This window comes from Fringilla coelebs (assembly GCF_963513975.1).
Source record: "Fringilla coelebs genome assembly, chromosome: 7".
NCBI lineage: Eukaryota > Metazoa > Chordata > Aves > Passeriformes > Fringillidae > Fringilla > Fringilla coelebs.
This window is the reverse complement of record NC_140035.1, coordinates 32380476-32668833: the sequence shown is the minus strand read 5'-3', so window position 1 is coordinate 32668833 and position 288358 is coordinate 32380476. Positions and strand designations below refer to the sequence as shown.

At 41.0% G+C, this 288358-nt stretch overlaps 1 protein-coding gene across 1 annotated transcript; it reads left to right on the top strand.

Annotated features, from left to right (window-relative positions):
- The first annotated feature begins 114466 nt into the window (after nucleotides 1-114466).
- Nucleotides 114467-256144, top strand: ZNF804A (zinc finger protein 804A). The gene is made up of 4 exons (XM_084209304.1): nucleotides 114467-114592; nucleotides 222642-222785; nucleotides 250331-250461; nucleotides 252784-256144. The coding sequence occupies exons 1-4, from the start codon at nucleotides 114482-114484 to the stop codon at nucleotides 256070-256072; spliced, it is 3675 nt and encodes a 1224-aa protein (XP_084065430.1). The 5' UTR covers nucleotides 114467-114481; the 3' UTR covers nucleotides 256073-256144.
- Nucleotides 256145-288358: the final 32214 nt, after the last annotated feature.

Below are 288358 nucleotides of genomic sequence, written 5' to 3'. Positions count from 1 at the left end.
TTTTACTCATTAAGTTTCCCCCTGCTTTTTATTTTTATGAGTTGTTTAATTTAGGATGTGTAAACACACTGCTCTGATGCTTTCACAGACGTGAAATGCTGTCAGACCAAGCTGGTTTCTGCAATGCTGCTGCAGCCCTTCAGCCTCTGTTATTTCTGTCCTTGATGTGATGCTGGTGCTGCTCCAGCAGCAGCTGATGGGCAGTTCCCAACACCTCTCCCTCCATTTCTCCTGGCCAAGGGAGGCAAACCCAGCACCACCAAAGTCTGATGCTTCCCCTGAGGTTTCCCAGTCACTCCCTGATTAATAGCAACAGTAGGTGGCTGCAGCTATTTTCCCATGGTTTTTTAACTTATAAATTAATAGGAATACAAATGCTTTGCATTATTGTTCTAGGGCTACAGGCTGTGGTGATGCTACCAGGAATAGTTGGGAATTGGGATTCTTGTATTAAAAGAAGGATCCCATACCCATTCTTCTGCTGAGGAGTCAGTTTTCACATGGGAGAATAATACTCATGTCTAAATTATCAGAACACATTTTCCTTCTTTTTTCTTCTGAACATACGTATCAGAAATATGAGTCAGGAAAAAAAAAAGTTATAATGTTGCTACTCCTTTTTTCTTATTTCTCTCCCTGTTTTCGATTTAATTTTTACATTAGAAAAGTTACCAACAAAGGATGAAGAAATGTTTCTAGCTGCCAGTGAGGGATGAGAATATTTCAAACATCAAATGATCAGCATCCTGTAGGAAATAATCTTATCTCTGTCATGTGATTTGATAAAAAAAGAGCTCGGAAAAAAGGTTTGTTGCTGACTAAATGTGGAGACTCATCTGACCTTTCTGCTTGAAATGTTATTTCAAATCAAATCTATCTATTAAGGAGCTATATTATAGCTTTCAGTGTTTAAGAAAGCTCAAGTATGTACTTGGTATCTTCACACAGATCTCTCTCAGCTTATCTTCATCCTCTGTCTTCATGCCATCTGCTCCTTTTCTCTGGTCATTGTTTTCCATATTAATTAGTACAGCGTGTCTGCTGACTAAATGCGGATTTAAAGACTTAATTCCTCTGTGCCTAACTGTTTGAGGGGGAAAAAAAGAAACTAGAAATAAATATAGCAATGCAGTTTGGAATTTGCAATCATTAGTATAAAGCTGTGAATGCACTTCTGGGTGTTTAGGCAGCTTGAATAATTTAGGGCCTTTATATATAGCTGACTTGCCTCATTTGATTTATCTTCTTCACATGGGATTTTGTACTATTTCTGGGTACTTTATTATCACCATTGTCTCTCACATTCATAATACAGATAGAAGCACAGAGCATGAACAAAAATTTGAGGGAGAGTGTAGCATCTGCTTACCCTCAGTTGATTTAGCAGTAAGTGGTATGTAAGCACATTTAGCCTTTCCCATCAAACACAAAATCCTAGGACCTACTTTTTCCTTTCACATTTCAGCCTGCAATTTCTCCTTTTCCCCCCCAACATTTCCAAAGGAGCAGCACTGCTGCTCACTGAAGGTACAGCTCTATTTTAAACAAACCCTTTCTGTCGGTCCTTGCCGTGGGTTTCTCCAAGGTGCTTTGCTCCTCGCAGCACATTTTCTGTGTGAAAATGAAAGGCAGCCTCTGAGTTGTGTGAAAACTCTTCACCTCCTCTGTCATGTGAAAATTATTAGCCATTTCTCTGCAGAAGCCTCTCTGATTTGCAGAGAAGCTGCTCTGTTGACTCTCACACATGCTGGCAGGCTGGGCTGTGCTGCCCTTGCAGGTCCTGCTGCAGGAGTTGTGCTTTTGGAGCAGCTGCTGAAGGACACAGCCCTGCTTTGGTAGGGCCAAGAGAGCTGCTCCAGATGCAAACAGACCTTTCCTTCTTGCTGGTTTTTGTGGGTTTGGTCTCTTGATTTATTTTGTGATTGCAGTAAAACGTGCCCTGTGCCAAAGACACAGCCCTGGAATGCTGCTGGTGATTTCCCCAGGACAGGGAATTCTTCTTCTTTCTTCTGTGCTTCTTCTTTCCTCTATATTTGCTGGGATTTCCCTAAAATGTGTGAGATGGCCATAAGTACTGGAGGTGCTCTGGGGAACCATTTGCATTTTTTCCTTCTGATAGCAGCACAATATTCATGAGGGCTTTTGCTCTCTGATTCTTTGCAACTCTCACAGCTGCGTTTCTCCCTCGGTGAGGTATTTCTGTGGAGATTGACTCTGATCTCCTTTGGCTGCTGGATGCCTTTGGAGGGGGTGAGAAGATTGGCTGTGGAGTGGAATGCATGGAGAAAATGCAAAATTAAAAGTTGTACCACGCCAACCTGGAAAAGTCAGTCTGTCTTCTGCATGGTTGTGTGTGTATCCATGCAAAACATATAGAAAGCTAGTCTGGAGGCTGCTCCAAATTGTATTTTGTGAATTATTTGAGTGAGGAAGCACAAGTCAGTTTTAGCTCTTACATCCACTTTATCATTCTGTCTTTTGCAGGCTATATTTTGTTATATGCACTTTTGCATATTGCAATATTGCAAAATTACTCTATGCAATTGAAAGCTCATGTAGCTAAGTACTGAAACAAAGTTTCACTCTACTTCTAATACCTAATAGGTGTTGCAAATGCCTCATGTATCTATACAAAACCATATATTTTGTCCCCTCAAGCACTCTTCCAATCATAAAAAAGCCTGTATTTGAAATGTTGTGATTAAAAATGTGCTTTGATTTCAGTAGCACACGGTGTCTAAATGCTCCTCTTTAAAACCCAAGTTCTTCCATTCACTTGCAGTTGCTAGTATGCAGTGACAAAGTGATCATCGTGATTGTAATTAAATATTTATCATACAGTTCTCTTTTGTCATTTGGATGTTACAAGGCAAGCAAAGATATACTTTAAAGGCTGAACAGTAAGCTATATTATGATAGTATATCAGGCAAATGAGTGTTTGATGGGCTGTGTTAACGTGAGCTAAAAATAAAATCCCATCTGTTCACCTTTCAAACTGCATCAAGACACTGCATATGGGTTGTGGAATAATTTAATGAAACACAAATGAAAATATGTTTATTTCCATCTTGCTGAAACAAGTGAAACAGGCAACTTGTTAGTAAAGATGTTTTAACAAGCAGGGAATTGTGTGCTTATGACTTTTCTGGAATATAGTAGCACTGCAACCATTTAAAATCATAAATTAGTAGATATGGAGACAGAGACTCATTGAAGACACTGCCTCTAATAATCCTACACAGCTCAGATCTTGATTTCTGGTGCCAAGAGTTTGAATTGCTTGCACAGTCTGGGATGTGCCCCGTTGGCTTCAGACCTGCAGGATGTTCTGTGCTCTTTGGGGACACTGTTTTTTACTGTTCAGTTTTATTATAGCTGGGAATGGCTTCTCCCAATGTCTTGGTTGACTCTGCAGGGAGCCTTTGGAGCCATGTGCTGATTTGCACATGTGATCTGTCCCTGTCAGGGATCTGCTCCATCAAAGATGCTGTTCCAAGGTGTGGGGTGTGCTCTGTGCCATGGCTGGGTGCTGTACAAGAGAGGGAGATCAAGGGGGGTGCTGCTGCCTCTGAGCTCTTGCTGGTGGTGGTGCAAATCAAAGCCACTGGAGCAACAATCATTTTTGTGTGCTCAGGACTTTTGAATATGCTGCCTGTTTTAATACTTGTAGTGGAATGATTTTTTTTGTTTGCTTTTTTCCAGGTAATTGCATCTTTGATGTTGATGCAGTCGTCTTCATCTCGCTGCTCTGTTTTTCTACAGGCCTTTGTAAATTCTGTCTGTCGCTTTTACCAAGCATTTCCCATTGCTTTGTCTTTATCTTCAAAGCTCAGCCATTTCTGGTGACTTCAAATCACAGATCTCCATCTGTTGCTGGTTTTCTAAACCCAAATTAAAAGATGCTGTGTAATCTGTGAACTGCATTTGAAGGGGATGAGGCAGCTTGTTTTCCAAGTAGCTCTGGGAGCTGATCCTGAAATTAGGAGATTATTTACCACATGTGGGTGTTTTACAGATGAGGAGACGCTCACCAAGGCAGGGCCAGACAGAAGAGCTCATTTAGCTGCTGGAAAGAGCAAAAGCAAAGTATGAAAAGTCAGGAGGAGGTGAGCTCAGAGAATCTGGGTAAGGTGTGCCTTGAGGTTCAGGCTACAGGGGCACCTCTGGCTATGTTACATCAGGTTCCTTGACAGAAAAAGAATTCCTGTGTTGTTCTTAGAAGAAAATGTGCATTTATAGTGTGCTCCACCAGAGCCCCAGGAGAACAGGAGTGGTGGGAGTGCCACGGGCTGCACGTGCTCAAGGCTTGGTGGCTGCTGTCAGTATTTTCTTAAAAAAGGTATCCTGACCAGGCAGCTCAGAAGGGGTGGGTGGGTGCATGTATGTGTGTGTGTGTGTGTATTTTTATATCTATAAATTGTAGCATTTGCTTTGGTTCAACAGATTGGGTTCTCAAATAGCTGAGACGTGTTACAACAGCCTTGGAAATGAAAGCCACTTGCAAAAGCCTTATGTTAGAGAGGCATAAACTGTCTGACTTGGCATCTTTTCCAGGTCCCAAAAACCTCTGAAGCAGGTTGACAGGAAATATTGAGCAATTGCTTTCTGTCAGTTTTCAATAGAAATATTTTTCCTTTTTCTTTTTCTATTTTTAATTTAAAAAAATCTTATCCGAGCATTATTCTTAGATGTGTGAAGGTGCCTAAAATGGGGTGGAAAATACACAGTTTTTTCATCTCCCCCACAAAGATCTTATTTGAAAGACTTTTTTCAGAATCAAAGTATTTTCTTGGAAAATTGTGAAGTGAAGAAAAACTTTGATTTGACATGAAAAAAATAGTAATGCTTTATTCTTTGACTTCTGTCCAACTCTAATTTTATGAAACTTTGTGATGAAAGATCTCTGAAGAATAATGAATGTTTTTCAACCAACTCTTGTTAAAACATAATTCTAATTTGCTTGCACTTGCCATGCCTAAAATATGATGGCACAATCAGGTAGAGTAATTTGCATAAATTTCTGATTTCTGTCTTCTCTTTAAAAGGTTATAAAAATAATCAAAGTAAATTACATAAAACCCTAAATTCATGCGTGACTAGATAAGAATCAAGTGCACTTATTTGGTTACCACATGTGCACAGATGTGAAATGAGAGTCTGCATCTACTCATGTGAAATAACAATTCTTGTTATTTTCATTTTTTAATTTGATGCAATATTTGCATTCTCCCAATTTATGTGGTAGATTTCCATGATCTGTGGTTACCTACTGTTTACCATAAATTTTGCTTGTGGAATTCTTGATTTTCATTAGGTGAAGACCAAGAAGTGAGGGAATAAGCATAGTCCTAAAATTCTCCATAAAGTACTCCCACATAGCAGTTTGGGAACATCATTTTGTCTTTACTGTTGTACCTTTCCACAATCAAGTTTCAGGAAAATCAGCTCAGGTGTGTCACAGTAGTCACTGAAAATGCAAACAGCTTTTATTGACCACCTTGTGGTTTTTACAGAGAAATTTAGTCAGATATTTGAACCTCAAACTCCATTTATAGATTGTTAGCTGTTTAGTATTCATTAGAGGACTTCTGATGCCAATACAGACTGCCACCAGGAAATGCAGAGTGTTTCAAGTTCTGAAAGTTGGTCTGGCCAGATTTAATGATATGAGTGAGCAAATCTGCTCCTGCTGGAACTGTTGCTTGCTGCCCAGAGGGGGGAGGAGAGGGAAGCTCATCAGAGGTGGTTCTTCTCATGGTCCCTCCTGTGTTGGTATTGAATGTTGTAGAATTGATGTGGTTTCTTTTATGGAAAAGGTTTTCTTTTTCAGAAAAGGCTTTCTTTGATTTGGTGCCCTTTTATGCCCCCCCTATACAAAGCACTACATCACTGCTGCCCTCAGACCCTACTGCCTGCATTTTTTAATACATTTAAAAGTAAGCAGAGCAAGGCAATCCAAAGGTGCTGATGTGACCAAAACATATTTATGGTGGTGTTCTCCTCCTCTGACCACTGTAATGCAAGGTCAGTGCATGTGTTATTCATCAGGTACTCTACAAGAAAGTTTTAATACACTCTGCTACTAATAGAAAGTCCAAGTTTGCTCTTTACACTTTCTTTCCTCTTTTCCTCTTTTTTTTTTCTTTTCCTACAGCTTGCATGTTAAGAAATCTTCATGAATGAAGTCTATTCATAATTTTTATTGCTCTTTCCCATTGTTCCCAGGAGGTGAAATATTATATTAAAAGCATATGCTATTCCAAATGCTTCTGATGATTTTCAAATAGGAAAGGTTTTGGGTTTTACACTTAAGAATTTGGGAGAAGACCTCAAAGATTTCTTTTATTGTAAAGACACATCCAGGAAGAATCTTTTTTTCCCCTTTCATTGTCCTTTTCCCTTCTCTTCATGATTTCACAGCAAGAAAAATAATTCACTTAATGATTTTTTTCCCTTCAGATCTAGGACAATTTCCTCTTCATTTTACTTTCTGATAGTGCTGCTGCTCATCTGTGTTTCCTGACCCCTCAGGGGCTGTATGCTAAGCTTCCCTTGCCAGTACTGATGCTTGTTAAGGCACTGGACTGAGAGCATGCAGAATAAAATAGATGGTAATAGATGTGTGGGGTCCCAGAGGTCCTGCTGCTCCCCCTCTCTGGCACGGAAGACACTCTGTCTGCATGGCTGCTCCTCTTCCTTCCCCTGAAACAACCAGCCTGCAAAGCCATGAGGAAAAATACACAGCTTTGCATAGAGGAACATCTGTTAAGTTCTTCCCTCAGCCATCACGTGCGTGAATAAAAATTAGCTGAAAATAGGCAATAAGTTGTCCTTGAAATTGAACAACCTTATTTTATTTTTTACATACTTTAACTGTGTGTTTCTACCCAATTGCTGGAACCAGTGGCTGGTATTTCTCTTTGCTCAAAACTCAGCTTAAACTGTGATCTTCCAGGACCTGAAGGGAGCCTATAACAGACATGGAGAGGGATTATTTACATGGGCATGGAGCGACAGGACAAGGGGAAATGGCTTCAGGCTGAGAAGTTTGGGATAGATATTTGGAAAAAATCCTTTACTCTGAAGGTGGTGAGGCCCTTCCACTATCCCAGGCTGCCCAGAGGAGAGCTGTGGCTGCTTCCTGTCTGGAGGTGCCCAAGGCCAGGTTGGCTTGGGGCACCCTGGGGCAGTGGAAGGTGTCCCTGCCCATGGCAGGGAGTGTCACTGGATGGGCTTTAAGGTCCCTTCCAAACCCAAACCATTCTGTGGTTCCATGACTGATAGCAGTGAATATTCGTTGGCATGTTTGGTTTTTGTGGTCCTCAGTGGTTAATGGGTTGGTGATTTGACTTGGTGGTCTTGGAGGAGATTTCCAAGGATTCTGTGATTTCCTGGATTTGTGTCCTGTCTGCTGTCAGGACACAGGAGTCAGGACATACTCAGGGTATACACTGCCCCATCTTTGCAGTTGATTTCTACACTAAAATGGACTGTGAAAAACTGAACTGGAAGTTTATGGGATGTATGAACAGATTGTTTGTTGTGCAGCTTAATAGCACTGCACTAAACAATGCAGTTTAAAGGTAGACCTGGGTTTGTTTATGGGGCACCTTCAGCAGAAAAATCAGCAATTTCTGTGCTGAAGCCTGTGGTTAAGGAAATCAGTTGCTATTGAAGGGAATATCAAAAACTCTTTCAAAACTGCCAGCAGAGCTCGGTGCTCTGTTGTATTGTTAATTAGCAAATACAAACTTTAGAGAAGACTAATTCAGGAATATGACAAGGGATGTGGAAATAAAATGTCTCTAGGAGTCTCCCGAGGCAAAAATGAATAAAGTAATCTTATTCACAGTTGCCACCAGGCAGTAGTTTGTATCCATCCATAAAGGCAGGTGGATATAGGCTTTTCTGGGATGCTTTATTGTGGGAGCAAGGATCAATACAAAGCTGTGCTGAGTCCCAGGTGAGTGTCAGGACTGCAGGAGCAGCTTGTGCTTCCGCTGATGCTCTTTTTCAGACTCTCAGACTTCCAAACACTGGCGAGGCTTCAGCAGGCAGGTGAGCGGTGTTTTTACACTGACAACAGCACTGTAAAAAGAGAAATATTGTTCATTGTTGTCCCCATATGGCTTGGCAGATCCCCTGTTTGCTTTGATACCAAGGTAGTGCAGCTGCACATCCTACATGAATTTACATCCAGGGCAGCTTTGCCCTTCAAATATAAGCATGATGACTGAGCTCCGTGATGTGTAATAATTTATTTTGTTTTTCTCCCAATACCTTCCTTGGGAAGTGAACAGTTTGGAGTGTGCATCCTAAATCAAACACTTAAGAAACCTTGTTATTCCATGAATGGATACTTTCCTAGTTTATTACACATCATCTCAGCAATAAGGTAAAGATTTTATTGAATGTATACATTAACTTACTTTAAAAATACTCATGCAAATGTTGCTGCCATTTGTCTTCCAGGAGGCAGTTAATGTCTCTCTTCCTCTGGTACCAGGTAGCCTACTGGGGCATAAAAATAATTAATGCCTTGGAAGCACTATCTCACCGAACGTTATGTTTGTTTTATTTGAGGGAAAACATTTCTACTACAGGTTAAAAAAAACAGGCTAAGATTTGTGTTCCCTGGAGATAATTCAGGTGCTTTAGCAGAATCTGTTTGCATTTCTCTCTGAGGATAGGCTGGTATTGCTGCTGCATGCAGCGACAGGATTTTGGACAATATCAGTGTGTCACAACTTGTGACATTAGAGCAGCTTCCCACCACAGATCCTTCTCAGTTCCTCAAAATATTTCTTGGACAGTGTGCTCTCAAAAGAGCTAGGCTTCTCCAATGCTGAAACTTTGTATTAGGGAATCCCTGCAGGTGTTCCTGTTCTTCACGTTGGTGTATTTAAAAGAAGGTTCTTGTTCCATTTTTAAGGCACAATTAACAGTTTAGGTAATGATATTCCAACCCTTATTTTCTTTTGTGTGAGTCTCTGGTTGCACTTGACTTTTTCCACCAGTCTGGTGGTTCCATTTGTGACTCTGTTGAAAATACCTTAATGGAAAGAAAGTGTTGTGTATTCCAGCTGTGAGGGGAAAAAGGAAGCAAATTCTGCTTGAGAGTGAAAATATTTGCGTGCATCTCTGTCTGAAAGGTCACTTTTGGAGCTCCCCTGTTTTGGGTGTACCTTATGAAGACCTCACAATATCTGGGGTAGGGGAAGGTAGATGGACATTGTGGTTGGAAATGCACAGAACTAATTCTCAGCTGCTGTGTGTTTGCCCCAGAATTACTCTGCCTGCAGTAAAACAGGAGCAGCATCTCCCAGCAATGCACAGTCGGCTCTCTAATTTGGGTGCAGCCTAAAGTTGTCTGAGTAGAGTCCATATTCATGCTTTAAACAGAGAGCAATACTAAAGGAACTACTTGGGGCTCTGTGAGCTTTGTTGTAAAACTGCCAATTTAATTTTGTATCTGACATATTGCATTTTGAGGGTCTGGTCTGGTCTGTCAACAGACTAAATTCCATTCTAATGCAAATGAAAATCAAATGGATCCAGCCAAGCACCAGGATGCTTTTGTCTCGTTTTCCTCTGACTCTCTTATACCTCATTCTGGGGATGACTCTTGCAGGCTTAATGGATTTGGTTCCAAGGAATGTTTCTGCTGTAAAATAGAACCTTTCTTCATCCTCACCTTGAAAACATCTCACAGCTCAAAGCCATTAGTATAGATAAATCCAAATCACACCTGTGAGCTGTTGTCTGTGCTCTTCAGTCATTCTCTGCAGCCCCCTTTGTGCTCTCCATATTAAAGAATTAGATTCAAAAAGAGAAGGAAGGGGAAGGAATCTATACTGCAGAGACATCTGCTAAGGTGGTGCTGAAGTTGCCCAGACCAACAGGTAAAAACGTCTGAGAGCATCTCTGATGTGAAAGATGCACCTCACATGGGCTGTGTTTAACAGAGCTTGGTGACCTTGTGCTGGGGCTGTGCATGGAGTGATGCTCTTGCTCTGCTTCTTTCTCAGAAAGAAAGAAAAAAAAATTAAAGCTGTATTAACAGGTGGTGAAAAAAGGTAGAGAAATATTTAGTAGAAAAATATGAGCTATTTACAAAAGGAATACAGAAAATGACTTGTTAAATCACAAGTGTGTTTATATCCTCTTGTTTCAGCCATACAAACCTCTGGCAGAAAAAGGTCTGACAGTGCCCAGTCTAAAAGTTAAACTGAGCTCCAAGGCCCTAAACCAGCAAAAATTAAGATTAAAATTATGTCGCTTTTTCTCTGAATTCACAGTGATGCCAGACACTGGTTTTATGTGTAAAAAGTTTTTAGCAGCAGAACAAATATGGTTTGGACTACCAGGAAAAATTGTCTTAAGGATCCTGCAGGAAATCTATGAAATCCAGTATTTATATATATGTAAAAAGCAGTTATTCATGACACCCATTGGGAGTAATGCTAATCATATGCTAGTTATAGCAATAAATATAAATTAATATTAAATAAATCAATATAAATAAATAAAATTACATTATAACCATAGCAATAAAAATATTTGTGACTTTTGCTTGTGTAAAAGGTATTAAAATCCCCACCCAAAATCTGAACGTGAAACCATGCCTGCAAATGTACAACTCTCAGTGCTGAAGAAAAACATCTTAAATATATCTTACACATGTAAATTTAGTCTGAAGACTATAATGTATAAGCTGCCAAATGATGTGAAGAATTTGCTGCTGTAGTTGCTGGAAACAAAGCAAAATGGATGTGCTGAAGTTGTAAGAATAGTAATAGCCACAAGGACAGAATGTGATAAATCCATAGGGATCAGTGTTTCTGCTAAAAATGAGCTCAGCTCAGAATGCAGTGTGGTGTCCTCAAACAGGTTTCATTTTTTATTGTTTGTAGGCAATCCCTCCTTGTTTACTATGATGGAATTAAGTGCACTGTGCATTGAAAGTTCTTTGAGTACATTTAGACCAAAAAAGTTTAGGACAAACTAATGATGCTATTTTTCTCCTGTGTTATATCTCTGTTAGAGAGCTTATAATGAATGTATAAAGAAACAAGAGCCAGGATAAATTTGCAAGACGAGTCTAAAAAGCCCAAGATGTGCAAAAGAGGAAACACAGAGGAAAATTTCATAAGGTGATTTAACTGTTTAACTTTTGGCCTTGAAGAGTTGTCAAGAAGGGCTTTGGAAGATGTAGGGAAAAGAGGGTGCTGGTCCCTGCCTTAATGCCCAGAGAGAATATATTTACATGCGAGATCAGAATTAAATCCATTGGTCCAAATGGTGCACATATATTCAGGATGAGACCATTTTCCAGTGATGGCTTTGGCTGAAAGGAGAATGATGGCATATTCAGAAGGAGATTTTGAGAGTTTCCTTTGGAGTAAGAAGCAGGATGGGGGGAATGGGTTCAGACTGGTAAACTGTGGGGATGCTGGACAACAACGTGTCATGTGGAGGATGCTTTTCCAAGTTTCCAGCTGCTGAGGGCTCTTCCAGGTGTGCTGGCAGCTGAGGAGGGGTGTGGGTGGCAGCGGGGGGCAGAGGCAGAGCAGCACCCAGCCCCTGTGCCAGTGCCTGCTCTGAGCTCACAGGGATGCAGGGCTTGGCTCGGGATGCTGAGCCTCTGCAGCCGCACGCTGCTGTTGTGCACTTCTCCCACTGTGCTGCTGACCTGTTCTAATTCCTTGCTCTTCATGAAATCTGCCATGATGGATCCAAATTAGTAAGGCATGCTGGAAGGTTTCACAGCTGGAGTCCTTTGTGGGAAATGCTTTCTCAGAATTATGCTCAGGGAATGGACTTTCAGGTAGCTTTTCTTTCCTTTTTTTTTTTTCACTATTGCTGCTTAAATTTTCAGCTTGAAATGTTCTGTATACCGAAGGATCTGGTGCAACTGCTACAGAGCAGAGATGAATAGATGTAGTCCAAGAAAATCCATAACTCTTGAGATTGAAAGGATCAAAAAAGTAGCTTTACTACTTCTTATACTGTTGCTCCAGCTTTATTCTGAAAGTGAAAAACCTGTGGAAAATAACAGGTTGAATACATTTTGTAGAAGGACAAATGGATCTTGCTGCTTCAATGGCCTTGCAGTTTTTCATATCTCCCATTCCCAAAATCACCAGTCTTGTAAAGGACAAGGGAAAACTCCTCCAAGTTGCCCAAACAATTCTGTGTTACTCCCATGATCAGTCATACTCTCAAATTGTTGAGTATTTAAGCCTTAGTTGAAGCAAGTAACTTGATTAAAGATGTTCAGGTTAGCCTGCATATTCACATTCCATTTTAGAGCCATGGAACAAGACAGCAATTTGAAATAACTTGCATTGTTTAAATGTTTTATTACAAGTACTGATCAAAACTCTTCTGCAAAAAGAAGCATTTTAGCTGTTGGACAGAAAGAGACACATTTCCTTTAAATGTCACATAACCCCCACAAACTGCAGTCTTTAAAGTGATGAAGGAAACTTAGTTTTTCTGTGAACTTCAAGGAGGGTTGAGGAGGGGAGAAAAGAGGTGGGGATCACCCCCAACACCTGACCAGTTCCGTCTCCTTTGGAATTACTTCTCATCTGAGATCCAAAGTCTGTCTTGATCACTGAATGCCCTAAAAAGTGGCTGAAGTTGGCAGGCAAGTGAGAGTAGCTACACTGCCATCCATCCCTAACTGCATATTTAATTTGGTAAATAGGCAAATTGTGAGAACATCCAAATATTGATTACAGTCTGTGGGAACTGGCTGCTTTCTTTAGATGGAATGAGATCTTTTGATATGGACCTCTATCAAACACTGGAGAGCATCAGGCTGCTGTATTTAATACAGTTTAGTGATTTTTTTTCTCCAGAAAAATTATTTTATATGTTAATTTAAGCATCCAAATGCAGAATTTGGAATTAATGAAAACCAACCTCCACATTTCAAAAACTTAAGGAGATTAAATTTGCAGTTATTTAATTATGGTCTATGAAATATGCAAAAAAAACCAAACCAAAACCCCTGAGTATTAAGCAAAGTTTTTTTCAAAAAAATTAGAAGTTTTATAGCAGTAGGTGCTTTGAATTGTTTAGGGTTTGATTTACAATGGGGAAAATAGCCCTTTAAAAATTTGTTTCTACTGTTAATAAATAACCCAGAGCTGAATCTTCAATTTTCAGGAGAGCAAAAAATAGATTATATTAATGAAGGGCTGGGAAAATAAATTTTCACTCTCTTGGAAAAGGAACAGATTGTATCTCTTAATGACTTAGCATTTGTTCAAATAATGTTGTGGTCTGGTCAGAATGGATCTGAATTGTATCAACATTTATTATTATTACTAATATCTGGACTATAGTAAAGCAAAAGTATAAAAATGCTCATGAAGGATTGATATTGAGGGGATGGAGTATGTGCCCAAACACCTCAAAATAATTAAGAATGTATCCAAACATTCTGGCCAAAATGAGCTATATCCTCCTTAATTTCCTGTTGTTGTTTTTCCCTAGACAAACTAAGCTGAAAAGAGACTGATTTAATTTGGTGAGGGATGTGTTGTCTGTCTGATGCCTTGTTTTCTGCTTGCTCGTGTCTTGCCAACAATTATCTTGTCAAGAGGTAATGTAGGCAGCAGAGAAGCAGTTACAAAACTTCTGATAAAGGTAAAGTTTCTTTCCACTGCAATAAAACTAGACCTAAAACAATCATGTTATTATTTAAAGAACTTATGTGCTTGTTTTCCTCTAAAACAAATCTTGCCTTGACAATTGACATTTTCTGGACCTGAACCCCTGCACGTTAATGCAGATCATGGCACAAAACAGAATTAGACCTGAAATGAAGATTAATTAGAGAAAGATGGTCCAGAGCTGTGTCTGTGCTGTTTTTCAGGGCTGTTGGTTGAAGATGATGGAGCTGCAATGCTCCTGCCCTCGTGGTGTCCTTGTGGGACTGGGCATGGTGGTAGCTGGGAGCAATTTGGGACATTGCACCCAGCTGCCCTGCCAATGCTGCAGTGCATGTAGGAAGGAGTGATCTCTTTTTAGACTGCTATTGATTAGTGTAATCAGCTTTAAACTCTGAGCAATTGTTCTCCATCTGGTTTTGGCTGGAAAGGTTTTTGTTTCCTGCTCAGATCAAAGAAAGCTCTAGTGTCCAAAAGATGATCTGTTTCTTTCAAAAATAGCACTTAGAAATATCACCTCTCCCTCCAGTCCTTGGCTTATTTATATCCTGAAATCATCCTGGGTAAAACACTGCCAGTACTTTTGCTGTGTGTGTGGCCATTTGGAAACTCTGCCCAGTGAGACACTGAGTATTTGTTTAAAGTCTGAGATGCATATATGTACACATGTGCCATGTATAGAGGCTCTAAATATATGCCTGGCTCACTGTGAAGCCTTAAAATCCCTTTAGAAATTGAATTTCTTGATGCAATGACATATCTGACTTGGTGCTACTTCCACCCATTAGACACACTTAGGGAGGAAAAGGATCCTCTTTTTCTAGGTGCAGCTTGAAACGCTGCAGAACCATCAAAATGGGAGTGAGCAAGGTTGGGCAGCCCATGGAGGAGTGGGAAATTTGGTCTTCTCTTGGCTGCAGTGCTGTGGAATAACTTTTGATTGTGGCAAACTTTGAGGGTTTTATGAAAATATGTCTATCAGCTCTCAGGCAGCAAGCTGGCTGGTTGGGGACAGAATTTTGGCTGGAAGATGTCTTCTGTGCTTAGGTGCAGTAAATGCAAGGATTTAGGCTAAAAGGCAGAATGAGATTGAATTTACTACTTGGATTTTTCTTTCAGAAAGTCCTGGAAACTGATTATGCATTTAATAATGCTGAGGCACAAGATGGCCGAAACATTTTCTTTCTTTACTTTCGTAGTTCTTTTGTAAAGGTTACAATATCATCTTTTGGAGTTAGTTCAGACACTCTGGGTTTTATTTCCATTTAATTTAATAGCAAATATTGAAAGTATGGTAATGTTATTTGCCTTAAGTTTGGGATGTGGGAGAGGCAGAAGCCTTGTGTTTACTGAGGAAAGGAAAAACTTTTATTAGAAAGTTTCTATCTCTTAATACTTGCAATGTGTACAAATTAAAAAAGTTCTTAGATCTTTTCTTAAATAAAGAAGATGTTAGCAGTGTCACAATGAAAGTACTTTTACCAAAGCTGTAATTGTGCAGTTTCTGCTGAGTTATGATGCCATCAGAACTCATGTTTTATTGTGATGCCAGTTATGAGTTTATTAAAAAAGAGGGGGTCGGTGGTGCTGATATACATATTGTATTGGCTTTTAGTAGTAACTCTAGAAAATTGTTTCTGCTTTTGTTGAATGGGAGTTTCAGACAAAAATTACAGAATAGTTACCACCAGGTCTGCACACAAAATACCCCCCAATTTCTTCTGAAGAGAGAACTGAATTGTGACATTCAGTTCCAATGGCACTAAACCACAACAGCACTAAATCATTAAATTTCAATGTCTGATGTGCTCCAGTAACATTTCTGATGATTAATTTCTGATACTTGCCAAATTACTGGGGCCATAACCATTTTTCTGATCTGTATTTTGTTTTCAGTATCTTGTGCAATGTGACCTTGTCCAATACTTCTGAACATTGTGTCGTGGCTCTAATTCAAGTGCCTCAATAATAACAATAATATAATTTTTTTGTTAAAATTAATGCAAAAATAATTGTGACTAATGAATGACTAAGAAAACAGCAATGGTGTTCGTAACAGATCATGAGAAGAAAAAGAAGCAAAATGTTGAAGTGATTTGTGAACTTTTCTGCCCATCTTTAAATATTCATGGAAATTTGGAAATGGGTGCTGGCATGTCATTGCCATGGTGACCAACCCTTTGTGTGACATGGATGTTAGTCAGTGTAGAGCAGAAACCTGGCCATCCCTTCTGCTGCTGGGGTTTTCTTTACATTTATATGGGCTATGAAGGAAATTTTTTGTCTTCCCTGTTAGCCATGAGGGATGTGTAGCAACAAAAGCCACAGGAAGATGTAAGGGGAGGCCAGACAAACCAAAGAGGAAAAAAAATACCAAGGTACGTCTAATCTTTGGTTGTTATTCACAAATTATGGAAGTGCAGGTTGTGGCTGCCTGCTGTCAGAATGAAGATGCAGAAAAGTTTATATTGGCTGGTATAGGAATCTTCCCTTTGGCACCAATGCCAAAGATGCCATTGCATCGTGTCAAGGCATAATGGATAAAAAATCAAGACAAGGATTTATGCCACACCTTTAGTTTTGATTGTTACAGGGCTCTGTCTAAAATTTGGCTGTTGATTGAATGCCTAGTTTGGTTTTTTTTAACCAGTTTGATTCATAATTTCAAAACTTAGCATGAAAATACTTTGAAATACTAGAGGCTACAGTATTTATAGCAAAGCAGGGAAAGGTTAGTTTAACCGGGTAATGTTGCTTTCTAGTCTGGGTCAGTCTGTCTTTTCAGCCTCCCACATTTCTGAGGTGTCAGGTGCTTAAGTAAGGATTGTGTTCTCCAGATTCATTAATTTATTTGGCTTGTCCTTCACACCCCCTTCAAGCAGTGTTGCAAACAGTGGGAGCAGTGTGAATCAAATGAAGGGATAATATAAAACAGATGATGTGGTTCAGTTGCCTCTGAAACCTTGCCACTGAAGCCCAAGGTGAAGTGTGGCAGTGAGACCTGGGTAAAGCCATCTTAGATACCACCTGCAGTGCCCACTGACCTTCAGACAGCTGCAGCACTCTGCTGTCTCAAGTAACTTCCTTTTTTTCTTGAACTTTTTATCTTACATCAATGCTTCTGAGTATTTTGTTGCATAGCCCCTGTTTTATTGTGGTAAAACTAATGATATTTTCATTGGTGTTAGTCACTAACACAAAGTTTCAGTATTAGCATTTTGTTAAAACAAAGTCCTCACTACTTATATTGTCCTTATATTGGAGAGAAAACCTTGAGACTGGGATATTTTAGCTAAATAAATATGAGCTTTCTTTACCTACAGCAGGGATGGGTTAACTATGGCTGGGGAAGAACAGCAGCCTGCTTTCAGCTTCCCTTTGAGCTTTGCTTTGCCCTGTGCAAAGAAACAAAATAGGAAAAGGTCTCAGATCCCTCTGTGTGTGATGGAAGGAGAGCAGGGCAGAAAAATGTGTGGCCTTGTTCTATCTCCCTCCACTCACCTCCTGCTTGGAAGTCTGTAAAAATAGATTTTTGCTGTGTCAGCCTGTGTCCCCTTCAAAGGTCAAAGTCAAACTCTACTTGTACCTTCTAGGAAATAATTTCTGTGTGTAAAACTCTGCTCTGCTGCTGGGACTCGATGGCTTGGACCCCTTTGGTAGAGATGCACCCTCCAGAGCTGTGTGTGCCCGAGGAATGAGCAGCTGGCTCATGCTGCTGCCTGGGATGTTAATGCTTGTTCCTTTTGGGGCCCCTCTGCAGCTGCAGTTCAAGCCAGGGTTGTGACAGAAGGTTGGGGTTTCCAGCACCTGAACAGTGCACCTCCACACCAGCTCCTTGCCACAAGGTCCAGCAGTTCCCCCTTTCAGCTTTCCTAAGGTCCCAGGCTGCCCCGTGAGCTTCCTTTAGAGCTTCTCCTGGGGGCACCTCCAGCTCTGTTCCTAGAGCACAGCTCCCAGGAAATTTGGAATCTGGACTTTTTGGATCCTTTCTTGCTGGATTTTCCCACTGGAGGAGGTACAGTGCTGTCTAAAAGCAATGGGAATGCCCAAAATGCAATGCAAAGGAGAAAAAAAAAAAGCAAGCTATAAACCTAATAGGAACTGATGTAAGCTGCCAAGGAAATGGCAAAGGGGTAAAAAATTGAGTAATTTTTTCTGACAAAAAAATGAAAGGCAAATATAAGGTAGAGGACTGTGTAAGAACCCTTTGCACTCTCTCCTGAATCTGCTTTGTCCTTATGCCTGTAGTGAGATCTTCCCTGGCAGAATTTGTGAAGGGTATTTTTTGTGAAAAGCCAGTTTAAGAAATGAAGCAGTGTGGAAGGTGGAATTACCATGAATTGTTTCTTTCTTCTGCCCTGATCAGATTCTGTTCCTCTCTCTGGCAATCCTGCCAGTTGCAGAGAAAGACAAGCAATTCAGATTTGAGGATGTAGATTTTATTTTATTTTTTTTTTCTGTTGAGGTTTATGTTAAATGTAAAGGTTTAGAGGGCTCCAGTCAGGGAAGTTTACCTTAACAGACAGTGTGACAGCAGCCACGTGCTATTGCCAGCCCCCTCCAGTTCTACCTCATCCTGTAAAACACATTAGCAACAGCATGTTTTACAACACCAGTGACAATTTATGAGGAAAAAAATTCCTGCTAGTCTTTAATTATCTATCCTGAGGTATTAGTTGCATGCTTCTACTTACTCCCACCTTTATTCCTTTGTAACAAAGAACCTTTGCTGGATAATGAAACCATACCAAGGTAGGAGAGCTGATCTTTCTGTGAGTATATGTTATGGCACTACTGAAAATTAAGGCTGGAAATTAAGTAATTAGAAATATTTGACGCAGACTGAGCTCTTGAAGTTTGCTGCAACCCACTATTTTCTAGCTGCTCTTTATGAAATGCATCACTAGAGACAGTCTCCTATTAAAAAATAGGCTCTTTGACTCTCCTGTTTCATCACTGCACTGCGATCTGTCCTGTGCATGTTGAATAATTTAGGTAAATCATGCACACTGTGTGATTGTAATTTGACTGAAAATAATTATTCACATGGTTATTGACTAGCACTGAAGTATTGACTGCTCTCCTAATAGAGCTGTTGTGATTCCCCTCAAGTTCTGCTCTCTGCCTCTAATTATTTCATCTCCAGATCCTTCCAGAAGTTGTATGTGCAGAGGTGGAAGCAGAAATACCACTTGATATTTATATTCAGCGTGATCCTTTGCAGGCAGCTGTTGTAACACAGCTCAGGAAAGCTGTAAGTCACAGGCTGAGCGAGGGGAAATCACCTGGGAGGTTGGATTTGAGCTTCTGGTAGGTGGGAGAGCAACGTAACACAGCAAAGGAATAAATCATTAGGATAATGCAAAGCAGAAAAGAGGAATCAAGAAGGGGCTGATGTGAGATGGGAGAAACCAGAACACTCCATTACATTCATGGTAGGATTAAATTTAAGAGCAACTTGGAGACTGTGCTGCTTAATTAAGGCTAATAGTGTTAAGAGAGATGCAGCTGGACATACAGTTGCTTGCTGATGGAAGAAGTCAGGAACCCAAAAAACTTCAGAAAATCAGCAGGAAGAAACTACTTTCTGTTGCTGAAGGATTGAGTCAGAAAGGTCATCTGGCTGGAATTGCAAGTGAATAGCAAATTAACTCTTTGTTCTTGACTTCTTTCCTGGAAGGTTCTGATTAGGAGTGACTCTTTGTTCCTTCAGTGTTTCCACCACTTATTTGAACTGAAATGATTTCTGTGTGCAAGCATTAATTCTGCACATATGTTGGATGGAAAGTTTTAAATGCAGAGGAGGTGAACCAGAAAATGCCACATTTTTCAGCCTATTTCATTTATATGTTTCAGTCATGTGCAGTCCTGAGGAAAATTTGATCTAAAAGTGTTGCTGTGCTTTTTTTTTGGGGAGGGGAAGGGGAAAGTGGCTGAATTTATTAAAGATGGTTGAAATACGAGTATAATTCAATAATCCTCATGTCTGATCCCTTAAGGTCGTTTTAGTAGGGGTTTTTATATCTCTTATGTTCTGTAAGTATGCTATGCAGCTATATCAGGCAGAACTTAAAAACACAGACATGTAAATAGTATAAAGAGAAAAAAACATTGTCAGAGTTAAGCTGCTTAATGACAGACTCTGGTAAAAATAATCAGTATATTTTAAAGAGCTTAAATGTACCACTTTATATTTTTTATTTTCCATGTGCATAATGTGCTGGTGCATAATGCACTAGAAACAGAGAAGTTGTGGAGCAGTCTAAAATCTTGTACAGAATTTAATTTCTATCTATTTCCCAATGTGGAGAGCAAAACCCTCCTGGAAGACTGTGAGCTCTGAGTGCACACAGATGATGTGTTGTAGGAGAGAATTGATATTGTCAGAGACATCTACAGAACATATGCAGAAAGTCTCCAGCACCATTGCAGCTGGCAGAGAAGAACAGTAAAAGATTGTTATCCCAGCATTGCTTCAGATTAACGTGGTGGAAGGGATGAGAAAACAGGGAACTGGAAATCAGTGCTGAGTTTTCATCCCTGGGGAACTGGGGCTTTTGGGGTGGTCTGTGCTCCATCCTGAAAGGCATTCCGTAGATCTCTAAGCAGGAAGCATCCCAGACTCTTCAGGGAGAAATCACTCTTCTGCATTTCATTCCTCAAGCCTGTCCTGTTGGAGCTCAGACACCTCAGGATTTTGCAAGCTGTTCATCCCCAGCTGCACTAGGATTGCTGCAATGGTATTTGCTGGAGGATAAGATAAGCCTCTATCTCTCCACCATTGTCACAGGTGAGACCTGGAACAGTTTCCAGTTCACAGGTCCATAGAGACACTTATTTCTCAGTGATGAAAATGATGGGGTCTGGAGTATCCAAAATCTGCCTGAGTGTCTGCTTGGAGCTTAAGCTTGTTAAAATGGAGCTAGAAAGTAAACAACATGCAAGCTGTTCATAACAATTTTCCATTTATATGCTGCACTGAGCCAAAACAAAGGTATTCCAAAAGTTTTAGCCACAATTGCTCCTCCAGCAGTAGCCGCAGCTTGACATCCCCAAAGCCAAGAATGAAAAGGGAATAGCTCTCTTAGGAGCTCCAACTTTTAGCTGGGTTTTGAGGCTGCTTTAAAAGAATGAGATGGAAGAATGTATTATAATTAGAAAGCAAAATTGAACTTATACTGATGTAAATGCAGGTTAGGCACCTTTTGCTGCTGCCTTGAGTTTGGAGTTGGGCTGGTGTAAGTGCTGACTTGTGTGTGCTGTGTTAAACACGCTCTCACAGACAGTGGGAAGTGCCTCAAGTGCTTTGCACAGCCCATGAAAATTGGCATCCTTAGGGGACTCCCTCCCTGCTCTCATCATTTCACTGCTTCATTTATTCACTAAATGGCTGTTTCTCTGTGCAGCTGGGATAGACACTTGAGGGGCAGCAGATCCATGTGCTTTGCTGTTCTCCAGGCAGCTGAGCCTTCTGCTCCCCTCACCTGCTTCATACACCAATAACTCTTCTGGCAATCATGGCCAGGAGCCACTGGATTATTATTTTTTTAAGTAACACCTCTAACCCTTAATTTTTTTTTTTATATATATCCACGTTTTTAATTCTACCTCTACCAGATATTCCTGGAAACCATTATAACAATATCTGTGGTGAAACAGACAAAAAGGAACAATAGGATTTCTTTTAAAGGATGCTTTCAAAAATGATTTTACTGCAGATGATTTCTGTCTCACAGCTAGTTGCAAACAAGATGACTATTCTGATGAGATTTGTATAAAGTTAGTGACTTCTGTGATGAGGGCAGAAATTTTAATTATAGAGAAATGCATACTGCTTTATTCCTGCCTTTGTTAGAAATTCCCATTTTTTACGTTTATAAATGCCTTTTCTTACAGTCTTTTAATGGATTCTAAAGTAATTGGAGACAAAACTTTTTTTTTTTTCATAATAGAAATAAATGTTAAGGGAAAAAAAAAATCTCAGCAAGTGCATAAGGAAACACTGGTAATTTCCCGTGTGTCTGACCAAAAACTAGGAAAATGAGAGAGTTTTTTCTCATGTTAACCAGAGTCCAGTTTGCATCTGGACAATTAATGCAAACCTTGGGGTTCTGAAAATGTTGTGTGTCCTGTCTTGCTTTAAGTAGTGCTCAGGGCTCCAGCTGAAGCACTTCCTTTGGAAGCTTGATTCACCAACTAAGTATTTTTATATTTTCGTACAAAAATACTTCTTGTATTTTCTTGTATTTCCATATAAAAATACTTCTTGCTGTTTAGCCTGCATTTTTCACTGCCAGGAACATTTCTTGCTGTTCAGTCTCTATATGACCTTTCCTAAGCTCCTTATATATCCTTCAAAAACTTCCATAAACAGGCTTATGTAGACATTCTACTCCTTGGTGGTTTTTTTTTAGTTCTTGACTTTCTCTCATAATTGGTTGGTTCTGTTTCTAGTTAACCCACATAAATGGGTTTTTTAATCCCTTAAATAATTATTTAGTGTTGGAGAAACATTTTATAAGATATGTGGTGGATAAATGCACTTTGTGTGCATGTGTGTATGCATTTCAAGTGAAAATTCATGCATTTAAAGTGGTTAAGATGTAACAGGAGGCTTTTTGAGATGAGATTCTTCCAGGATTGACCTCAACACAGCAAGTGTATTAAAGTTTTATGAGTACTTTGTACATCCTGAAACATTAGCTTGCTTCTGACCAGCAATAAATATGTGATCTTGGTTGCTGGGTCCTCCACAAGATCAGGTGATGGGTTTTCATGCACCATCTCTTAGGAAACAAAGACTCCTCCTCATGACCAGGTTCAGTGGAAAACACAACTAGGTACCACTTTTAAATGCTTCCCAATAATGGCTTATAATTGGTAAATGTGCTAGTTAATAACTAATGATGTTTCATTCTTCTGAAATATTCCCTGCAAATAGCTCAGTCCAATTAAAGTGCTGGGTTTATTGATCTGTGTCCTATTCTTTCCCTTTCATCTTGCTGCAGGTCTTTTCATCCTTCTCTCACTGCTGGGATTCATCAGGCTTAGTTTACATCTGCCTTTGCAAATGACTCTGAAATACAAGCTGCTGCTTGGAAGCTGGGAAGTTTCCACCAGCTTCGCTGGGTAGGCTCAGAATTTGTACTCCAAGGATGCTAAGGTTTCTGTTCTCTCTTCCTACAAAGTGATTACTCACATCATTAATTAAAAAAGCCTAGTGACTGTTTCCATAAGGCACTATTCTGGCAATGTGGAAGGGCCTAAATATAGAAAGTTCTTTTTAAATAAGAGAAGTGATTTTTTGCTGCATTTGTTATTACAGACACACATTGCAGATAAAATGCAGCACTCCTTTGAGACAATCTGCCCCACGGTCTGTATAAATTTCATCGCCACTTTTTGGCCTATTTTCTTGTCCACTAGGAAAATACAACTCCAAAGCAGCAGCAAGCACATTTTTGTAAACATGGAAAGTTAAAGTGATAAGAGACAAGCTGCAAGTTGGTACGTGTGGCAATATTGGGGATCTGCCTACAATATACATTGGTGCTCGTATCTTTACGTGAGCAAGCAGTTGTTGCTCTGGCTGTTTGTATTTGCTTAACCTTCCTTTATCAAATAAAAATCCAGCACAAAATACAATTTCTGTCTGAGACAAATATGACTGGAATCCCCAGAAAGACTCTAAAGGTCAGTTCACCTGTTTTGAAATATTGTTCCTCGGTATCTACAACGTCTTAGTGACATTAAACAGTGCAACGTGTAGGTTGCTAGAAGGTACCCCAGTGTTACATATTTAAAGCACAAGCTTTAGACTGGAAATAAAATTAAAAAATAAAATTTAAAAAAAAAATTCTGTGGTGAAAGACTTCCAACTCTGAGCAGTATTTGTGGAATAAGTGCACTGTAGAAACTGGATTTGACTTGTCAGCAACAGAACTGCAGATCTGTGATGCTCCTGGCCCTTTGTCTGCTGCTGTGGTCAGACATGGTTCTCACCAAGTGCAGGGACTATTGCTAAAGCTGACTTCCACACCTATTTATTTTGAAAAGAAAAATGGTGATTGCTTTATGCATAAATGGGTAAATATTTGCATTTTATAATAGTTTACTTAGAGATTAGGAAAACTGAATCATAACGAGGTGCTTTTCTTCCTTTGAAATAAAGTAGAATTTTAGTTAGCCTTATTTCTTATTTAGGGAATATGGCAATATAGGAGGCATGCTATTGATATATATTTTTCTCTTTTTTGCAGTTTTATATGAGGCTTCTTAACTAATATTGAAATAATTTATTGGGCATCTACCCAGGCAAATTTTTTTTGACTTTGCAATTGTTAGCTAGTTCATTTATATGGAGGAAAAATGTGATTGTTCTGGAAATCAGTGGAAGTTGGGCATGTAATCACCAGGGCTCCCTCTGAAAATTTCCTTCCCAGAGTTAATCAGTAAATGGGAAACCTTAAGTGAGCAATGGGGTGAATATATGTATGTAAGTAACTACAGGCACATATAGATATAAATCTGATATTCCAGTCAGCAAGAGCAACTCAAAGTAGTGGAAGAGCAATTTCAGTTGGCAAGCAGAGTTTGGGGCAAAAAAGAGAGGAAACTCAGGAGAATTAAAGGCTGAAATGAGAGATGTTTCTGAAAGTGACTGCTTCCATATGATCACAATAAGATTATGTTCAGTTTCTCAGGAGATATGCCTATGATTAAATTTCACTCCTGAACCACCCTGGGTTCAGCACATGATTGAGTCACCTTGAATACAATGATCATTTAAATGAGAAAAATCACGTTCAACATAAAAATAATCCTTTTTACTTCATGTAACTCGTTTATAACATGCCCCTCTCTGTTACACACTCCTACCAGAAACATTTCAAACTGTTGGGAAATACACAGGAGTTCAAGTGTGAATGAGATTTTACAACTTTTACTTAACTGTGAAAATGTTGAGTGCTAATATTCCAAGCATATTTTTTTAAGAGGCTTTCTGTAATGCAGGGCAAATCTGAGAGAAGAAAATGCTAATTTCAATATTCTGTGGCAAAGGGAGTGCCTGTTACTTTTGTGTTTGTATTGGTTTTTTTGTGGTTTGATCATTCAGTAAGGTGCAATTTTACCTCAGAGTAGTGAAGTATAGCTAGGAGGGGAAAAGTGGTGTTCCCTACACTTACAGGATTTGTTAGATAATACTGAACAATCTCCTGTCAGGTGCTGGAGGTCACCAAGGTACAGACTAAGCTTTGTGGAGGTCAGAATCCGGCCCTTTTGTTAGAAAATTCTGGTTTGAACTGAAAAACCTTCATTGAATTGTCAGTGGCAAAGCAGAGCAGCCTCCTGCAGCTCATCTCCTCCTTGCACAGTGACACACTGAGCTGTTGCTGCAGCAGAGTCAGGACCACACTTCATCAGATTAAATTCTGTGATTTTATTTTCTTGTTCTTATGTCTCTCTCAGCATAATTGAGTTATGGTCTGAGTTTAAACCTCTAGTTTAGTCATTAAAAAAAAAAAAAAAGTAAAAAAAAAGAACCAGAACCAAGTGCAACAAAGCTTTGAGATTTCCAGTCTTATCAAATTTTTATCCCAGCTTGAAACACAATTAACCTGTTATCAATATCAGGTTTTATTTATCCTGATGCTCAAACCATTGATGTTATTGATCTGCTGTAGGGCTAATTGCTCCTCTGTGTAATCTAGGAAGTTGTAACATTGCCTCTCTCCGTGGCACTGATGTGTTTCAAACTGTAGATCAGGAGCAGCACAGTACAACTGGTAATAATTCCTCTGGTGAGATTGTGTGCTGGGGAGATAAGGACAGCTCATTGCTGACTGGGAAGGAAATTCTCACCACCACAGTGCTGGGCTTCTTTCTGGCTGTGTGGGAAATATTTGCATTTCCACCCCTTGTGTTGATTTTTAAGAAAGGGGTTAAAAAGGTTGTCCTAATGATGTGTTCAGCAGAAGTGAAATGAAGAGCATCTTGTAATGAGTACAGGCAGGGACTAATTTTGTGTTGAATATAGGGATTTTAGACTTTTTCTTATCTGATGCTAATTATGAAATGCTTGGTCTTCCTTCTTCCACTTAAGTGCTAGTCTAGAGCCATACAAGCCAACTACAGCACTAATGTAAGTAAATTATAGAACCTGAGCTATTCACCACAATCCCATGGGGTAAAACCCAAGGCAGATTATTGACTCGTCAGCAGGGAGCTCTGAGCAGAGGTGGAACTGCCTAAAATGGGGTCCTGGCACAGCCTGAGATTTCTGTGCCATTTTAAATCATTATGCAGGGTCCTGTTTCTGAGAGCAGTGGTGGTAATCCCACACATCTGTCTGAGGCTCTGGAAAAGAGGTGCATGATGTTTATCAGGAGGGAACAGCTGGTACCCAACAAAGGATTTCAGCACTTGATGTTCCACTGTTTTAAAAGATGGAAAAGTAGCCTTGAGAAGTACTCCTACATAACCAACTCCAAAAAGTTCATATTCATGGAAAATCCACTATAAAAGGATTGCAGCAATGTTTACAGGTGATTCAGGGGCCAAATTTTTTTTTGGGGGGGGGAAGTTTCTAGATTTTTATCTTAGCAGCTGTATATGGAGTGGAGCAGCCAAGGATTCCATGAGGGGCATACAAGGGAAGGATTGGCAAAGCAAGGGAAGGAAAGGGAGAGAAGGGAGGATAAAGTAATGGTTGTGTTGGCAAGGAAAGGGTGGGGCAAGAATAAGGCAGGGAGGGGTTGGTAATGCAGGGCAAAGGAAGGGGTGAAATGGAGCTAGAGGCCACAAGGAGGTTTAAAAGGGTTTGGAGACTGGAAAGCAGCACGTGGCCATAAAAAAAACTGGAGTTGTAAAAGTGGTGGGAAACCAAAGAAGTGTGGGAATGAGTGAGTGTGTGAGGGAGGGCAGAAAATATGGAGGATAAATTGGTATGGGAGAATAGAAACCTTGTCCTTATGATAATCTGTGGCCATATAATTTTAGGGAAGATTTAAAATTAATTGCTGCTTAACTTGTAGAGAATGACTTTGTGAGGAAGGTGAGTAAACAACTGAAAGTACTAAATATTAGCAGCCTATTCTCTTTCAGTTTTCCCATAAAAGGTTAATTATTTTTAAATTATTTTAATTATTTTTAATACAATCATTAAAACACAACAGGGGACAGGAACAAGAGAAAGAACAGGTCAAGGAACTTTTACATCAATTACATGCTTTCAGCTCAACAGGATCTGATGAATTTCTCTCTGGGGCATTTCAGGACTAGCTAAAGCAATGTCTGTGCTTAAAATTGGGTAAAATCCCAGAGAACTAGAGAAGGCACAAAATAAGCCTTATTTCCAATGACAGATGGAATGCAGAGGGTTTCAGGAAATATTAAGCAGGCAGCCTAATTACAAAAAAAGCAAAGAAGATGCTGTAAATTTAAATGGTCCATATGTATATATGTAAAAACTGGGAATAAGCTGCTGAGATGGAGGTCTGTCAAGAACAAATCACATCTCTGACTGCTCATAGCCTGTTTAAATGAAGAGCACATGAGGCAAATGAGCACAAGCAGTACAATTTTGGTAAAGGTTCCTATGTAACAGTCCAAAGCATTTGCAAAAACAAGCAATGGGCTTAGGAAAATGGTGTGGAATGTGCCCACTTTATACAAGGGGCAGGCACTCATTTCTCCCCAACTAAAATAGGTATCAATATTTTCCTGTGATGGTGGAAGGATTTTTTTTCCTTCAGGGTTTGTTACTGGACAGAAATCTGTGTCCTGTAGGGCGGTGAATCTTGCAAGCAGGGTGTCTGAGTACATTTCTATTCCTTTTCAAAGTTTTAGAGTATGTAAGAGCTGGTACCCCATTGATTATGAGTAGTAAAATTTGCATGTTAACTACATGCAATAGGACATGTGCAAGCCCAAGAGCTGCCATGTCCTGCAGCAGAAATGTTCTGCTGTAAAATTTTTCTTTGTTTTGCTGTGCTTTTATTGTAGGAAGAGTTTTCAAACCAAAACAGGATAGGCAAATTACTGGCAAAACTGGCAAACCACATTTCCCTTCAGTGGGTTTTGAGAAGGTTCCACACTCCTGGGATTTAGCAGCACTGTCCTTTGCAATCTTTGTTTTTCCTGGTTTTGGTGATGATAGATGATTAAAGATTAGGTTTTAATCTCAGCGTGGTTTTCAGGCAGGTTTGGAAAAAAGCACACAGCCCCTGCAGCTCATATCTTCAGTTCCAACTTGGATGCAGGGTTTGCAAGTCCCTCAGCAGCAACAACATGACTGTTCTTTATAATTCTGGAGTATTTTTTTATGTGTCATTGCCTGTGGTTTTCATGGTGCTTCTGGTTTAATATAGTTTTTTCTTTTTCTTCTTTTCAAGAGTTCAGTGCCAGTGTTGACCTAAAAGCAAATCCCCAGGCTAGTGACCTTAACAAAATCCATGGGAATGCTTGTTCTGGTGGTAAAGTGTCCTTTGAGACTCACCTTTTTTATTTTGGATAATCTTTATTACTGTTATTATACTCCATAATTGTACTGATTTAATTCCTCTGTGCCTTGGAGTATTACATCTTTGGGAGGAAGGCATATTTGAGAACCAAGTCTGAAGCCAGTTACCTACATAATTTTCTCTTTTGTAGGAAGTAGCAGTTTGCCAGGGACACCTTGTTACCTTCAGAGTCATAAAATGACTTAGAAATTTTAACACTCTCATGCTGTGGTCCCAGGAGAAAATTCCTTTACCTGTCTCCTGGGAAGTCAGCTGGACACACCTCCCATCAAGGTGGAAAGGGTCTCTGAACAGGACCTTGGTGCTCTCCAATTTCCTTGTGGGATTTGTCTGCCAGGATAAGATTCCTTCCCCTGAGATTGTGGTTACAACAGGGGCACTACAACATGGTTTTGCAGCAAGGCTTAGAAAACAAGTATGTGCCTCAACTCAACCCACCAGATGCATTATTTCTTTTAGATCAGCCTCTTTTTACAATGTCTGTTTTTTTTTTTTTTTTGCCCCTTTCTTAAAGAAGGTGAGCCTTATGTTCTCAGGAAGAACAGATTTCTCTAAATAAAAGTAATTTTATTAAGATCCGCTGTATAATAATAATGTAATGTTTAAAAGCTATGCCAGGCCCCACACCAAGTCCCCAGCTCTCTGTCTCTTCTTGTCTTCAGTGATTTAGGACTTGAAGTGAGATAAAAAACTGTTTATTTTTGAACATTTCTGTGCTGTTCATTAATAAAAAGAAGTTTTGGTAATTAGGCTACGATGACAGAAACTAAATATGCATCAAGAAATCCCATTAATCTCTGAAAATGTAAATGATCTTTTTAGTAGTGTTTTTGTTCACTAATACTAATATCAAATTAATAATACCACACAGTAACTGCCAAGTTTCTTCTCTCCTGAGTAAGAGAAGTGGAAATAATTCTTCTGCCATTTTACAGAAGAAAAAGCTGAAACAAACACACACAAACTCAAGAACAAGTAAGCAACAACAACAAAAACCAAAACACCAACAAGAAATCAGCCCCTCATAGCATAAACATGGCACAATCCATAAACTGCTTTTTGCCTAGATTGGGAATAAAGTAAGTTTATATTCAAGTGTTACTGGCAATATTAAAAAATCATGGGTTTAAGGTGGATGACAACAGTAGAACTTCAGAAAGCCAAGAGGAATCCAAAAGAAACTGCATCTTTTGGTGGCATTGATAACAGTGATGTAAAAGGATATTAGAAGTGCTGCAATGAAAGGCATGGCTCCCAGAGATGTTTTGGAGCACGGTTTCCATCATGCCCTGGTGCAGATGTGGGCTGGGAGAGGTTGTTCTCAGCAGCTGACTCTCAGGAAACTGCTCTCCCTGGATTTTCTACCTCATTAGGGTGGAAGAGGGTGGCTAAAATGAAGAGTTGCCAGAGCAGCTTTAATTAAAATGCAATTCTGAACCTTTTCCTAGAGGAAATTGTTCTTTTCTGTTGTCTTGAGAGGGAATGAAGACCAGGGGATATAAGCTGAGTTTCTGAGTATGTTTTTTATGTGCAGTTTACTGGATGCCATAGAGCATCCATGCTGCAGTAAATTTAATACAACCTTCTAAATTCCTGCTGTCACACATCCACAGAGGGCCTGAATTTCTGATTTTCTGTAGCCTCTCAATACTTTTGGAGCAGCACGAAGTGACCCTGCAACAGGCAAAACTGCTGACTGGGAAATCTTGCTCTCGGCATAAAGCTGGCAAAACATCTTTATACTTTGCTGTGGCAATTTTCTGTCATTTTAGGAATGGGAGAGGGGAATTATTCATTGGGGTGCAGAAGCCAGGAAGGAGGATTGAAGCACATGTTGTCAGAGATGAGGATGGGATGGCAGATGTGAGACCTAAATCTGTGTTGGTGGGAAGCCAGGGCACAACACGCTCCATCTGCTCCTGTCTGCGTGCGACCCCAGCAGCTGTGAACTCTGTTTTATTAAGTGCAATTTGCCCTCTGGGGCAGGAAATCCCCCTCTCAGGAGAGGAGAATAAAGGGACAAGACTGGGAAAAAAAAAATCTTTGTTTTATTTCATTCCTGGATGAGGAATGAAATGCGCTAAAGGAATGTGAGAGTTTTCCTTGCGGTGTGCAGTGAAGTTTGGGGTTGTGATCCCTCACAAGGGTAGCAGCATGCAGCTGAGAGCTGTGGGGATCATGCTTGGAGGAGATGACCTTCCCTAGACAGCAGTGAGGTCTCAGGAGTTTGTCAGAACGGATCACATGCGTGCACATCTCTGTAGGAACGCCTGCTGCAGGGGAAAGCTTCTGGTTTCTGTCTGCTTTCTTCTGTGTTTGGCAAAAAAAAGTCCCCAAGTAGCCTGTCTCCTTGAGCACTGCTCAGCTTCCTTCCTGTCTCCCAGGCTGCTCTCAGCTGAACTAAACCAAGTCCCATTTAAAACCCATCCAGATTGCATTTTCCTTGTTTTTCCTGAAAGCCCAGACACCTACTGTCCATGGGTAGCGAGTGAGCCGAATTAGAGTCTGTTTATGAGAAACAGAAATGTATGCCATATTTTACAAAATGCTGTGCATGTCCTAATATTTTGCATTGTAGGAGCTTGGCTGCAGTACCTCACAGAAATGTGCATTTCCTTTCCTTGGAAAACAGATTGCCTCATTGGAATAAAGGGGAGATTTATGCTGAGAATATAAAATGCTTCTGCCTATCCTACTATTTAGCTGAATAAAGACCAAAAGATCAATGAAAGAAAATTAAAAATAAGATTTTTGCTATCCCTTGAAGTGGAAGAAAAATGCCTAAGTCATATCAATTTCAAGATCATGTGATGCCAGCTAATTGACCTGGACAACAATGCACCACAGGAGAATGTCAATAGGATGGTCTTTTTAGGGGTATGAAGTCAGTAGTTGCTTTAAGGAGAGATAAGTCTCAGGACTGGGTTTGTGCTGCTCAGAGAAAGACTGAAAATGAAATATTCTTTATTGCTGGAGTCTTATAGAGTTTACAGGAGCATAGAGAAAAAATATCATCATAAAAGCAAGAAAGAACAATGTGTTTATAAAATGGAAGTGTCTGTAAAAACAGCTGGTAGGTGATGAAAGAAAGAGGTGAAAGACAAAAGTATTATTGTTTCAGAAAGAGAGCTTGAAGATTGAATTAATTCAATTTCTGCTTATTGCCATGGACACAGCTCCTAGTCTAAACCTATAAGTTTCACCTCTGCCCTGTGATAAATGCAATGAATTCCTTCAAGTTCTGCTGAATGATAAAGCTCCTGGATGGTAATTAACAGAAAGTCCTGAAATAAATTCTAATATAATACAATGGTTCACTACAATTGATTATGTTACTGATAATGTAAATATAATTTCCTCTGCTTTATAACAGGAAACTTAATCATTGGGCAAATGGTCCAATAGGAATGGTGTAGCAGTGCCTTTCAGTCTGCTGCTGTGAGCGTGTGGGTGGTGATGCAGTTGTGTCTCAGCAATAACATAAATCCCCCTGGGATTGAGCATTCCACCCAGCTGCAGTTTTGTGGCCTTTTGGCTCTTTCCACTACTCTCTATAGTGGTGTGGTAACCTGGAAAATTTTTGATTAAGGTAGAAAATGGGCATAAGAGTCAGAACATTTTTATTCTTTTTAGTATGTCTGAGCATCTTGAGGTTCTCTTCTCATCTGGAGTATCAGTCCTAAGAGAGCAGTAATCTTTGCCTGGCCCCAGCAGGACACCTTGCTCCTCAAAAGGAGACTGGCTAAGAGGTTACCATGTAAGTCAGAAGGATTTTCTTCCACGCCAGAGGAAAGCTTCACTTGGTTACTCTTCCCAGTACAGAGGCACTTTACTGATTTCCTGTGAAACAGGGGGTTTCTCCTGCCCATAACTTCACATGCTCTCTGAAAGCCCACATCCAGGTGGGATCTGGAAATGTAGAAGATGCTTGGTGGAAGAGCTCACTTCAGAACATGCCACCTCTGTGAGGGATCTCATCTCGTGGGGATCTCATGGTCACCCTGTGCCTTTCAATGGGGGGACCTGCCTGACTTGTGCTTTTAATTCCGTTTGAGGAGTCACAACCTGCATCGTTCAAGACATTTCCTGAACATCCAGAATGTGATTGTGATTCAAGGACTTTTCTTTCCTTCTGTTGAAACTCTTTGAATGTCATTTCTGAAATTGGGCTTTCACTGAGTCACAGCCATTTTTCAGTCACTGCAGACTGAGAGGGATTAGCTCGTAATTGAAGCTGCAGAGCCATAACCAGAGGGTAAACTCATCAACCTCGTGCATATATATCTTATTCTATACAGTAATTGATACACCTTGATCAGATTTGCCTGGTGGTCTGGGGTGAAGGGAACTTTTGGCATTCCTTTTTGCTTTCATATACAGCAATTTCATATTTATTATTTCAATAAAAATATAGGCTGAGCATTTGCTTTTAATGCAGTCTGTCCTTCTGTGCTACCTGACATTAGCTGTAAGCTAAGATGGAAGAATTTGAATAAAAAAGCATGAACATAACCGAATAATAGGTTATTAAATTTTCAAGAAGACAATAGGTATTTAAATTAAGAAGACATCAAAAATCTGCATATAAAAATATTTAGGGTAAAGGCTACAACATCTAACAAGATGAGACAAGCAAGAACTCATCAACAGAGGGAGGCTCTAATTGGAGTGGCACAGAAAGGAAGACAAAGAAAACTGGCTCTTCAACCTCAGTTGCTTTTTTTAGGGAATGAAATTTGTCAAGAAACCTGGGAGAAATCTCATTCTGCTGTTTACTGCCCTATCATCGAGGTAACAGAACAAAACGTGTTAAAAGAAAAAAGGCATTAAAGAAATTCTGCAAAAAGAGCTAGCAATCTGGGATAGATGGAAATGCTCCCTGTGAGTCAAATGAAGCCTTAGAGCAGGATAATACTCTCTCTTACGTGTTATCTTCATTAGCAACTATTCTGCATCCTATTTGGTGAGCATTCCTGTGAGCGGCAGAACGCATGACGCTCGGTTTTCTCCAGTGCCATCTGTCGCGGGGAACATCTAATAATGGTTTAATCTGCTCTGTAAACACTTTTTCAGTGGGAGTATGAATCTGCCTCTCTCCTTGGTCGTTTCATGCCACCTCTTCTGACAAAGCTGGGGGCTTCACATCTCTGCTGCTTCTGCCCCGCTGTCAGAGAGGGTTGACCATAACTCCTGGGCGTGGGTGGGAAGTTTGGTGTTTGGAGAGCTACCTGGTGGAGGATGAGAAATAATGAGAATCTATTAATTTGGTTTCCTTAGGAAGAAGGGAGTTCTGAGCTGGGCTTAGAAAAGGAAGCTTATTTCTGTAATAGGTTTCATTTAGGTTCCCCTTTTCTAGGAATGTGGTATTTGTGAGGAGTTGATTACTAATGCAAGATGACTGAGCTACGTTCACCATGCCCAGTTTGACCAGAACTGTCTGACCACATCTCCCTGTGCACCACAGCGCTCCATCTGTCATTAGGAACGAGCCCTTATGCTCACAGAAATGTCCTGCACTTGGGGTCACAGCAACCTCCACACAGAGACACAGGCTGGGGGAAGAGTGTTTGGAAAGTGGCTCCATGGAAAAGGATCCAGGGGTGCTGCTCACCATGTGAGCATATGAGCCAGCGTGTGCCCAGGTGGGCAGGAGGTCAATGGCACCTGGATCCCAAACAGGATCCAGGAGGACCAGGGCAGTGATTGTCCCTCTGTGCTGGGCTCTGGTGAGGCCACACTCGAGTGCTGTGGCCAGCTCTGGGCCCCTCAGTTCAGGAGAACATTGAGATTCTGGAGCACCTCCAGAGAGGGGCAGCAGAGCTGGGCAGGGGTCTGGAGCACAGGTTCTATGAGGAGCAGCTGAGGGAGCTGGGAGTGTTTATCCCAGGAAAAGGAGGCTCAGGGGGGATTTTATCTCTCTTTACAGCTGCCTACAACTACTGCTCTCTCTGTTACCAGTGACAGCTCCCAAGGGAACGGCCAGAAGCTGAGTCAGGAGAGGTTTATATTGGATGTTGCAAAAAGGTTCCTCACTCAGGGGATGGTTGAGCACTGAACAGGTTCTCCAGGGAAGTGGTCATGGCACCAAGCCTGGCAAGAGTTCAAGAAGTGTCTGGACAAGTCCCCCAGGCACATGGTGTGATTCTTGGGGTGTCCTGAGCAGGGTCAGGAGCTGGACTTGATTCCTGTAGGCTCCCTCCAACTCAGGATATAGTCTGTGATTCTCCTAGGTTATATTATGGTGAGGGTCAGTCCCTTCTCCCAAGTAATGAACAATAGATGACAGGAAATGGTCTCAAGTTGTGCCAGGGGCAGTTTAGGTTGGATATTAAGAAAAATTTCCTCACAGAAAAGGGTTCTCAGCAATGGGACAGGCTGGCCAGGGAAGCTGTTAAAGCACTATTTCAAGAGGTATTTAAAGATTTAGATGTGGCACTTGGGGGCATGGTTTAGTGGTGGATTTGACAGTGCTGGGCTGGCAGCTAGACTCAGTGATCTTAAAGGTCCAACCTTAATGATTCAATGGTTCCATAAAGCAATTCCATCAGCTCAAGTGTGGTGGTGTTAATGCTCATCTACATGAGCATTGCTGGCAGAAGGCAGCAGCCCTCTGTACCTCATCTGAGGATATCATTGCTCTGTGCCTTTAGAGATTGATCAGATCCTCCTGGAGTCAAGGAAAAGCCTCCCAGTGATTTCAGGTTTTGGGCACTCGTTAGAGACTTCTCTTTCATTCTGAGCTGAAGATAAATAGCCTTAACAGCAATGATCAAGCAAGGCTGGTCCTGTTTAGAAGATGAATTTGCTGGGGAAGAGAAATGAAAGTTTATGTGAGAGGTACTGTAATCTAAAGGATAAACCATTGTTTTCTTAACAGCAGCAGTTATCTCAGTAGACTGCACTTTTATCACTGAATAACAAACTATCTTTAAATCTCTGCTCAAAGTTGGCTGCCACTAAAATACTTGTAATGCTCTGAGCAGGTAGGAAAACATGTTCATTAAGGTCAAGGATCAGAGTCTTCTCTTTGGTAGGGAAATCTCCATCAAGTGAATGTCTCTATTATGATAAAATAAGGAAGCAAACTACAAGGAGGTCATTGACTGTAAGAAGCAATTTTCTAGCTCTTATTGCCTCTGAAACTCTACAGTGTAATTCACAAACAAAAGCATAAATCAACAGCAACCTTTTCCAGCAGGTTAGCAGAGAATGGGGAGAGATGAAGGCACATAGCACAGGATATTAAATTGCCATGACCAATTTTCTATAATCATTCTTAAAAGAAAGCAGAGCATCTCTTCTTTACAATTACCAAGATATTTTGCAAAATCCTGAGTATTTTAGGAGTGTTTCAGAGCATCCAATATAATAACTCTTTCTGCTGTGAAAAGTATGAGCAAGCAAACAAACAAATGCAAGCGCTCATATATATTCCTCTGCCACACCAGTGAATTTTCCTATCACATGCATGACTGCTCCCTATTCTGGCACTTATTTTATCACAACATTTACAGAGGCTTCTAGGCCATGAACAAGTAGTTTCAAGAAAAGTATGTAGAGCCTGCCATGTCTCATAAATACAATCCATTTTCTTTCATCTCTTGATAGTACATGCTCAACTCTAACAATTCTGCAGAGTCAGCTGTTGGGAGTATTTATAAATTGTATGGGTTTGTATTTCCCAACATCTCTCACAGTAAAAATTATCTCAGTGTTTTGATGTTTCTTCAGTGAGAAGTGCTTCTTACAATCCTCACAGGCATACCTTGTTTGTAATTAAACTGAATAGCAGAATCTTGACCTTCTGAACTTACATTTTAACTTGGAAAAATCATTATCTTCATTTCAGGGGTTTGTAATGTGTTACCTTCCCTTCTGACAGACCCCTCACAAATGCCCCAGTCTGTGGATCATGTGTAGTTTTATTTTATAATGATGCCCATAGTGGCTGATGGACTGAAATTTAGAATGAGGGTGTGCACTGAAAGCTTGGGGTAATTACTAAAAGAGGAAAACATTTATGCCCAGGACATAAGCCCATGCTGATTTGGTGGAGCTTCCTAGATAATTAAAGCATCTTTTTGTGTATGTGCATGTAAATATATAATTAATTAATAAACTGTGCTCTAAAAGTGTCAGAAATAGAAATTGGCACTTGAGAAGCTACCAGTGAAGGAAAAATTGAAATGGAAAATAGAATGCAGAATGTAAGTATGTTCAGTAGCAGAATCATAGGAGAAAAAAAATCTACTCCCAGATCTTGAAATTCGACTGTATTTCCTCTTTGAATTAATTTTAAGGAACTTACACTGTGTTTTAGGACATTCATAATTAACTTCACCCTTCAGCTGGTGCAATGAGTTACTTTTAGCTGAATGTATAATTCTGTTCAATGCCAACATTGGGGATGGTCATTTTGACCTGGCAGGAAATCCAATGACACAAAAAGCCAAAATTCCCAGAGAAGAAAACCACAGGCATTAAGTGACTGTTTCAGTAAGGTGCTTGTAAACAAATTTCAGCCTTATGGGGTTGGGTTGGTCCCCTGCAGCCCCAGGACTTGTGACAGTCCCAGCCCAAAGGATGTGGCAGGGAGAAGTGTCCCTCTGACACTAGCAGCACATCCAAGGAAGGCATGCTGCTGTAAGACCAGTCCTTCATAAAGAACATTTAACAGCTCACATTCCAGAGAGAAAGCAATGCCACAAGCTGGAAGAACCTGCACATGGCAGCAGGTGAGCACCAGTTTAATTCTGCTGCGCTGCTTTAGACCAGGCAAAGAAGGATGGGGACATCCTCATCCTCAGGGATCTGGGGGGTTTTCCATCCATGCCAGCTCTGCTCCCTTTCTTTCTGGTCTCTGGATGTTTTGCTCATCCCATGTAGCACTCACATTTCCCCCATCTACTTAAACCATCACTCAAATTATGATTAAATTCAGAATTAAGGACCTTGCACACAAAATGGGGCGGCTAAGCAGGAGCATCTTTGCCATACTGTGTCCTCACAACACTTGCAATTGGAAATAGTCATGCTCACCTAAGTAAGTGAAGAAGAAATAAATGTTTCCTTCACATTCCATGAATTTTGCTTTCTCCTTCTTGCTGGGTAAAACCTGAGAAGGACTTGGATTTCCTGTAAGAGATTGACTTGGGAGTACCTGTAAAAGTTCACTTTTGTGAATCTTTCTTTCTCTTTAAGAACTATTTCAAAAGGGAGATTTTTTTTCATTTTTAATATAACTATTCTAGGAAAACAGTTCAGAATATTTCACCTGTGAAATTAAAGTGCAGAAAATAACCAATATCAGCAAAATACTGTGAGCAATTTTGTTGTTTGACTAGGACAGAATAGGAAAATAGCAACAAAACCTCAGACAAACCCATTTCTTTGATATTTGTGATGAATTTTTGTAAGGTAGGGGTTGTAAACCAGCAACTTGTGGAGTGTGTACAATCATTTTTCTTTTTATCTGAACTAATCTTAAACTCAGTCATCTGTGTAGTCTCTGAGTAAAACCTTTCTAAATGAAAAGTGATGAAACACAAAACGAGCAAACATTAACGGGTAGACAAAAGCTCATAAATGGAAATCATGACTAACAGCTTTTTTTATTCTTGCAAATATGCTGATTTCAGATGTAATTAGAGAAATAATCTGTATTTTTTAGAGATATTTTTTCACATCTCTTATCTATTTGCATTTAAAATATGTTTTGTTATGATATTCACTCCTTCTTAAAACTGCCTTTTTACCTTTTTTTTTTTTTTACCTCAGAGGATAAGGGGGAGTAGATTAAGCTCAAGGAGGGTGAGATATTTGGGAAAAATTCTCTCATGTGAGGGTGGGCAGGCCCTGGCACAGGATGCTCAGAGAAGCTGTGGCTGCCTCATCCCTGGAAGTATTCCAGGCCAGGTTGGACAGGGCTTGGAGCAGCCTGGGGGAGTGGAAGGTGTCCCTGCCTATGCAGGGGGTGGGATGAGATGTTTTTTAAGGTCCCTTCCAACCCAAACCATTCTGTGGTTCTGTGACACTGTTCCACTGCTTGTCTGCTCTGCACCTCAGGGGTGCTTTTGTTGTGGGTGCAGGCGAGGCTCACCTCACTGATTTAAAAGTTCTGTTTCTTAAATCTTTCTGAAATTGCATTTCTTTGTGTATAAACAGAAGGGCATTGCCAGCAGGACCCCTGTTTTCAGCTGAGAATCCCTTCCCATAAATTATGCCAAGTCTGCATAGCAATGAGGCCATTTCTATGGAAATAAGTGAGCTGCTGTTCTTCTGCTGGCTCCCCAGCAGCTCACGAGCTGCAATTCACATTGTGAGGAGTGTTTAGAGAATTAGATCAGAGGCACAACTGGGACACTGGTAATTTCCAACTGCCTTTGATAAATACGCCTCTAAACCTGGGGGTGGTGAAAGCGGCAAGAGGTGCAAGGGATGGAAGTGTCAGGGGAATGGAATCTTGTTGGAGATGATGGTCTCCTCCTTCTCTGGCCATAAACACAGGGGGACAGCAGAGGCCTTTATCAAAAGGCAGAGTGAGCTCAAATGTCTTTACTTTCATAAAGGAAGATGCCTTTTTTTACTTTGCATGATGTGTTAGTGAGTCTTGTCAATTAAAGCCAAGTATCTCCAGTACATTAGCAGGTTCTTCCCCAACTAAGAAACCTATCTGTTCTCATTTCCCCAGATAATGAACATTTCTGAGAGACAGGCAACGTGCTTATTTGTTTAAAAAAACATGGTTGACTTAGCTTTTATTCTAAAGCAACTTTCTTAGCAAATGCAAGTGGGTTCAGGTAGAAATAGCAAGTATTTTTGGAGTGTGACCTCCAGTGAATAGCAATAATTGCAACAAAGGCACGGTAGAACTTTAGCTTGTATTAATTAATTTTGAACTTCACCATTCAGTGAGTAAAGGCTGCAATTTGGGTAGGGATGTCCTAGAGTGCTAAGTCTGTAAATTGGTAATTTAGAGCTCATTTCTAATAAAGGAGCTGCTGAACTCCTAGGAGTGTGTGACACTGCACTCCCAGCTACTAGTCATTGAATAACATAACTGATTCTAGTAATTTTTTCCATCACAAACTGAAGGAAAATTATGAGTCATATGAATCATTTCATATGGAAAAAAAAATGCTATTGCCTATATATGCACACACCCCCCTTTCAATGTGTAAGTGACAGATTTGTTATTTTATTTTGAATGCCCAAGGCTGCTTTTGGATCTTGAAACCAATATTCTTTCAGTCTTGAAAATTATTAAAAATTTTCTCATGATTAGAGGGAACATATTTGAAAAGCAAATTTGTGAGAATAGGAAGAAATAAATATAAAGAACTGTATTTGAACTTCTTCTGTAAAGGCAAAGGGATTTTTTTTCTGTGGACTGAATTGCAGCACACTACAACTCAATTTTTATTGTCAGATCTTCCATACATTTTCTTACTTTTAAGTAAGTGAGGACTGGGAGAGGGGAAAATATAAAACAAAAATAGAAGTGGATGAATATATCTTGATTTATTTTGATTAGCTGTAATTCAACAGTAAAAAAATATTGGATTGGCTACCTTAGCTGGCTATGGTTGAACAAAAATTTGCCATAATATAGAAAATTTCCAGCTCCTCTTTGTAATTAGGGGCACTTGGAGATATAGAAAGGGTTCAGGATCCTTCTGTTTCTTGGGTAGGAGTTTAGGTTTTTGAGCTGCTGGCTGCTCACACTCTCTTTTCCATAAATGGAGAACATTGTTTAGGATATTATAGGTTTTCCTTTGCTAGTCAAGGATCTGCTAGAACTCTCACACCTGATCCTCTGGGGGGAAAAATGTGGATTGAGGACTGGAGGAGCAGGGGAGAAGGGGAAAAGGAAGAGGGAATGGTGTTCTGGTCCTTCCCTGGAAAAAACTGGCACTGTATTTATCCCACAGAGTTCCCCAGCTCCAGGGAGGAGGAGGAGTGCTACTTGTTTGTACTCAGAGATCTGTCAGAGGTACTCATCTTGAGCTTTGTCCACCTGCATCAGGATGAAATATTGGGCAGTGGCTTTCCTTCTGAACAAGGGGGAAATGAAAAAAAACAAAAAACCAAAAAAACAACAAAGCCAGAAACCAAAGTAAAGAACAGAAACAGAATACAAGTGGAGATCTGTCTTACTATGTGAGCTCTGTCTGATGTCTCCCATCTCTCCCCCAGAAAATGCAATTTGGAATGGAGTGTATATAAAAAAAAAAATGCTTTAAGGAGCCTTCACAAATTGTGCAGTGCATTTATTTATCCACATTTCACCCTGACTCATTACACATCATCATGAGGCTCCCCAGGCTATGCATAAAAAGAAGAGCAGGCATAAATCAAACTGCATGCAGCTCTCCCCTTCAATGATTTTCAGATTCCACCCTACCCACCCCTACCCCATAATGGACACAGAGAATGTATTTTTTTCCTTATCACTCACAGAAGGAATACTGTTCCTTATATTATCATTTTTGTTATCCAATAACAAAGATAACCCTCATTGCATATGTATTTTAAAGCAGGATGTAATTGTGGTGATGCAAGCCACTTTTTTGCCATTTTTCATATCTTTCTAGCAAGTAGTTGATACTAAACTTTTCTGTCAACTTTTAAGACAAAAAGTTTCTGCTAAATAATTCTCGAGTTCTTCATCCCTCTGCTTTTCACTCTATGTATGGAAAAGAATCCAACCTTTAAAGTGTGCCACCCAAATGTATCTTTTTTTTCCTTTCCTGTGGGCAGGGTATATAAAAAATAAATTCTCTTTGGGTAGTCTATTGAAATCAGAATTGGATTCAAAGTCTTCTGAGGAGTTCTTTTGCAATCTGTATCTCCAGTAATTTTAACAAATTCCCCGTGGGCGGTATTCTTTCTGCCTCATTTTAGGCTTGTCTCCTGAAACAATCTGTCTAGACTCTTTTATGTTCAATGAAGTGAGAGAGGTTTCCCTGGAGGATGCAGCACATGCTACCTAAGTGAGGGTTCTGCTTGGAATTTCTCCTCAGAGGAACAGGACTTGTCCTGTCCCCTGTCAACACAAGGACGTGTCTCTGTTTCCTATTTCAAATTTATGACTGGCTGCTTTTTAGTCACCTTTTGTTGTCCTTTCCTCTTGAGATTGGCTGCTTTGTTTAGATTTATTTCCTAATAGAGATGCAGATTCCTGACTATGTGCTTCCAAAGGGCTGGGAAAGCCAGGCCAGGGCTGTTCCTGGCCAAAATTTGGGTGAGAAAGCAGTTTTTTGGGAAGTGACAAAGTAAATAATTTTGATGTGAAAGAGAAATGTCTCATCTCAAGGGCATGAAAGGGAACTCCTAGACCACCAAATTTCCTGGTCAAAATTTGGGTAAGCAAGAAGTTTTTGGGAAGTGACAAAATAAAGTTGTGATGTGAGAGAGAAATATTTCATCTCAAGGGCATGAAAGGGAACTCCTGATAGACCAAATTTCCTGGCCAAAGTTTGGGTAAGCAAGAAGTTTTTGGGAAGTGACAAAATAAAGTTTCGATGTGAGAGAGAAATATCTCATCTCAAGGGCATGAAAGGGAACTCCTGATAGACCAAATTTCCTGGCCAAAATTTGGGTAAGAAAGCAGATTTTTGGGAAGTGACAAAGTAAATAGTTGTGATGTGAGAGAGAAATACCTCAAGGGCATGAAAGGGAACTCCTGATAGAGCAGTGAGCAGGATGCTGCTGCTGGGCTTCACCCAAGGCAGACTGAAGTTAGTTATCTTCCTTTTTTTTTAATTCCCTTTCTGATGTTGCTCAGTCTCAGTGTGGAGGAAAGTGAGGATTTAGTGGAAGTGACAGGCAAGGCTGAGGGGAGGTAAGGTCCCCTCTCAGCTCCACTAACTGATGAGTTGAGTCAATGTGAGTTAAGACTCAGCTTTGTCATTTCAAAGGAATTATGTGAGCAGAGAGGAGGGGGCAGAAATGACAAGAGACTCCCCCAAAACCATTGTAAGAGTCCTTTGCTGAAAGAAAGATGATTATTTCCTGCCAGGCACCTCTCTGGACTTGGGACATGTTTGTTCAGCAGCTCATGGGCTCTGCCAGAGCACTCCCAGATGTCAGCAGAGGTGAGAATTGAATCTCTCTGTTGTTCAGGTTGGTAAAAATCACCCAAAAACTGTAAATCTTAATTAACACTGTTCTTCACCCAGTGGATACTCAGCCTGTATAGATCAGGAGGAATTTTTTTCTCTTATTTCCAATGGCTGTTACAAGAAGTGCTCTTTTCCACACCCTTTTGTGGTGGTACTTTGAAAATTTGTTGAATTCTACTTGATCAGTGCTGATCTCAGTACTAAGAGTTCTGCATTTTTTTCCATCTTTATTTTTTTAAAGATAAAAATAGCTAAGCACTCTTTCCAAATGGAGTGTGGCATTTATTTAAAGCCTTTGGGTAAAAATTATTCCTTTTAATATAAAAATCTGTACATGGCTACATCTAGCAATTTTGAGCAAAGTCAGAATAAATTACAACTCTAGAAACTGAAAATGTTACAGTAGAATATAAAACAAAAGCAGGTGATCAAAACCTGTAGTTGTAAGGACTTTTATCTTCCTACCAATAAAAATCCTCAGCTTAGGTAACGATAAAAAGAGATGCTTCAGGTTTTATGTAATACAGTCCCCTCTCCTTTAATTTTTCTTATGATAGCATGAATAAAAAAAAATAAATTAAAGTATACTGTATATGAAGCTGGAATAATGGCTAAAAATCACCAATTTCAGTTGTCCTGCACCACTGAATAACTGAAAAATTTTGGAGGAAGTCTCAAAACCCAGGCTTTTTCTTTTGCTCACAACTTCCCCAGCTATTAAGACAGATTGCTTCTTTTTGCAGCTCTGTAATACACTGGCTGTCTCTTTGGTGTACTTTTTGAAAGAATAAATGCTCTCCAAAAGGAATTACTGCCAGGAGGGAGAGTGCTTCTCTTGACAGCTCCTTGAGCCCTCAGCTGGGGGAAAGTTGCTGATCCTGATGCTAATTCAGCTCACAGAGGTTCAGGCAGCCACCACTGAGCTTCCAGGCCCACGTGGATTTTCAGACAATAAAGGCCAAACAAAAAGATGCCTGCATCTAAATTTGCTGGGTTGAAGGTTGTGCAGGGAATCTTCCATCAGAATTGTTTGGTGATGAATCCCAGTCCAACTTGCAGCTGCCCACTGATTCAGGTCACCCTTCTTGCAGAGGCACTGTCTCATTTTTCAGCCCTGCTGCCACAGCTGAGCAAGATGGAGCCTCAGTTTATAATAAATCTGAGTACTTTAGAGAACAGCTTTAGATCAAAAGGGTACTTTTAAAAATTGCAGATTATATGTAAATACCAAAGTATCATTTATATGGGGAAAAAAAAAGGAATAAATAGATATTATGAAGAATCAAACCTATCTATCTGAGGATGGTTGGCTGGAGAAGGCTTTCTGAAAATGCCATTATTTTCACTGGAGAGATCTCTTACAGCATCCAGTTCTTGTCTTAGATCAGGCCCACCAGTTAAAGTCATCTACTCCCCCATCCACTTCACAAATCTGGAGTGTCTGAACCATGATGGATATTTAATAATCTTTATGTTCACTTAAAAACAAAGCACCCCTCCCCACAATGCTTTGAAGTAAATTTAATGTTTCCAAGTATAATACTATATTTTTACCAGCCTTTTGTATGGTAAAAATAGTAGAACTGATTTGTTCATAAAACTACTGTTTCTGGAGAGCAGCATGTGTAGGAAGAATGATTGGGTAATTTTTAAAGGCTGAAGGCAGATACTGTTAATCTCTTTAATTTTGCTTTAATAAACTCAGGTAGAACATGTGGATGAACTTAAGCTGCTTGTATTAAAGTGGTAAATATAAGAGTATTGCAGTCCCTAGACAAATTGTTTGCATTATATATGTTGTTCTCTACTAAATGTCTGACACCAGACTGTTGTCACATTTCTACCATTTTCCTCAATGTTTTTTAAGTGATAACAATTTCTCTCAAGTTCAGGATACCAAATACTTCATTTCAGTAATTTAAACTGAACACTAAATAAATCTTCACCTGCATCTGTAATTTTTGGGCTAGGCACTGGATAAATTTTTAACATTTCAGAGTATGAAATTTTATTGAAAACCTGCAGCCCAGTCATGTAAAGTTATTAATATGACATTAAATATTAATTTTTTTTTTCTTTGCAAGATCAGGAACTAGTTTTCTTCCGATGTCTTGACAGGATCTTTGAAGGAAAGCACTTTTGACAGAGGTTTATGTCTCGTTTGCCCATCAATACTGGCATAACAAAGCCATCTAACACTTTCTCTTTGTACTGTTTAAACCCAATGAGTTTGCTTCCTCCCTGCTTTGCTGTGATGCAGAAGAAACAGTTGACACTTCCATAATTTCACAGTGATAAATCATGACCTGTATTGATCAGTACCACTCAGCTCATAGCCCAACAGCAATGTTTCTCATTTTAGTCTGGTGCAAAGAAGGGAAAAATCTTCCAAGAATTTGGTGTTTCTTTAGAAATATTTGGAAATCTGCTTGGGAAGCTGGCGCCAAATTTAGTTTGCTAACATTACAGGTAAAGGAGAAAATTGTGCTGCAAAGTGTAAAGAAAACAGAGGTTTAATTACTTGCTTTTTGTGGCTGTTGAAATGTAACTTATTGAAACAGCCTATCGTTGCTGCAAGTAATAGTGCCTGGAAGTGATTTTCTGTTTTCTTTCCATCATTAACGGCTGAGTAGAAGTGAAAAGCAGAGTTTATATTAATGTGAGTTGGAATTCCAAACAGGTGTACTTCAAGCATGAGGGTTTTCATCTTTTCCTTCATAAAAAGTACTTTTTAAAGTGCCACTGGGAAGGATCTCTCCATATGGATATGATGAGGTTTCAGAGGGTTGTGTTTGAGCTGCCTCCCGTGATAAGGAGGCACTAATTTTCTCAGAATTTGTGCTTCATAGAGGTCCTGAGAGTGAATCCTGGGCCTGGAGTGGTCCTGGAGATCTCTTGAGCAAACATCTCTCCTGGAGATCTCTTGAGCCAACATCTCTCCAGTCCAACAGGTTTTTTTGGCAGTGTCTGGTCTAAAAAGCAAGTCAGTATGATTAACTATCATTTTCCATTGTAGTCCTCTAAAAGCATCTCATTCAAACAGCAGGAACAGTATTGTTTGAATTGTCAAAAAGTTACAAATAAGCAAATGTTTAAATTACATAAAGTTTGAAAAATAGCAGTAATCCAAGTTATTAGCCAGTAATAAAAAAAATAGGAAACATAAGTATAACTGAATTATCAGCTAAAACCTTACTGTGTTTATCCATGCCTATGACAAAGAAGTGGATAAGAAATAATAAATAAATTAAAAACCCAGAAATACATGTTCCAGAAGCTTCTCCTAGCACAGACCCCCCAGTAGAACTAGATGGTTTTTTCCCTTTAATTGAATTCCTCTTTCAATCTGGTTGGTGTTTTGAGCTGCTATTTAAAAGACTTGTCTCCAGGGAAACGAGATCTCTGTGGGACTGAGAGACTCTGAGTGACAAATTACAGTGTGGCTGTCGTCAGAAAAAGTGACTCTGGAAAAATGACACCTTGGGCTTCCACAGCTCTCCTTCTCTGGGGCTCCCAGCTGCAGCTGGCTCAGCTGGCAAGCCAGGCAGGGATTTTTCTATTGTTGTTAGAAATGAAGGGATGGGACTATTCTTAAGTTAAGAAGGATTTATTGTTTAGATAAATATTAGTTGCAGAGGCTGTGAGATTTTAGAGGAGTAAGTATTTGGTTATAGTTTAAGAGTAGTAACTTTTTAAACTAATAGACAGCAACTATAGATTTTTTTTTTTCTTAAAACTCATTACTTATTTCTCCTGTACTGTGGATACTTTTATTTAATGGGCTTTAAACTTATGTGTACACATATGCTTTTTATTATAACTTCCAGACCTTTAGAAGTTATAATACATATATTTAGAATTTATAATATATATAGATCTTTTAAACTTCTAAACTATACAACTGCACCCTCACATTATAACTTTTTACTATGTTATTTGTACAGTTCATTGCTTACTTAAGGCATATTCTTGCTTATAACTATAGAAATATAAGTTTATGATTTTTTCTTTTATAATTGTGCATTTTTATATTAATTTAATCTGGTAGATCAAGTCTTTCAGTGTTTGTGGAAGTTTTTGCTTTTCTGATTCCCACATTTTTCCAGCTGCCAGGGTTTTGGCTCAGCATGGGAAAACAGAAACAAGCTCTGCTGTGGTTCTTCCTTTCATGTGAGACCCAGGGTGGTGGTGTTACTTCTGGTGTGCAAGGCAACATTCAGCTGGGTTTTCCTAATTTTTAAACAGAAAATTTAATTTTTGCTTGTTTGTGGGGCTCTACATAGTTCAGACCAGCCTAATTCATATGTGAACCAATTTTTTCTAGGAAAACTGTTGGTAGTGTTTGAAATCAGATAAACCTCAGGAGTAGGAGTTTTGCTCAGGAAGCAATGACACAAAAAGTCTGGTTTGTTCATGCTCTCTCATGATTTTCCCCTCTGGGAGTTATTTTTATAGATTTACTTTTGTATTTTGGGTTTTTATAGAAATAAATGTTTAGGCCACGTGGTCTGAGACTTTTTCAGGTCTAGCAGGAGCTCGTTCCCCTGCCTTGGGTCGGTCAGAAGCTGATGGAGAATGGCACTGGGAGCTGGGCAGGTGAACTTCACCTGGGTGGTTGGACAGTGGGCACAGGAACTTGCCCTTTGGTGTAGAGCTCTGCTGGGTGCTTTCCATCCTGACTCAGCTCAATAAGTGTGCTGGGCCAGCAGAGCAGCAGACTGAATTAATGTTAAGCCAGCCTTGGTTTCCTGCAGGAACAAGAGGGAGAGGCTGAGCACTTCCCCTCTGTGTGGTGGGCAGGTGAAACACAGCTTTGGGCACTGGCTGGGCTCTCCTCCTGCACAGAGGGGATGGTTGGTGCCTGTGCAGGGACAGCTCCCTTCTGGAAAGTATAATACCTGTTTAACAGAGCACTTTTTAATGCTCAGGCTGGGTGAAACTTAATTGTACTTAACCATTTCAAGCCAGGAAGCAGATATTTTTATCAAATTCAATGAGCTTGCTTTGTTCTATAAACCAGTGGCAACGTATTAATGACAGCAATTCTGTGTCTCTGTTCCTTTTACTCCTTTAGAAATCTATTATCATAAACCCCTTTTTGTTTTATTTTTCAATCAGCCATCATCAGACATTTTATATTTTAAATTTCTTCACATAAGCATACCATTATTCTAAAATGATCCTTTCTGCAGATGAGTGTTGCACTAAAATTTCCCCTGATTATTACTTTTGACATCAGTACTTTATTGAATTAGCTGTTTCCAATTTAATTATACTTGCTTCATTGTCTAGGTCACCTTTTAAACAAATGCATATCAGTATGAAATTGCTGTTATTACTGAATTGGACTGTGATGGCTCTATGCTCATGAAGAGAATTTCTCTTTTGTTCACATTTGGAAAAGTTGAGTTAACAGTAATTTATTAAAATGGTTTATAAATGTATTATTTCCGCTAGCAAAAGTGGATATAAATAATATTTGCTTGTTCAGTTTTTAAAAAACATATGTGAAACAGAATTATTAAGAAATCCTTAGTTTAATTACTGTTAATTCCAGAAAGTGAAAAGGTAAAGTCATTACTTTTTCTATTACTTTTATTTCTGAGATACACAAAATGTGTGAGGGCTTCATAGAATCAAGCAAAGGCATTTGTCCTTGAAGGGCACAAGGTGCAGAGAACTTTTCCAGTTGGTGTTTAAACCTCCAAGCCTTCCTACTAGACTTGGATGAAAATATCTACTCACAGCTGTTTTGAAATGAGATTTTAAACTCAGATTTGGCATAACAAACACTGGTCATAAATAGCTGAACCAAGGTGTGGGACAGGTTCAATGATAGATCTGTAATGACAAAATAAATGCTAATTTCAATAAGAACAGGTTGGTAAATCAGATTCCTTATAAACATCTTTATAATCCCATTATCCTCTCCAGTTGAGACATGCTTTTTAATAAGGTTGTATAGAAGATGTTAACAACTTGTATTAATAAAAATAAAGCCATTTATATTAACTAAACCAAGTGTTGCTACCACCAGGTGGTCAACTAAATGTTTATTTTTTTTCTTTCCATTGTAGATGTCATATCTGCAGAGCTTTGGTGCAAACAAAATACAGGTTTGTATAAGCATCCATTTTTTAGCTTGCATGAGTTTACTCAAATACACTGTTTACATATGACTGGTTTTCTTTCAAGACTTTTCATTGTAATATTCCCATAGCCAGTATTAAAATTTTAAAGGTTTGGATTTTTTTTCATGGCACAAATATCTATGAGTGAGTTTATGTGGATAAATATTTATGTGGTGATGTACGTGTGAGAAGGGCCAATCTGATTTTCATTTATGCCTCAACACATGTTATACATAAGGTGAAAATTTGTGTACATAGGTGTACCCTAGGGGCTGTCCCTGCCTTCTCTCTCTGTCTCTCTTTTCTCCTCTTTGCTTCCTTTTCTATTCCCTTTCCATAGGAACACTTATCTTCCTTGATCAATTAAGAGTTCTCAGATATAATACTCAGATATATTATTAATATTATTATATTACATCTCAGATATAGTAGTATTCTCAGATATATAAATAAAGGGCATTTGCCCTTTATTTTTACCTGAGAAATTTCTCATAAAGAATCCTCCCTGACTCCCCCTCGTACAGCAGGACAGGACAACAATATCAATTTTTGGAGTGCAGAAGTCAAGAAAGTGCTGGCTTTCAGCTGGGCCTAATTTAGAAACCAGAAAGATAAAGCTGAAAAAAATCTATTGCACAAGACATTACAAATAAAAGCTGGCCAAGCCAGTGAGGGTGGAATGTCACATTCCAGGGGCCTGGAGTGACAGGGCAGGGGGAATGGCTTCCCACTGCCAGAGGGCAGGGTTAGGTGGGATGCTGGGAAGGAATTCTTCCCTGTAAGGCTGGTGAGACTCTGGAGCAGGTTCCCCAAAGAGCTGTGGCTGCCCCTGGATCCCTGGCAGTGTCCAAGGCCAGGCTGGACAGGGCTTGGAGCAGCCTGGGACAGTGGAAGGTGTCCCTGCCCATGGCAGGGGGTGGGATGAGATGGTTCTTATGGTCCCCTCCAACCCAGGCAGTTCTATGGTTCTGTTATTGCTGAGGTGCTTTTGCATGGGTTTATCCCTCTCAAAGAAGTTGTTCCAAACCCTGGTTTTGTACGTGGATGGGGTATAAAACATCCTCTAGCTCATGGTGTGTCCTTTAGCTCTGTGCAGGGGCATGTCCAGAGCATCTGCAAAACGAGGACATGTTGATAGCCCAAGTGAGTGGCAGTGGCTGTCCTCCCCTGTGACTGAGCTTCAGCATTTTGGGGCCCTCAGGTTCCCTTCTCACTGCCCCCCACATTCATTTATCTGCAGGAGGGTGTGACAAGGCCTGCTCTCAGTCCCAGGGATTTGGTGGCACCTGGACTGTCACCTCTGGGCAGTGTACCCAGGGATGAGTGCTGCTGTGAAAGCAGACAGAACTCTCATTCTTGGCTGTAGCTTTAGCATTTTATGAAAAATCCTTTCTTTAAGATTTTTTCCTCCTGAGAAGCAGAGAGGCCTCAGGAACAAAATGCAAACAATGATTGTTTGCTGCTGTGGGATGCAGCAGGTGGATCTGGGATGGGTCTCATGTGGTTGTTTCTAATCTCAGTCCAGCTGTCCAGACTGTCTTGGTCAGAGATAAACCTTTGTTATTCATTCCTTGTCTATTCTTAACTGAGCCTTCTGATGAAATCCTTCCTTCTGTTCTTTTAGTATGGTTTTAATATAATATATATCATAAAGTAATAAACCAAGCCTTCTGGACATGGAGCCAACTCTCTCGTCTCTTCCCTCATCCTGGGACCCTTGTGATCCCGGTCACACTGGGCCACTGGACATGGCTCACACAAACCCAGCCTGGGCTTCTGGGACGTGCTCATCCCCAGGGGAGGTGCAGAATAACCTGGCTGCATCATGCTGACCTGCAGTCACAGGGAGGAGTGCTGACTCTCATCTAGATAAAGCCATATGGAGCCTGGCAGAAATTTTCATATGTACCAATGTTTGCCAAGGCTACTAAAAAAATCACTTGGGACTGATGGGCACATTATTAACCACTTGATCTTTGGTATTTGCTCTATATCCAGTGTGCTGGGAAAGCACTTGTTTCTTGTGGAGCCATTCTCCCTGCTGTCAGAGGGCTGAGATAATAGAACCAGGAGCTCAGCAGTATTTCTTGTGCTGAGCTTGAAAAAGATGTTGGGATAACGTCGTAGTGTTTTGCAGGAAACTTTGATGTTTCATAAACAATAACAACAGTGCCTTTGAAAATGTCTCTTCTGAATTCATGAGAAAGTTTGAAGATGGATGGAAATTTCTTCTAAGGGAAAAAAATATAAACCCAGCATTTAATTTACATTGACACAATTCATTTGACAATTCAACCTTAATAATAGACTAGGGTATGCTGTTAGGTTATGTTATGCCAAATCATATTTTAAGGAACAAAGCCTTTTCAGTCAGCAGCTGCTGAGGTTTGAGGGAACAAATTAATTTTGGAAACTGTGTGTTAATATTTGTCCAAAGGCAAAGTTGTACAGATCATCTGTTTTCTGGGACATCTAAAAATATTATATGTTGTGAATTAGAAGAGAAGTAAACTTCAAAATGTCAAAATCTCGTGTAAAGCAAAAATTCTCCTCATCAATCAGCTCTGTTCAATGCTTATCTTCTGACATTTTTGCAGGCAAGGAAGAGACCCTTTATCACCATCCCAAATCCTCATGGGAAGGACTTCCATCATCATCATCATCATCCTAACAGGACTTACATCATCAGCATCCAGCAGGAGCTGACCAGGTAAGGCACAGGAGAGATCCTGCATTTAAAAACCACAATAGTGACGTCTGCAAAAACTGCAGAATCTGACAGGAATTAGGATTAGGGGATTAGGAAGTACAAACTTCAGATTTTGTGTGGATAGAGAACTTGCAGCTGACATGGCTTCTGCTTAATGGAGTCTCTGTTCTTTATGGGAACAAAGGGACAGGTCTGCCCAGAGAGGCAGAGAATGCTCCTGGAACAGCACTGACCTCTCATGGGGGGCTGCTGTGGGAAATGGTCTTGGCTCAGTGATACAGCCTGGAGCACAGGGGGCATGGGGTCCTTCCTTTTGGACAAGTTTCTTTTCTTCCTCTAATTTTTCTCTGAGAGTGCTAGAATACTTTAGTAAAAGGCAGGCAATAAAGGAAGTAACACACAAGAGACAATCTGCCAGAAATTTTTTCAAAAAGAATAGATATTAAGAATGAAAATGATATGATAATGTGCTTTGGAGAATCACACAAGGGTCAGCACTACCAACCTGAGTTAACACTCACCAATAAATAAGCTGGTTTATGTTGGATTCCCTCATGGGGAGTTTGTTTGGATAAATACTCTAATTTCAGTGGTGAAAATATTTAATAAAAACGTAGTCTTGACTGGATGCCTAGTGTCTTCAGACTTAGGGAGAGATTTAATAAATGAGGCCCTGCAACTTTTATTTAGTGTCTTCAGGTGGTAAATTAACTACAAGTAGGCTTCCCTATTGTTCAATGAAAGCAATAAAAGCAGAGGGAGGATTAAAAGCAAGACACTAATTTATATGTGAGTAAATGGGCTAAAGGGGCAGAGACCCTACCCCTGGTATATAATAATATCCCTATGAAGGCAGAACTTCACAGAAATCAAATATAGAGCATATATTTGAATATATGAACAAACTCCTTTGTAAATCTGTTTGCCATGCCACTAAAACCAACATGATTTAATTGCTTTACTTTTAGAATGTTCTTTGCAACTGAAAATAAGAATAAATTTGGGGGTTTTAGGGCCCTTCATCTGACCACCACATCACCAACTGATGCAGGGAAACATCTGTCCACTGAAGTCAGCCCTGGTTGGCAGTAAAAGCAGTGGGATAATAGTTTTATGTGGGTTTTCTTTTTTCATGATTCATGCTGCAAAAAGAAGGAAGGAAGGAAAGAAAGAAGGAAAGAAGGAAAGAAAGAAATTCCCTTTGCTGTCCCCTTTGGTTTTGCTGTATGTTTGAGGAGGGGATGAGCTGCTACAATGAGAGACAAGATCCAGCCTGGCTGGGAAATGGGAAGGCAAGAGTAGGGAAAAGGTGGAGAGTAACAGCTGGTTACTCTCTGGCAAAAAACAACCTTCCCAAGTGCCTGGGAAATGATCCCAAGCTCCTTCAGGGCTGTTTCTGTGCACCTTCAGTGCCTGTGAGCAGAGGTGGGACCTCTGCAGAGACCCCTGCTGTGGAACCTGACAGGAAAGCTGAGCACAGAGCTTTTCCCTCACTAGGAAGCACTCTTGGGACATCTCTGCTCCCCTCAGGCATGTTGTCATGAAATCCAGAGGAGTCCCAGCCCTTTTTCTGCTGAGTTCATTGTGAGGGACATGACAGCACAAGCATCTTTTCCTGGGGAAGCTGCACTGAAAAACCAACGTGACAGACATGGGGAAAGAGGAAGGTGCAGATGGGACCAAGGAGGGTGGGAGAAGATAAAAATACCAAAGTTACAGAAAGAGACACAATGCCAAGGCTGGGGAGAGTTGGACCATCTGGTTGTGTTGCAGCACCTCTCCATGATCATCTTTGCTTCTCTTTGTTAGCAGGAGGAGATCAGCTCAGTGAGGTGTAGCATGAAGGCTTTGGTGTAAAGCAGAGGATGAAGTAGCCTGCATTAAGCAAAGCTTGTTTGACTCCCTGTGATTTGCACAAGCTCTCTCAGCAGTGCAGGCTGTGACAGTGATTTGCTGTATGCACATTTTTCACTGCAGACATGGCTGTTTGCAGCCCCTTCCCTGGTGGATAAATTGGGAATCCCTGGAGCAAAGCTGAGCCCGCTGATGTCTCACATGCCTGGCTCCAGTCAAAGCCCACTTGTAGATGAAATTCTCCTGAGCTGTGTGGTGCAGGAAGGCTGAGCCAAGGGGTGCTCCCTGCCACCAGGCTAGTTCAGAGCGTCCCTAATGGAACACAAGGCCTTTCACTGCTGCCTTGCCTGTCTTGGTCTAGAATGACAGCCAGAACTATGTTTGTATGGCATAAATGTGCTAAAAAGGGTTTCTTTTCCTCTGGTCTGACAGGTTGTAGCTGTGGCTGCAAGGCAGAGTGATGATCCTGTGCTCATGGCACATAAACCACCCAGAGAGACTCCCTTAGCTCCCACCATGGACATGGGGTTTGGCACCCCCAGGCAGGAGCTTGCAGTGCCACTGCCTCTCCTGGAGCTCTGCAGAATAAAGAGCAGCCCTAAGCCTCAGTCAGTCTGGCACATTTAATGGGCATTAAATGGGCTTAGGAGGGATGGTGAGAAAAGCATTTGGGAAGCACATAACAGATCCAAAAAATCATCTTCATGCCTGGAACTGCAGCTTGAATGTTTGCAGCAGAACAGGAATTTTACGTGAAGACAAATGTTGAGCGAAAACAACCGTGGGGAGAATGTGACAGTTCAGCAGAGCTGCTGCCAGGCTGATGGCAGAGGGGAGTGCTGAGTGCACCTTCTGCCTGCAACTAAAAGTGAAGCCTGTGTGGAAGTGATGCCATCCCCCAAAGAAGCTCTGCATTATTTAGCATTTGACATGCAGCATTGTGAGTTGGTTGAATGACAGCCACAAAAGCATGTTACATTGTTCATAGCAGTCAGGTGCCAGCAAAATGGATTGGTGTCTAATAGGGAGCACTGTGGGGTTCAGCTGAATGCAGTAAATGTTCTGTGATAGCTCTCTGAAGTTTATTGCATTTTCCTGTAGTGGTACCTGAGAGAGGTAAAAATACATGTGTTAATACAGATATTAAAGAATTAGCAGAGTACAGATATCAAAAGATCTGTTGGAGTCATGTTCTTGTTCACTGGTTGCAGTCCTTCTAGACAGGATGCAAATTTCTATACTTATGATCAAAACAGTATTTTCAAAAATTCTTAAGGAAAAATGCAGCTGCCACATAGAATGCAGTCAGTCTTTGTCAGACTGACCAGACCCATGTCAAGGTGTTAGGAACAAATGGAATTTCTTTAGCCTAAGTCAGCAAAGTTAACAAAAACTTAATACATTTCATAGTACTACTAAGGTGAATTTGCATTAATAGAATAGGAGAAAAAAAATCCTTGGCCTCTTATTCAAGATTTCTAAAACAGCAAGGTCTATATTACCTTGAGGATGAGAGCTCTGCAGAAAACTCCTTTTCCCCATAAGAACAGTTTGCTGCTGTCATCAACTTCTGCTGCTGACACAGACCCAGATGAGCTGTCCTTGCTTTGGTGTTTAGCTCATATATGTTTAAAAAAATCTGCTAAAACTGTCAGTGAAGGTTTCTGTTCAGGCTTTGTGATAATGCAGTGGCACCTTCTTAGTTTAAATCTAAGCAGAAATCTGAACAAACCCCTCCCAGTCACACAGATTCCCTGTCTCATGTGTAGAAGTTAGTTAGGTGATATGAGAAATTTGAAGTATCTCTTAAACACATCCATTTGATGCTTTAACATATTACATATGTTACAGGATATTACATATGTTACAGGATCACATATTACAGGTGAAATAAAATCTCCAATATGTGCTCTGGCACTCAGGAATACGATTTGGTTTGTTTTCTGGTGTGACTTGATCCTATCAAGAGTTCTGTCTTTACAAAGCACTGGCATTTGAATAGGATTTTTTTTGGCTTGACTTTGTTCCATGCCATGCTTTCATTTGGGAACTGCTCCTGGTAAGGTCTCAATTTGCACCAGTGTGATGTATATAAAAGTTTAGTCTTAAATACAAACTTTCAGTTTATGGAGTTCAATGACTTGATAGAAACACACCCCAAGAAAACTCTGCCAGCAGTGGTGATAGCGAGCACAATCTGAATTTCACCTGCAGTAGCTTTGAAATCAATAGCAGAGATCTTTCTGTCCTTGCAGGCATCCATCATTGGGCAAAGGATTAGGACACTAAATTTTTGCCTCCTGTGATCTCCTTGGATGTGTGCAGGAGTGACTGACTGCAGGATGCTGCAACCTTTGCTGCAGCAGCACAAAAAGCACACCCAGAACTATGCAAAGAAGTAAAAGTCATGAAAACTGTCTGCTTTGCACATCTCAGGCAGTGGGGCAAATTTGCTGTGTCTGAACCATAGCTGAGGTAATTAGAGAGCAATCAGCAGTGAGCTGTGGCAAGAGCTGAAAATCAGAAATCCCTGGGGGAACTGTTGGGTGTGTTTTAACCCATGTACAGATGCACAGACCTGGAATGCTGGGGCAGAGCCTGTTCAGTTTACTTACCTTGGGGTTTGCAGACAATTTCTGTTTGGGAAGCAGAGCCTTGATTACTATTGATAGTCTGGGCCTTGCTAAGGAAACAAGACCTTTTATTTTGTTTGACAGCTGAGATATTTTTATTGCTGGTTTCGGAATTCTGTCAGTGCGGAAGATCAAAGGAAAATAAAAACCCCCTCTCTTGATTTTGCTTCTCTTACAGGTTTTAAGAATTTGAATATGCTACTCTGAGTGTTACCTGTGATCCCACCTGTGTCCTGAATAGAAGAAATAGATGTTTGAGGTGGTTATTGCATTTTGTGGTTCTTACTGTGCTTTTGTAGCAGGCTAACTAAGATGGGTTGAGATATTTACAGGCTGAGGGTTAGGGCTTTGAGGAGACCCTAGAACACCTCCCAGTGCCTGAAGGGGCTCCAAGAGAGCTGCAGAGGGACTTTGGGCAAGGGCCTGGAGTGACAAGACAAGGAGGAATAAAGTGAAAGTGAGTAGATTTATATCAGGTATTAGGAAGAAATTCTTGGCTGTGAGGGTGGGGAGGCCCTGGCACAGGTTGCCCAGATGAGCTGTGGCTGCGCCATCCCTGGAAGTGTTCCAGGCCAGGTTGGATGGGGCTTGGAGCAACCTGGGATAGTGGAAGGTGTCCCTGCCCATGCAGGGGGGTTGGCACTAGGTGATCTTTATGGTCTCTTCCAGCCCAAACCATTCTAAGGTCATGAAAAAAGGGGAGATTGAGAGATGGATGTGATGTTTTAATAAAGACATCTCTGTCAGAGGATAGTGGTCCACAAAGCAAACTGGCCAGGTACAAGATATTAAATCAGAGCTGCCAATATCACCCTTGTACCTCTTTTGAACTTTGAAGTTTTCTTTTATCACTGTTATGAAGAAGAAATACTGTGGGTTCATGGGAGGAAACAGAATTGTTTGTACATCATGAACACAAATGTGGTGTGAGATTTGTATTTTTCCCCCCAAAATGACAGCGAGAGGCCTTACAGATGCATCTTTAAAAGCTCAGAAGTTGAGTTACATGCAGCCTAAATAGCAGAAAATTGCAGAAACAGTAGTGTTATGATTTTGTGGCTTTTCCTGAATCAGCTCCAAGCTGACACTGCAGATGCCAGAAGAGACTGATTAGTATGAATATCAACACTGTAGCTGAGATACTCAAAATAAGGAACCGAGGAATTGTCCAAGATAGGGCTGGACAAAATAATGGTGAGATTAAAACAATCATTAATACTCAAATGTTCAAGTGGGATAAAAGGGGCCATGAGCATTAGGGTGCAGCTTCCCATGAAGTCTTAATACCCTTTTTGTAATTAAGAAGCCATTAGCAAGCTAAATGCTGGGCAGTGTTATGGTAACTCCCACATCATGTCAGTTAAAACACCATTAACACGTTTGATGCACTGTGAGGTAAATCAGAGATAAACTGCTCACGTCTGAGAACATGAATTTATCATTTATCCTTTTACAGAATTTGTCTGTGTGTCTGTTTTCAGTTCCAGTGCTCCATGGGAACACCATGTTGTTCCCTGAGTTTCCAGTTCACAGTGGCTTGGACTGAAACTGGGAGGAAAAGGTTCAGTTCTGGGTCCTGCTACAAGCTTACTCTGTGATGCTGTCAGTCCTTTTTTTCCTCCAATAAGTCTGTCCTTTTTGTGTGTGAAAAAGAAAAAAAAAACATAGTGACTGCTATATATAGAACTTGGAGTATTAGAGGTTAAAAATGTTGTTATTCAGTTATATCTAGATATATATACACGCATTTGAGTATGTTAACACCCAAACCATTGAGCTTCACACTCTGACAAAGTGTCCATCTGTTTCCTACTGCTTTCAACAAGATACTCTCATTTATTAACAGAAGCAGAAATGGAAGCAATTGCATTGCTAGCTTCAGCTTAAAATGTTAATCTGATTCCGGGTTTTCCATACAACATTATGGGTCAAGGTGTTGAGGGAGTTTAAAATATGTATATACCCACTGGGTATTACAGAAAAGTTGGAACAAACATTAACAGAAATGAAACACAGATCTAAAGATCTGTGAATCCCAAAGGTGCAGATCAATAACAAATTAATAAAATAGTTCAGAAGCATGCACAGGAATAGTTCTTAAATTGATCTTAAAAAGCAAGTCAAGGGTTTCAAATAGAAAGCAAGAGGAAAAGGGGGCTCAGACAGGGACAGCTGTATTTGATACTGTACTACATATATTTTAATAAAAGAAATGTAATGGTTGTTCAGTGTGATAGAATAGGGATTAAATGGTACATGTTTCACATGTATAAAAGGCTTTCAAAATGTATCAGTGTTTCTTAAAGTTCTGGTGGCTTTGGATGGAAGAGGGCGACAACAGTTCAGCAGTCTTGAGCTTGAGATTTATTTCTCCATTTAATTTCTTTGTTAATTAGTTCATTTCACTAACTAGCCATTTATGTGATGGATGATTCTTTAAGCAAATGCAACAACAGGCATGCAAGCTTGAAAATAGTTTTTAAGAAGATCTGCCAATATTGCAGTTAGAGGTTTCAGGGATTAGTGATTAGCTGATTAATATGTACATTTATGTTCAAAATGACAACAATCTGTGGTATTGAGATGTCTGGAGTTCACTGTTAGCACTTGGTTTTTCAAGCTGGAGAATTGCCTAAAAGGTACCTAACTTAGCATGTTGTCAATAAATAGGTATGAGGCTTTATGTATTACTTGAAATAATGCATCAATCACAAAGTAGTCAATAGTCAAGGGAAGTAGAGGAGACTATAATTGATTCTAAGAAAATATAGAACAGTGCCCAGAATTGCTGTAAAAAAAAAGCCAAATAAGTTACTTTCACTTTTCTCTTTATGCCAAAAAGTGCTTTAAAACCCCTGTGGCTTTAGGGAGTGAAAACCTGGACCCACCAAAGTCAAAGGGAGAATTGCTGTTAAATTCAGTGCAAGCAGGATCTCACCTCGGGCTCAGGCTCTGGGAGTTCAGCAGGCAGAAGAAATGCAGGCTCTTGATTTATGAAATATATCTTGCCGTGTCAGATCACTGGATTACTGCTGGTTTATGTTAACAAAGACAGGGTCAGCTCTTTCTGCTGAAAGCCCCCTGATTGCTGTCATTTGAGGCAAACCCAATCTCTGTTCCCTCCTAGGATTTACAGAATGGATCCGAGCAGCTGTGATTCCCTGGGAAGTGCATCGGGATGGAAACAGATATTGCACAGCAGCACTGATAAAGCTCAAGCCTGTAACTGCTGATAGCCAGAATGAAAGGTGAGTGTGTTAGGGAAGAAAGGAGATCCTGCCCTATTTTCTCTCACAGTCTTTTCTTCAGCATTCCTTGCTGGAGATGTGGGAAGTAGTTTAAGCAAATGTGTTTGGGCACTGTGTGGCATTTCTTGTCATTATAAGCTTTTAGGAACAACATTCTCCCCTCCCATTCCTTTTTACTAAAAGTATGGAGCAAAACAGCAAATATCTAAGTCTGACTAAGGGAGATAGACAACCCTGTCCTCAACACACTGGATTTGGGGATGCTGTGGAAGTTTCCATGCAGCCAAGATACCAGTGTGGCTGAGATATTCCAGCAGGACAAGCAGCAGAAAGGAATGGCTGTTGATCCCTTCTTTCTATTCTTGAGATATTCCAGCAGGACAAGCTGCAGAAAGGAATGGCTGTGTTGATCCCTTCTTTCTATTCTTGAGATATTCCAGCAGGACAAGCTGCAGAAAGAAATGGCTGTGTTGATCCCTTCTTTCTATTCTTGAGATATTCCAGCAGGACAAGCTGCAGAAAGGAAGGGTGGTTGATCCCTTCTTTCTATTCTTGAGATATTCCAGCAGGACAAGCTGCAGAAAGGAGGGGTGGTTGATCCCTTCTTTCTTGTGCCCTGTGTCAGCCCAGGTGAGGGTCAGGGTTCTTGCAGCCCTTGTGTCTCCACCTGCCTGTCAAACACACCATTTGAGTCACATCCTGTCCCAGCAATCCCTAGAATCTCTCTGATTTAAACCACTCCCTTCCCAAATCTGCTTTTCTGGCCCATTTCTTGAAGCCTGCAGCTCCTCTCCAAGTTGGGTGGCAAGGGCAGGTAAATGTGAGGCTTGCTCTGTGCTCCTCCTGCCCCAGGCTGCAGCTGCAGTGCTCTGTTACAGAACCATGGGGTGGTCTGGGTTGGAAGGTGTCCTAGCTGAGACAGAGACAATGCGAATCAACACACTCCATTTTCAGAAGGCTTCAAACCTGCTTTTATTATTATTATTATTATTATTATTATTATTATTATTATTATTATTATTATTATTATTATTATTATTATTATTGCATGCATGCTTTTTATACATTCTTACAAAGCTCATAAGTTTACACTTTACTCATTGGTCACCAGAGACAACATTATTTAAGCTAAACTGTGGTAGAAGAAATGCCTTATTTTCCTTGACCTTTCTGGAATTATTGAGATGATTTTCTTTTAAGAACATACAGAAAGAAAGGCTATAAATATGGAAATATTCTTATGAACTAAACATATGTTTGTGAATCTAAAATAAATCAAAAATTTGTTGAGCTTCTTAGTGCTTCTGTTGAAAATATCAGATTATTTTGGTCCAGACAAAAATTGAACTTAAGGAATTAAATAAAATTATCATCTATAAAGTGCCAGATGTTCTATTAGTGTATTTTCCTTAAGATATGCATCAAAATTGCAAGTGGATTAGAAGACAGTTGTTATACTAAATTCTAAGTCAATAAACAGATGCGAAGGGGTTTAAAAAATGTCGGATTTTTTCCCCCTTTGTGGAGCAAAATTGAAATGATGAAAATGCAAAGTCGTCCCAGACATTTTTATGTGTTCCTGCAGTTGCAGTATTTCTGATTTTTTCAAAATAATAAATGACAATGAAGATTTTTTTAGTATAGCAAAGGAAATTTATGAATTGCAGAGCATACAGGAAAGAACTTTTAATGTAAATACTGCAATGCTGGTATGCTGTTTATGGCCACCTATATATCTCTTTATACATTTTTATGAGATTCACTATTCTGCATTTTTTCATCAAGCCTTTTTGTTTGCTTGTGGAAAAATGAATACAGATTCTTCAAGTCTGAAAGATTTTTTTTTCTTCTTTCCAGAAATAGCTTTATCTCCTTCTATTCTAAGAAATTCTGCCTAGAAGAGTCTTGTGTTATCATACTATGCAGATAGAGCATGGGATAGGAAGTAGAGAAGATATGGAACAAAAATTTTAAAGCCAGTTTGTAAAATAAGGCTCAAAGGATTTGTAAACCCTTTTACACATTATTTGCTCAGAAGTGTCTGTTTTGGATTGTTTTCATCATTTTACAGTCCTCTCAGTGAAATCCTAGTCCTGATGTAACTTCTTGGAGCACTTACGCTGTCATAATTCTGTAAGTTCACAGAAAATTTCATCTCCAGTGCCAGTCTAAGCCCCATGGAGAGTATTTGGCATCATGATGGTTTTCTGGATATAAAAAAGGGCTGACTGATTTATGTGATAAAGCCACTTTGCTTGTTGTGTCACTTATTTACTGCTCAAAAGCTCAATCTGCAGCTGATATATTGAGAAATTAACAGATCTACAATCTGCAATCCCACTGCATTTGCACTTAGTATATTGTAGATGATGCATCTGCCCCTAGAAATCAGTGTGTAGCAAGGGATACCCCACAGATTCTGAAAGCAGCTGGGAGGAAAGCTCTCCTCCCAATTGCAAAGTCTCTCCAGCCTCCTGGCAAGAAGGATTAGAAAAATAAATCGGGAAATCAAGTACAGGTTGAAAACCAACCCTCAGAAAGCAGAGGAGGTATCACACAAACAAACTTTGCAAACCTACAGAGTCCTTGGTCCCTGGTTATTATAAAGAGCTCTGGAGGTTAATTCACTTTCTCAGTGGTAGTTTTATGTGTTTCCCTACACACACCAGCGCTGTCCTCTTTCCTCTCATTTTGATGGCTGAACAACAGTGACAAATCCTGTTTATTCAAGAGTTAAATGTTGTGAAATTCCATGAAAATCCCCGCAGAACCTTTCCTCGGCATAACTTCCAAGACTTTTGTCCTTTTAGTAGCCTGAGGACCCACCTAGCTTAGTTCATTGGGAGAACCCCCAACAAGCCACCATTAATTACATGGCCCGTTTGAGGAGTGGTTCCTGAGTTTCGTTTTGTTGTGGTGCATCAAGGAAAGGTTCACTATCAAAATGATTGGCAGAAACTAATCTAAAAAAATCAATATTTTTTTCCACTCTAGCAAAATCCTATGAAGAGGAGTCTTGATCTACCTCACCTCAAGCACCTCAGGTTGTGGTAGGTACCCAAACTCATCACTTCTGATGTGAGAGTGGAAGGGAATTAAATATCTGGAACAACACAGATGGCAAGTTCTAGCTGTGTGAGAGGAATTTCAAAGTAGGTTCTCCTTGATCACTCACTTTAACAAGGCTGAAAATAATATTGCCCCACAAGATTAAAATACAATGAGGTGAGTGTGAAGGTGGTGGCAAACCAAGCCCCCAAATACACATTAAACAACCCCAGCCAATAAATGATTGGACAATTTAAACAAAATGGGAACTGCTAAGAGAAGGTAATTAAATGCAGTGGGGGTAAAGATGGTTAGCTTTAAAAAAATGTGGTGATGCAGGTCAAATTGTTGTCTCTGATTTTTACCTCTGGGCTTCCAAAATGGGATGTCTTGCTGTGGGACACATCAGAGGTAGATCTTGACATCATAAACTTCAAAAGAGTAAAGTCAGAACAGTTTCTCTTTGGGCAGTTTCAGACCTGAAACATGGGGTTTACTGTAATTAAAGGATATGTGGTTGTTCCTTTTTAAGGTGAAGTTAGTTCACATTTAGCTGTTTTACACTGTTAAATGGAATACAGGCACTGAAAAGCAGCAGGTTTACTGTTAAAGGGAAATTTTCTGCTCATCTTGGGCTACATAAATGTGAGAATAAGAGAATATTTCCCCTGTATAGTCTCATTTTTGTGGTATTTACAGTCTGTAGAACCTCACTGGCATCATTCTACTCTGTCTCTCCATACCCAGTCTCACATGCTTTGAGAGAGTAGAGGAAGAATTTTAACATTACTCATTTTAGACAGATTTTATCCCTGCCATTGGTGGAATGAAAATTCAAGACCTCTCCAAAAGTACTAAAGAAGGTGGGGCACTAAGATTAAAGTCTTTTTTACTCTATCTTGGAAAGAGAAAAGTAAGATAAACAGTAAGTGTTTATCCTCTCTGTTTGCATATTCCCTCATTCTCAGGAAAGGTAATAAAATCATAAAAGCTTAAAAATGGAGGCCAGCTCTTTAAATTTATCCTTCTCTAGTGGCTCCTTACTTCTAATTTCCATGTTTTGAACTTGCTTAATTAAATCCTGGGCAGGTTATGTTATTACACGTAGCCATCATAGGTTGTTAGCTAAATGATACTGTAATTTATACATCCTGGGCTGTTTAGGGACGTGGATGGGAAATTAGAACAAAATATGGCTACACAGCTTTTATTTGTATGCAAATTTCTGCTATTCTGCATGCAAACACTAGAATACCTAACCAGACCAATAATAAAAAATAATTAATGTCAAAGTTATAGCAAGGAACGAGGAATGATCTTGCCTTTATGGAGTTTTGTGTACAAGTTGATAGAATGTGGGTCTTTATAAATCATTACTTTTGCAAATTTATACATACACATATACATGGATCTGATTTTTAAATTGGGTGCTCTTATTCCCTCAATAAACATAAAAATAGAGGATTTTTTTGCCATTTTTTCATCTTTTTTTTTTTTTTACATGCAGTCTTCCCAAGCCCAAACCAAAGTGAAAATGCAGATTAAAGTACAAATTATGAATTTTGCACATAATTTTTCCATTCTAATTCTGCCCCAGAACACACGTCTTCGTACTTGTTAAAAGAGGGCTGTGGTTTGAGCCCTAAATAGCCTCAAAAAAGTCCAAATAACTTTAAAGAACATGTTCTTTAGAATTCCAAATTAAAACCAGGAGTTGTGTGCACTACCCTCGGAAATGTTCCTTGCAGTTCTCTACAGAAATATCTAAAATGAAGCTACTGAGCACACAACAATTCTAAAAAAGCTGTTGCAGCCGAGTAGAAGCATGAAGAATTAGGTTAATATGGATAAGGACATTAAAAAAAGCCATGAGTTAATGTATATTTCTGAGTATTAAAAACTTGGCTAGCTTAGTATAAAATAGATGCACTAGAAGAAAAATGTGTTTTAAAATTGCTGTTTTAACACAGGGTTTTAAATTGCTCTGTCTTTAACAAATATCTTGCTCTTTATTGAGATGGCTTCAAAATAACAGCAGATTGGTTGGTTTTGACATCTGGCAGTCAGACAAGTTAAAAATGTTGCAACTTCCAAAATCTTTGTCACTCATGTGCAACGGAGAGCTCTTAGGGAAATTTATGCCTTTAAATGCAGGGCACCTGTAATGGGGGGTTAGCATTAGGCAGGCTGTAGTGATATAAAGATGTTGCTGTAAAACAAATTGTAATCCCACAGTTTAGGGGTGAAAAGGAGAGTCTCATTTGTGTTTGGATTATTTATATATTCTCTTTAGAAAGAGCAGGAAAGCCTTGTGTCATGTGAGCTTAGGGCAGGTGATCCGTGGAACTCATGGGATGGGAATTTTTCAGGCTGTAGGGCGGAAACATAGATACAAGAAGATAAAACCAATTAGATGTAATTACTCTCCTTAAAGAATTATGCATGTTGCTTGTGTTTGAGTGCTCCTGAAAAGTGGGTATCTGAAATGGCATGGATGATGTTTATGGAATTGTGTCACAGACATGTTTTATGAAAAATCCTTTCCTTAGGATTTTTCCTCCTGAGAAGCTGAGAGGCCTCAGGAACAAAATGCAAACAATGATTGTTTGCTGCTGTGGAATGCAGCAGGTGGATCTGGGATTGGTCTCATGTGGTTGTTTCTAATTAATGGCCAATCACAGTCCAGCTGTCCAGACTGTCTCGGTCAGTCCGAGCCTTTGTTATTCATTCCTTTGCTATTCTTAGCTGAGCCTTCTGATGAAATCCTTCCTTCTGTTCTTTTAGTATAGTTTTAATATAATATATATCATAAAATGATAAATCAGCCTTCTGAAACATAGAATCAACTTTCTCATCTCTTCCCTCATCCTGGGACCCCTGCAATCACTGCCACAGAATTGCCCAATAGAAATTTTAAATTTCCTAGGTAGGAAGTACAACTTTGGTAAATATATGTCTCTGGATCTTGCCAAGCAATTTAAAATGTTCTTAAACACACACATTATGTATACAATATATTTGTGTGTCTATGTGCTAGTGGAAATGTTTTAGCTTCAGGGCTTGGAGAGGTTTGCTGCTGGTGACATAAGTTGTCCTCTTCCCCTTGTTTCCAATCAAGTCAAGGAACATTTTAAAGTTGTATTCATAATTTCCAGATCTGTCTCAAGGTTCAATCTAAACTGGGGCAAAACTGGGTCATTTTTATGCCATTGGTTTAATAACATGCCAAGTAAAGTCAAGGGACATGAAACCATGGTCTGGAGTGAAATGCTTGCAGAGACACTGCTGGGTGATCTTTTCCAGCCTTGGGTTTCCATGATGATCATACTCACTTCACTCACTCCTTCCAGGTGAGCTGTTCCACCTCTGCATGTAAAACTTAATTCTTGATAAATCTGCATGGCACATACACTGTAGGACAGTCCTGACCTCTAGTATATCAAAATGCAGCAGGTAGGTAGGAAAACCTTTGTGGTCATCATACATATGAATATTTTATTGGCCCATAAATGTATAAAAATCTTACTTTGAGCCTTCGTCTACTTTTTTTTAATGTCAAAATTAAGTGCTGATTAAATTGCAATATCTAATGACTGCCTTGGTTATTTGCAAAGTTAGTTTCAAATAGATTAACTAAAATAATAGAACATAAAATATGATCTAGATGTTGATTCAATTATAAGATTTCATGTCCCTTTTAAAAACAAGCAGTATATGATTTAATGCAATTATCATACCTATTTGTCTGCAAGTATTTCATTTCAAATTAATCTTTAGACCTGATGGCTATTATTTTCCCTGTTGTTTCAGAAAACTAGAAAGATATGAGCCAGTGTATTTTATTGAATGTTTTTTGTTATTCCATCTGGCTTTCAAGCTCCCTGAAGCACTAATGAAGGTCAAGGAGTTTTAGAGTGAAATGCAATCCCTTCACCTGGAGTACAGAACCTGCTAGTACAATAATAACAGAAAATATCACTTTCTTTCTGGAGAATATTGGATTGCTTCATAGCTCAAGATCAGAACAAGGATGCTGAAAAATAGAAATGCCTCTTGGAGTGAGTTCTGGTACTTGAGATTCTAGTGGCTGGTACCTGATGGCTAAAGCTTATTGTTATTTTACTCAGGAGGAACAAAATGATCATAGCAATAGTTAAATGCTGACAGTAAAATAAAAATAGTTAAATGTCTTCCTGTTGTGGTCCAATTCTAGCACAGGGAGCTCCAAGGTACCTCAGGTACAATAAAAACCAGATGTAACATGAATTCAAGATGAGTATATATATATGCACATCCTGACTTTGAGCTTGCATAAGCATTCAGAGGGACTGCTGGAGTGCCTGAAGAACAGGAATAGGTTTGCTTCAATGACCTGCTGGAGCAAAGCAGCATCACCATCTCTTTTATAGGATTCCTTCCCACAGTTCTGCCCAGCAGGTTGGTTGCAACTGTGCAGTGCAGATTGTGGTTAGGTCTTGATTTTCCTGCATCTAGGAAAAAAAAAAATAACTCTGTGGAATATCCATACCTGTGCAGTTGTCCCTCAGATTTACTGTAAGGAATATTAGTTCCATTTCTTTGCAAGAAAGCTTACAGTCATGGTTGAGTTAAAGTTCTTTAAAGCAGAAGTTTTTCCACTTATTTCTTCTTTTTATTGGACATGGTCACGAAGACAGCCTCAAATTTAGCATGTTGCTCTATCAGGGTTCATATTTTTCCTGTTTGTTTAGTTCACTGTTTCCACTGGCTGCAGCTGATTCACAGCTCAATAACACTTCCCTGTCAGGGGAGCATATATGTATAAGTAAAAGGGGAATAAAGAAAAATACATTTTAGTCAAAAGATAATTATTTAGGGTAAAGAAAGAATGTAATTACAAGAAGAAGTCTCAGAGGTCTGCCTCATGTTAGGACTCAAGTTCTGTAATGCCTAGAGAATGAAATCCCTTCTTTTGGTGCTTTTCTGCCCTGTGTTGTGCTTTCCCTGCACAGTGCTCATCACTATTGACCTTGCACATGTTTTATAATTGTGCTGCTCCTTTTGGGTGTGAAATGAAATCTCCATCAGGGAAATGGAACGCCTTGCCCATGATCAGAAAGGCACATTTCTCATGTGAAAATGAAGAGAAAGGAGTGATAAACTTTAGAGTCAAGTGTCTGATTCCTCCTTTCTCCAGCAGAGGAGGGGCATGTACAGAGGCTGGGCATTGTGTTCTTGCTGGCTACGAGCTCATTTCTCTGTGCTTGGAGAAAACTTAGCCAAATCTTCCAATTTTGAAGTTGTACAATAGGAAGATGCTGTTATACTAATAGAGGAGGAAATTTTCAGTCTTTATTCTAAAGGCTGCCCCTGTAGTCCCCCTAAATTACACAGAACTGCCCAAGTATTAAAAGTGTATTTATATCACACTGAGCTGCTATTCTGTCACGTTCACTTATGAGAAAACACCTAAAAAACAGGAAGTAAGGGCTTTGAACAGCACCATTATTAGAAATGCTGTTCTGGTCTCCTGACTTCGTTTTGTTCCCTTTCTCTTTGTGACATTTTCTCTGCACATCTTGCCAGCAGGGCTGTATGAGGTCAGAGCAAAGATCCATTTCTCCCAGCCATACCCTGTTTCTTGCACTCTCCACTAATGGATGCCAGGGAAAGATGGAAACTGGAGATAAGCAGAGGAAGCTGGTCTGCAGCACCCCCTGGCTCAGAGCTCTCCTGCACTAATGGTGGCTCTCTAAAATGTAATGGTGTTTAATGGGAGGTGTATCCCTGACCCTGGAGGATCCTGGTGCTCACAGCTGTGATGATGAACACCATGCCAACAGGACAAGCTCCCCCTCCGTGTCCTTCCTTCCTTACCTCTGCCTTCCTGTACTCCTGCTTTTTAGAAAGTATTGCAGTATTTTAGGATGTTTCCACATCTTTGGATGTTTATCTTTTGTTCTTCTTACTTTAAGGCACAAAATGATTCCCTGGCACCTCATGCTGATGAAATCTGTTGGCCCAGGGGGAAGGCTGTGAAAAATGAAGCCTTTATATCCCCACCGAGTGCTTATAGAAGTGAGTGGATAGGATCTTAATAGCTTTTTAAATACTGACCATCTTGCATGCAGCCTTTGATTTTACCTTCTGAGCTGGGGAGCTGATGGCAAGGAATACAGTTCTGATTTACTATATTTAATACAGGAAAAGTTAACAAGAGATTTTCAGAGGGTAAAGCAGTTGCAGAAAAGCTACAGCCTCAGAAGTGTGGGTGCTTATCTGTACTAATCAGATACAGAAATGGAGGTGTAAGTCTGAAGGGATCAGGATTTGTTCCAGTTCTGTATTGCCCATTTCCATAAAACCCAGAAATTGCACTTACACGTTTCCCTCTGGCAAATTTTCTGTCCTAAGCACACGCACATAATGTAATTAACTGTACATAAACCTCTGTGGTACTGAGTTCAAAAGGGCAGAGGAGAAATTAGGTCAGATATTGGGAATAAATTCTTCCCTGTGAGGGTGGGCAGGCCCTGGCACAGGGTGCCCAGAGAAGCTGTGGGTGCCCCATCCCTGGAAGTATTCCAGGCCAGGTTGGATGGGGCTTGGAGCAGCCTGGGATAGGGGAAGGTATCCCTGCCTGTGGCAGGGGGTTGGTCACTAAGTGATCTTTAAGGTCCCTTCCAACCAAAATTATTCTATGATTATAAAGAGATATGATTTTAATGTCTTGTGTAAAATTAAATATCACCTTTGTTATAGAAATATTTGCATTTGAAGGATAGTGCTAAGAACGTGAAATTATTTTTTTTTGAAAAAGGCCTTTTTCACACACTAGTAAAAAACCTAAAACTCCCATCCAACTTACTTACCTGAACATAAACTCGCAGGCTTTAATCAGATCAAATTTATATTTTTACCTGCTGAATAATTTTCAATTTGGATTACTCTGACTATTTTGCAGAAACACAGTTTGGGGTGATTGGCAGTGGGGCTGTGTTTCAGTTTGGGGTGATTGGCAGTGGGGCTGTGTTTCAGTTTGGGGTGATTGGCAGTGGGGCTGTGTTTCAGTTTGGGGTGATTGGCAGTGGGGCTGTGTTTCAGTTTGGGGGGATTGGCAGTGGGGCTGTGTTTCAGTTTGGGGTGATTGGCAGTGGGGCTGTGTTTCAGGCACAGTTTGGGGTGATTGGCAGTGGGGCTGTGGCTGATCCTCATCCCTAATGAGCTCCAGCTGGGAGAAGCAGGTGAGGAGCATTGAAGGTAACGAGACACGGGGCACTGACCAACCAGCAAAGGGAACAGAGGGCACACAGGTGCACTGCATCCACAGGAGGGCATAAAAGGCTGGGCTGGAGAACAACAGGGGCAGATGCTTGCAGCCTTCTGAAGTGCCATGGTGTTACTGTGTATGAGTTGGAACTTTCTGATATTTTGTGGTGATTCTCTGTGTATGGTGGCCATCTCAACTGTGATAGTTGAGTGTCCAGTTTGCCTGTCTGAGATGATGGGCAGAACCTGAAGGAGCTGACATTGTAACCCTTGAGGATCTGTAATTGCTAATATAAAGGTAAAACACAATTTTGCGCTAGTTAAGCTTTATATACTTTGTCTTAAAATGTGGGAACATTCTGGTGGTTGTTTTTGTCTGTCTTTAAGGAAGAGGTTTACAGTTAAGTAGAACTAAAAGACTAGCAAGTTGTGATTTTCTTTTTTCCTAGATATACTTTTGCTAAATCAGCATTTAAATGCCAGGTGCTACAGGCTCCTTAAGTAGATCTTTTAGAATAGAAATTGCATGCTGTGAAGGAATTTTAAGTTTCCAGAAGTTTTTGGAGTGGTCCCCATTGCTGCCTCAAAAAATCCATCTGCCTTCCTTCTCCCCAGAAGGAGAGAACTGGATTTCACTGTTTGAATCAGGAAAGCTGTGCATTAAAAAAATCACCTCCCTGAATTTTGCAATAGTTCACAAATAACTTCACACAAGCTGATATGTAAAATAAGAGGAAGAATTGGGTAATGCTCCCAGAGGGCAGTTCTGCAGTGCTGGTGTTGCCCTGCCTTTGGCTGTAATTTCACTGGAAGTGGCCATCCAGTCTGTCCTTGTCCCTGAAGGAAATGGCAGAGCTAAAGTGGGTGTGAGGAGGGTGGCAGCAGGGTGATCCTGGCCATGGAATCAGCTGCCTCTGCTAAAACACAGGATATTTGTGTATTTCTCACCAGGATTAAAGCATCATTTTTTAGGGTTAACATTAATTTCTGAATTTATGCAGAATAGTCAAAATAAATAGCAAATACCATCCTGAACCACACACAGCATTTTGTAAAACATCTGTCCTAATAACTGCTTTAAAATGCCCCTATTAATCCTGCAGTTGTGAAAGTTTTTATTTAAAAAAAATAAATAATAAAAGCCAATCAAAAAGCTGGGAAGGCAAACAAGCTGTCATGCTTTAAAGCCTCACAATGTGACTGTGATGAGAAGCCCCCCAAAGCTGGTCAAAGGTCAGAAAAACGAACCAAAAAAAAAATCTTCTTTTTGCAGGATTGTTTAGTGCCATGGCTATTTTTGTGTGACTTTTCAACTATGGCATGAGGAGCAGTAGCAGTTCCTGGGTGCCAGCCCCACTCTCACCTGCTGCTGGAGCTACCTGGAAGGCCCCAGGCTCACTTGGATGATCCTGAGCAGGTCAGTGATGTTTGTACTCAGAAAATCTCCTGCAAAGCCCAGCATCCCTGGTTTCTGTGTTGGCTCATTGACAAGGTGAAAAGCAAGGATGGAGTTGCTCCAGCTCTGCCCAGTAAAAGAGAAAAAAACCCAAACATTTTTGCTCTATTTTTTTTTTGGATTAACTGGTAAAAAATACTCCTGGAAGTTTTGGGAAATTTCTCTAGTTAATATGCTTTTATTCCACAGGTGTAATGGTTTTGAGGACATCAGGTTCCTCATCTTTTTAGGCTCATTGGACTTCTTTCCCCTCAAATAAAATTAAAATAACTGATCTTGTGGATCACTGTGATCTTCAGCCTTGTCTCACAAGTTATTGCTCAGAGTGTGAATTCCAGTGGTGAATTCCTGGATTTATTTGGGCAAATGCCATGCTTGGCACTCTAGTCACTACTGGAGCAGGGGTTTAAGCACTGGCTCTTTCTGGGGTGAGACACCTGAGGTCATGTGAATTTCCCTCTTGGGTATGGCAGTAAAGGTTTCCTAGAAATGGATTTCTGGCAGTGTGGTGTCAACTTTAGTGTCCTTGGTGTACCAACAACAAATAGTAACAGCAGCTTTAATACCTTTTAGTAGTTTTCCAAGGAATACATGAAGTGCTTGATTTCTGTGGTTAAATTAAGACTGATAGAAAGAGGCAAAATTTCTTGATTCCTTCGTTATCTTGATATGTTTGATATTAAAGGACTTTATTTGAAAAATCTATTTTTATCCATGCATAGATTCAAAAAACTTAGAAACTGAAACATTATCCTGCCTCTGAGAAAATTATTCTTATTGTCATTAGTCTCTTATTTGAAGAATAATGGGTAATATTTTTAGAAAAAGAAAGCAGAGGAAAATATACATTCCAGAAAGCACTTTGAAAAAGACCATTTTTTTTCAGATCTGAGAAGTTAATATTATTGTTGTGTTCTCCACTCTGGACCCTGAATTTATCACTTTCTGCCTCATCTCAGTCAACCTTGTTTCATTCAGTGAGTGGATGTTTATGAGTTTGGTGTGTCTTTTATTCTTGAAAACTTCACTTTGTGTGTGTCTATTTTCTCTAACTTTGGATGGAAAGTGAGGTTTAATATTTAAACATTTTAATATACAAATGTCAACATTACCACTTCAAGAACTATTAGGAAATAATGAATAAATTAATAGCTGTAGGAGGGCCTCCAAAAGGTTAGAGGTGCCAACATTGCACTCTCAGGGAGTCTGGAGTTCTTCTGTGCAGTGGTATGCAGGTATTTAAAGTGCAGAGGTATTTAAAGTAGTGAAATGAAGTTCTCTGCTAAGGAATCAAGTAATGCAATTAACATCATCCACAGACTGCTCTTCTGTACAGGAAACCATCTGTAAGGGCATTTCCACTGCAGTGTTCTCTTTGGTGTTTAAGATGCTCTGAAATGTGAGTGTGGGACTTGCAGATTGTACCTGTAAATGACACCTGTCAGTGCCCCTCATGAGTGGCTCTGCCTCAGTGCAGAAATAGGAGTGAAATCCAGACACTCTGAATTTCTTTACCTTTTGTTATTTCAAATGAAGAAAACTGTAATTTTGCTGGCGGTTCACACTTTTGCCTACCTTGATTCTTCGAGAAGCATGGAGAGCAAAGAGGGGACATAAGCATCCTGCCTTTCCATAAACATGCCAAAGGAAAGAGTGACCTAAAATGGTGTTTTAAAATCATAAAAATCTGCAATAACTGCAGATAAAAAATGTGCCTCTCACTGAAAATGTCAGAGGAAGATTACCCTGCAACAGCAGCAGCTGATAGGTTGTTGTTGGCATTTGACAGCTTAAAGAAGGAAGAGGAAACAGAGTGGTTTGCACCACTGGCATCCCCCGTGGTACCTTTCCTGCTGAACTCGAGGCAATGAGCAGTTCCTAGAGGGTCTGTGTGACCCCTTTTCATGCTGGGCTGTGCTCTAGGAGAGACAGCTGGGGTGCTGGGCTGGGCTTTCCTCCTCTCTTGGCAAAGCTCTGCTCAGCCAAAGGGATGCTGATACTCAGGCACAACCCTGCCTTGTGCCTTGCAGGGCCACTGTGGGAGCTCCTCAGACACTGTGGGGCACTGGAAATGCTTTCCTGGCTTGGCACAAGAGTAGTGAGGAGGATGAAGTAGATTTGGGCTCCTTTTAAGCATGCTGGATCGTTTCAGGTTCGGTGGCCTTTGGAAGCCATTCATCTGAAGTTCACCACGCTCAGAGCAAGATTCTTGGATGCTGCTGAATTTATAGTTTGGAATGGCAGCTCCTTTTTTACCTGCTAGGAGTGAACCAGCCTGCTGCAGTCAGTGCTTGCCCACTGTAGCCCAAGAACCCCTCAAGTCCTCTGTGGGACTGTTCTTCATTCCAATTTCTGCTGAAATTTAGAGAAGTGCTCAAATGAAGTGTCTGCCTCCAAACGCTCCCACCGCTGATTGCACCATTTGGTTACACCACTACATTTGGAACCAGAGTTCCAAGCAGGGCCAGGATCTGACCTGTGATGTAAAATTGTGTCCTAAATCCCCATAGAGCATGGGGTTTAGGAGCTCTGTGTGTTAGCATCCCCAGTTTTACCAAAGAGTCTTACCTCTTTACAAAATGCTTTAAAGTTTTGGCAATTGCTGTTGTTACACCTGAGCAGGCAGAGTGTTTCTTTCTTAAAAGACATTAGTTTTCTAAAAGCCTCTTTTTTTAATATTTTAATGATAAAATATTTTTTAAGCTAGAAGAAGATGAATATTTTAGATGAAGATGAATAGAAGCTGATAAATATTTAATGCTTGCTTCCCCCCTTCCCCTTGCTTTTCCTTGCAGTGAGGCTCATCAACTTTCTGGCTGTATGGTAGCAGTATACAGATTTTGGGTTTTATTCCATCTTTTTTATTTTTTTTCCCATTTTCCCCAGAGACTCTTGGAAAGCACCTGTTAATAGTGTTGGGCTGAACTCTCTTGTCATGGCATTTGCAGTCAGACCCCTGGGGTAGGAGAGTGGAGGGGAGGGAGCCTCTGCCCAGGGCACGTTCTCTGCAGGCAGGTTTTACAGCTGGCTTAAGCCTTTTGGCAGGAGAGTAGAAAGGAATAAGTGAGAACAAGCAGCTCCTGTGGCAGAACATTTTCAGACAGGGTGGCTTAGCAGATCTGTGGTGAGTCAAGGCAGTGCAGCAGTGCTGTCAGCTCTGCAGGACCTGTGTGGTCTGAACAGAAACACAGCTAAAAACCTGGGTCTAACAAGGTCAGTGGGGCTGGGGAGCAGAGATTTAATAGGAGACACTCTGGTGCCTGAACAGCAAAGAGAACAGCAAAGCTCCTGTGGAGCTGGGTGGGAAAAGCCAAAAGAAAAGTGTCACCACACCAGGGAGGGCTGTGCTGGAGTGACCTGGCAGTGAGACAAGGGAGATGCTGAGTGGGTGACAGGGAATTCAAATATTTTACTGCTTAATGATGTGTGGCTTTTGTCTTTTAAAGCACAACTTCTATTTATAACTTAAAAAAAAAAAAAGGGCAGAATTATTTCTGAACTGCATTTTTTAATTTGAGGAAAGTAAAATGATTTCTGATTTTACACTTAAAAATTTGCCAGCAGTTTTTCATGTTTTTAATTTAATTATTAAAATTAAATTATTAATTTGCTGATAATATATTTTGCATTAGGATATTAAAGCATAAATGATAAAGGAAAATATCACTGGAACATAACGCAAAATGTTGATGTAAAAGTTAAATAATTTCAGGTTGTCAAATTCTATCTTTAATTAAAAAGCTACTTTATTTTCTCATTTCTGGAAGGTTAAAGCATTCAATGATCTTTTCACTTCTAATGTGGAAGCTCGTAATTGTATTATGGAGTTTAGGAAGGGATTACAGAGGTCAACTGACAAAAATAAATGTAGCACATCAATTTTCTTAAGGAAGTTTATCATTCTTTTGAGTAAAATGACTTTTTTGCTCAAATTTTTAGACCAAATCTCTTTGGTTTAGGCTATAGATTCAAAATCAGTTAGCTTTTGGGGTTTTTTAAAGATGGGCATACATTGGCATTAATTTTGTTATGGTGCACTTCATTTTATTGGGACATATTTTCATCAGATAACCTCTTAAAGCCTGATTACAACAGTTATAGTTCTGCCTTTGGCAACCTATTTTCAGCTATTTTCAAAAGTTTCACACGCTGTGTTTTCCTGCAAAGCCAAATGTAAGTCTGGTAATCCTCACTTTATCTGCACTTCAGTGTTTTGCACAAGAACATCAGTTGATCTTTTATCTCCGAGTTTTTCTCGCAGGAACTTCAAAAGGAAGTCGATGCAAATATGACAGCAACATGAAAATGCTGCAGAAATCTCTTGTGCTTGCTTAGTGAGATCTGAAAATTTAATGTGTCTAGGCATAGAATTCTTTTCCCATTGTTGAGATAACATGACACAAGCTGGCAGAGAGTTTGATTTTGTGTCTGTGCATACCAGGCCATCGTGGCAGTGCATCTGGCTGCTTTTTGCTCATTGTTTGGAGGGGTTTTTTCCTTGTTTGTTGGTTTGCTTTTGGTGGCATTGCTATAGCTAAAAATCTAATGGAGAGGAAGTTGAACTATTAATGAACTTGGCAAAAGGGTTCTCTGTTTCTGAGGCTCTGCTTCAACAGGGGTGTTTCCTCTCCATGAAGTGTCAGAATCCAAGAAATTCCTCTGACTGCCCTGGAGGACTCAAGACCCTGCCAAGAATCTCAAAGACCTTGGCACAGAGCCCAAGACCCCTGTGCCTTTGATTTAGCCCTTAGAAAAAAACAATTACCAACCTTTATATGAAGAACTACAAGTCAAAAAAGCTTAAGTGGAATGATAGTTTGTCACAAAGCAAAAAATAGATTTTTCAAGTTTTTAGAATAGGGGCTCGAAGTCCCAAGATAGAAGAATTTAAGTGTGCCTTGTCCTTTTTCTTTCTTCTTCCTAACCTCCAACTTCTAAGTGATGTTAGCCTTTTAAAATTAGTTTAGAGTGGAAACTCACTGTCTAACATAAGTGATAAGTATTGAGAAGTTATTATAAATAATGTACATGTAATTTTTGGTATTAACCCAAGGATGGGCAGTGTGCCTCAACCCGACCTGCTAGACAGACCTCAGTGAGTCAGAAAAGGAATTTTATAGATAAAAACCAATAAACAACCTTAAAAACAAAAATAGGAGAGTTCTGACTCCTCCTTCGACTGCAAAATTCCAAAAATGAAGCAGACCTCATGTTCTGGGTACAGCTGCTGCCAGGGCATTGTCCCTCACTTGCTGCAGGATGTTGGGATGTTTCACCAGCCCAGAGCTGCCCTTAAATCCAGAGCTGTGCAGGAAATTGCCAAGATATTGCCATTCTCTAGTGAATACTGGCAGTGGATCAAGCCTTGGCTCGCCCAAGGGCTGCTGAGTTCCCAATGGAAAGGTTTTGGCTGAGTGCCCTTGCTCCTGGAGGAGTGGGAACACAGCAGCAATAATTCCTGCAGGGCTGAGCTGGGGCAGTGCTGGAAGGGGTCAGCATCCCAAAGGCTGCAGCCTTTTGTGCATTGGCCTTAAATAAGCAGTGTACAGGACAAAAAAAAAGAAAAAAATTTAAAAAAATCTGAAGGAATTGATTTATCAGTGTTGAGGAGAGGTGCCCTTGAAAATACCACACATTGCTTGGAGTCTGCTTGTCTTCCAACTGCCTGCTTCTCTTGACTTTTCCTTGAGTTTAGCCAGCTGTTTTCCTTTCTGGCACTGATTCTGGCTGGATGTTCAGATGCCTTAGCAACTTTGCCATTTCAAATATTCGTCCCTGTACCACTTGTGCTTCATCTCATGCTGTGTAAAAAGCTTTCAGGATGGCTTCCTACAGGTGTTGAATAATTTAGCTGAAAAATGAAACTTGCTGAATGCCACAATCAGTTTTAAGTATATAGAAGAGTTGCTGATAAGAATGACCTTTTCAGAGAAGGACTTTTGAGGAAGGTTCTCTTCATCCCTATAGCTCGTTAGAGATTTCATTATCCCTTTAAAATTAATAATAAACATTAAGATTATCTCATTGCTGCGGTAATAATAAGGCTTTATAAAGATTGATAATCTTGTTAACAACAAGATTAATAAAAGAATGAGCACTTGCTCATCAAATAAAGAAGTATTTAAAAATAGTTTGGACAGCAGCACAACTAAAGTTTTCCTGAACTCCGTCTTCTCAGGATTTGGCAACTCAGGTTGATAAAAATGTAGTATAGGCTGCAGGAAACTCAGCATTTCTCTTTGGGCTCTGTGTTTCAGGAGTTTTATGATACTCCATGGCAAAAATTCACTGTGAGTTAAAGACACAATTCCTCTGTTGTAATTATTAATATTTTTAATTTTAAGGAGGAGGGGGTAAATGGTGTCTTAAAATACAGTTTATGAAGTGTAATGTGGTGATTTTATTATTGTATTTTGAAAATTTTTGCCAGATATGACTTGAAACCAACCTTCATTAAAAAAAATTAAATAATTGAGAGTGCAAATATAAGTCTACAACCTGGAATAATTTCTTCTGTTATTTTAGTTTGGAAAGCAGGGTGCCACCCACCTGTTCATAACTACATCTTCATAAATGTTCCTGATACATTCATGGTTGTGTTTTTTTTATATATTTCACTTACCCATATTTAGAAAGCAGACTTAGAGTTCTTCAGAGCTGTGCATGACAACAATGCTCATTTTAAAAGCATCTCCTTTTGACTCAGTTTTGTATAAAGCTTGCTGCTCTGTGCTTCACTTAGGGAATAAAACAGAAATTAATCTGGAGGAGAAGCTATTCATCGTGAACCTGTCACTTCCATAGCATCTTATGGATTTTAAAGAGGTATTTTGACCGACATTATAAAACAAATAATACCCTTCTTCTGAAAGAGGGCAAAGAAAAAAATGTTCTTTAAATAGTGCTGTGTTGTCATGAAATATGTGCTTACTCTCAGACAAATCTACTTACTTTTAATAACACCCATGCTTTTATAATATGCTGCCTTCATGAAATTTCTCAGCAGCCAATGAAGTTCCACTGAGGTTGTGCTGATGGATGGCACTGTGAGGCCAGAGCCAGTTTTGCTGGATTTATCTGCCAGATTCCCACTGAATCCATGCAGTGTGATGACAAGGGCACCTGGAGAATCCCCTGCTACCTTTCTTGGTAGAAATGTGGGTAGGGCACCATGCATCCAACTTAAAACTGTTGAGCAGGTCACTTCCCTGTCTGGGTGACAGCTTTTCTGGATGATGGAACAGGGAAAAAATATCAGTGATGATATTCCCTGTGGATGCTTTGGATCTGGGGGTGAAAAATCTGACCTGGAGGTGATGGGGGTGAAAATCCAGAGCTGGAGGTGATGGTGTGAAGACATCCTTCTGTATGTTAACCTCCCACATGACAAATTCTGGCTCTTTGCAGCACCCATGGAAAATGAATACCCTTAGCTAGAAAGCTGAATGTGCTGTCTTTGGTCTGGGGTAGGATTTTGTGTGAGGACAGCTGGGACAGGGAGAGCTCTTTTTTTAAGTTCTTCTAAGCCTTCTGATGTTTGCATTCTTGTAATGAACTTTCTCGCTCGCTTTTCTGTAACTAATTATTGTTTTGTATTCTTTTCTGGGGGAGGAGAATTTGATGGACTCTTGGTTTGTCCAGTGTGATTGGACAGGTGGCACTGTCACCCTCCAATCCACTGTCACTTTTGGAAATCCATAAATGCTGGAGTCAGAATTAAACTTTCCCTCTTTTTACCTTGGAGATTTTGTTTCGTGTCCTAGAGTGACACGAGTGAGGAAAGGGAGAAGGAGAGCAGATGAGTTTGTCCCCCTGCCACAGGGAAGGAAATTGTTGTAACTCTTGGTGTTTAACCTCTTCCTTTCTGCCTTCTTATTTTTCTCTTGAGGGTTTTCTTTTAGTACCTTTTGATTTAGGGCTGAATCTGAGCAAACAGTCACACCTGGAGCCAAGTGCAGGTTAGGAGCAGCTTTGGCTGAGGGTGCCATTCCAGCAGCTGGATTAAACATTTGCTAGGCCATTTTTATAATGCCTTATCCTCATCTATCAGTATAAAGGATGGATAAATGCCCTTGCTGGCTTCATTCTCCTGGGTCACCTTATTTTATTTTACAGTGACTTGTGACAGACAGTCATGAAATGAAGCAAGGGAGGTCCTGCTTGTAGCTGTGCTCTTGTCCTGGCAGATGCTCAGAGAGCTCAGGGACAGCAGTGCCAGCTGTGCTGGGAAGGGATCTTTGCTCATGCACCATAATGCACGGGAAGATCTCATTTGTCAGAGTCATTCTGGGTTATTAACTGGGTAATTAATTAATTGGTGTGTATTTCCCCTCTCATTTGCAACCAGAGCTTTTTTCAACAAAGACTTGTGGTGCTACCCCGTGGCTCCAGCTTGAGCAGGCTGTTTGTAGCCACTGAAGTAAAATATTACCTGCAGTAAAACAAAGCCTAAATCTCTGTTGAGGCTACCCAAGGCAGGGGTATTTCCATGTGCAGTATATGAGTTACACTGCAGAAGGTAGTTGGGGATGTTGTTGAGAATTAAGAAGATTGTGGTATTTCTTACAACTTTTAAGAACTTTCGTTGCCTTTTCTATTGGCAGTTGTGTGATTGACGTGAATGCAGTCCTGCAATTTATCTGCAGACTGCAGTGGTGTCCTGGGTTCAGCAGGGATGGAATTAATTTTCTTCCTAGTAGCCAGTACAGTGTGTGCTTTGGATTTAGCATGAGAACAGTGTTGGTAACAAAGGGATGTTTTAGTTGTTTCTGAGCAGTGCTTACACTAAGTGTTTAGGGTAAAAATCAAGGATTTTTCAGCTTTTCACCCCTCCCCACAAATCTAGAGGCTGGAGGGGGGTATAAGAAAGTGGGAGAGGACAGAGCTGGGGAAAACTGACCCCAACTGACCCAAGGGATATCCCAAACCATTCTGAGTCATGCTCAGCAAATAAATTAGTGGGAAAGCTGTCCAGGGGCTGCTCTCAGGGATTAGGCATCAGTTCATGGTAAGCAATTGTTTTCACTTACATCACTTGTTTTTCTTGGAATTTCTTTACATTTTGCTACTTTTCCCTGCAATTATGATCATGGTTATCATTATTACTGATAGTAATGTCATGTAAGTTATGAAGCTGTTTTTAATTCAACCCACAAGTTTTCTTTATTTTACCTTTCGAAGTCTCTTCCCAGCCCAGTGAGGGAGGTGAGTGATTGGCTGAGTGGGGATTTGCTGGCTCAGGTTAAACCATGACAAGCTGGAGCATTGAGCAGCGATGGAGTGTGAAAGGATGGTCGAATCTGCACTGAAGGGGGGTGAGAACACCCACCCATGGCTACCAGAGATACAGACACTGCTCCTCTTGAACATTTCCCTCTTGTGCCAGGGACTGCTCTTGCTCAGCCACAGAGCCCCATGGAAGCATTAATGGGATTGTTTGGGGGGTAGGTGGCACAAAGAAAGATTGGGAAAGAGAGCTGGAAGGCATGGAGAAAGTCCTTAGCACCCCCAGGTCAGGGAGTCCCCCTGCTGCCTTTGGATGTGGATACTGTGGATTCCTTGGGAATGCTCAGGGGTGGTGCTGGCCAGCAGGGCTTGTCTCCATTTGGATCTGTTTGGAAGGACAAATGTTGAGTTGTGCGTGGGTCTTGGGTCTTCAAAGAGACAGGAGCAGTTGTTGGTTGCTGTGAAGTTGTTTATTGCATGAATACTTCAGTCTCAAAGGTGAGGAGTTCAGAGAACTAAAGTCCCTGCTAGAAGCTTCCTGGCATAGAGTCCTGATGTTCCCAGCAGCAGAAGCTCCCACCTTTTCTTCTTCTTCCTTTTTTTGCACCCCAATACAGGGGAATTGTGTTCATAAATCATCCATTCAGGTAAAATCACTATTCTAAAACATTTTTCCTAAACCCATTTGAGCTTAATTCTAATGTGTGAAAGTTGTGTCAGTTCTCACACAAAATCTGCTCATGTAGTTCTGTCTGTTCTAGCTAGAAATGCAAGCAATGTTCTCCTATGGTTTCACCATGTCTGGAGCTAAGTTAGTTTTGTGAAAGGTATCACTAGTGAACTTTAAACTAGGCTTTAGGGCTTTTTATGACCTAAGGCACTTAAGATCTGTTTCTACTTAAAACTAAAACTTATACTCTTACTTCAAGCCTGTGTGGCTTAACGCATTTCAGTTTCTCTGAAGGTTCCAGTTCAGTCTCTGAGTTCCTTTCTCTGTCTGAGGGACTCTGAGAGGCTTCTATTTCACGCATTCCAACAGACAAACACTCTTCCTTCCAGCCTGGAGCCTGTTGTCACTGCTGGGTGTTTGAACCCTGCTGCTGCAGTGTGGGGAGCGGCTCAGAGGGTTTGCAGCGGCTTGGGAACCAACACCAACACTGCTATGTCCTTTTCCTGAAATCAAGATTTATCTTCCTTCAGAGAGATCCAAAGCCTGGATGTGGCTGACCTTTCTGTGGCAGCATCTGAGAAACAAAAGGTTTCTTGGTGTTTCCTTTTGCAGGAACTTCCCCTGCAGCAGTTCCTCTCCTTTCAGCACTGGCTGTGCTGAAGCCCAGTCCCTTTCCACCCTGACCTTCCTCCTGAGCCTGGAGCTACAGCTCTGGAGAGCCCCACATGCCTGCCTGATGGGAAGTTCTTTTTCTCTCTTATCTTAAATGGTCATAGGACCAAACTCAGTCTGGTATTAAAGAGGTGATGTCAAATAAATTCAGACAAATATTGAAAGACAGCGGCTTTGTCCACGTGCCTGCTATTTTTATTGCTTCCTTTATTACAACAGATGAAGCAAGTAACTAAAGAATCTATTGCTTGTATTTCAGCCCTAAGAATTTGGCTGTAAAATGTCTGATAGAAATTTTACAACTCAATTGAAAAACTGTACAGTTCTCTTAATAAGAATTTTAGAGACAGTTGCAACTCTAATGTGTCTGTCTTGCAACTGCTGCTTAATATCAGATAAATCAAGTAGCATTATGAGAGTGACAGTAATATCAGGGGAGGGACTGTGTGCCCAAGTTGTTAGCATGCAGTATTAGAATTAGATTAATCTGATTAAATTTTAATATAAAATAAATTGCATTTGCAAATTATTAAGATTCTCTTCCTGGGCTAATACTCTTCATCTGTAGCATCCTTCATAACTGATCTTTATGCACAGCTTTATTTAATCAACAACGTGGCCAACTGGAAGAAAAGAAATGGAAAAGCGTTTGTGATTGTAACTATGTATCTCTGAATATTATTTTCATAGATTTATTTGCTCATTTTTTCTGCTTAGATCTCATGCCCTTGACCTCCTGAATTCACAGTTTTCACAATATACATGATCTTTGAGTCAGCAATGTGAGTAACAGAGGAAAAACTAGGAAAACTAGGAAAATGCAAATCAAGTAAGAAGGCATCAGCTAGTCCCAATCTGGCCACCCTGCACTACACATTGCCCCACACTTGGGACATGTGGGTTTGTAAAATGACGCTTTTTAGAGGCAGCTTTTCCACCAAAACTCCTCAAGTGTGGCAATGACAGCCCCGGTAAAAAGAACTTCCCAAGTGATCCTGGTGCAAAGACTTTGAAATGGCAGCGAGGAATTTCTAACCTGTGATCCCATTAATGCTTTTCACCGGGGTTCCTGCTGTTTTAACAGGGATTTGGTGGAATTCAAGTTGTGAGGTGGGCAAAATCCAGGGACTGTCAACTCAGCTGACAGTGGTGTGGCTGCAGGTTCCTTCATAAGTGGTGGGGCCATGCAAGCAGAGCCTCTGGTAATTCTCCTGCCCACACTGATCAATGCAATGGAAGGTTTTACCATCTCAGCAGCACTGAGATAAGTGGTAAAAGTGAGCCAGGCACCATTTCTTTGCCTGGTTGCAATTAGGAAGGCTTTGCACTGGGAGGAAGCAGAGTTTATCTGTTACGGGAATTTCTAGGCAGTTGCAGCTATTTAAAAAAATATACTTTTGACTTTTAGTTATAGACTGTAAAGAGGAAACCTTGGTAGGAATGGCTGGATTCAGAGAGTTTCAGTCACAGCTAAATCTAATTCTAAATATTGAAACTCTGTTTCAATAGCAGTAAATTAATTTGGCCAGTAAAGCTAAAATCTATCAATACATGTTTCTTGAAAAACACAGTCTTTGAAGATTTGTACTGGATAATATATATATTTTTTTTCCCCATGATCATGGTGCTTTTTTCCAGATGCCCATTTTGTCAGTTCCATCACACCCTGTTTATTTTAACTTATCACACATCTCAGGTTAAATCTACCACATCAACTGCAGCGATCACAAACCCTAGTGCCTGAGGCCAGCTGTGAATGCCACTGTGGCAAAGCTGTCACCACTGCTTATGCAGACTAGGGGGAGGGAAAGCTTGCTTGAGATGTGCAGTTCAGACAGCCCAAGTTGTCTTTTTGGCTTTAATCTGTTTAATTTTTCACAGTAAAAACACACAGTAGTCATGATCTCATATTTGAGCAGAAGAAATGTGTGTTTCCACTCCATTAAAATAAAGGTATGCATGAAGTAGAGCAGCTGAATATCAATGTATCACATTGATATTCAATCAATGAGTCACATTTTTCATAAATTTTGGGTAAAAATTTATGTTCAAGACCAAAAAATGCCCATAGCTGCTTATGTCATCCATCTACATTGAAATTTCATATCCTCACTATTCTCTTGCAAGAGCTTAATGTTAAATGTGTAAATATTAAAAGTGTAACAGGTCCTAAAATTGCCTTCTTGATGTGACTGCAGAAATCCCTGTTTGTCTACTACTGGATTATCTGTCCATCCAAAACCAGCTTATGCCAGTAAAATTTCCTGTGAGTGCACACTCCTGCTGTTGCTTAAGTGCATTTCAGTTGGGGTGGTGGAAGGCAGCAGCTCTGAGAGTGCCAGCAACCACATCTATTTTACTTTGCTTAAACTGGGAAACAAGAAAAGAAAGATCTGAGTAACCAAGCAATTCAGAGACACCTCAGTATTGTCTTCAAATACAGTATTGGTTGATAACTTCATACTTCCATGGTTTTCTTCAGTGTTTTTGTTTGTTTTTTTTTTTTTTCTTCTTTTATATACAAGTGACCTCCTACAATGAAAGTTGTCCAACATAAAAATATGTGCCCTGCTTTTATTTGAGAAATGCTTGCTTTGGCCCAATGCTTAACACCTTATTTTAAAAAAAATGATAAAACCTTCAAAGAAGAACAAGAAAAAGGGTTCACCAGGTTTATTTGCAGGAAACAAGAACAGCCTGACTTGGCAACATGATATCTGACCTTCTTCCTAAAACCGGTGATCAGTGTTTTCAGTACAGCTGTAAATGTTTGCTAATGTGGCCTCAACATCTACTTTTGGCAGTTTACTCTGTATTTCTCAGTTTAATTGATTTATGCAAGATAAAAACATAAATGGGCAATGTAAAATTATTTTGTGATATTAGCACCCCGTGACAGAATATAAACAGAGTACTTGGTCCAGTATTTACCAGAGTAAAGTTCTCCTTAGAATGGAAACCTGCAGCTTTTTATCTGAGGGATGAAAACTGTTCTGACATGCTGAAGCAACCAGCTGAACAGCCATGTAGAAATTGTCCAGATCATTCTCCTCGCCCTCTTCCCACCCAAATGTCAATCCTTACTTTGTAAGTCTCCACACATGAAGCTATCCACGAGTTTGATAATTTAAAAGGAAGCAAAAGGCAGCCAAATCACTACTGGATCTTTAACACCTAGATTCTTGGATTTAATGTAGTTTTATGCCTAGATTCTTGGATTTAATTTGCTCTGCAATTTTTTTTCCATTCTTCAATTGTAAAAATATTCTCTCCTCCTTTGTCCTCTATTTCCATTATTATTTCACCTGCTGATTTTTTCCTCCTGAGATCAACATAGTGTTCCTATTGATGTTTGAAGCAATTTGTCTTATTTTCACAATGCAATTTATCCTATGTTTAATGGAGAGAAAAAAATTATTCTTTCTTTGCTGTCTGTCCTGCCAAATTATGCAGCTGAAGAACCTTTCCTCCCCTCTTTTTCTGTGCAACACCCATCTCAGTGTGCCTCTGTGCCTTTGTTATCTCTGCAAGACAGAACTTATGTAACTTCATTCCACTTCTGGTGACTAATGGTTTCTATTACCAGCTGTTTCTTATTGGCCCCTTATTCCTCCCTTGATGCAGTGATTCAGTTCTGCCTGAAGCCTCTTCCCTTACCATAAACAAAGCTCTTTTGAGAAGGTGAGGGATGGGGACAGCCAATGCCACCTTCAGCTTTACCTCTCCCACAGTCTGAATTCCCAGCTCTGGTTGCTTTTTGTTGACTAAGATAGTGAGCTAAAGACCTACTTCACTTTTAGTGCAGCATCCTAAGTTTGGGTTGTCCAGGACAAGAGGTGCTGCCACTGCATCCCTCAGCTGCTCCATGTCTGGTTTCAGTTGCAGTGCCCCAAATCCAATCAGTCACAGCAGATCTAATTAGTTTGCACAAGATGACTGCATGATGTGGTTATGTCTTTTTCCTGGTCCCAGGCTGATTACACCACATGTGGATTTTGTTGTCTTGGAGTTCAGGGTACTCCCTGCACCAGTCCTTAACAAACAGCAGTATTTAAGGATAAAGTGCTGCAGTTTGAATTCCTATCAGTATTTAATTTTTATTGTCAGTCTGTCTAACAAAGACACTCATGGAAATGTGAATTTGTCTGAGGGATCTGTGCAGATCCATCCTGTGCAGCCTGCAACTGTAGCAGAAACCCAGCCTTGACAGCGAGACCTGAATGCTTGAATATGAATAGGAAGTCTGTGGGGAAGGATCAGTAAAATATTGATTTAATTAGTGCTGCTAATTTCTTAAACAAGCCCACAAACTTTTTAATGAAAAACTGCACAGCTTTTCAGCCTGCTCTTGGTATTGTCTGAATAAGACCAAGCTACTGGCATCCCCAGCATTGTAATTTATCTGCAGAACACGAGTGGTTTGAGGGCAGACAGGGTGTTGAGTACTACAGAAAAAGAGTTGTCTGAAGGTGAGCTTTGTGAAATCAAAAAATCTAAATTTTTCACCAAGTCAATTAGTTATAAGTTATGAAGAGTGTTTTCAAGAAATGCTTGACTGTATTTAGTGATGCTGTGATTATTGACAGCCTTGGTAATGCAATTAGGCAGCCAGTGAAGCACTGAAATTGAACAATCCAGTGAAGTCACGTTAAAAAGCAGAATAACCAGCCTGGGTTTTACCTGTGGTGCATTCTGTGGGTTGTGGTGATGCTAAGCAGATCTGGGTCATTACTGGAGAGCTGAAGAGATAATGGTCCAGCCTTAAATCTGCAAGTTAGCTCAATGATGACAGTGAAATAGGAACCCCTAAGCCCTGCTTAAGCCAAAAGGGAGTGTGAAATCCTGGCAGGGGTAAAAGTGGGACTCTGTTGGAGTTGGTTGATAGGTGTAGCTTTATCCTGCCCTAGTTTGGTAGTTTAGATTGTTCACCTATTTTTTTAAAGTTGACATTAATTTGAAGTTAATCAGGTTCAAAATTAGTATATGATTTTTGAGAGTTGATTGTAATGTGACCCAAGAAAATTTATGTGGTAAATGAACATAGCTCAGGATAAATCAATTTTTAAATTTGAAGGAATACTCCCTTCCCTTTCCCTCCATTCTCTTTTAAAATTATTGGTGTCAGTTCTTCAGCTCCTTCTTTATGCATTAATCAGAGTATCCAAAGAATTCACTATTTTACAAGAACATGGAGACTGTGTGAGAAGTACTTGATCAATTTTACTGTCACATTACACAGATGTACTCTAGCTACTAAGGTTTTTTTTAATTTATTTTTTGCTACTGTTCTTGATTTGCCAACATTTTTGTTGGTTATTTTGTGAATAGGAAAAAGGATGTTGTCATCTGAAAAATTCCACTCTTTTTATTTCTTTACAGCCTACCACGTCAGACAAAATACTTTCCATCTAAAAATGACCCAACATAATTAGAAACTGAGAAAGCTTTATTTTTTTTTCCCCAGGAAATGAAAGCTTGGCATTTTTTAGCGTTGTATCTTTGAAAACAATCTGCTCTCTCGGTATTCTTGTGTTCTTCAGTTCAGGTACAACTGATGTGTTGTCATTCATTTTTCAAAGCAAATCTCAAACAGTCTCCTTGAAGTATCTGGTTTAGTGGAGACAGTTATTTATCACCTGGCATGACACATGAAACACCCCATGGAAGTGTATTGACTGGGGCTGCTTTGCAGAATAGCTTGCTAGCTCTTCCATCAAAAGGGCAGGAAGGAGATGTTATCCTCTTCTTCTGTGGAATAACTCATTAATAAAATATGCTTAAAACTGAGCTCTTTAGTATCTTCCTGAAGGAGCAACTGTTTGGGAAAGGGGTGTGACAATATTATTGTTGTTCCAAGGCACGTTGCTTGCTAAGGACGTTGACAATTCTGATTTATTTCTGCTCTCTGGAGCATCTTCCCTGAGCCAGCAAGACAAGCAGGTGAGGCTCTGGTTTCCTGCAGGATGAGCTATTACTTTAAAACATTTTGATTCTTTGTCACTTGTCACCCACACACTGCATTCTGCAGATGTATGGGAACAAACTAGGGAAGAATTAGGCAATCTTTCATCATTTACAAGCAATGTGATGCTGCTCTGCTCTAAGTGCTGGCACGGAGCTGACAGCTCTGAATTGAAGCCCGACCCAGGGAGACCTCAGTGCTCTCTTCACTGTTATCAAAGCAGGAATATCGAATGCACTCCTTGATTTCCTGACCTTGAGGGGTTTGGGGATGCTGGGCTTAGCCCAAGAGTGATGGGACAGCAGCTGGTGATGTCTCAGGCTGCTGCAGCAGTGATGATCCAGAGGTGCAGTGCTGATGGTCCTCATGTATGGGCACAGCCTGAATGTTCAGAGTTGCTGGGTGTCTCAGACTGCAGAATCAGCATTTCTGTGTGAGAAATACCTTAGGAGGTGCTGTCCTTGACTGAGTTATTTAGAAGGGACTGTTGTATCGTGGGAGAGCAGACTTTTCCTTGTTTTCATTTTCCCTGTGCTATGACTATTGTTTTCTCAGTCTCAGCTCAAAGGGGAGTTTGGAGATAAAGGCAGCTCCAAAGTGTCGCCATCATATTTTCTGAAAAATCCTCTTTGTCCAGGATTTCTGTCCTGGGAAGCTGAGAAGCCTCAGAGAAAAAGGAAAACAATATTATCTCATTTGCATCTCCTGTGTTTTGCTGCTTTGGAATGTGATTTGGAGATTGTTTATCCAACATGTGAATTGTTTTACTTATTGGCCAATTACAGCCAAGGTGTGTTGGACTCTGAAGAGAGTCACAAGCTTCTTGGTATCATCTTCTTGCCTTCTGTCTGCATCCTTTTTCTATTCTTTAGTATAGTTTAGAATAACATCATATAACATATAACATTAATATAATATAATAGCCTTCTAAGAACATGGATTCAGATTCATCATTTCCTCCCTATAACGGGGGACCCAGAAAATACCACACCACAGCATTGAAGAAATGGGTTTTTTTTCCATTCCACATTACTATAATTTCCTTCTGCTCCAGCCAGCGAGGATTTCTTGGATTTATTCCCATGCTTAGCACCTTTCCCATGTGTCCTGCACCGTCTCTATCTTCTAAGTAAGAAAAAAGAAAAACAATCTATGTTTCTCAGAGTGTTTTACTGCCCATTTGCTTTCTTTTAATGTTCCCACTTTAAACCTTTATTGGCTGAGCAGTATGACCTTAGTTTTTTAGTGAATTTAAACGACCTGATCCCATTAAATTTTGTGATGGTAATTTGAATTTTTATTTTACAGTGTAGATAATCTAAATGTTAAAGGTGGTGTGGTTTTTTTTTAAAGGAGGAATGTAAAATAATTCAAATGGAAGGGTTTTCCTTAAGAATAAGGGCTGCCTAAGTGCAAACCAGATAAATATATAAATGCAAGACTGAAATCTATTATAGAGGATGTCAAAGTGATTAAAGTAATCTTGAAGTTATTAGCAAAATCAGTCTTACACATACGATACTTTAATTCTAATTTGACCTATTTAAGTCTTGCATTATAAAAGGTTACACAATGCAGAAATAGGCAAGATATATCTACTTATTTCCTTCTGTCTTTACACTTTCCTTCTTCAGCAAAACTATAAGATAAAGAAATAAGGATGTTGTAGTGTGTTGCAATTTCAATTCAGATGATCACTCAGTGTTTTGTTGATTTTTGCAAAGCACAGAGGATAGACACCCTCTTCTGTTGGTATCAGAAACTGTTGGGTGTTTCTGGTGCAGCTGAGCAAGCACTGAAATTAGAGCAGAATTCTGAAAAACATGGCAAATTCTGTCCTGGTGTATGATGTGTAAACTGCTGTCACTGTTAGCATCAGCTAGTCTGTAACACTGGAATTGTTGCCTCCAACAGTGCTTTCCTCTGTTTCTGTTCACATTTCCCTTTTGAGTTCCTGGTCATGAAAGGCCTTAGAGACATGCATGAAGTATTCCATTTTGGGTACACATCTTCAGGCCATAGGAAAAGAAGAAAAGTATTGAAGAAAACAAAGCAGTTGGATATTTTTTGCATCAATGTATAGGAAAAAAAAACGTGGGCATGGGACAGGGAGAGGGGACTGATAATTTCTTGTTTCTGCAACCCTTGTGTATTCTGTTCTCTGTTGAAATTTCCCCTGTTTGTTAGCAGGGAAGGTCTGGGGCAAGACCCTGAGGGTCTTTCTCACAGACACAAAGCCCAAAAACCTCTGAGGTATCATACTGGGTGCTGTTCTACCAGCAGCTCGGGGAGGAGTTGGATCATAAAGCATCCTATTTTAAAATATAAGGTACTTGGATTCTCAATGGACTGCTATATTATAGATAAATGGGAAGCTTTCCTTGGCATAAATTTTAATTTCTGAATGTGCTGGGACGCTACAAGGGAGGGTTTTCACATCTGGAAATGCCATGACATTTAACTGCACAGGGTGGGGAAGGTCAACAACTAAAGGGCACTTTATGTTTTGGGGAATTTGGGATAAATACTTTTGTAGATTTTTAGTAACTTTTCTGGGTATTTTTTAGTATAAAAATTATTTGGCTGGGTTTTCATCTGGACTGTGAAATTTCATAATGTTATTGAATAGAATATTTCACAATAAGGAATTACTCCCTTTGTTGACCAATGCATTAATATAAAACCATCACAGGGAAGCTGCCCACTGCTGGAACTACTCCCATTATCTCCATAAAAATGGTGCATAATGGTCCCTTCATATCAGGATTCAAAACACTGAATAAACTGTGAGAAAAGAATTCAAATATATATTTTTTTGTCAGTATAGGAGAAAAGGAGGATACCCAGAAAACATTCTCAGGGAAAGTGATAAGGATGACAGCTATTATTACAAGTGCAATTGAATTTGCATCAGTATGGTTTGATGCTGGATTTTCCCCTCCCCTGACTTTGACAGAAGAAGCAGGGAAGTGCTCAGTACTCTACTAAAGATGCCTGGCAAAGCAACAACAGCTTGCAGTCTTACTGGATATTAAACTGCTCCAGCCACAGTGGTTTGAACTCTTTGTGGTCCATCCTGAGCATTCAACCCACTTTGTGAAGTGGAAGATAGGGAAATACTTGGGTGAAATTGTTATTTTCTTAGTACCAGCACTAGAGAGCCAGAGAGTGAAGCCTTTTGGAAACAAAACCCTGGCTTCCTCAGAAGGGATGGATGATGAAAAAGGTGCTCTGGTGGTGTAGGCACACAGTTTGGGGTGGTTGGCAGTGGGGCTGTGTTTCAGGCACAGTTTGGGGTGATTGGCAGTGGGGCTGTGGCTGATCCTCATCCCTAATGAGCTCCAGCTGGGAGAAGCAGGTGAGGAGCATTGAAGGTAACGAGACACGGGGCACTGACCAACCAGCAAAGGGAACAGAGGGCACACAGGTGCACTGCATCCACAGGAGGGGATAAAAGGCTGGGCTGGAGAACGAGAGGGGCAGATGCTTGCAGCTTTCTGCAGTGCCAGGGTGTTACTGTGTGTAGGCAGGTGCCTGAAGCCTCCTGAAACTGGACAGTGTTACTCTGTGCATGGTGGCCCTCTGGACTCTGATAAGGTGGGGCTCAGATTTAGTTACATTTTCAGAACTCTGCATGGGAGGTTCTGTTGTGCTGGGGCTCTGTTGTGTCTGTGCTCTCTGTCCTTGGTTTTATTGAGAACTCACTCCCAGATGCCCTGTAGATACTGGCACCCTCAAGTCTGGGATCTGAGGCTGGGAATTGAGTCCTTGGCTCTTCTGAACTGCTTTGTGACTGTAAGGACACTCAAAGCCAGGTTGAATATATCCTTAGAAGATGTGGAAATGTCAGGTTCTCTGGCCTTGTTTTCCTTGTGTAAAAAGATAGTGAAAGATTGAAAGATGCCTGGTGGTCCCAGCTGTTGGTGCAGCTCTGTTGATGGCAAATTTGCAGGGATGGGAAGGAGCCAGAATTTTATTTAACTTCCCTGGTAATGGTGCAGTAACCTTGGGTGTCTGTGTTGGATGGACCTCCTCACCATGTGGAACCACATCAAATGGAAATATTATTTCTCCACTTTTACTGTATTAGAGGAGGAAGGCGTCATCTTTTAGGTACAGTTAATGCTCTATGGCATCTACCACTTTGTTTCCTGCAGCCTGTATGGGTTTGTCTCTTCAGTCAAAATTCAGGGAAGGCTGTCCTCATACAATGTATAAACCTTCCCAAAATTTCAGACGTAATTCTCATTTTCTAACCAAGTTCTTGCAGGACGTATCTAAACTTCATCTGAAGTTGGCTTGTCATTCTTTAATCATAAAAGTAAAATACTGCTTTCACTGGTGCAAAAATTGCCTCTTGTACATAGTGCCATAAGCCAATGGCTCAAGACAGAATAAATGCTACAGCTTCACTCATCTTTCCTACATATATACTTGCTAAAGTACAAAAATTTTTAAAGTAGATATGTGCATCTATCCCTAGAAAATTAATTGATTTAACAATTTATTTTGCTGAAATATCTTGAGTTAACAGTATGCAATAATTATGTTTGAGTCTCTAGGTAAATAGTTTTATAGTAATGTGGGAAAATTTGGTTATCAAATCAGAAGGCTTTTGCTGACACAGAAGAAAGTCACTGACTGTTGGCATTGCCTTGGAGTAGAAAACTAGGAGAAAGATAAATAGAAAGATAAATACTAGAGGAGAAGAAAAATTATGAAAATAACTACGAATAATGTAGCTTCTGAATTTTTCCTGCAATGTTCTTGCAAGTGAAGTAGAGGGTTGTGTAATGCACTGAGTTACTCCTGATTTCAGTTTTCCATTTCTGAGCCTCTAGGCACAGGCAGGGCTCGGTCAGAGGGAATAACAAGAGGGCAAGAGGTGCAAGTAATTTCACATTCAGAAATTGAGGAGATGCATTGTCTTGCCTCTATGCTGGTGTCAAGTGAGCTTACCCTGCTCCTAGCCCATTCCTGAGAGATGGCTGTCTTCTCCAATTTAGAAATCTAATCGAAGGGATTATTCCATAACCTCTGAGGAACCTTTTCCAGAGTATGCCAGTGGATGCAATGGGGTGCACACCACACGTTTTCACCACTGTAAGGACCTAACTGTTATTTTCTGGTGTTCTCTGAATTAGGAAGAATTGTATATTCCCTGTTTCCCTCTTATCTTACCCACTTGATGTGTGTCATTGTCTCATATTCCTTGTTGGCAGTAACAAAGTTGCCATGGGAATATTGACTTGAAAAAAATTAGCACTTGCCTTTGATAGAAATATCTGATGTTAACGTTTCTGTGCTTGTCTTGTGCTAGGAAATTTAAATGTCTACAGTAATTAATTCAATTATCAGTTAAAAAATGTGATTGCTGCTATTACAGCTCAGCCCTGCATTTCTCTGGCTAGGAAATGCTTCAGGGGAGTTAATTGGTTGAATGTTCTACAGTATGATCACTTAACCTGACATTGCTTAAGTATGGCATCAGTGGAGAAAATTTTGGTATGTGGAAAATATTTTCCTCAAGGAAAGCATTGAGGTTTTTCTCTGTATCATCTTAAGCTGACTGTAGTTTTATTTCAGCCTGAGACTTTACATCTACAGCAACATCACTTTAATTGTGACTGCCTTTCCCCAAAATACTCAGTGCCTTTTCATCTTTTTACATTGAACCAGCCCTTGTTTTCTTCCTGGGTTTAAGGACAAGGCTCATTTATAGAAGGCAGAAATGAAATGGCAGCATCTGCCTCCTCCCAGGTTGGTGGAACATTTGTCCTGGCAGGGCTGGGTTTGCTGCAGAGCAGTCACTTGTTTGGGCTGCTGAAGGCTGCCCAGACCACCATGGCAATCTGCACTCTTCATTTTCTGTGCCACACTCATTAAAGGTCTGATAGAAAAAGAGAAATTCATCACTTTGAAGATGAGAGAGCAAAAAAACTTGCGCCTTAAAAGAGGACAGCGATAAACTGGTGACATTGGTGCATGGAAAACTCTTGAGAAAGGGACAGAAGAAAGGGAAATATTTAATTCTTGAGTCTGATAGAAATCAGAGCTGTTGGAAAACACCATCTAAAGAATGGGTGAAATCTGGGAAATGTTCAGGGAAGAGCAGCATTTTGTGTTGTTGTGCTCTTTCTTAAATCTGGACTAGTGTCTGTGATAGTTCTGATTTGCTTTCTGATCCCCAAACTTCAAGAAAAATAAATTAATGATTTGTTTAAAACAAGCCATTTATATTAAAAAAACCCCCCCACAACTGTGGAGCATATTTGCTGCTGAGGGCTAAAGAAATCTTTCAGACACCTTTGGGAGTGGTTTCCTGTGGTGGTGTTCGCAGGGGTCCCAGGACGAGGGAAGAGATGAGAATCTTGGCTCAATGTGTCAGAAGGCTGATTTATTATTTTATTATATACATTATATTAAAAGAAAATATATTAAAACTACACTAAAAGAGTAGAAGAAATTATTTCATCAGAAGGCCAGCAAGGAATGGAGAGGAATGGAAATAAAATCTTGTGACTGCTCACAGCCTCGACACAGGTGGCTGTCATTGGTCATCAAGTAAAAACAATTTCACATGCTGGGTAAACAATTCTCCAGATCACATTCCAAAGCAGCAAAACATGGAGAAGCTGAAACTTCTCAGGAGAAAAGATCCAGGCAAAGGATTTCTCATAAAATATGTCCATGACAGTTTCCCACTTCAGTCCACAAATTCAGTTTCTTTCTGCTTGCACAGCTTGCTCCAAAAGCCTGGGCTACAGGATCTCAAGCAGAAAACCTCGGTGGTGTGGGCTAGCACAGGGCTGTGACCAGAACTGAGCCTAAATTGCTTTAATTAAAGGCTACTCCAGAGTGAGCTGCCATTAGTATCCATTACTGCAAGATTAAAGTCCCTTTATTAGGTTGTTATTGATGGAATGAAGCCGAGTGATCGGGAGCAATTCAGAGCTGAAATAACTGCCGGGCAAGGAATGGAACCATTTACTGGTAATGCCAGCAAACCTATGGATTGGGATACTGAGATAATTCCACTCTGACTGAGAGTGGACAGCAAAGATCTGTTGCAAAGCTTGGACATTTAATCTGGTGTGGTCTCAGAGCCCCTGGGGATGGACAGCTGCTCTTGTAAGGTCGGCTGTGGCTGCAGGGTGCTCCAAAATCTCACCAGCTCTGCTGGATGGTTCTGGAACAGCCATGGCAGGCACTTCTGCAGCCACTTCCTTTGCACCAAAATCATTTCCTTGGCCACGGTGGAGGATGCAGTGGAGTCCAGCAAGTTGCTGAAGGAAGTGCCAAAACTTTAGAACGTAAGTGCCAGCTGGAGCCCTGAGCTGGCTCAGTGGGGGCTGCAGGAGATGCAGCTTTTCCTCAGATGGAAGATGCCACAGGACACAAAGGAGATGCCAGGAGAAGGAGATCTGGGCTTGGTGCCAGCATCACCCAGGCCAGAAGAACAACTTTAATTGGCCTGTCATCCGCTCTGTTCCCTGCTCTTGTTTCCCCCGTGCCATCTGAGGAGATGGAGAATTAGAAACCAGCCTATCCTTTTTTCTTTAATTGTTCTCCCTTATTCTTCAGAGAGGCCTCTCCTGGTCGAACTGCAGGTGATCTATAATTAAAATGTCATATTCCACACATTTTTTAAGCCATCTGGCTATGTCTCCAGGACAGAGAAGGTGGGGCTGGGGGATGAGTGGATATGTTGCATTTAAGGGCTGTTTTCTGCCTAAGCCTAAATTGGGCCGTTTGTTACCTCTGGTGATGCAGGGATGCTGCGTGCTTACAAAGATTTCTGAAAAGCCTTTGCTGGTTCTGACTGTACTGTGCTGACTTTGGTTAGCAGGCCTTCTGGTATGCTTTAGAAAGATAAAATGGAAAAAAAAAAAAAGGCCACCCCAAGAAGTATACTTCCTTTTTACTGTTCATGGTGATTAATGTGAGTGGCTTTTCACAATCCATTTCCAATTAATTTTAGTGAAGGGAGCTCTGCTGGCCTGTATATGAACTAAACTTCATATTAGAAGATTATTGAAGGGATTGCAGGCTAAGGATTGAACACAGGGCTTAAGCTCCAAACTAGCCATCATGTGAGTCACCAAAAACCCCAGTTCCTCCTCAGTGTGAGTCATCCTAATGACACACTTGGAGCCAGTGGAGCTCAGAGCCTAATCCCCTCTGCCACCAGCCTCAGCCCTGCCTGGAAGAAAGCAAGGAGAGATCACAGCGTGTAGCAGGCTTCCAGCTCCCAGGTGATGCAGCTGGAAGGGAAATAAATGGGTATTTCAGGGCTGGGACTGGGTGAGCAGCAGTCGTGCTGCAATCCACTTCAATCCCTTAAAATCAGAGGCACCTTTTTACTTTTTGAGAGAAAGAGAAGAAATATTTTGTTCCCCCTCATTTCAAGCTCCTTTGAATACCTACGGTACAACTTTATCTCATCCTTAGTGCTGCAAATAAAACTCTTAGTGCTTATGAGAATGCAGTTATTTGCTGTCCTTGCTGTTGCAGATTTATTATTGTTTTCCCTTTTCCCTGAGCTGTAATGTCCTCTACAACTATAGCTGATGTTGAAGAGCAAGAAAACATTGTTTGAATTTATTTTGATAATTATATCATAGGAAACCCCATGGATGCTGGGAAGAGCAGGAGTTGACAGACAAGCCTTTACAAGCTTAGCTGAGAAGCAGAAAGGAGAGGAATGCATTAATCAGCACTGTCTCCTGTAGCTTTTTTTTTTTATCTGCTAATGGCCAAGATATGTTCTAACTCTAAACCAGCTGATTCATTCTTCCCCTTTTATTGTCAGGATGTGCTAAGAGCTGCAGGATGTGATGCCAAGTGCTGGCTGCTGCCTGCCCTGGAGCCAGAGTGGCTGTGGGGAGCTGTTGGGAGGGTGCTGACTTTAATCCAGGAAGCAGTGACAGAAGGGGAAAGGCAGAAAACTTTGGCTACTGAGGGTGTGTGTGGGCACACGTGGTAGACAAAACCCTTGAGATGGAGAGAATCTGATCTGAGAAGGGATTTCTCTTGGTTGGTTGGGGTTATTTTCTTTAACCTAAGCGTAGCTAGATGGATGATGCTGTCAGGCCCCTTAGTCTCTTCTCCTCAGTGCCTTATCCCTGGCAAGTGGTGATGGATACTTCTTCCCTCCTACATTGCCCATATCACATTTGAGAGTCTTTTATGCAGAGAGACGACTGTAGGGTAAAAAAAGTGGGAAAACGTTATAAGTGGTGTTAAAGTTACATTTCTGTAAGGGAAAATGAATGCTGTTGGTGTTTGTTCTGAAGCAGCTGGCACCACTTTATTTCCAAGGTTTGTGAGAGACAGGGGGGAGAGCAGGCTGTACTTTCATGGCCCTCAGATACAGCTCAATGGGAGAGGAAGCACAGTTGCATCTGCTGGCTGTAGAGCTTTACAGGTGATTTGTTGTCATCCATTCAGTGGAAGGAAAAACTTTTATTTTCAGCACTAAACGTGGTATGTGTGCTTTTGATGCCAATAAAATACAGAAGCTGTTGGTCATCACTGAAGATCCCCACACTCTCCATTTGGGTTGAATATTTAAGTGCTTTGCAGCAGGGCAGTGCTTCCATGTGATATCAGCATGGCATGAACATGGATTTAAGGTATTAGGTCACTGCATGACTTGAAGTCTCCTTTGGGAGAGCAAAGAGTGAAAAAAATCAAGGGATGCTTCTTGTGTAACTCTTGTGACAGCAGTAAAAATGAGATCTCACAGAGGTTGGAGAAAACTCTCTCCTGAGAATTTCTTCCCTGATCGTTCTGCAGGTGAATCTCTCTTTGTAAGGCATGTAAATTTGGACTTCTGCAGTGAGAAGAAAGGGAATGGGAAGAGGAAATTGTTGTAAGTTCTGATGTCCGAGATTGTATAGTCAAAGCCATCGCTATGTAAGCCTTGCTTTGTAGGTTATTACTGAATATTATTCCATTGGAAGTCAAAGAGGGGGTGCCTGCACTAGCAAAGAGAGCCCTGATCAGATGGAGAAAATGAAGATAAAAAGACAGAGAGTAACTACACTGAAATGCATAATCCCACAGGTAGAAAAACACCTTTCACAATTGCCTGCCTGTCAGTAATAGCTTACCTGCTCTGTGGGCCTGGGGAATCATGAGTTAAAGAATTTAGGCTCAGCCTGCCAGTCTGGCCCCTGCCTTGTTAGGATGGACAGCAGCTGCACACACTGACCTAACTCAAGAGTTGATTCCAGGAATGCTATACAGGGATTCATGTGTATGGACCTTTGCAGCAGCTTTCTGTATCCCAAACCTCTTAAACCATATTTTGGTGTCGTTCAGATTTCCCTGTTTGAGAGAAAGGCTGCAAATCTGTCAGTAAGAGAGCTCCATGTGTCACTAGTGCTTTTTATGTTGGAAGGAGGAGGAAGATTTGAGTTGAAGGTTTACAAGTCAGAAATTGGGGCTTGGATTGCTTCTGCAGCTCCTTTATGTGGCATTAATTCCCATTAAAAAAAGCAGATCATCTGACTCTTTACCCTACTTGTACCTTTGGATTATTCATTCTGGATGCATGTGAATTTTTTGGTGAAATTTTTCATTTTTTCTGGAAGAAGAATGAAGCAGATTTGAAAATGGATTGTCTGGAAAAAAAATGCATGGCTTTGGCTTTTACAGCTGCCATATTTTAACGTATTCACCTGGATGTGGAACAAAAATCAAAAAAAAAACATTTAACACATCCCCACACTTCCTGTTTCTCATCCTTTCTATCAGATGGCATTTCTCTACTCCAGGAAGAGATAGTACAGTCTCTCCTGCAGTAATTCCACCCAGAGTGTATGAAATTGCTGCAGGGGCAGTTGCCCCTCTGGCTGTCTCTGTTCTCCCCCTAAATACCTCTTGCATAAAAGCATCCTGATGCAGACTCAGTGTGCACAAGTGGTAAATGTGCCCTCTTTTGCAATGTGTGAACCAGCAGTGGATGAAAATAGAGATGCTGAGAGCTTGGGTAATGGGTTTGTGTGTCTAAAGGAAGAGAGAAGGGCATTTAATTAATAGAGCATAATGGCATTGTTAATTTTGGCATTAGTGTTGTATGACTTTTTAGGTACGTGGCAAATTGGCTTTGATTTTTTTGGCTTTCTTTGTATGCTGTGTCACCCCAACAGCACTCTGTATTGCATGTTTACTTGTAAATACATTTATAAGCCTTATTGTAATGGCAATTATTGCAATAACACTGAGCTGCAAATGAAGTGTCATGTTTAGATGCCCACTGGGATATTGCTCATCCATTCTCCATTAAGTCTAACTATTTACTAGCAGCAAGATTTCTATACTTGAACATCAGGAGGTGATGTTGGAGGGGGTTCTTTGTTTCTAGGTACCATGAAGGAGAGCAGTGCAAGTTATCACTGTTTACCAAAAACTAAGAGTGGACTGCAGAATTCAGGACAACAACTTTGTCTTTACAGTTGTTCTGCTGCTGCTAAGTATTGACTAACCAGCCAGTTTAATTTTAAATGAAAAATAGTCTTGTGATGGCTAAGAAGGTTCTTCATTAAAATAACAAAGTACAGGCAAGTGGTAGCTACAAAAGAGCTTGTTCAGAAGGACCAGGGCCATGTAGGAATAGGCAAAAGGTAGCCCTGAGCAAGATGTGAGCAATAAACTGTCAGGAAGTGGTGAAAGGAAAAGGAACAGGGAATTTCACCCATTAAATTTCCTTTCAGATGTGTTTGCAGCCTATTTGCCTTTCCTTTTCCCTTTCATTTGACTTCAATAGATCACAAAGAAGACTTTTCTGTCACTCAGATCTATTGTTCCAGAACCTGGTGGGGTTTAAGTTGATACAGCATTAACTTATGTCATTAGACTGTACCAGCACTGCCAGCCTGGCTCTATTTGCCACTAAAAACACATTTTGTCAGCAGTAACTGCTTTTCTTTAAGAGTGAGGTTCCTGAGTAGCTGCTCCTGCTCTTTGGCAAGGTGAGCTGCGCTATATCCTGGTCCTGATGATATTGCTGTTTGACTCATTTTGTCAGGTGAATTCAAAGATTTATTTTCTAGGCAGTGTCCCAGCTTGCATGACTCTGTTTTACTCCTACTTGTGAAAATCAATCACAGGGAACATGGCAGAGGAAATTACCAGCATGAGCAGGGAGTTCCTTGAGCAGCAGCTGATCCCTGTGCCAATCAAAAGGTTTTGCTCTTTTCCTGCCCATGGTTGCAGGGGTCCATGTATTATTTGGGATCTGGCATGGGGTATAAAAGAACAGCTCACCCATAAGAGGTTCACTATGCTTTTTATATGCCCCAGAGTCTCTTGTCTATGACTTACTAGTATGATAATCATTATAAGATCCTTTATAAGATTATACATTGCAACCCAGCCATACATTAGAAAAGCATTAATATTTTATGCATTCCCTGGAGGTGGAAGTGATGCAATAGTTACAGATATATGGATAGAATATATATGCATGTGTGTGTATCTGTTTCTCAGCTGAACCATGAAGGCTTCTTTCTTGTGGAAGCATGCTGCAGTCCTGATTTACTCCAAGAGCAGGATGAGGCAAGGGATGTGTTGCCACGTGCTGGAGCAAGAGGCTTTCTGTGGGTTTGTAGGATGGCACATAACAGATTATATGTCATTGTGTGTGGCCTGCAGGAATATCTGAGCTGGAAGGAGATGGAATAGCAGGGGTGGTGCTTGTGAGCATGTCAGGAGCTTGAATGAAGCTTTCTGCATCTAAAGGCTCTGGTTACAGGGAAGTGAGGGTGCTGCACACTCTGCTCCAGAGCCACAAGTCAGTCCTTGTAAGGTCAGTGCTCAGCAGGGCTTGGAGGAATCCTGTAGTAATGAAGCTGAAATCTTCAGTGGAGTTTGCAGCTGCTGCGTTACTGTTGGCAGAAAGCTCATCTCTGAAAATACAGCAGAGAGAGTTGTTGTTGTTGTTGTGGGCAGCAGGCACGACTGAATCCCTAAATAACTGATGCCTGTGCTTAGCTGCCTTCCCACTGCAGTGTATTTCCTAATCTTTGCTGGTTCAGTTTCTTGCCCAACAGTGACACTGCTTGCTCGCTGTTTAAATGCTGTTATTGGTCGATGGCTGGTACTGAGTGCAATTCAAACAAACACAAATGCTGAGGCCTCTGATTTAATTGCTTTTTGATGTACCACACTCTGTCTGTGAAGCAGGTCACCTTGTTCTTAGACAACCTCTGCTTTAGTCTTGATTTGAAATCAGGCAGCAAAGCCATCCAGATCTCCAGTTTCTGATCCTGTTTATTACCAACAGATTGGCATGAATGTGTCTTGGTTTCAGCAAACTCCTTGGAGAGGTTTTAAGGCTTGCTGTCCTCAGGTGGTGTGGATTGGTGCTCACTGGCTCCAATAGGGCCCCTCAGTGGGGTGCCTTTAGGGATGTGGGTGTCCTTCCCAGAAGTATGGCCTCATCATTTTAATGGTTCACTAAACTGCAGTGCTGTCCAAGGCAAAACCAGCAACAGCAAAGCTATCCCTAGTGTAATATTCAACATGTTGTTAAAAGAAATGGCAAAAAAACTGGTTTCTGTTAGACCTTATAGGATAAAATAGCCCAAAACAGCAAAGCCACTCCTTTCTGGAAACTTCATCAAAATTATGGTGAAACTGGTTTGGCAGAGGGAAAGTAAAAGCTGTATTTTTTCTACAGCAAAGCACTGTAAGTTTTCCAGTGGAAAGACATCTTCTGTTGCTGAGTTGTATCATGTTTTGGGTGCTGATATGGGATATAAATGCTGCATGTTGTTTACATTAGGTTTTAAATATATTTTGAAGACCTTGAGAGAATACATGGTTACTGAGTGAAAGATGATTGTTCACTGGTAGTATTTGAAAATGGATTTAAAATCCATCACAAAAATTGAGGTATATCCTCTTGATGCTTTGCTCTCTACACTGGCTGTGAATGCTCTCACAAAGCTGCCCAAGGACCACTGTAAAAGTTAAGGGTTAAATAACTTTCTTATTATTTTTAATCTAATTTCCATTTGAACTTAAGCCCTTTCACCTGGCCATTCCTGGGGGAAAATGAAATATATTTACCATAATTGAACTGTAGCTTAATTTCTTTAGGTACACAGTAAGCCAATGATCTCTGGAGAATGTGCTTCTGTTCTAAGAGGCTTATGAACAGAGGAAAGCATTAAATAATAACACAACTTCCAGATATTTATGACTGCAGCAAGATCACCTGACATTGGAGGCTTTATTTTTTTTAATCTGAAATTGAATTAATTCAGGGTATTTGGTGGTTCTTAAAGCATTCCATGCTTTTTAACATCATCTATTATCTTTTCTCACCTTGTAGCAAAGAGACTTATATAGTCTCTATTTGGCTCCTCCAAAAAAAGCTATTAGTAAAGTACCTAGAGTGTATGTGATTCTCTAGAGCTGATATGATTTTGGAAAGTAGAGGATTTAACCTCATAGATAATGGAATTGGTTTTTTTTTGTGCCCACATCAGCACAAATTACCCTTCTTTACATATGAATCTACATCTGCCTCTCCCTAGTGCTGTCACTGGTGTTCCTGATGGTTTTTCCACATGTTGATATGTCAGAAGGCAGCTGAGGAGCTTCTATTGGGCTGAGATGTGTGCTCAGCCAGCTGGGACCCAAGGGCTGCCCAGGTATGTCAGTGGTGGCTTTTCAGCTGGGCCTGGAGGAGCAGGACAGACCCCTTGGCTGTGAGATGGGAATGCTTGTGCTGTTCTCTCCTGCCAGGGCTGCTGCTTCTCCCACCACCCTGCAAGGGCTTGGAGCACCAGCACTCCTGCAGCATTCCCGGTTGTTTTGTCACCCCAGGCAGCACCTCGCCCCTGGGATGGGGAAAAGGGGTTGTGCACACATCCTGCAGGTGTGAGATTGCACCTGGCTGTGATGCCACAGAACACCTCTGTTCTTGCCCCATCAGAGCATCCCTTGGAGCTGGTGTGCTGGCAGAAGTGTGCTGCACACAGAGGAATGCAGGTGTTGAGATGGGAGCTGGAGCAGAGGGTGCTCGTGCTGAGCCTCTCTGGGGTTTTGTGACCCTGTGTTTGGGATGTGATGGTGGCAGGAGTCCTATTCCTCACCCTGCTGAGTGTCTGTGCAGAGCATGTTTGCTCTGAAAGCCCCTGGAGGGATTGTAAAAGCTAGGATGCCTCCTCCAGCATGTCCTGCAGGGATGTGTGGGTGAGGACAGGGCTGAACCTATTCAAGAGCCCAGAATTCCCCCTGCTGCCTAGGGCTGTGCTCCAGGGACCCCTTCCTGAGGCATCATGTCATGTAAACATGACCCAGACAAGCAAAAACCGGGCTTGCTGCTCATTAAGCATCTTTATTGCAGTGTGTCTGAGTAGTGATGAAATCCAAGTGCTCTGTACAGGACAGTATGTCAAAATAAGGACTGCATAAAGAGAGAAATGCTTTTTAATTCTGGTCATCTTAAAAGCCAAATAATTAAGGTGATGGAAAAGATGGCTTTTAATGCCTACTCTCAGAAAAAGGAGGAAGCATCATATATAATGTGCCCCCAAAGGAAAGGACGACTGGATATAAAGTTTTTTAGGAATGATTTTTGCAAAACCTTTCCCAGGAAAAAACAACTCACAGCTATATTCATAGCCTGGATCTTCTTTAGTTCCTCACTATTGCAGCATGACTATAGTTCTGGCTGCTCTTAGCAAAGTTAGGAAATGAGTTAGCTCCAGCATTAATATAGTGAGTTCCATTTGCAAAGCCAGTCAAGAGCTTTACACGGTGTTCCGAGATACCGGAATTCAATTCACAGGATTTGCCAAAGCTCTATTTTTATTTTGTCTTCATCTGATGTTATCAAGGTTGTTCATGTTCCAAAAATGGATGAGTTTAGCAATAGTTAGCAGTTGGTAATAGGAGTCAAGAAGACCAAGGCTTTTAACACATTCAGAATGTTTAATTTCCCCTCCATCTGATGATAATAACTTAGCATGTAAAAAGAAAATAACACAAAATTATGTGGATTTAAAAAACCTCCCACGCACCTTATGGAATTAAAATAGTGTGTGGGCCTGGAACCACGAGTATGTTCACTAAGTATGATCTCCAGAAGCATGTTATATTTGAGAAAAAAAATTAAATGAAAAATTAATCGTTGCTGTTTCATCCAAACACTTCACTTTCCTAACATTTTGCTGTGCCCATTAGGTAATCATGCCATTTATGTTTAACTAAATTTTTTCCTTAGGGTGGCATCTGTAAAATTTAAATATCTGCTTATTCATTTGGGGTGTTTCTATAACTGGAACATAACATTGCAGTAAATCTTGAAGTATGTCCAAGGAAAGGTCAGATTCTGCTGAAATTTTTATTTATCTGCAGCTTTTTCACACCAAAATGTATTTCAGAGTATAGTCAGCAGTGTGTTTCTGTAAGGTTGGGTGATTTTGGTTGTGGTATGAGGAGCTGGTTGGGAGTCTGTCTTCCCAGGCAGGCTTGGCACAGCACCAAGATGTGCAGTGTGCTTTGCAGAGTCACAGAACAGCCTGACGCCAGAGACATGCCGGAGATAAGTGTGGGAAATCCTCCCTGCCTCAGCATCCCAGTGCATGGGGAGAGCAGGGAGGAAAGAGCCAAACCCTTCTCAGAAATGTTTCTAGGAAGCAGTGTCATTAAAAAAAAAAACAACAACAAAAAAACCCCAAAAAACCAACCAACCAAAAAAAAACCCCAACCAACCAACCAAAAAAAAAACCTCACAGAAAGCATTTATAGTATCTATTTAAGCATGGGAGATAGAACTCAGAAATTTTTAAAATCAGGTAGGATGGCCACAGTCTCAGTGGGGTACCTATGTTAGGGTGTTTTATTGATATTTAGCCTTTTAAAATTTATCTAACAAAAATCCAAGATGGCTGTGGAAAAGCTCTTCCTTGTAATGGCACTCATAGTGCTGTAAAATGAGATTGGAACATGTTATGGTATAGCAAATAATCCTGTTCTGACTTGTGGCAGGTATTCTAGGTTCTAAGAATTAGATTAGGTTAGAAACATGAGGAGGAGAAACTGCAAAATCTGCAGAACAGAGAAAAGATGAAGCTGAGGGTGGGGAGCCCTCATTTCCTATGGCCACTTGTCCTAAAATGCTGCCCATTGCCCAGCAGAGCAAGTAACCCCCAAATCCAGAGTTTGTAACATGTTGAACATGTTTACATGTTTGTAAATGCTCTTTATGGTGTCCCTGCAGTAAAATACATCACAATGTGAGAAGTATAAAATTTGTGTTCACATGTGCTCATTTTCTTGATCAAAAGGGCAACGTTGCTCACAGTAAACCCTTTGGAAATTTGAGTTTGTCTGGAAATAGCATTGTAGTTGGTAGAGACTAGAAATAGAATAGAATGTGGGGGGTTCAGTAAATATATTTAGGATACAAGAGTCAGATGCAGAATGACATGGCAAAGATACAAAATACAAGTACATACTAACCAGGTTTTTCACTTGGTGGTGGTGGCTTTAGCATAGAACCTTTCTGACACGGTTAGATTACAGCCAAGAATTAAATTCCAAAGAAATTTAGCAATCTTTTCTTTGTAGTACGTGTACTTTGACAGGTTTCATTCATAAACCTCATATCCTGAGAGCATTTTTCAAGGTATTATTACAGAAGCACTAAAAAGATACAGTAACAGTGAGGAGGTTTATTTTTTTTGCCAGAAAACATTTCCTGAAGAAGACAGTCATGCCCAGCGAACCAGAAATATGCTATTTTTAAAAGAATTTGTATATAGAAAGCATCTTCAGGAAGAAGAGATGGAATGTAATCTTCCTTAGGTATACGCCTGTTAAGATATTTTTATCATGTACTGCAATCTAATGCTAGCTCATGTAAGAGGGGCTTTGCACATTCCTTTCTCATTTCTGCTAGGAAATTAAATCCTGATAAGGTTCTATATGATGTCTCTTATCACTCTGTAGAGTAGCAATTTAAAGACCAGAAACACACATGGTTTTTCATCTTTATGATCCAATTTTGACCACTGGAGTTTGTTTCCTGCTGCTGCTTTCACAGGGGCAGAAAATGCTTTGTCCAAAAAACCACTTACCTCTCTGCTGGCCTTCAGTTTGAGGAATGTTCTGTTAAATCCAAAATACACGGTTGTAATATTGAGCAAAAATTGGCTTCCTGCTAATAAATTCATACAAATAGTGTTTGGGTTTCTCCTGGCTTTCTCGTTAGTTCCTCGTGTGAAGGGCGAGTAAACTGCAGATGAGAAATGGTGAGCAAAATGAAGCATCACTTACAGTCAAAGAATTGGCTGTGCTGGAGTTTTGTAAGCAAGGAGAAGAGCGATTTGTGGGTGTGAGGAGTCTGTGGTCTCTGTGAAAAGCCAGGAGTGCCAAATCAGCCCCCACCAGGGACCCTCCACGAGTGGAAAGCCAGGAGATGAAGGAGGAGCAGCAGCACAGAGGTAAATGTGTGCCCTGCATCCTGACATCCAACCTCAGTTTGCAGCAGCACCCCCTGAACGTTGTTTTTATTCTCAAAGACCCTCAGTGAGACAATTCTGTTACAGCTCCTGCTTTTCAACCTTTAGGGTGTTATTCCAAAACGAATCGGTGTTTGGCTTTCTGAAAATAGCATGGAGGACATAATGGAGATGAATACCCAATCAAAAAGTCTGAAATTGCTGTCTTTAAGGGTTGATCTTTAAATATAATCTGCCTGCAAGTAGATTACACTTATGGTCATTTGGGTACAAATACACTTTTATAAGAGAATAATTCACTCAGGAAAGTGAGCAGAGGGAATTTAGAGAAGATGTACAAAAATAACTAGGAAGCTCAAGGAATCAATTTATGTTCAAGCATTAAAGTAATGACAATAAAGCTTCACCAGGAGAAGCCACAGAGACTTCAGTGTCTTGCAGTAAAGCATGATTACTTATAAAAAAAGGGAGAGAAAAGCTTGAGGAATATTTTATTTCAGTGTTAGGTGAAATAATTGATGGTGATTTCCAGCTGACAAAAGGGTGGCTGCAAAGACATTTAAAAGTGGCAAGTTTAGGCATCATGAGGGAGTGAGGGGCTGTCCTGCCAGTGTCTGAGTCTACCAGGCTCAGGCTTAATAAATAACAAGGTACAAATTCTAAGATGGGCTTCAAAACCAGAAGGGTGGATGTATTTTTGTTGGTTTAGGGGCTGGGTTGTTTGGTTGGTTGTTGTTTTATTGTTTTTTTTTTTCTTTTTAAACCAACTCAAGATCAAGTTTAAACATAATATTTCTTTCAGAGTGGTGAGAATTTGAGTACAGATTTTTTTTTCTTTCTGCATTTTTTTGTTTGTTTTTTGTTTTTTTTTTTTTTTTTTTTTTACAGTAAATGCATTTTCCTGTAAAGACTGCAGCACATGGGTTCCCAGGGAATAGTTCAGTTGTGTTTTGACTTTTAAAACATTTTATACTTTCTTTTCCTCTTAACTTCAGGCATTTAGAATGCATTAGGGTCACTGGTTCTAGTGGGAATGCTGATGTTAAGGTTAGTTCAAGGGTAATTTAATATATTTAGGTGTTGAAATTCTGTAAAAGCAAAGATGCTTTATTTTGGGTGTAGGTCTAGATAATATATATCTTGCACTGAATTCAAGTTTGGGTGGAGAAAAGGTAGTATGCAGTTACAGAAGTATGTCAAGTGACACTGGAGTGTACATAGGAATAATGAAAGTAGAAAATTAAGCTCCTAACTATCTAAACATGTATATATTTGTGTGTGTGTGTATATATGGGCATGCATACATTGTATAATGATTAGGCAAAGAAGAAAGAAGGAAGGGGAACATATTCTTTTAATATTGGAGAAGGTTTTTCTTCTGTGATGCTTCCCATTTAACTGTCACAAGGAATTGTTGATCCAAAAGGCCATGTGAGCATAGCTGGAGAGTAGAAAAATCATGGAACTGACCTGTTCCACTCTAATAATAAATGAATGACATCAGAGTGCTCATTATTTTAATTAAATTAATGTGAAGGCATTAATAGTTGTGCTACTTTATTCCCCCATCATGTAGACAAGAAGGATTGTCAATTCAGGGCTCAGCAATACAAGAGCATCACAGCTCCAAGGCACCCCAAAAATTGGATGAAGAAACAACTGTTCAAGTTGTTGTTTGGACACAGATTTGCAGCTCAGCCATGGAAGTTGTCTTGATATGGTATAGTTAATAGTATTTTGCCTTGTCTCCTGATCACACAGGCCTTAGAGATACTCAAGGAAATGTGCATTTGGTAAAACCTGGCATGATTTATATAGCTTGGAGCAATGAGTAAGTTCTTAATTAAATGAATTATGTAGACATTTTTTAATTGTCCAAATGCCAAACCAGATACGCTGGGCTTTGCAACTCCTCCCTATTTTTAGATCAATACTGACTTTGTTTCTTACCATGTTTTTTTTTTTTATTTTCAGGCTAGTAATCTATAATGTACTTGTGCTGTTTTGATATGGTTATCTTTAATTAAGCACATAACTTAATAATATTTTTCGAGTTGGATTAAATTCTTTTGATAGTATTTTAACGTGCCAATTTGTAATTATATTATTTCACTACAGCAGACAGATTGGTAAGTCATGAGTTATTAGGGAAAATAATAATGAATAAACAGGGCCTTGCAGACAGTAAGCTGATAGTGTCAAGCATCACACAGGAGGGCCAAAATAAGGACTTGAAGGCTATTTATTGCTGGACTGCAGGTATCTATCAGTATTTAAATCATAATTCATAAAAGCAGTGTGGTTTTAAAAGAATGGCAATGCATCATATTATGTAATATTAGAAATATCCTTCCCCAGCATGTGCTTGATAGTGTAGTGTGTTTTGGTTTTGTTGCAACTGGTGCCCTGTGAAAGTGAACCAGTTAATGCCTGATGTGATTTATGGTGCTTTAAGCTGGGAGGTCGTAACCATAAATATTGTAAAGGGCTTTGATTTTCAGATTATGCCAAACATTCCCACTTTGAAAAATGGATCTCGCTGAAATGTGTAACGTTGGCAAAGTAAACACAGCATTTTTAAATTTAATTTCCATTCTCTTGTGTGACAATTACAGATCACATGAAAAAGGAAGCCATCATGGCACGTCACATATTGAACTCGGTGAAATGTATTACAATGTGAATCTCTGGAGTGTTTTTTCCTCCAGTGGGGCTCTAATTTATACCTGCTCACTCAGGAATAAATAGTGCTATTTTCTGACTTGTCATCTGTCTCACCTCACCTCTCTGCAGCTTTTACACTGAGAAAATGATGTGGTTGAACTGAATGCTAAAGCAGCAAACTGTGTTAGGATTAATTTCACAGTCCAGCCCTGAAAAGTTTTAGAATGGTTCTGTTCATCCTTTCATCGCTGTGAATTCCAGCAGATTTCCACCGTGGCACACAAAGGGTGGGTACGTGAGCACAGAGGGAGAGACAGAATGATTGAATGGGTGAACACAAAATGAGCGAATACTGGGGGTGCTCTGAGTTCTCCCGAACTTCCCGATCTCATTACCACCACCCAGTGGAAATGTCTGGAGCTAATGCCAATTCCTGGTGTCAACTTGAGGAGTTCTTCCCATGGAAATACCTCCTGCTTCAGCAAGTCAGCCCAAGCTCACAGATGTGAAGTTTCTAATTGACTGTGGAATGCTTTTGATCAATTTTGTAGAGTCCAGATTTTTTAACTTTGGAAAAAAATTGTGTGGCTGTTGGCAGGGAAAATAATCTGTGTTTGTAGTAAATGGCCACAAATCATCTGCTATCCTAGATCTCAAAATTTACAATTTTCGTATTTATTTGTGGATTTCCTTTTATCAGGTTTTCCTTTAATGCCTCGTTTATTTTTGTTAGAAGCTTTTAGTTTCTTAAGTACCTTGGAAATATATTTTTTAACAAAGCAGGTTTAAACTGGATAAAATTAATTTAAAAAAATGTGAAAACTTGGTGCTCATTATGTAGTCAACTTCATCTCCAGAAAAGTTCCAGATGCAGAATGGCTGCTTGAAATCTCTTTGGATATTGTTTATGGTGCTCATGTGTTGTTTGCTTTCATGTAATCCTTGTTGTGTACCTTGCCTGCTGGATTTTATTGAGCTTTGGCTGGTGACTTGGTGCAATCACACCCATTCTCTGGTCTTTTGGCTTCTGCTTTTTGATTTGTGAAAGGGTATATTTTTTAATGAGTTTTTTTATGTTTGCTCCTTGCACTGTTGTGCTAGATTGTTAGAGAAGGGAAACTGAAGAAGATTTTATATAGCAGTCAGCTGGGAGCAGTCATGGAATGGTTTGGATTGAGACCATTTAAAAAAGATCATCTAAAAAACAAAACCACCTGAAGACACCCCTGCCACATGCAGGTATACCTTCCACTAGAGACAGAAGCATTGTCTCTGAAATAAAATCCAATTCTTTTCTTATGATTTTTGATAATTTAATTTCATTTACTCTGCTAGGGTTTGACTTGGATGTCTGCTTTGAGTGGATATTGGGAAACCATAATTCCATGATGGACTGTTTCAGGGATTCATTTTCCAGTTGCTGGCTCCATTTGCTTTTCACATAGACACTCTATTTGATGGAGGATTTGCTTCTAAGGCAATGTTTAACATAGCACAGTGAATTGCATTTTCAGTGTTTGAAATGCTCAGGAGTGGCTTGTGCAGCCATCAGGTGTTTTGGCTTGGGCCATCAGGTGTTTTCTGACCTTTGTAAAAATATCCTTCTGTTTAATACTATTATAGTACAACAGTTCCTTGTTGGTGTCACCTCACGTTCAGCAATTTTATTTTAAATTTTTATTTGTCTGGTTTGGTTTATTAGGAATGGATTTGTTAGGAAATTGTGCAGCATGACCATTAAGAAGGGAGGACACAGAGAATGGTGTATTCTATCCAGTAACAACACAGGTTTTTCCCAGTAGTATCCTGAAGCAGGCAGTGGTGATATTGGTGACTGGGAAGAGCAGGGGCAGAGAAGGGCTTGCATTTCTGAGCACAGGAATGTGGTGCTAGATACAGATGTGGTGGTATGTGGAAAGAGGGAGGGGAGAATTCTTGCTGGACAAGCCTTTTCCCTGAGCTGTTGTGAATAAGAAGTGGTTTGAAACCGTGTGCTTTGCCGGGCTGAAGGAGCAAAGAGAACAAAACAGAGAGTGTTTTAATAAGTTTGCTGCCACTTTTGAGATTGAAATGCTAGTTCAAGCCTCCCCAGTGCTCTCCCTGTGACACAACCCTGGGGCTGCAGGGCTTGGAGGCACTGCTGCCTTCCTTGGCTTTGTGGTACCAGCGCTCAGCTCAAGGGCTGGAACAGGGAGCCCACTCTGCTGCTCCTCACACAGCACGAAGGATGTGCTGGGAACTAGGCTGCCAGAGTATCCCAGTTTCCCCTCCTTCCTGCTGCACCACCCCCACAGCTGATGAATGAGTGCAGTTGTAATACAGTGTTTAATGCACATTACCCCTTCATGGCTTTTCAGAGGTGCTCGGGATGTTCCTGGCTCTCCTTCTGCTCCCTGTGAGGATGATGGGCCTCTGAAATAGGGAAACACACACAAGGCTCAGTGAAAGGAAAAAAAAAAGGACCAGTACAAAGAGGCTGAAAGTGCAGCAGATTATTTACAGGGAGAGGTTCTTAGGATAAAGTGAATTTTGTTGAATTCAATTAGAATTGCTATGGGAATTTAATTGAGTTTCTTGGGACTTGAGCACAGATATTCCTTCCTATCCTTGATGGGTATGTTTCAAGAGAGTGAATGATTTCTCAGGATATGTTAGTAACACATATGCTGTGCCAGGCTTTAAAAACTGTTAACCAAAAGTTTATACTCTTGAAATTTTTTCTGGGTTATGCCAGGATTATTTCTTAAATAATGCATATTATTAAATATTAGAATGCAGAATATTGAGTATTGTCACATTACAGAATGCATAAGAATTAATTTCATTTGTTCACTGGCTTCCATTTCACAAGTTTTCCAGAAAGTCTCTCAAATGCATAGCCTGCTTCTTGAGTTGGTATTTGCTGTTTTATACAGGAATAACTCCTTGGAGATTTTTCCCAAATGGAAGAATAAGACAATGAGTAAATAAGCAGAACTGCTTATTATTACACAGCAGAGATTTGAATATATAGCAATATAAATAGCTGAAACCCCAGATACTTACCCAGGAGAACAGGACAGAGATGGAAATAGGGAAGATTGATGGTAGGTAGGAGCCATAGGGCTAGGGATTGATGAAATCAGCAATTTATTAAAAATAAAAGGTTTGGGGAGGAAGCAGCATCTTGAGCCTGTGTGATCATATTAAACAGAATGAGGCATAAAAACTTAGGTGAAGAGTTGAGATAAGTCAGAGATCAGCTAAAAAATTTTTAAAAAAATCCAACCAAAATAAACAGGACTAGAAAAAATATATTTTGCTTGTCAGGTGTTATTTGTTGTGCTTTGTTTATTCAGTGCTTTGGAGGAATCAAGTAGTTTTCAATTGTTTGTTGTTTTTTTCCTTCCCTTAATAGAGGAGGACAGTGATTTTTATGGGCAGAAGCTGTAGCAGCTTTCAATGCTGCTGCTCACTTCTGTTTGGTACAAAGCAGGGTGACCCTTTGAAACCTGAGCTGTGGGAGTAGATTATTTCTCTGTTGCTTCAAGAAGATGTTCCCAAGTCCTTGGTCTCTTAACAAGAGCATGCAAGCAGTGCCTGCACGTCTCTGAAAGGCCAGAGAGCAGCTGTACAGCCTGAGACTTTTAAAAACCCTGAAAGGGCCCAGGGATGGCTGTAGCAGCTGTGAGTGAACGTGTCAGCAATGTGTCTGTGCAAGGATTTCAGAGGAAAAGGTTCCAGTTCTTTGAGATGGTGAATACGTGGAGTTCCATTCCTAGGCAGAAGGGTCCTCACATATCAGTGATGTTCTGTTTAGAAGGTGGAAAAAAATGTTCGAGTCCAAGTTGGAATATATTTATTCCCAGGAAAGAGTTGCCTAATTTTATTTCTTGCATAATTTCATGTCTTTTCTTCTGACATTTTTGAGAGGCAACCACACCCATGATTCTGCCTTGAAGGGGAACCAGGCCTTAAGTGTGCTGTGTTTTTAAATTTATCAGGTATTTATAATATTGACTTGATTTTCACATGGCAACGAACTTGCTGGTTATTTCTAGATGTACACGTACATCCTGATAAGCAGAAAACTCGTGTTCCTGTGCGTGTACATTATCACACTCTTTTTTTGGCTGTAACAAGAAGCAGCAAATTCTGATCTCTCACCTGTGGCTCAGCTGTCAAAACTTTCCACTTTTGCCATTTCCATAATTCCTTCCCAAGTACTGGAAATGCTAAAGAATGAGTGACAGCTGTCAAAATTTACTATTCACTGTGTACGATCAGAGGCAATGACAGAAGATGTTTATCAGAAGGGGGCACATCTGAAAAAAATGGGGCTTCCTTAGTCAAGGATGCCAACACCTGAGGCAATAATTTCTGCCCAGGGAAGTGTTCCTGTGTGTCCCCATCCTCAATCTTCTGGCAGCAGCTCATCTATTTTGGAGGACAAGATGATAGGGCACTGCTATTATGTTGCCAGCACTAAATGCTGACTAAGAGACGTGTTCAGATGTTGCATCATGTTTCTGGGCTTCTTTTCTAAGGTGTTCCTTCTTTTGGCACTGGAAATTCATCCCATCAATCTTGATTTTTACAAAGCAGAATAAAGGTGAAGCAGGTTGGAAGATGAGCCAGCTAAGAGTGTTTCACACCTCACATGAGAAAAGCTGCAAATCACAGATATCTTATGGGGGAGAAAAGCCCCAACAAAACAACAAACCACACTTAGGCATCTTTCTCATGCACATCTTAGACTGTGACAAATTCTGGTCCTGGAAGCCAGCTCCGGTTTGTGTGCTGCAAAAAGAAGGGAACACTTATGCTGGTGAAGGAGCAGGGGTATGCTATAGCTACCTCATGCTGATGTACCTAATGGTTTTTAGTCCAGTTTGCAGGGGGCTTTGCAGAGCCGAGCGAGTGCATTATACGGGCGTTGAGGCTGAGGATCGCAGAGTCTGCGCCAGAGCCTGCAAGTAACCATGGTCGTTGTCCTTTTCCTTGCAGACGCCCAAGCCCTGCGAGGCCGGGTGGGCAGAGCCGCCTCCGCCGGCGGCCCCGGGCCGGGAGAACCGTGAGTAACCGCGGGGGAGAGACGGGAGCCCGGGAAGGGGGGATGCGGCCCCCGAGGAGGAGGAGGGATGCAGGAAGCCCTGGAAGGGGGGATGCGGCCCCTGAGGAGGAGGAGGGATACGGGCTTCCCGGGAAGGGGGGGATGCAGCCCCCCGAGGAGGAGGGATGCGGGCTTCCCGGGAAGGGGGGGATGCGGCCCCAAGCGCTTCCCGACGCCGTGACCCAGAAGTTTTGCCAGCCCGCTCCTGATCCTGCGGGATGCGGCGGGGATGGGTTGCGGCGGCCCCAGCCCAGCGAAAGGCGGGATGGAGCTTACCCCGAGCGGGGATGAGGAATGACCGATTTCCCCCAGTTACGTTGTCACGGGCCAGAGGAGCCGAGAGCGGCGGGCGGGGGCGGCGGCCGATGGAGCCCGGGGAGCGGGGGGGGGCCGCTCCGGCCCGGGCAGGTGGAGGTGCCTGTGAGCAGGGTGTTAGAGAAATATGTAACAAAAAAAGAAAAGGGCGCGGTGGAGGGCGCGGAGGCTGCTCGGAGGAGGGGGAGGGCGGGAGCGTTGGGCTGGGGGCGTCGCACCCCGGGCATCTCTCCATGCCCACCCCCCCACCAAATCCCTGAGGAATCACACTCGCCGTCGTCCCCACCCCCGGAAAAAGGAGGGCACACCCCACCTGCGGGGCTCGCCGCGGTCGGGGTGCCGGCTCTGCCCTCTCCCCCCGCCCGTCCCCCCTTACCTGCCGCCGGCCCGTCCGCGGCGGGGGCAGCGGGGCGTGGGGCGGTGGGTGGCGGTGGAGGCGGCGTGTGACAGATGTCCTCCTCTGACAGCGCTCGGTACCAGCCCAGTGGCTCCCTGCCATTGGCTCAGTGCAGCCGACCGGCAAGGCTGCTCGCTATAATAGCACTATGCCTGCCAGCGGCGGCGGCAGCTCGCTCGGCTCCGCCGCGGCCGCCCCGCCGCGCATCCGCCTCATCCTCCTCATCCTCCTCCCGCGGCCGCGCCGCGCCTGAGGGGCCGCACCCCCGGGCCCCGCCGGCCCCGGCCCCGGCCCTCCCCGCCCAGCCCCGCCGAGCCCGGCCCGAGGAGGCGGCCCCGGCCCCATGGAGTGCTACTACATTGTCATCAGCTCCGCGCATCTCAGCAACGGGCACTTTCGCAACATCAAGGGAGTTTTCCGCGGCCCCCTCAGCAAGAACGGGAACAAAACTCTGGTAATGGCTTCTTCCCTTGCCTTCCCCCTTCCTCCTTCTCCCGTTCCGGCTCGCGGCGGCAGCCGGGGCCGCCCGCCCCTCCTGTGCCGCCGCGGGGACGCGGTGCCCTCGGCTCCCGGCCGGGGCAGGCGCTGCCGTGGCCCCGCAGAGCCGCGCTGCGGGCGGAGGGGCGGCCCGGGCCCCCTTCTGGGCGGGGAGCCGCAGGGCCGGGGCTCCGCAGCCCGCGGGGGCTCGGGGAGAGGCGGCCGCCGGCGGGCTGAGCGCGGCTCCCGGCGCGGGGGCTCCCCGGTGAGCGGCGGTGCTGTCCGCCCCCCGTGCGGGGACAGCCGCGGGGCCCGCCCGGGGAAGTGCGGGCAGGCACCCGAAACTTGTCTGCTCGCTCGTCCGAGCCCTTCGGGTAGGGAGATGCGTTTGTTGGAGCGGAGCCCGAGAAACGATCCGCGTTTTGGTTTGTGGGCTGCCAAGTTCTCTTTGAAGGCAGAACTCGGGGTTTGACAGGACTCGGTGGGTTTGGGCAATTTGGCGGAGATGCTCCGGAAAGCCTGCACAGGCTATTCGGACTGTTTCTGGATTGATCCTCCATACTCGGGTGTATCTTTGCATCTGTTGGGTTTCCTATGGTTTTGCTGACTTGCTCGAACTCGCCTCGTGCTGTTACTGAACTTTAATGGAAGAGTGACGGTGCAATAGCCTTGGCAATGCATTTTCCCTCCTGCCTGCTCTGATAAAAGGGGATGTAGGATAACGGCAGGCTGGGTGAGCTGCATCGCAGAACATCTCAATCACGGCACAACACGGTGTGGACAGATGTCTGGAGAGGAGGATGGAGCTGAAAGAGGGGCTTAGCCACGTTGTTTATCTCTCTCTCCCATCACTGCCTTATTCTGAAATCCTCTTTGGAGGAGATGGAGCAGAACTTACTCACCACATTCTTGTTCCCTCGAATGCACGACCTATATTGATGGGGAATTTACTGAAGTACTTAACATTTGCTAGAGTTGGCAAGCTTGCAATTTCTTCCTAAATAAAGAGATTAAAGCAAGTCTGAGCCAAGTCATAAAAATAGTAACTACTACGAGAGAATCTGAGGCAGATTTTTGGACTGTTTCAAATGTGAAGTTCCTGCTTTCACGTTGTAAATCTTTACAATTTTATTTGCTGTGGCTTCTGCATATTTTTCTGTCAGGGATTGCATTCTTGGAATTTTGAACAAGTATTTGTAGTATCCATGAGATGGCAATATGCGTGTAATATTTCACTGTTACAGTTGCAAACCCAAGACCTACTGCAGAAATATTTGGTACATTTCAAATAATGGCATGATCCATCACCTTCTTCCTACTAAACAATTTCAGTAAAGATGCATTTGGCAGGACTGAGAATACTCTGATGTAACTTTTGGACTGTGTATTATCTTGCAGTTCATAATGGATTCTGCCTCAACAGCGTTTTTTAAAATATTTTTATTCCCTTGGCAAAAAAAAAAAAAAAAAAGAGGCAGCTGTGCTGTGTTCTCAATATTCCTGATTAATGTATTTACTGATAAAATTATTTATGACCAAAATATTTTGGGAAAGACGGGTGCTAACTTCAAAGTCAATTAAAAAAATAACCGTGTGTACTTTGAAAGGCTCATACTCTGGAAAAAAAATGTACTCTGGGAAGAAATTTTAACTCAACCCTGCTCTTCATTGAGACAGATGTGAGGGGAGACAAGGCAGTGTTGGCTGCGGGACTGCCACGAGAGCCCTTAGCTCAACAGCTTCTCTGTGGGCATTGAGCACTGGCAAAGTTTTTGCTGGGTTGAAAAGGAAGAGTTCTTGATGTTGGCTCTGTGGACAGAGAAATGGAATCCTTCCCTATGAAAAAAATGTTATAGGTGCAGGCATCAAGGTTTGTGTTTCTGTTTGGGCTATTTTTTAATTTATAGGAGGTAAAGATACCATGGAGTTGTGATGCTAGCTCAGAATGGATAGTTCTGTGGTGCTGAAGTGCATTTACATCCGTTTCAAGGGGAAAATCAGATGTTTCATTGTTTCAGAGGGCTGGTCACTTTCACTGTAAACAAGCTTTTCAGACTTGGAAGGAAGAAAGTATTTGTTAGTGTAAGCTAGACCAAGTCTTTAGAATTCCAGTAAGAGCACAGCCTTTTAGTATGCTCTTGCTGTCTTCCGCTGTAGAATAAGGCTAGGAGAAACAGCAATCTGTGAAGCTAAAAATCAGAAATTTTGAAGCTGCTCTGACTCAGACATATCTTCCTATTTGCTCTAAAGCAGTCATTGTCTCTTCATCTGAGCTCCAAGCTTTCAAAAATCACTGCTTCCTCATAAACCAAGGAGAACTTGAAAACAGCCTCCCTTTGTACAGCACAGGATTGCTTCTGTCCAAACTTACCTTTGTTAAGTTTTGGTTCTCCTTCAGAGTTCTGCCACCACACTCTGTAGAAATGAAGGTGAGGGTACATCTCAGTAGAATTTCACATCAGGTAGAAAAGTGCTGGGTCTAGTCAGATGATGCTGTGGTTTTGAAATGATTTATGTGGTGTACCTTCAAACCTGAGTTGGTCAGGTTTTAGGGGAGAAAGCTCCTTGGGCTTTTTCACTACTGTCCCGTTCTGGAGTGACCTGGTATTGCCCTGAAACTCCTTTTTTTTTTTTTTTTTTTTTTTTTTTTTTGCCCTGCTCCCCAGGAGAGGTCACTGAGAGATTTTTTTCCCCCTGATTGTTTGTCTCTGTGGGTGATTGTTACATGTTGTCCTCTGCCTGTGTTCTGTTTCACACAGGATTAGTAGTTTAAAACTCTTTGAAGATTTGGTTCAAAACTCCCAGAATACAGCAGGAAGAAAGAGCTGGTAGGGAACATGAAACACAAAGCTTTGGCCTTCTATAAAAGCTGCTCAGTGGAGAGCTTCAGAAAGTTACTTTTTGGTAGAAAAGATGGAGTGACAGTGTTTCTACTGCCTTGGTTTTTTCTCTACCTGTCTTTAATGCCTAGTGAGTGTGGGCTTTGAGATGGGGTTATTTGGGAGGGGGAGAGAAGTACATGAAGGGTAAAAATTCAGAGTAGGAGGAGGATGGGGAAAGCCACAGTTTTATTCCTCAAGAGAAAGCATTGGGAAAACCTGAGCTCAGAGAGAGGGGAAAAGCACGAGGGAACAAAGGAAAGGGTGGCTTTAGGAAACTGAGAAAACAGGTTACTGTACAACTTTTAGAATTAAATAAAATAATGAAAAGTTGCTTGTGAATGAACCTTAAGTCAGGTGAGGGTGGGGAATGAAGGAATGTGTGTCTACATGCAGTTTGGGTGTCTGAGAGCTTTGCCCAGTGCACGTGGTCCCCCTGGCCCTCTGGATAGCTCTTGGGGTATGGATGCCTTACCCAATTGTGATCTTGCTACTTCTTGTCAGGAAAATAAATCAGAACAAGGAGTTGATGGGAAATGGCCCCCTGTGGAAGAAGAGACTCCAAACTCCTATTAAAAAGTAACTTGAGAAAATTGGGCAGTATGGTTAAAACAAATTGGTGGTGTTTGTGCTGTCAGATCAGGCTTTATCCTCTCCCTGTGCAGTTTGTGTTGCCTGAAATACCCTTCCAACATGCACAGTCTCTGAACAATAGCTAATCTGCCACTGGAGTACTCCATGGCAGCTCTTTGGAAGGTTTTTTTGTTGTTGCTGGAGTACTGTCACCAACTGCCATGTGTTTTTTTTGTGGCAGATGGTTTCTGAGCTAGAAACTCAAGACTTAGCATGTGGGTCAGTACTATGCAATGATGTTTCCAATTTCTAGTGCTCTTTCTGTATTTTCATGCTTTTTGGTGTTTTAATCAATGAATATTGGCTTGATTGCTTGGCCATTTCATGTCAGGGTTTGTACTTGGTGGCTGTGAAGTTTTCCCAAGGATGTTCTTTTTGGCTGTAGCAGTTTATAAAAATCTTTGCTACAAACTCTTTGTTTTGCCTATGATCCTGAACTTATAATGCACTTGCTCTGTTTTTTTTTTTTTTGCCTTATGTTATTGGTGCCAAATTACAGTGGTCTGTCTTTGTAATTCATCTTCCTTGCTGTGGCTGCTGTCTTGCAGTTTATAATCTCAAAAAATATTGAAACTTGTATGAAAAAAAACCCACTTTCTGGAGAGAGAAATCAGTTGCTTGGAGTTGGAACCACAGGTGATTTTTTAAAAATCCTTAAAATGTCTTTCAGGATATAAACCCCAAACTAGGATAAAGTATTTATCCTAGTTAATATATAAAATTTTGGTTGGTCAGCAAGAGAAGTTTGCTTTGGCTTTCTGAGTAGCTGGTATGTGGCTGGTGACTGAGTATCTGCTATTTCACCTTAAGGTATTGCACTGGTGTAAAGGGCTCTGTTTCCTTGAGATTTACAGTGGTGGAGGACTGGACATGTGGGGCTCCTTCACATCTTTCAGTTGGACAAATAGATTTTCTCTGGTGGTGATCAGAATGATTAAGGTGCTGTCACTTGGCTGAGGAGGTCAGGGAAAAGCTCAGACCTCTGTGTGGTGCTACTGTAATTCTAGTTTCAAGTGTCTTGTTGATAACAGATAGAAAGTAGATAGGATTAGAAAGTCCTGATAAGAAGTTGGTTAAAGGACCGAGTACACCAAGCACTATTTTTGTGACTAACAGTGACCTCTATATTTTTAGGTTTATACTTTGGTTAAAAGTGTGACCACAGGGCACTCCAGGGGTAGAATGGAAGCAGTGGCCCCCAGGTCCAAGGGAGGCAGTCACAAGTTGTTTAAAACTGGAATCAAACTCTGAACTCACTGCCCTAAGCCTTGTGGAGAGGATGATCTCATGAACTTCAGGTGGCTACCATGCAGTACAGCATTGTGCCTCCCAGGCAGCTGGGTTATTACTGCAGGGATATTAGTTAATTAATAATGTAATTAATTTGTTTATAACTCCTTTTAGAAGTCCTAGGGCATGCCTCTATTTTTGTGAAAGCTCCATGGAGTTCAAACACTGTCACACTTGTGCCCTCTGAAGGTGCCATCTGTTGCTCAGGCTGTCTGTTGTCTTTAGCTCTTTTACACTTTGTAGAGCAGTTTTGTATTCCCACATCTCCTAAAGTAAATAGGTTGTGGCAGACATAAAAATGTATTGTATGAGAATTTCTATTACAAATATTCATTCCCTACTACAGGAAGAAAGTATTAAACCAAAACATTTCTTGATGAATGACAACAGCAGCTGTAATTCTGCATGATCAGGGTAAATGTCCATTGGTTTCAAGCTGTCTAGTACACGTATAAAATAAACAATAGTTACCTTAGGTTTATTTTAAATACTGGTAAAATGACATCCTGCAGTTCTCTTTGCCATATTGTATATTACCAGCAGCAGGAGGATAATTTTTCAATTCTATCTTACACATGCAGAATTTAATAGAACTATTGCAATATGTTGTTTTTCATCGTTAATGTTGCAGAATTTGTAGGCTTGAGTTGCTAGGCCAGAGTTGTATTAGTTAAGGGAGAAAAATCACCTGTTACTTCCTTCAGTGGTTATGTTCCCTCTGGATCTGCTAATGTCTTTTTTGACCTAAGTTTGAAACTTGAAAACGTTCACATCTTTTCTGTGAAAGAAGCTGAACAGCCCTAACTCATCAAAATGTTAAAGTGGCAAAATAAATTTTGCCACATTTAATTTTAATAATTAATAAACGTTTCTTAGATCATGATTGAAAACCAACCACTCAGAAGGCAATGGAATAAACTGGTAAAGTTTAAGGAACAATAAAATCATAACCATGTCCTACTTCTAAAGTCCATTTGTTTGAACTCAGGTTACTTGGTTTATTTGTGTGAGGCTGTCTCTAACAGTTCTGGTTCAAAACATTATCAGCAGGCATGTTTTGGTGAGTTTAGAGGAAACTTTCATAATTTGAGTGCATTTCCAGAGCAGTTCAGAGAGGTCTCAAGCCTCGTGCGGCGAGATACAGCGCTCCTGTGTCCATCAGACTCCATGTGACTCCATCCTCTGGTCCAAAAAATAGCAGGAGCTGGAGTCCAGCATGCAGCAGATTTAAATTGGGGCAGCTTCTGCTTCAGAGCTATTACTGAGCAGGCTTTTGTACTGTAAAAGCTTATTAAATGCATGGTAAGCTTCAAACACATCGGTGTTCTGTTGAATGTAATTAGACTATTACCATGGTTAAATTAGTACACTTGTTTAGTTTTTTCAGATCGAGGCCTTAAAGAATAAGTCTGAGGAGAGCCTTTGCCTTGAATATTTTCTGATGCAAATATCCATAGCAATCTCTTAGCTCTGAGATACACAACGTTAATTTTAACATGCTGCTCACACTTGGAAAATGGTGTTGCTAACATGTTGTGTACCATGTTGCTAACTGGAAAACAGCAAGCTGGCTCCTGTATTTTCAAAACCACAGATTTTTTTTTTTTTTAAGTCTTTAAACTAATTAGACTTTTCCAAGGTGAAGATTGCAGTCCTAAAATTCTTGGCTTTCCTGTGGGCTCTGGGAAAATTCGGGTTTCTTGACCTTCCCATCAGCAGGGATTCACAGTTGGAAAAAGGAGTTAACTTTGGGTTGTGGGTCTAGAGGACACTGAGTGGTGAGCTGAGTGGCCTCTAAGCTGAGCACAGTGGGGTTTTCTGTAGGGCTTGACGAAGTAGCTGCAAGATCTCTGATGCCTCTAACTGGTGACAGTTGCAATGTTTCCTTTTCTGTATGGCATTCAGGAATGTCAACAGGAACAATTATTGTCTGCAAAAATCAAAGCCATTGAATAGATGCATCTAAAATATAGGTAGGGATGAACTTAAAGCATCCCACAGAATCAATACAGAGCATTTTCTGTGATTCAATATCTTAATGCAGTTAATAATTATTTGTAAGGCAGATTCTTTAATGCTGCCTGGTGGTAGTGGAAAGTGAGTTGATTTTTTTCCTTTGCTCACTTGTGATTCAGTTGTACACATGGGAGAAGAGGGAGTGAGCCTTCCTAATTTGGCTCTATCTGGCCAGTCCCTTAAAAACAAATACCAGTCAGGCCCTTCTATTTTTCCACACATTTTTGGAATGAGAACAAATGCTTTTCCCCCGGCATTCTTGAGAGGCTGTTATATGATGAGCTGTGACTTACTGTTGTTTGAAAAACCCCAAAGTAAACAAAACAACATTTACTCACAAGGAGGCACAATATTTGTCATGTTTAACCTTGTTTGTTTAATGGAGATAAGAAACTGTCTGAAGGCATCAGGAACCAGGAGATTTTAACTCATAGTGTAATTAATTTATTTTGTTAAAATATATTTACAGTTCCTTTCCTCTGAGGACTGGCCAAGGCAGGGGTACAGATGGGGCAGAGGGTTTTTTTTTCCTCCCTTAGCAGAGAATGTTTGTTCTGAACACCGAGTTATGTGTGAGCATGAATTTCTGTGGGAACTTTTTTTTTCCTTTTTAATTAATTCAGAGAGTAGTTTTCCAAATATTTTTCATATGGCATTTTAAATGGGTGGTAGTTATACAGATAGTGGTGTAAGAAAGGAAATGCAGATTCTTTCTTCTCAGCTGTAAGTGCAAATCCAGAAATAATGCCTGGAGAGTGATCTCCATATCTCCCACCTGGCATTGCTTCCCTGATTGCATGTGATAAAGAACAGGTTTTGTGTTAAAATTCTGCAAGTGGCTTGGAGAATGTTGAGAATTGGTTTGAGGAGCTGAGAGATTTTTTTTTTGTTTGTTTATGTTTAGATGCTCATCAGCATTCTTGGTTTGTACCAACGACTTAGGACTCGTCAGGCTTTGTGTCTGACTGTGGTAATTTGCATTTTTGAAATGATTTTTTTATGTGTGTGAAAATGATATTTTTAGAGAGGCTTCTTTCCCCAAATAGCAAGTGATCAGGCTACCTCCTCTGGGACCCAGCTGAACTCAAATATTCATGTTGCAAGATTTCTCACAGCCAGCATAGGGCTTGATTGCCTACAGTGGCCAAGGCTTGGTCAGATTTTCCTTCAAACTTAGCACTGCACAATATCTGTTAGAATTTACCTCTTTGCCTTATGGAAATGAGTTTCTGGACTCAGGGAAGGAGCTTCCTTTCCATCTAGCTGGTAGCATACTTCCACAATGGATATAAATCAGTGTAGGTGTCCCTGCCCATGGCACTAGGGTTGCAGCTAAATGATCTTGGGGTCCATTCCAGCCCACACTGTTCCAGATTCTGTGATCTGACACCTGTGAGATAGGTTTTTTTTTTTTTTATAAATACATCTTGATTTACATGGCAGAATACAATTGTTTAAATAGCTGCAATTTCGAAGTATTTAATTTCTGCTGCGACTGTTTTTGACAGGAAACCACAATACCCATTAGAGAATACCAGCTAGCTCTTCATATGGATTTTGATAAAATGTCTGGAGTTAAAACTTGGGGCACACTTGGCTCTGTGAGGGATTATGATGCATAGGGGTTTTGCCCAAGCAGTCCATGAAACAGCCTGAGCCTAAATTTATAAAGCAAAAGGCCTTTTTTTTTTTTTTAAACTATTCATTATTGAAATGTGTAATTATTTAGTGAAGTTTGCCTAAAGTTGTGTAACTGCATAGGAACTTTTGTCTTCCTCTTTTGGAAACAGTTGGCTTTATCACGAGAGAGAATAACAAAGACAAAGATGTCCTCAAACTTTGCCAGCACTAAACCCGCCTGTCCCAGTCTTAGTTCTGAGCCTGTTTATATGAGTGTTGAACCCTCATCTGGGTTGGTTTCTGAATTTAAACAAAAAGAGCAAAGTAATGAAGTGGTATAAATGTCTTTATACCAAAAATCTTTGGCTTCTTATACACTTGCACCATAGTACACTGTGGGTTTAGTCTCAGTTTTTGTGTTTTGTTTATTTTTTTAAGTATTCTATTTTTACAAAATGGTCTTTATTGTAAAAAAAAAAAAGTTTTCAGGTTTGCTTAAAAGTGAGACTCTGGAAACTTAATTCAGTTGCATAAAGAACATTATGCTCTTCTACATGAGTAGTAAACAACTGTTTCTACAAAGAAAACAAGGTTGTTAGTAGCCTTTTTTTAAAGCAAAATACCTTTTATGCTGCTGGTTTGCAAAACATTCTTAAACTATAGTTAATGCTTCAGGATACTCTGAGGGTGGCAGTGGAATCTGCTGCTGAACAAATGGGTTTTCTGGCTTCTTTCCATTTATATTTCTAATAGCAATGCTAATTTTTTTCTGATAGTTTTATGGAAATATTTCATGAGGGAGAAAAATCAAGATAATATTTGCTTGTCCTTCTGCCGTGCAAATGAGCCGGTAAATCATCTGACACCTGTTTGTTTGGCAAATAAGTGAATTTGCATGAACTAGCAGGTGGAATTAAGGATCAGGAAGAGATGAGAGCAGTTTTAAAGGATTACTTCCAATAGTTTGTGGAGTTGTAGCCTGTTGTATTAGTAATGCTGAGCAGAGAGAAAAGCTTCCCACCAGCAGGATGTCAGAAATATTTGAGGTTTTCTTTATGAAACACCTCGGAGTGCTCGTGGGTATGAAAGTGTCATGGCAGTGTAATTAGAAAAGTCCAGCAAAACCTGGTGGCTGCACCACCAGCTCCCTGTGGGGGTTGAGTGTGCCCAGAGTGGACCTGCTTTGTAAGGAATGGAGAATTAAAGAAGGAAAAGTGCAGCTTCCCAGGGAATGAAACTGCAGCGAGCTGTGTGAAGGAAACCAAAACTGCTGAAGTGTTTAACAGAGAGAGGGTGTAGAGTCACCAAGTGGTAACACATCATTAGGGAATAGCATCATGATGGAACTGCAGAAAACCAGCAGACAAATTTTGCCTGTCCTTGTCACAGCAGTGGCACTGTCTGTGTTGTTCGTTCAGGTTCTCGTGCTGGGAAACCAGACAGGCTTGGAGAATTTTTGGTCAGTCAGGCTTGTCTTGGAGGTGTGTGACAGGAGGCAACAAGTTCAAGTTAAGAGATGGAAAATCCTGATCAGATACAGGGGAACAAAGTAAAATTGAGGGTGGAAGGAGAGACTGGCATGTCCATCCTGGGAGACGCCCAAAACTCCACTGAGCAGCATTAATTTAATTGACTGTGCTTTTAAGCCGAGTGCAGGACTAAATATCCCTCCCTCCTCAGTCAAGGTTACAATTTCACATTTGATCTGTTGAGGAGCAGCTTTTAATTGACTCCTCTGTGGTGAGGTTCCTTGGGAAGCAAGGCATGTCCCTGCTGTGCCCTGCTCCCAACCTTTTGGGACTCCTGGGTGCTCCTGGCTTCCCCCATCCCAGATGACATCCAGCTGGCAGGAGCAGTGCCTGCTCCGATGCCCTCTGGGGAGCTCCTGATCCGTCAGAGGTCTGACACAGGGCTTGTTTCAGCTCTGAGGAACAAATAAATCAAATGCAACCATTAAATCTGCTCAGGGTTCCTTTGCAGGGATTCCCAGGCTGAGTCACGCCGTTCGTAGTCAATGACCCAACTTGTAATTAAGGAAGATGATAGACTCGGAACTTTTCCAAAACTAATTCATATTTAGCTCTCACTCTCCACAAATCGTGTGCACTATCAGCAGTATTTTATTGATTGCACTTTTTCATATTGAAAATTACTGGAGTATATAGCCTTAATTTTGGGAAGGCTTTTAAAAGGTACTCAGGAACACAACTGACATAGAAATTGAATTGTTGTCATTAGAACAGCTTTATGCAGAGGCAAGGAAAACTCGAGCCAAGCATTGTAGTCTGCAGTCCTTCACTATAGATTGTTCTGAAGAGGGGAAAAATGAGAAACTGACTATCAACCTTGTCTTGTTCAGCCCTCAGAGCTCTTGCACTGTGGGATGGGCAGTGTACACTTCCACAGTTTGAGTGTTTCCAGGAGATTTTTCGGATATTTGCACTGTGGGATGGGCAGTGTACACTTCCACAGTTTGAGTATTTCCAGGAGATTGTTTGGATATTTTGCATCTTTTCATACAGTGGGTGTGGTGTGCTTACAGTTTTGATATAAGTATATATTTATATGCTTTATATACTTTATGTACTTGTATATACTAAGTATATATTTAAGTACTTAGTTCACATTACATATTTATATTTCAGTATGTATTTTTATATTATCATACATACACAACATTGTTAATATATACTCTGTATATTCAAGCCCATTGTTTAGCACAGTGGAGTGGCATCATGCTCATTTCCTACAGCCCTTGGTTGTCCTAGAGGAAATGTGATCCTGAAGGAAGGAAGGGCCAGAGTTCTTTATGAGTGGCTGAAACTCTCTTTTCTCTGAGAGGGGCCTTGTTGACTCCAAGAGTCTCCACTCCACTGGAGCTGAGCGGGAGAAGTTCCCAGAGAGCAAATCAGTGCATGTGAGGATTGTGGATGTCCTCCCTCATCCCCATCAGAGGTAGCAGAAATTTGGAGCTCGCTTTGAAGTGCCCTGGTAGGTTGTGGCTAATGCTGTGTTGTAGCCACGAGATGAATGTTGGATTTATTTTCAAACCAGTTAGCAGAGTAACCAGAGCCATGTATAATCACCTTCTTAAAAAAAAATAAAAAAGGCAACCTGTCAGAAGTTTTATGCATAGTAAATGTGAAAGCTACAATATGGAATGAATTATCAAATGGCTCAAGTTCAGTGTCTCTTTGAAAGCTACAGGGGGGGTGTGCAGAGGAAATTGCATTTGTATTTTACACCTGACAAATTGAATTACAGCAACAAATCTGTATCATTACAATTCAGGATTTCTTCTTGGAGCTGGGTAATTAGAAGCAGAACTATATTTGAAGGTTCAAATTGGATTCTTAGAAAGAGTCCCTTACATGAATATGACCTATACAGAAATCAGTGTTTTCATCTCTTCTATTTTAAGAATTTTGAATCATAATGTAAAGTGACTCATCCATTATTTCCTCATCTCTTCATCAGCAAGACGCACAAGAAATTATTCCTTTGATTGTTTCTCTGCAAATGGGAAATCTTTACAGTTTCTTCTCTTTTCAGCAGGCATTCATAAATCCAATTAACATTAATGAGTCGCACATGTGTGCGTCGAGAGAGGAAACAAATGGACCTTTTGTCTCTCTGAGTATGTGTTTGACTGCAGAAAATGAAATGGAGGAAAAGCTTTTGGTTAATAACGGGTTACAAAGTCAGTAGCTCCTGTCTCATTTTGCAGTAGCTAACACATTCCCCTGGTTCTCTCTCCCCTGTCAAGGGTCCTTGTAGGAGCTGTAAATGCAGGATGAGCAGTGCTGTTGGTGAGGTGGAGAGAGCTATTATTACCTCCAGTTCTAAGATTAATTACTAATAGGTCATGTTTTCAACGGAATGGCAGGATTGCAGTGGGGTTAATGTGGCTGTGCTTCTGTCTCATGACATAACTCCATGGGAACAGAGGTAGAAAAAGTAAAAAATATTAATAGCTCAGTGACCTATAAAGAAGAAATACTTAGTGCCCTTCTTTAGAGGTTCTGTTTTCTCTCTGAAGAACAGGATTGATGCTGCAAGAAGTTGGTGACATTTTGTGTTATTCAGCAATGTTTCTTGTTTACTTACAGGCACTTTTAGAGCAGCTACGACTTTCCCAATGACACAGGAGGTCTTGATCAAGCTCAGTGCTGTTAGCAAGTGAATGGGGTCTTAGTAAATTAAATACTGCCTCTAGGAAAGCATCTGCTCCTGTTGCTGGCAAAACAGTCTGAACACAGGGTATTTTGCTTAATTTAATTTGTTGCAAATTAACACCAACATTTGATTACTGATTTGGGTATTGGGGTTGGGAAAGAGGATTCCGGTCGAGGAAACGTTTCCTTGAATTTGGCAGCGCTGAAGATAGGGGTGGGGTGGGTGGCTCACAGCAGTGCCACAACCCACCAGAAGTCCCACTAGGGTCCTCCCCCAGTCCCCCAGCACCCAAACCTGCTGTGTGTCCCCAGAAGACAGTCACAGCTGACATGTGAAAAGGCTCCGAAGAGCTGAGTGTGGTATAAATACACTGAAACCATATGGTCTATCAGAATCATGATATCACTTCAGAGGTTTAGAAATAGTGTGCTTATTAGCTGTAATCACTTCAAAATTTTCATTGAAGTGAATAGCTGCAAGTACTCGATATGGTTGTGTTTCCATCCAAACCTTTCTGCAGTTGGGTTTGGAATAGAAGGCACCATCATTCACCCAAAACAGAAGAGTAGAAGGCTCTTTGGGTATCCCCTGTGTCTGACAGCCATCCAGTGGATCATGGCTATGCTTTGACAGAGCTATAGACTATGACTGACTCCATGTGAGATGATCTCATGTGTACATCTAGATCAGATGCTCTCTGCTTTAAAATAACTGTCGTTGCACTGTTCTGCCATTAAGAATTTCCTGAAACTATTACTATTTTGCAACTGTGCTTCCTTGGTGTTATTTGAAATGAAGCCCATTTTGTCCTGACTAACTGCTGTCTCCTCGATGGCTGCATCCTTCAGGTATTTGTAAGCTGCAAGAATCCTCATTTGCCTGCACCTTTCCCAAGCTTGGCATGCTCAGCTGCTTTCCTTCCTCCATGTATCAGTTCCTCTAGTTTTGATGATGGCGTGGCTTGTGTTTGAACTCGCTCCAGCACTCCAACATAAATCTATCAAAATGCCTCCCAGCAGTCTGTTTAAAAGGTGAAATTAGAAGAATTCCACGGATGCTGCTAGTGCTTCCTTGATGTGGAGCTACCTGGGGGTGGATTGTGCAGTCTGCCTTTATTGTGGCATGTGCTTGTTCTATACATAGTCTCACCAGCATCATTGGGACCACTCACTTCACTCTATTCTTGTCATTTCCCTGTCCCTCCTCCACTCAGATTCCTTGTCACAAATGCTGTCTTTGGCTGTGGGCAGAGTTTTTAATTTCCTGGAGTCTCTCTACTTGTGCTGTGACTTCTCTGTTGCCTTTGATGCATCCATTAGAATTTTCAGCTTCTCAAGAAGGTGCTTTGATAAATTCTGGGTTAAAACACTTGTAAGATAGGCTTGTTTGTATTTTGTTAGAATAATGTGATCCTTGTCAGGACCTGACAGATTTATTTCCTTCTGCACTATTAATTGCTCTAAGTTGTGTATGTGTGTGGCTATATTTGTTCTTTCTCTTGTGACAGAAGAGAATTAAATATGAATTACTTCTACACAGAGACATAAGTTTTATTTCTTTGTCTTTTAATCTTTGTCTTCTTTCCCCCAGTGTGTTTTCTGTCTGTGGAAAATCTCCCTGTCTTGGTGAGCATTTTGTGTTGTCCTGCTTGGTGCAAACCTCACCTTGCTGGTTCCATTCATTTTGTAGCACAGCTCTTTGACCTCCCAGGCAACTTTAGCTGACTTTCTTTACATGATTTTTTTGGGGGATGATCTGAATCCACTGAAGGTTTCATTTTTGGGGAAAAAAAAACCTCACTCTTATTTGCTACTTTCATGGCAAATATTTGGGAAATAGATGTATTTTGTAGGACTGAGATCTCACAGTTGATTCTTGTGCAGTTGTACAGTTTAATTTTCTCAGTTTTGCCACCCTGACTAGATTGTCATTCTCATCACTTACCTACTGCAGCCATCATTTCTTCATAGACTGAATTTTAAAAATGACAAGCAGAAATTGAATGATGTTGAACCTCACAGCAGACAAATGCTAGTCACCCTAAATGCATTTTTACTTCAAAAGAAAAAATAAAAATACAAGAGCAGTGAAGACATGCAGTTATTTAATCTGAAGAAGCATCTTGCTTTTGCAACATCCATTTCCCAAGGATGCTGTAGACTGCCAGGCTGCAGAAATACACATTGTTGTCAACTTTTTCATGTCAGGATTACACCTGCCTGTTCTCTTTCACCCTTCCTGGCTGCAGGGGAGCACAGGACATAACTGGCTGTGGTTTTGTGTTGCTCTGCTTTGGGGTGACCCTTCTGTTTCCTTCTGGCAGGAAGGAAACAAAAGGCTCGCCCTGGCTCAAGTGCCAAGCTTGGCCATGAAAGGAAGGAAAGGAAACACCATAAAACCTTAAAAGGCAGTGCTGGTGAGTTGTTATGCATACCTGAACACTTCAAAAAATGAAATAAAATCCTGGGGTGCCAAGATTGCCTGGTGGGTGATCATTTTGATGACAGAGCTCTGTATTTGAGAAGCACTTGGAAGAAAATAAACAGATCTAGTGATGACTTTCCTTGAAGTCACTGAGCACTTGTTTTAAGGGAAAAAAAAAAGTTAAACTTTAGTGTTTTATGTTTCTTGCTGCTTTATTTCCATTTGTAATTGCGCTTCCTTTATGTTGTTTGAAAGTAAGCCAAATTTGTCCTGACCAATTGCTGTCTCCCATTTTTGTTACATTTCTTTTGCCTCCATGACTTGGAGGACTGGGGGCTGCCTATTACTGCGTTACTTGTAATTGAGAAGATGATTTGTTAAATGCAGTTCTGTTACAGGGGCTGTACTTCTTTATGTCTGTCTGTCCTGTGCTCCTGCTCTGCTTTTCTTTTTCATGTACCTTTTTCCATATTTTTGCTTTCTGCCCATTCCTCCCTTACACTTGCCTTTTTTATTCTTTTTTAATTTTTTGAGCTTTATGCCATTTCATATCCCAGATCTTTCCAAGCTATTCTTCAAAACTGGATGCCATTTTAGAAATAGATTAACTGCCTTTGCTTAGTCTGAAAATGAGAATTCCAGCTCTGAGCTTTTGTTTTGACATTTATGGTTTTTTTTTTCAGAAGTAAAGAAGTGTTTTTGATTATGTTGTAAGAATAAGGTCTCTAATACAGTCTTAATTGCTTTGCTTGTTACTTTGTTAGACCTGGTACAGATTTAATGATACCATTGCAGCTGGCATTTAGCTGATTGGAAAAACATGACAATTTTTGTATTTAGGTGTTGCAAATGAGAGAATGGTAAAACTGGTTTATGCTACTCTTATTTTGCTGCTTGTAATACTTCCCATTTGTTCTTATATTCAGGTTGGACAAGCAGGGTGTGACAGCATGATAGTGAAAATGCCTCTTTACAATTTTCCTGCAGTAATTTTGTTTTTTCCTGGAGAAGGAGATAATGGCAAAATTGAAGTCTGTTGTTTCAAACTATTCTTCCTCATGATGGTGAACCCTTCACCAGATTTGCATTCACTTTCAGGTCTGTAAGATAAAGACCTGAGGTTTTTTTCCTAACACAAAGATAGAAGTTTTGAAAAAGTGATTTTGAAGCAGGACTTGGCTGGCAAGAGAGTATGGCTTTCCTAATTTACATTGCCAAGAATGCTGAGGTGGGTCCAGTGGCTGGTAGCTGGAAGAGGGCAATGTCCATGCTGGAAAGAAAGATGGACTTCTCAGGGAAGTCTGTGACCCTCTGGCCATTTCTTGAACAGATCCCAAGGACCTGTGGCAGGATGTAGCTTTGCTGAAGTAAGTTGGGAATTGCTCCTTGTGTTGTACTTGTGAGCTACAAAAAGTCAGAAAATGAAGGAGTTGTGTATACTGAAAATTTAAAATGGATTAAACTTGGTGTTTGCTGGAAGGCACAGAGGAAAAACAAGATTGTGCAACTTTGAACCCTTCCTGTCAAATCTCATTAAAGCTTTCTTGATCAGTGTCCCTTTGCTTTTTCCTGCTTGTCTCCCACAAGGACAGGATGTCCAGGTGGCAGCAGCCATCCAGTACTCTGATAAACAGTCATGTGAGGTGATTCTGTACCTGGAATTCTGTAACCCTGTGGGTGTGCACTCACTCACAGGTGCTTGCTGTGCTGTGCATGGAGAATGGTCAGCCCAGAGCAGTCTGTGCACTCCATTCATCAAGCTGATGTTGGAGTGTGTAGGAAAGCTAAACGGCTGGAAAGCAGCTGCCTTGTTCAAAAAAGCCACTTAGTGAGACATTTACTAAGGAAGTAACATCTTGGAAAATATTTAGTGCCACTTGAAAAAGCAACTTTATGAAATATTTAAGAAATAGCTTCTTTGAGGGGGAAATCTAGCAGTTTTTGTGCAGTAATGTTCCCAGCTTTTAATGTTGCCATCACTCAGCTGATAGGAAGAACATCTCTTCATTATTTAATACTTAGGTTCACTTACCACCTATAAATACAGTTGGTACTGGAATAGATAAATTGTTTAAAAGTGTCAGATATCAGAAGAGAACTGGCTTCCTTACACTGTATTAAGTGGTAGACTACTAGTTGAGGATGTCCAAATTGCTGGACAGGCAGGGATCATGGGCCTTTCTAGCACTTGAACACAGCACTCCTAAATGTCTTCATGTAATCAAAAAGTGGTTTTTTGGAAAGATTCATGCTTATGTAGTGCATGTTTTTCCTGCTTAAGCTGTATTAAATGCCAATTTCACTATTTTATTTATTTTTTTTAATGAATACAGTGGCTTTTCTCTTTTCTTTATTGTTGCCTGCATGTAAATTTAATTAATTCCCTCATTAATTCATACCTGCACTCCATCCTCTAACATACAAGCTTTTGTTGTTAGTCTTGCAAACACTTCTTTAGCATCAGACTTAAGTGTTATGTTTGGAGACCAAGACATGTACCAGCCATTCCCATCTCTTCCTTCCTAAAGCCAAGTGTCTGTTTCACTCATTTTCAGTGTTTGTAACCACATATTACAAGTTGTCAGTAAGTGACAGCTTTTAAAATGCGCTCCTGTCTTGCTTTTCCAGTAATAAAATGCACTGTAAATGAGATTTCTTGTGTGGGCTGCTCTAACTGGGCAGTGGTGAGTGGGTCACATCCTCATCTGGATGTTAGTATTTAGTATATATTTGTATATTTATCTGCCCTTTGATGCTTTAGGGGTATCTGAGCCATTGAAGAGCCCAAAGTTTGCTCCAGTTTCTGCCCACGTGGCCTTCCCTGATCCATGCCAGTGCTTGGGAGTCAGAAGAGAGATCCTACTGCCAGGAACTGGTGAATGTTTGAGTCAGCTGAGGGGCTGTAGGGATCACCCCACTGCCTTGGCTTAGCAGTGTTGTCTGGGCACACTTTTAGAAGTGATGTGCAGATGGATCCAGCTGTGCTTGCTTCCCTCCTCAGTCAGGATGGGGGAATGGCCCTGCATTGCCTCCAGCTCAGGGCAGGCACCAGGACACTGCTGTGTGTAACCTCCTTCTGAGCTGTAGGAGCTGCCCTGAGGTGGCTGAAATGATATAGAATGCATTTATAATTTATTTGAGGGAGAGGCTGCAGTTTGGAAGTGAATCACCTTTCCCTCTCTGGCACGTGTTGGTGTGATTTGTGTGGCCGTGCTGTCACGGGGGAGCTGGGTGAAATTAAACTGCTCTCTGTGACTCTGCCCAAGTGTAAGCTAAGCCACCAGCAAAGGTCCAGACCAATGGCTGCCCTTTGGATAGCTTTGAAACACGTGTGCTGGGTCTAGGAAATTGGAATGAATCTAATTTGCAGTCAAGTCCCTGATCTGCTCATGGTACATGTTTATTTACAAGAGTTGCATCAAGCTAGAGATTCATCCTCCTGTGCAATTTCTTTATCATGTAGACGTGGCCATATGTCTGCATATAATGTAGGCTGAGCTATTTCCAGAATCAGAATTTTACTCTGTAAGATGAAAGTGCAATCAGATATTATGCTTATAATAGTTGTGCTGTTTTCTTTGCAGTGTATCAGGTGATTAAGCAAGACACAATTAAAACATCTCACATTTTTTATTATGTGCTTGCATCCTAACATTCCCTTTTGCACAGATGCGCACGAAGCACACAAAATTTCTTCCCTGTGTTGTTGGCAGTGTCTGTTTTAGCAAGTAAGGAGGCACAAGAGGAGCAAGACTGTGGAGCAAGAGCAGCAAACCCCCGTTGTGTGTGCAGTGATGGCCCTGAGGGCATTTCCTTCCTGCTGCCCCAGGGGGCTGAGAGGCCAGCAGCAGGTGTAGTGAGTTAGGCAAGTCCTGGAGAGCATCTTCCAGTGCCACTGGTGTGCTCCAGAGAATGAGAACAGCTGGGATGGCAAATAAAGCACTAATGCAGAAAAATCTGCTCGTGTGCTCACTTCTGCCAAACAGCCTTTGCTAGAAGCAGGTTTTTTCTTTCAGGTGAGAGATGAAAGGTATGGGACAGGTGATGGTATGAAAGGCTGCAATGTCTTTATTAATTTATATTTGCAGTTGGGCTTGCTTTTTCTCCACTAGAATATTCATGTGTCCTTTGAAATTAATTGGTCTGCTCGTCATTAAAACCAGTGGGGATCTCATTTAAGTAAACACCCAAGAATTAAGCTTGCATGAAAAGTTCAAGCTATTCCAAGCATTTGAGAGCAGAATCAGTGCTGTGCCTGCCTGTCTTTGTTCCCTTTGGATTGTGTCTTTCTGGCTTCATTTAGGGGTAATTGCATAGACAGGAAGAGCTACACCTTCACTATCCATCCCTGCAGTCTCCAGATCCTCTCTTGGTGATTGCATCTTTAAGTAGTTTATCCTTTCCACTTCACTTTATTGAGCTGGGTTCACAAAACAAACCTTGTGATTTTCACACTGCATATGTTTAATTCCTAATCTCTTTCCATTTAGGATTGTATAAACCAGGTCAGAAAAACAAGGCACAATCTTTAGAAATGTTATTTTAGGACAGTTAAGCCCTTAATGCCGTTCCATCTGACACTGGGCAGAATTCACTGTGGAAGTCGAGCAATTAAGTCAAATCCCACGCTGTGCTTCAGGGCTGGGAGAGGAGCTTGGCACAACAGAGCAGAGCTGCCCTCTTGCATTTCCTTAGCAGTTGTTCCCACATCACTGAGGCAGAATAACTTGGTGCCTCTGTCCAGCCTTCTCTGATCACTTCTCTGGGGCCCAGGCACCTGCAACAGCATGGGGAAAATATGGGCTTAGTATAAGGATTTAAAAATGGATAAATAAATCCAAGGTGCCTCTGCTCCGTGGGACAGGCACTCTGGTGGACACTGTGGGATGTCTGGAAGGTCTGACTGCTCTCACTGTGTCCTGAGCAGATGGGACAAGGCCAAGGTTTCTCCTGGCTGCAGAGCTTCTGCTGTGGCCAGGGCAGTGAGTGATGCTCTCCTGATCCATCTGCTTGTTTCAATCTCCTCCTCGCTTTGCCAACCTGGGCAGCAAAGGTGTTTCACCCAGGCTGGTGACAAAAGGCCTGTTGACTTAAAAGCTCAGGCTCCTTCCTCTTAATGTTGACTGTTTGTGTGAGAGTTTTTTTCCCTGATTATGTAAAATCTGTGCAAATGTTTGCTTTAGATGGTGCAATGTGTACAACGTGAACTTCTGGGACATTACTGCTCGCTGTTGCTGCAGCAAAATGCTGAGATATGTATAAAAGGCTGCAGTAATTGTCAGAATATTGATGATTTCGTGCATTAAGAGACTTATATTTGTGAAATTAGGGAAGAAAATATATCTGTATACTCCTGACTTTTTCAGAGAAAACCAGTAAGTGGCCAAGCATAGTTTGTATATAAAAGTATTTTACACCAAGTTTAAAAGACAGCATTTTCCTGTCGAATGAACTACAAGTTACTTGTACACATTTTGAATTACAAGGCAGCAGGGTTGGTATGGAGGCATTTTCCTCTTGTTGCTGATGTATAAGCTGGGCTGGCATCTCCCCTTAACAACGGGACATACAGCCCTGAATGGGGTGGCTGTTACCTGCCCGTGCTGGCTCCTTCTGTTCAGCTGGCTTTTTGCCCACCTAGAAATTACTCAATAAAAATTGAGTAAAATATATGGGCCTGGAGTGATCTTTATATAATCCCTCCCCAAGCACCTTCTTTGTTTTACCTGCAGCATTTCCTGTTGTTCATTGGATCCCTAATGTTTTCTGCAAAGTTAAAGTTGGGGGGGAAAAAAAAGGACTGGCTTTTCTCAGTTATAAAGAAGTGGATCAACCTGATTTTCTAATAGATGTGTAAGGTGAAAGAATAATACACAAATTCTGATATGAACTTGAAGTTTAATAGTGGCATAGCTAGAAGGAGTCCTTTAAGAACCAATACAGATGGCGGGGGGAAGATGTTGAGTTATGAGAATGAGCAAGACCTGAAATTACAGCTCCAGTGACATTCTTTTAAAAGAAAAACCAAATCAAATCCAAACAACTCCTAATTTCTTCTGGCTTTAGAAAATATTGTGTGTGCTGTAAATGCACACTTCTAGGGAAAAGCTGTCTGCAGTGGTGTATATTTCAGAGCATTTTGGTAAAAGTTTCACCACTGTGACTATTTGCTGCCACTCATTATAGGTGTTCTGAAAACCTGGGGTTTGGTGGCTTTTGTTGTTGTTTGGTTGGATTTTTTTTGTTTGTGCTTTTTGTTTCACTGTTTGGTTTTTTTTTCTCCATTTTCTGTTTCTAGCTGTAGATTTTGATGGAGAAAGACTTGTGCCTGGGCTCACTTTTTCCAGGTGCATCTGAGGAAGATGGCTTGGCTCTGGCTCAAAGTGAGCATAAGGACAGGAGCAGTTCAGCACAGTGGGTGCAGGAGTGGAGAGCCAAAGCCTGGAAATAGCCCTTGGCCATGTCCTGGCAGGCAGGAGCGTGAATCTGATGACTCCCAGGCAGGGTGGGAGGGTGCTGCAGCCTCTTTGTTGTGTGACATTGGAGAAACCTTGAGCTGATCTCATTTTCTTTGCCAAAAAGTGGTTTATTAAAAGCACTTTTGTGTTGCAGCTTCTCACGATTCCAATAGAAAAGTCCTGTAATTGAAATGAAGCTGCTTTGGTCTGTATCCTGAATACATCTGTTTGGAAAAAAAAAACTGGGGGGGAAAGGGAAGAACTGTTAGAGGAGATAATTAGAAAAAAACTAATTAAATGCATTGCTTTGTATTTTTATGATCTCACTTTGGGAAAAAATGTATATTTAATACGTTTCACCACTGCCCTCTTCTCTCCTGCTCTCCTCTATTTAATTTCAAAGATGCAAGTGTTTTATGAGAGAAGATTCCAAAATATTTTTTCAATGCTTTGAGATAATTCTAAATATTCATCTTTTCTACCAATTGACTGGACTCTAATCTTCTTGAATGCAAATTCTGATTAGGGCATTCAGATATAAGAAAGGCCCAAGATGCATTTAAGCAACAGACTCTGAATTTTATTTTTCTCTCAACCTCTTAAATTTTCCCAGTATCTGCTAAATACTGGGAATGTCTTTGAGAGAACAGAAATTCCCAGTACCTGATGAGCATTTCTGGATGCATCTCTGCAGCCTGATGCCTGGGGTTTAAGCAGCCAAATGCTTGGCAGGGGAGACAGATCCCTCTTAACTCTGTCCAGACTTAATACTTGTATCTTTTTGGTCTCATGGAAAACCAGCAGAGTACACATGCAGGCAGTTCAGCATGGAAAGCAAATGGGGAAAAAATTGCCATTTTCCATGATAATTTAAAAGCTGCAAAGCTGTGATAAAGTCATTATTACTGTTCTTTGCATGTGATGTTTGTTGGCAGGGAAAATGTTCTTGTTGCCCACAGACTGCTCCCAAACTCCTGACACACCTTCAGCCTAGGAATCTGTAGTCCCATGGGAACACAGGTGTCAGTTTTTAGGGGCAAGAAAATACAAAGGAATAGGAGTAAAGAACTAAAACAACACTCCCTCCCCACCCCTCCAAACACCAAACAACCCAGGCCCCCCAAATTCAACAGGAGTTTTAGATAGGGAACATGGTGAGAAGCACAAGAGCTCATTATTCTTGTCTTGTTGGGCTGGAGAAGTGGAGAATTTGCCCTTTTCCCTGTGAGTGGATTCTCATCTCAGAGTGAGCCCTGCTCTGCCCTGCTGTGGGGAATTTCTTTTGCTTTGACCTGTTCTGCTCTTTTCAGGTTGCTCACACGGCCTTGGGTTTTTGCTTGGTTTTGGTTTTCCTTCTGTTTAATTTAATCATGCTTTTAATTCAAAATCTACCCATGGAGTTTAAGGTATATAGTATTTATATATGGTAGTTTAAAATTACAGCACCTTCTTTTTTCCCCTCCCTGCAGATCCCTCAGTAATTATAAGAAGGCTAGATTATTTTACCTACAGCTTCTCCAGGCACATTAATTTAGTCAGGAAGGTCACCTCTTTGCTCCTATTCAAAAATCTGGTTTTGCAACTTTTAACATCGTGTATTCCTGTGCGTGTTAGCCTAATAAGACAAATATAGGGAAAACTGAAATGATTTTGTGGAGGTCTGATAAGGATGGAGGAGTTTAATTGTTAACTGTTGTTAAGATACTAACTGTTTTACATTAATTTACCTTATTGACAATTTACGAATAAATCAGCCTGGAAGTAAGGTAATCTTAGAAGGCTACATGGCAGGTTCAAAGTAAATATTCCTGGAAATGCACAGTGTGAGCACAGTCCCACTCATCCTTGACACAGGACTTTGAAAGAGATGCTGGTGTCTCACATTCATGTCCTTTATTGCTAAATAATGAACACGTAGACACAGTGTACCTCGTGTCAGGTTTTTTTTTTTTTTGTGGGCTGTAGAGAATCACTGACAATTCTGGCTGGCTTCCCTACAAAGACTTTTTATCTGGCTGTTTATTTTTCATGTCTATCTGAATGCAGTTTCTTTGGGGAGCAGTTGGGATGAATTCTGGGCCGGATGACAGGCATTTTCAGCTCAGAAGACAGGTATTAGTCAACTTTGGGCAAATAAAGCAGGAGCAGAATTTTGCTGTCGGGTGGAGGATGGCACAGCTCTCTCTCTCTAGTTTGTTCATACTTCCTTTGAGTTCTCTGCCAAGCTCAGAAACATGTTTGGATGCAGCACAGATCTCACTCTTCACTGGCATGTGAAAGGATAGCTTTGGGCAGTGGAGCTGGTATCCAATCGCACACAGCCTGTCTGTGTCAGCCTCAAACCACAGCTGCTGTCTTCTGTCCTGCCAGCAGCACAAATCCAGCACGAAATCCCTTTCACCTATGCCTTCAGGTCTGAGCCAGCCCAGGCTGGAGCTCCAGCAGGGATTTGGTGGCATGCAAGTTTGGCATGCATGAACATGGATGAAGGCATCTCAGGCATCCAGTTTGGGTGACTGGGACCTGCAGTGCCATCCTTGCTTCGTTTAAGAGTGTGCAAGGGAATAAAGTAGAGGGTTGATTCCTGGGAAGCAGAGGAGGAGGGCTGGAAATACAAGCTTTGTTCTTAAAAGGCTCTCATGGATTGTAGCTGACTTCCATCTATGCTGTGGCCTGCTATCCACTGGGATGGAATCATAAATATGTGGGGGTTTTTTTGGGAGCCAGGAAAGGATTTTTGTATTAGAGATCCATAATTACATGATTTTATGATGGTATCTTATATGCCTTCAATTTTAACAACTTTTGGAGGCTATATCAGCCTTAAGAAGGCTTTGAGTACTGTCAAACTGTTGGATTAGAGGCAAATGAGATGGGAAATAATCAGCAAGAGCTGCTGAGGTGAGATGGGGTGGGTGAGAACGGATTGGGTGTTGGCAGTGTTAGCTGCCATCAGCAAGTTGGGGAATGAGAAGAAAGCATACAACCATTTGTGTATTTTTTCAATGGTTGCTATTGTTGCACTGGAATAGAAAAGGGGCAGTGTGCTCTTTAGGGCTGTTGTAAAGGGGAATTAAACAGACTACAGCAGGTATTTTTACAGAGAAGAGTGTGGAGAGGCCAGGAAAGAGCTGGCTGGGGATTAAGCAGAGTTACAGCACCTCAAGGGAGACAGAGGGTAAAGGTTTATTCATAGGTTTATCCAGAGGGACACTTTCCCAGCAGAGGGAACTACACCTGGGAACAGCCCTGACAGCTCAGCTGGCTGATTCCAGGCCAGTCTAATGGGCTCATGCCTTCATTCCTAAGGAATTTAAATTCCACTGTACTTAATTTTTAGTTCCTATCAATGCCATAATTTGAAGCAGCCTAAACTGGTTATTTTATAGCATTCATTCACATGTTTGATTTAGATTATTACTTAAAGTTTAATGTGTCTGATTTAATCTCTCACAGTATAAACCAACATTTAAAAAGGGACACAGCTCAAGGAGAAGTTCCTTGTCAGTCGTGGCTCAGGTATCTGTTCTTACAGCTATTAAATACTGCTTCATCCCTCTGACTGATACAGGCATTTTGGATTTTGCCTTAGACCTATGTTCTCTTTTCCTCTCCAGTGTTTATTTGTTGCACCAGGCTTTCTACTTTTAATATTTTTTCTTCTGTTTTGTAAGTCAGCTTTTCCCAAATCCTGGATTTGTGGGGATGGGCAGACATGTAAAACTGGCTGTGTGTCTGGCTTGACAAACTTAAAGGGAAAAATTAATTTAACTGGGAAACAAAAGTAATGTATGTTTGGGCAGTTTTTTTCTTTTCCATTTTGGGGGAAATCCGACATGGCTCAATATTCAGTAACCACACCGTTCCCTATTGCTTGCCATATTGCCAATGTAGAGATTTAAAGGAAAGTCCCAAAGAATGAAGGAATATGAGAACAGTATGAAGCAGGATCATTTGATTTTTCTCTGCAGTTGTAGATCTGTTAAAACATCCACCACACTGGGGCAGCAGTCAGCAAGCGTAGGTTGTCTGAGCTCCTGCTCCTGCCTCCAGTGTGGAATATTTGGCGTTCTGGAGGAGACCAGCAATTGATTTTGGTCGTCTGTGCGGTTTCTTTTGAGGCACACTCATCTTCTGATCTGGATTAGCTAGCAGTTGCTAACTGCTCGGGTTGGTGTGTATGGAGAGGAGAAAAGGTAAAGAAGTGTGTTACCAGCTGATGCTCCCGCCAGCATCTTTGTCTCCAGTGTTCTCATCCAGGTTGTGAGAAGCATTCTGTGGATATGCAGGTGGCAAATCAGCCACGTCTGCCTATCTGCCAACGGGAGCTCTTTGCTTAAAGTTCTCCCATTTCCTCCTCCTTTGGATTGCTGGTGTACAAAAGGTGGTTTTCTCACCTGTAGCCTGTGGTTAGAAGGGGTTTACAGGCTGGGTTCATTTTCACTCCCCCAAGGTTCATATGGAATGTTCAATCCCTCTCTCGGTGACAGCTGTGAGGTTTTGTGCCATTGACTCTTTGGAGAATGCAGTAGGAACCTGGTGGATGGTTTGTGCACTGCTGGCTCCAGAGGCTCCTTCCATTGCTTTTGCTCTTCATCAAGTCCCAAACCTCACTGAGAACGGGCCAGGGTATGAGTAGGAGTGTTTGTGTGTATTGTTTCATATTGGTTTTAAATGGTGTTAGCATTCTGATAGCCTCGCTGATAAAGTGTTGGGGTTTTTTTTGAGATAAATCAATTATTTTGATCTTTTTAGAACTGATTTTAATGGACTAAAGGAAATTCTGTTTCCAGAAAAAAATAAAAAATAGAACCAACAGCAGAAAATTCAGCTTGTCACAGTTCAGTAGATGCCTTAATAGAAGAATGGCTGCTGTAATATTATTTAAATGACTCAAAATAAATAAGTGCATGAGAAAAGCAAAAGTCTTAGATGAAGTATTTTGCAACACGTGCTCTCTGGCTTAATCATGCCTATCCATGCTTTTGAGGAGGCTGCTGGGATTTACATGTGAATTGAGGGAGTTCATTATGTACCTAATGACTCTTTCAGGTCTGGTCCTTATATTTTAAAGCAGTTGTTATCCTCCGTAGATCTATAGCGTTGATTTAAACTATTGTGTGACAAATCCCATTAAGGTGATGAGTTTGTTATAATCTGTAATAAATCCTTTTGGAAACGTCCTGATTATCCCTGATGTTCTCTCAGCCCATAGATTCTATCATGCAGCGAAAGTAAATTAGTCTGGTGAGGGAGAGAAAATGAGTGAGGATCTGCAAGTCACATGTGCAGTAAGGCATGCTTTGGAGTATCTAAAGAAGGAGTAAGAGTATCTTCTGAATGATAGCGTTCCATCAGAGCTATAATAGCCAGAGGGAAAGTAACTTATCCTTCTTTTTGCTGTTTTGGACAGGCAGAGCTGGATGTGCTCCTGGGTTTAGTCCCTGTGCACATTTTCCTGATGTGGGTGGAGGCAGTGTGGGTCACTGGCCTGAAATGCTAAGAAGATGGACAATTGAATACCAGCATGTAAAGAAATCCTGATTTTTGTACTTGCACCTTGTGTACGTGGCAAGGAGCCAGTAAAAAAAATCTGACCTAGGAGGACCGAAGGATCTGGCTACAACTTTATTGAGAAAAAATGCAGCGCAAACATGGAAAAAAATGTAGTAGTGTAGATAAATTAATTAATCTCTGGATGTCTTGGTAAGAGGCCCAACTTATTTGTAATAAATCTTGGAGCTTTTTCAAGATGGAAGTTCTTTTGAGCTGTCAGCTTGTATGTATGTCTAACAAAACCTATAATTAGATTGGCACACTGAGTGGGTTCTGGCTTCACAGTATTGAGAATGCACAGTGGTTTCACCAGACTGAGGATGGAATAAGGGTTCTGTTGAAGTCAATAAAACATGTGTATAAATGTTAGTAGGGTTAGTATTTTATCTAAAAGTCTGTTCCAGAATTGGCTACTAGTAGCTGGTTCTCTGTATTAAAGTTATTTTGAATATTATATTATTAAGTGACTTGCAAATCTTGTAGTAAGTAGGGGTGAATTATCCACTCCTGTTTTATCTTCCTAAAATAATTACAGGGAGAATGTTTCTCCAAAAAAGCCAAGTCCAGTGTCTACATACATTGGCATTGATTGTCATCCATCTGTACTTTATGTGTGGGTAAAATACATGTAGGTGCTTATGTTATGAGTATGCTTTTTAAGGATGTACAGGTCTCCTGCTCAACTTTTAACCTTCACCTCCATAGTTTAGGTTGTCCCTGAATTATTGGCACAAATATTTTATTGTTACAGGCCTACCAATGTATTAACCTGCTTTGTTCTGCACCTGTCAAGCCCTTCAGTGTTATGTTTTGGTAAAGCTGCTTTGAGAGGTCCTCACTGCTTTAAAGACACAAGTGTCAGCAAGCTGCAGGTGCATCCCAGTGTCCAAACCTATTTATTCTTTCTGGTAAACTGTAGAATCTTGAAATGGTTTGGACTGGACAGGATCATCTCATTCCACCCCCTGCCATGGATGGGGGAACATTCTGCTAGACCAGGTTGCTCAGAGTCTGGTCCAAGATGGCCTTAAACACTTCCAGGGATGGGGCATCCTGCATTTTTTTTTTGTTTTGGGTTTCTTTTGTTTGTTTGTTTGTTTGGTTGGTTTTTGGTTTTTTTTCCCCAATGAGAATAAATCAGACAAAAAAATGTCTCTGCCGTGCAAAGATTATACAACATTTTAGTCTTCCATTTTCTCCTGCTTTAAGTCCTAAGTGGCACCTCCAGACTGTCTGATGAGCAATGAACAGGGCACAGAATAGTCATTGTACTGTGTAATTTATTTTCTTTTTCCTTTGAATTTTCTGTATTGGAAGCGGGGCTGTGTGCAGAAGGGTGAGGGGTTAATGTGTGTTTTCCAGGATGGCAGTGGGTTAAAGGAGGGAGTGGGAGACAGGAGTGAGGAAAGGCTGAAGAGGTGCAGTGATGGTTTAATGTTATTTTTAAGGGCTGAGTTGTGAAGGGAATGTCTGTTGTTCCTGTGATCTGTCGATTCATAGTTTTCACTGTTTGTTTGGAGCAGTAGGTGGGAAATGCCAAATAATGGAAACATATCCTCTTGAAATGATATTTCTGGCCAAAGCCTTCTACCCAGCTCCTGTTGCACCTCCTCGCTGAGTGCTCTGGAACTGGAAAATCCTGCAGGAACTTTGTGGTGCAGAGAAGTGTTCATAGTCTGGCTGAGGTCAAAGCAAAGGCTGCTATTTGAGCCAGAAAAAGAAAATTCTTACTGGATATCCTGCTCATTGCGTCGTTCCTAAATGTCTTGGAAATAGATCCAAAGCTCCAGAAAATTCCTCTGTAAAGTTTCTTTTTGAGGACTTTGTCAAAGGATCTTTACAGTCTATTTTTTGAAATTTGGTGTCTATTACCACTGATGTTTTTTGTTTAATTTTGTTATTAGTTTTTCCTTTTGACAAGGTAGCAATTCTGTGCCTGGGGCTCACTAGGTGTTTTCATAACTTGCTTTCTCCAGCATAACTCAGCAGACACCAGCAACTTTTGTTTCAGCTAGTCCTTTTTTTTTTTGCAATTATTAGGTTTTTGTGTATTAGATTGCATTTTGCCAAACAAACCCCCCAGGATTCTGTGCATATTGAAGTGATGCTAAATGTTGATAATTTAGGAGGAGCTGTCATTCTGCTGCATTGTTATACTGCAGCTTCTTGAGAAAAAAAAATTCTTGACTGTGTTCACAATATTTAGTCAAGAATTTTCCCTCCTAATTTTAGGAGGCAATATCTTTCATGTAGCCTCTCTCAATCTCTCACTTTCTCTCTTGCATAGCATTTAATTTCTATTAAATACTTTCATTTGCAATTACTGAATATCTCCTAGAGAAAGAAATGGCCAAGATTATGAGAGCAGTAATCCCAAGATTATTTATTTTTCCCCAATTTGCTCTGACTGTTGTAGCATGTTCTGAAGACATCTGACCAAAATTTTCCTTTGAGAGGAGGAGGCAAGGTATTGTGAGAAAAGCTGATCTGTCCTTGGAGATGCCTGTTTGAAGCCTTTAAAACATGGAGCTTTCCTTTTACCCATCAGGCTTTCAATTTTTCAGTTGAAAACTCCCAAATTGACCTCTGAGTGTTTCAAAAGCAATCTCAAAACACTAACCCAAAATTTTCCAAGCATCGAGCAGCCTGCCTGGTGGAAGGGCAGGTGTTTCACCCTCACCACTGCTCTCTAGGAAAAGGTTTCTGCTGCTCACTCCTGGTTTGTGTCCCTGCCCATTCCCAGCAGCCCTGACACCCACTTGGTGCTGAGGATGCTGCTTGCAGCAGTGAGCTGATGGGAGCAGCTCTTTAATGGGAGGTTATTTCCTTTGGTGCTGTTCTGTTTCATTAGAAGGCTTCAGGTCATCTGAAATGCAGAAATGTGGTCCATTAGGTGAATGGTGAGTTGGTGACCTTTGTGTCTTGGTTTTCCACTGGTATTTATTCCAGCCACGTTAATAGGTCTGCAGGGCGTTGTGCTCTGGATTGCTTTTGAAAATTTTTATGTTAGTAAATTTGGCTTGGGTGTGAGGAGAAACTTTAGGAATTCAGGTGCTCACTTCATTCCAGGTTTAGATGACTGGTGTGATTGTTATGAGTCTTGCCCGTGGCAAAACTGTTGTTAATCTTTACAACTTCCAGAATGTTTGGAACCATAAGTGTGAGTTTATGGATTGTCCCTTGATATTTATCTATTAATTCCTATTATTTTTACCATCTGTCCCTAAAACCTAACCATGCAATGCTGGTTCCAGGCAGCTTGAAGGTGTCCCTGTTCTAAGTGAAACAATAAATGTGGTGGTGTATTTACTTGTGTAAATATGGCTCTGGCGGCCCCTCTAGCAGCAGCAGGGGGACAGTGTCTCTCCAGGGGTGTCTGGTGCCCTGTGAGGTATGTGAGGTTCTCCACCTCATGGTCTGGGGCTCATCCTGGGCCTTGGCTGCTGAAAACTCTGCCTTGTTCTCTGAGTCAGTGGCTGGGAGCTGCTCTTGGAACCCCTGGAGAATAAATATTGCTTGGGAGAGCAGAGAGCTCTCAGAGACCTATGAGATGTGACAGCATTCTGCTTAGCTGATAAATTGCAGTGTAGCAGGAAGGATGCTACAATGAGTATTGATTTCTTTTGTGCATGGAACTCATTTTGCTCCAGCTTGTGAATTGCCTTCATGAGCTGACAATCCATTAAGGATCACTTTGTGTGTCTCTTCCTTCATTATTGCATCTTTTACTGCTTTCTGCTTTACTGCCTTTAAAATACATTGTCAAGGCAAAAATAAAATAGGTACAGGAGAAACTCTAATAGGAGCAAAGCAATTTGGCTTTTGGTAAATTACTTTATTGCAAAAAATATTTTACTGGGGGACAACCTGCAAAGACAATTTCAAGGAGCTAAACATATTATATTAAAATTATTTTAGAGTAGGGTAGCTCACCTAATGATTATTATTTTGGGTCATGAAATGCACCTTTTATTGTAAGGTTGTTTTTTTTTTTTTTTCTTAGTCTGAAGACCTAAAATATCAGTTTTATGTGGAAATAATTTAGTCTTGTTCATTCTGCATGGCCAGTTGGTGCCCCATATTCTGAATATGTGCCAATGATACCTTCAGAGATGCAATGCCTGATTTTTTTCATGGACTGCAGAGTTGTTGCTTCTCATTCAGAGTAAACAGGGCAGCAGTACGTTCCTCTGCATTAATTTTTTGCTACTTCAAGGAGTAAATAGAGAAGTTGTCTGTTCCTATACATTAATTTTTTGCTCTTTCAAGGAAGTAGACAAGTTTTGTGGAACAAATGCAGTAATAGTAAAATCATATTTTTTTTTTCTCAAAAACCACGGTATTTCTTTGGTCATGTAATCACGTTGATTAGGTTTTATCATTATATAAAGGGTTGGAATTAAGAATGTCTAGATAAGCTTATCAAATGTAGGACTAGCAAATTAAGAGGACCAATGCATTGTACTCCACTATGGCAGGAAGTGTGTTATTTTTGCCACCAAGATAATTTTTTCATTTATAATAACTTACCATGTGCATTTGCTTTGTATCCTTTTTGGGCTGTTTTGCTTGGCATTAGGCAAGCCTTACCCTGCCCCAGGTCTCCTTCTGTGGGCAGTGTCCCAGTCTCAGGGATGGATGCTGCCTCTGTGCAGAGTGATTTGTGTTCTGCTGGTGGAGAGCCCCACTGAGGAGCTGGCCTCTGCATTCTTAGCAAACAGATGCTGCTCTTCAGAGCCACTTTAAAACACCACAACTGGCGTGTCCTCTGGCCATTAACATTCAGTTCAATCCAGTCAGTTCCACAAGCAGGGTGGCTTTCACATCACAGGATTTTTTCTGTTTTTCTAGTTCTGTCCCCCGGCTGGGACATTTGTGCAATTCATCTGCCTCCTGCAGCTTCTGGCAGCTCCCGAGTTCTGCTGCCAGGAACCTTGGCCCTGCTTCCAGCCAGCAGCTCTGTGCTGGGCAGTGACCTCATTAATGGCACTCCTAATTAATGGCACCCCTCACTAATGGCACCCCTGGCTCTCAGGGCAGTGCTGCTCACTCAGTTCCACCCCAGAGCAGCTCCAGGTGCAGCAGGCTGAGCTGCTCTGTGCAAGTGCCTGGCCAGGCTCTTGGTGCTTCTTCTTTTCCTCCCATCTCTTCTTCCTTGCACTCTTAGCACTGGCTGATCTGTATCTTCCCATTGCCTCTGGTTAGTGACCTGAGGAGTTATGTTCTAGTCTCTGTTGAAAAAAAAAATTAGTGATTGAAGGCAATAAACACTCCCTGGAAACTTGACTGTGTCTTGCTTTGCTTGGAAAGCAAAGCACAGAGGTGAAATGAATCTTTGCTCTCCTTCAAACACTGGGTGGTGTGGGGTGCACTACAGGCCTCCAGCCCCATCCCAGGAGAGGAGAAAGAATGAATTGGATAAGGATTTCCAAGGTGAGATACTCTGGACTAGACTTAAATCTGCCTTTTCAGTGTGTCATACAGATGGATTTGGGATTATTCGTGGATGTACAAGTGAGCAAAATTGGTAACCCCTCCCCTAACTGCACATGCCAAATCAGGAAAGTTTTAGTTTGGTAAATTAGTTATAGTGCAAATAATTTCCTAGCTTGTTTACTGAGGTCTTTTTGGTAGTAAACCATGCTCTCCTGCTGATATGCAGGAGACTAACTACTGGACTGTGGAAGTGGCTCTAACTGCGCCTGCATGGAACCTTTAAAAACATAATATATTTTAAAAATACATAGAAGACAGCTTGGATGCTGTTTATAAACTCAGGAGCACATTTTTTGTTCTATATTTACATGGACCTGACTTTATTGTCTGGATTTCTGTTAGTTTTTTCTTAATAGCAACTTTTTGTTCCTTTTTTTTTGTTTACTAATGGGAAGAGCTTTTTGTTTTGGGATTTTTTTAGTTTTTGGTTGTTCTTTTTGTCTTTTTTTTTTTTTGCGGGGGGATTTGACTTTACTTGGTGTGTACTACTACAGCATTCACTTTTTTTTATTTGTTTAGGGTCAAATCCTTGGCCATGTCCATGGAGCATCAAGAGACACAGAAATAAGAGGTTTGTGCCATTTCTGCATCCCATTGAGTGTCAGGGGGGCTGGAGGCCCCTGCTCTGTGCTCAGGTCCTGTGTCAGCAGACCCCTCCTCAATCTCTTCTCCCTTCTGGTGCTCCCAGGCAGTCACAGGGGAGCTGGGGCTGGACTCATTTGTGGATTTGGGCTGAAATTTGCTTGCAGTCCTCTCCAGACTCCTGTGGAGGATGGTTACAGAGCAGCTGCTTGTTCTCTTGCCCTGTCTGCATCTCCCCCCAGCCTGACTCTCCTCTGGTGTTTTCCCCTGGATGTTGTGGGCCAAACCACGGTTGCTTTTGCAGCATCATCACTATGAGCTCAGAGCTGTTGAAATCGGTTTTCACCTCTGTTCTCCTGCTGGTGTATGTTAAATGTGATAGTTTTTGCTGTGTAAGTGTGTGTGTGTGTGTGTGTCTTCTGTACCAAATCAGCAGCAGCTCCTTTGGGGTGGCTGTGGGGTACTGGATAAACTCAATATCCCCATCGGAAGCCAAATGAATTTAAGTCCCTGGTTTTGTGTTGGAGTCATAAAACTGGCACAGATAGACTGGAAGACTGGCTTTTTGGTTTAAAATATGGGATAGCTTGAATTAAATACTTGCAGTACACAAATGTGTTAAATAGAAATTAAGAACTGTAAACTCAACACATGAATATAAAAGCTCGACATGTGAGTATAAAAAACTACTCTACTTATGGGTATAAAAAACTTAACATATGAGTAAAAAAACTCTACAGTAAGCATAATGCTCCTGCCCCCCTCAAAAAAAAAATAAATTCTGAGCTGTGGAAGTATGTTGCAAGATGCTATAGCAGTCCAGCTTAGTTTTACCTAAGTATTTAGTAATAAGAAATGCAGTAGTAATAAGAAAAGCAGAATTGCAGAAGAAATGTGTATTTCTTCACAATGGATAAATATTTTTCTTAAACAAAAAAGGCAAACTGAACCCTGTGAGGCCTTTCAGTGGTCTCTTACAAGCCATAGCCAGAAGTTGATGGAGCAGTGGTGGGCAGAATGGAGAGAAAAAAAAAAAAAAAGTCTCCTTTCAATTGAAAAATTCTTTTATCTTTTGTACTCAGCACTTGTCACACAGGCAACCTCCCCATGCCTTTTCCATTTGTGCTGATGTGCTGGGTACTGTTGTTTCTGTTTTTGTTTGTGCAGAAGCAGTTTCAATATTCCAAGCATCAGTATGCTGTCAGTTCAGTTCAGCAGTACTTGTGGTTTTCTCCTAATGCCATTGCTGATTGTTAGAGCAGTGCCTCAGCCAAAATCAGCATATTTTCACAAAATCATAGGTTATGATTTAGAGGATTGAACCTGGTAGCTCCTCAAACTCTTAGGTTAGTTCTTCTGCATTCACAGCGTATTAGTGTAATTGTTTCTCTGTCAGATAATTAATAAAAAAAGTCTTTAAAAGTGTTTTTCCACAAAGTCATTCATCTCCCAGTTTTGAGTGTTACCAGCTGTAAGGTTACAAGGATTATACAAGGAGAACAAATTACTGATGAAGTATTTGGTGATGTATTTTTTCCTTACAGACATTAAACCTCCGTAAATTTGGGATTGGCCACTTTTTTTTTTAACATCCCTTTGCCTAAAGGGAAGTCACTGCTGAAAGATAAAAGAAAAATAGCTTTAGAACTGTGCTTGGATGAAGCAGGTCTGCTTTTGATTTATATTTATTGGGAATCTTGCTGAGTGTTAGCTTGTGCTTGCAATTCCTAACAGGCTCTCTTTAGGCTGGGAGTGACTTTGATGGCTGAGTGTGAGCTGGACACGGAAAACCAGCGTGTGTGGGGCTTGGTGGCACTTGTGAAAGGGTCAGGAGAAAGATCTCTACAGCAGTTTGTTCTGTACAAAACTGAACCCAGCCCAAAGCAGTGGCTTTCCCCAGGCTGAGCTTTATGCACACAGCAGATAAGAAGCAGTGGGGGCTCGGACTCCGCAATTCCCATCGCCAAGTGAAAGCGGGAGGTCTAAAGGAAGCTGAGAAATTATAAAGAAATAACATTTTCAAGGGGACAAGTACTAATTCCCCCCTAACTGTAGTGAAAAGAGCACAGCAGGTGTTTGCCAGGTGAGGCAGGTGATGTGTGTCATTGTGTGAACCTGGCCAAGGCACAAGGAAGGGAAATACCTGAAGCTGTGTCTGCTGGGCGCAGCCAGGACAATCTCCTTGGTCCCTGTGCTTGGAATGTGCCCTGGGATGCAGGGCTGACTATTTTAGGGGATATTGACACATTTCTGCAAAACTCCTTTAAATCCTCCTTGGGAAGTTGTGATCTGTTAAATCTGTGTTTTGTGAGGTGTGCTGTTTGAGATGCACCTAGCCAGTTTGAATAAATAAAATCATTAGCATGAAATGCACCCATTAATTCAATTTGAATTTTATTCAGGCTGCCTTGAAATCGGGTTTTGTTTTTAGTAAGCTGATGGCCTCAATTCAGTTTTATACACCAGTAATTTAAAATGCTTGTGTAAGTTCCCTTTACAGTGTCATGGTACTGAGAAGGAATGCAATAAGTGCAAAACTAAGAAACAATTGAAATAATATGAAAACAATAAAAAGGGCAGGGGGATTTTAAGGGAAAACTAGTTTTTTAAGTAACTTTCACAGGTTTAAAATATTTATCTCTTTGAACTGTGGTGATTTGGACTGGTTTGACTGTACAGCAGCTAAGCTAATGGAAGTTAACGTTACATTTTTGCAGTATTTATAGTGAAATGCTTGCCCTTTGTTCTGAAGTTCTGAGTTTTTAGGGTGACATAGATAATGAAATCCCTTTTACCCGTGTGTCAAGTTGGTCTGCAAGGTGATGACTGAAAGTTGGGGATTAAAAAAACTTGTTCACAACTGTGACAGCCTTGCCAACAGAAAAAAGCACCTGTAATAGCTGTAATGCTGATTCCATGGTGAGATGCTCCTGGACTTACCAGGTCTTTTGGCCTTTATTATTCAGGTTTTGAATTAAAATGTGTGGTTTGTCATCAAGGCAGGGGTCAGGTTTTATTGTGATATCCTTCTGACAGCAGTCCTTAGGGTGGCAGGTCCGTGTGGGGACTGTGTTGCCATGGTCCAGGATGGAAGAACGTGCAAGTGTTTGAGGAGACCCCTGTGAGGCTGCTCTGTGCTTCAGTGAGGATGCTGGCTTTCATTTCTGTGGCTTACTGATTTCACCTGGATGCAGGAGAAGTCAATGCACCTCATTAATTTATCCTTGACCTTGAACAGGGAAGTAAAAAGAAAAAAAAATACATATGGACAAAATTAGCAACTATCAAACCCCCTGAGTTACTTGCAGCTTCAGTTATCTGTGGTGCAAAAAACAAACAAACAAAACTAAAACAAAAAAAGAGAAACATCTTTATTTATTTATTTGACACATTTTTTGTTTTGCTGTATGCATCCTGGGGAAAGTAGGCTGTCTGTGGCACACTGATTAGTGGAATGGGACCACAATTTTTGTCTGTTGGCTTAAGGAGGCAGTCCTGCTGAATATACTAAATATAACAGTGCAGTGGTAATGTTTGCATAGTTGAGTTACATGTATTAAAAAACACTAGATACACTGTAAAATAACTAAAAAAGAAATTAAAAGTTGTACAGCTGCTTTGGTCAACCAGAAGCCTCAATCTGAAATATGACTTCTGTTGGCTTTCACATTCTGAACATCTATCACAAAAATATCTGTGTGATTGCACATAAATATATACTGATAAGCATGAAGAGGTTTTTTTTCCCTCTCCAATCACTTTTATTTCAAAGCTTTAAAAAATTATTTAGAAATTAAGAACAGACGTGCTAAATTTATCTTAAAAACAGGACTTGAATCGTAAGCATCTGAAAAATGTTCTCTTTTGAGTGGAAATGAGCTGTGATATAGACAGATGTCATTGCTTTTGCTGTAAATTTATTTTCCTAGCGTGGCACTAAACTTACTGTGGAGGATGTGCTGTCGTGGAGGAGTTTCTTCTGGGCAGCCTGAGTAGAAGATTCCATTTCTGCAACTGGTTCCATACCCTCCCACCTCCTGGCCCCCATTTTTGTGGTGGCCAGGTTGTGCACTCCAGGCAAGAGGTGCCATTCCTCTGCTCTGCAAATTCTTTATCCTCGTGTACCACTCACCTGCTCTTCTCCCTCAGACAGAGAAATGTCATTTTTTCCCCTTTTCCTGAATGATTTTTTAAAAATCATACTTTGGATGAGCCTGATGGGGGTGGGAATTACATATTTTGATGTTTTCAAAATATTAATGTGTTGCAAAACAACTGCTACAGTTCTTCATAGTTGCTCTTTCTTCCCAAGGTGTTTTTCCCCCTTCAGTGCTGGGTGAACCACTTCCAACCTGGACCAACTCATTTTCCATTAATATACCCAGACCTGCATCTCCTGTGCACATAATCCATGGGATGTATCTAGTGGATAATTCAGAGGGATGCTGGAATTGTCTGATGGCAGCAATGTTTCTCCAGAGAGAGTCACTCACAAAGGAGAACAGGGCTCTCTTGGGTGGCAGGAAGGTGCTTTGCCATGTTTTGTCAAATTTTAAAATGAAATAATTTAGTTCTTTTTGTGTATGCATTTCAGATCAGTAGAAGGAAGATGAGAAATTATGGCTTGGGTTATCTAATGGATCTTAGAGTGCTCTTTTTCTGCCAGAAGTCTTGACTGCTCAGGAAGTCATCAATAGGTTTGCTAGACCATCTGAGGGAGAATCTGGATTGGAATCAATTATCCCACAGGCATATTGCCTTGACAGTTTGAGTTTGTATTTAGCCAAATCTTCTGATCTTTCTTCTCAGGCTGTGGCTTTCAGTGAAATGATGGTGTTGCTAAAAGAATACAAAATTAACTTACCACAGGTGGTTGTAGACCCTTTTTCAAGCAGCCCATTTACTGAAGAACAAAATCCTTGATGGAATATGTTACAGGGTTTACAGCATCCTATCAATAATGGCTAGCCTCCCCAACAAGCATTTAATTTCTAAGGAAACAACCCCAAAAATATTAATTAATTAATTATGGAGCTGTGTTTTCACAGTTTTAATCTGTTTGCCTTTGGTTTTAGATAAAGACTCCCTGCTGGTTTGGGGTTGTTCTGTTCTGCTTGAGATAATCATCAAATAATGGCTAATTCAATACAATGATCAATTCAGTTGCAGATTAGAGTAGCATTCAGCAGTAAAAATAAATATCCCCAAACTGTACATACCCAAAGTAGTGTTTAATTCTAATCCAGATGACACTGGGTGTTTTACAAATTTGCTTGGCTTGTTTGCAGTCTCGAGTCAAACCAAGATAATGAGATCTAAACACCAGGATTTAGGCTTAGGCACAAATAACTCAGTGTCTCTAAAGGCTTTGGGCTGCTTTACTTAAACATATGCAGCTCTTAAATTCTGTGACTTCAATACCTGATAAACAGGATTTTAAAGTATGAAAAGAGGTTATCATGAAAGAAAGAATGCTCAGTTTATTGTTCCAGGTAAAGTCTTTTGGAGGTGATTACTCTCTCACGAAAACATTGTGTTCAGTACTCCTGTGGCACAGGCATCTGTCACTCAAGCAGATGTCACCTCATAAACCTGAAAATACACCTTTATTTTTTCTATTCTCCGTGGATAAGTGAAGCCTTCAGGTTGATCCACTCAGTGACATTTGTTTAAGTGACAGATGTTCATGTCTGGTAGCCCTCGATGGGGAGGTGACCTCGTTGTCTTGGTGGGAGCTCTGTGTCAAGCACTGTAATTATTTGTATGCAGAGGATATGTGCCTCCATCAGGGCTGAAATTCCTAAGGATCTTTTTACACTCCAGGCTGCTGTGTGTGTAATGGAGAGGCTTGGAATTAGACAGCAAGGTTTCAGTGTTTGCTTCCAACCTGCCCTAAACAGAACAAGATTGACTCAATGAACTCTGTAGATGTAAATAAAACACAGAACCACCAGAGTTGTGGGGAATGAGTGCTAGAAGAACAGGGCCAAGACTCAGATTTTTGCAGCTTTTCTCCTGAATTGTCTAAATGTTATGATCAGTCCTAAGTGGAGGATTTCTTTGCTGAGGAATGTCAATAGCTGCAAGTACAGAGGCTGCAGGCAGAAGGCTTTTGGTCTGAAGAAGAGAAATTTCTAAACATTTCTGGTCAGTTTTAACTCCTAGTGCTCTCCTTGCCAGGCAGATGTTTAAGCCTTGTTTGCACAGAGCATTGTCTAGGAAAGGTGATGGGAGCTTTTTCAGCATGCTGGGTTCTTCTTGAATTAGCTTTTGGATGAGTGCATTCACTCAGGGAAAAATTACAGTTCAGATGGTTCTGTCTTCACTGCTGTTGTCTTTGGTAATCATGTCAGTTTCTGTGCATACATTCTGAGTTTAATGTTTGTTATCTGTCACTGAGATATGCTGAGTCTCCAAAATATCTTCTTTGGACAGGCAGTCTCTACTTAACCCTTCCTCTTGGGGCATCACTCACCTTCATTCAGCTTCCCCAAGTGATTTATTTCTGCCTCCCCTCAGCCCCTTTATTTTCCAGCTGTACCCAAACTGTTCTGTGACAAGCAGCCCTAGAATTTACCTGCCTATGGTCTCAAAGCTGCCACCTCAGGCTTCCAACTTGCTTTCAGACTTGCTAATTTTTCACGGTGGAAGGAACTAAACATTCATTTCCTTTTCACCTTCTCTATGTCATTTCATAGTATGCAAATCCTAAAGAAGATACCCACATATATTTGGGATTACTGAGATGGGTTTTTAATTGAAAATTCAGAGACAGTGCCTTGAACACCTTGATCTTCATATATGAACTTCTTGCAGCTGTTCTTCCCGAGTCTCTGTGAAGTAGAACAAAAGTCTAAACCTCCTGCTTCACATTTGGCAGTGGCATCTGGTTTGTTGGTTTGTGTTTGCAAAATGAGTCCTTAGTTTCATCAGGAGTTTTGCAGTTGAATTGGAAGTGCAGTCCTGGGGTCAATACACCTCTGGCAGGTTCCTTGTGTACAGCCAGGATCTTTGGCTCTGCCTTCCAGGGGTTGCACTGCGTTAGGGAGAATCCTAGGTTTGGTGAATGACTGCAGCAAGAATTCAGTGACTGTGGGATGGGTGCCTAAGCATAAAAGCAAACAGAATTTTTAATTAAAAAAAGAAGGTCAACAAACATCTGTGTAGGAATATGCTTGTATTTACTACATGAATATGTACGAAAATGGGGTAATCATGACTGCCATAAGAAGATTACACTTCCAAGAGGTACAAAATGAAAATCAGTGTTTAAGCATCTGTCCCTGCATCCTCAAATACGCAGTGGCTTTGTTTGTTTGGTTGGTGTTTTGCTTATTTATTTGTGGAGCTTTTTTTCCCAGTGTTTTTTCTTTTGTTTTCATGCTGCTGGACTTAATATTTCTGTGCTTTAATTTCTTGTCAGCAAACTGGGATTAGCAGAGCACCTCTGAGGAATGAAGTGAAGGTTAATGCATTAGCATTAAGCACTATAGAAAAGCCATTGAGAAAATTAATAACCCACTGTTCAACTCTCAATTTGCATTGTGTGCAGTTCCAGGTTTGGTTTGCTTCCCTTTTTGCTGCAGCTCACTGGAAGTCTGGGTTACAAGTCTCAGGCTGTTTGCATATATACAAAAAGTTTTGTTCACTCAAGTCAGTTTTCTTAAGTGAAATTTTAGCCTTTTTTTTTTCTTTTAATAAACAGTTCATAGGCCCCAACATCGTGGTGTTGCATTAATCATGTGGGAGTTGTGGAGTCCAACTTAGCTCTTGTCTATGCATTTTTCATACTGGTTCTTCTACTATTTAGCATATAAAAATTAATTTAGTATATTAAGTTCTCATAATATCTGTTTTCATTATATTCTTGTTTTTAGATTACACTGAGGAGCTTCCTAAACAGACAAAGTAACCCCCAAACATCCTTTTTTGGTAACAAGATTGTTGTTTCAGAAAAAAATTATTTGCTTGGGGATGCAAAGTCTCTTTTTGCCCTACTCCCCAAGGGTCAACCATTAAGAACAATTATACAAACTAAAAGTAAACTCAAGTTTCTGTATATTTATTACGAATGCTCATGAAGTTTTGCCATATAAGATTCCTTACAGTTTTCTAAAATTTAATTGAAAGTGAATGAATCTTTTATCACGAGAACCAAAATTATTAAAACTAGTCTGAAAAGAGACCTCTGGCAACAGATTCTGAAGATGCAGATTTTTGATATCTCCAGTATTTTCTTCAGGTATGTTTTCGGTGCAGTACATGACAAAAATGAAGCATATGTTGTAAACTCAACACTATTTTTAAAGATTTTTTAGTCCAGACTTATTTTGATGGATCCTTATCCATTTGTCAAGCATATCTTAATGAATTTTCTTCACTACAGGAAAAGTATTCATGTTAGTGACCTGCAGGCTTTTATACTAGCAGGGAAATAGGTAATTTTTTCACCTTCTTCCATATTTTAGGTTAGTGCAGGGACCTGATCTGTGCAGAAGTCTGTGCATACATTTCAACCCAAAGTGCTTTCTCAGGGGAGGAATTTTATCTTTCAGCTATATTCTCATTGCATGAGTCATCAGCCAGGTGCTGAGTTTTTGGACTGTTGTAAATGTATCCTGTTATTTGATTTCTAGTAAGAGGGAGAAAGGCAACCTCTGTCCTTCTGTACCACTTCACAGAGAAAGAAAACTTAATTGACAAGTACTGAAAATCTTTGATATGGTTCTGCTACTCAAGTGTCTCTCCTTTTCTAGATCCTTACTTCCCATCTCTTGCTTCTTTTCCTTCACAGAAGGACAATATCTGCATTTTCAGAGCATTCTTTACCTTAATTTCCTATCCCTGCATTTACTGCTCCCTGTCTTATTTTGATATAATGCTGCCTCTGCCACTGTTATGTTAGAAACATCTCTTTAGCAGCTGAGGGAAGATTAGCACTACAAGGCATCAGAAAGCCTTCATATAAAAATCCCATTTGAACTCGATCCTTTGCTGTGTTTGGTGATCCTGTGGTGCTTTGTTGTGTTCCTGCACCTTTTCTGGATTTGATACATTTAAGGATCCTTCTTGATACCAACATGCCAGGAATTTGAAAGCTGTTTTTCATGACAGAAAAACAGAGTGCAGAGCCCAAAGAATTTTCAAAGCTTCTGTGGATGTTAACTACCAAGATGTAAATGCTGCTAGGAGTGATGATGAGACAGCTGACAGAAAGAAGATTGTGTGCACTGTGTTGTCCAGAGCTTTGATTCTGCTGGGCTTTTAGTGATCTGATTGTGATTGAACATCTGTGTATTTTAGTTTCTTACCCATGGAATTCTGGTGTAACTACATGTGGGAATAAAAGCAGGAAGTACAGTGTAGATAATCCACTGAGATGACATGTTTGAGTTGCCTGAATATTTTTTGTCTGCCCATGATCTGCAAAGGCCAAATCCCTGAGCTGTGTGTGTCAGCCCCTGGCCAGAGCTATGTCACCCTGTGGGAAGGGAAAGAACATAATGTATTGTTGGCATTTAAGTATCAAACCTTCAAAATAGCCATCAAAATAGCAACAGTGTGACCAGAAGCAGAGCAGGGACCGTTCCCATCTCTGAGGCTGCATCCCAAATTCTGTGTTCAGGTCTGGGCTCCTCCCTGGAGAGACAATGAGGGGCTGGAGGGTGTCCAGGGAGGGAATGGAGCTGGGGAAGGGGCTGGAGCACCAGGAAGGGCTGAGGGAGCTGGGGGAGCTCAGCCTGGGGAACAAGAGACTTTGGATGGAGCCAGGTGGGTGCCAGTCTCTTCTCCCAGGCCAAAAGTGACAGAGCAAGAGGAAATGGGCTCTGGTTGTGCCTGGAGAGGGCTGAAATTAGGAAAATCTTCTCCAAAGGGATTGTCAAGCAGTGGAACAGGCTGCCCAGGGAAATGGTGGAGTCACCATCCCTGGAGGGCCTTGAAGGACACAAAGCTGTGCCACCTGGGGACATGGGTTAGTGATGGACTTGGCAGAGTTAGGTTACTGATGGCACTCAATGATCTGAGAGCTCTTTTCCAACGTAAATAACTCTGATATTTTCTGAAAATGGTTCCCTTTTCCATCAAATATTTGTATTTGGATTATTTTCAAATGGTACTTAAAAACTTTTGGGAACATGCCATTTGTTCACTCTTGTAATTTTTTAATCTCTTCCCATTTTCTCTTAATACAGCATGACTTTTCTAATCTGACTCCCCTCCCCCAGGTATGACCAGCTGTGACAAATCATTTTTCATCAGCCTCTGTGGCTTTTGGCAGACCTTTCCTGCAGTCAGTGTATCCGAGGGGATCGCTGCTACATCTGTCATGGGATTGCACAGCTCACGGCGTACACGAGCACTTATCTCTCAGGGCATGATTTCTTCCCTTTGAATGCCAATACAGATCTCTGTGATGATTTTAAGATGTGTTTGAGCCTTTAACAGCATCACAGGCAATGCCAAGGTGGCTGTTTCACTGCTCACCCTGACAGAACAGACTGCACACATTTCCCAGGTTGCTGCCTGAAGCTGCCACCAGTGCAGTGCCTCTGCTGGGTGCTGTTGGTGTGGGATGGTTGCAAACATGGTAACATAATGTGGTGTGAATTGGTGTGTGATGTGACGTGGAAATTCAGGGTGCACAATGTACCCCTGATCCCACTCTGTAGTGTGCTGCCTTCAGGATGAAGAATGATGCAGGGTCTCAAAATGGGATCCACCCTGAACATCTCACCCTGTCCTTCTGCTCCTTGTGCTCACTCAGTCGTGGGAGAGCTTCTCCCCAAAAAAAAGGGAGCAACTTTTGTCTTGCCTTGTCACTTTTGCTGTGAGTGGCTCACACCCATTTTCCTGAATGCTTCAGGAGCAGCTCTCATTTGCCAGCCTTTTTGGGGTCACCTACCAGTAGTGTCCATGTGGGTGCCAGCTCATCTCATCTCATCTCTTTAGGGCACGATGGGCACTGCATGTGCAAAGGGGGCGCAGAGCTTTAGGGAGACAGCCCCGAGTGAGCACAGGCAGCAAAATCCTCTTCACCATCATCCTCTGTACACAGGCTGCAATTATCCTGCTTTGCTGCTAAATCCCATTGGCTTAAAAGCCTCAGTGCAGGAATAGTGAAAGTAGATTAGGATAATTATTAACCATGAGTCCTCTGTCCACCTTGCTTCCTCATCTGGAAGAAATTATCCCCTGCTTAAGTTCAAGTGTGTTAATTGCTCTGCAGCATAACAAGCTCTTAATCTTCAGGCTTCTAAAGAAGTGTCTTCTTGTGCCTTCAGATTTTCATCATCTTTAGGCTTCTTTGTCTGCTTTGCGTTGCGTAAAAAAAAAAAATTAATTTAAACTCTTGCCAATCTATCATAATAAAGCTTCAGAAAAAAATTATAGGCTTTTTGTAGGTGACTTGTGAAATAAATATTTACTGAGGGCTGTTCCATTTTAGTGCACTGTGGGTGCTACTTTGAAATTCAGTCTTTGGGCATGGGAATATTGCAGCTTTTTCCATGGATAACTTTAATGAGGTACCAACATTTCCTCTCCAAAATCCTTTTTCTGACCTGTCCAATTCCCATTTGTTTTTCACACAGGCTGCAAATATATATATAAATAGAAAAATACAGAAATATATTTCTATTTAATGTTTATTTATATAGAATATAAAAATATATATTCTATATAAAAATGTAGAAATAAAGTTCTATATTATTTAATATTTATATAAGTAATGTTCTAAAATTGAAGTTATCTACTGCAGGCCATCATGCCAGATAGCACTTAGAGTTTAAAAAAAAAAAGATTATATTCCAGTAATCACTGGGATGTGTTCTTAATCTTCTAGATTAGGAGAACACATTGTGACCACTGACTTTATGTAGCCCTCAGGCCCAGCCATGTAGCACAGCCAGCACGCCCAGGGGTGGCTCTGGTGTGAAATGCTGTGGTGTGGAAGCTGCTGTGCCTTGGCAGTGTCATTTTGGGACACCACCAGGAATTCAGCTTGTCCAGTGCGTTAACCTGAAGCTGGAATTCAGCACCAGCTTAGTTTAGCAACATGGCACCAAATTATCTGTGCATTTGCTACTTGTTTTGTCAAGTGCATCATATTTTAATGTGCCTTTTTTTCAGCAGTAAGTGCAGAAAATACATTTAAAGATAATATTTCAGTAAACCAACATAATTCAAGTAACTCACAGTCAATTAAACGTTCCAAGCCTATTGCTTGTGAGATGTTTAGCCAAATTTCCCCTGGCGCTTTGAGTTAGAGCTGCCTAGTGGTGTTTATGCCTGGGAAGAGCTCAGTCTGCTGGGGCATGCTCAGCCAGCCTAGAGCAGTGTTTCAGGCAGGGCTGTGAGCACTGCAGAGTTTTACTGCTGCCTGCCAGGGTGTGAGGGGCAAGGCAGGCAGCTGGTCTGCATCCCTCACATCCCTGGGTTTGACTCTGGGTGTTGGTCTGCATCCCTCACACTCCTGGGTTGGACTCTGGGTGTTGGTCTGCATCCCTGACATCCCTGCATTTTACTCTGGGTGTTGTTCTGCATCCCTGACATCCCTGGGTTTGACTCTGGTGGAACCTGTCTTATGATCTTCTTAACGACTCAGTAGTTAAATAACAAAATATATCATTTTGTGATGGGGAGGGATTAAAGGCGTTAATGGCTGTGTTTGCTTTCAGAGGCATGTGTGCCTTCCATCAAAATAAATTAGTCTCTCAGGCTTCTGAGGAGAGTATTAGACCTAACATCTTAATATATTCCAAAGCTGTGTGTCTGAGAGAAGTGAATTAAAGGATTTTAAATTTCTAATTACTTGAGATGTAATTATTTTCCTCCTTTTTCTTAAATAAAGTTAGATGAGAAAGTGTGGTTTAAAAAGGCAGAGAGGATGTGAAGAGGAATAACTGTTATCCTGTGAGAACTGCTGCAAAGCAGGGAATTCATTTTATTTTGTGCATGACAGACAGCAGGACTTTACAGATACTAAGGCAGTGCTTAATTTCTGTTTGAGAAACATTTTTTCTTTTTGCTGTTGTAACATCCTGAGGACCAGCACCTCGGCCTTGGCCAGGGTACCTGGAAAGCTCTGTCCCAGGTGCAAGCCAGCTGCTACCTGAGCCCCTGTGCCTGCAGGGAGGTGAAACTGCAGCAGAAATAACTCCTGACAGTGCAACTAACACCAGGAAGAATTATTCTGAGTTACCCTCTCTGTAAGGTTATAGCTCACGACATCTGACTGGGGTTTTGTGGCAGCCCTCAAGATTTATCAGTGCTACCTGATCTCCCCTTTATATCCTGCAGTAAATTTAAGGAATTCACAGCTTCTGACTTCTGTCTGCATTGCTGGCACCAAATGTCAGTTTTACTGAATTTCTCAGGGATGTATTTAACCGTGCACGGTTCGGTGAGGAACCCACCCAAGAACCACCTCTACTCCCATCAATTAGGAGCACTCTAAAACTGATGGAGATAATTTTTGCAAGAAGAATGCTGCATTGCCTTTAGATATCCTCAGAGCACTGCCAGTATTATCTCTGGATTGCAGAGTAGCTCAGTGCTGACTAAGGGCTGGAAACCCTTAGTTGCTGCACTCTGCTGCCGCAGTAGTAATTGAAGATCTGTCTGCTAGGATGTGTCTTCCACATCTCAGTGCTTTGTTTTTGGGAAAAGGAAGGTGAGTGGAACTTGATAATGGAGACTGGGCACATTTTACAGCACTAGCTTGACATGAAAACAAAGCCTAGTCATAAAGTCTTTTGCCTTGGAACATTAAAAGAATGTGCTCAAATTAAGGTGGATTTCTTACTTCCACATTTTTGTGCTAAGAGTGCCCAGGCATCTAGCAAGTAAAAGTTAGCAGAATCAGATTTGCAGCACAGCCTTTCCCATCATCCAGAAGTACAAAAGCCTCTTTCTTCCCATGGCTCTGGATGCTCAGGAAAATCCACACTGATCACAGATGAGATTCTCTCAGAAACCTGGGCTGTTTTCATCAGCATCCTCCTACATGGTAGCCACAGCTGCTGGGTGAGATGGCAGCTCTCAGCCCTAAGACAAATGAAGCCTGACTACTGGCAGCACCTTCCAGGCCAGTCACAGCTGCAGTGACCTCTGACATTTTTATGTTCTCTTCAGTGTTCTTTTACAAAATAAGTGTTTCCCCTCCATCTCACCATCTTTATGTAGACCCTGTACAAGGCACCTTCAGAAAATTAGCTGCTGATGCCAACGAGCTTGTGAGGGATGCACATGAAATGTGCTTTTTTTGCTGTCTTTTGGTTTGCTTTTTTCTCTGCCTTTCATTTTGTTTTAAATCTCATGAGATGGCACTAAGCTCATCTTAACACCAGGGTAAAGTCCTCGTAAAGGTTCAATTGCCATCCTAAACTGCAAAATAATTCAAGTTGTCCACTGAAAGAAATCTAATGCATTTCAATTTTGAAGTGGACAAAGTAAATTTCACTTTGTGTGCAAAAACAGTTTTGCACAGCTCTCAGAACCTTTTCTGCTGTGGCTTTCCATAAGATTTCCTCTGTCCAGAGCATTAGCAGGAAAAAAATGTGCTTGGGGAAAACAATATTGAAAGCGTTGGGGAAATTAAATAGTAGTTTACAAAAAAAACTAAATAGTACTTTCCAACCACCTGTTTTATCCTATTAGCTGGTTGTTGGTTTTTAGCTGGCTCACCTGGTATTTAGCTGGATTCACATGTGGAGAGCCTGTAGATCAGGAAGGACAGAATTCTTCTTGCTCCAGATTCAGTCTTTGGGAAACAATTTACCCAAAAGAAAGTGTTCTGCTATATTGAAATGGAGAATTCTAGCTGGTAGTTCTGTACTACAATATTTATTTTCTCCCCAGTGTGTTCAGCTCTTATTTCTTGCTAAAGACTTTCCTCCTTTCAAAAATCCTTCTTCTTACTTGTGTTTATGCTGCTGTCCACAGCTACTGGGAAATAAGCTATTTGGAAACTTGCAAGTCACTGGAATAAAGCAAGGTTAATCTCCAGTGTTTTTCAGTAGCTCAGTGTCAGTGACAGCATTTATAACCTGCTCCCCGAGAAAGAGCTAAAGCTTTAAAGAAGTGAGGATGAAAGTGTAACAATCCAAACTAATAAATGTTGCATAATGGTGGGGTGGTTTTATCCCCCCCTCCTCTTTGCAATGCTACATCTGCAGTCTCAGCTCACTCCAGCAAAATGGCAAAAAGGAAAATGCCTATTTAACAACCTTCCTGCCACCACAAATCTGCATTTGGAAGCATTTCCTTACACAGTATGAAGTGGTAAAATAATTGTCAGAGCTGTTTAGGTCAATATGTCCTCTGCTGGGATAATGATTCCTCCTGAGAGAGGAGCTGTGCTAGCAGGCTGAGAACCTAGCCAGAAGATCTTGGTACTTCTGGTCATAAAAAAAAATATTAACTTATGTTTTGGAATAAGGAGTAATTTTGTCTAGAAGAGCTTGAATTAGGTAGGTTTTTCCATAGCCTGGAGCTGCAGTGCTGTGCTCCACAAAGCACCAATTTCATGGCGTGGCTGGGAGCTGTGGCAGGGCTTTGCCTCTTGCAGGGGAGAATGGAGGCACCAAGATTAAATCCCAGGGCAAAGGTGGCCAGCAGCAGGAACAGCACCACAGACACTGATTTGTGCTGCATTCTCCTCTGTCTGTCTGTCTGTCTGTCACCTGAGGGGGCCTGACATCTGCAATGTCACAGACAGGCAGCGAGGTTCTCAGAGCTGCATCTCGGCGAGCCAGAGGGGGGGCTTGACTGATTCCTTATGAAGCACAGACACCTGGAGCTTTGGGGTCAGGTCCCCTCCAGGAGAAGGAGCAGAGATGATCCAAAGCCTCTCCCGTCCTGCTGCATCATGTGAGCAGAGACAGCTGGGGTTTGTGACACCTGAGACGTGACTGTGTACCAAAATGCCTCCTGGCATGAGTCTTCTTGGTGAGAAGGGCAGAGGGGAGTCAAATCTGTTCCTGCTTGAATAGTTTTGGAGTAATAAACAAAAGGAGTTGTGCAATGCCACCAGGACTAAATAATGATTGAATCATTGTGCCTGGAGAGGAAACCTTAGAGGCATTATTGATGGCAGCTGGGTTGTGGTTTTTAACACTTGCACGTGGTTGGTTGTGCTTCCCGTTTGATCTCATTCTTTGTGCAGAGTCAGCATTAGTTTCTCAGAACTGCAATAGAAACTAAAGCTGAATGACATTTTGTAGGAAAAAAACCCCCTGGTTACCGCCAAAATTGCCCTCAAGAGACAAATAATCAATATATTTGTAACCTGGGCCCAGATGTAGGCACTGGTACCTGTCACTGTGTGCCTCTGTCACATTGGCCTTCCTTGTACACGTAGATATATGTATTAAATGTCTCACAGCCTGGGTATAGCTTTTAGTAGCTAGCTATAAGTTAATAAAACTCCCCCACACTAAAGAGTTATTTTACTGAATAGCTGGACACTTGGTGTACGATGGATTTGTGATTCAGGAATAGAAGTGAAGTCAGCAAACCCCAGTTTGGGGCTGCCACGTGATTTGCCTGGGTGGAGGGGCAGAGATGCAAGTGAAATGAGGGAGAACTGTGTAGTAGGGCTGAGAAGGGGAAATTGCACAGACTGCAGAGGAAGCAGATGAATGCTGTGAAGGACTCAAGGAATGTTGAGAAGAACTCCGGGGCAGTGCAGAAGCGCTGTGAGCCCTTGAGTCTGTTATTTCTCAGGGAACATTTCCAAGTGATCCAGTGCAGCCAAAGAGAGGCTGCTAACTGTGCACTTGACCTTGCAAAGCCCAGGGTGAGCCAACTGCTGAGTGCCTGGAGCAAGCAGGAGGGAAGGAGGCTGGATGGAGGGATGGCTCCTCCAAGAGCCAGTGTGCATCGTGTCCCGAGTGAAGGTGGCGATGATCCACGCTGATGCTGCACTTTGAGGTAACTTCAGCCCACCCACCACTGAGCTTGTGTGGATGGGGTGTGCTGAGCTGCTTTCAGGTGCCACAGGAGGGCCATTTTACTTTTTATCCTTTAAAAACTGAATTCTGGTAGTTTTCAAACAAACAATGTCAGAATTTGCATGGTCACGCACTCCATAAATTCACTTCCTGGAGGGTGTGTTTAGAGAACACTGCAGAAGGAGTTAGAGTATAACCAATAGCCATGCAAAACATTCTGTATTCTGAATGGTTTTGGTAGTTTTACTTTTTTTTTTGGGAAGACACTGGCTGTGGCTGAGTATATAAAATTACTGAATTGCACTGGCAGTCTTCAGATGAATTATTAGTGCGAAATGAAAAATTTACCATTTATATAATTTTGTGTGATATTGTATTTTATTGGTAACATTGTTAACATTCTTAGAGTTGATCAAAGACCTATATCCAAAGTTTTTATCCTCATTAGAAAAAAGGGCAGTTAATTCCTTTGTGCTGAGTGAAGTAGGGACATCTGCAAATTATAGCTCTGGTACATAATTGCATGTTTTGAGTAGCGCACTGAATGTGAGTAGAAATAAACTATTTGTAGTGATAAATGTATCATCCAAGTCCTGCAAAATAAGAGGACTTTTGTTTTGTTTTGCCTTCTTCATTGCAAATAGCATAATTGAACTATTTCTTCAGTCTAAGTTTTTCTGCTCTCTTTGTAGCTGGCAGGAATAGCTTTGTAGCTTGAATTCCAGCTTGTGGCTGGAATTTGAGGGCAGAAAAAAAACCCTCAAAAGCATTGGGGTTCTTCTTCTGCCCAGAAACAGTTCCTACCAAAGTGTTTCTTGCTCATTTACATCCTTCAAAACCAAAATCACAACTAATATTGCAACACCAGTGGTAGCTTTTAGGGGGGTGGCAGTGCTTTGTAAACCTGGGTGTTTTCTGTTGTTATTTCTGCTGTGGAACAAATTTCAGTAGAATGTTAAGGTAGATATTTGTATTGGTAGATTTATATCACTCTAAAGTGCTAAAATACCTGTGGAAAAATTCTTAAATTAGAAATAAAATGAATTGAAAAATACTTGGTAGCTGAAAGTGCAATTAAAACTCTTCAGATTTTAGTAATACTTCTGTAATACTGTCTGCATGCACACAGCACACCTAAGGATGCTGCATGTTGGGTTTTGCTAGGAGAGCTGTGAGAATATGGGGGTGGTGCATTTGTGTGTAAGGACTTGGCAATATTAAAAAGCAAGCTTTCCCTTTTAACTCCTCTATTTTCAACTCAGAGCAAAAAGGGGTTTGAAAGTTGGCTCTCCTTGAATTATTTATGATGTGGAACTGCTAGACAGTGTGCTTTAAAAGTAACTGATAAGCCAGAACAAAAATGGCTGTGGTGTCGCCTTGTCGGCACATCTGCATTTCTAAAGATTAGGCGGAATTTGATAGCAGACAAAAGATTGTTTCATTCTTTGAGAATTCCTTCTCTTCATCTACATTGCATTTCTGGAGCTGGTATCCATGGCAATTCACAAGGATGATTTAGGAGCTGGGCTAGAAAGTGTCTATGAGAGTTCTCATTCTCAAATACTTAACAACATTACTTTGTGAGTTCATTTATTGATGTGAACTGTTGTCAGCAGTGTATTGCAAATTTCTCCCCTCCATTGCTCATGGAATTTTTACTTCTGTGTGTTTTGGCTCCATTTCTGTGAGAAGTCTGAAATCCAAATGCATCTGGGTTACACCTGGATGTTACAAAAGAGGAATTGGGGTTTAGGTGAGGTGTAATGGCTAAAGATGGTGATTTAAACTCTCAATGACCTTTTAGTTACAGAGGATCAGTTTATAAAGCTTGATAAATTTACTCATAACAATATTCAAATTGTGAGCATCTTCAAAGTCCTGTGCACTATATCTTGTCTGAGAAGGGGAAGGGATGACACAGGACAAATACTTCCTAATGGTATTTGAGTTTGAGGTACCTGAGGAGCTAAGAGCCGTTGGTGTGAGCCAAATCCAAGGATTATGATTTACTAAGTCATTATTTCCCCAAGACTGTCTTTTCTTAAAAAAAGATTTATTTGTCTTTTGCTTGGAAGTGTTATGAGCTTCTGTGCTGTTCTAACACATTTCTGAGACATTCCTGTAGCCCAGCTCAATGATATTTTGGTTTGATCAATAGGTGTGTTTTGCTGTGAGGTTATATTTATTCTCTGTTTGAGTTTTCATTAGGTACAGGAAATAAAAGTTGCTTCTCTCCATTATTGTTCTCTCAGCCATGGGTTTATTCCTTCATCTCCCCTTTCTTGAATTCCACGCTCCCTTGGGAGCTTGTCTTGTGATTTAACAACCTGAGGGAAATAAATAAATGTCAGGACTGAGCTTGTTAACTTCATTACTTGATATGAAACATACTTTAAAGAAAACTTGTGATTTCTACTTTGATTATTATATTTGGTACTTTTAATACACATGAAATATTTAAGTTAGGGTTATTTTAAGCTATTGGCAGAGTTGTGTTATGGTCTAAACTTGATCAGCGAATTTAAGATTGAAATTCTATGGCACAATGGAATGAAGAGTATTTCCAGAATGTTTTGGTATTTGTAATCCTTACAAGTTGTGTTGGTGCACATGGATTTGGCTCCAGATGGATTGTATACCTTAGGATATTTTTTATATATTGTGAAATAAATTTTCTTGAGGAGCTTTGTTGCAAACCCAGCAAACTCACTCAGTTTTTAATTCTTCCATCAAATCTAGGGAGACTGGGATTTGCCTTCTAATCAAAGAGTTCAATACTCCAGCGTTTTTTTTCTCTCACCTTTTCTGTATAAATTTTTTTGTCTTCCCTGTTTTCATAGCCTGTCACAGTCTGTTGCACTCACTTAACATCCACACATCACAGACTGTAAATCACAACTGAATCTTCTCCTCAGAGAGGCTGATGGGCGACATTCAGATTGCAAATTCTCAACTAACTGTTAGTTAAAAATAGATTGATTCATTCTGGAATTTCCAGCTTTGGCCCTGTTAAAAAAAAAAAAAAAAAAAGAAAAAAAAACCTAACCCACAAATGGTTTATTTTGGAAGCTGATCAGCCCAGGAAGTGAATCACAGGGTGGCTGAGGCTGGCAGGGACGTGGTGCAATTGTCCCTTGGCCTGCTGGCTGTCATGCAGCCCAGGGTGCTGGCAGCCACCCTGGCTGTGAGGACAAGCCTGGTGGCCACCAGATCCTGGGGTTTTCCCTTTGGCAAGTGAGGATTGTCCCATTGCCTCTCTCTGGACTTTGTGTTGGAGCACACCCAGCGCCCTGCTCGCTGCAGTCAGCAGAAAGCAAGAACAGCCCTTGTATACTCAAATGGAGGAGAGTTTGGGCAACAAGGATGCATCAAGCTGAGCCTCTGGGCAGTGACACAGCCTGCAGGGATCCTGGAGCTCTCTGGAGCCAGCTGAGGCTGCTGACTCAGCCTCACTGATGAGGCCTGAGGCATTGCTTGCTCAGCCCCTAAGCAAAGGTGCTTTAGGGATTGCACAGTTTGGCCAAGGTAAGAGAACAAAGGGAGATGCAAAGAAGATTGGATTTGTGGAGGTTGTTCCTGGTGCAGTTAGATGTGGTGGGCCAGTGAGTAATCTAAATGCATGCTTAGCATGGCTTGGTGGCATTTGCCTTTTCTATTAAATTATTCAAGTGACATTGCTTGTACAGGTTGGCATGCCATTAACCTGCCCAGTTGTTGAAAGCAAGTTGCTTTTTGTTAAAGTGTATTGAGCTATAAAATATTTTGTAGGCATAATTGATTAATCTAAATATTTAGTTGGCTGTGTTTTGGTGTGTTTTGACAGTTAAGCTTTAAATGTATTTTTTCAGTTCTGTGCCATAAAAGAAATCTCACTTTCGTGAATAAATACTTCATTGATTTCCAAGTCATGCAGATTTTCTTGGCTTCTGAAAATGAAGCATTTTTCTTTATTGCATTTTCATTGATTCTTTTAATGTCTTTATAGTTACTTATTTTTCTTCTAATACATCACATAGTACAAAGCATTTCCAACTTTTAAGGTAGCCCTGTGTTCTCTGGAACTGCTTCTTTATGTAAATCCATACTAAATGTTTAGGGGCCCCTGCCTGAAAAATGATGAAAACTTTATGAAAAAAACATAGAAAATGTAAAAATGCTTTTCCTGACTATTTAAAAAAATACTTTTGATATGCTGCTGTGTTTGGAGAGCTCCTGTGTCAGTTGCAGCATCTGTCTGAGCGCCTCTCCTCCTTAGGTCTTGCTGTTTTACTGAGAGGACCCTTTTGGAGGCATCCAGCATCATTTGGGGTTCCTGAGCTTCCCTGGTGCTGCAGGATTAAAACTGCATGGATTTTTGTCTTGGGATCAGTAAAAGTCTGAGTAGAAAGTTTAGGAGACTTTCTCTTCTGTAGCAAAAATTCTTTTTCACGACTAGCCAGGCTTTACCTATCTATTTGTGCATTCAGTGTAGCTCTGATTTCAGGTGGACGCTTTATTCCTGTTAACCTATAATTTGCCTAAAATAATCCCTAATGCTGTCCAAATATGTGATTTTATTTAGGACTAATTAAAACAAGATTAGAAGCTGCTAGCCATGCTGAGAAAATGTGTATTTGTCACTTTGTGGACTCAACAGATTTGTAAATCCATGTTTTTGCCACTTAGTTTTAATATTACTCTGCAGACAATTTAGATATTGTGAAGCTGTTCAAAACTGCTCTACTAGAGTGACTTATTAAAAACATGTTATCTAATTCAACAGCTCATTGATTTAAGCAAACCAGCTGGTGTGGCACAGAGCTAAAATAAACCCCAAACCAATGAAAGATTAATTTGTTGGACACAGTTGTTGTTTTATTATAAGAGATTTTGTCAGGAAGGAAAGTATAGCTTTTAATCAGAATAGTAATAAGTTTGTTGTAATAGTAATAAGCTTTTACACTGTTTTGGTGTGAGTATATGTGGAAGATCTCTGGCCTCTGAAGGAATTGCAGAGCTTACAGAGGTCTTGGAAAACAGATGCTGATTTGGGCTGTAATACATTCAGCCTGTGTCTTCCCCAGCTGTTGCACCCCTGTTGGAGGATGGAGAATAACCACAGCCCCACCCTTAGGAGCTGTTGTGGTGGTGATGGAATTTCCCAGCCTGGTGTCAATGTGAAGAACAGGGATGTGCCTGGGACTGGAGCTGCACATAGCCAGTGATCCTTGCAGAATGGATCAGAATTGAACAGGAATGTGCCCACTAAATGAGGGAGATTGTGCAGGTGCATCAAAATAGAAGGAGAAGTTGGGATAGTTATTTGGATTATGCTGGTTGCTTTGAGGTTATTGGAGTCTGCACTAAGGATGAATTTGTGAGTTAATTTCTCCACAGCTTATAAGCAATATCAGTAGCTTTGGCATCTAAATACCATCGTGGTTTCATGTGCTGGAGGCCACAAAGGTTCTGTTGTTCCACAGATTCGGACACTGAAGCTGGGATCTGTTCCAAAAGTGTCAGAGAATCACGAGTGGTCTTGGCTGGAGGGACCTTAAAACATCTTGTTCCAATCCCTCTGCCATGGTCAGGGACACCTTGCACTATCCCAGGTTGTTCCAAGCCCAGTCCAGCCTGCCCTTTGGCACTTCCAGGGATGGGGCAGCTGCAGCTTCTCTGGGCATCCTGTGCCAGGGCCTCAGCACCCTCCCAGGGAAGAATTTCTTCCTAGTACCTGATCTAAGCCAACACTCTGCCAGTGTCAAGCCATTCCCCCTGTCCTGCCACTACATGCCCCTGTGGAAGGTCCCTCTCCAGCTCTCCTGTAGGCACTGGGAGGCTGCAGTCTGTGTCACCCTGCACTTCTGCAGGCTGACCAACCCTGCCTTTTTTAACCTTTCCGTGTAGCAGAGGTGCTCCATCCCTCTAAACACCTTTGTGGCCTCCTCTGGACTGGCTCCAACAGGTCCATGTCCTCGCTGTGCTGGGATCCCGGAGCTGGATGGAGCAGTGCAGAGCAGAGGGGCAGAATCAGCTCCCTCAGCCTGCTGGTCACTCTTGATGCAGCCCAGGACACAAATCCTTGGGTCAGTTCCTGTAGCCTATTTAAATTTCCCTGGAGCAAAAGACTGTGAAGGAGTAGGTGTCATTTATGGAAAATGTGGTGGCTGCTGTAGAATCTCCAAGTTTGTTTTGTACACCTGTGCATGTACCTGTGGAGCAGCTCAGAGATTTTAGGAGGAATCTACCCACATAACTCAGCAAGAATTAGTATGATGCCAGTGTGGGAGCAGCAGGTTGTTAATCCTGAGCAATGACAGAAACACATGTGCATTCACAGTGGACATTTTTAGCAAACTAAATTCATTTATCCACAGAGCCTTCTGCAAAGTGTGTCTGTGACCTGAGGACTGTGCTCTGTATACGCTTCACATTTATGATCTGGGTTTGTTTTGAATGTTTGCTTTTCTTCTATTTTTTTCTTTCTAATTTCTCCTATGCCTGATTTTTTTGGAAGTATTTTTCCTTGAAACTTTCTGTATCATTAGTAATATGTTTCTGGTTTCTTTTCCCTAAATTTTCTCTCTTGAATGGTAAATGTTTGTTAAAGGTAATATTTGTGTGAATGTAAGTAGGAAAATGAGAAACCTGTAATTTTAGCAAAACATATTTCCATCTGGGGGTGGTAACTCTGATTAATTAGAGTATTTTGAAGTAAGTTTTCAGTATGCTCTCCCTAGAAAAGTAGCTGTGGACATACAGTCCCTCTTGGCTTCATGTTACGGGAAGGGCCACGAATGCCAGTATTGAATGGCTGCTGCTCCTCCTTTGTAATCCTTTACATTTCTCTCATGGGCTGTGTGAGATGAACACTTAGAACTTGCTTTTACGGAGTGGATAACCTGTTGTCATGAAAAATCGAATTTAAAACTGTTAAGTAGATGTGAGTTTTGTCCATGAAAATAACAATTAGGCTGGAATCTTGCTGGCGTCCCTCTCACGGGATCTGAGCCAGACACTTTCGATGGAAGAAACATACAGAAGCAAAAAATCATTTTATTATGTTCTTCAAAAGTCTATTAGTGCTTTAGTGGGCTTTCTCATAGTGCTTTTCTAGAAGGAGAAAGAAAATTATTACTCTCTGGAGATGTTCAGCATTGTGGTTTTTGATGGGAAATAGGGGAGGTTAAAACACCACTGGTAGTCTGGAATCTGCACAGACATCTGTGTTTGTACACACTCATGGCCCTTCAAATTGTTTCTGTCTGCCTCTAAACATACTGCCACGTACTCTATTTGTCTTGCAGAAATGAAATTTTCTCTAATGTCCAACATCATGAAAAATTTGATTAAATATCTTAGGATGGATTTGTCTTTCAAATGTTTGCTATCGTTTTCGATTATAATGACTTGTAACATCAGGCAGAGACATCACCTGCCTTGTTTGTCTCTCTTTCCCCCCTCCTTTCCACTTCAATGTCTCTCCCCTCTATTCTGCTTCCATTTCTGTGGTAGTATGATAAACATATCATTATGGGAGCTCTGATATAAGCAAGTGAGTATAAATTTCCCTTTGGCTGAGATTTTGGGTTGATTAACTTAGTCATAAAGGAAGAAGGCCAAATTGCCCTCTGCATTTCCTGGATGTCTGATGGCAGTGCAGTCATTATAGCATCATAATTATCCTGCAGAAGAACATATTTTGTACTTTCTGTATGAACCTGCATTGACAGAATCAGGATTGTGCTCTGCTTGTCCTGTATCACTCACACTGTCTCAAAAACAACAACAAGAAGCAAAAATATCACAAGGCTTTCTTGCTCAGTGCTGTTGACTGCAGAGATGCATGCAATTTGAAGGAAAAAAAATTGTCAGTATTATGAATAAAATTGGCCAGGGGTTAACTTTTCTTGGCCGAGCATGGTTCAGTGTTGGCATCAGAAAGTGTCCCAGGGCTCCGAGACTCTGCAGTGTTAAAATTCCCTCTGTAAATCCAACCTGCTGGTTACTGCATTCCTGCCTCTCAGGTACCCATACGAGCTCCACCCCTGACTTTTTCTCAGGGCAAATTTGGCAGCTTTAGGTTTCAGTGCTGAGCTGTAATAAATGCCTGCTGCAGCTTTCACCGAGCGCTGATTGCTCTGCTTCTGCTCCCAGTGGGATCGCGACTGAAATATTTGGGAGTCTCAGCTGGTGTTCTACATTTCCTTGCAGGCTTATACCTTGAGCTATGCTGTTGTCTACAGATGTTAGCCCTTGGACATGTTAGATTAAAAACATCAAGTAAAAAACCTGAGGAGCTCAGGATTTAGTGCTGATGATTCAGGAATCAGTGGGGTGGTGAGGAGAGCTGGGTTGCTGCAGCTGCAGGTTCCTGAGGCTGATAAAGTACACATGATGGGTTTTCCTAGGCACTTCTCAGTTTTGCAAAACCTTCCTGATGGATTAGATTTGAAACCTGGACTGGGGGGGAATCTAGGATGTTAACAAGTCACCCAATTTTATATTTAACTCAAGCTCTTGCTTGGGCTAATTTAGAGGTTCATAGACTTGTGGAATGGTTTGGATAGGAAGGGACATCAAAAATAAACTTGTTCCACTCCCTGCTGTGGGCAGGGACACCTTCCACTATCCCAGGTTGCTCCAACCCTGTCCTTGGACTCTTCCAGGGATGGGGCAGACACAGCTTCTCTGGGAAACCTGTGCCAGGGCCTCACCACCCTCACAGGGAAGAATTTCTTCTTCACACCTAATCTAAACCTAATATCTTTCAGTTTGAAGCCATTCCCTCTTGTTCTGTCACTACTTGCCCTTGTAAAAAGTCCCCCTCCAGCTTTCTTGTAGATAATTTTTAGATTTTGGAAGCCTGATGCTTGATTTTTTTGTTTTAAATATTTGTCATTCCCGGCATTCTAGTGCATAAAGGAAACCGTAAGGCTTTTGCCACCTTCCTTTCCACATCCCAGAAAACCTCTGTCACCCTGAAACTTTGAGGATTGCATGAGGCAGGTTTAATGGGGGTTACTTTTCAAATACCTGCTGGTTTGTATTTGCAGACCTGTACACTCTCACACTGTGATATTGATGTTTCTCATCTGTAATTTGTACGTGGTCGTACGACAGCGCAGGCGTGGATGTGTGTGTGTGTCTGCTTATTTACACGTGTGCATGCCTATTTCTGAAATGAAATATAAACTCAGGATTGCCTTCTAAAAAAATAACCTTCTTCTGGAAGTTTTGTAGTTTGCCAAAAGGTACAGAAGATCAGATGCTAATTGCCTCAAAAAGTTGTCTGCGTTTGTGGACCTCTATTTTTGGACCTTTTTAAATGACTGCAGTATAAGGGAAATGAACATTGTTTTTAGAAGCTTATGTGTGTTAAAAGCATTCTATAAAGTTGCATTAAGTAAATTATTATGCATTTAAAATATGATTTTTGCCCTTTTTAAAAATTTTTATTTCATCCCTTGACTTCAAGAAGCCCTTTTTCAGACTCAGCAGTTGGTAACATTTAATTTTCTGTCATTTAATGTCTTTAGAGATGTGTTGACATTTCTGCTTTTCGGAGTAGCGTTTTTACTTCCTGTCATCAGCCTGTGTGTTATAAAGCACCATATTAACCTTTCTAGCACATTTAGGTGCTACACAAAAGACACATTTTATGGAATACCATGCTACTCATTAAATAAGTTGTGCATGTTGTATGAGAGAATTGTCTGAACACTACAGTTCAATCAAGACAGCTATGGGTGTCTATATATTAATGGTTTCAGGGTGCAGCACAGAATTTAAAGAAACTATGCTTTGCCTTCAGGAAAAACTCCAAAAACTGAATGGGCAGTGTTTGCTGCCCTTGACTTCTGACAGTCTTGCAAAGATTTTGGTGTTGGGTTGAAAGAGCCAGCAAACACCTAAAGGAAGTGATGGGAGAGAAGGAAAAAAGTTCACGTGCAAGACTTCTCACCAAGCACTTAATCATGACAGATGGCTCTGATGTGTGAGCAGTCAGAAATAGCAAGGGAATAGGTTTAACTGAGGGCAGCCCTTGTCCCAAAATGTCAGGAGCCGTGTGCTGGATTTGGAAACCACAGAATATTCATTTGTCATAGGGCTTCATGTATTTTTATAGCTATTTAAAAGTACCAGGAGCTGTCAAAGTATATTCAGTCCCCAGACATATCACACAGTGTGAATACAGGCTTTACTAGGAGGAATAGTTCCAGCTTTATGCTGAAGTGATGGAATACCTGGAGCTGCTGTATCTGCACAGAGCTTTAGAGCTGGAAGTGTTTAAGTGTTGAAATCCCAGGTCAGGTCCCCAAAGCAGCAGCAGTGCAGCAGTTTTGTGCTGCTTTCAGCTGCAGATTCTTGGAGCAGAGGTGATGAGTTCAGATGCTGAGGCACTGGGAGCAAGCTGCACTGCTCCAGGTTTCAGAGCAGATTTGGCTGGCAGCAGGTCAGATGGAAATTGCTGATGGAAATTCAGAGGAGATTTACCCTGTTGTTGTCTTTCACTCTTTATATGAGGTCTTTTAAAGTTCCTGCATTTTTAATTTGTGGCAGCCAGCTGAGAATGCTAATGACACTATCTGATGGTGATCAGTGATTTTTTCACATGTCCTTCTAATCATAACCTTAAAGTGATTCATAAACTCCAGGCACTACACTGGCTTTTAGTTCACCAGGCAGTTAATGGTCTAATACATCTGGAGAATAAAAATCCAGCAATTCAACCTTTATTCCTATAATTATATGAAGAAAACAAAGTTAGTGACACAGGGGAAAGAGACTAGTAGAGGCAGAGTGTTTGTTAGGTGAGAAAAATAATTAGCAAGATTTATTCTAAATTGAAAGCACAGCTGAGAAATATTTGGGAAACAATATGCAAAGTAGATGAATAAGGGAAAAATGTGATTTTTAAAATGGATGTTCACAAATGGTTCTGAACTCTGGTTCTTCATTCATGTCATGTTGAGAGAAGGTCCATCTTAAGGTGAATCCAGGCTGGATGGAGCTCTGAGCAACCTGGTCTAGTAAAAGCTGTCCCTGCCTGTGGCAGGGGGGTTGGAACTAAATGATCTTTAAGATCCCTTCCAACACAAACCATTCCATGATTCTATGATAATCTAATTCATACATTGAAATTACAAGCTGACATTTTAATTTATGTTCAGTGAGCAGAACTAAAACTTTCTGTCCAAATTCCAGTGGTTATGATCAGGAAGAAGCCTGACATAATGCACAAAATTTATGGTTTTTGACATAAAATCCTTTCCTTTGTGTCACTTTGTGGTCAAAATGATCCTAATAAACAAGTTGGTTTCAGTCCAGGAAAGCAACTTTGAATGTTTGCACCCCAACTATTTCTGCTTCTAATCAGTGAAGGTCACAGGCCCCTAATTCTCCTTTTGTCCTGTTTCTTGATGCTGTTATGTGGCTCAGAGGCATTTGCCTGGTCCTGTTTTCTGTGGGATGAAAGACAAGATATGTCTTGTCTGAAGACATATCTACAATCACACTCTGCAGTTAAGGGAAGATTTTGCCAGGATGTCACAGATACTGGAGAAAGCAGATCACTGTGAAACTCTGAATATTAAAACTCCTCTATGGCATAAAGAAATGGGCTCTGGATTTTGTAATAATAGGTGTGACTGCAGGCTGCACACTAAGCTTTATTTTCAAGTCCCAGGTGGTTCTGAAAGCAAATGTCAGAGCCTTATTAAATGAGTTAACATTATTGTTAGGCAGAAAAAGTCAAGTGGATTTTTTTTTTTTAGTTTCTTAGGGGTGTTTTGAAGAATATTTTTTTTTTCCCCTGTGTGATTTTTGCTTCCCAATCTGGACATGTTGGAAATTTTGCCCTCATTCTCTGAGCATTGTTGGGGTGGCTCACACTGCCATGGTGAATCCCTCTCCACATCCTGGCTAGCTCATGGAACAGGCTCTGCTTGCCTGGATGCAAACCCTCAAATGCTGTGAATCTGCTTCCCACTGAGCGTGGTGCAGGGAAACAGGGGGGCTGGTTTGGTTTTTAAGAAATGAGGAAGGAGAATGAGAGAGCTTTGGGATTTTGTTGCAATGAGTTCATGGAGAAAACTTCATTTTTCAAGAGACAAATATCAGTGGCTGCACACAGAAGTGGTGGTTGAGAAAAGCCAGTGAGTGAAAGCACTGAAATAAGGAATACAGCCTCGGAAAGGTAATTTTGCAGTAAAATACTGCTGGGGATTTTTTGGTATATCCATGCTGTCACTGTTGTGGTGTTTGTGAGGGTCTCCAGGATGAGGTGGGAGATGAGAATCTGACTCCAAGTTCTCAGAAGGCTGATTTATTACTTTATGTACTTATACTAAAGAATGCTATACTAAAACTATACTAAAGAAAGAGAAAGGACACAGACAGAAGGCTTAACAAAAATGACAATGAAAGCTCATGACTGACCCCTCAGTCCTACACAGCTGGCTGGGATTGTTTATCCAAACATGTGAATTGTTTTTCATTAGTGACCACTCTCCAGAGCAGCAAAACATGGAGAAGCTGAAGCTTCCCAGCTTCCCAGGAGAAGAAATCCTGGTGAAAGGATTTTTCAGAAAATATCACGGTGACAACCATGAATTGCTGCCCTCTCAGAATTCCTGATTGAGGCAAAACCAGTGTTGGACACAGGACATTTGTAAGCACAGAGAAAAGATGAGATTTAATAATCCATATTCATGGCCATGAATATTCATGGCGTTGAATTTTGTCATTTGTAAGATGGAAATATCTCAAATATAACTGTAGCACTGCTTTCATCGCTGAGTGACGGATTTGATAGATTTCAATGGCTTGTGCTGGCTATGGTTGGGTCTTTTTTTGATTCATCACTAAATACTGAGAAATTCATCAGTTCACAAGTTGGATCTTTTCTGATTCATCAGTAAATACTGAGGAAAAAAAAATAGTGATTTTGCTCCCAGAACATCAGATCATATTGAGGTTTCAGATACTTGTTAAAGCCACTTTAAGGCAGTGAACCAGCAGTCAGATTGCTGCTTTTAAACATCTGGGGTACCTCGTGCTCTGTGCTGTTGCAAATCCCTGTTTTTTAGCTGAAAAAGGGGTTTTATGGCTCTTTTCATCTACCTTTCCATGACTAAAAGCTTGTATTTTTTCAGCTGTGTGTATAAACACATAGCACTTAAGAACAATGAAGCACTTTTGTCAGATGTGAAGGATAAAAACACAGTGAAAACTGGAAATTTCTGGAAAACTGGATTGCATTTCAAAATGCTAAAAGCAGTGAAAATGGAAATCCTCATATTCATTCAATCTGAAGTCATTCCAAATTATGCAAATCATGCTAATTCCAACGTCATTGATATTTAACTTCAGTTATAAATAGAAATATTTTGCATTTATTGAAAGCTGAAAAATCCCCCATTTTCAATGAAGAATTATGATCAACATTGTCTTCACTTTATCTTGAATTTGCTTAAAAGGATTGTGGAGAAGTTTCTCCTCTTTATTTTTCTCTCTTCCTCTTAGATTTGTTGTTTTTTGTCTCCCTTAGCAGCGCCAAGGTTTTTTTGTTTTCTTGTGAATATTAGCACCTAACTGAAACCTAAGATTCCTAATAATTACATTACTTCAGATTCAGAAGCAAATTTGACCCAACATACTGTAAAAAGCTTTGAGTCTTATGAAATTTGTTTGAGGAACACTTAATGTTTTTTGGTTTATGGATGCTGTAGGGCAGAAGGGAGGAAGCAAATCTTGTAAAAGATGCTGCAGGTATTTTGCCTCTATTTTCTTGCATGATTTTAGCCTAAAGGAGTTTGATGTTTCTGGAGGCCTTTGTCTCCTGGCAGAGGTGTTGGTGGATTACAGGATGTGCTGGAATTGAAGTGCCCAGAGTTTAGACCTGATAAAGGATAGAACAGACCTATTGTAAAGTTAAACTTGCTTTGTGTTTGTCTTTAACAAGCACTGTTTATCTGTGTTTAATTAGGTAAGTTAATGACTTAGACCTCCTGGTATTTAGGGTATAGAGATAATAGTTTATAACAATTAATTTCCTAACTCCTCCCTGGTGTCAAACAATTAATCTTCAAAGGCAGCCTGTTTATCAAATTTGGTGATAGGAACTTGGAATATAAGCCTCAAAATTTGAGCCCTGTAAGTTTATTGAATCAGGGAAGAGTGTTTTTCAGGGAGAAAGCACAAAGAATGCCATGTCATTTGGATGAGGAAGTCTAGCAAAGTGATCATGCCTTAAGGACACGAGGAATAATGTTAACACAGTGGTTTAGAGCCTCTGGGGGAGCTGCCCTTCTTCCTTCCTGTGCTGGCAGAGCAGGATCAGGCAGCTCCATCTACAGAGTGCTTTTTGCCTGGTCTGAGCATCCTCTATCCAAAGTGGAAATGATATGAGAAATTTGTAGCTTTTAAAATTTTTTAATTCGCTAAGAAAATCATTAAGTGCCCTGAATTCTCCAGTCAGAATTAGTTAAATGAAAGGATGCTAAGAGATGTCCTGTCATTTTCCACATTCAGAAATGGAATAATATAATATACTTTTATGTGCCAGAGTCCTTTAATGTAAGAAATAAAAGATAGTCATGAAAATATATTGAAAGACTGAAAATAGTATTTCAATCAAAGACTATGAAATATTAATTTGCTTTTTTCTTGTCAGGAATAGAATCCTCTGGTAACAGTTGGATCCTTCCCTTGGATTTTTCTCAGTGTCAGGCTAGATATTGGTGTGGTATCTTATTTTCTCCTCCCATAGTTTGGTGTTGGATAATGAATGTTTTTGTGTAGTTCACTTTGTTTGTACAAGAGTCCAGTGTGTGGATTCTGCCCCTTTGCTCTGTGAGGTCTGGCAGTGTTGTTCTGAGGGACCTCACTGGGGAGCAGAACCCCCTCCTTGTGTACTGTTTTCTCCATTGTCTGCTCATTCTAAATGGATTATTTTTTCTAAATCACTTCTTGATCACTTTCCCTAAATGAAATCTACATCCCCCTGAAACAGCTTGACACCTTAGAGCGTGCTGAGCTGGGAGGGAGCCACGTGGGTCATGAGAGTCCAACTCCTCAATCCCACCCTGTGCCTGAGAGCTTTTTCCAAAGCTTCTTGAGCTCTCTCAGGCTGGGGCTGTGACTGCTGTTACCATCTTTTTAGCCCTATCTTACACCTTCATTTGGAGTTTCAACTGGTTTATTTTTTTAAAGTGTCACTGTTCACCTGAAAAGCCTGGCTTTGATGTTTTGTTTTCAAAGATTTTGGGAGATCTGTTTTTTCCTTTGTATTGAACTGAGTTGACCCTCAGAATTATTTTCTGTCTCTCACTTCCAACAACAAAATAATGTACCCTCAATATTTTCTGGTCCCTCCAGGTACCTGCTTGGTAATGCCCTCCCTGCAGTGCTGAAGTGCAAGGTCTGCACATCTCTGAGCTCAGCTGCCAAGCAGAGTTATAGGTCTTCAGCTGCAAAAATTGAAGTTGAAATAAAGAATTAGATTGTCTCAGACAAGAGTGCAATCAGTGGTGAGAAACTGGGACTCTAACTTTCTTAACATAGCTCTGGTGATTTATGTCGGGAGGGAGGTGGATTGGAGAGAACGTGCTGACACGCAGGGTTGGTGTTTCAGCAGCAGGCGTGGGCTGAGCCTCACTTGGCAGTTTCCAGCTTCTCTCAGTTGGTCTGTCCCACCACATGTCTGTCTTCTCCCTCCCAAGCACTGTCATGAACCTCTCTGTGGCCATCTCTCGTGAGAACACCTCAAGTAGTGTCATAAACCTAAGGATGCTGTGAAAGTCTTTTATGAAAGGATTTCTTCAGACTGTGTGTTATTGATGATTCCTGCAATTTAATTCAGAAACTTGTTCTTAAGATGCTCAGACTCTCCAATATCAAAAATAGACTTAAGGGAAGAAGGTATTGAGGGAGACAGGACAACCTGTCAGCAGCCTCTGGCTTAACATATCTTGTGGGAAGTTCTAATTTACCATCAAAGTGGCAGCAACTCACTTGGTGAGGAGTGCCAAGGAGACAGATGGCAATGTTGAAATATTCTCTGTTGTGCCTATCATCAGGTCTAGTAAAAAGAGAACTCAGGAGCAACAACATGTTGTAGTAGAGTAAATAATACTTGCCACCACTCTTTTATAGGGAGTGAGGCTGTTTGTTGGAAGCTGCTGATGTACAGCTGAGCTGGGTTCTTTAATATGGATGGAGAAGAAATATTAGTTAGGAAGACAGGTTTATATTAATATTGTGCTACCTTGGAGCAGATAAATTAAAATTTTATTCCTGTAGAAAAAGATTAACTTTAATGTTCAAGTTGAGTGCAAGTAAGGAAGGAAGCAAGCCCCAGAGTGCAAGTGGGGATAACTCTGCTTTGGCATTGGGTGCCTGCCTCTGTGTCTTTGCTTTTTGTCCCAGATTCACATCTGGCTGATGCTCTGTCTGTACTTTCTATGGGCCTTTAAAGGCAGCAGGCCCTGGTGTGTGTGGAGAGGCTCCATCAAAGTAACATGGACACAAAATGCAAAGTGTTAATTGGTCTGTCACCCTCAGCTCAGTGGGAAGGCGAGCCTTTGCTTGAGAGGAAACATTGGCTGAAGTTGTTCCCTTTGAGCAGGGACCTAAAATCAGGGTTGAGTCCTGTGCTGTCCCTTCTGGCTTTGCCCATGGGTCTGGGCATGTCCCTCTGAGCTTCTCTTCCTTGGAATGTGCAGTAGTGATGCAATGATCCCAGGAGTAACAACACCCACTGCAGGCATTTTTTCACCGCCCCAATGCACTTGGGTATTTGTGAGTGGCATCAAGCCCCTAAAAGCTGCCATCTGGGCAGAACATGGGCACTCTTCTACTTTAGATCTTTTTCTAGCTGCTCTGTTACAGCTTTCTGCTCTTGAGTCTTGCAGGTTGATTTCTAACACAGAATGAAGCAGAAAAGTAGGAATTAACTTGTAGTTTTATGTAAGCATTGCTTATTTCTTTCTTATTGCTGCAAGTTGTCTTAATAAGAAGTACTCTCAATCTTTGAAGGACTAGCTTCTCTCTGGACGGACAGGGAGAACAAGAAGATTATAAGGTACTTTAATGATATAATGAGCTTTAAAGGACACAGATTTTAAACAGAGGGATCATATACATTAATGTTGGTGTTTCTGGTGACAAGCTGATTTGGTGTCTGCATTCCTTTGTCCTCATTCCAGCTGCACTTTTGAAGCCTGAAGGAAAAGGTCATGTTTGACCCAAAGACTGTATTTTCCTTTCTGTCCTAATTTCTTTGTGTGCAAAGATACAGAGAGCTGCCAGTATTTAATTTCAAGTGTTGTTATATTCCAAGTATATTCTCAATGTAAGATATTGTATGACCTATTTTCCCTTCTTCCACAGAAGTAATTCTGTCCATAGTCTTGTTCTGTTAGACACATTCCAATAAAAATTTAATCTTCTGTTAGGGTTCTGGGAGGGAGCAGGAAATAGCCCATGAATGACCCTCAGGAGGGATCTTTGGTCACATTTCCAGCTTCAGCAGACATCAGGGCTTGGTATCTAAGGGCTGCAGAGAATCAGACCTGTTACATGCTGTGCAAATTAATCTTAATCCTTCCTTATGGCTTCTTTTGGAGTTAAGATCCACAGGTTGCCTTGTAGGCAGTAGCAGGAGAAAAGCTCCTCTTCCCTGTCAATGTGCAATGTAAAATGCTTTCTGAAAATGAAATGATAGTTTATGGTGTTCTGGAAAAACACTGCAGTCCCTCAGCATTTCTGTATTCTCTCCCATCCCAAACAGAAGGAAATGCACTGGACAGATAGAAATGTAAGGCATATAGGATGGGTTAGCTTGCTTGAAATTAAAGACTGGAAGGGAAAAACAAAAGTAAATAAGACAGGCTTAAATTATATTTGAGTAGCAAAGATTTATGGTTATTTTTTCCCCTTTAAGATGAGCAGACATATTAGTAATTCCTATCCCAAGGACATGTACTCCTTGTTAATGATACAAGGTAGATGAAGTGCAGCTAAATGCTTCTCTATTTAGTTTAGCATGTTTTCTATAACCAGGCAAGTAGGACAGAGATGTTCTGCATTATAACAAGCACACCATTAAAATGACAGATGACCATAAAATTAAATCTTGCTGTCCCATGGGGTATTTTTGAATGTTAAGTGAAAGCATCTGCAACTGATTATTTTGTCCTTATTAAGCTCAAACAGTCCAGAACTTTGAGTTTTTAAATGCAGGTTCATCTCTTACATTGTGTATTTGTGATGAAATAATTGAATAAAAAGATTCAATATATTTTTAATATCATAGACTTATCTCACTGATTGATGGTGATTGCAGTCTGGGTTGAGATCTTCCTATGTATGGATTGTTTTAATCTAGAGGTCTGGCTGGCAGTCTCATGAGTTCAGTTTGCATGGAAGTATGTTATCACTCATTTTTTTCATTTAAGTTACATATTTATTTAAATATTTGTATTTTTATACTTTTTTATATTTATTTAAATATTTTAATATATATGATATAAATGAGTATATATTATGTATTTAATCTTAAGTCTAAGAGCAGCAGATATAGAGGTACATGAGAACGTATTTGGCCATATGGGACAGAAACAAATATTGAGGGGTAAAGAGGAAGGGACTGGTCTGACACTGAACCCTTATGAGTCTTCCTCTAAACTTGCAAGTCTAATATTTGCCAAATTGCTTCTGAATTGTGTGAACTTGGCAGCTTAGGAGGGATATTGCCAGAATTACATGAGCACGTGGAAATGGAAATTTAGAAGCCCTGCTTTCGGCCCGGTGTGGTGCAGGATAACTCATTTCCAAATAAGAGTTTATCTTGAAAGCCATTTTTTATTAACAGCAACATCTGCCCTGCCTCATTGTGTCCCACAATTGCAGGCATGCAGCAGGCACCCAGATTTACCTGGTTTTGTGCAGCAAGCCATGGGCTGGCTTCATTCTAGATCCATAACTGGTGACTTCCAGGTTTCTCTGTTCCTTGGTTTTGACCAGTTCTTACTGGCTCTACTTTGAACCTAGAAGAGCCCAGAACAAAGTATTAAACCCCAAATTTATGCAAGCCATGGTGGCTGTATGACTGCACCTTCATATCTTTCACACACGGAAACTTGAGTTTTCACTAACGCTAAAATTTTGTAAATGTGACAGACCTGCATTTAGAAAACAGAAATTTTTTTTTTTCCATCCTAATGGCCAGTTGCATGTAACAATAACATTAGTCAGCAGCAATATCCTTGACCATTTAATTTTCCTTTACCATTCTAAATGATACTCATCTGATGTAAAAGCCAAACTGAAGATGGGTTTTCCACGTGAGATGCTGTATTTTGTGTGGAAAAATGTGATGCAGGGTTTTATTATACACTGCTAGTAAATTTTAATAATATCTTGTCCTCTGTGCACTACTCTGGATAACACAAATATATGTGTCTAGGAGGAGGAAGGCAAAAGTGATGGACCCAAGCAAACTGTAGGTCCAGGGTGACATTCACTGCTCTAGTATTCATGAAGTATTAAACTATTTCAGTTGACTGGGTAGAACTTGCAGTTAAAATAGTCCAAGTTAGTCATATTTTTTTCCTCTGAGTTGAATATAAACCAAATTTTCTTCAAAATGGCTACAAAAGCAAAAAAAAAAGTGAACCAAAAAAAAAACCACCAAGCCCCTGGAGGGATAATATAAAATAGGCAGTGCTTTCTGACCTGCTGACCATTTGCAGCTTTATTTACTAGGTCATATTTATTATTAAAAAGAAATAAGTCTAAAACAGATCAGCAAATAGCCCTGCAAACTCAGATAATCTGTACATCCGAAGGCTACAATTTTCCTATTTTACAGCCTTCTTAAAGACACTGTACCTGCAGAACCCACAGCTATATGCAATCAATTGATTGCTAAAAGTTATTATCCCCCTAGGATGCTTTCCTTTTCATATGAGCTAGAACATTAAATTTAAAAATTAGCCCTGCTGTGAAACTAACAACAGTCTTCAACTGAAAAATGTCAATCCACTTCAAACAATTTCAAGAAGATCCTATTTTGCCCTTCACTTTCCAAAAAAAAAAAAAAATTAAAAATTGGAGTCTGAAGGGGCTGTGTAGCACATCCTTACTGGAGGCCAAATCCTGCCTGGCTGTGGATGATGGAGATGAAGCCCTTGGCATGGCCCTGTTGTGCTGCAGTGTCTGAGGCAAGGCTGGAAGGTGACAGTGGGACGTGCCCCAGCTCCCCTTGGGAAGGTGACAGGAGCTGAAGGACTTGGTGAAGAGCACTCCCCACTGAGCATCTTCCTCTCCTCATCCTGCCTGGCAATTTGCATCTTGGGTGAGACTGAGCTGCTGCTGGGTTTTTTTCGTGTGCAGTGTGTGAGAAAGCCCTGAGTGACTCTTAGGGGCTGGGGGATGGCAGCACCTGTGCCCAAATATGCTGCAAACATTCAGGCTGCAGCTCTCCAAGAGGGTGATGAAACAAAGGCACAAAACCTGATCTGGAATGTCTCTGCCAGGTTCCAATGTGTATTGGGAAAGGTTTCACTGTGGGGAAATACAGCTGCTAATTACCGAGGGGTGTTTGTGTGGGTCAGTGGAAAATCAAATCCTCCACTTCAAATTTTGCTGCACCTTCTCCCAAGTTAGCAGAGGTGCAATAGATAGTAAAAGAAAGCTCCTGCTAAAAAAAGCTTTTAAACTTTGTATTTTGCAAAGCCTACTTTTACTTTTTTTTTTTTTCCTTGCAATGTTATGCCAGCTCTGATTTTGCCCCCTTTCGTATTTCACAGTCATTTCATGAATTGCCCTCATCCTCTGCTTAGTTTCAATTGCAGTTGCCATTTTGGTGTCTCTCTAAGAGTTTCCAAATTGCTGTATCAGCTCTCAAAATACCAGACAGTCACTAGTCTGATTGAAAAAGGAATTGGAGCATTATCCACCACATTATTTAGGAAAAGAGGAGTTCTGCAGCGTGTGTGTCGAGGCAAATCCAACTCTGTCTCCTGCAGAAGCCACAGAGCTGCACTTTGTAAGGCCATAATAAGTTGTTTATGCTCATTAGCTTCAATATTTTGTGCCATTCAGAATTAAATCCAAAATCATTTGAGTTCAGAGTGGAACTGAGATTATTATTATTATTATTATTATTATTATTATTATTATTATTATTATTATTATCATCCAGCAGTCTTTGAATCAGATTTTCCTTACACTTGGAGGTGTAACTTAGTTAAGTTTGCTCCTTGACAATACATAAAATTAGCCAAAATTCACTCAGAAGCATGTCTAAAAGAAAAAAAACAAGTGTTGTGTTACAGGCAGTGGGTTAGACTGATCTCAGTTAGCTTCAGCCAGTCACAAACTGAGCAAGATTTCAGCTCCACTTCACGTGCTCTCAGTGGAAAATGCAGCCCTCCCATTTCAGCCACCTCCAGCAAAAAGGGACCAATTCAGCCCCCTGCCACCTTCTAATTTTTCATTAACTGCAGAGGAAGGCTCCAAAATGTGAAGGATAAAAAAATCCTTGTTTGGTTTTGGCTGAAAACCCTCATGCAGAAACTTTCTAATCAGACAGCATTTACCTAGAGGAATATAAAAGTTTTCAGTAACTGTGAAAGTCACGTGAGTTTGCAGCAGCAACTTTGCCAAACAGAAAACTGGTTTGGGAAGCAGCACACATGCAAGATTCAAAGCAACAACTCGATATTTGCAGGCTGTCAGGCTTCAGCAGGAAAGGGGGAAGCTGGCTTCGTTGGAAATGGGCTTCTTACAAGGTTTGTCATCTTTCCTGCTGCTTGTCACTCCTAATTTCCACACTGAACTGTATCCCATCAGGCCATATAGCAAGTACATGGAAGTGTAATAGCTAAATCCTGGGAGAGTTTTTGCATGGGGGCAGTGAAGGAGGAGAGGTTTAAATAGCAGCACCATGGAAAAGGAAGATGTGAAGCAAAGTTCACTATGAATATGGAAAGAACAGCTTGATTGAAAATAATTTTTCAAAATAAAACATTGCAAAGATCAAGTATATTTTGGGAATCATGACAATAATTATCTTTTTAGAGTGAGCAGGTAAAATTTTGCTGACAGGTTGTATTTAAAAGTGATTTTTTAAAAAAATCTTTTTTTATTTGGTGCTAAGCTTATGATAGATGGTGTGTGGTATAGTGTAGTTGTGTCAATGCTGAAGTGAATTTCAGCCCATTTTCTTCCTGGTTTCTTCCTTTGAATGATCCGTCTCACCTTGGCATTTAACTGAAATTCAGATTTCATTAATTTATTATTAATAGTAGTTGCTTCCAAAAGTCCAAAGAAATGAGAAACTGTTGGGTTTTTTTTTTTTTTAACCAGCAGTGCAATTTATCAGCTGTGTTTGGGGAAGTTTGTGAAGGCTCATGTCTCTCTGGATTGGAGAGAGAATTCTGTGTGTCTTAGGAGCTCAATTACTGTCACCTATTTCTTGCTGAGTCCCAGGTGATGCTCACTACATTTGTGTGAGAGAAGAAGGAAAGCTCTCCAGGCTTGCTGCAACTCATCATTTGGAGTGAGAGCTTTTTCTGATGATGCATGAAAGACATCTGTCATGTGCTGCTGTTCATTGCTCGTGGGTAATCACAGCAGTGCTTTGTATAAGTGTAACTGTTTTGATTTAAACTTTCTCAAGTGCTTTATATAATGGATAAATACAAAAAACCTGACAAGACTTCTGTACCAGCACAATGTTCAGTCTCCAGCAATGGCCACGTGCAGCTGCTGAAGTCTGACCTCTAATCCACTGCAGCTCACTTGCTGCCCTTTTTCTTTTATAGTAATTTTTCTAATCTGCCCTCCAGCATTTTTAGCATCTGCAGCATCCTGTGGCAGCAAGTTCATGGTTTAACTACAGCCTGGGTGAACTCCCTCTCTTTTTTTTTTTTGGTCCTAAACTGGTCTGGTGCCATTATCTGGTGAGTGGTTCCTGTGTTAGAATAATGAGTACCTGCTCCCTGCCATTCATCCTCTCCACATTATTTATGTTTTTAAAACAATTGCTCCCTGATTACAATTGGAATGGCAACACAGATATATGGGATTTACTGTACCTTAAAGCCTTGTTCCATTTCTGTAATATATATAATAATACACATTTTCTATCCAGGAAAACCCTTAAGGCTGGATTTTCTTTATTTCAGCTGAGTAGTTTTCATTCTGCCTCGGCACTGTTTACATGGGCACAAGTGGCAGGTAAAGTGGAAAGGAACAAGGTATACATGTGGCTTCCATGCTTGTACAGACCTCCTCAAGAGCAGGGAATAAGGAGCTACAAATAATTCACAGTTGAAAAGGCAAAAGTACGAGCATTTGCAATAAATAATAATTTTTAGGTGATGTTCCTTTCATGTGAAAATAGCAGAATTTTTAGGTATCTGGAAAATGTACTGAGTCCAGAACAGAAAGAAATCCTTCAAATACATCTGTATAGCCTGGAGGCCAAATAGACTGTGCAGTTAAATAATGATTGCATTTCATAGCCTGTTTATTTACAGGGGATGAACGAGTGCATTTATGCAGTGTCTGTAATGAAAATCTTGCCTGTTTATGAATTAGTGTTGGTTGGTTGTTTTTAGTGGGTTTTTTTTTTTTGGTTTGATTTTTTTCCTTTTTCACTTGGTGTGTGTAGGATCTGCCATGCAGAGTTAGGGTGGTTTTCTTTCTTCTTTGCTGTTTTAAAAAACAGTTTTTCAGACTGTAAAGTAAGTCTTGTATTATGCAAAGAAATGACTATTGAAAAGGAAAATGCACCCTTAGGTAGCATTCAAAAAAGCAATATAATAAGAAAAAGAGTTTTTGCAATGCCTTGAAGGCCAAGTCTCTCTATATGTTAATAATAAATGCCCCAATTTCCCAGTCATGCTATTTTTATAATATAGTTTTCCTGCCTTAGGTTTTATCTAAATAAATTATGCTCGCTGTGTGCTACAATTGGAATAGTTTGGTAACATCATGATTGGATCTGTGATAATTTACAGCATGTCATAGCTTTTCTCTGAAGCATGAGAATTGGTTTATCTGTGCCTGTCTGTGGCCTGATGGGATTAGCACTGTTTTTTTCCAAGTGTGTGTGCCCTTGTGATCTTCATCCAGTGTGGACTTCCATGGTGTGAAAACACATATCCAGCCCTTTGGAACACCTGGAGACAGCTTGAAGGGGCTCTGCTGATAACAAAAGTGTTCTTATGCTAATGTCCCAATAATTTTTTTTCCTACTGCACGCCGGAATTCATGCGTTCGTATCAAAATAGAATAATTCTTGTGCAGGCATTATTCTTTCTGTTTGCAGGGAGAATTCAGAATTCATGGCATAAAGCCACCTATAACAGCACAGCACAGACCTTTTTGCAAGTCACCAGGAGTGCATTTGAATTCATCAATGCAGGTTGCCTTTGGAGCTGGTTTTGTACTCCCCTTTTCCTGCTCCTTTATGAAAAAGCCAAAAAAAATTGTTAATTGTTGCTTTCATGGTGTTTTCATATCTTCTCCAGTACCATGATTTAGCATGACTTAAAAAACAAACAAACTGAAATCCTGTGTGGCTTTTTCACTGCTGTTAATGAAGCTGTTGTCCTGGTTTGGGGCAAATTTTGAGAGGAAAATTGGAGAGGAAAACAAGCAACAAAAGTCACCCTAGGACAGCTGTAGGAAATGACAGAAAAAGAACAAAGTAAATCTTGTAACAAGGAAAATGAGAAAGGTGTAAAAGCTTTCACTTTTTAAAAAAGCCCTGAGATGGATTCTGTTGGGCAGTATCAGAAATAATGAGGGTGCCATGAAAAGGTGCAGTGTTTCCAGTGGTGCAGTTGGTGAGAAGTACAAAATCCTAGCAGGAGTAGCTAATGTGATAAATAGTACTGGCTGGTGACCTGGTTTTAGCCATGTGTTTATGATATTTCTCCTCCACATCTATCTCTACTGCTTTGTCATATTCAAAATTGATGATTGAGCCTTTCCTGAACTTCTGTCTTCCTTCCCCAGGCCCTCCGTGTGCTGAGGTTGTTCTGTCTTTATCCTACCAAAATGAGAATCATTCATTTCAGAAAATCCACTGTAGCAGTGGGAAAAGGGCAGAGGAAAGCAGCACCCAGCTGGTGCTGTTTTTTTCTGTCCTGGGGGTAAGGAGATGTTGGCATAACTGTTGCACAGAACAGGATTGTAAAATATGGGATCTGAGATGGGATGTGGGGCCAGTCCCTGCTGGAAGGAAGTTTGCTGCATGGGAGGAGCTGGTCTTTCAGAAGGGAAAATTTAGCCAAGGAATCAGGGAAAAGAACACATGCAAAGGGAGAAAAAACCCATTAATTTAGCACAAAATCAAGATCCTGCAACACAACATGAATCAGTACATCAAAGAAGATGAAAAGAAGGAATGCTTTGTCTCTTTGTGCAAATGTTAAGTGCCTGCAATAAATAAAAAGTAATGAAATCCCTAATTTATAATACATTTGAACAGGTTGCTAATAATCTAGCCTAATGGGAAAATTCAAATGATTGAAAGGCTGAAAACGTATTTAAATAGCACTGGGAGGGAAGAAGAGGAGAAGTGGTGGCTTAAATATGTGATATCTTTATGAAGTAACTCTCTGGGATGATTCACAGCTCCACTTTCTGATAGGTAATGTGTAAAATGGGGATCCAACTCACCATGTGCACCAGCAGAGAGCAACAGGGCCAGTTCCTCCTGCAAGGTGTAGGAAGAAAAATCACTGTTATGGGAGACTTCAATTTGTATGATGTTACTGGAATCACAAAAAAAAATTACATTATATATATGTGTGTGTGTGTGATGTACTTAAATGTAACTGATTAATCTCCTCCTGTGAAATCAGATTTTTAGAGAGTTCCATGTTAGGCCTCATTTTCTCAGATAAAGACAAAATTAGTGGTGGTTGAAGTACCAAAGGGAGTAATTAACCAAAGCACAAAAGAGCAGGAGTTAGCTGAATGGTGAGCTGCAAGGATGGCTTTAGAAAATCTCTGTGTGTGTGTGTGTGATGTGCACAGATCTGTCCGTGTGCTCAGGGCTTTGAGAATAATTGTTCAGAAAGAGAAAGCAAGGAATAAAACCAATAAACCAGACACAAAAAGCCAAGGGTTATTGGATGTTAATAAGAATGAATCAGAATCTAGGAATTGTAGAAAGCATCTGAGGAATGTGTGTGTGTAAACTATAATACACATATATATGAATTATCTACATCAAACACATTGTATGTGTATATAAATACACCTCTAAATAAATCTATGGTGAGGTAGGATCAATATTGTAAACTATTCCCTTTTCATTTATACGAGAATTCGATATAAAATAATATATAAATATGTGTATAGATAAAACTTTTTTTGTAACTTTAAAGTATGAATACTGAATTACTAATGAAAATGAGAAGTGCTTGAGTGATGCCACAGGAATTAAAAGCAGAAGAGTTTGAAAAGATAATGCAGAAATGTCAGAAATTCTGGGTAATTATTGATGTTCTGTATTTGGAAAAGGCAGCAGAAGAGCATGACAAGGTCTCATTACAAATGTAACTAAGGACTCTTAACAGTGGAGAGGAATGCTGGGCATTTTGCAACCAACAGGTTTAAACTGAGAGTTTCTGAGAGTTAGAAAAAACCTGTTTGAATCATTCTCTTGAGTCACTGCTGTTTATTTATTTTTTTTTCCTTTTTTGTGGAGTGTTGGGGGAGTTCCAGATGATGGGAAGAAATCTAATGTTGTGCCAATAAAAGGCTAAATGGGAAGACTCAGATAATTATAAGTCTGTCAGCCTGACATTGATCTCAGGCAAAATAATGGAATGGTTTCTAAAGAGCCCAATTAATAAAGAATTAAACAAGGGAAATGCAGTTATTGCTAATCAGCCTGGGTTTATAGAAAACAGGCCATTCAAATTAGCTTGGTATCATTTTTGTGGTATTACAAATTTGGCTGATGAAATGAACTTCTGCAGGGCACTGACTGGGTATGAAGTATGGATGAAAAGCTGTAAATAATAAAAAGCTGTGCTTATTTAGCAGTGTAGGAGGAAAATGGGTAAATTCAGAGCTTTATGGTTAACAGCACAGGAATGGGGTTTTTTTTGTGTCTTAGAGTGAAGGACGATGTAACTTGGAAACAGACACTGGTTTATTTTCTGTTGGGCCAGAGCCTGTGCTCAGCACACAGATCTGTCTCCCTGGAGCATGATGGGTCCCCCTGTTCTTATAAAAGTCAGGGGCACAGTCAATTATTCCTGGCCAAAGCCCTTCTGGATCAGGTGGTGAGCTGTGAGCTGTCTGATGGCAAGATTACAGCTAGAGAGAAGGGTCAGAAGCATAGGTGGAGACTGAAGGGGTGTAAGGAGGGTAGGTGACAACAAAATCATCTTTTTATTCTGTTCTCATTTTGTGTTTCTCTTTGATTGACCAGCTGGGTGCTTTGGTTGGTTTCTTTGAGGCTGCTAGTTAATGTACATGTGCAGCGCCCAGCACAGCCCAGTGCTCTGTGGTACTTCCCAGAAATGGGAACTGTGATGAAGAAAGTCTCTTCTCACAGCCTCTACTGTCAGAAAAAAACCACAGAAAAGCTAAAAGAGAGCTCTTTGTAGTTTGCCTATATGTAGACAAACTTTAACAACCATTTTTACTGAGTTCTACAATTTTTTTCAGTTTCTTCTTGGATAAATCACTGTTTTTGCTTCCCAAGAGTTGGTTAATTGAAAGTAGATCAGAGAATTTTCTTTTACATCAGTTGTTTGTTAGAGCTTCCTGGAAACATTAATTTCTGCCCTTATGAGAATTCAGATCTTGAATTTAGAGCAGGGAGTAGAAGGGAGACATTCCAGATTTCTATCAGCTGTGATCGATGGAGAGTTGCTGAGCAAAGCTGCAGGAAATTTCCATGCATTCATCTTGCCCACAAGTTTTGTGGGAAGTCCGAGCTGCATTCCTGGAGAGCTCTCACAGGAGTGAGGTGAGGCTCTCCATTAGACAAATCACCCAAAGGCCACTTCAGACAGCTCATTTCTCATCGTGATGTCAATTGGGTTTTATTAATGCTTCACGCAGAAGTGGAGAACACAGGAGTTTTTGAAGCTGGGTCAGTTCTTAATGAGCTGTAAATAGGGCTTATCTAAACACCCTGTAGTTGCTTGAATAATGAATTTTGAATAATTGACTCCACTTCGTGTTTATTTTAGATTATTTTTTTCTTTTTTCATTTATAATCTATTCACATGCAAATTCTTAAGTCCAAGTAAATAAACATTATGTGGTAGAAATCGTCTAGAGGAAATAATTTACCCTGAAGTCAAGATTTTATCCTCAGACAATATTCTGTGGCCACATACATTTGTAAAAAAGTCATGTGTGGGAAAGATCTGGATTCATGATGTTTAAAACTTTTTTCTGTATTATAACTTCATGAAATTTTTCAGAACAAATGAGCAAAAGAAGTACAAAAACATGATAAATTCTCTAGTTAAGATGAACAGAAATACATTAGATTTTAAATTTCTGCAAATTTTAACATTTAGGTACCGCAGGAATTCCTGTGAAAACTCCAGTGCCAACTTTAAACGTGTAGCTTGATACCACTGCTCATTTATGTAGACATATTAATTACATTTTTACTCCTGATTTCTCTAAAAGGCTTTTGCTAACAGGTTTTGAATCCATTTTTAAAAGGTGTGCAAGGCGAGAAAAGTCTGAAAGTAATTTTGGATGTGAAAAGATTTTTGTGTAATTTTTTTATGAAAGGTACAGAGGAGTCTATTCCCTTGTCCATAAATAATGAGGGCTCCTACTCTCCCCCCCAAGCCACAGCAATTAGGGCTTTTGTGAAATTGTTCAGAAGCAGCAAGGAATGAGCAGTCAGTGAAACTGAAGGACATGACAGCTAAAAATGAGAGAAGAGCTTGAAGTCGTGGGTAATTCAGTGTGACAGAATATCAGAATGCCACTGAGGCCAAGAGCATGATTAAAGAAAAATCAGTGTCTCTGCCTTTAGATCTGCAATTACAGGAGATGGAATGTGAAAATGGAAGGGAGTAACACACCCACCCCCAATTTCTTTAAATAAATATGAAACCAAAAAATGTAGATAGGAGGGAAAAGAAATTTTCTTAGAGAATGGTTGGTTTCCCAGCATCTTTCATGAAATGGTTTTAATGACCTGGAAAGGAGTTTTTTAGCACTAGTGACAAGATGTTAAATGGAGAGGTATTGTTGGTCTGTCCTGATGTGTTTGTTCTTCTCTCCCTTAATTTATTTGGGAGATAAGTAGAGTATTTTCAGAAAATGTATAAAACACACAGAATTTGCAATTACAATCAACAAAAATTTGCATTTAACTTTGCAGTTTATGGTAATAAACTTGTCAATGCCAATGTAGATTATTGACTTGTAAAGTAGATAAAATATATGTGCAGCTTTTAGTGTGCTACTAAAACATTGGTCATGAAAAAAACCAAAATCTGTGAATGCATCTCCAAATAAATAGAGACAGTGTGAAAATTCCAAGTTTTATTTAACTGTAGTACCAGGTTGATCTGGTCCAACTCAGGTGCAATCCTAAAGGTAATACATATTTTTCTGGGTTTCATGTAAGGAAAATTTGGCAGCCCAGTGGGGAGATGATTGTACAAGACAGTATGACTAAAAATAGTGTATAGGTTTTCAAAAAATTTTTTCCAAAAATAAATATATCAGAGGTGTTGGAATGTACATGCAAAGAAAGGCAGCAGCTTTTGTCAAAACAATGTAATGTTCTAAGTTGATTTAGCAATGGTTATAATCAGCAGTAAATTATAATCATGCTAAATGAGCAGGTTTAGTATGTGTAAGTGCAACACAGAAGAAAAGATAGTGCAGGTGTTTGTAAAGTGAATAAAGTACTCTGGTAGATTAAAAATGTACTGCTGAAAGTTTGACGTGCAATTTTTTCTCTCTCTTTTATTTTAGTATATTTTTAATAGCTGTCTGGATTTTTTTTGGAAAGAGACAAACCTGGCATTATAATTTGGGGATCTGTTTCAGTGGAGTGTGGTGATGATGTGTGTGTGTGTGTGTCTGGAAACTGTGGGAATAAAGGATCATACTGTTTTAGAAATCAAAATACAGAATTATGCTCTCAGTGTTAGAGACACGGGGAGAGGAGTTAGAAGTGTTGCTGAAGGCAATTATCTGGAGCCTTGCTAAACTCACTGAGCTGTTGATATTAAAGAGACTAATTCCCCAGGCATTGGCTCAGCTCAGGGAGGTTTCCTTGTTTCTCTCCATTGACACTGTTCAGAGCCAAGGCAGGAAAGCCAGGTCAGTCTGGGAGGCTAAACAGAACAGAAGGAAGAGAGAGGGAAAATGCCTTCATTTTCTGTTTGTGGAGGACTGAAGGCCTCTGTTCTTTCAACTTCTACATGAGGGAAGGAAGAGAACCTCCCAAAAACACAAGAAGAGAGCCCCAGTGCTGAGCATTGTGGTGGCTGGGGCACAGTGAATGGCCAGCAGTCCTCCTCCCAAGGATCCTTTTGCTGAGCAGGGATTAAACAGGCTGTCTCCTCTTCCTTCTGGACAATTACATCCTCGTTGTTGTACTCTTTTTGATTGCCTATTCCTGCTTCCCAACTCTTATATTCCATTGAGCATTTGGAAACTAAACAGGTATTTGCTATCTTAGTATCTCTCATTTTATTGCTGTGTGGGTTGCTTTGGTTTTGGCTGGTCTGGCTTTTCCCCCCTCTACTCTCACCCATCTGGAGGAAAGGAAAGGCTTCCCAGAGAGCTTCTGGGAGTGTTGCTTTGAGTTTTCTACCCTATAAATGGATTAAGTGGGGTCTGCCTGAGCAGTGTTCATTTCCTTCTGGTCCCAGCTGTGGTCTGTAGTGTTTATTTACAGTGGGGACTCTGCAGTGCCCACCCCAAAGCTGCCCACCCCAGCAGTGCTGCTTTACTGAGAGATCTTTTGTCTTGTGAGACAGTTGTGAAGATGTACTGAAATAGGGCTGCATTTGTTCTGTGGATAGGCTTTTCCTCCTGCAAAGTGCTGGAACACTGACAGCATTGTTGCTGCTCTAAGCCCACCTTGCCTGCTAGTGTCTCATGTAAAATAGCTCAAATATGACTATGTACAAAAACACACATTATAGATGAGCCTGCAGAAACCTTTAAGAAAAGTTTGACATCTGAAAAATGATGCATTTCCTCTCTACTGCTTTCTGGCATTTAGATTTATTTGGCTGATGCTGCTTGCCTTTATCCATGTTGTCCTGGTGCCTGGGAGCCAAACAGGTTTGATTTGTGCTGGCACAAGCAGTGTATGAAAAGTAGGTGAAGCAGATCATTGCAGTCAGTAAGAGGAAGGGAACATCAACTTTAACTCCTCATCAATGCAAGAGACTTCTGCCTTTTCTTTTTTACTAAAATATCATCTGCTTTTGCTACCTAAAACACAGTCTTTCTGAAGGCAGGAAATGTTATTCTCATCAGAACTTAAATCCATTTATTAATGTTGATAAGCATCAGAACTTAAATCCATTTATTAATGTTGATTCTGAATCATATTCTGGTTTAGCTAGTTTCAGTTGCATACTTTATAGGGTCTGTAAGTAACACTAAAACCTAGCAATAAATATGGGTGTGATTCAGTGAAATATAATGCTGGACAACAGCTGGACATTGAAAAACTCCTTGATCTTTGTTATGAAGATATTGAGGTTTTGTTAAAAGAGAGCATCTAATGAAAGCATGTTACAGGCTAGAAGGCAGGATTTGGTAAAAAATGTTTTTTTTTTTTCCTGCAAATAATAAACACAGTGTCATCTAGGATTCATAAAATCCTTGGAATTTTACTTCAAAGAACAGTTAAGCCCTTGATGCAGCTCTTACCTTAAAAGTTAGAATCTGAAATTGTCATCTAGATTGTGTATCAGTGTTTAAAATTGCCTAACATGATTAGTTGCTTGGCATAGCATTGTAATTGAAGTATTTAATAAACTGTATAAGTGTGCTTCTTTTAATCCATACAGTTTCTTTGTGAGGCTGAGTTTTAAGGCCTGAAGTCTTAACAAATTAATCAGCTTTCCACAGCAAAGCAAACACAATTTCCTCCCGTGCATATTTTAAGTAATCCAGGCTTGGGGGAAGGGCCTGTCTTTGGGGATGGTGGCTTCTTTTAATTTCTGCCTAATTCTAAATCCTGGAAATTAAAGATGAGGAGCAGAAAAAGAAAGTTTGCACTGCACAGTGTTTTCCTCCCTCCTTTATTAGTCTGATAAGGTAGTACAAACAAGAGGCTTTCTGCTGTGCTGCTCTGGAGTTGTACATTGGGGCATGGTTTTGAGATTTATCACCTCACAGGTGGAAATAAATTCTTGTGAGAAGTGTGTAACCTTTGCTTCTCATTGATTGCTTTTGTATAGATAATTTCTTTAGCTCTGTCATCCCCCAGCAGCTGAAGCTCAAGCTTCCATGACTCAGAGACATTTCCCTGCGCCACACTCAGATAAGCAAGGTTGTATCCATGGAAGAAATTAATTGGTGAATCTATTACTTGTAATGTTTTCTTTCCTCTCGGTGGTAATTTCTTTTACTGATACAGAGACAGTTTTGATAAGACAGTGGCAACCAGATATGCTGAATGTGTTTGTCCATAGCTGCAAGAAGATGAACTGCATGCTACCTGCTAAGCAAGGCAAAATATATTTCCTGCAGTCTGGAGCATTCTAAATTGTGTTTTTATTAGATTTCTTTTTGAAGAAAGACCACTGTGGATCTACTCTTGCAACCAGGTAGATGGAGGTACCCCCATGAGTAATCTCAGTAAGATGGGTGCCCAGTCCCAGGGATCCTTAGCAGCTGGGTCTGCACCTCAGCCACAATCTCTTGCTATGCAATAGAATGATGTGAGCCCGAATGGGCTGCAATTAATTCAGAGTGCTGGAGCCAGATCACCAAGATGAAATTCAGCCATCATTATTGTTTCTGAGCTCTAATTTATTCTCTGTATCCCTGTAGCATTTCACTGTGATTGCAGGGCTTTGCATCTTCTTTGCGCTGCCAAAACCTGCTTTTCACCGTGTGCTCTGAGTGCTCCACTATACATTTTTTATTTATATATATATAAAATCTCCTCTGCTTTGGTTCTGGGAGCTGGAGTGAAAGGCTACTTCATCCTTCATCTGTAGCAGCCTCATGATTTAGATTTTAATGCAGTTGCAGGTGTCTTTTGAACATCAGCAGATACATCAGCGTGCTCCTGCTTGAGGACAGAAATAAAGGTCTCGGGTTTTCAGTTGGAGAGTTTTGCCTTTAAAAACCTCTTGCTCAGGCTAGAAAAGGGGAGCTTTGGGATGAATTTTAGCCTTCCAGTGCCTGAAGGGGCTACAAGAAACAGAGAGAGATTATGGTGGGGGGATGAGAGGGAATGGATTCCAACTGGTAGAGGTCAGGCTTAGATGGGATATTGGGAAGACATTATCCCCTGTGAGGGTGCCAAGGCCCTGGCACGGGTTCCCCAGAGGAGCTGTGGCTGCCCCATCCCTGGGAATGTCCAAGGCCAGGCTGGATGGGACTTGGAGCAACCTGGGATAGTGTGAGGTGTCCCTGCCCACGGTAGGGGTGGGAATGAGATGAGCTTCAAGGTCCCTTCCAGCTCAGGCCATTCTGTGATTCTGTGACTCTACTTCTGTCTGAAATGAAAAGGTTTGTACAGTGTTCTTTTCACAAGACAAGCAGTAGAGATTACAGGATACATAATTGTCCCCTATTTAGTTTCCATGAACAGAGAACAGAAATGCCACTCTCCTGACTGAGCTGCCATTCACACTCGTCCTCCAAGCCCCAGCTCTCTCTGATATATCCAGGCTGTTTTCTATTTACACCTGTATTTGGTGGCACACCTACAGCATCATTTGTGGGGGTGGAGGAGGGTGCTCAAAGCATTTGAAAGAACTGGGAGCACAGTTAGATTTTACTGACTATATACATAATAGAGTCACTATCATTGAACTGGGTATAGATTGGATTTAGCATTTCAGCACTCTGTAGTTTTTCCCTGTGGCACTTAAACAGTAGGTGAGAAATCAATGTCAAGCGTTTAGCTGAATTACTTACACAAACAGAAAATGCTATTTGAGCTGATAATCTTAGCCTCTATCTCATTGAATAGGAAATAGTTAAAAATTACCATTGAGCAAAAAAAAAAAAAAAAAAAGATAATTTGGAGTGTGGATACCTGACCCTGATGTGCTGAAAAACAGAGGGAATAGTGGAGAGGGTGTTATCCATGGAACTGGGATGAGCACCTGCCTTCTGCCTGAGGAGCAGGACGTGGGCCTGAGAGGGAAGTTTGGCTCAGTCACCCAAGTCTTTGCAGAGCAGCATCATTGAGTAGGGCAAGCATTGCATAACTCATAATTTAAACACAAAGTAATATGCTTTTACAGTAGTACTGCAAAAATTTTCAATTTATTTCGCTGCCAAGATTTGCAGTTCTGGGTTAAAAACGCGGATGTGAGTTTATACTTGAGATTTTACCAGGTAGAAATGTGCTGTTGGAGCTGGTTATTATTGTAGTCATAAGCCAAGATGAATATTATACAAAATAAATGACAGAAGACCTTGGTAAGGATCACCTGCACATTTTTGCTGTACATGGGCATGAATACATTTATTGCAAAATGTAAGTGGATATTGTATTCAAGCATTTTGAAATGAGATATTAAGCATTTTCCCAAGGCTTACTAGTCAGAGGCTTTACTAGTCTCAGGAAAAATTCATCTGTGCTCAGCAGGCTGTTAAAATAAAATAACCCCAGTTGCAAGGGGTATCAGGACATGGTTCTACAATTCTTATTTTGAGACAAGTGTTGTCTTCCAGATTTTTTGAGTGTTGGTAGGTCAAACAGAAATTTTGTGCATTGCCAGAAATATTTTTAAAGAACTTCCAAAATGAAATTAACAAGGTGGATGAACTTAGCTGTCTATAAATAGAAAATCTAACGTGTTCAGTGCTCTAAAATATTTTGTCTGGCCAGCAGCTACCGCTCCAGAAATGTGTGGGTGTTCTGTAGGTCCTGTCAAGTTACAGACACTCCAGAGAATCAAAAACACTGCCTCATCTCTAGGCTTGCTAAGGCAACTGAATCCCATTATGCTTTAAAAAATAGTAAATTTTTCTTTAAGGCAGGGAGGAAAGCTGTTCATCACACACAGCTTGAAGGCAATGATTAATGCCTGACCATAAGTATTACGCCTTATTATTTCTGAGACAGCAATAAAATGCCAAGAAGGGTGTTTGAAAATGTAAACCATGAATGAGGAAGCAGACTGTTTAAACTGGAGGGCTGTTTCATCACATGCAACTAGCAAATGCTACTTTTTGTAGACTGCTGTTTGCCCAATGTGCTTTGAATGAATATGAGTTTTACTCATTTCTCAGAGTATATGCTGCATATAAAACAGCCTTGGTTAATCATCATTAGAACATGAAAATGGCATTAAAGTACTTTCCAAGTACTTTTCATGACTTTTCTGCATCTTCCAGAAAACTTTTGGCATAAGCAGAGGTGTAATTCAAGATTAGACGCAGGAAAACAGGGGTAGATATTCTGTAGTTAAAGACCTTAAAATGTTTTCCATGAGCTGCTTCTTGTGCATTACTGAGAATTGCTCAGCTACATTTTGAAGTTCTTTAAAGGTGATGAAATCAGGGTGATGGAAAGATGCTCTCTACGTGTATCATTTGTATTCCTTCTGAATTTGCTACATTATTTATGATGCAGTCTTGAAATTATAGTGATCTTGTATGTAAGGAAGTCTGACATTGTAAATTCAATGAAGATTTACCTGCCTTGAAAAATAGATGAGTGGGTGAGTATTCTTCATCATAAATGTATTATATAGAATCACAGCAAACCAGACATTTCATGAAATGGTGCTCAGTGACTCCAGAGTGCTCCCTTTGACTTGACTCAAGCAAACAAATTTACATGTGTTCACACTGACAATATAAAGAGTGTGGGCTTTAGGAACTCTTAAAATATTGTACAGGAGCAGGAATATGTCAAAGATGGATATGCACTGGCTTTTAGTGACTCTGTGGTTTCCCTGTGCATTCTTAAAATGTGGGATTTATTACACATTTTCATCTAAAAGGCAGGAGTGAAAAACTTTGTAAACTTTGCTGCAGATCATGGAACTGTGCTAAACACCAACTCTCTCTCTTATGCTGCACTTGCAATTAGAGTTGTTTTCAGTACACATACAGAGCTTGGAGAGCCAAAACACAAGGATGGATCAAAATGCCTGAAACCTGGGAAAAGTGCTGTATTGAATGTCAAAATGAAAAATAATTAATCCAACGTGTCTCTGAGAGCTGCGGCCGTACACCGCATCTGACATGAGATTGCTACTTCTCTGAATTATTTCTATTTCTCTATATCCCAGACAGATAAAGCACCATTTCACATCTCTCCTGCCACCTTTCCTTTTTCCTGACCAAGAAATGAGGCCACATTGCGAGTGAGTCCAGTTTCTCTCTGGGCTGGTGAATGCTGAAGCTTTCACACTGGCTAAAGCACTCCAGAATATTTTGCTTCATGTTCTTGGTGAGGGCAAAGGGACATGGTAATTCTTTCTGAGCTGTGGGTCTTGGCTGTTGTCAATGGAGGCAGACTTGATGCTCTGCAAGTGCTTTTTGAAATGCTTATTGGTATTAGGTGGTGCTGAAATGTTATAATACTGCTGGTGTGAACTTGTGTTAATGTTCATATTTTCACAAAAGGAGTAAGTGCCTTTGATTTGAATGCCTTTGGTAATGTTAGTTCATTCCTTTTGATAAAGGTAGAACCAGGAGCCAGCTTTTGGAACCTACCAGGGAACCTGTACTTAGTACATTTTCAATGTTTATAATGGGAGAAAAAAGAAGGGGGGGAAAGTTAAAAGTAAGAAGCACTAACAAGAAATTATTCCTAATCATATTGCTATTCCTGAGGCATAACAGAATTCTGGAAAAATCAAATTGCAGGATGCAAACCTCGGGTGTCAACTTGTCACTATGTTACATTTAAAGTGGTTATTAAAATCATTATGCTATCAACCTGTGAAGTTTGGGCACACCAAATATAGCAACCTGCTTAATTGCTCAGTATTTTGCAGTGAGTGAAAGAGAGGGAGGTGGGAGTGGAGAGAACGGTGTGTTTTCAAGGTACCCTAAAAGGCCATTTTTCCTGTGGAGTAAATTATGCATTTGTTGTTCAAAAAGACTTTAGTCTCTAAATATAAAATATTTTATTAGAAATGCAGCTGCCTTCCTGCCTATGTGGCTTAGAAATGGTTTTATTAAGATCTTCCAGCAGTGCAGCACAATGCATATTGACATGACTTGGTGGTTCTGATAGTGTTATTGACACTGCTCTTCTCTTGGGAAATCAGATTAAAATGAACTGATTTTGCCAAAACCAGTGTCTAGAATACTTAGGGTCAGGTGTCAAAGTCTAATTTCCCATGGGAGTAAAGCTGGAGAAACTCAGCTGAACTTACTTTGGGTTTATATTTGTATAAGGAACAACTTGGTTCTTGCTTGTCATACTGCTTGAGACTTGGCTGTGAAAAGGCTGAAATGTGATTTTAGGCTAAAACAGTAAATTACAACTTTGCTGCAGTAACTACATAAAGCAGGCAATGAAAATGTAAATTTGGGGAGTGGAAGAAAAAGACAAAACCCCAAACCTTCACCAATTAGTTTTGAAGAGCACATTTACTCCAAAAGGTGTGTTGTCTCCATAAAAGTAAAGATTGAGGAAAGAAAACTAATTTCTCCAAATACCATAAAGTGTATGTACTTTATTTCTTTCTGTTTTTTTTCTCCATTTCTTTAAAACTGGGATTTTTTTTTCCTTGTCCTGCACCAAACATCAAGCTGATGATGCAGAACCCAGCAAGGCTCAGTTGGGATGTGGCAGCTCCATCCCACCCGGTACCTGATGGCGCTGCATTCCATGGACTTGCACAATCACTGAATTTTCAAGGTGCCATTTAGTCTCAGTTTTGGTTGAGAACTGGAGGGCAGTCAGTCTTTCTTCCTTAACTGTTATGTTTCTAAATTTAAAAAAATGCAGAAAAATTCACACTGAAATAATTTACTGAGCATATCTCTGCAGTCTGTGGACGTCACCCATCGCAAATTCTCCTATGTATAAAAAAAATATGAGGGAAAAAAATAAACTTGATCTTAATTTTCTCAAATATAATTTTATGGAGATTAGAGCATTGAAAAATGTGACTGGAGGTCAGCATCCACTATTTTTTTTTTTCCTTCTGACTGGCAATTCTTGCTGTGTCACAAGATGATTTATTAAGACAAGCATGTACTCTCTGGTAAAAGATGTGAGTTGATTCTTTTCACTACAGGCATTTATTTTTCCTGTAAGACTTTCTAGAAGAGTTGTAATTATTAGTTGTACATTGCCTACAAGGAAATTAGATGTACTAACACATACTCCTTTTTGTGTAGAAGATTTTCACCCTCCTATAAATGTATTATTTAATTTTGGCTTGTCTCAGTTTAGAACTAGTTAGCACATATGTATAAAAGTTTATTAATATATCCACTCATCCAAACAAATTATTCTGGATACTCTCCCTACTGTGATATGCCCCCATAATTAATTCAAGCGCATTTGGAAGCTAGTAAGATATTTGTAACATAAACATCAACTTTTTTCCCTGGAAATCCTGTGCTTTCTTGGCATCTCTCTCTCGAAGGCAAACTGTCCTTTTCCATGTGTTTGTGCAGTCCTAGTCCCAGCAGATGGACCCTACTGGCATTCCATTGTTACATCTATATAGATGTGACTTATTGTCTTTAAGGAAGTGGCTGAAGTAGCAAACTTTCCTTATGAAATCTCAGACAAAGTCAGCCCACAATGAATTTCAGCATTTGCCTTATGACATCTATTTAAGAAAGCTGATTTGCAGCTTCTGTGAGCAGCTGTCAGAGATAAAGCTGGCCCTTTATCTCTCAGCTGATACGAAGCTTCATTCTAATACAAAAACCATATGAAGATTATAATTATACAGAAGCAAATAACTGGAAAAAAAAAGAAGTCCATCTTCTTTGCAAGGAAGGAAAAAGAAATTCCAGGTTTTGAGAAATTGCTCTAGTGGAAAAGGTGTCTGTGTTGATGGCAGGGGGTTGGAATGAGATGATCTTTAAGGTCCCTTCCAACCCAAACCATTTTCTCGTTCTAAATTGTGCCATGTTTGTGTTGTTTTCATTAGTTTCAATCTTCATTTATTTTAGTTGCTTAGATTGCATCTAGAAAATCACATAAACTGTTAAAGGCAACAGGGTTACCTTCCTGTTCCTGTGAAGTAAAGGCAGAATGGAAGGGCACGGCTGAACTGAGGGAGGGGGGTGGAAGTTGCTCGGGGAGCAACCCACAGTGCTGCAGTGGCAATAAAAGACAGGGATTTGTTGCTATGGCCTGTTTGGTTATATGAATTTATAAATTTATTGAGGAAAGGTTCAAATCCACTTGCAGGTTGCTGGTTCAGAGAAGAGTGGCTGCTGTGTTGGTGGGTGGGTGCCTGGGGGCTGTCTCTGGATTCCCCAGTGCCTTTTGAAGGCTCATTTGTAGGAATCCTATTACGTGTTGAGCCTGTTGACTTGCAGTGCCATTCTGCTTCTCAGGCAGATCCAATTGAATGTAGCAACTCCTGCACTATTTTTTGCCTTTACTCCTTGTGGTGGTGCTCCTTAGAAGTGTTGGGATAAGGGAGAAAGGAAAGGGATAGCAAGTTATCCATTTCCTTTTGCCAGTTAGTTTTATCTTCTCAAGTTTGGCTCCATCAGCTGTAATTTGATCGCCACGCAGCATCTCAAAACCTGTTTGCTTTCAAGTAACAAATGCTCTTACAGTAAACTATTCCTGTAGATTGAGCTCTCAAGATGCTCAAGATGCTTGCTCAGCCTCTCTTGGGCTTTGGTTAGAAATACAAATCCCGAATCAATGTCCAAGGCGAGCAGCAGTTTCTGAAGAGGGAGTGTGGCAAATAGCCACACCATTTGTCTGAGGCAAATAGCCCGAGCTGATTATGTGCATCACTTTGTTCCACTGCACTTGACCCCAGCACATTCTGGAGCAGGAATCCTCCTTATTTCATCAGTGCCAGGGTTAAAGCCAGTGGCCTGTCAGCCAGTGGCCTTTCAGGTCAAACACGTCAAATGGAGTGGGACATCAGCATGATCAGATCTAAATTGCTTGCTGCACCAATTTCCAGCTGTATTGGGCTTTAATAGCAAATCTCCCAGTTTCCTTGCAGGTGTGAAAGACACGTGGTGTCGTGGGAGCAGAGGGGAATAAAATGGTGAGGAGTTTTCAGCCCCCTAATCTGAGTTCTGATCATTACTGATCTGAGCCTCCAGACCAGGGAGAGCTGTGCAGGTGTGGATTGCAGAGCTCTGCCATTGGTTGACTGAATTCTCTGGTTTAGAATAGAGTTATTTGAACAAGTTTTTTGAAAGAAGTGTTGGTGATGCAGTAATGCGAGCGTTCAATTCGTCTATGGAAACCCAAAATACCTCTTCAGAAAAACTTCAGAAAAATATCAGCATTTCAAGACAGTTGCATCATTTAAAATAGACTGTGGAGCAAGTTCCACAATCCTGTTCCATGATTCTTGATCCACACAGAAATCTGCTGAACAATATCAGTTCTTACAACTTTTTTCTGACTTTTCTAACCTTTCTGTATAATGTTAAAGCTCCTAAAACTGCAGCTCTTGCCCCAAATATCTAATATCACATTTTAAACAATAAGAGGGGCTGCATTTTAAGTCTTAAGGTTGCCCTCAGAAAAGGCTAAACTCACTTAAGTCTCATCTTGTTTGCTGTTTTTGTGAGCATCACATTGCAGGGGACTATTATTGACCAAAAGGCTGTCCATGTGTTAGGACTGGTAGTCTTACAGAAATCAAATGTTTTGCTCCAGATACTTCCTTCCTATCTAGGCAAAGAAATGAGCAAAACACTGTTATTGAAAATGGGGATATCATCTGTTGTTCCCTGAGACTGAGCTTTCACATCTTCACAAACTATCTTCAAGGTCTCAGCTTTCCCTGAGAGATCTGTTTCTAACAGGTTAGATTCTATAATGTAGGAAAAAAATTGCTTCCCAACATAAAAGCTATGCAAACTTCTAAACAGAATTTCATACATACAGAGCTGAGAAGAAAATGCAAACATTGTAAGTTTGGTAATTCAGCACATCCTGTTGATGGAGAGTTGAGAGGGATTTTTTTTTTTTTTTGCTTTGATGTATTACTGATTTTATCAGTCCTGATCAAATCTGTGATTTATATGCTAAAGAAAGTTAGTATCTGTAGTTCATCAGCACTTTTCTTTCCCTAAGTCAGTCTGTTCTCTTTTATTGAGAAGCTTTTCTATGCCATTAAAAACGGACTGACTCTGTGCTCTGCTAAACAACTGGAATAAGAGGTGGCTGAATGAACAGCCCTTAGTTCTCCCCTGTTACCTGGATATAAATGGCAAGGAAAAATCAGCTTCAATGGGCTTTAGAGAGGTGTGAAATGAGAGAATAAAAATTTCCAGGAGCCCTCCTTCCTTTGGTTGGTTGGTGTTTCAGAAAAGCTGCCTGAAGGCCCAGCCCTGTACAGGCTCTGGGAAGGCAGCTCCTTTTTGTGCTTTAATTAGTGGAAAGGTAAACACTGTTTTCTCGGTAGGTTTTGGCACCTCCTCAGCCTTTCACTCACACCTGTTTTCAGTTGTCTCTCTGTAAGAGAGCTGCAGCATGCTTGGGGCTCTTTTAGAACCTTGACAGAAAAAGTAACTGATGTCCCAAGCATGGCAATCCTCTGAGCTTCCAGCTGTGCTGTAGGAAAAGTCTTTTTGCCTTTTCCCTGTACCTTAAATAGCTGAATCAAATGGCAGGGAACTGCTGGGAGGCATTGCTTCAGCATCAATACAGGAGGCTTCATTACTGTCCTGAACCTTGCAGCTTCAAACCATTTTTCTAGGTGCTCTTACAGTTCTTATTTGCATGTTTTAAATAAGGAAATCTGCTCATCCCGAATATATCACTTATAATCAACTGCTGCAAATATGTGTAATTCATATAACCAGGAATAAGTCCAATCTGAAGTGCAGTCCTTAAAATGATGTTAAGCTACATCTGTTGAAATGAAATCTGTAAAATTGCTTTTCCGTGATGAATGCAGGCATGGATGATTTCCTTCTAAAATCAAGGTAAAATTAAGGTTGTTACTTGTGTTCACTCTGCTGTTTTCATACTAAAAGCCATGAAAAGACCACAGGGTAATCAACTGTTGGAGTCAGCTGTTGCATAAGTGTGGCTTTTGCAGTGCATCTTTAGATGGATTCAGGTCTGAAATGAAACCATCTGAAGCAAGTCTCATTTTGTGTGGCATTTAACAAGTGTGAGATGATAATTGCTGTCACTGAAGCATGACTGCTTTTGTAATGAATACTTTCTGCCAGCGGTCAGGGTACGTAGCTCCGCGTGTGTAACGCAACACGCTTTGATCTTAAAATAATTAGTAAATTTGCAGTTGAATTTATTGTTCAATGGAGTTCTATTTCGCAGAGGTTCTGCCTTCTGCAGTCAAACGATCAATGTTTGCTTTTAATTACGTAGCACTGGAGAGATCCTGCCCACCTTTCCCTGTAATGGCACTGTGCTCCCAAATAGTTATGTGGATAATCAAATCCGGAGAGCGCGGGTTTAAATTGCTTAGTGGAGTGAAGTGCTGGCCCAGCACATCACGTTTCCTCCCCTGAGCTGTTCAGTCAAATCCATGTTATCTGATTTTACAGTGGCATTCATGTGGCTCTCTTGTATTTAGGTGGGATTGTTTGACTCCTTCACCTTCCCATTGATCCGGCCCGCGGATGATACTGGTGTCACCTCTCTGCTCCTGTACCAGTCAATACCTTCAGCAGTAGATTAAGAGCTACTCCCCTCTGGCTGGGGAAAAAAATCAGTACAAGAGGCTGGCTTTGCCTCCTGGTGCTCCTGTGCCAGCAGCAGAGCTGGTGGGATGCTCGTCACCGCCTGCGAGGGCTGCAGAAAAGTTGTCAGCTTTCTCCTGACATTAATAAATGCCAGCATGCATGCCATGATCCTCTGTTCAAAAATTCTTCCCCCAGTCTCAACCTAGAGTTGAAACACTAAAATGCAAAATTAGAAGTACAAATGTGTATCTCCATGTATAAAATCTTGTATATGTGTCACTTTTGGAGAAGGAACAAGACTTGAAAGTCTAAAATGTTGTCATCCTTATATAATCAGAGATTTTTTTTTTTTAAACATTAAAATAATGTTCCAGAGATAGGAACCCAAACCATAACATAGTAATGAATCATAATAACTATTACTGTAAATGAAATAATAAAAACCTGCAACAGAACCTTCTCAATATAAGATAATTGAAGTGAGGAATGAAATGCCATGCTTTGTAGGACAGGAGTGTTATTTATGTTGTTTTGTTTTTTTTCAAAAACATTCCTGCCTGTCCTTCTGATGTGGTCAGCTGCCCAAAATAAAGACTGAATCAACTAGTACTGGTGCCAGGGAGCTCTGAAATTATGCAAGCAGGCATTTCAATATTAAGAATTTGCATTTTTACTGTTGAACTGTTTTCTCTACTACTTCTCTTCGTGACTCTCTTACTTTTTAAAGCTATTTAAAAATGCTTTGTTTAACAATTACTTATATGAAATAAAGAATACTACAATTAGAATCAGGTAGGGAGGGGGAAAAGTACTTGTTAATGGAAAAAGTAAAAGCTGCTAGTAAATATCTTACCTATTTATGAGAGAAAATGGTGTAGGAAAGCTTTTTAAAAGGTCAGTGAATTTCTATGAAATTGTTCTGTTCTCATTGCATTTAAAATTAAGTGTGCAAGGTGAAGATTAAAAACTGTATGTTCAGTGGCTGATTTGCCCTTTAAAGCAGAAGTCAAACACTGGCCCCAACAAGAGAAAGGACTGGAAACTTTTTGCTTCTTCCTCCCACTTCTTCAGGAGCTGTTTTTCACAGCAGTAATTTCATGTACACCTCCCTTGGCAGAAAAGCAGCAGTCTCTATGTAGAGAATGGATATATACCATCAACAGAATCTTTATAGGTGAGTCTCCTATGGTCAGTGCTTGATAATTCCTGAAGGAAGCCAGCAAAGGAAAATATGTAACTCATGCTGTGGCACAGGGCTTTGCCTGCCTTACTCCAGGTACAAATCCCACCTTCCTTCCTTTCCTGTCAGAAAGACTGAGTTGGCCAAAGAAAAGCCTTCTTTTAATAAAGGCAAGAATCAATACTTCAGCAGCTTTCTTGAACAGACTGAACAGAATTATTTTAAAAACCCAAAGTGGTGACCACCATCACAGCTTCTCTCTTTGCATCACTTGCTCTCTTGTGATTACTGAGCTGGAAATCCCAGTTTTAGGGTGCTGGGGACACAGTCGTGAAAAAGTGTTTGGAATACCTCACAAATTCAGATGCAGAAAAAATTATTATAATCAACAGGTGTGTGTCACATTCTCAAGGAAAGAGTCCAAATAAAAGCAGGATGCTGCTGAGCATTGATTCTTTTCTAGGTGTTTTCAGCTTCTTTTTGAGGACACAAATTGTCATTCACTGTCTGCTAAAATCCCTGTTTTCTACTCTTGTTGTTAAGGCATTTTTTTAAAGGCAGGATTGCTAACAGCTGCAGCACCTGTTAAATTTTCATGTCAACATTAAAGGGATGACTAATTTATTAATCTGGTTTAGATTAGAATGACCTTTTCTTTGTATTAAAATCCCTTCCCTGAAAAATTAGTATTTTTCTCCAGGTTGCTTGTATTGATTACTAGTGCTGGTATTTATTCATAATTAGAAGTACAGTAGGTAGGAAAGCAATTTTTTTAAAGCTTGATCTAAAGCCTTCTGGCATTTTTATTTCACTCTCTTTTCATAATAAACCTTATTAAAAGCCTGTAAATTGAGGGAGTGTACTTTCTAAAGAGCTATAAGAAAATTAAATGGGTAAATGGGCCCAACTGGTTTTCAAAATTTTGGGCTAACCCCCTTCAAAATGTTGTGGCTGATACAGGAGTGCAGTCAGTCATTTTGCTGGGACTTTGGACAGCCTCTATATGAAAATGCAGCTTTGATCACAGCAGCATCTGCACAAACCCCAGCCAAGAACCAGCTTTGTTCTGATTTTTGATGCTAAAATCACAACTTTCTCTTCGGGAAAGTAATTATTTCTTTTTTATCCCCCCTTTCCTCTTTTTTTTTTTTTTTTTTTTGATGTTACATGAGAAAGACTCGAGCAGCCAAATTATTAGAAAGATTAGAAAGAAGCAATTTGGCTTAGAAAGAACTGTATAGATTGTGGAGGGTGACAGAAGCTGTCAGTATTGATTTTCTGCCACTTTCCTGTTTGACCTTTCGGATTGCAGCGGGCGCTCTTAAGAGGATTTAGCTTGTACCAAATTAAAGATATCACAGAACAATTGCTGACTCATATTGTGGAAGCTGGCTGAGCTCTGCTGCCATCAGTGCAGGGCCATGGTCATTACTTGATTTAATGTGCTCCTGTGGATCAAGTTGTTTGAAAAGCTGCTTATGAAAACAAGGTTGATGATGATAAATGAAGTTGCCACCTACTTGATTCTCACACACAAATACATGTGTGTATTTAAACATACTGTTTTAAACTTCTGTGTGAAATTTGATGTGCAAAGTGATCAAAATACCCATCAAAAACTCAGATAAAACAGTGCTTTAAATATGCATCTATAAAAGCTGTGTTTGCATTGTTGAGGATGAAATTGGAACAAAACCCCCAAGTGCTTTGTCTTCATTTTACACCTCCTGGCAGCAACTTGACACAAAACTTCAGTGTGAGCGTCCTCTGCTGAGTACCCTTCCACCCTGTTTGGAGGAAATAGATTGCTTGTCTGGAGTAGTTCAAATACTTTAATCTCATTTAATATTCATGAAGTATTTTTCTATGTGATGGAATTCAGTTTGTGGAAATAGTTATTTTTTAAGTGGATGCCCAAAATGCGTAGAATAAATGTAGAAATATAATAAATAGGTGAATTGCTTTTAATTTTTAGGATAATTTTAAGAAGCAACATGTTAGTATGCAGTTTTTTGTTCGATAAACTGTGTGCTAGATTAAGGTATTTTAAAATGGCACGGGAATATTGATCTGGAAGAGCTGTCTGTGCTGAGTGTTTCTTTTAAAAATAAAATTAAAGTGGTTATTTGTATTCACTCTGCTATTTAGCTACTAAAACCCATGAAAAGAGCTCATGGCAATCAGCTGTTGGAGCCAGCTCTTGCAGAAGTGTGGCTCTTGCAGTCCATCACTCCCTGCGCGTGTGCATCTCAATGTACACATGAGATGGCAAACCCCTGTCAGCCTCAATTAACAGGGAGGCAAAGAACTCCAGGGTTTATGTATATTTCAATAATGGAGGCTCTAATGGAGAAGAGGACCAGGCTGCACTCTGAGGATGCTGCTCATTAATGTTGTAGGATGCACAGCTGAGCATCCTCCAGCCCAGAGGAACTCAGCCTGTGCTGCAGTGCTTGGCTCTGCCCTGCTGAAGAACCAAATCCAAGACCCAAAGACCTTCAAGCTTCGGGCATACATACATTTTTGTCCACTCACTGTTTTCAGTAGACCGTGCTAAGCTCTGTATCCAGGTTGTTTCTTTGATAAAAGACATAAATATTATTAATATAATATACATGGCTTTTATAAACAGCCGTATTGTGTTGATAGAAAATGTTGTTGGTTTACTACTAAATGTGGCTAAGCTGGAGCGCTGTCCCTGTGACTCCTGTATCAGCCTCCCTGCAGATATTCTTGCTTTGTAACAAAAATGGTCATCAGGTTTAGAAATGCTAATTTTGCATACATTCCACTGATGAGGCCTGTTGTGCATCCAAGCAGTTTCCATGGTGTGGGGCATTTGCCTGCTGTTTGTTTCTTCAAGGCAACTGGAGTTCATTTTGACTAAAAAGAGACGACTTCTGGAGGGGGCAGGTATGGCTTAGGGCCAAGGAAGAGCTGAATAATGCAAGGATATGAAGTATTTCTGTGCAATAAATTGTTTTCTGTTACCAAATGCCTTGAGCTCACCACCAGTGCTGGCATCTCCTCAGAATACATTTGTGTCTGGTGTGTTGAGCCGTCCTTTCTCCCTTCCAGTCTTTTTTTCTAGCTCTGTCAGAGGATCCTCCAGGCTCCAGGTCGTGCTGCTGTAACTGCTGGGCAGTTCACAGCCATTTAACAAGTTCTTTGTGAAGGCTGGAAAATAAAGATCTTTGGATCTGTGGTTTTATGGAAACCTAAAAGTGCAGAGGTTTTTTTTTTTTCCTATAGAGCACATGATATTAGGAAGCCTTGATTTTAGTTTTTTGATCATTGCATTAATTTCTTTTGGACCTTTTGCTTTTGTTGTTGGCTTTGATTTCCCCTGTAAAAGGTTGGTTGCTCTTGGCCATCTCTCTCAGCTGTTCCACATCTCATACAACCTCCCTGTTGTTTGCTCTGGCATGCTGACAATGGAGCTTAACTGGTTATATGAATTGATTCAGATTTTAAGAAAACTTTTTTTCCCCTATTTTTAACCTAGATCAGCTTGCTGGTTTCTTTAGATAAACGTGTGCTCCTGCAAAGAAGTGTGCTGGCCCTGAGCAGGAGCAGCCAGGCACAAAGAGGAGGAGGAGGTACCTGTAGAGTGCCACTTCAACTTCTGGGGACTCTAAAACTGTCTTTTTCACCCTGTTCAGAGTCCCTAAAGCAAAAGGAATCTGTGGGCACTTCTCTAATGGAAATGATCAGTAAGGTGCATGAAATATTTGGAGTTTCAGACTGGACCTGATAGGTTTTGCAATGTCCTGGTTTCTGGGAAAAGCCGACACGAGTGGATTAGCTCTGCTCGCAGAGGGTTTGTGGTTTAGCATCTCCTTCTTTAATAGCTGGTCTGAGCCCTGCAGAGTGTGACAGATTGGCAGAAATAGTCCCTCAGACTTCACTCAGATCTCAGGCTCTAGTCTGGTCCTGAGCTTTTGTCAGGGTATATTGAAAATGTATTTAAAACCCAATTTCGTTGGCTGACAGCATGACAAGATGTCATTCCCTGCATTTTTGCTCGACTTCAGGGACTTTTGACAGTGTTCAGTGTGGAAAAACAGGACAGGAAATGGAACAGTGTGACTCAGGGTGAGCCTAAATGTATCATTTATGCTAACCTGTCAGCTTAAGTGGGATATTTGGGGTTTTTTTTGAGGAAGCTTTGGCTATTTTGTGGATGTGGCTCATTTTCCCTGCACCTCTCAGAATGTAGTTAATGATCAGTGCTCAATGAGTTGATGATCATGGGTGCTGCTTCATCTCCCTGCATTGTCTCCTACTGCTGGCATCAAAGCCATTCCCAGCATGGCCACAGTGCTGGTGCTTTTTTTTTTAAGGGTCTCCTTGGAAATGTCATTGGTGGCAGTGGCCAGTCATTTTCAGGAATTTTCCATCAGCTTGTGTACACCCACGGGACATCAGGCACTGGAGTTTGGCCATCCTCCTGGCAAGGCTGGCTGCTATTGAGTGCTTGCCTGGGTAGTAGACAGCAAATAGATCAATAAAAATGCTTTCTCATGCCTTTTCTGTTTCTCACACTGTCAGCTTCAGAAGTGTTTGCCTAACCATACATCTTGACACACGGCTGTACCACAGCCCTTCGGTTTCTCCTAATTTTCTAACACAAAAATGAAAATTATCAAATCAGCTAAAACTTCTTCTTCTTCCCTGTGGCCAGAAGGTGGAGTGAACTTGCTTTTAGACATGTATGAACCTTAGGTGCTATTTTCTCTTAAGCTTCCATTGTCTTTCTCTTTTATTGAAATTTTTGACCATCAGCTGTCCGGCTGTACGGCCTGAAGCCTTCCAACTGAAGTATTAGCATTGACCTAAAGTAGCTATTCTCATGAATTGCATCTATTCAAACAACTTCTCATACAGGTGAGGGTCACAACAATGATAAATGCTTTGTTTGCCATTTGTTTCTCACACACAGAGTCAGACAAACTCATTAAAACTCATCGGGAACAGATATTTGCCATGGGTTGTTAGCTACTGTATTTAGCATACAGGCAGCTGCTTCAGCAGCAGCTGCACTCACTCCAATATCCTTTCATTTCTCCTTTTTTTTTCCAACCTGAGATCCTTCAGATGTTTGCAATATTTTTTATTATGTTTTCAGAGGGAAGGAAGAGCAGGCCCATCTCATCTCAGAGATGCTGTGTCCCAGACTGCCACAAGGTCACTCCTAATTTAGCTAGCACAGATCCGCCAGGGTAAATCAGGACCCCTGCAGGGCTCTTCTCATTGTTTGGCAGCTTAAAAAACAATCTCAGAAATGAAAGAACAGGATCTTCAAAATCTCTTTGTGTATTTGCAAAGCACTGTTCTTACAGTCTCATTTCTCTTTGCCTAGGTAGTGTTGCTGCCTTTTCACTTAGACCAGCGTCCTCATCACGCTCGAATACTGATTGTGAATAGGATTTTGAATCAACTCAAGAGTAGAATAAATCTTTAGAAGGATTTTTTTCAAGGACTGTTCTCTATGGCAAATTTAAACTTAATCCCATTTCCCATTAGGGCAAACTTTTTCACTTGGCTTCTGAGTAAAAGGATTTATTTGCATTATTTAATGATGCCAAAAGGAGTGATGCTTTTTTTTCCCTTTCTTTTTTTTTTTTTTTCCTTTAGATGAACTGTTCTTCTGACTGTGATAACACTGAGGATTAATTTTAGGAGAATAAATATTTATTGCATCATAACGCAAATCTTAAGCTCATACATATTCATAACTACACAACTGGAGGAGCTCAGAACAGTAATTCCTAGTGGGTTTTGGGGTTTGATGTTGTGGGGCTTTTTTTTAACCAGAAGCCCCAACCCTGTGCCGTGTGTTGTGTTTAATAACTGATGTTTGTGTGGGACATGGCTCTTCCCAGTGGGATGAAGCCATACAGACCATCAGCTGCAGGCTGGAGCAGGCTGTCCTGGTTGGGAATTGTTTCCTGGCCCCATCCAGGAGTGGCTGGGCAGGGAGGCAGAGCTGCCCAGGGGTGGTTCAGACCCGGCCAGAGCTGAGCTCCGTGTCTCAGCGGCTGGGCAGGGAAGTGCTCGTGGCACACGAGGTAGGGCCAGGCATGATGGATCCCCAAAGCTGCAAAAAGACAGTAAATTGCATGGAAAGACTTAATGGTCTGGAAAGCAATAGTAAAATAGAACCACGGAAAGGGTCTGTAAAGAAAAGTCACTGAGCCTGCAGCAGGGATTTCCAGGAGTGCTGAGTTCAGTGGGGCACCGTGTGCTCCTCAGTAGCTCCCAACTGTTTTCTTTTGGCTCTGAAAACATCATTGACTAAATGTAAAATATCACTTGAAATGCCCTCAATAGGAGAGATGTAATGCTTGCAGTTTTGAGACGTTGTTTTGTATTTTAATAACGACTTATCAGATTTTTTTTAAAGGTAGAAGAGATTGCAGTTTTAACCAGTCATGGAGAAATTGTGTTCTTCAAGGGAATGAAATGAGACAGAAACATCTTTATTTCAATTCATGTATTGTATTAATTTTGGCTTTCTTTAAAAAAAAATCTTAAAAAAAACATAAGCAAAAGCAGAAAAAACAAGGAAAAAATGTTTTGAAAGCTTAGTAGGAGAAAAAAAAATCACTACATAGGATCATGCTAAAAATCTTACAGAAAAGAAAATTATTACAATCAAGCATGACAAGCCAAATCGAGTAAAGCTGAATGCAATAATCACCAAGAACTCTCATCCTGAAAATATAAGTATGCAAAATTTCAGGTGTGAGCTGTACAATCACATGCTCCAAATTTAAATCTATTTAATATAGGGCCAAATTTTTGGTTTCCCTGATGCCTTGCCCAACTGGCAGTTTTCCTAGACCAAAAACTAACTTCACCAACTCATTAAAGCTCGAAGAGATCTAGAACAACTTTTTAATACAGATTAATAGCAGCCAGTCCACTGGCAGTCAGTTAACCTATGGGAAAATAAATAAACAACTTGCCCTAACCCTGTCCTTTGCCCTTCCTCAGGTCCTGAAATGCTTATGAAAAATGTGGTCATAATCCTTGGGCTGAGGGCTGCCAGGCACAAACACTGACATCTGTTCCAGCACTTGGTGTTTGTGCTCAAGGGGGGCACTCACTTCACTCAGTTCAGTGTGTCAGTGGAAGAATCAGAGGAACTTGATTTTCCCAAGGACTCTAATTATGTCAGACACTCACCTGTCAATTGGATTAAGTCAAGTAGCTATGAAAATCTTCAGACATCTACGTGCCTCCTATAAGGAAATTAAAAAGCCAAAATGTTTTAAATCCCAGGATGTTTTAAAATCAAAATTCTGCTCTAATTCAAGTAAGTGACTGGACTATTTAATGTGGAGGAGTAAAGGAGATGAATGCCAGGCTGCTTCTTCCCCTGCTTATCATTAAGCAGTGATGAACATTCAGTGAAGATGATATCTAGAGCTAAACCATCTTTCCTTTCTACAGCAAAGCCTCCTTCAGTTCCACTCTGTCAAAAGATTAGTGGTAGAGATGTGGTTGATAAATTTTTCTTCAACATAACTAGACCTGTGTTTTTCCATAGGCACTGATCAAGAGCTCCTTCTTTATGCAGCCTCCCAGGCAAAAAAAAAAATGTGTGGCCAGCACTCTCACTTTGCAAGTGCCTGCTCTGCCTGGAAGTAGATTTTCCAAAGCACTAGAATAAATAAATAAATAATTCCACAGGCCTGTGCCCAACAGTTAGTTTTAATGGCAGAAAAAAACCCCAATCAAGTGATTTTATGAGTCCCAGTTAAAAGTAATTATACACTATAAGTGCTTTAAGTGAGTAAATGAGACGGACAAATGTGATAACGAATTGCTGCCTCAAGGTGAGCTTCCTCTGCAGTGAATTCAGTCTCCCCATGGCAGGACACTGCTCTGCATGGCTTTGCTCTCCACTGAGTCCAGCTCTGGCCCTGTTCTCATCTGTCTCGCTCCATTTGGTGCAGGGGCTGTGGGATTCAGCTGCTGGCATTAGTAGGTGTGTGGCTGGCAAATGTGGTGTTGCAAAATTAGGATGACTTTAGGAAGCAAACAGCACTAATGGGAATAAATTTTGCTATTTCATTCTAATTTCACTGTGTTATTTATCCTAATGCTGGGGTGTTTACCCAAACACGAAGTGCTGCCTGTGTGTTTATTGGGAAGCTGAGAAATCAGTTTTATAACAATTTGCACGTCTCCAATAGCATTTTCAAGTGTGCATTTCCAGCAGAATACTGATTAGCTCTCCTGTATGTAATAAGTGTTTTGGTTGGAACTGGGTGTCTGCAGGTAGTCTTGAAGAAAAAATAAAGGTACTGTGGGGTTTTTTTTCAGCCTCTGATGTTCAATTAATATAAAGTACCACTCCTTCCTTGGGCCCATCCAGTGCAGTGGGGTCACTGCTGGAAACACCTTTGCCCAAAAGCAGAATGTCAGAAGGGATCAAGGAAATAATGCTAGTGGCCTTGTGAGCTGTAGTTTGCTATCACCTCCTACAGCTAATGGGAAAGTTTCAGGTAAGGTAATCAAAAAGACCTGACAATTTTCCTGGTAATTATTTTCCCAGTCAGTTGTCAATCTCCTTCCTGAAACTCCCTCTCTACTTCTTGGAGATGAATCAATGAGTAATTTGATTCATGTATCTGACTGCCTTTTGCTTTGGTCTCCCCACCTTGATAAGGACAGGAACCTTATAAATAATTAGATTTGTTACTAGACTGTACTAATATGATTAATGCATTCTGTTTTTTATTTATTCCTTCAAGTACATCAGTGGGTGATGTATGGACTGTTTACATGAGGGAAAAAAGTGCTATGCAAAGGTATTAAAAAAATTCTCTATACCAAGTATTACCAAGATTGATAGCAGAGGAGATGTTACTAAGTTGTACCTTTTATTCCACAAAATCTGCTGTCTTTATAATGTCAAGTAAATACACCAGCAATCAAGGAATCCTTTGTTAATGGTGCTCATGGATGTCACAGTTAATTAACTATAGGAAAGTGTGCTCTTGAGTTGTGGCTGATTTTTTTTTTTTTGGAAACAATATATTTTTAGGATTTTTTTTTTTATATAAGTAAAACTAATGCAGAGTTTTGCCAAATCAAGAGTATTAGTTTGATTTTTTTTTTTGGAAATGTCTAAAATAAAATTTTGGTTTTTGTTTAGCTCCTGAAACAGGAAAAAATGCTTTAAATGTTTTTTGTGAAACAAGGTTACACTGGAACATCTGTCAGGTCTAATGGGCTGTAATCCAGGGGATCAGACCAGAGCAGCTAATCCTCTCTGGGATGACTATACCAGTAAATTATCCTGAAGAAGGGCTTTATTTCTGTAATACGTTTTGCTTTGCACTGACTGCAGGCCTGACCCTTTTAAGTCTACAGTAAATGCAGAATAGCTTACTGCAATAAAAGGAGCTCACATTTATTGTAAAGTAAGAATATTCACACTAGTAACCACCGTGGAATAGATAATGTATTATAATTTCACATTCTTCCCTTTTTTTTGGTCTAGCTGACCTTTCTGCAGATAGCGAAGTGTGAGCCTGAAGTGCACTCTGTAAAAATATCCAAATATCCCCATGGCTGAGGCATGCAGTGAGCTCTCCAAAGTTATCTGTGTAAAGAGTTCAGCACTCCTGTAGCATTCTTTCTCTCTCTCTCTCCCCTGTAATGGGAGCACAAAGTCCAGTCTGGTTTGTGACAGCCCCTCTGTGAATAAAGCCTGCTTTTAATCCAATTTATCAGATGTTTGCAGTAGCATTTGCACAGGCTTAAGGCTTTGGAGGATGGAGAAGATGGATTTAGAGAAATAAAGCTAGCTGATAGATGGGATCACTTATTAGAGATCTTTCATATAAATTATGAAAAATAGCTACAGTGAATTATAGCTGTAGGCTTTCAGATAATAAGCCTTTCAGGAAAAAAATAATGAAACTAAGTGACACTCAGTTCTGAGTTTTATTACCAGGCCGAATCATAATTCAAAATTCTTTTAAAACTTCCAGGACGGTTTGCAAATCTTGATGAAAATGAAACTAAGCTTGATCATATTTAACCAGTTTAAGTGAGTTTTTTGGCTGCTGCTTCACTCCAGGAGTATTCTTATCCAGTAAGTTTCCAGGTTATTTCTGTCTGCAGTCCATTGCTGGCTGCTCTCAAGGTCCAGGGACTGTCATTTGTTGCTGTCAGTTTTTGGGCAGTTTTCCCTCATCAATGTGGGCAGGGCTGGGGAAAGCCTCCTCTGCCAAGGCAGCACTCCTTGCAGAATGGACAGGAACAGCCTGGCAGGCAAAACACCAGCAGCCTCTGTTCTCCTGTCTCCAGCCTCTGCTTGATGCCTCAGGTTTTAGCTTTTATATTTTTAAGATTCTGTGCTGCTTTAGTGTGTGAGTCTGGGTTTCATATTAGGGGATGGTGAGCTCTCTGCACAGAGCAGGGAGACAAAACAATTCCTTCTCTAGCTGGGGACCAAGGACAAATGATCCAAATTTCAGGCCCAAGAACATAAACAACATGGACTGAAGAGAGAAAAACAAGAAGGATGGGACTTCATGGGCTAAAGCTGTAATTGGACAATTAACTCCAATATGCAAAAGGACCAGAACTATAAAAGTGAGAGACCCCGTGACCAGTTGTCCATTTTGTGACTATTTTGGTTCATCTTTGGTGCAGCCCTGGCTGGGCTCTTGTGCTGCCCAAGGTGGATCCACTGAGGCCTCCTAATAAATCCCTACTTTATTCTCCAACTCCATCTAGCCTCTGTCCTAGGGCAGCCTGCACAAGGCATCATGCCCATCCTTGAAACCAGACTTTTCTCACTCCCAGTGACTCTGGACTTTGCTCACTGCCAGCAGCAGGAGCAGTGGACTCAGTCCCAGCCTAGCCCAGGAGATCCCACAGGGACAGAGAATCTCCTGAACACCATCCTTTAAGGGTGTTCTTAAGGGGGTTTTTGTGTGTGTGCATGTGAAATACAACAGGCTGAAGTCTTGAGGTTTGTCTTGCTGCCCCTGGAGAAATGGGAAATTTGTAAAGTTTTGTGAAGTTTAGTAGCTGCATGGGAGCATCTGCCAGCAAAATATTATACAGCAGCAAAGGATGTGGATGGTGAAGGAGTTGTATAAAAGTGTTGGTTTAGTGCTATGTCATGATTTAAAAAAATTCCGAAAGGGAGAGGGTAGAAAACAGAGGCTAAGAATGGATTTGTGCATGGCACTGTGTATAGCATGTTCTTGGATCTTTTGGAGACTGTGGAAAGAACAAGCAGAGGTGATGAAGTGTAAGGAATTCATGAACAAACCAGAACTAAGTCGTTCAGGGAGCAGTACCTGACAGAAGGTGTAAGTGTTGATGACCTTTTCCAATATGCAGCGGCTGAAAGCAGCAGAATGCAGGTGCAAAGCAAAGGGAGTGATGCTAGCAGTCACCTCCCTTGGTTGTACAGATCAAAATCCTGCACAGGTTTGAAAGGTTGAGCCAATACAGCCATTCACATGTTCCCAAGGTCAGGTACTCCTGCTTCTTGTCATTTAAAAGTCCCTTCTCCATGCATGACTGAGCCCCATTATTGTGTTCCACCCCATCTGCTTGCATTTAATTTAGGTGTGTTGCCATTCTTCACTTACCTCTGAAACTCTGATGTACCATTGTAATGTAAATTTAACCCCCTGCCCAAAAAAAACCCAGCTGAAGGAATTTAGTGATAGAAATCCCAAGATCCTTTGCAGTAAAGTGTTCCATGGAGTTGCACTATCCCTGCCTCATGAATATGCATTGGCATGCCAAATATAACTGCATTCAGGTTAGGTTGTGCTATGAAAAAAGTATATTGTTTCAAAAATGGTGCTTTAAGTCAAGGACACCACCAGTGAAGTTACATAACTTTATTCAAGGTATTTCACAACATTAGTAAGTCTTACAAAAGCTTGCTTGAGGGTAAATCAACAGCATGGTGTGAGATCTTGATGAAAAATTATTATTCAATTCACTGTTCTTGTCTTAGGATCCATCATATTGACTCTCCTCATATATATAAAAAAAAAAAAATATATATATGATGTCTATGTCTAGTAGTATTGCAGACTTCTGATAAATCCTCCAAATTCAGATTTTTCTTTTTCATGTTTTTAATAAACCCAAATCAGGTGCCCTCCCTTTATAGACTGCAAGAATTACTTTTTAAAGTGTTTCAAGGGAGTGTATCTCCTTAGGGTCTTCTTGGGATTTCCACTGCTTTCCATCCATAGCATCCTGGTAATACCTGAAGTGCTTTAAAACCTGCAGTTTTTACTAGTTGATACCAAGAGCTAAGTACAGAGTTTCCAGGTGAAATTTCCATAGTGCATAAATGTATTTTCAAGTGAGTAAAGTGTTGCTATTTCTTGAAATAAAATGCTAACTCAGTTTGGATTTAAATGGAAACATCACTGTAGAAAAGTGTTAGGAATGTGTGAATTTGTCATGTGTCAGCCAATATTCAAAACACCACTCTGAAGTGACTTGTGTGCAATTCTATTAATGGACAAAATTTTGGTGAGGGAGTACTTCAGTTTGGGTATGAATCAACAGTGTTTGCTAGCAGTCCAATCACACTGAATTACTGTTAAAGTGCTACTTTAAATAATAAGTACTTTCTGGATATCATTTTAATTTTATGACTACTGTTCCTCTCTCTTGAGAATAAACAGCATTGTCATGAAAATATTCTGATCTGATAAACATAAATTTTCCATTTCAAAGTCCCCAAAATATATTGGAAGTATATGAGTCGTCAGCTGTGAAAGACTCTGTTCAGTTGCAGTTTTCTCCCCAAATTAACTCAAGTTTTGGATGTTCTGATTACAACATTACCTTTTGTCTTCATCTACCTGAACCAAAGAATCCACAGTGAAGAAACTCTGAGAAACAAATCCAAGGGGGTTTTTTTGTTAAACAATATTTGACATGTTTAGGATTTTGGCCTGAGATGCTATCCCAGACAGGCTTGTCAAAAGCAGGAGCCATGGCACTGAGGTTGTACATGCTCAGTGTGCAGCTGGTATTGCACTAATCTGACATGACAGGCTGTTCCCAAGCTCATTTACAGCAGGCCACATTACCACCAATGAATTTAGGGAATTAAAAAGCCCTGGGTGCAATTTTCTCATCAATGATAAGCAGGGTTGTATGTTGGCTGATGTATGGTGAACAGAGAGATATGTGTGTGTCCTGACATGGGATGAAGATATTAATTACATCCCAGCTCTGAAAGTGTTCCTCCTGTCCCATATGTACAGGCATTCAGGAAGGACCTAGTAATTTCTTTAATTTTGTTGGGGTTTTTTTTATTATTATTTTTGTTTTAGTAAGCTAAACTTTCTTGCAAAAGCCTTGTAACTAAATGATTGCCATTTGTATCTTCATGCTTATTGTGCTTGGGTATATTATTGAGGAGTGAGGCTTGGATCAAAATGAACTTGAAAATAGCCTACAGCATGATAAATATTTGTATTTAAATAGAACCCAGGGAAATCCTTCAGGCCTCTGACAGAACCCTGAAGGGGAGCTGGCAACTGTATAGCAAACTGAAGTGTGCAAATGTTCATCCTCCCAGCAGATCCAGTAAATATGTGCAGTGTAACACAGCAAATATGGGAAGGCTTTTAGTTACAGAGGTGTGTAAATGTTTACAAATATGATTAACTGCAGAGCACAAAATCCAGTTGCAGCATCAAAGGCAAAACTAAAATTACTTTTTCCTGCCCCCCTCCAGGATTATGCTGAAAAGAAAAACACGATAGCAAAAGCTCTGGAAGATCTCAAAGCCAACTTCTACTGTGAGCTCTGTGACAAGCAGTACTACAAACACCAGGAGTTTGACAATCACATCAACTCTTATGATCATGCTCACAAACAGGTAAGAGAAATCTGCTCTCTACTGCTTCAGTGTAGTTTCAGATGGAATAATGAAGATGTCCTTCATACAGGCTGGGAAATCACAGTTGAGTTGTGCTCAATTGCAGGTTCTGGAAAGCAAAATTCACTGTTTTCTTGGAAACAAATCTTACCGTGGAGATTTTTCAGTCAAAAAAATTCTAAGGTGGGAAGAAAGAGACATTTGAACAGTTTAATATTGAAGAGGAGCAGGGAATGGTGAATAATAATGAATAATATGATTGAAATTGTAAATGTACCATTTCCTTCTTACCAGTTGAATTTTTCACGTAAATGCTGGGCTATACTTCAGATGTGACTTACTGGGAAACATTTGTGGCAATATGTGCATAAGAAACTTGACATACTCCTTGGGTTAACTTTTTTTTTAATGCAGATACAGTTCTGAAATGGGCTGTGACTACTTAAATTAGTGCAGGTACAGTTCTGAAATGAGCTATGATTTTATTTCAGCACACTGTGTTAAAACAAAGTATGTCAATGAAAGGTTTCTGTGTGTTAGCTTTAAAGGATCAGTGTTTCTGTTTCTATCAGCACATTGTATCACTTTACCTCCAAGCTGTGTGTCTGTCTTTGGTGAGATAAAAGCAGTGCTTCCACAGAATGAGAGAGGCAATGCATCCCAGGGCAACATTCTGATCTGCAGAGGGGTTAAATCTATTTAATTCAAAAGGAAAGACAATGCAGCTTGACTCCCCTGAAGTGGTGTGTAATGATAGTGTAAAGATATCTAATAACTGTACAGAATTAGGGTGTTTCTGTATTTCTGTACAGTTATTAGATTCTGTACAGAATCTAATAACTGTACAGAAAAATCCTACATAGACCACTCAGCTGGTAATTATTCTGTGTCTTTTCTGGTTTTTGGGTTTTTTTTTAATCTGGTGAAATCATGTGGCTGTGTATCTGGATTGATTGCTTTCATTCTAATTGAATCTCCCTTTTTCCTGTTATTCTGCTCAGGGTGAACATAGATAGGCTCCTACATGTTTTATATCTGTATTATACAGAATAATGATTTGCTTTTCTTTAGCAATAGTCCTTGAAACTTTTTTCTCTCTCTGTCACTGGTGTTTTTTTATTTAGCCCATAATTTATGCTGTCAGTGTGAGTGTTAGATTTAGTTTGGAGAGCTGTGAAGATGTGGACCTCAGCAGCAACAGCAGTCTGTGAAAAGCTGGAGGGAAATACATATATTACATAAGAAATTAGCAGGTAGCTTCATTGCATCCTGTAGGTGTTTATTGGGAGTTTTAGTGAAAGTACAGCTGGAACTGATGCTTCAGGTGTTATATTCACACAGCAGCAGGTCACTGATGGATGGCAGGAAAAGAGGAGTTACAGGCAGAGTCTTCCCCACTTGACCTCACTTAGGATTTATATTTATTAATTTTTTTAGTGCTGTGAAGCACTTTGAAATATTGAAAACCTGCAGGCTGCAGTCCTTGTTCCTCTATTCAGTATTGAGGAAAAATTGATTTTGAAGTTGAGGTCAGAGATTGATTGAACAGGAACTTTTTTCCCAGTGTTTCACATGGAAATTCTTGTTTTCTCATGGCTTTGGGCAGGAGAGGGTAGGCACTGCACCAGCCTCAGATGGAGCATGGCAGATCCTGCCTCTCCATCTTTCCTGCAGGGGCTCTGTGTGTCTGTGTTTGGTGAAACACAGGAAGCCATCCTCTTCCTCTGCTCAACATCCATGAGTCTAATCTCCCTTCTAGGAAATAAAAAATAAAAATTGCAGTTTTCAAGTAGAAAAATTCTATAGATCTTGTTTGGCCAAAGTAAAAATTTTCACTGGCAAAAATGTAACTGGCAATTAGAACTGTTCATTCCTGAGATAAAATGTTGAGTTGAATTCTCCTGGAATATGTTTTTTGTGGTGGCTTCTGTTAGTGCTATAAAGAAAAAACATTCCTCTTCCCAGCTTCTGGGTGTAAAAGCATATGCTGCAGCACAGGCTCACTCTGATTAGCTCTGTTTTCAAGAACTTCACACCAAATGCTTTTTTGGGCAGTTTTAATAGGCTTGCTGCAGACATGTGCAGGTGCTACTGTTGAGTGCTCTGATTTTGTCCTGAGACTGCCTATGCCAATGGCAGAAGTTTTCCAGCAGTTCATCAGAGGTGAGAGGAGATAGAAATCTGCCTTTGGATTCTGCATCCTATTTTTCATTTTCTTTTTCTCTTCTATCCCCCTTTCTGCCATAATGGACAGGTAAGGGAGGTACTTAGTACAGAGTTTCCCACTACCCAAGGGCAGTTGTGCAGCCACTTTGGTTTCAGTGATCCCAGCACCCAAGAATGGTTTTTATATGATCAAAGCTCTGCCTAAACCTGAGCTCACCCCAGCTTTTCTGAAAAGCCATATTTAATCCTAATTGTGCAGTCTGTTATCACACCATGGCTTAGAAGCCATGGGAGGGTTTGGCAGAGAAAATGTTCCTAACAGCTCCTGTACCTCAATTCTGTTGTAGAAGATTTTCTTTCCATCCAGTCAAATGTTGCCAGCACACAAAATTTACAGGATTTAAGCCAGAAGATTTATTATGTGGGTTTCCTCCGTTGGCTGTGAGGCCCTGTGCTGTCAGGGGTTGGTTGTGTTTTGATTTGTTGTGTCCTAACAGCTTCTGAACACCCACTTTGAGATAGTGTGAGCACCTTCTGAGCAGTCCAGAAAGAAAGCACAGGACTAGGGTAAAGCCAGTTTTATTTCCTAGGACCTGAAGGAGGTTAGTGTCTCAAGAGCCCCAGTGCCTCTGTTAGTGCTTTCCTGTTCTTAGCTTTCACAGTATTGTTTGGAGAGCACATCTGCAGCCTTTATGAAACACTCCAGGAGCAGCAACTTGCAAGCAGTCAGTGGTAATAGAGAAAAATGAACTCTCTGCTTTGCTTTGAAGGCTTAGACAAAGGAAGAACACCCCATACCAAATAAAATGGAGGTGTCTTTAAAAGCAGTTCTGAGCTCAGTGCACAGAGATGAGTAGCTAAGGCAGGACTGCAATTATTCACTATAGTAATGAGGGAATTGCTATTTGATGGTCTGAACCCACAGACTGTGGGATTTGAGACCCATGCCAGGGCTTTAAAATATGTGTATGGCTTTATGCAGCATCCCCTCCATCTCTGGAAGGAGCTGTGAAGGGCTGGAAACCCCTGAGCTGAGACACTGAGGGTTTGATAAATGCAGCTGAGCATTAAACCCTGAGGCTCTGAGTGACCTCCCTGTCGGAGCTGCTTGGGCTTGGTGACCTGTGCTGTCCTGGGCAAGAAATCTGGGCCACACAGCTCAGTCCCCTGGGCCAGCCATTCCTCCTTTTAGAGGCTTTTGTCACTACAGGGACAAAGAGGGTTTCAAAGTCTCCATCCCAGAACTTCTGATTTATCGCCCAGTACCGCGGCAGCGCGCTCGGTGTTCTTTGCCCTCCCAGGAGGACTCTTGCAAATAGCAAACAACAACAATAACAGCAAAAGCTGTGATGGAAAATAAATAGCCCTGATGTATTTGCATCTACAGATGAAAATACAATCAATTAAGTAAATTATAAGCAGGAATTTTTCCCCACAGAACCTTAGGTCATTTCTCAAACTGTTTCTCTCCGGGTGAAAATGATCACTGTGCTCTACAAATGTATTTAAAATTGTACACAGGGAATAATGCACAAATTATGCAGGAAGACTAAATTAGTAGCTGTCCCCTTTTCCCTATTCCAAACACAGATTTCTCATGTCCACATTTTTCTCCTCTCCTTACATCTTTTTCTTTGCACATTTTTTTTTTTACATCAGTGCCAAATAAGCTGGAGATAATCTCTATTCACAGTAGAGAATATCAATCCCTAGTCAGTCAAAACTCCAGACTTGAGTAATTTTCATGTGTTTGAGTAAATATTTTCTGGAATATGGGTGGAGAACAAGAAGTTTGGAAGTGGAAAGGTGTGATCAGACATAACAATAATACAACCCCCATCCTTTTACTAAATCTGTACCTCCTGTGAGTTACGAGGCATGTAAGGTATAAATTAAAAGCAATATAGCACATTTGGGATGCCACTATTCCCAGCTAAGATAATTGGATGTTAGCACTTGTTTGAGCCTGCAATTTGAAAACAAAGCAAGGAATCCTCATAGTCATCATTACAGCTCTTTTTAAAAGCTCTCATTGCAGGGTTATTCCCTCTGAAAGAGAAAATCCCCATCTCTTCTACTTGGCTGGCCCCTGCAGTGCATCTGCAGCTTCTGGCACAGCCCAGGAGTCGGTGTCTGTGTGCAGGGGAATGGCCAAGCACTGGGAGAGCGATACAGGGATGGAGATGAACTCTTCACTGAGAGCCAGCAGTATTTTATGCTGTGCTTCTTTTCAGACCTGCTTTTGCAGGTTAGTTTCCCCTGGAGCTTTTGGAACCGGACTGAGCCAGAGGCGATACAGTTTTTGAAATGTGGCAATAACAATTCTCAAAAAACCCTGTTGTCTTCTAGAGCAGTATGTCCAGAGCTTTGGTGCAGCACAGAACAAAAACTGAAGAGTTTGGAGTATTTCCTGAAGATTTGCTTCAGGAACAAAAAGCAAGAGAGATGTGTTGTGCGTCAGATTCCAGGCATGTTCACTAATAAGAGATTTCATGAAATAACTCAGCTGCTCTTGGATCAGGGAAATGCCTTGCATGGCTGAGGGGTGCAGCATTTCTGCAGGCACAGTGAGGAAGGGCAGCAGGATGCAGGTGCAGTGCCAGAGAGCATGACCCTGGTAGGCAGGCACTTGCAGTGTCATTTTTTTTTTCATTCCTTGCAAGTGAAAATAATTATTTGTGATGCATTTTGGTATTTCTCTTCTTTCTTTTTTTTTTTTTTTTTGAGGCTAAGTAACTTATTATTTTTAATATAACAGTCAGATGTTTTTGCAGCTGAATTTTTTGGAATGAAGAAATTTTATATTCCTTCCCTTACTTTATCATGTTTCTCATGTTAGAGAACCACATCTTGGTGTGTCCTTGTGGCTAGGCAGGCATAACTATCCAAGCACAGAAGAAATTCAAACATTTTGTGTTTGAATCGATCCTGTGTTGTCCTTTCTTACTGTTATTGCTCTCCCAGAATGTAACTTGGCATGTCTCCCTATATTTCTTTTTTTTCCCCCCTTAGGAAAACATACTCATCTTTGTAGCCTTTTTAAATATAAAGGGAACACAAACAAATGTTCAGCTGTGCATTCATATACACAGGAGTTTTTGCAATGCACATGCAACCATGAAATGAGCCCCTCCTCTCCCTAAAGTACTCTGCTCTATCACTCTATTGGTTTGGGAGTTTTTCATTAAGATTGATCTTTAGTGGTTCTTTGGGTTTTTTGATTTTTTTTTTTTAGTGAAAAGCTTGTTTTGAAGTTTCAAGCACTTGTGCTGCCATTAATGCTAATAATGGTCATCACCAGGTCTATGAATTATAGCTCAGCACTGCTGGGAGCTGAGCTTTGTGATAGACTTGATGCTGCCTTTTCCAAATCCTTTAAATAATGGAAACAAACAAAAAGCCTTCTGCTGTTAGTGTGAAGAGAAAGGCACAAGTGCCAGCATGGCAGGAGCCCACTGGGCCAGGAAGGAGGGAGGCAGCCTGAGGATCCCTCTCCTCGGGATATGGGATGTGCCCAGAGCACACAGTGGGAGTCTTTATTCCACTTCACAGAATGCATTTTAAAATTAAATGGGTAATTTAAAAATAATTTAATAAAATCCTGTTTCTTTATTATATTATATACTATATTTCAGTATATTTAGGGAGAAACTTCACACACTCTTTCCCAGATGAAAGAAAAAAATTATTTGTTTTCCTCCCATATTTTTTTTTATTATTTTACCTGTAAAATTTAATCCCAGCACTTGGCTTCTTGATGGGTATCAGTGTGACAGAGTAGTTAGGCATTCTTTACCTCCAAACTTGTACTGATGGGTTAGATGAGGATATTTTTGAGTAAAGTATTAATCCAGCAAAATCCAATTTTGTTGCCAGTGAGTCTTCTGTTTTCTCATTACAAAAAAAAAAAAAAAAAGACATATCACGGTGTCCCTGCCACAGTAATTACAGCAGAAAAGATACTGTGTAACTTTTTCTGTTTTCATGTTTGGGAAATTCGATTCTGTAATAATGTTTGATTAACTAATTGACTTATTTTTTTTTTCTGAAGAAGTGTTTTTAGAGCAAACACAATTACAGCAGAGGAGTAGATACCCCATCTGTCCCACTAATAGCCTGCAAACAGAATATTAACCCCATGCACTGACACTACTGATTCCATGAGGAGCCTGCTTTTTACTCCAGGAGGAGCTTTAGTCAGTGGCAAGATAAGAAACTTTGTATTTGTCCTCAGTTCTTTATTTTTTTTCTGGTTTTGAATTATTGCAGCCTTTTAATTTCTGTCATTTTCAATATTCAGATCAGCCTGATAACCTGATAAATCACTAACATTAAATTTTCATGCAAAAAAAAAATTACTTTTTTTTTTTTTTCAGCTGCACATTGCTCATTCATTTTCCAAATCTAGATTGTCCCTTCAGTGAGGGGAAAAAATTACAGCACTGATGCAAAGCAGGAGGGAGGGACAGGAAGAAACATTATTTGCTCCATACATCCTGCATGTTCCTTTCCCTGGCCCGTGTTTGTACTGCTGGGGGGTTCATCCTTTTATTTAAAACTCTAATCCTATATTTTAGTCCAACTTGGTCTTTTTAGATCAGTTCATGAAAATTTCTTCATGCAAGTTAGCAGAACTTGGGGCTAACCTTTAAGCTTTGCTTTACCACATCAGGATCTCTCAGGTTTCTGCTGTTTGGCCAGCACTATTGCAAAAGAAAGTACTTTTTTTTCTGTTTATCCTATAAGATAAGAATGGACACAATAATTAGGAGTTTGAAGATAGAAAAAAATGCAGTTTTTAATTCATGATCTGGAGGCATTGTGCATATTGCAATGCATCTTTTGACATACAGTGTTTTGATGGAGAGAAATGATTAAAAGCTTGTGCAAGCATGGAGATCTGATGATGGTTTACCTATCCCTCACTCAGTTGTATCAGGCAATAGATCAGCTAAGCAATTACCTACTAGAAAAATACTGCTTTTTATTTCCCTTTATGCTCTAACAGAGTCAGTTTTCCACAGTTAATTTAAACTTCATTATGGCTGCAAAATTCAAACCAATCAGCAGAATACCTTTTCTGCAGTTTTCAGAAATTCTAGATGCAGTTCCACTGCTGTCCTGAAAGCAATCAAGCAGATTGTAGATTAACTGTAATAATGAATAATATGAAAAGCATTTTGTTACTCCACGGTTTTGAGCTGTTAAGTGATCAAAAAGAAAGTGAAGGAAATGCTAATACATTCATAGTAGTATATTAAATTCTGACCCCTCAAGGTGAGCAATTTCTTACAAGATGATCTAATTTGCTAAAACAATTAAGTGGTGTATGTCAGTGGTTAGTACTCTATGCCTGATCCTGCAAAAGCCACCTTGTAGTTTCCTTTTTGCCACCAAAAAAGGGTTTCAGAGTATTTTTTTGCCCTCTGGGAGCTCTGCCAGTATTCAACTTCATGCCTTGCAGTTTGTTCATGCTGGTTTCCATGCGAGAGCTCATTCTTCTTTGGGAAGAGCTGAGCAGCCTTTTCAGCACAGACCACAGTCATTCTTAGGGTAACTACTGCAGTCTTTGCTGATCCTTGCAAAATCAACCCTCCATTCAGTTCAAAAAAAGCCTGCTCTTTTTTTAGTGGTAGCTCTGACCTGTTGATGAAACCCAGCGTTGCAATCAGAGCTGCCTTTTGTGAGGAGATGTGACAAGGCAAACAAACTCCATGGGAGTGGGAGAGCTCTTCCCACCAGCCATGGCTCTGCTGCTGCTCTCAGGGCCAGGGTGAGCTCCTTGTGGTGCTCTGCAGGAAAAGCTCTGAGCCCTGGGCAGGCAGGAGCACTGGGGTTTTATTTACACAGTAATTCCTAATGAATGCCTAATTACTAGAAACCTAAAGGTCTTCAAGCTCCTAAGCCACTCTAGGGTTGTTCAGTGCAGGCTAAAATATGAACTCAGGTTTTTCTTCTCTTTGTCCCCATGCAGCCAGAGCTGTTGGCTCTTGTTTCAGTTTGGGTTTTTAATTAGTGCTACAACTACAGCTCTGCAGCAAGGGTCTGAGTGGCTTCTGAATTTCAGCTTTGCCCACCTTCACACTGCAAAGGAATGAAATGAGAAAGGCCTAAATAAGGTGAGCATTGGAAGGGACAGATGAGGTGGGCAGGTGTTGCTGTGGAACACGAAAGAACACAGGCGCACACCGCTGCTCTCCAAGTGAGGAGCAAAAAGGGAAGTTTGTTTTATGACTCTAAGATTTATAGGTTTCCAAAAGTGGCAGTGGATTGGAGGGTGACAGTGCCACCTCTCCAATGGCACTGGACAAACTGTCTATCAGATTTCTCGTCCTCCATAAAAGAATGCAAAAACAATGTGGTATTTACAGAAAGTGTGTGAGAAAGCTCTCTACAAGAATGTCAACATCAGAAGGCTTAGAGAATCTTAAAAAATCTGGGTGAGAGGCAGGAGTGTGTCTGCTCTGTCCACTGCTGGCAGACAGGCAGTAGCCACAATTTGAGAAGATTCCAAGAGTCAATGAAAAGTTAGAAATGTAGCCCTGCCTTGTCTTGTGTTTTGGATTGGCTGAGGCTTTTTCCTTCATCTCATGGATTCCACACACTTTTTCCAGACATACCTCCTGGTTCTCTCCGTGTTTCACCCAGCCTTGCTCTTGACAAACATCCTTGTGACAAACCTGAATGATTATGTAAAGGACTTCTCAGTTTCTTCCAAAGTCTCCACGTATGGCAGAGGAGTGGTTCAGCATCTCAGGATTTTAAGTGTGGGTGTCTTTTGGTGGAATGATTTTTAAAATAAAAAAAAAAAAAATTAAGGCATTCAATCTGCAGAAGACCATATAAATACAAGCACTGCCTGCCTCCCTCTTGCAGAAATCCTTCTTTCCTTGAATTGTCTGTTCCAACAGTACGTTGCATCTTTTTTTGAATTAGAACTGGCAAGAGACCCATGGTATACTGTAACATAAATTATAAATCACATTAATTCAAGTTCATTCATGATTAATGTAACTACTTTTAAATGCCTGGCTTCTCTGATAGCACTTACTGCTGTTGTCTTGGTGTGCAGTCCTGATACACATCATGATAACAAGGGAGGACACAAGTAAGCCCTCACCTTCCCTTTTCCAGCACTGAAATTCAACCCAATTGAAAACAATTATGTAATGAAAAACCTCAAACTTTTTAAATGCTGATTTTTAATTTTAAACTATTTTTAAATTTTTTTTTTTAAATAGTTGTTAAGTGCTTGCTTGTGCTGTCATCTGTATGCCACATCCAGTTCAGGATCTCATTGTGCTACATGATTTATAACTACAGAGCAACATATCTGCCTCTTACAAATTGCTTGTAATGAGAGCTGGGAAAAAAGCAAGAGGCTGCCAGAGATTGGATGGCAGAGAAGGGTTACAGCAGTACTGGAGGTCAGGGATCATTATTGCAGACTTTCTTAACACTCACCAAGGGGACAAATTGGAAAAAAAAAATAAAAAAAGAGAATGAAGCATTAAAATGGTGCTTATCAAAGTCACCCTTAGTTTTCACTGTCTTTGCTAAGTGAGCCTCAAGCTATCAGGAATGGTTCTCTTTCTTCTGTTCTGTGAGACAGAGCCTGCTGCCACCTCTCCTTCTCTCTCATCTCTCTTTACAGTGCCACTTCTCAGCCCCAGCAGGAGACTTTTCTTCTGCGCCATTTCAAGACTCATTTCTTGCTTAATGAATCCTTCTTTTTCCCTTTGTTTAGATGAGAGTACAACACATGCTGCTGATGCAGTTTACTTCCTTTCCCTCCCTCCTTTCTGCCCACAGCTTTGCACTTCTAAGGAATACCCAATTAGCACACTTTCCTTGGCATCAGCCTAATGTATAGGGTTGGCTAAAAATTATGGATTGTATAATGAGAAATACATTAAAAACATCATCTAAGGTAAATTTAGTAGTCTAGGTGTGAGCTTTGTGTGCTCACTGAATGAGAACTTAATCCCAGCCTGTCTCACATCTGCTTTGCCTGCAAGGCTGACACCTCCTCAGTGAGCACTTGGTGCCTGCATGGCACAGTGGGAGCTCTGAGTTACTCCTTGGTGACCAGCACCTGCAAGTGGCCAGGCCCAGGATAACTGAGTTCAGCTGGGATGGGGCAGGTGAAATCACTGGGGGATTAACAGCTAAAGGAAATGCTCCACAGGGAATATTTACAAGGCAATATTTTGTGCTCAGATGCTTAAAAGTAGGTCAGGCCACAAGCAGATGCCCATCCATCCCATGCCAAAATTCCTCCAAGGAATATGTTATGTACCTGAGACTATTTTAGGATTCTTTTACTTTTTTCCTAAACTAAATTTAAAAAAATTCAAAATCAGAGTGAGGAGGAGTGAATGTCCAAGCAAAGCTTTCATTACAATGAGCACTAGGATTTGTAATGCTGGGAGCTGGGCAGCCTTAAAATGGCTCAAGATGATGATGATGTGGGGGTTTATTTGACTTAAATAATGCTAGATAATGTCTTAAATGACAGCTAGTCTTTTCCCAATGACTCTGCAGGTGGCAGATTTTCTTTCCAAGCACTGCTCTGGTATCTTGCTTTGGCTCTGCCCACCTGCCTGGCTGTGAACAAAGGCAAGCCAGAGTAGCTAATGACTCATCTCTGCCTCCATTAACAGGAAGATCAACGAGGCAAAAATAGTGTTGTATCATTTTCCTTAAGCAGTAGAGAAAATACTGTGCATTTAAAAATTGCTGGGTCTGAAAGGTTCTCATTTCCTCAGACAGGTGTAAAAATCTGTGTGTGTGTGTCACTGTTGGAGAGCAGCTCCACTGGCTGCTCACGGGGTGCTGGGGATCCCCTGCTCCAAGGAGCTGCTGTGCCTTCCCATATGGGTGGGCACACAGAGAAATGGGCTCCTTTGCAAACCCCTCCAGCTCCTTCTGACCTGGGGATGCTTGGCCTGTTATTTATTGCTAACAAGGCAACAGAGAATAGCACGGTTCAAGCAGTGTCCCTCTTTTCTTGGTCCACTGCAGAGGGTGAGCAATTCTGCAGATGAAGCAAAGCCAGTTCTTGTTCTGATTTTTAATTTTTTAAATTTTTTTTTATTATTTTTTTATTTTTAAAGGGAAGTACAGAAAAGCAGAAGCAATTTCCAAGCTCAGTTGACTCTTGGGGTGAGCCTCACACAGCAGGTGACTGGCTGTGCATGCTGTGCCAGGTCTGGATTTGATGGGGAGCTAGAGCAAGGGGAACAAGGACAGCTGGGGAGGGAGCAGTGCCCTGGGTAGGTCCCTATCACTCCCTGGATTTTGCGTGGCTGGAGGATGTGAGGAAATGGGATGGCATCCCCTGCTGAGCTCTTCACGCTCTCATTCGCTCCTGTGCAGTTTGGAAAAATAAAAAATAAACCCCACCAAGCTCATAATAAAAAAATCTTGAAATATTAGTCACTTCTGGGAGCACAGATGATTTCTGTGGAGTAAAGTGCCTGGTATACTGCTAAGGAAAATATTTTCTTGCACATTTGTAACTGCTGTCATTGACAGTAAAATTGCTTGAAATATAAAATAATGGTAGTGTGTTGCCTACCATGACAGGAACTGTAAGAGGTTTTGACCTTTAGTAGGCTTTAATGGGTGCTCTACAGAGGAACTGACGCTTCCATTTATTAACTTGTAATTGTCCAAAATAAATTCTGCTTTCTCCCCATCTAGTAGATTGAAGCCTAGGGTATGTTAATTGTGCTGGCTCTTCTCCAGGCCTGACACCTTGACAGCTCTTGTCAGCTTTTAAAAGTTATTCCCTTATGGAAACTATCCTAGTTATTCTCCCATAATGGCCTTGCCACTCATCTCTTCTATGTTTTTTAATTCTGACATCAAAGTTTGCACTCAGCGCTGACCCCCTGACAGGAGAGCGTTCTCTAATGACGAGCAGTAGGTCAGTGCTCCCTGTTCTGGAGGAATGCAAAACAAAAATTAAATCCAGCACTTTTCTTAGCAAGTGTACACCTGGGACTCTTGCTTTACTAAGGCTCAGGTATTTGCTCTTCATTAAAGAAATGAGGTTGTACAGTAAACTGATTTATTAGCCGTACCACCCAGCGCTCTAATCTCATCAAATCTCACACTGTGCAGGACTAGAGCATCTCATAATTTCTAAAAAAAGGCTGCTAATTAACATTTATGTGCTCCAGGACACGGTGGCCCTGAGACTGGTGGCACACTTTCCTTGGAGCTGGCACTGGAGCAATATAATTGTGCTGATGGAGCTGCTGCCTTAGAGATACAAACCCAAGACCTTGACCACCGTGGTAATTGCAGTTCCCAGGCTGCTTGCTGAGGAGAGAGGGCTGTAGCTCCAGCTGTGCACTGGCCAAAATCCAGGCTGGTATTTAGATTACCTTATGTGAGTCCCCCCTGCAGCTTCAGCTGGTGACAGTGGCTTTTCCTCTTCCCAGCCTCGCTGTTTGGTGTAATTGGTGTGCACGGTCAGAGAGCTGCCGCTGCCTGAGCCCAGAGCACAGTGTACTGCTCAGCCCTGGTGCCTGGACAAGAATAAACCCCCCCCACTGTAACACTGTAGAATTGATTGTTATTGGGATTACAGGTTTGGGTAAGGAGAAATGCCCCTGGCTGTGTTTGAGTCCTTGAGCCACCAGAAGTCACTGGTTTGTGCATTTGGGTTACATGGCAGCAGATGAACAGCACTGATCAGATCACATTGAAGAGAACACAAGTTAAAGGCAGTGCTTTTCCTCTTTTCCTGCCACTTGCTGGAGGTGCAGTAGCAGAATATTATTTGGGACAGTCTGATGTGTTTTGATGGAGGGTTTTGTTCTTCTATGACTTCTCTAACATGCTCTATAATCAAATTTTTTCTCCCCATGCTCTGGAAAATGGTGAAGTTACAATAATGTGGGGATCACACAGTAACTGAGGGAGGCCAATAAACTATTGCTTTTCGGTACCATGACTGTGTTAAGAGGGTATAATTAATAATTTAACTATGTTTGAGATCCTCAAGAGTGAAAGGCAAAACTATGAAAATCAGTAGAGTTTGCTTTTCATATTCGCATTGGGCTAAGCCTGCAAAACAAAGTTGCAACTCTGGCCTCCTGAATTGCCAGGACCAGAAACACCAGTTCTTAGAAACACCAGTTCTGCCAGGACCAGAAACACCAGTTCTTAGAAACACCAATTCTGCCAGGACCAGAAACACCAGTTCTTAGAAACACCAGTTCTGCCAGGACCAGAAACACCAGTTCTTAGAAAATATGCCTGTCACCCCAGGTTCTGCCATTACTTTCAGGATTAAGGTTGAGAAATGAAAGACTTTCCCATCACAAACCCAATTCAGAGTGCCTTTATGACCGATCAGAAATAGCTGAGGAGCTGCACAAGAGAGGAAGGATCAACTCTTGTAAATGTGAATGGATATAAAAAGCATCATGACCGAGTCTTTTCTGAATTTTACATCCTGTTGGCCATTTGCTGGTGGAGGACAGAACCATTAGGCTCTTCTGTAACCTGTCACTGGCTGGAGGATTCCTCCAGGGTGCAAGTGGGAGAGGCAGTGACACTGAGCAGGAATCAGGTCACAGATTGCAGATGTGCAAGCTGGTGTCTTGAAGGTCAGCAGGAATTCCAGCAGGATGATTTATGGTTGGTGCTACTGCCCCAGGCAGAGCAGGGAGTGCGCAGCGTCGGAGCGACACGTCCCCCTTGTAGGCACACGAGATTTGTTCCGCAGCATCTTCTGAAAGAAGGCAGCAAGTCACAGCTCTGTAATGCACCTGCTTGTCAGGGTGTGAGGCTGCTGCCTGGGATTGGAGCAGACTCAGGATTGCCTGCTGGAAAGCACCAGCTCTGGTTTCAGGAGGGAGAGCTGCTGGGGACAGTCACTGGTTAAGCGTTCGTGAGTTTGATGAATTGACTCACCTCCTGCTTTTGTCGGGTGCAGCTGAGTGTGTGTGGTGTCTCAGGGAGGGCTCTGAATCTCTGGTAGGGAGCCAAAGATCCAAAAGTAGGTTTTCAGGGAATTTGTTCTTCAAAACTTCACCTTCTTTACTCATTGGATGAAAGCTTGAGGATTTAACTGTGCTAAATACTGATATTTTAATGCAGGAGGTACTTTAAATTATGCAAAAATGACTTAAGCAGTCCTTAGACTTTTGTAGATATAAAAGATGTTTTTTCTTCACAAATTTTTCACCCAGTATCTGATTATCCTTCTTAAATTTTAGGGGGGGAAAAAAGAGATGAAACCTTAGTGTAAGGTGTAGGTTCAAGGCATAACTCCAACTTATGCAGCAAAGTGTTATACGTTAATAAGACTTTGTGATAAAAGAAACCACTACAGAACTTTAACCAACTTGAAGCACAGGCTGTTTTGTTTGGCAGCTTGGGCAGTTCAATAAATCTGAGTGAGGGCCAGAAATGGTGAAGGGTCTCCTGCTTTTCTTTGCTTGGAGCCTGTTTGTTCATTCCTTCCTTTAATTACAGACAATTCTCACCACTTTCTGTACTGTGCTGAGGCTTTGTGTCACTCTGGTAAGGATGGTCAGTCTTTCAGCTTAAATTCTGCTGAATTGTGCTTTTTGCTGCAACTGGAGGGCATTTTAATGTGTGTATATTTGTGTTAGAGGTAGTCTGTAAGTTCTGTTCAGGAGGTGTCTAAGCTTTGTAACTTGATGAATTCCCTGAGCCTTTTTGAGTCTCTCTGCGACTATGTAGTGGCATCCTAAACAAACAGGCAAGAAGCAGTTTTGGGGGATGACATTTTGATGAATGGATTCAAGACTTTCATGAAGGATGAGTCACTTTGATGGCATTGAGAGAGAGAGAATTCCAACAATAAATCCAAAATGTGTGGAGAGAAAAAAGTGGTGCCTTTGTAAACCTTTCCCAAGCATCATCTGGGGCAATTTTTGCAAAAAAAGGCAGATTGTGTGGAAGAAAAAACAAGTGTCTTCTTGGTTATTTTTTTTTCTTTTTCCTGTCCCAGCCCAGAGGCACTGCAGCTTTTTGATGAAAATCTTGAAATGTGGGAATGTTAAGGCAGAACAATTTGAGCTCAGCCTACTTTAAGGGATGTTGTGGAGACTGGGAACAGGTATCTAAGACATCTGCATTTCCATGGACTATAACTCACCTGTGGAGAAAACAGCCAGAGTTTTGGTAGGGTAGAAGGAAGTGTCATTTTTTGCCTCTCTATTTCTATAGTTATTCCTAGGAAAAAAAGTACATAAAGAAATTTTAACCCAAATTTGTGAAAAGGTTTTCCTCTGCTCTTTGCTAAAAATGCCCATAAAACTTTCAAGAAAGAAAAAGATTGTGCAGTTGACAAAAATAAAAATACAACTATTTTGGTGAATCAGCCAGGAAAATAGGAAGATCACTCACAGGGTGCTCCTGCTAAATTAAAGACCAGCAAAGACACCTGTTTCAATTCAGTAGTGTAAATCTTGTGCAAAAGCAGGGAATCTGGGTCTGTAAATACTTCTTAATTGTGGAGTGCTCTAGCAGTGCTTGTGTGGTGCTTGAGGATGGTGAGAGGTTTGTTTGCAGGGCTGGGAGTTCTCACAATAAGATTCTTTCTTTTCCTTCCCTTGTCTTTGCAGGAAGAGAGGGCAAGGGTCTCACAGCTCTCATCGATGGTTCTCAGTTGCTGAGTACTTTGTTTCTTTGAGTTTGCTGCAGGGAAAGAGAGGGAGGCACTTTTTAAACTTCTGTAAACATACAGTTACGTTGACCTTGAGATGATAAAGCTTCTGCTCTTATTTTCCATTTTCTGTGGCAATGCTTTATTCAGAAATACCTTCACATGGAGTATAGACATTTTAAATCTGTCTTCTGCTGAGATGTACAGAAGGTCCACCTGGTTAATTGCCCCTGTTATTTATGTCCCAGATAGATGGCTTTTTATGGGCTATTTTTTCTTCTTTTCATCAAACCTTGAGCTCATGGCAGTTCAGATTTCAGAGTTCAGTGCTGTAGGTAGTGCTCTGTGCTGTCTCCCTTGCAAATTGGAACCTGTATCATACAAGTGGATGGATTTCTATCCTTGCTGTCGTTGTTGCAAAGAAAAGGAACAACAGGTTAATGCCAGTTTTCCTTGGGAATTGCTTTCTGCCTTTAGGACTGAGATTTGGGCACGTTTCCGTTCAGTAATGAGCTTTACCTTATTAGTTAATGATTGTTTTTCTTAATTTCCTGGTGATTCTTAATCAAGGGCAAATTATCTCCTGACAGGTTCATATCTGACTGAGGTAAAGAAATATTGCAATGAATTCCCTCTGGGTTGCATCGAAACAGAAAGCTGGTCCTGCTGTAGCCACCATCAGCTCTGCCATGTGTTCCTCAAGGCTGGGGTAGCCAGCCAAAAACTTTCTACACTTATGGGGGTGAAAGAAACACACCCAGCATGCAGAGCCAGGAATTTGTTAGTTTAGCTTGAACAAAAGTCCTAACAGAAAGAATTATTATTAGGCCAATTATGATCATACAGGCACTTAGAGTCCAGATCATCTAATTATAGGAGCTTGTTGCTGATGGTGATACAGATATAATAAGCTCTCTAGTGCCTGATTCTTTTCTGGTGTTAATGGTCCTCCTGAAGGAGAAAAGGGAGGTGTCGTTACAAGTTGTCAGCAACGTGAGTTCTTCATGTGGGGGAGTATGATGTTGGTCTCCTCTGTGCCAGGAAGAAGGTGAAGTTAAAGTTGATGGTTTCTTTCTCCTCACTCAGGTCTGTTTGGGGACATGTTTATGTGTTTACTAGCACAAATTCATGCTCCACTTAGTTGCTATTTATCCAGTGCTTCATGAGAATGCAGTCCAAAAGTCAAATTTTCTATATATAATAATTTTTACTTATGCTGGAGGCTTTTTCACAGATTCCCAGACTGGGTCAGGTTGGAAAGGACTACAGTGGGTCATCTCCAACCTCCCTGCCCAAGCAGGGTCATTCCAGACCGTGTGGCACTACTCTGGAATATCTACAGATGTTCCACCTCATGTCCAGGTGGAACTCTCTGTGCATCACTCTGTGCCCACTCCTCTTGTCCTGTTGCTGGGCACCACAGAGCAGAGCCTGCTCCATCCTCTCACACATCCCTGCAGACACTGGCAGACAGGGATGATGCTCCTCCTCATCTCCTCTAAAGGATGAACAGCCCTAGCCCCCTCAGCCTAACCTCAGGAGAGGTGCTCCACTCCCTTCATCATCTTTGTCACCCTCCACTGGACCTGCTCCAGGAGCTCCATGTCTGTCTTGACTGAGGAGCCCAGAAATGGACAGAGCACTCTGCATCTGGCCTCACCATGGCTTCATTTCCTTTTCATCCCTGAACTCACTTTTATCCATATTTTAAAGTTGCATTCCTCTAGCAAGCAGTGATGCAGCATTAGTGAGTTGTTTATAGCTCTGGGACCCTGCTGCCATCCCATTCCTTGCACATTCCAGGCCCCTGCTGTGAACTTGTGCAGGTCCTTTTGGGAGTCTCTGTCACAGTCTGTTACAGCCCTGCTTCCCCACAGCAGCCTCCGAGCTGTGCTTTACTGATAATTAAAGGAACACTTTATTAACATAGCACGGTGGTACACACATCCCTGCTCTGCAGCTGCTAACATTTCACTCTGCAGAAGCAGTGGGGCAGTAAAAGATACACATAAATACAGACTTGCTGGCCCAACATCTTTTTTTTTCTTTTTTTCATGGCAATGTCAGTGGTGTTTTTACAGAGTTACTTTCCAACACACTTCATCTGCATCACTAAAACTGAAAACATATATCAAATCCTGACATTAATTGATCTTGCCTTGCAAGATGCAGCCTTTATAGTTCAGATTTTTTTTCTGTAATCTGGTGTTTTCCTCCAAGGGCTCTGTGTGTATAGTATTGCAGGTTGGCTTAAGGATAACTGAGATTTTGGCTGTGCCACTTTGCTGTGGCTGAGGTGTGTCCAAGTTTGCAAAGGCTCATTCTTGTCTCAGTTTTCACTGGTCAGATTTATGTTCTTTGAGGAAGCTTGTCATGGTCCTGGGATAATGGTGGCAAGGACCAGATCCTGCTGCTGAGGAGCAGTTTGTGAGCAGAGGCTTTGAATGGCTCAGTGATCCAACATAAAACTGGTCTGAGATTGTGATTTAGCTCTGATATAAAGAACTAAGATAAAGAGCTCACTTTGGGGGAATTCACGAGTCTCCTTCAGCCCATCAGTTATTACTGTATCCTTCAAGGGTTATGGGGAATAACCTTTAGAAGACCTAACTGTAAATATTAATTCCTCCTTTTTGGTCACTGTACACATTGTAGAGATTCGAAAGATTTAAGATTTGGTAGGTTCATTTCAGTCTCTGTGGCTGACTTTCCTAAAATGTCAGTGACCAAAGAGCCTGAAACTAGAAAACACAGACTGAAAATGTCTGCTATCAATTTTTAATGTGCTTGTAGAAAGGGTATTGTGTCCTCCTGCAGCCAGGTTGGAGTAGGAGTCAGGATAGCAGCAGGATCCTGCAGAGAATTTCAGTGCTGCAGACACAGTGGCCACTCTGGAAAGCTGATAAATGCCAGTGGACACTGGTGGGTGTTGGAGGGCACTGGAGTGAAGAGTTCTTGGATGGAGTCTCAAAGAACTCAGAGGGGCCAAGGACATTATTCATGCAGAAAACAGCAGAGTGGTCTCCAAAACGAGCAAAAAGCAGCTTTAACAGCTGAGCCATCCAATCTTGTGTGTTGATGGGAGTATCCATTCTGTAACCTAATCCCACTGCAGAGCCATTCTAAAGGGAAATCCAATTTTCCCTCTCCAAAGAGGTGCAGAGGTGACCTTCCTCTGAGAGGACTTCTTGGTGAAGAAGTGGCTGCTCCTGTGAAATGGTTTATGGAATATGAATGCTGATCAGACAGGGATTTTTTTTCCATTAGCTTAGAGCTCTCTGGATAGACTAGAGAAGAAATGTTGTGGAGCTGTCAGTGTTTATGCACAGAAAATTGTAACTGGCCCGAAAATAAAGCACAAATCATTATTTCTCATTCAGTGACTGGTGCCCACCTGAAAATATCAGGAAGCAGTGGCTCCTTGAATCAATATTTTGTCAATGAGAAAATATTGGGTGTGCAGTGCTTAGAAGGATTATTCTGGATGCATAAACTTTGCTGCTGGAGTGAAAGGAATAGTGGTGGATCATTTTACCAGATCATTGGGATGGTGGGACATGGGAATGGCACCTGATGTCTGAAAGGATCCCTGCTGGTTTGTCCCTCCAGAGCTGAAGAGGAAGAGGAGCTCTGGCTGCTCAGGGCACCCCACACTTGCAGCCACCTGGGGAGAGGTGGAGATAAGCCCTTTTCTCTAACAGTGCTAGAAATGAACATTTCTTGTCAGGATTTACAACACTGCACCTGGTTTGGGTTTGTTTTTTGTTTTTTTTTTTTAGGTTTTTTTTAATTAGAACCCTAAATGGCAGGAGAGGGGGAGGTAACTGGGATGTGACCCTTAAAGAAATGATGTGTACCAATCTTGTATTTAATCTTTGTGACTAAGGAAGCTTTCTTAAGTGTTGCTGGAAACTTTCATGGGGAATTTGAAACCTGCCCATGAGCTCAGCAGGAGTTTCCCCATTGACTTCAAGAGAAGTATAATCAGGCCTAGAATTATTAAAATAAATCCCTTTAAACTACAGACTCTGTAACCACTTTCCAGATGTAGAAAGCCTGTGTCAGCTTCATGGTCTTTTCATTATCTGGTAAAATTATTTTGATAGGTGAGATGCTAATTCTGTACTTCTCTCTTGTTTCCATTGTGTGTCCTTAATATTTATGGAATATTCAGCTGATTTCTGCTGAAGCTAACAAAAAAATCCCCTGCAGCTTGCAGAGAGCCCAGGCTGTTGTTACACACGTGGTTAGCAGCTATCACAGTGAAATATTCAGCGTGCAAGGCTCAGCAGTTCTGCAGGCTTAAAACAATGTTTTTGCACAATGGCAACACTGCAGCCATTAAGTCAACTTCAGAAAGCAGAGTTATCTTAAAACAAAAGCAGCAGAAGTGTTAATTTATGCTTCATGACCTGTTGTTTGTCAGAGTGCTGGAGCCTTGCTCAGCTGTGGTGCTATCTGTATCCAGCAGCAGGGGATGCTGGAGAGGAGCAGAAATGAGGGTGTCAAACCAAGTCAGGCTTCCTGTGCTGGGAAGAGCATTAATCATCCCATAATGAAGTATGTGTTTGTTTCTGGCAGATAATTGGAGAGAGAAAAGAATAAGAGCTAAGAAATTTCTTTTCCCTTCTATTGCTCCCTTGTACGTCTTTTGCAGTTACATAATCAAGGGTAATTAGCGAGATATTCATCAAGGATAACTAGCTTTCATGTATCTTACAGGTGCAAGTGTGAAAAATATTTAATGTTCTGATTTTCCTCATGATTCTGAAGCAGTAATGTTTTCATTAGGGTTTGCTTTTCATTTTAAGCTTGAGAGTAATTTATTTTTTCCCCGTAAAGTTAGGTAGGAAAATCTAACTTGAGACTCTTTACAAGATGCTTCAACACAAGTATGTAGTCTCAAAAACTAATTATGTTTCATGGAAAATTAATTTCAGTCTTTATATTAGAAAGGACATATATGAAAGGACAGATATGCATTTTCAGTTGTATAAAATAACACTACATGTATTTTATATATATTGGAAGGTTCTAAATGCAAGAGCTGTCTCAACAGTTCTCTTTTGCAGACTGCACAACAAAGTGTACAACTGTGTATTCTACAAGTGTGCTCATGAGCAACTTAGAGCACTTTGAGGAAATTTGCATCACATCAATTCATTTAAAGTTAGTGAAAAGTCTTCTGAGTCGTGAAGAATATAATTTTCTCATCAGGCCTCATCATGATGGATGAGGAAAGCAGCACCAACCTTCCTTCCCTCTGAGTTCATCCCCACTTCCTTCCCAGTCTGGGATGATGCTCATGACAGGGCTAGAAAAAGAGCAGTTTCACATCTACTGAATCAACCTTTTCAGGGATATTATGGGCTCCAAGGACTTGCTGTTTTAAAATCCTACACATAACCATGTGTGTGTTAGATTTCATCTAATATTAAAAGACCACCAGGAGGGAATGGCTGCAATCTGTGGTAGAAATAAGAGGGCAAAAGGATTATTCACAGCCTGTATCGTATTTGTTGTCATCTGCAGGGCTTATCATCTCATCATTTACAATGTGGCTCTGTTGCAAAGTCGTGGGGTTACTTAAGAAAGGTTTTCAATTGTGCAGCTCAACCTGAGATAGCCATAGGCAGAAGCAGGCAGAGGCAGGTGCTCACTTGCAACAAGGTGAAAGTTGTTTCTAAGCCAGCAATAGCTCCAAGTTATTTTTTAAAGACCTCTTAGATGCAAAGGGAGTGGCCAGTGTGGTCCATAAGCCGATAATGTGAGGAGGTGACTCCTGCACAGAAATCCTACAAATGGTGTTTGGGAAGGAGTGGAGGCAGGATCAGGGAAATGGGGTTTTCATGTTTAATTCTGGGATTTCTGCAGGGCTGGAGGTGCCCCAGCCCCTCGTGGTGACATCTCCTGGTGCCACCTCCCCTGGCAGGAAGCTTTCCCTTGCTCCTGTCAGCAACTCCCCATGGAGAGCTGTTAGAAACATCCCCTTGTTCCTGCCACCAAATTAATTCCATGGTGGCAGCATGAAAAAGAAAGAAAAAAGTCTACTAATTTCTTTCTTAGCTCACTTCTTCTTTTTCATGTCTCCTTTCTGTGGAAATAACATGCCTTGTGTAGGGAAGCACTAACAGGGTAAATTCTTTTGGTATTACAGTATTGTTTTCTTGGAGCTTTAATTATTTTCCTCTAATCTTTACAACAGGAGAATTTTAATAATAATAATAATAATAATAATAATAATAATAATAATAATAATAATAATAATAATAATAATAATAATAATAATAATAATAATAATAATATTGTATTGAAAAGTATGTAAAATTGAAGACCAGAGCACAAGGGAGGAGATGCTGCCCTGTTGTGCTGTGTGAGGGGGTCTCCAGCTGCAAAACAGTAAAAAAAATAAAAATTAAAAAAATATATACACACACATATATACATATATATGCTCTCACAAACCACTGAAGACAGAAGGAAAAGATGTGCATTTTACATCCTGGCAAGCAATGTTGTCTGCTTTAAATGGCATTTTTCATTCCCCACTTGAGCATTTACAGGTGTTACATGAGCTGTGTTCCAGTCAGTTATTATCTATAATTGATTAAGCTCGATCCTCTTTGTGCAAGACACTAATCTGGTTTGGTGTGACAAGTGTTTATCTGATGAGTTTTTGTCACTCTGTTTGCCACCCCATAATCCACAGGAAGCAGCAGTGTCCCACCTCAGCTAACAGGGGGATCCTGCCAGCAGTCCTGCAGCATTCAGACACAGGGGAATATGTGAATCATATTATATATTCACTTCTAGAATCCTCATTGGAAGCTAAACAACACTCATATTAAAACTCATTACATATCATAGAGGGTTTTTTTTAAAAAAAACACAAATTGAACACAAGGAAAAAAAATAGCTTTATTAAATATATCTTTTGTATCATGTACAGATTGAGAGAGAAGAGGTGGTTGGTTTTTTTTTTTTAAATACATCCAAATGCCAGTTTTGTCCCACTTCCACCACACTGCTGAACTGCCAACCCATGTTTAGGTAATTAGGGAATTTTTGAAGGGCAGGAAGGAGCTGCAATGGAGTTATAGAAAGGACAGGACCTGGAGAAGCTCCTGCTGGGCTTGGGATGCCCATGCAGCACTGAACATCTCCTGTCTTCATGGTCCCAGCCTGTCACTGGCTGGGCAGGTGGAGAAGGAGTGGGCTTGGCCTTTTATTTTGATGAGTTATTTTTAAAAGCTAAAACCACATAAAATAATGATTTAGTGACTACTGGGAATGCAGTCATTTTTGCTGATAAAGTGAGAAGGCAGTAAAGCATCAAAATTTGATGTCATGGCTGTTAAATTCTGTAATTTTATACTTCCATTGATCAGAAAATGAATTTATGGCTGCGTATTTTCAGCATTGTAAAAGTCCACATAATTTAATTGTTAATCTAAGGTCAAAAGTAAATTAACATAATAATATCTGAACTGCACTGCCCTAAAATCCCCTGACAGGCATCCTTCTGACTCCTGCTATTATAAAAACTGTTCCCATTGGTTCTGAACCCTGTTAAAGTTGTTCCTAGATAAGCTCTGCAAGGGTAGTTTATGGGAGCCTGTTTGAATAAGCAGTCCTTAGATGGTGCCTCTGTGCTGGTGGGATGGCTGTTCTTTCTGTGAGATATCAGCACTGCAGAGAGAGCTTGCTATGACTTCCCCTTCAGTCTCATAAACTTTGTTAGAAGTCTCACTGCTTTTCTTCAGAGTCAGTTCTGACAACATAAAGTTATATGTTCAAAGTTATAAAATTATATATATATTTATATATATAAGTCTGGGTTTTTGTCCTCCCCTTCATTTTATCACCTTAATGCTCTAGTATTCATGTACATTGGGTTTCACTACTCAGCCTTTATGTGCTTTTGTTGTCCTGGGTCTATTGATTAATTAATGCCTTTCTCTGGGCTTTAGAAGTCCATTATTTTAAAGGACTATTGCTACAATGTTTAAATCTAGAGTTAAAACTAAAAAAAAAAAAGCCAACAGCCAGTTTTCAGGGGGTAAAAGGCTTGTAATAATGATGTAAGGAGTGCATTTAATGCCATAATGTGTCTTTGGTTTTGAGAGGACTCGATCCAAGGGGGATTTCAGGCTCTGGCAGCGGAATCTGGGCTTGTGGCTTCTCTGTTATAAAATGCAGGGGAGAATTGGGAAACTCTTAATTAGGAAAGTCATAATTAGGAAACCCAGAGTTAGGAAACATTTTTGAAAAGCAGCATACTGAAATGAGCAGTCTGATGTGGTAAATGGGGAAGACAAGGGTGAAGTGAAGAGAAGGAACAGGGTCCTGTTAGAAATCCTCTTAGGATGCCCTTGAGTTTTCTTACACTTGTCTTCCTCAGCAAGCCTGGGAGCAGAAGTGCAGCAACATCTGAGTTTGGAGCTCCTGTGGCCATCTCATGGAGAGTTTCATCCATGCCCAGAGGCAGAGGATCCTGTAAAGATCTTGCTTTCCATCTGGAGCGACGATGTGTGCGCTCGGATACCCGGCTGAGTCTTTTGGAAACGGCCGGACTATTTCTGCTTCAGGCCCTGTGTTACAGTTGGATTTGCTAGAATAATCCATCTGCTGCCCCAGGGAAAGCAGCCCAGCTGCAGGATCACATCACAAGGCTGGAGAATCAGGGTCAGGCTTCCCACCCCTCGGGGCTGGGCAAAGTGGTTTGCCAAAGGAGGGCTGCGTGCTCTGCGCCTCGACGTGGCAATGCAGAGTGTCAGGATAATGATGAAGGCATTTAGGTCTCTGGGAGAAATGTCATTTAATTATTCATTGTGCACTGCTGGTTGAACTCTGCTGGCTGGGTCAGGCACGTTTTTGAGCTGCTTTGTAAGCAGGGGAGAATGCAGGAGGGAATTCAATGCGGTGTCCCTGCCTGTTCATTATTGGCCTACTGATCCATGGAAAAAGCCAAGCATAACAGGCATTAAAGCAGCTATTGAAGTTAGCATTAGTGAGCTGCTCTGCCACATGCAAAGGCAGAAAAATGACAAGGAAAAGATGGCTTATAGGAACAAGTGACACTTGTTTTTCTATTGCTGCTGTTTACTTTGAACAACTTCAGGGGGTTCCCTCTGATGCTAAGACTGCATAGACTGATGGTGTGCTTGGGTAATGTCTCATTTTCATTTGCATAATTCAAATGAAACCAACGATTTTGCCCAACTAAGGGCAGCATAAATGCAGTGCCAGCAATCCTGAGCATGACTGAGTGCAGTAAGGGGATGCAGGTGATGACAGTTCATCACATGGCTAAAAAAAATAGTTAATAGTTACAGTATCAAAAAAAAAAAAGGAGGGGACACAACTACTCATTTAGGTGATCTTTGTTTTAAAGGAAATCACATTTTTCTTTTTTTTAAAACACCAGGTGCATGTCTTGTGGTTTAGAACTAGGAGGAATTCCACTTAGACATGAATTTTCAGATAAAGACCCCAGGAGTTGCCATGGTATAATCTTTGCAGATTGCTAAAGTGTTCCATGAAAGACTGAGATACCAGTTGGGAGAAGGAAAGAAACCAAGCCCAAGGACCAGTTTTATGTGCAGGACAGGGAGGGTGTAGCTACCAGGAGGTCTGGCAGAGTCTGAGCACACAAAACTTGTGCCATACCTACTTGCAGCCATCCAAGGAGAACAATTTAATTACTTAAAAATTGAGACCAGGCATGGAGTGCTGCTAGCTTAGCAGTAAGACTGAAGGGTTCAGAATCTGGTCAGACTCAAATCAGTAATTATAATCACCCCAGTAATTGCAGAAAAGTAGTGCAGCTGGGAGGTGATTATGGATTTGTATACACCTCAGCCTCTCCTTTTTAGCTGTGTGAGACAGCACCCTCATATCTTCCTTTTGTTCCCTTACTTCTCACTTACTTCTTTCCTTAGCACTGGAGGGGGAAAAAACCCTGAAAAAATATTGAGCTCCACAAAATGCAATTAAATCTTCTCTTAAAGTGCCAAGGGCTGGAGGTGAGGAGGGGAAGGAGCAAATTTCATCTCTTCTCATGTGTTTTGAGTGCTCAGAAGTTGCCTATGAAATGAAGCTCTTGAGGTTTCATGAGTGGCTGGTGGGAGGCAGGGTCAGTATCATGCTCTCTAGGAAAACAGGAGTGCACAAGGGTAAGATATGTTCAACAAAGATGCTCCACGCTTCAAGTATTCTTTTTCTGAGAAAAACAGATATATCTAGTTTTGAGTGTACTTATAACCTTACACTGTATTAGCACAATAAAAACAAATTTTTATCAGTAGAAAATTTTGATATTTAGAAAATATAGATGGTGGAAGATGTGATTACGTTTCAGATTATTTTTCTCCATCTATCAAGGATATCCAGGCATTTGAAAAAGAATGCAAAACTTGAAAATAGAGAGTGGCAGTCATTTTGCTGCAAGTTTGTTTTCTCTGCAGAGAAATTTATTTCTCAGCATTGAATGGACTGCCCAAGTAGTGTTACCACCACCCAAAATGGCAAAGACTAATTCAGTGTTTGACTCTCAGAATACCTCAGGATGGGTTGGCCCCATGAGGATGATGGAGTTCAACTGCCTGCCCCTTGCAGAACCACCTAAAACTAAGCCATGTGTCACCAAGAGCCAGCTGGCATGTGTGAGGTGTTTTTCTGTGAATAGGGGAAAGAAAAAATCACAAAAGGGGTGAAATGAAAAGAGTTGAGGAGGAGCAGGAGGGCACTGCTGACAGTGTTTTGCAAACTGTGCTTGTATTCTGTGTATCTATTATTGTGTGCCAGCAGTGGTAACAAAAGCTCTTAATACCCCTCAAACAATTTGAAGTTAGAGTTTTTGCTTTTACAAATCACTGTGGCCACTGTTCATGGCCAGTCATTAGTCCTGGACACTAAAAGGGGTGGCTGGTTACTGGGTTCTTCCCAGAACTGTGAGATGATGGTTTTGTGAGATATAATCAGGGCACACTGAGGACCAGTGGGGCTTGGGACCTACTGGAGTACATTTTGCTGCCATGAAGAACAGGGAGCCCCCTGCATATTGTCCTTTTGTGATGTAAAAAAAACAAGATTCCCTTTTTGTGTGGAGAATCAGAGCTGAGCACTTCCATCTCCCTCCAAAGAAGCAGGCTGGAGATAAAACCCCATGTGATGCTGGGTTTCTCCCTGGTATCTGTACAGACACCAGTGAGAGCAGGAGACACAGGCTCCTTCAGAGGGACCATCTCTCCATTTCAGAGCACAACATCCCTGCTGGGTCAGGACCCTTTAACAGCTCTAATAACGCCTGGTATGGCAGGACAGGAGCTCTCAGGAGCTTTTCAGATATTGGCATGAGGCTTTGCAGAAAAATACCTGGGCTGGTCTCATTTTTTTATTGCCCTCTCAAAAAGCAGTTATGCTGTGGGGAATGTTTTGGGGAGGAATCATGAACAAACTTCTGGGTGAACTTTGCCTCATCCTGCTGAGGGCTGGTCTACATCATGACAAAAGCTACAGTGAAATTTGCTAGGTTGTCTCTAGCCTGGCTAACCTGTCTCTAGAATCTCTAGGTATTTTGCTTATTCCCTTGAAATGCTGAAATTTGTTGAATGGTTGGGTTCAGAATAATTCATGCTGGGGGCACTTACCAGCAAGTAAGAGTCATTAAAATGTTTCTCATCCCAGGGGTTTTTATGTGCATTTATGTGGCTGTTTCTTGCAGAGGCTGAAGGAGCTGAAACAGAGGGAGTTTGCTCGAAATGTAGCATCTAAGTCACGAAAAGATGAAAGAAAACAGGAGAAAGCCCTTCAACGTTTGCACAAGCTGGCTGAGCTAAGGAAAGAGAGAACCTGGTAAGTCCATGGCTGCTCAAACAGCAAAATACTTTTAAAGAAGCCCTCCACTGTTTGCTGATGCTGTGGGATGCAGGAGACCCTTGGCTGTAGCCACACACATGAGATTTTAGGGAGTTTTGGAAGCATCCTGTGGACAGGATTTGATTCACACTGTGTGCAGGAATGAATGTTTAACACTGCTTTTTCAGCTGAGCTAAAATGACACATATTTTAGTTTAAAAAAAGATGTGTTTCATATATATTTCATAAAACCAGGCACTTTGGTTGAAAGCTGAGTGAACTAGGTCATGCATTTGCAGGCTGACACTACTTCATTGATGAGGTGAGGAACACAGTCTGTCTCTCTAGGATGTAACAGATCTCCGCGATTTAGTTTTCAAAATGCTCGCCTGGGAAAGCATCCAGAAACCTAGCTTTAGATCTCAATAGCCAGATTTTTTACATTAAAAGGTAGATGCTTCTCTTCCCCTGCTCAGCAGAGTGTTTACCTCCCTCTGCAAAAGTGACTCCTTGCTGCTCGTACGTTTTTAGGCAAGCTGTTGAAATTAGTGTTGAGCTTGCTTGTTGTGACTGAGTTCTCAAAAATGTGACACAGTTCTGACACTGATAAGCCACTGAAAATATATCTGCTTGTCACAGTGGTAATCTCTGGAGGAAAAAAAGAAAGAAAAAATGTAGATGTTCATGTGCAAATGTTTTTTCTCTATTCAGACTTCACTCCCCCCCCCAGGATGAACTAACAGAGAAGTCCAACCAAGCTGCAGCTCCTGTTCAGAAATATTCTCTTTGTCCCTAGTTTGGATGGGGGCAGTGTCCTGAAACAAGGTGTGAATGAGCAGGTGGATGGGACATGAGTGTTGTGGGGTCTGTTTGACAGGAGAAACACCACACCTAACTTTTTAATCTTCCTGTGATAACTCGTGTGGGGACTCATTCTCCTCCATGAGTGTTTTAACTGTTCATGTTTTATACTTGATTATATTGGATGTCATTCCCCCTAAACGTGCTCCAAAACTTGAATTCTGCATATTGCATGAAAATGAGGAAAGAGGAACTAACTGTTTTCCTTTTTCCATGCTAGTGAAGCGCAGATTTGCAAGCCTTTGTTGTTTCTGGATTATTTGTCTTTTGGTTTTTGTTTTTTTTTTAATATCCTCTTGCTAGTTCCTGAAGGAGAACTTCTGAGCCTAATTTATCTATCTCATGATTGCTATTTTCTACCACTTTGCATCCTTAGAGGTGTGACATAGACAGACACATAGGATTTTTTAAACTGGCATTTTCTAGAAGCCACCATTTTATTCTGTGAAAGAAAGGATTGCTGTGTGGGTTTAATATATATGTTTCAAATTTATAAAAAACTGGGCAAGGCAGGAATTCTCATGAGGAATTCCTTTCTCATAAAACCTCTACCTTAATTTCTAGACCTGATAGGGTAAAGGCATTCTTCATCTCAGCACTTCTTAGGGTCCTCAATGACTCTTTAAAGTTTTACCAGTGACTCATCAGTGAGTATTGCTCTGCACTGTAACACAGAGTGATTTGGCTAAAACAAACAAACAAATAGGTCCATTACTCCCAGTTCTGAGCATTTTCTGTGGATCCTGGAAAATTGTCAGCTTAAACACTTTTTGCTCTTCCCTTTGCTTCCTATTAAGTCAAATAGAACAGATGGGAAGAGGACATGAAATGAAGAACAGAAGTAGACAGTGATAAATTTTTTTCTCAAGAGGGATGAATCACTTTACTTCTGCCTGCTGAAATCCTCTCCCCAGTTTTATTTCTCCATGAAAGAAATTGCTGAGATAGTGGTGGTTGGGTCTGTGCACACAAATAGGATGGGAGCTGCTGGGGGATTGCCTGTGGGCAGAGCAGCAGTCACTGGCATGACGACTACGTGGGAAGTGCTCCATGAAGCACCCTCTGTTTTAATGTGTTTTGTAGCATGGAGGAATGTAAAACTGCAATCTGTAGTAATAGTGTTGTAACCATGGCGGTCTGCTGGGAGGAGAAGCAAGATTTTTGTGGACACAGTTAGTTTCTTCTTTGGCCAGCCAGTGTGCCCAGGAAAAGTTAACTGCTGATAACTTCACATGAAGGAGCTGGGAGAATAATATTTACTCGTCCTATTTTTTACTACTAGTCAACTGATCTTTATTAGAAATGATAGCACTTTTTTGCAATCTAAATTTACATATCAAGAGAGTCTTTCTCTTTCCTCAAAAAGCTCCCTCAAGCACCAATGTAATACCATGTCTGTGTCAGCAGCTCTCTGAACTCACTTTGAGCACTGACTCCAAGTTTTGTTTTCCTTCCTAGTGCTCCTGGGAGCGGCCCCATGTTCAAATCCACCACGGTGACCGTGCGAGATGAGTGCAGGGATGTCCCCAAAAGCGCTGCCGTCGATCCTGCCCGGAGCCAGGACTGCAGCTGCGCGCTAATGCACGATGCACAGAACTGCAAAGACATTGCTTCTGTTTTTCCTCCCGCTCCTGGAGATGCTGGCAGTCACCAATCCGACCCCAGCAAATGTGGAGATCAGCTTCAAGGAGCTCAAGGACACAGAGTTGGGTTCTCCTTCGCTTTTCCTAAGAAAGCAGCGGTCAAACTGGAGTCTTCAGCTGCCGTTTTCTACGAGTTTAATGAGGAGGCCTCCATGGAGCATGGATTTAGCAGGAGGAGCAGGTTTGTTCCGGGAACGTGCAACCTTCAGTCTCCTTCAGCAGCAGAAATAGCTGTGTGCCCTGAGGAGAAACACAACTGTTCTCACCCGCTGGTGGAAAAATGCATGGACACGGCAGAAGCTCCTGAAGCTCAGGAGTCAAAGGAGCTGTCCGGCGAAGGGAGCAGGGCGCTGGAGAGCCCAGCTCTGCCTCCTGCCATGCCCCACTCGAAGCAGCTGGTGTCCCCAGACACGGATGGCCACGGTGTGGATGTGAGTGTGGCCGAGTTAGGGGACCAAAGGCTGGCCCTGGCTGCAGACGGTGCCCAGGTGCCGCCCCATTCCCCAGAGCTGCGGGCAAACAGAGCTCCTGAGCAGGAACTGGGGGAGGATTGTTCCTCTCTGCAGGATGCTGCAGAGGAAAACTGTAACGATGGGAACAGGGATCCACCTGCGACTGAAAGGGAAATAAAAAATCTGGGGGCCGATGCGGCAGTTCCATCACCTTCTGAGGAAGGCAGTGCAGCCCCAAAAAGCAAACCAAACTTTTACAAGAGACCCTGTCAGCCCTTTGTTCCTGTTCTCAGCAAATATGGATCAAATGTTCTTCAGTGGCCATCAGAAATGTTAATTTACACAAGTACAGACCCATCAATTTCTTATAGCTGTAATCCTTTATATTTTGATTTTAAGTCATCAAGAGCGAGTGAAAGCCAAGAAAAGCCCAAGCATCAACCAAACATACCTCATTTGCACCATAAAACTGAATCTGATCATATCTTAGTCTCAGATTTTACAAAAAGATCTACTTCAGAGTGTGGTGATTATGAAGTAGAAGTGAATAAAAATGTGTGCAACTATACAATACCCCTGTTAAGTGATGTTTCCCTCTTCAGAAATTGTGACCTTGCAAAAAATCAAAACAAAGTGTCCTTGGATGAGTCATTCAGGATTAGAAAAATAGAAAAGTATCACATATCTCATAACCCCTTACGACAAAACACTGTGATAGATGAGAAATACAACAAAGCCTGGATCAAAGAAGGCCATGAAAAATGGCTTCATAAAAGCAGAAAACGGAAAAGGAGAAGAAAATTATGTCATTGTCATTATCATCACTGTGGAGACACAACAGTAGCAGAAATGGAGATGTCTCCAGGAACTGAAAAAGAAGTTACTTACAGAGATGAAAATAGATATCAGCACCTCCAAAATAACGCAGAGAAGTGCAAGCATGATGCAGGAAACATCTGGTTAACTGCAGGTGAGGCGCAGCAGTCACAGCCAAAATTCGGCATTGAAAATGGTCCTAAGAGAGTCGTGACTGCACCAGATCACATCCACTGGGACAGAGGCTGGTGTGACTTTTGGAGTGCCAAAAGCAGTGCCCATCACCGTGGCTGTAAGGGATCACACAGGAAGAGCAAAGGGAGCTCGGGGAGGCAGGCCAAGCAGCTGAGCTCCAGGAGGCGCAGCCTGAGGCACTCTAAAACGTGCTGTGGCTGGAAGGTCAGGAAGCCAAGCTGTAGCCCAGAGCATAAATGTTTGGGACAATGCAGCGAGGAGAAGGGGCCGAGCCAAAACCAGCCCACAAAGAGGGTTTACAGTGTCCTGACAGAAGAACCCGAGAAGCCCCGCCGCAAGCGGAGGCAGCACACCTATTCCTATTCCTCTTCCTCGGATGAAAGCTCCTGTGGACAGGCGTTAGCAGCAGAGGAATATCTAAGGCAAGGACATGCTTTAGGTGCCCACCACAAGGCAAAAGGGAAACGCAGGAAAAGGAAGGCTAGGCTCCATCGTGTTTTCCTTGAGAGGAGCGCAAAAAGTGAGACCTCTGAATCTTCCAAAGAAAATTCCGCCGATTCTACGTTAAATATTTTGGGGGATTTGCCGGCTCAAGACAATCTAGAGGAAACTAACGCAGCTCCTGGAGGTGACGATGCAAAAAACGGGGATGAAACAATGGAGCTGGAGGAGAGCAAGGCACCTCTAGAAAGTGCTGGCCCTCAGGTGGTGGAAGATGATAAAGTGACGGAGGGCTCAGCGATGGAGAGCGCGCCGGCCACACTTCCCGATGGCACCATCCCAAATTCTGCTGCTCCTGCTGCCCCCCAGCCCAGCGCTCCAGCCGCTGCTGTCAAACAGGGTGCTCCCCAAGAGGGAAAGAAAAAGGAAAATGTCAACAGTCGCGAAAACCAAGCTCGTTACAAAGTTCCCGTCCCCAACAGGCACTTGGAACCCACTCCTCCTAAATCCTATCTTTGCCATTATGAGTTGGCCGAGTCTCTACCGCACGAGAAGATGGGAGAGGTGCCCGCTGAATGGGTGCAGTGTAATCCCGGCATATTTAGCAGCCCCCCGCCCTTGCCGTTCAAAGAAGCACACGTAAACACTCACACCTTCCTAACCACCGAGCAGCTAATAGCCCCCTTCCCCCTGCCCGACCAGACCCTGCTCTTCCCTCCCGAGAGCCCCGAGAAGTTCAAGGAGCTGCCCTCGGAGGCCTATCCTCAGCAGATGGTGCCGCAGAACGTGCTGTCCGCGAAGGTGAAGTTCGCCCTGGCCCCGCCGGCGCTGCCGCCGCCGGGCTCTCCGCTGCCGCCGCTGCCGCTGCCGCCGCCGCTGCGCTCCGCCTCGGTGACCACCATCCAGCACACCATCCTGCAGCAGCACGCCGCCGGGGCGCTCAAGGTGCTGCAGCCGCCGCAGCAGTTCCTGTCGCAGGTGCCGGCGCTGTCCCGAGCGCAGCCCCTGGCGCAGCTGGCCGTGTCCCCGCGGCTGTGCCCGGCGGCGCACGGAGCGCTGGTGGCGCCGCCGCCGCTGCCGCTGCTGCCGCCCGCCGTGCTGCCGCCCGCGCCGCTGCCCTTCCCGCCGCTGCCGCACGCCGTCTTCCCGTCCCTGCTGGCCCCGCACCCGGCTGTCATCCCCCTGCAGCCGCTCTTCTAGGACACGAAGGAAAAAAAAAAGAAAAAAAAGCCTTCACCCAAACTGCTGCTCCTACAGCCTTCCCTCCCCCCCGGTTTTAACTAAACCGGTTAAAATTCCTTGCTCCTCGGGAAGCATTTACTGTAAGTATAATGATGCAAGAAACATTGAGACCTACACTATTACTAAAGCACTGAATAGTCTGATACTAATTATGAACTATATAATATATATATATATGTGAAAATCATGTCTTAGAATATGTATAATGTATATAAAATATATTTATAGTTCTATAACTTATGTTGTAAAGTATTCACTTTTTTGTTTTTTATCTTTGTGTATTTGCACCTATTTAATGTTTAGACAAAGCTGATGCACTATGTTTTGTACTATGTTCTCTGAAACTGTAAATCTAGTGACAAACTATCTCTTGCAATAAATTTTTGTTAACTACTTAAGTATATCAAAAATCTTTCATTATAAGCCTCACGGATGTTGTTCTTCCATGTCCTTCTGCAGCTGAATAGCATCCTCTGCCCCTGCTGTGTTGGGATAACCAGGTTTCCTACACGCCAGTGATTTATCAGGGAGGCTCAGAGGCCAATACCTCGAGGGCAGCTGTCTCACCAAGCCAGAGAGAAAGGGTAATAGATGTGTTTGTGTTAGCAGCTTGATGTCACCGTGACAAATTTTGCCCGCTTGTACCATGTGCACGCACTGCTGACTGGTGGAGCTGATCCCTTTTATACCAAACCACGGAAAGGCAGTGTAACAAACACAACGGTGTGATGGAAGGGGAGGAAAGGCCAATATTGACAGCAGTGTGGCTTGGAGGGAATATTGCTTGTAGTGGAAGGGTAGAGCCTTGGTTGCACCCAGCAGTTTCTCTGATGGCCCACAGGTCTGTCACGGAGGGGTCCTTGCTGCTGGGCAGTGTGCGAGGGCAGCAAGAGCACAGCAGCACCAAGGGGACGTCAGGGAAGCACCAGGGTTTGATACAAATTCTTACCTCACTTCACCCCCTCCCTCCTGCCACATTTCACTAAAGAAACAGAGTAACACAGAGTAGAGATTAATTGAAGTAATAATCTACTGCCATTGTTTCTAACTGTGTTTCAGAGACTTCTCCCTACCTCTGCAGCCTTTTCGTTGCTGTCAGACCTCACCCAGCTTTAGCTGGTGAAATCTCCTCATTTGCTCTAGCATGAGGTGTATCAGAGCCATGCCTGCCACGGTCCAGAATAGAAGCAGAAGTCATTCTGAGATAGAGCCATCCCTTTGAGTTAAAATGAAGCGTTATCATGTGAGTGAAGCCAAGGATTTGCAGCATGAAGGTTAGTGCTAGAAGTAGGCCCTCCATAAGAAAAGGTAGGTAGGCTCTCCCAATTAAATACTTCTTCTCACCTTTTTATATACTATAATAAAAATCATATAAAGTCGAACTGAAAGAATAGTGAATTTTAAGTATTATTAATATACACTGCATATTAATAGCTACAGGCATAAAGTAATGCTATATCTTACAGCATAGATATCTGGATCTTATTTTCTGCATTAGAACTAACCTGTATGGATATTGCAAGTTTTAGTTTAATATCACATCAAAACTGTAGCAAACAACATCTTGCCGCTGTGCTTGCAGACTCACCTGCTCAAGGGACGCGAGTTTCCCGTGTTGTGTGGTCACAAAGGGCTAATCTCTGTGTTAAAAAGCAAAAAGTTGCTAAGGAAGAGCAGATGAGCAGCCAGGTTCTGGAGAGTGCCTGGAGTCCCCCATCCGAGGCTGCGGCAGGGAGTGGGAGCGGGGAGCACCCAGCCCTGTGATGCCAGAGGGAAGGCAGATCTTCTCTAGCTCTAACTTCAGGTGGATGCCCATTTCTATTCCTGTGGTGCCTGAAGAACACAGGACTGAGTGACTTTACACTGCTTTATTTCAGGAGTGTGCTGCAGGAGGTGTTTGTCTCCCCCAGGTCCCGTGGCCGAGCAGGGGAATCTCCTTTGGAGGCGGGAGGGTTGTCCTGGGGGATTTGGGTCCCTTGGGTGGCGAGTCCTGGCTCCTGCCCTTCTGCCCTCCTCTGTGGGAGGCAGCACACACAGTGCCCTGCCTCCTGATCTCCCATCAAAGGCAAAATCCACCTCATCATAGAGAAAAAAGGAAAAAGAATCCACACGGGACTCGTACGGTTGCACGTTCTGGCAGAGTAAAAGTAGCCAATTTAAAATTTTCAGTTGCAATGTTCGTTGAAAAATCCCATCTATAAATCCCATCTATGAACTTGGAAGTCCACATTTTTTTTCACCATTGAATTCTTCTTTTTCCTTACAATTTAAATTATTTTAGGTTGTTAAGCAGTTTTAAGACATTGCACAATTCTTTATTATCTACTGTAATTGCTGTTCAATAGTGTATAAACGATTTAAAATATAAGACTAATAACCATAAAATGTAATAATTTTTCTAAGATGGTATTGCCTTTAATGCTAGAACTGTTTGTATATGTGACTTCATATGTAAAAGCAAAAGCAGTATAAAAATAAATCATAAGTTAAGTTTCAAATTGAACACACTAAATTAAATTACCTAATGAAATATTCTTTTGAGTTTCTGGTTTATTATTAAATACATAATTCCTAGTAAGCTATATAAGGGTAGTTCTTCTTTTGTATCTTTTATCTGGTATTTTAGATTAAATGTGTATTTTTATTCCATAAATTAGTAGTCTAATTTAGAAATAAAAAAAATTGCAAGTGCTAAATAATTGAAGTTTTATAATTCTAAATAAATTCTACCCAATTCCTTAAATCTAAGTAATTTGCTTCTGAATTTACAAATTTGCACAGCTCTAGTGTGTCTAATCTCCTGGCCACTTTGCCGAGTTTAGAATTTCCTGGGATTTTTTCCTAGTGCAAGCAGTAAAAGTGTTGCTCCCAAAGGGCAAGAATCAAACCTTGGGATCGAGCCCTACGTGAGGTTAGAGAATTTGAGATTTCCCCGACCAGCTCTGCAGAGAAACTCCTGAAAAGGCACTGTGCTCCATTGAGAGGAGAAGAAAAATCTTTATTTTGGTCCTTGGACAGTTGCAGCCTGCCCAGACTGACCTTCCTGGGGACGTTCCATTTCTCAGGTAACGTGAGCCGTGAAATGATGGTCCAGAGGAGCTCCTGGGCAACAAGGGATGCTCCGAGGGACACTTTGGAGTAACTGGGCTCTTGCCTTGTGTCTCTTGTGTCTGTATGTGTGCAGAATTTTTTAAATGTTGCCAGTAGGTGCAAAGAACGGGGTGGTTAATTGGGTTTCCTTCACGAGCTGTTAATTGCTGGGGAGGAATCGCCAGGTCTCAGACTCCACACCAATGAGTGATGGTTTGTGGCCCAGGGACAAACTGCAGGTCACAGACACTGGCAAAAGAAACACTTTGTGTGGAGGATCACCGAGTGAGATTGGTTTGAGCTTTCAGTTTAATCAAACCACCACCACATGGTCATGGAGCAATGTCTTCTTTACCTGACGTGTCAGCTTTTTGTTAGCTTGTCAAATTTTTGCCCTTGTGAGAGTCCTTTTGGGTCTGGCATCGAAACAAAGCTTTAAAAGGCAGTTGGAGCATCCAATTCTCTTTACTCCTGTACGTGATGATGTGCTGCTAATACAACAGATCACAGGGCTGTAATTTTTCTGACAAGTTTATTTTCTGCAACTGTGCTTTTCCCTCAAAATAATTGTTTTCCATTATGATAATATTTACTTGATATGCTGCAGTTAAAATACAGCTTTAAATATATTTGTTCAGGTTCTTCCTTGGTGTAAATTTATGTACAGCTCCTGGCTTTGGTTTGTAACCAGCAAAAATCACTCGTGCTGCAATGCCAAGGGTTTTGTTAACTCCCTCAGATCAAGGCAATACATTATGACCACGGGAATGTATTTTGAAGAGAGTTCCTTGTTTGTAAGGAAGGTGGTAAATTTTAATCTGATGGGTGTTTCACTGCGGTGCTCGGAGTCTACATGTTCTAAACTCTGTACATTCATTTTCTGCTCTCCAATTACTGTACGTTGCCTAAAGGCTTGTGTATGTGCAGCAGTGCACACATTTATGCAATGTGCCTACCAGTTGTAAAATATTACAGCTCTGCATTAACTCTCTTTATTGAAAGTAAAGACGTTTTTACTGTATAAAGATCATTGGATATCTTTAAATTAACATGACTGACTATCTCAATGTGTATGTTATTTCATATATCACTTTGATTTAGTATTTGCAGCAGGCATGGCTTTGTACATTATGTCCTCCCTTCTCCTCTTTACTTCAGGAACATGATAGTTTTCTCTTTTTCTCTGTGACTAAGATTATCAGAGTTGATGGGAATTTGCCTATTTATGAAAATGAACCAGGCTATTTTTTTACTTTCATCTGCAATAATTAGTGCACCAACTTTACAAATTATAAGACATCTTATTTTTGCTTCAAGCTTCTCTTTTATTTTATGGACACTATAAAAGGTTGAGAGGGAGAATTTCTACCCTGAGTCTAAATTTTGACCTGTTAGTGAATTTCTGAAGCCCAAGGAAGCTTTGCCATTAGTGTTACTGAGGATTTATATTGACGTGGAGCATCAGGCCTCTTTATTTATTAAAACTGCCTAATACTTGCTGCTTTCAGGTAAATAATAATTTCATGAGGTGTGATGAGGAGCACAGTCCAGTAAAGGAAAATGAATCCATTTTTAATCAGTCTTCTACCTCCTTTGTTGCCAAGCTGTTTATATAATTAATGACTATAAAGCTGCATCTTTAAAATTTCTGTTCTGTGTCATCAGTGTTTTGAAACATGTGCATGTACATGTTTCTGGTCTAGTTTCTACATGTTCTTCTAGTCTAATACCAAAGAGAAAAACAGTTCATTGGAATATTGATTTCTCTACCTGTACAGGCTCACTTTGAAATTCTAATAAGTAGAACTACATTACTACAATATACAGGTAGGATGATGCATCAGTAGTTTTTATTTTTGCTGGGACAAGATCAAAATGTGCAAATCCATGTAGAGAAAAGATTTAGTAAGCTTCACATGTGAACCCACAATGAATACAGTATTATTTATGAGAATTAAAGATGGTTGCTCTTAAATCAGAAGTGGTGTTTGTTTGCTATGAATGAGACTTTAAAAGAGATTTTTTTTTTTTCCTCAAAAGAAGCAGCAAACAGGGAAATAATCTTGAAAATACTTGTTTTTAAATCAGCTGGATTAAACCTGTGTACCTTTCTCATGGATGAGAAACAGCAAGTAAGTTTTGGGCATTCAAAATCCTACCTGACAAAAGGAAAAATTTTCCATTTACATAAGGAAAAGCTTTACAGTTCTAGTACAGTCTTACCTTGATTCAACCCAGTGAAACCTGCAGGAAGAATTAGGAGATTCATTTAAATGAATATATTTGCCCTACTGTGAATACAGACAAAACAAAGCCCAGCTCAGGTCCAAATTTTTTCTTGCAATGCAACTCAGATTTTATATTTGAAATCTACATAGCAGAAGTGGAGAAATCATTGAAGGGAGGAATATTGACACAGAATAATAAGGACAGAAGTGGTTATGGTATAATGAACCCATCTTTTCCTTTTGAGGGTAGAGGGAAGTTGCATAAAGTTATTTCACTTGCTTTTTATTGGGTGCCTCTGCTTTGTATCTTTTTACCACTGAAATTAGTGCTGTTTGCCTCAGCTGGTCTGTCAATCCATCAGTGTCAAAGAAATAAAAAAAGGTCAGGTTTGCAGGAGAAAATCTGCATACAATTTGCTCTTAATAAAGTCCCTTTTCTCTCTGGAGAAATACTTCATGGAGCGAACCCTCCGTGTGCAAAATAAGCCCATTGCACTCCCTGCCACTGCCTGCAGCTGCATGCTTGCTCACCTTTTTTTAACCTGTCCTTCTCCAGGAGCAGAAGAAATGAAAAGGGAGTTATTTTCTTCCAGTGCCACCTGCTGAAGAAGTCTCAGGTCTCCAGCTGGGTTTCCTCAGCTCTGTTGGATGTTGGTGCAGTTGCCTGCTCGTGGCAGAGGTCAGTCAGGACTCTGTTCTTGAAGCCACAAGAGGAAAACCAGTCTGGGATTGGGGGGGTATTTTGTGGTTTATTTTCCATAAAGTGATGTGGGCCATTGAATGCGTTATTGGTTAATAAAAAAAATGCTATTAAGGCTGTAAAAAGCAGATTAAATAGAAGCTAAGTGTTGGGGTGAGATACAGAGTGTTCACAAAAGGTTTCATGAGGGAGTTGTGTAAGGTAAGAAATTGATAATGAAGAAAAAGAGCAGCAGTAGTAATAATATTTTACATAAAATATTTCATAGACAATGTCTGTGCAAGAAAAAGCAGTCCTGAGTCACCAGTCAAGTACTGGGAGCTGAATTTTGGGCAGCAGGCTGTTGAGGGAAGCAGTGTTGTGTGGGAAGGAGGACAGGATGCACAGGGGCAGCAGGAATTGCTGCCCTGAAGAATGTCTTGAAGGACAATAGAAAGTGGTTTTACTTCTGGAGGCGAAGGAAAGGCAGGGATGAGGGGAGTCAGACCTGCCAATATTGAGGAGCTGGATGGTGGAGCAAGAGCTACAAACGAGGCTGGGTGGAGGGGAGGCACTGCTGCAAGAGCTCTTAAAGACAGCTTCCATAAACTCTGCTCAAACATGTGGAAATTAGTGATAATTAATCTCTAGAAACCCCCTGCCTCCTTTTTATTCAGTTATCCTGGGGGGGGTACCTCTACTTTTAACCCCAGGCTGGCGAGGTTTTGCTGCCACAGCACTGTGGCACACAGGAATCCTGCAGCAGCTGGGGGGATGATTACCTGGGAAGGCTGAAGACACAAGCAGCTCTTTAGAGCGTTTTTCAGATGCAGGGAAACACAAGTGGAGGCCAGTTCAGTGTGTGGGTGGGAGAGACTTGAGGTGGGAGTGTGTTTCAGGCTGCTGTGTCACAGCAGAGCTGCCTCTCCCTTCCTTGTTCAGTTGTCCCGCAGGGTTTTGAGGGATGCACAGCAGGAGCAGCTAAAGGGGACACGATTTCCCTCAAATGCTGCAGCTGCCCAAGCATCCCTCTTTGCTAGATGCTTTTAAATAAAGCTGCATGCCTTTTGATGGCAGAGCTGAGAGCCCTTTCCAGGGAGTGTGGATATCTGGGGAGCTGTTGGCTGCTTTACATCTCCACCTTGCACTGGGCAGGAGCAGTGCAGGGCTGAGCAGACATTGCCAGCCAGAGAATTTTGTTCTGAAGCACTGCAGAACGCTGTTAGAATTGCTAGAATACTGCTGGGATTCTAGCAAGAGGAAAGCAAAACCCTAGTGGTCATCAGGGATTCCCTGTCTGTGACCATTCAGCAGGCAGCTGTCTGAAATTCCGTGGCCTCCTAGATGGAGAAAGCTCCATAGAATAACTGGCAAGCTTTCTTTTCATCTTTTAAATCCATAATGCATGTATATACATATTGTTAATAATTCATATTAATGGAGAGCTCTTGCCCAAGAGCACATTCCCCTATCACAGAAAATAAATTGTTTAATGATGTTTAGGATAGGAATCAGAGGCTGGCTCTAAATCCAGCTATTACAGAGCAGTACTAGACATGCAGTGCACACTTCCATAAACAAATAAATTCATTATGGTTTAATAACAGCGGAAATAAAAAATGTAAGGTAATTTAAATAACGTGCAAAATAGAGCTACATTTTATCCTGAAGCCATAATGCCAAGTACTCACATTCTCAGGAATTCTTGAAAGCCTTCAGGGCTGGCCTTATGTGCAGGTGAGCAATAAGGTGGAATTTTAATGTTGTCATTGTGGCCTGAATTTACAGGGAGGCAAAGTTCATTTTGGTGGTGGCAGCTGTCCAAGGCTGGGTGTTAGATGGGGAAGAGTCTGGGAATGCTCACTTTGGTGCTGGGTCACTCAGGGGGTTGAGGTGCAGAGCAGTGGCTGCTGGGGTCTGAGAGCAAAGGACAGGGTCTGCAGAGCCTCCCTGCCCCCGGGGAAAAGCAGGGTTTGGAGATGCCAGTGGGGCATTGCAGAGGGGAGAAGGAAGATGAGGAGGAGAATCAGGACCTTGCAGGCTCAAACTGCAGTAGTCTTGCAGAGGAGTTTTGCCAATTGTCTGCACCCTTTGATTGCTGGCTAATTTAAGCACTTTATTTTCATCTGTTTAAAAAAAAATAATAAAAAGAGGGATTTATTTCCTGCTTAGAAATGGGTAATAACAGGAGATTCAGTAGTGACTGATTTTTGTTTTTCTAATCCCAGCAATTGAAATATTCCTTATGATGGTGAGAGCTCACTCAGCTGAGCTGTGTCCTGTCCTGCTGGTGTTTTCCCTGGCAGTGCTCCTCTGCAGTGGATTGCCATCAGAAACAAACATACCAGGTGACCCAGAGTGCTCATGTTTTACATACCTTCCACCTTCCCTGCAGTTTCATGGCTCTACAACCCATGTGCACCATTTCAGCTGGGTGCTGTGTCACACTGGGAATTTTTCATGGTGATTCTGTGATAAATATTTGTGTTCACTCTCAGATAGTTCAGCTTCAAATCATTTTTTTGCTTGCCCTGTTAAATGGTTGCTCTGTTTCACAGAATGGTCACGTGCATCTCCCCCTGGGGCTGGATTAGGTGTTCCTCTAGGTGATGTGCAAATCTCTTATGCTGTGACAACAACAATGTCATCCTGGGAGAGGGGCCATTTCCTGGCCAGTGTTCTATTAAAATAGAAATAAGTTGGGATTGGTTCAGCTTGAAATCTGCAGATCCTCATCTGCAGCATCTGTATCTGATCAAGCTGCTCTGAATATGTGTTTGCAGCCTCAACTCATCTCTCTCAGTGAGGTTTGATTCTATGAAGGTTTAGCTCAGAAATCTCAAGCCAGTCTGGATTGTGAATTCAGGATATCCAAGTAGGCCTGGATTTGACAGCTTTTGGCATCTGACTGCAATTTCTGGAGCCATTGAATGGTTCTGAAGGCTCTTTTTGAAACTGCTGAGAACAATTTTGAATGTTCTCTTACCACAACCCCATCCCACTGATCATCAGCCTCACAGACTCTGAAGGTTCAGCATCCCAAGCATGCCATATCTGTGTGCTAATAACCATAAATGGCATCTCAGCCTGTCATTTTCCTAGAAGATCTCACCACACCATCCTGGAGTAATTGAATTTGGTAATTTTAAAAATGCTGGCTATATTATTTTTCTTTTAAAGTCTGTGCAGTAATTTGCACATTCATTCTCCTTTCGCAAGCAGGAGAGATTTTGAGAACTGGCTTTTTCTTGATGTTTGTCAAAAGGAACTAATTTTTTATCCAACAATACATTTTTTCTTTCAAATCATCCAGAAATTTAAAATACTTGCTCTGTTATACAATAAGAAAATGAGTGTTTATCCCAATGGATATTTTTTCAGGGAAGAAGAAAAAACCTCTTTGCTTCTTTGAGGGTTTAAACATGAATTTCCTCTCAACTCTCCAGTTTGTGATGCTCCTTGTCAGATTAATGTGCTTTAAAGCTGTTGGTTGGTACCTGAGCTGTCAAAAAGGAAGATTAAAACCACACCTTTCATTTGGGGGATTCTTTTTGCATTGGAAAATGCAGAGGGAAAGCAAACCTTTCCTGCTTCCTGCTGGCGTGCATCTGAGGCGTGCTGCATGTGCCATTCCGGTTGAGTTTTGGGGTTAGGAAGAAATTTCAGTTTCTGCCAGCCCTGGATATTCACACTAGAACAGATTCAAGATCCTGAAATGGTTTTTATTTTGTGAGGAACAGAATGTACAGAAATGAAGGGTCATGGGTTCGATTTTTATCTCAGGCACAAGCAGGGTGTGTGACTCAGGACAGAAATAATTTCTCTCTGCTTCCTTCAGGAGAGTGGAACTGTTCCATTTGTGATGGATACACTTACCTTATACAGTTAATAAGGAGATGACATATCTTAACTTTTTAATTTTTGTGAAGTTTTCAGCTAGGAAAAGAGAGAGAGACAATGTTTTTGATACTAACAAAGTTGCTGTCCTTTTTTCAGATATCATTTCAGAAGAAATTACTGCTCAAATCCTCAGTGTGTTTTTACACAAATTGAAATAATTTCTGAAAGAAATGCAGAGAATAACCCTTGAGTTCCAGCAACAGGGAGGCATTCTGCAGCAGCTCCCTCTGGTCCCAGGTTCTAATGAGACCATCAAGGCTGGCCAAGGCCCATAAACACTGCACAGGTTTGGAGTGATTTTCTTCACCAGTGCCACTAATCCACCTTTAAATCAATTTTTCAGAACCTGTCTCCTATTCTCCTCTCAGTCTGAGTAATAAAGTGCATTCAGGGGAGAGGATGCTCATGAGAAAGTGCTGCTCATTTCACAGGACTTGAAGAATAATCCAGGACTATATATTTCTCTAGTGTTTCAGTTAGTGTTTAAGTGATTCAGCCATCATTTTGGCTATGCACTTATTATAGAAGGTGCTTGATTTTGATCTAATATGTTCTGAAGACTTTTAAGACCGTTTTTTTACAGTTTCTTAAAGTAAGAGCCTGTTCCACTCTCAATGACCATAAATAACTCACTTTTCTGGATATGGATATATCACCATATCTTGCAGTCAGGTCAGTTTCTTTTACATGGAGCAAAAAAACCTGATGTGGGAAAACAGCCTGGAAAAAACAGTGAAATCAAACAACAGCAGATCCCTATGCACATATGATGGATAGGCATACTTTAATGAAAAACTGAACATTTAAAATCCAGATCTTAACCTGCCTCTGTGCTTGTTTTGTTCAAATTACAAAATATGCCAATTTTTCCATTCATGCCAAATACCAATTAGCAAGACAATAAAAAAACCAACCAAAACAAGAGAGACCCTTACTGTTACTGGCAGAATTCATAGGCAGAGTGGTTTCTTTCACTGGGATATGATGAAATGACCTGGCTTTTTTGGGTAAGGTTTTGGCTGCTTGAAGTCAGTAACCCACAGCTCATTTTCAGTGTGTGTTTTTGTAGGTGCTGTGTAGAAAAGGATGGGCTGACAACAGACTTTCAGAGATAGTGTGTTGGGTTTTGCTGATAAATGGGCAATATTTTGGATCTTATAAATAATTGGATGTTATAAAGAATCATTTACTCAATTTTGATATGTCCCACAACTTTCTCAAATTGTTGTTCAGTGCAAAGTAAGGTGGCAATTGAATTGATTGCAAATTTTTGAAGAAATATTTCTTGTTACATTGAGCATGATGACCAATGATTTTTTTTTTGTGTGTGTGCAACAGGTAAATTCTGTGCACAGACTTCTTCCAGACTGAAAAGTGACAACCAAAACTGTAAATGCATTTGGACCAGGTCACATCGAAAAAAAAGTGAAATTCAATTATGCAATATATAATTTCCCTTTCTCCTTCTGTCCCAGGTGGGTGTTGTGTGACAGGATGGAGTATGCCTGGTTACCATAGGAATGCAACATGCAAGGAAGCTTCTAAATAGAGAGCAGTTAATCTGACTAAACATCTTTTAGTGCCACTGCCTCGTTCCTTTCACCTACAACATTTAAAAGGCAGATATTTGGAAATAAGCCTTGCCCAGCAAAGTTACAGAACCCTGAGGAAACACCTGGAGGAAAGGCAAGTGTGTTTCCAGCCCTGTGTAAATGTGCAGCTCAGAGGGGACGAGTGTTTTTATCTCTTTGCTGCAACCTGCTCTTACAAGAGAGACACAATTCCTGTCAGCTGATGGGATCTGAACAGGGCTTTTCATGCCCATTGCCTTCCACTGTTCATCAGCCCTGCTCTGTCATGATTAATGTGCTCCCTTGCAGCAACCTTAATTGTTTTTTGAGGGTTAGGAGAGTGATCATAATCGCAGCTGTTATGGATTTAATTCTGATCTGCAAAGAGACTGCGCTGTAAGCAAACGTTTTCATTTTGAGCACTTAAATCAATGGTTTTCAATTACAAATAGAGAGCACAGGAGCTGGAAGTGTTCCTTACCAGAGGGTAGATCCTACCCCTATTAGTCATTCACATTGCCTATTTTTCAGGCATTCACAGTTGAAATTGGGAGCTCTGGAAATAAAGGATGTGATATCTTGTTGCGGTGTTGTGAGGGTCCCCAGGACGAGGTGAGAGATGAGAGTTTGACTCCAAGTTCTCAGAAGGCTGATCTATTCTATTCTATTCTATTCTATTCTATTCTATTCTATTCTATTCTATTCTATTCTATTCTATTCTATTCTATTCTATTCTATTCTATTCTATTCTATTCTATTCTATTCTATTCTATTCTATTCTATTCTATCCTATCCTATCCTATCCTATCCTATCCTATCCTATCCTATCCTATCCTATCCTATCCTATCCTATCCTATATCCTATATCCTATATCCTATATCCTATCCTATATCCTATCCTATCCTAACACTGTACTAAAGAAAGAGAAAGGAGACATCAGAAGGCTAGACAAGAATGAATAATAAAAACTCGTGAGAGACTCAGAGAGTCTGACTGTGTTTGGTCATTAATTAAAAACAATTCACCTCTTTGGATAAGCAAGCTCCACACCACATTCCAGAGCAGCAAAACATGGAGAAGCTGAGGCAAAACGTGGAGAAGCTGAGGCTTCTCATCTTCCCAGGAGAAGAAATCCTGGTGAAGGGATTTTTCAGAAAATGTCATGGTGATAGTATCTACAGAAAACATTCCAGTTGTGGATGATCTCTAATTAATTGGTGAGCACAGATAAAAAAAGCAGGTTAGGTGGTCACTTTCTCTTGAGTGCCTTGCCATGAAATGGAGTGGACAGTCTTACTTCTGTCCTCCTTTCTTCTTCCCCATGTCCAAGTTTTGGGTGCCCCAGAGGTTTATTCCCACCATAATGTGCTGCTCTTTGTTGTTGTTTGAACTGGTGATGTTTATTTCTGTTCTTTCACCCTCAACTTACAACAGGGTGCAATTCTTCTGTGCCTGCATGCTGGCAATGCCATGAGGGAACTTCCAGGGAAGGAGCTGCTGATTATGGCAACACAGGAGGAGAAATCCCATCCCTTGAAAGAACACATAGCCAGGAGCATCACTTCATTAAAACAGCTTCACTTAAACTCAGCTTCTCATTGTGAAATTCAGAGTACAGAGACAATACCAGCAGTAGAACAAAGATGAAAACTCCCAGTTGAAATAATGCCCAGAAATTGCATTCACTCAGTGCCAAAGACCTGTGCAGGGCTGCAGTCTAACAAAGTTCTTCACCATGCTTGTTCAGGTAAGTACACTTTACATGTGAGTAAAGAACATTTTCTGTCATTTTCCTTGTGTTTCTTCCTGGATATTTGGGGTTACAGTGTAAATATTCTGTTTTATCAGAGTAGCTGTTTACTTTAAATTGTCTCACGAATTTAAGGAAGCTGCTTTTGAATTTTGGTGCTGTTCACTGTCAATGCAGCCAGGGATGGGTGCCTGTAGCAAATGCTTTATTGTCTGTATATCACATTGCACTGACACCTCTGTCTGCATATCTGGTCACCTGTGTGACAGGGCTCCATCTACTCTTTGAATTTTGGGGTGATAATGAAATGTTAAAGAGGATAAAATACATGTGTGGGTTTGTATTTAGGTACACATTTTCACATCACTTTCAGTCACTGAATCATCATTAAAAAAAAGCCCCAAATTGCAAATACTTAGACCTAAAATCAGCACTATATATATGCCTATATAATATTATATATATATGCCTATATAATACTCTCTCTCCATATATATATATATATAAATGCTATAAAGCAAATTGCACACACATGCCTGACTTATTTCTTAATATAACAGCATCCAGGTGGTATAATGCTGCTTTTTTCAATTATTAAGAATAACAGAACTAACCAGGATGACTGATTTCAGGCACTTATGCTCATGCCCCATCTTATTCTACATTATTTGACAAGAGAGTCTTGCCATTAACAATTTAGATAAAACTTTTTTTTGTTGGTTGAAATGCCAGATCATAAAATATATGGTGATGTGAATTGTGATGTACTGTAGCTAATACTGGTTCAGTATAAACTGTTTAATTTGTCATTGATGAAATAGTTCTGGTTGGTTTAGGAATGCTAGAAAATTGCCAGTGTTAGGAATTACCAATGTTAGAAACATTGGTAAATATTTATCCCATTATATATATATATAAAATAATTAAAAATCATATGGATATCAATGAATCAACACAAACATTCCAAAACTTGTGAGGAAAGCCACACTGCCCTGGTGTTGCTTTCACCTTTGGTGTGATGTGAAACCATTTCTCAGTGATGTAAAGAAACATTGCCCAACAGTGCAGGGTGGCATAATTTAAAGCCTTAATTAAACATGCATGAGGGAAGATTAAATCCATTTTTGAAATGTTATGTCATTTAAAATATATATTTTATTTAGTACGTTTGCCATTAATTTTAATCTCAGTGATAAAAATATATTGATAGAATTTAAATGAAATTTTTTGTTGAAGCTTTAAGCTCTACATGGAAGTGTGGGGGGGATTTTTTGGTGTTTGGTTTTGGTTTGCCTTAGGGGCTTTATGGCAAGGGGGTGGGTGTGTGGGTTTTTTTTCATTCATGTGGTAATGAGAAAAATTACTCAGAGGGGTGGTATAATATCCATCCTTAGAGGTTTTCAGGATTCAGGTGGACAGAGCCATGGAAGACCATTGATCCTCATGATTGCATTAAAGGTAAAAAATTATTGCTAAAAATCAACCCAAACAGAAGTGGGATCACAAGGGACAGCTGAATCTTGTGCATAGAGCAGGGATAAATCAGCATCTCCATTAAGCCCTGTGCCTGCCAATTGACAAAAAATCATAATTAAAATCCAGGTTGGGTCAATGGCATTCAAATCCCAGATTATTTTCCAAATTAAGAAAGGTTTTAACCAACTCTGTGTGTATTTTCCTTCACTTTTTATCACTGGTACAAAAATGACTTGTGAAATTCTGAAGCAGGGGAAGGACAGGTGGCTGTGTCTAAAGACACATGGCAAGGCACAAAATGTGAGAATTTTCATTCTTTGTGTAGTTACCAGTAACTTAATCCTTTTTTCCTTGGGTGCACTGTTGGGGTAGAACATATTTTTACTTATGCTTTCCTTTTAATAGTTTAAATTCATTTTTGTCAACTGACATTTTTCTAATCTCTCTGGATTTCATCAAGGGTTGATTTGTTTTTAAAAAAACCCACAATTATGCTATATATTTATTCACTACATCAAGTGAAACCTTTTCACTTTGAGATGTTTGGGGAATTATTAGTTTTATTGATTATTTTACAGTTAAATTGTATTCTATCAAATCAAATGGGTCAAAGGTTTTCAAAACCCTTTTATTCATCCAAGTAATTTAAGATGCAGTTCAGTTACAGCAGCAGAACTGTTCTCACTTTGGTTCAACATCTCAAGTTTCAAGTTGTTCTCCTGGTCCCATTAGATCATCCTATTGATTTGCCAGGCATTGATTTACTGGCTGCTCTGCCAGCAGCCATAGGAACAACAGTTTGTTTGTAGCCTTAAAAAATATTCCCAAACACTGCTCACAGATGAAGTTTGAGGAGTAAGCTCCATGGCTTTCAGTCAGATTTATCTTTAAAAAATATTTCTATGTAGAAACAAAAAAGAAAGTGTATTTCATGTTAGTTGCATTTCTTAGGTGAAGAAATTGGAATTAACAGATTCATCTTAGCCCAGTAATGTTTGGTTTTTTTTATTTTTAGTTTTAGTTTGCATGTGCATTAATGTGAGTGCATTCAGGCTTTTCATTTTAGTGCAAAACCAACACGCTTAGACTTTTGCCTGAAGTTGCAAATATTTCTGTGCAGCACAGAAGTGTGAGACAGAGATTGCTGAGCAGGCAGTCTGCAGTGGGATTCCCTGCAGACCCCTGCAGCAAGAGGCCCCACAGTTCCTCATCAGGGAAACGAGCAGGTTATTGGGAAATCCAGTCCCTCTGCCTCCTGGAGCAGCTTTCCCTTTGTTCCTCTCCTAGTGAAGGGACAGAGTGTCTGTGTGAACACGGGGCAGCACCTCCAGGCTGAACCTCCACTGAGAGGTGCCCAAAACCAGTGTGGATGTGGCAGATGGGGACATGGTTTTGTGCTGGTTTTGACCTCATCTTAGAGGTCCTTTCCAACCTCAGTGATTTCATGATTCAGGGAAAGGTGTTAAAATAAGGTATTTCTTCCTTGCATGTTGATCTGCCTTGTGGAATGAAACTTGGAAACCTTCAGTATGTTATTTTGATGTGTCAGTCATGCTCTAAATAGATTCTCTCTGGCCATTGCAGACTTCAGAAATTAACTGTCCAAGTTGAAAGAGATTGTGAGATGGACAGGTGAGGGGTTTGTGTTCAGCCACAGCCTGAAGCAAAATGGACATTAGGGAGGCTGCAGGGAAGGAAGGAAAATATATCTGTCAGCTTTGCTATAGAGAAGGGGGTGGGTTTGGGGGACACTAGGCTCCCTTCCACATCTGACTGTTGGAGTGGAAAAGTGAGGCTGGTTGTGTTCACAGAGTATTGGGTTTTTTTCCTTTAAAGTCAAGCAAGGTATGACAAAGCACCCAGGAAGCTTAGGGAAAAGAAACCTCTTCACTGCAAAGAAACACGCTTCTCAGAGCTGCAAAGTGAGCCAATATTGAAAGTTCCCAATGGCTGACATCAAGACAAGTGCCAAAAGTAAATGTGAGTACAGAAAGAGAGGGGAAATACCAGAATCACTGAGCTCTCAAGACATGTGGCAAACACAGAAAGATAAAACCTCTCAACTGGTAATAGCCAGATATAAACCATCAATTCCCCATATTGAGCATTTTGCTACTGCAATGCTGAGCCTTTTGTCACTTTTTCCAGAAGCACTGATTATCTGGCATGTAGAATACCATTATTTACCATATGATTTCATGGGCTATCTTGTCTTCCTTGCTGGGTTTAGTGTACCAACCTTCCTGCTCCGTTACTGTCGTGTCAACTTTAATTACTCTGCTTTTAAATGCTTACTACAGCAAAATGACTTTGCAGTGGATTAGTGTTTAGGAATATCCACATTCATAGTACATTCTCTGACTGGTGCATAACATGCATTTGATTCAAACATTAAAAATGTCAGATTTAGGACTTTTATGTCTAGAAATGAGTATTTTATGATTTAATCACTGAGGACGGATATGCTTTTATAAATACAACTTTATATGTGGGAAATCTTATATTAATGCAAAAAGAACATCTTGTTCTTCACATCAGCTGTTAAATTTTATAACAGTAAATTTATAAGCTTACTTAAAGGGACAGTCCTTTATAAACAGCTCAGTGAAGAAGCACAGACCAGCCCCTGCTGCAAGAGGGTGCACATGTGATAAGTCATGCTCATACCCAAGATGAGCCATAAATAAGAATAGCTCTGCATTGATGCTTTTGTTTGAGAAACCCCCAAGACTCACTATAATAGAAACTGTGAGTTGTCTTTGGTACAGAATTTCCTGGTTTTTCTGGGGAACCTGACAATGGAACTTTTTGGAATCTTTAGTGTTTCTTATCAACTTGCCAAGAGGAAGCTCTGCTGCGATTACTTCTAATTCAAATATGATCTGCCCACGGCTTTGGCCAAATTGCTCCATTAAAAATAGAAGCCACTGTACCTGGCAGTTCCCCAGTGTCTCACTGAGCTATTTGCTCTGTCTTCCCGCTACATTTTGCGCCTGGAAGTGCACTTTTAAAAATAACCCCTAGTTCCAATGCCATTCCTCAATAAAAGTTCCTTTCATCCTTTTGGTTTCCTGCCTCAGGAAGGATGGAGAACCCAGTACCACACATGGGGAAAAATCTGGGAGCACAGCCAACAGCAGCAGCAGGAATGAATGCCAAACACTGTGATTCCAACCGGAACAATTCTTCCCTCTTCCTGCCACAGGAACCTAAAAAGCCCCCTGGAAAGCCTTGGAATCGGGGCTTTCCTGCATAACACACATCTGTGGGTTATTTACCTGTGTTTGATATTGCTGCAGTGAGTGCAAGGTAGTCACTTGTGTTTGTTTCTTTTTAAAGCAAAACTGGGGTTAGTTGGGTGCTGGTGTTTGGCTTCTTTTTTCTACCTCTGTCAAGATTGGGATTGAAGGCACTTGAGACAGTAGTTTGTGTTCAGGCTTATATGTTTATTTTTTCTTATCTATGTTACAAAATACCACCCAAACCCATGGAGAAGAAGGAAGAAGAAGGTAAAGAACAACCTGCCTCCACCCTAAAACCTTCATCTTGCTTCATATATGTTACTATATTCTAAACCCCAAACTCTAAGTTTTCCACCCCATCATATTACACACTTCTAACCAACTAAACACCTGTAATCCCAGTGCTATCAATCAATTTTGGAAGCCTTTTCCACAGCCTCAGGTCAAATGCAGTGCTCTCATGGGAATCAGTCTGTCAGCACAGAAAGTCTAAAATTCTCAGCATCCAGAGCTCCAACATTTGGGTTCTCAACAGGGAAAACAGTAATTATTTTTTTGTTTTATTTAAAAAAAAAAAAAAAAAAAACCAGCAAAAAAGGCCCCTAGTTAAGTTTTGTAAGGTGATGCTGCAAACTTGAAATGGAAGGTACTCCCAGGTATCTTTATGGCCAAATATTGTATTTGCAGGGATCCCCGTGGCAGGGAGGAGTGATGAATCTGACTCTGTGTTCTCAGAAAGCTAATTTATTATTTTGTGATACTAGATGACATTACAATACTATACTATACTATACTATACTATACCATACTATACTATACTATACTATACTATACTATACTATACTATACTATACTATACTATACTATACTATACTAAAGAATACAGAAAAGATACTTACTCAAAACTAAAAAGATAATAATAAAAACTCCTGACTCTCTCCAGAGTCTTGACACAGCTTGGCCCTGATTGGCCAATGAATCCAATGGAACAATCTCCAAAGACATTCCAAAGGAGCAAAACACAGGAGAAGCAAACGAGATAAGAATTGCTTTCCTTTTCTCTGAGGCTTCTCAGCTTCCCAGGAGAAAAATCCTGGGTGAAGGGATTTTTCCATGGAACGTGAATGGCACAGCCAAGTTCTGTTGCCGCAGTGAGCTGAAGCACCGCTATTCACGTTTCGAGCAGCCCTGAAAAAAACAAACTAAAAAATTGACCACGCTTGAAAGTCTTATAAATGAGTATTTATTTGTCTTCTGCAGTCATCCCTGGTTTGTGTTCCCGTGCCAGTGAGGAGCTTAACTTGAGGATAACTCAATGGAGCGCCGTGTCCGGGAGCCGCGGCGACGGGTGTGAAATTGTCCCGTGCAATTGTTCCGTCTCTGGGGCTGGCGGCGCTCTGCGGGCCATCTGCTGCACTCAGGGAACTCCGGGGACACTTGTCAGATTGGTGGCAGCTCCTGATTGCCAGGGATCTTGTTTAACTCCGGGAAGTGGTGATTCAGGAGCAAATGGCTTGTGGTGGACGTCTGGGAATCTTTAATTAACGGATTCCTCCATTAACGCGCGCGTTGTTTTCCAGGTGAGCGAGATCGTTTGCCCCCGGGGCTTTTTTTTTTTTTCTTTCCATATGCCTTCTGCTCCTCCAGTGAAATATGTAACAAATTGAAGTATTCATTTTGATTACATAAAGCACATGGGTATACAATTATGTGAAAAGAAAGATGACATTTGTTGCCTGCCTTCCCTAAGGCCCCCACAGGCTTTGCCCTTCACTGAAAAAATAAGGCATAAAGTCATTAGAATACGTGCTTTTTTTTTTGCACATTATATTTTTGGAAGGGTATGTTAATAGAGCAAAAGCCTTTACTAGAAACAATGGGATAATGATTCCTTACAAAATAAATAATACATTTTTCAAAAATAATACTAAAATAACACGTTTTTCTCACAGAAGTTTTACACTTTCATATGTCAGTCGTGTGACCATTTTGGAGCTTTTAGGAATGCATTTATTCAATGTTACCAAATTTATATGATAAATGTGTATTAAGGAAATTAAATATTCCTGTAAGTATAATCAGTTTACTGTTTAATTTTATTAATCTTTTTTGCTCATTATTTTATGCTTTACTAAGCAATTAATCTACATTTGAATCCCTTTATACTGGGATTCTTTCTGTACTGTGAAACAGTTTTTCAGCATATACTGGGCTGGAAGAACTAGTTCATAGCAATCTCAATATTTATTGGAGCATTAAATGAAACATTGGGGGAGAAAGTTAGCTTGCATAACTAAGATGACAACATCAACAAATTATATAAAATCACTAGGGATTTTTTGAAATATATTTTTGTGGTGCAACATGCAGAGGAATTTATTTGGAAAGAGTTCAGAAAATGAATTTGAGGTAAGTCAGGAGTATGTGAAATAGTTGTGAAGAAGAGCTCCCTTTGTTTTGTCCATCATGGGACTTGGATCTAATCCCTTTTGAGGTTCTGCTCTTTTATTCTGTTTCTTCCATCTTGGGGAATTTTCTTCCTTCTTTCATTCACCTAGCTGACTAAGACAAGGACTCCTAGGTCTATCTAGACCTGGCCTCTCTCCCACTGCATTTTTTAGATGTGTTTTCTGGATATCTTGCAGAAATTCAGCCTGGGGAACTTGAACTTGACCCAAGCTCTGGTTCCTCACCTCTGCTATCCAGATGTGGGGATGATGGGTTGTGTCTGGATTCATGATAACAACAAGTGATTCCCTCTGTAGAATGCTTTACTGTTGCTGATTAAAAATGACCACACAAATCACTCTTTAGATTATGCTGAATGTTTAGTAGGCTCTTTCCTACTGACACCTATTGGAAATCATGCAGATGATATTTCCAGCCTCATCCAGAAACCTGCCATCACTAGAGGAGACTAAGCTAGAAGACACTGGGACCAAAAACACATCCTGAAAACACAGATACGAAATTGGATTTATTTTTTTCCAGAACCTAAGCTTTCCATCATGCTTCAGGTAAGAGAACATTCCATGCCTTTTCACTGTTCTAAGCAACAGGGGAACGTGCATTTGCGTGCCCGCATATGTTTGTGAGCTCTTGTGTTTATATTCGGCTACAGAAAATCTGTTTCCAGCATCAACAATGCGTTACACATATTTCACACCGAGCTACTTTGTATTGCAACACCTGCCTCCCTGGTATTTTGCTCTGGGAGGGCTATGATGAGTGCTATCTTCCATATTATTAAAGGATAACATGAGCATTTGCTGGCATGTCACTGTAGCAAACAGTGACTTGTGGCTCCCTTGAAAATTCACATGCGTTTTATTGCTGCTTGAGAAAATAACACACATCTCCACTGCAGTTCTAGTCATTTTCCTGATTGCTAAAGGATTTCCCCTCTATTACCTCTGCATTTTCTGTGTTGCCAGGTGTGAAATGAACAGAATCATAAAGTCAGGCTGTTTTGGGGAATAAAAACAACAGCACGGTCTGTGCTGCTGAAATGGCAGCGTGCTGAAAGTGGAAAAATGCTAGTAGCTATTGGCAATGCAGCATACGTGACAGATAGTAGAGTGTGAAAGACATATTTGCCAATTCTTGCAATTAAAGGCAGTTAAAACACATATTACTGCCTCAGGAATATATTTCATCTTGTCCTTAAATTTCAGTACGTGCTAAAGTCATTCTGCAAGCAATAGGACGGCTACACGTTGCTTAGAAGTAAATAATACTGATATTCAAGTGTTCCTTAAATATGGCTGGGCTGCCAGGAGGTGACACATTTGCTAGTTGCAACAGGAGTTTCAGCAGTTACAAGATCATAGGTTTGATCCAGCTCCTGGTAAAACCACTCAGGCCATGTTTAATATTCCCATGGAATTGAATAGCGGCTGACTCAGGTGAGATGTGGTTGAGGAAGTCTAAATCTGGCTCGGGCAAATCTTCTTTGGAGGTATAGGATGGGGTGTCTGAGGTTGGGAGGGTAAAAATCACCTAATTATAGAGTGAAAAGAGAGCTGTATGGGGAGAAGGGGAATGATATGCAAGAGGTGTTTACTGAATAATTTGCAGCACCTGGGACAATGAAGTTAGAGAAGTCTGGGTAATGCATGGCTGATGCAGGTGAGCAGCAGCAGGGGCACTAATAATGCACCCAAATGGCCCTGACAAGCCCCACCTGGGATCCCCCCACCCCTGCCAGGGAGGCTGTTTGAGTTCAGCCCAGGTGCTGCTGCTGTGTCCTGGCAGTGTCACCCTGAGATGGGTTCCTGGTGCTGGAGGCGCTGGTCCCACGGACAGCCTGGGTGAGTGATGTGCTTGGGCTGGCTCTGCGTGCTCTCACTGATCTGTGAATGGGAGAACACTTCCTTCAGACAAGGTGCAAACTCTTTAAATGTATTACAGGCAGCTGGAGTGGGAGAGATTTCATTAAGATTTCTTTTTGAAATACCAAAGGTGTTACCAAAATAGTGCGCTTCTATTAAAAAAGAGACGTCGCTGAGAAAAATCACTTGTGAAAACCTTAGCTATGGCAAAATTAGAGTGAAAAGCCTAACAGCAAGAGGCATAAGAGCTGAAGCCCTGGATGTTGTTGGGGAGTCCTTTGGGTGCAGGGAGCTTGGGGTGCAGCTGCAGAGGAGCTGCAGGGAAGCTCCATATGGGACCCTGAGGCAAGAGGCTCAGATTTAGTTATTTTAAAGGTTGGGGTGACTGCCAGGGTGCCTTCTGAGTGGTCAGACTGGAAACTTTTCTTTACACAGTTTTAAATTTATAATCCCTGCAGGAAAAGATCCCCCTGATCTGTGTTTGCTCAACCCCACCCTGTGGGTCATTGCCAGAGCAGCCAGGGACTGGGTGAGCCTTTGCCATGGCCATCCTCATTGTCTGGGTCATGTGGTATGGACAGGCTGACAGAAAGGGGAGAGGGAGGGAGAAGAACAGGGGAGAGTTTGTTATTTATTCCAGTCAAAGCACTAGAAAAACATTAGCTGGTCTAGAGAGTAATAATTAAAATTTTCTGTGCTGCTCCTTGTACAAGCATGAGAATTCCCTGGATCCATGACCTCTTCAGTAAGCGGCAATCTACAGGCAACAGGTTTTTCTGCTTTAGCCTTCTTTCCCCTCTTAGGAGGAGCAAGGAGCTGATGAGCAGCACCTGGGACACCTCTGTCTAGACAGGACTGTTTGCTTTTTATGGGAGAAACTGTTTTCCAGGGTCTGTGTGTGTACAGTTCCTAATGTAACAGAAAGGATGCAGAAGCCATACAGTGAAATAACATTTAATTGTAGCCCATTGTGATTTATAGCCTCTGAGGGGGATAAAAATGAGTGCCAGAAGCTTATTGGTGAGGGAGGTCAGGCAAGGAGGAAGCTGCAGGAAAAGCTATCAGTTACCTCTTGTCTTTTGAGGAGAGTCTCCAAGTGTTTGTAATCTTCTGCCTCAGAAGGAAAGCAAAGTGATCTGCTTCTGCTTATGAGGTGTGGAATAGACACCTATTTAACATGTTGGGCCATTGAGAGGGTAAGTAGAGCATAAACTTCTATGCAGGCAAATGGAAGACAGGCTAAGGAATTTCTGGGGAGGCTTTGGTTGGTTGGCGTTGGCTTTTATTTGTGCCTCTGCATTTGAATGGGTTTTAACAGAACTTTTAATTCTTCCTCTGTAAATGCACTGGAGAGCATGTACACAAGGGTAATGAAGTTTTGGGTGCTTTATAGTCCTTTTGCTGGGTGCAAAACCGTGTTTTGGACCTTTTCACCATCACGGCTTTCTTGTTTCCTGATCTCATCCTCAATTGTGATTGATCCTTGAGCAGGCTGTTCTCAGCTCTGTGTGATGGATCCTTGAGCAGGCTGTTCTGAGGCTCTGTGTGAGTTTAGCATTGTCTGATACCCTCTGCTGTCCTGATGTCTCCCTGTTTGAGCACAAGCACAGATTCCCCTCTCTGTTACCATCTCCATTTGGGTGCTGTGCTCTTGGCACGTGGGCACCAGCAGATGCCACCAAGTGCAAAATGCCATTTGGCACCTGTGCCCCAGTGCCCTTCAGAGGAGGGGCTTTGTGTAGAAGAGGCACAGCTCTCGAACTGCCCATCCAAACTCATTTTGCTTGGCACTGAGCAGACTGGCTCCATCCTGGGCGAGCAGGCGCCGTGCCACGGCAGCAGATGGGGCCGAGGGAGGGGAGCACTCAGGAAACCTTGTCCAACCACCATGGGCATGTGTCTGAGGGCAGGATTTCAGCCAGCAGCCTCAGAATGGCTCCCTGTCCTCGGCTCCCAGCTCCAGTTGGAATGGCTCAGTGATGGATTTTAAGATGTCAGTCCCAGTTTGAGAATGTGCTGTGGTTCTGTTGCTCTTGACAAAATTATTTCAGCCTGAATGGTGCTTATGCAGCACAGCCTGAGAATTGTAACCAACAGACTCGCAGCATAATGATCCTAATATTTGTGTGATACCATAACCAGTGTGTTCTCTTTAATATTTTGAAGCATATTCTCCACAGTAGGTTACCTAAAGAAAGTTTAGAAAATCACCAGCACAACCATTTCAAAACAGAAGCAAATATCTGCACCTGAGTTTGTTTGTGGTGCTGGTGGAAAAGGCCACGTTCAGAATTAAAACAATATCACAATCTACATTACTGTTTGTTTCTTACACCAGTCACAACAGTGGTATGTTTTTGAGGCAGAGCAGAAGTAGAGCATTTTGTGGAGCTGGGTACTGCACCTGTGATCCAGCAGGGCTCCTGAATGCCCCCCTTTATCGCCTGATAAAAGCCCTGAACCCACATTCTGCGTCACATTTGAAAGTGACAAATACTGGAGGAATAAAAAGCCACTCTTGATTCCACTGATGTGGGTATGTAAGCAGTGAGGAACCCCTTCAGCAATAAGGCCAGTGAGTGCAAGACAAGAATTCTTCCAAACTTCATTGGGTGGACATTTCTTTACCAAAAATACAATCATCCCAGAGGTACTGCATTTTCTGGATAAAGCCATTTTTATCTTCTTGAAGCGCTGTAAGAATAAGCTTAATATTAACACTGAGGCTGGAGTGAGAGGAACAGCAAATTAAAATCAAAAGAAAGCAAACAAGGTGTTGGCTGACTCATGGTATTCCTTGATCTGCCTGTACTTGTCACACAGGGCAGTTGTTATGCTCATCAAAACAATTTAATGGCATTAATATCACTGTGGTGGCATCATTTGTTTTCATGATGCTTTGTCACTTCAAGAGAGGTCATTTGTCATACCCTCACTCAAGTACCAAAGTAGGATAACCATAATTTTTTGTTTTTATTCCAAGTTTTACTCTACAAAGTTTTCTTGAAGGATGGAAATGCCTGGGGCCTGACTGGTACAGTTATTTGATCTGTTTTGTTTGGTGTTTTGTTTCTTTTAATCACCTCCCAGATGAGAATGCCATTTGGGATGATGCAAAGAGATTAAATACAAATTTTTCCTCTCTCAGCAGGAGAGAGGAGACTTTACATCCATAAAGTTATCTAACACAGAAGCAACTGCCCTGACAGTAATATAGTTCCTAAAATTAGTAAAATTAAGCATAAATATATAGACTTAAGAGGAGGCTTTGCAATTTCTATAGTGTACTGTTCACCTGTGCCTGGGTCAGTCTCTGCTGAGAACTCTGGGGAGCAATTTGGGCTCTCCTGTGTCCCTAGCACTGTCCCTGCATCCTCTGCCACTTCCATCTGCTAGAAAAACATGGATGTGCAGGTCCCTGTAGGGAGTTTTCAGGGAAAAAAACATCAAATGCAAACAGTAATTGTAATTTGGGACCTGTGGGGCCCTGAGGATCTTGGTTTGGTTGGTATCACTTGGCTTAACTCAGCAGTTTGATTTTGCAGTGTAGGCAAGTCTCTGGGGTGGACTGCACTGCAGGTGCATAGGGCTCGGAATGAGGTTTTCAAAAATCCCCCTATGATCTGTTCAGGCAGCAGAGATCAACATCCTAATACCCTCAGACACTTGGCTTATTTTTTTTTTCTCTTCAGGGCAAAAGGATTTAAAATATTATCCCAAACCTCCGGTTACCTGTCAGAGAATACTTTCCTTGGGAAATACAGAACAAAACCAAACTTTAGCAAAGCTGCTGAATTTACTTTCAGCTTTGGGATTCACTGCAATACCCCTTACACAGGTCCTGCATCTTGTGTAGCACAGAACCATCAATAACAAGAGCCAGGAATCGACTGGGGATCTGTTTTCCTCTAATAGTGGCAAGAAAAGGGAGAGCTGAGACCAGTTAGGGCAAACTGAACGCAATCCCAGCTAAAAAAACCACCCTCTCCTGTTTCAATAATACTTTGATTTAAATGCATTGCAATGTATCAGTATTTATTGTAGCAGGAGAGCACCAACACATTGCCTTAGCCTTGCTGACTGAATGGTAATTAATGCCCATTCACAGAAATCCATTGATAATATGTTTAGCTTGCACAGTGAGAGCTAGCATATTATTTTAGGATGGGGTTGGTTTTTTTTTGGCCTTCAGAGTGGTGCTGCATATTGAGGTTTTATTTCCCTCAGCTATTCCATTACCAGAATGAAATGCCACCAGTTAATAGGATGGCAGAGTAAATGTCACAAGCTGAAGGGACCACAGGAATGTGTACTTGCCACATGTAGAAGCCGTGCTTTATTACGAGGCAATGTGGAATTTATGAGCATTGCTGTAATATTCTAGATATGCCTCTCTGGTAATATCTGATATATATCAGTGGTAAAAGTCAGGATACTGCAAAATCAGCTCCCTCTTGCTCTCTGCACCTCTCTCTTAGATGCTCTGAAGCGATATGGTCCCAGTAATGCACTGTCAACTAAAGCAGGTAGAACCAGCCCCTAGATATTATTTATTGGCCTGTGAATGCAGATTGCAAACACACTTTATTACCTGCTAATTTACCTCCCGCTGGCTGAAGGATGGCCAAAGTCTACTATTTGTTTTACAGGAATTCATTATGCCATTAACCTTTCACTCCTGTGGGCCACGAGCAAGAATCTCCTCAGTTAAATCACTCCTGTAATAATGCACTACAAATGAAAACAATGATTTATTGCACCCCACAAAGACTAATAAACATAAATTATATCCTAATGCTCTGCGTGCTGCAGGTGATTGTGTGCACAGCTAGTTACTCTTTCCAAAGACTGTTCTGGTCTCCTGCAAAGCAATTTAGTAAGAATCGTGCCCATTTTGGTGTTTGAGGGAACATTTTCACATCTTGCATTGTAATAATAAGGAAATCATCAAAGATGATGGGGTTTCTGTATTTGGTTTATTTTTTTGTGGAGCAAGAAGGAAAATAAAGGGTAAGGCAACAGCAGTTTCCCCCTCTCCTCTCAGCTCCTGCTGCTCTCCTGTGTGGATGGCAGTGAAGGCACGACAGAGAGTCCAAGGGTGATCCAAAGAGACATTTATATCCCTCCTTCTCCAAGTCAAAGCAAAACTTTCTGCACATTTTCTAGGGTTTCAGTAAATGTTTTGTGACAGGGTGCCTCTGCAGTGAGTGCAGCATGACACTCTATCAGTTCTGTATTTTCTGCACCTTTCTGATAGCCTAAAAAATCTGTCCTACCCATTTCAAGCATTGCCAATTAAAGAAAAAAAATCCTCTGCAGTATGTGACATTCACCTTGATACCGGTGACATTCAGAGAGCCTGCTGATTTTTAAGCTAGTGATTAAGAACTGTCTGAAATAGTTTCACACATGGTTTGTAAATCCTCAGTCAGAGCTTTTCCATCAGTGCCGCTCTGAAATATTTCTCCTTGGCTTTGCAGGTGTATTAACAAATTCCTTTGCAGGAACTCTCTGTCTTGAAAATGAAATAATCTCTTTCCTCTTGTAAACATTTATTTTCTACAAATACAAGAGCTCCTAGCCAATCTATAATGTAGCACAATTTTACACTAGATAGAGGTCAACCTAGAACATGGCCAAAGGAAACTAAAAATCCAGAAGTTTTCCCCCCTCAGAACATTCAGCAGTCCCTTGTGCTTACAGCATGAAATACAAACGTGTAAATGATCTGATCAGAGTGGCAACATCTATTTACATCATTTCAATTGATCACACAAAGCAGCAATCAACAGGGTAGTCTCTGTCCTGTTTAATTAGATGCTGTGTGTGTGAAAGGGTTGCAGAAAATAAGGACATTTATTCTGTTTGTTTCCAGAATAGAAGTGGTACGGCTGATTTAAATCCTTGTGACAGTTTGTACCTACTGGGGGGTGAGAGGGAGAAGAACCAGTGTGGAACTCCTCTGAATCTCAACTCCAAGTTACTGCCATCATGCTCCTAGTGATGTTATTCTCCTTTGGTATTTTTTAGCTGTGGAGCTGGATTTCAAAACAAGAAGGAGGAGAAAACTGCAAGGAGTTCATGCAGTCACGACTGCAAGCAGCAGCAGTGCCCTGACCTGAAGGAAGGCTGCTGCCTGGAAGGTGGGCAGCATCTCATGAGTTGCATCTTGCTGCTTGAAAACTCTTTTCTTGGAGGCTTGTTTTGCAAGGTCTCCTCAGCTCCCACTCAAAACTGCTGACAGGAGCACCCAGCTGAAGGCAGGGTGCAGTGCTGTCAGTGCTGTGGATGGATGGAGGATAGCAGTGGCATTGAGCTCTCCCACGGGCACGGGGCACTCCAACCTCTATGGCTTGTTCTAAATCCACAGTGGTTTGTGGTTTGGGTCAGAATTTGGCTCAAAAATCTTGGTTAGCAGCTCTAAATGAAAATAATTGCCCATTTATGTTCCTGCCACTAGGGCTGAGGGGTGTGTTCAGAAACAACACCCACGGAGCCCAGAGGATGAATCCCTTGGGCAGTTGCACAGAGCCTCCCTTGGACTAAGGGCACTTCTGGATCATCTGGTAGGGAATAATCCAGTTTAATCATATGCTTGAGGGGGAGGAAATTACTCCAATTAGAGTCTCTTTCTTGTTAGTCTGATCAACTTATGTCCATCGTGTAGCTTGTTTATTTAAGTGGGACTCAGCCACTGTGATCTACGTACTAATAAAATTAGTGTTCACTTCTTTATCTGAAAAATAGAGAGGGTCAGTGGCACAGCTGCAGGAGTGCATATCAGATCCTGAGTCAGGGTGACAGCTGAGTTGTTGAAAGGCTTCTCTGTTCCTTTGGTTGCCTGATTTTCAGAGAAAATTGTGACTGCAAAAATTTTTCTTTCTTTCTGCTGTCCCGCCGATCCAACACTTCTTGATAACTTCTGCATTTATTGGCCTGTTTCAAGCAGAGTTGGCAGCTCTGCCTGGGCTGGGGTCTCGTAGCTGTGAAGTGCCAATGGTTTTCATTAAAATCAGGGTTTTGGCACGTGCTGTAGCGTGCCTTTGGTGAAGGTGGAAGCATTCCTTGCTCTGCCTGCCAGCAGTCTGAGTACCCACACGGCTCCGGGCACGGATCTGTGTCTGGCAAGTGAGGGAGCAAGAAAAGGTGCAGAGAAGAAGCTGAGGAGCATGTGGGGGTCCTGCTAGGAAAAAGGGGGAAGTGGATGTTTGTTTGTCATGACAGAGGAGGGGTTGGGAAAAGTGGGGCCAGCAGGTGAGATTGGAGGCAGAGGAGCTCGATTTGCAGTGGTAACTGGGTTAACAGTTTGCAGACAGCGCAGGAGATGGATGTCTCAGATGTGCAGGAAATCAGGCTTCATTAGCTCTGCTCCTTGCAGAAAAACATGTTATTAATTGCCTTTGGTCTCCAGGGGAACCACCAGCCCCTTTTGAAACTATTCTGCTGCTTATTGTCTGAGCGCTGAGGCATGCTCTGAGCAGAGGGATGTCTTTGATGCTGATGGATCAAACTCTGCACTGAAATCTGCTGAGATGAGGAAGCCTGAATCAGCAAAGCCAGCTTTTAAGGAAACAGAGATTCCTCTGTGGAATAAAGAAACAAGTGCTGCCAGAGAGTGGAAATATGAAGTCTGTGCTCTTTAAAGCTCAGCACTCTCTGGGGCCCAGCCAGCAGCCTGGAGGACAGAGGAGAAATTACTTGAGGATTTCCATGCAAGGAGGAAAAGAGCCCTAAGTGACTGTGTGTGGGAGTGCAAGGACAGCCTGGTGTGATGTGTGGTTAATGCCTGTCCCCGTGCTTGCAGGCTTGGAATACACAAAGCAGCAGCATTAGCAAATGCTCTACAGTGATAGGAAAAATTGCCTGGGACTTTTTTTTTTCCCTCTAACTCCTAGTACATGTTGAACGCATAATTTAGTTTGAGACTTTCCACCTCTCCTTTAGGGTAAGAATTCTGACACTAAGAACTGTCTTCTGCACAGATGAAGTCCAAGTCATGACTTTTTGTTTGTTTAATCTCTTAAATATCTTACTGTGAAGGTCTGTGAGAGGACAGAAAAAACACTGCGTTATTTTTGGAGAGGTAGTTCCCAGCTCTGATTTTGTTCTTCAGCTGACATCTTGCTTGTCTTTGCCTTTTTTCTTTCACTATAATAACCCAACACATATCTGGTTATTGCTTGCAAAGGCAGCCAGTTTGTAGGTGTGCCTGCTGAAGATGTGTGACCTAAATGATTAGATGCTGTAATTTACAGGGAAACACATTTACCTGCATGAACCCATCCTCTGTCCTTCTCCAGAGGAGTATAGTACATTTATCTCTGTGAGTTTAGCTGGATCTTCTGGGGTGAAATCTTCAACTGGATGGGCTCTGGTTTAGTGCTGCAAGCTTGTGATGCAGTTATCCAAACCCCAGGCAAGCTTCCCACAGCAACTGCCGTGCTCCCTGCTCATGTGTGAGGAATTGTGAGGGAATTTTGAATGAGTTAGAGAGAAGACCTCTGATTTTTTTAGATGACGTGATTTATTTTTCTTATCTTCTGCATAGGCAGGAAGGGTGAGCTTGGCTCACATCTTTACTGAATGGTTCAGAAGGTCACAAGACCTTTAGTTACAAGACTTTTAAAGGACTTATTGACCTATAAAACACTGCCAACAAGGATATTTATGGTTTTGACCCAATCCCTAAATATTTTGTGTTATGGACTCATGCTACAGTGTGAGCTTTCTTAGCCAATCATGCCATGGCACACAAACCTACAGCACTGTAGTACATTAACAAACTTAAAGTAAGCTTTATATTACTTAATATTTTTTCACCGAAATTCAAAGCTTTGGCACTCAAAGTGAAGCAGAAAGTGGAAATCTCAGCAGAGCTGCATTAATTTTTCAAGCCCTAATGTGCCAGACAGGGAGTAAGTTATTACATCTGTTGCCCTCTGGGAGGAAGAATGAAAAGCACAGAAATGATTCTTCGCTGTTAGGATGGAATAACTGGATAATAGCTGATACGAGCAGCAGCATTGCTGCAGAAAAGCTTTACAGCAGCTTGTGTGTCATCATTAGGAGTGAGTGTTTCTCTGTACAACTAGTGCAGCAAGATCAGGAAACGTGGCAGGGCTTATTTGTTCTCCTCATGGGGCCCTTTACAATTATGGGGGAATTTCAAGCGAGCGCCTCATGTGCAGCTGCTGCTGATGTGTGTGGGATCCTCCTTTCTCCAGGCTGAATTCTCAGCCTGCAGACATTGCTCTCAGCATCCACAGGCACAAATACAGCTGGCAAGTTTATGAGAGCAATATGGCACTTCAAGCCTGGCTCTCGGGTGGGCTCCTGGAGGTGATGAACTGAGTCCATAAAATCCTTGTCCCTCTGACAGGCAGAAACGTTTGCTGAGTTCTGTGGTGACTTGTTTTCCAAGGGAGAGCCCTAGAGGCCCCTTATTAATGGTTGTCTTCTCTGTAAATACACTCATAAAGCTTTCTAAGTATTGTGATAACGTGGCAAATAAGCAATGATAACCCCAGAGGAAAATGTGGGAATTACTTGTGTGTCCACGAGCTCACCTGGGAACGAAAGTACCAAAGCACCATCCCCACGCTTCACTGGTGCCTCAAGCTAGAGTATCTCAGTCTTTTGTCATCCCCAAGAGGTATGAAAAGGCTTCAGTAACGGGGCATGGAGCCAAGGAAGAGAAGCAGTGTGGATTTTTAGCAGGCTCTGTGTCTGCCCGTCTCCTTGGAGCATCCGATATTACAGCGGCACGCCGATCTGGAAAGGCACGTGGACAAAAGGGATGAAAGCACTTTAGGCCTTCTCAGATCGATTCCCTTTGTTGCAAAGAGTATTAGAATGCAATGTGTAGATTTTTATCCTCACCTCTAATCGATCTCAGTACAGCCTTAGGTGGCGTGCTTTCTTGTGGGTCAAAGGAAGCTCATTCTGATGGGACCAGCTGCGCTGGAGGTTTCCATGC

Bases quoted from the DNA above. Each gene is read 5' to 3' on its own strand.
- ZNF804A (XM_084209304.1), top strand. From the start codon at position 114,482: ATGGAGTGCTACTACATTGTCATCAGCTCCGCGCATCTCAGCAACGGG. The intron at 114,593-222,641 runs GTAATGGCTTCT...GCCCCCCTCCAG, and splicing joins AGAACGGGAACAAAACTCTG to GATTATGCTGAAAAGAAAAA. The intron at 222,786-250,330 runs GTAAGAGAAATC...TGTTTCTTGCAG, and splicing joins ATGATCATGCTCACAAACAG to AGGCTGAAGGAGCTGAAACA.